At 42.1% G+C, this 288,358-nt stretch overlaps 2 protein-coding genes across 3 annotated transcripts in view; both read left to right on the top strand.

The window, feature by feature from the left end:
• chchd3a (coiled-coil-helix-coiled-coil-helix domain containing 3a) overlaps positions 1-38,433 on the top strand; it is a 55,683-nt gene extending 17,250 nt beyond the window's left edge. Inside the window, exons 6-10 of one of the 2 annotated variants that reach the window (XM_068306824.1) lie at positions 12,322-12,336; positions 13,150-13,233; positions 21,884-21,954; positions 34,587-34,722; positions 37,779-38,433. In XM_068306824.1, coding sequence (XP_068162925.1) covers positions 12,322-12,336; positions 13,150-13,233; positions 21,884-21,954; positions 34,587-34,722; positions 37,779-37,802 — 330 coding nt within the window. In that variant the 3' untranslated portion in view covers positions 37,803-38,433. The remainder of the gene's footprint in view (positions 1-12,321; positions 12,337-13,149; positions 13,234-21,883; positions 21,955-34,586; positions 34,723-37,778) is intronic. The other variant, XM_068306826.1, reaches the window with a different exon arrangement.
• A 24,687-nt stretch (positions 38,434-63,120) lies between these two features.
• plxna4 (plexin A4) lies at positions 63,121-261,956 on the top strand. The gene is made up of 32 exons (XM_068306872.1): positions 63,121-63,184; positions 85,774-87,122; positions 96,814-96,996; positions 184,002-184,130; positions 193,044-193,144; positions 206,609-206,732; positions 209,868-210,021; positions 212,484-212,583; positions 212,682-212,796; positions 219,064-219,264; positions 219,906-220,002; positions 221,933-222,123; positions 224,654-224,805; positions 226,210-226,333; positions 227,439-227,575; positions 227,773-227,940; positions 228,181-228,274; positions 229,601-229,837; positions 229,972-230,118; positions 231,032-231,266; positions 231,527-231,669; positions 233,856-234,124; positions 238,464-238,530; positions 239,240-239,386; positions 240,420-240,579; positions 243,252-243,355; positions 245,289-245,388; positions 247,517-247,707; positions 250,910-251,079; positions 254,987-255,199; positions 256,885-257,035; positions 258,119-261,956. The coding sequence occupies exons 2-32, from the start codon at positions 85,878-85,880 to the stop codon at positions 258,212-258,214; spliced, it is 5,745 nt and encodes a 1,914-aa protein (XP_068162973.1). The 5' UTR covers positions 63,121-63,184; positions 85,774-85,877; the 3' UTR covers positions 258,215-261,956.
• Positions 261,957-288,358: the final 26,402 nt, after the last annotated feature.

Raw genomic sequence — 288,358 nt, 5'->3', positions numbered from 1 at the left:
TTTCTTGCCCCCCTGGTGGGGATTTTTGTCCTTCAGGCTATTCCACCGTGCACCACTCACTTCCTTTTCCTGTCAGGCTGACTGGCAGTAGCCAGCTTCCAAGTCTTACTAGTAATTGAAACTTCACAGCAGTGTAGGCAGTGGTGTGTGTTGTTCTTGTCATTGCTGTTGGGTTCCTGGGGTTCTGTTGTCTGAGGGAATGTGTTCGGTGTCAGCGCATACGCATGTTCTGCCACTCAGGGGGAACCAAAGTCAAAGCAAAAAGAACACAGTTGCACGCAAAGGGGTTTATGGTCGTTTGAAGCACTTTGGTGTCTGGGTCCGGACCCAAAGGCTGTCACGAAGTCACGATTGGGAAATTGTTTTTAAAAAAAATTATGTTCTCATTCTATTCTTTATGCCGATTACACCTGCTCCCCCAGACAAAGAGGAAAAGCTTGTTTTGTAAGACCCCTTTGTCATGGGTAATTGTCTAATTCAAACCGACATGAAAATGGAACACTTACCACAGTTGTTTTTGTCAACATACTTGAGTAATAAAATCAGAAAACCAATCATTTCTAGATAAGTGTGAATAAACTGCTTTATTTGTGGCTTTTTATGGTCAAGATGGCCTCATCAAGGAGACTCTTTGTCGACTCATTATTAGATAACAGGTCAATTAGTTCTTAATTTTTCAGCAAGATAAAATAAATGCAGCTTCATCCAAAATATAAATTTAATAGCATAACACTCGTGCGTGGCTCTAGTGGGTCATGTGATGCTTTTATTCCATGTCTCCATGCGTTTTAATCAAACTGGAGTCGCCCACCTTCCCGTCCTTTTGATTCCCAACATCTCGCCTCCCTGCAGAAGCGAAGCAGCCCCATTGGCCAATCAATCACTGGCCGCAGTGTTTCACCCAGACACCGGCTCCAACCCCGGGGCAGACTTTTCAATCAAATCCAGAGTCATCAATCTTTCAGACCTCCATCCAGCAGCCTGCGTTGGGTCTACCTGCCGGCGATGCTCCCATCTGCTGTTGACAACGAAAACATTCAGAAATTATATTTACTTCTTTTGCTTCATACGGGACCTTAAGCCAACACACAGTGTAACGTAGAAAAATGGTATAATAGCGTATAATCGTTATACCAAGTCTTCAATTGGCTTGTTTTCCTAGCAGACATCCTTTTAGTGATGCTGAAATAGAAGTTTGGAAGGACACAACTTCTAAAGCAACACCAAACATCAATGCTTCACATATTGGGGACCCTTTTATCACATACGCAGTGATGTAGTAGGGTGTGTTAGGGTGTTTTCTGGCCTATTTTGAGTGTGTTTTCTTTGAGTAAAACCCGTCTGAGTTCAAACAGATAAAATCGAAGGTGAGTCTGCTGATTCTACTCTATGTGGACCCCCATTTCACCCATCAGCCCCGGAGTTTATCGTGCTTTTGTTGCTCTCTCTGTTTTCATCTGAGTCTTTCACTAAGACAGATTCACAAACCTTCGCAAACACCTGCACGCAGGCGAACACTCACACAAAACACACACACGCACACACACATGCCGTTAGCTAATGTGATTTTCCATGATTTTTCCAACACCCCTGCTTTCAAAGCAGCAGATAATGTAGCATACCAAGAATGTTTGTTTGCTTCCTACACACACACACACACACACACACACACACACACACACACACACACACACACACACACACACACACACACACACACACATGTTCATCCTGTCAGAGCTCCTGGAGAAAATCAGGAGCGACTCTTTCCTTGAACTGCATTCTATTTGATGCTTGGCTTGCTTAAAAATGAGTTTGGGTAAAGCTTAGCATTTTTAACGCAACAACGCAACCCACCCACCCCACCCCATACCCCCCCAACCCGTCTGCTCACCCAGTGCTCCTCTCAATTCCACTCCTCTAAAATATGCACTCTCCAGCAGATGTCTGTTTTTATTTTTTTCCTGTCTTTTGGGAAACCTTGTGCACCGCTGTTGCGCACTGTTGCATTTTAAATACAGCTGACTGGACCTGGTTGATAATAGGGCGACAATTTAATTTCAAAGCTATTAAAGGAAACTTGCTGGGTTTAGAATCAGTGCCTTTAAATCTGTTGCTGTGAAGTTATTATCTTTTGTTTCCACATCAGAGTGTAATGAAGATAAGGAGGCGAGGTCCTCATGTCTTCTGCTATTGAACGAGAGGAAGTAGAGGTAGCAGTGATTTACAATTTATTTTTGGATTTGCTCAGCTCGCCAAATTGCATCCCGTGTTTGGCTCTAGTTCTCTGAGTTGTTGTGAGAGGAACCCCTGTCAGGCTTGATATAACTGGATTTAAGAAAAAAAAAATGTTGGTTTTTTTTAGTGTGCTCTGCAAATGCATTATGGGAGGGATTAGGCTGATGGGGTGTCAATCACTGCTTGTGTTTTGTTAATTGCGTATTGAAAGTACCCTATTTCTATTGTATGGCTTCTTTTGTCCATGGATGGATGGTTCTTTTGCATTTATGCTTTAAATTTCTGCATTAGTGTCTTACTTTTGAGTTTACTGACAAACTGCCTTAATCTTTTCATCTCTTCAGCATTATCAAAATTTCATGGGGGGGGTGCTACAATTACAGATCTAAATGGTAGACACTAATCGGAGTGGGGAGGACTCTGGGATGACTTGTTAAATGGACTGAAGGAGCACAAAATGACAACATGACAATTAGACGCTCCCCCGTTTATTTTCTCATTTCCTGATACACTAATTGCCTTTTGGAAACGCCAAGCCCTTTTCTCCGTCGGTGTTAGCGCGTGAGGTGGAGGTTTTGTCTTTGTTTGCTCAGTAGATATGATATAATTAAGCGTTTGAGCGCTGTGAGAGGTGAGCTTTAAATGAACAGATATTCTGTCTGCGCTGCTGCCTTTTTTCGATTGCTTCCTACCAACAGTGCGCTGTGCATACACGTGTCAATTCTTCTCCCCTTCACTCTTTTTCTTGTCTATGCCATGCTCTCTCTTGCACATCTTGAAGGGTGTCCGCTCAATCGTCCTTTACTTTCGCTGGCCGCACCTCACCCCTTGCTCAGCGGGTGGTGCCCACACACTGTGCGAGTGTTGGGGTTAGATGGAGGGGTCAGGCTGTAATTGGCAGGGCCTGTGGTTGGCACTCTGCACCAGACCTTTACCCCGTCAGCTAATTAGCACTGGAAGGAGCTGGGAGAGGGGCAGGGATACGGCAGCTCTTCAACTGATGGATGGATACGGGTGTCAGGAAAGCTTCTTTCTGACAAGAGAGCTGGCCTTGTACAGTCAATTTACTGCCTTGGCCTCAGTGGAATCTCTATGTATTTATGTATGTTTTCATCCTCATTTGTTTTGAACATTCTGAAAAGCTGGTCAGAATTCTTTTTTTTTTTTTTGCTTTTTCACAATTGTCTAAGGAACTAATGTAAATATAAACCAATTACATACACTTTTATTACAGTCTGTGCATTATTGAAAATGTGATGTGTCTGTACCTTTCACCGATGCACTTTGTGCAAAAGAGAAAATGGTGAATCCACCAACTGTAACATTTAATTCTTCTGAGGACGCTCATAGTGCAACAACCTCTTAAGTGCAGTTTATAAGATGCTAATTAGATCAGTAGCAAATCTGACTGCCTATTTGTTGGTGCTGTAGAAAGTACTCATTTGTGGATGTTGTTCTTTTGGTCTGTAATAGTATTTATACTTCATTACGACAAATGAGATTACAAAAAGAGTCTTATTAGGTGCATTTTCTTTCCATTGATTTTGATATATGTGGTATCCCTACCTATAAAACTTATTGTGTCCAACCTGATGGTTTTTTTTTTTTCATTTCTAAAACTTTGTTAGTGGTAATGCAGCCTGGATTTCAACAGCCACAACCACTTTACAACCTGCTGCGTTAACAAGAATAGTTTTGCTCAGCTGAGGAATCATTGGCCAGATATTTTACAAGTTCAGGTTCAACATAGCAGTGTGTGTGTGTGTGTGTGTGTGTGTGGCTCAGTACAGTGGATATATTTTATTTGTAATCTGACAGGTACTGTATTTTCTTCTGAGCTCATGTCTTTCCCTTTTCTTGGTCTTTCTTTATTTTCCTTCTCGACTCTGTCAGGAGAGTGGTATTAATGGGATCCTATAGATGTGAACAGTTGGCTCAGCTAATGGTGCTAGAGCTCCATTTTTTGATGGAACGATGGAAAGAATTTAAACATATGGAGAGAAGGAATAAGGGAGGCACGTCAAAAAGACCACGAGCAGCTGAGAATCTGGATGAGGTGTAGGAGCAGCGAGACAATGGGAAGCAGACAGAAGAATTAATAGAGGCGCATAGGAAGAAGAGAAAGAGATATTGATTCACAAAGCGGTTTTCAAAATAATGTTGCAAGCTCCAATTAGGAGATAACCCAATCCCAAACAGCACTTAAAACTCCAGAAAAAGTGTAAACTTTAAACAAAAATCTAATCATGTTGAGGAATAAAAACAGTTCTGTCTCTGCTAGTGTTAAAAAACTTTTTGGGAAACAGGTTGGAATAAAAAACTTCATTTCTATTGATGTGCTTTGACATCATGATCATGAAACTTAGGAGCCTTATAAAGATGACCTGGACAAAACTATATTTTCTGTACGATGTTTAATGTTTTCAGTAACAGCAAACAAGTTAACAGAAGTAAACTAAACACAAACAAAAAGGGAAAAGACAGCAATTAAGATGATGCAGGTTACATGATTAAAAGTGACCCTAAACCTGCTGACAGACGGAAGCTGAAGGTTGACTTGGGGCCTCTCCTGGCTTCGTGGGGCCAGGGAAGGCTACCTGCTGCTGTGTGGAATGCATATGCATAAAATACACAGCATGAGCACACGAGCATTGAGAAACAGTATGCCCACGTGATCACACAAGGAATTAGTGGCTTACAAATGCAGATGGATCCGGGTAAGGACGCACATGCAGCAAACACATGGACACAAAAGGAAACAGGAATGTGTAACTTGGTTGTCCACAAGGACTTGTGTGGACGATATGTCCTCAGATATCACCTTTCCTCCTTGCTTGTCCTCCCCTGTTTTCTTTTCTGGTATACCTTGTTTCATCTATCTTCTTCTCTCATTCACATCTCTTCAGCAAAAGAAAGTATATTCCTCTTTATACTCAGGTCATTCACTCTATCCTCTGCAGTCAAGTAAAGGAATAGTCCGTGATTAGTTTGTGTGTCACATTTTCCACACAATTTGTCACCTTCAGCCTTCTCTTCTGTTTCCCAGTATTAATCTCAACACTCACTCCTAAACGGAGTGGTAAAAGTACTGTTGTCTTGAGTTTGAGATGAATAAAATACAACTGCAAGAATGAAGAAATGGTTTTAGTGAGCGTTATTAAATGTGCTCAAAGAAAAAAAAAGTATTTCGGAGGAATGATCAAATTCCACACAATACATCTTAGAGCTCATAGTACATGGTGGAACCCAATGGTCATGTCAGGGTTTCATGATAGACATATTCAGCAGCAGAGTCTGCCTTATTTATGAAGTGATTATGAATGCAAGAACACAAATGATTTAAATAACTAAATTTGGTCCATAAGTTATAAATTCTTATGACACTGGTTTTGCAAGAAAAACATAATAATTTTGCCAAACTAGCAGTTTGCCAAACTAGCAGGATGTCCAATAAAGACGAAAGACTGAATAACAATTAGTAAGGTCAGTTTAGCTCTTTTAATTATTTTTGTTCAGACAAAAATTATTTCCTGCACAGGATCGTCCTTACCTTGTAGTTTTGTCCATCTATTTTCTTCAACTTACAGCCATAACCCTCAGCCCCAAAAACACACACACACACACACACACACACACACACACACACACACACACACACACACACACACACACACACACACACACACACACACACACACACACACACACACACACACACACACACACACACACCTCAGTAATGAACCCACAGCTCTTCATCACTCCTTCATCTTCCCCGTGTGTTGGACATGACAGATGACTTGGGTCCTCCAGAGCTTTGCTCCCCAGGGCTGTAGATAAAGGCAACTTGAACCACAAGAAGATCAATCAATCAGTTTACACCGCAGGCGCCCGATCAGCCAATTAATCAATCCCTGAGCCAGCAGATGTTGCTGCTGTCCCTCAGCAAAGGAACTAGTAGTGGAGTGGTAGGGGACGCGTCTCCAACAAAGGCTGAGGGGCTCGGAGTGTCCAGGAGAAGAAAAGTAATTTTTCATGTTTCTAGCAGGCTTTCACGCTTTGTTAGTTCACCAGTCTCATCAATTTTCACTAGAAGAATATTAAGTGAAGCACATTACGATAAGATCATTTATATCTGTGGCAAGTCAGTCATTCAGGTCATGGTGGACCAACAAGTCCGGTTGACTTTCAACACAGAGATAAGATCATATAGTTTATACTCTTCTCTAAAATGAATGATTACATTTGTAACATCTACAGATTTGGAAAAAAATTGAAAGTGATATGTAAGTGAATGTATGAGTACGTTGACACCCTTATCATCAATAATGGCAGCTGGTCCAGATATCCTCTGTTGACTTCTGCTCAGTCAGCAACACACAGACTTCACAAGAACACTTAATTTTAATCTGTCCTTAAACAACCAATAGTCAAGACAGATGCACAAACATTAAGACACCCACACCAGCCACCTACGCCTCTTGGCCTTTTGCTCCATGTCCTAGCTCCTTGGCCTCTGGTCTGGTCAGGGCAGTCCTTTTGACCCGCAAGGTCTCCCGGTCATTATTCACCAGGCTAAGAAATCCCGAAGGAAAAGCAATTCTGTCTGCTGCCTGTGGCTTAGTTGTCTTTTTTAAACCAGGATAATCCAAGCATAGCTCGTTTGTTTTCAAAGATCAAATCAGTTTACCCAGGTTTCTGTAAATATATGTGTCACAAGGAATGACATACCTGTACAGTAGATTGGTGATTGTACTGAGATCTGCAAACCAGAATTTTAAATCAGCTGAAATACTGTGACGCAAAATTTTGATTTTGGTGTCGTACATATGTAACTGATTCCAAATTGAGCTATAGCCTTCTTTGCAAGTCAAACAATTCCCCATAATTCCTTTTGATAACTACAGTGAACAGTCAAACAACAACTTAACCTTGTTTATTTTTCTTTGGACGTCTTACCGTCAGCACCAACACTGCAGAATCTATGTAATCGAAGGACAGAATTACAGTTCAAGCTCAACCAGCAAGTCTAAGACTGTCATCAACTGACAAAAAATGTCAACACTGAACCGTGTTGCATGTTGATAATTAATAGCGCCGTTTTTATCCGCCATCGGGGTGCGTGAGTAATTGTTTGACAGTGTGTTTGCCCTCTAGCGATATCAGTCAAGGTTAAGCCCATTAAATGACCACTATTTTTCTGACACCATTATATTGCCTATAAGCCTCACACCTCCCTTGGAGACTAATAGCAAGCTAAGTGTTACTTCTGCTCAGTAAAACCTCATGATACTAATTAACAAGCCAGAGTGAATGGTTTCCAATGGACTTTTACAGCTACTGTTACCAGGACTTATGTTTTATTAGTGACTTAAAGGGTAATGTATAATGCTGCCACTAAGGTCTGCATTACGAGATATCCTTTTACACTCTAGCACTAAGATTTGATATGTCAGTGATAGCATTTACAATGGGTTTAACAGCAGTTACTGTACGTGTCAAGATTTACAGTAATTGTGAAACAGTTAAGAGAGAACGTGCGTGTTGGTGCGATCTTTGTATCTGATTGGTTTTGAATTCAAGCAGTGTCTTGACCACTATAAGAAACCCAACTCTTCCTTTCTCTTTCTGGTCATCCATATTCCATTCACGCACTGGCCCCTCTCTCTCCCTACCTTTCGTCTTCTCTACCCCATGAACTTCCCCTCCCTTACTTCAATCCATCTCTCACCTCCCACATGCCGTCCAAAAACCTCCGCCATGCCAATTAACACTGGAACACGGTCACATTGTACTGCCCTTTGACCCCCCCTCCGTGTCTGTCAGAGAACACCAGAACACGAAGCCCGCAGTTTCAGTATGAGTTTGTCACACGGTCCTGACGCCCAGGTCTTTGATAGATGGGACCTGGTGAGCAGGTCTGACCCGCCATCCTGCACCACACCGTTGGATAGCGTGAGGAAGCATTGATTATGATGCTGCTTGTGACGGTGGGGGGGTCAGAACTGGACTCATGATGGCAGGGGAAGACAAAAGAAACCAAGTGAATGGATGAGTCGTTGTAAGTTAATGCGTGGAGATTTAATTTGCGCTTTATTGATCATGGCAGCATTTCCATCTAGTATGATTTATAAGCATGTGGTGGTCTTACATTACAGCAGTGAGTTACCTTATGGAAGTAATACAGTGGTCCATGCCACTGAGGTGTGAAATGAAAAATGTAATATGCTTTATTTTTCATGGTCAAGACTCTGTAAGTCTTGTAAAAGCATTATAAAAGGGGTAAGAAAGACGCAAAACGTATTTGTCTTTTTTTCAGACTTTCAGGCCATATCTAGAGAGCAACAATTTTATGGTAATAATGGAGAACTTTTCTCTGTGTTCAAATAAAAATGTCATGGTAGCCATCAAAATGCAAAGAGACTCACCAAAACAGTTTAAAGACCTAATATAAACACAACAGAATTAGATCACACGGTGCTACCTTGGCTGAGTATTAAAGTTAGAAGAGTCTGCTACCTAAACAAAACCATGTAACATTATTTTTCTTTTTAATCATAGTAATATGTTAGAACCCTAATTAATAATTAGTATACGTAAATTGCGGCTGTATTATCATCATTTCTGGTTTCAATGGCCATATTGGTAGTGTTTAGAGATTATGCTCTAAAACCCTATTTCAGGTCTCCAAAACTGACCAAACTGCAATGACGGTCCACTGTTATGGTACAGCTGTTGTTGCGTGAATGGCCTCAGTCTATAAACTGGTATATTCCATAGACAAACTGATATGCTGGTTTTATTTTGTGCTGCAAAAAATCTGTCTAATCAATCCTCCGAATGAAATGACTGATTAACCTTCTTGAATGTCATCTTTTTCTTGACACAACATCCCTTTTAGCAAGATGACTCCATTTGACTTCCCCCCAAAAAAATCAGCTTTATGAGATCTTAACATTTAAGTACCCAAACATCTTGGGTAAAGTTCATGATTTGTGTTAGAATAAGTACGTTGGCAAGGTTATGGGACCGTTTCCTGATGGCTATAGCAATAACGTCGAGGTTAAGTTAATGGAGCAATGACTGTAGTTAAATAGATTTTGACCTTGAAAGTCTCTTCAAAAAGGAGAGCAGGATAGCATGATAATTTGATTTAGTTAGATCATTCCCTGCACACATTGTAGTAGATGCTCACACGTGTTGTATGAACAGTGACATCAGTGCTGTGAGACAAACTGAACAGCGAGAACACTTGAAATCAAAGAAGCGTGAATGCACGGGAGCAAAGCGGCGAGAGTGAACAGTTGGTGGGCGTGGAGCCTGACGCAGCAAAATCCACCTGTTTCCATCCCTCCTCCACGCGCCTCTCCTCTCCCTCTCCTCCCCTGCCCTCGCTCCCAGCTCAAACTGCGGCAGTCGGCTAATTAAAAAACATGGTTGCCCTTAATTATTCAGGGACTGGCTAATTGATATTCACAGAGGCGTTTACCTCGCCTAAATGATCCGTTTAATCTGACCACCATGGTTTCACTCTCAACCGCCTGTCACCCTCAGCCATTGTGCTACTGTACTTAATGAGAGACGGGTGGGGGGGTGGGGGGTTGGATACTGGAGGGTAATGTAAAACTTTGCTATTCATATTCTGTGCTGCTAAGAGCCAGGTCTGGCCTCGTGATATGGTGCTGTAGTAAGTGTTTGTTGTTATTTTTTTTCTCATATGCACACAAAAATTGGACTGAGTCAGCCTTAATCAGGATAACTGACTCATTCAGAATTAATTACATCATCTTGCGGTCTTTGCAACGTTCACAAATTGCTTGTGATGGAGTGGAAGTCATATTTTGCTTCGTCTAATAAATCATCGTTTGGGACGGGTCTCTAATTCAGTCCTTGGAATGGTACGGGAGATTCAGGTGTCAGGATTTTCCCAGTCTTCCTTCTATTTTCACCTGTTTCTACTTCCTCCTGTCAAAAATGGCCAAAGTTTCACGTCCCGTCCAACTTCCATGCTTGACACCTCCAGTGATAAATAACTTTTTAATATCCTCTTGTACTCTTTGTCTCTTATCTCCATGTTGTTTCCACTCGCAAGTTCTTCATTTTCAACCCCCGCACCCCCCCTGCAGCCTACCCATACCTCATCTTTCCTCCCCCACCCGTGACCGCCTCTTCATTAGGAGAACAAAAGGTGTATGGGCAGTGGTGAAGTCTGTCCTATTGTTTGGCCTTTAGTATGATTAGATTATCTTTAAAGTCTGCTGAATGGGGTTAATCGGTTGGAAGTAATCCTGACATAGTGTGTGCATATCTGGACTTGTGTGTGTGTGTGTCTGCAAAGAGGGCCACACCGCACACATATACGCACAAACATACGCGCGGCTACATGTATGCAAACATGTGTACATTTAAAAACTGAAGAAAAAAAGGAAATCCCTGGGTACACATTTCTGTCACAACCTCTCCTCTTTTAATAACCCCTCAGTCTTGCTTTTGGCACACATTTATCTCTCCACCCGCTCTCTGTCTGTACAGCTGCTCAGGCCGGTGTGTTCATGCGGATTTGCGTGCCGATGTGTGCGTTTCAGATCAACGTCTGAGCCCCTTGTTTGTGTCTGGCGTCTGTGCGCATCCTTCGTCTCTCTTGGCAAAGTCTTCAGATGTCACCTCAGAAGCGTGACATTGCTATCACCCTCCCATCCCATCCCATCGTTCATGTTGTCGCCCTCCTAAATTAAAAGGGAGATAATATGGACGAAAACCGGTTTTGGGAAAAACGTGTGTCACGGAAGGGCTGGATTTGTGTGCTTGGAATCAACAACATATTCAAAGGTCACCGTGATGTTACTTCTCGTGCTCTTACAGCAAACTTTATTGTGTGTGTGTGTGTGTGTGTGTGTGTGTGTGTGTGTGTGTGTGTGTGTGTGTGTGTGTGTGTGTGTGTGTGTGTGTGTGTGTGTGTGTGTCTGTGTGTACTTCATGCCACATTCGGCCAGGAATACTGTTTAGATTTAAGTTCACCTTGATACCAACACAAATGCCGGCTACCCATGCTTTTGTGTAACGCTGGCTACACAACACACAACCCTAGACGCACAATGGAGACAAATGTGTGACTACAGCAATAAGTCTGGGTTTTGCTGGATTGTGTTGAGGACATCAACAATGCCCCTGTGTCGCTTTGCTGAGTTTTGTCAGGAAAGTGACAAAGTGGTGCTTTGGACTGTTTTTATGCCTCCATGCCTGCAATAGCAGTGACTAAAAATGTTATGTTTGTGGGTTTTGGGCCACCTTTTTGTGTGGTGCACATTTTTGGGGCAAAAAATGTTTTCTTAACAATCACAACTGTCTAATCAATGGAATCATAATGATATCCAGAATAATCTTTTTTATATCCACCAGTTTAAAGGTCAATTTATGGTCATTATTCAACGCCATAACTCAAGAGGAGAAAGAGATTATGACAATTTTTAATGTTTTTGGTCAGATTTGAATCAGTGATTGTAATCTTGAGGGTTCACCCTGAGCCTCAACCATCTCATGTGAGCACAGCCCATTGCTGACACTCGCCACCGCTCCTCATTACAATGCATAGAACACATGGCTCTGCCTGCAGTGCTTTGAGTCGCCAAACACAGATGGCTATCAGTGTATTAGAGATTAGACGGGGTAATGCATTTTTTTTTCTTCTCCGTTTGTTGTATTTTCTTCAAACTCGGTCTGTCTCCTTCAGCATCCTACAGTTCTTAAATAAAAGACTTGGAGGCTTCTCCGCCTGGCTGCTTTTGTGCAATATGGTGTTGTGTGTGCATCTCTGTGTCTTGCAGCTTGACTGTAATGTGCATGCCTGCATACAAAAATTGATTTGTTGTCATTTCGGGCGTGTGTGTTAGTGTGTGCGTGTGCACTTGTGACAGGAGAGATTGAAAGATCAAGTGCGAGTGTTGAAGCCGAACAGCTTCACCTCTAGCCCCTGAATACTAAACCTTTCTAAATGTCATTTTGAAGAAGTTCATGTATGAATCACGTCCTCTTTACTGTTATTTTTTTTCTCTCTCCCTCTTCCTTTAATGCTCCCCTTTTCAGGAAATAGGTAGAAAGGTAAGTCTTCGTGTCGACTTAGGATACTCTCTTTCAGTAGTCACTGATTATATTTTTCTTTGATATGTTAGCTTTTTCTTTCCACCAGGTGTTACAAGTGCCCACAGTTTTGTGCAACTTTTTTTTTAACAGATTGCTTACTTCAAAATGCTTTGTTAGAATTTAAAATGAAATTACAGTACACTTTCAGCTTGCCTCTGAAAACACATTAGAAAGTGTAAGCAAAAGCAAAAAAAAAAAAAAAAGCATAAGTTAGTCTTTGTCCTGCCATCCCAGCGTGAAGGTCTATTGGGACATGACATATCCAGGCCTTATCAGTTTTGGGTAGCGCTGAGAGAATTGGCCTCATTTTGAGTGAAGGTCACAGTAGAGGAGAAGATGGTGGTTCGGTAGACTGGGTGTATTTATGTGTCTGATCTTGGTGCTGCTTTGCAATGATGACTGATACAATCTGCGTTGGTCTGATGGTGCGACGGCATCCTTAAGTTGACACACGTGGAACCTGTTTTAGACATATCCATGCAAAACTCATCTGGACCTCTGTGTGTATATGAACAGTACGCTTATGCATGTGTAATGCATTTTTGAACAATACTGTAGAATACTCAAAGAAGAAGACTGTAGAGTACTCACAGGTCGGGTGTGTACAAAGTATGCTGCTAAGTTTCTTTGCCTAATGTGCACTAAATTATCATTATTTGTCTTCTCTTCTGTGTGCGTCTCTGTGTTTACTGGCTGTGTTGCATGTGTGTGTGTGTGTGTGTGCGTGTGCGCGTGCGTGCTGCGTGCATGTGCGTGCGTATGTGTGTTTAGGCCAAGCAGCTGCAGACCAGAGAAGCAGACCTAAAGAAGCAGGATGCTTTCTACAGAGAACAGGTGGCCCGGCTGGAAGAGAGGGTGAGGAACATTTTGCACTATGCACCAACTTCAGAGATACCTGTTTGTAGACACTGATCATATTTGTGTGCCACAAAACCCATTCACATAGTGTTAGTGATATCAGTATAGCTTTTATTACCCTTCATTTAGCTGAATTCTCAGCCAGAAATAAAGAAAGACCACTTAGTAAATTCTCACATTTGCTTGATAAGAAACTTAAAATAGAGATATTGCCCAGCAGGTGTGCTACAGTTGCTACTCTGTTGTACAGTAAAGTACATTATTTTTATGGTGACCAAAAGAAACAAGTGTTTTTCGCTTTACACTACACAAGGTCATAGAACAAACTAAACCAAAAAACAGAAAACAGGAATGTCCCAGGATGGACGATACAATATCCAAACTACAAAAAAAAACAAGTTTCTTTTTGCAGCAGAAGATATAGTGAGAATTAAATGCTGCAGTACTCCGTCACTAACCAGGGTGACGTCACTGCTGCCTTCAAGAACATACATCATGCATTACAGCTCTAGTTTATGCCTGGAGAAAAGTTTTCATAGCACCTCTGTTAATGTATAATGCATGCACATAACGGTGCAAACACAAACAAGTGCACACAGATTTATGCTCACAATTCGGCAGGCATACGGTGTAGGCTTGGACACCACTGGGCTCAGTCGAGGTACAGTCACTTCTATTTTTTCTCTCTCTGCAAGCAAACTGTTAGCTTAATTTTTCACTTTTCTATAACATACTCCGCTAATTCTAATTCTACCCCCTCCCATCCAAGCACCTGAAGGATAAAAGGTCACATTCCATTCGTTGTTGTCTCTAAAAATGACACTGCCCTGATGATCCTCGTCAAACTGGCAACCTACAATATATAAGGGGCAGGGGGCAAAGGGTTAGCTTGGCAGGTTTCGACCGATTCATTCGGAAGCTCCATGCTGGTCGCTGTGAGAGATTTCAACAAGGCGCGGGAATCGGGGTCAAACACCCTGTTTAAGTGTTGAAACGATGATTTCATGCTGCTCTCAAATCATAAGTGTGGCTTAGGAAGGTTAGAGTGCCCTATGTGTTGCACCGAAATGATACCTTCACACTGGGAGGGAGGCTGCTCTTCTTCCAAGGGTGGAAAAAGTCAAATGCCCGAGTCAGATTTGCTAGATATTCATGATGGAGGAGAGAGACATGATGATTCTTATTCCAAGGAGATTAAAAATTCTTAGAAAGCCTTAGAAGACAGCATCATAATATATAATATAGTAAACAAGCACTTGGATCTCAGAAACATCTTTGTGTCATTCAGTCTCTGTCTAAATAATCCAAATCTCACATTTTCTTATTCGTTTGTGATCTACAAATAACAATTTAGTCATTTCCACATATTGTTACCTGATTTATAGTTTTTATTAACAGTCTGAATCATTAATAGTTTAGTATGAATCTTTTCCATTGCATTTATTTAAGAAATCCACTGTTTATTCCTCTACTGGAGATAAATAAGATGAACCAGTTGGTAATAAGTAGTGATAGGCATTGATTTCTGGTTGCTGAGCCAAGAGAACGCCATTTCCTGTCATCAAGGGAGTGTTTGATTTGAGCGGATAATTTCCTGAGAAAAACTAAATATTGACTTTCATTAGCAGATTATCGCTGTGAAAAAAGTTGCAAACATGTGGAAAAACAGTGGCGGGTTTTAGCGACTTCTTGTGTTGCACTTGAACCTGTTGGATCCGGCCTGTGTAGCTGAGCTCCTCTGTTGGATTCTTATGTCTTTGATGGTGTAGCTCCACTGCATCGCTCTGTACTGGAGTGAATGTGAGCACTGACTGTAGAGGTGACGACTCCCATCTAACACAGGCATTATCGACCTCAGGCGCTGGCCATCCATCAGGCATGTTGGCCTGCGGTCAATATTCCTTAGATCAAAGTGTCAACAAATCACCTCCACACCTCAGAAAGAAGGAGAAAGGGAGGGAGAGGGAAGGATGGACAGACAGCAAGGTATGAAATACTCTATTAAAGACACAAGCTTAAGAAAAAAATATGTATGTACTAGAATGTCAGTTTTCTTGTTGTATTGTAAATTGACGTTTCTTCTGAGATCGAGGATAAGATCAATATGAAATAAAGACACAAACGTGGTAAAAAGATAAAGACAATAGCTAAAAGTAAGGATAGTAAACGTCACTAATGGTGAGTGTGAAAGGAAGAAGAATCAGGGTCTGTGTAAATGAGCCCACTGGTTTATTTATTGATTTGTGCACAGGAATGAAATGATAAATTAATTAGATTTCACAAGCACTTGGTCCTTGAAATTTGTACACAAACCACACCATTTCAATTTGCAAATTGTAGCGGAATTAATGGCCTGCAGAGAGAAAATACAATAGCAGTGGCAGCCGTGTGTGTGTGTGTGTTTCCTGTGATGGTGTGTGATCCTGTGTGCAGCTGAGGCTCAAAGGCAGCCTTATTGCACATTTTCTGACTGCGCAACAAGCCGCTCGGGACTCTGTTGGTGGTGAGGTTTGTTTGGACCACATTAATAAAACATTTTGACTTGTTCCAGCCGGACTCCCCTGTTGTAAATTTTAAATTTATGCTTTGTTGTCTTTACCCAAATGAGTAGTTTACCACACAGTCATTTTTGGCACGTTTTATTCTGATGTACTCGCTTTCACTCTCGTGTTTCATTCATCGTTTGTACGGCAGATGAAGTGGCTCAATCCAAATAGACAGCACAAAAAGCATATTTACAGAAGATGTAACTGCAGACTTAACTAAACTAAGAGAAAAGCAAGACAAACAATCAGGAAACGATGCATATATATTTAAGATACACATATGTGACACCATATACTGTATGTATATAAACACTTTTGGAATCCCCATCCAGGGAAATCTATCACTGGATTTTAAGGATTTGAGTTGTCCCTGCTGCTGAACAGACAAATAATTCATGAGTAAAGTTTGGGGTTTAAGTATGTTCAACAAAATATATTCAGAATAACTTTAGTTTTCAGGAATTTGTAACTTTTTTTGGACATAAATTACACAAATAATCAGTTATCTGAAAACAAAGGAGCTTAATCATCTAAATACAACTCTGTTATTCACATGCTGTCGCACCACACCAAACATCCATGAAGCATGAGAGTATTTTTGCACAATTTGTTTTGAGACACCACACAGGTAATTGTAATATTCATGAGAGTTACGATGTGTGAAAAAAGACTTCACAGCGCTGCATACTGACGCTTTTTTTTTCTTTTTCTTTTTTTTTGGCTATGGACTCACAGAGTAAATTTGACTGCTTAAATTAAAGTATCTGCAATCTCGTTCTTTGGCCTAGCGGTCCTCTACATGTCTCCCCTCCCCAAGCTCTACACATCAGCAGAAAGGGTCACCAAAAGAAAGAAAGAGAGAGAATATAAGTCTGATATATATTACATGTCTGTTTCAATCCAATATAGCCATTCATCAGTGGGGCTTCCAGTGACAGGCCATCACCAGGCTCCCAGGCAGCTCAGCCTGCTGCCACTGCTGCTGTTCATTGGGTCCACAGCTACCAAATAGCCCCCGAAAACAATATCTATATATTTATTACATTTTCACTCAATACCTGCCCTGCTGTAAAACAATCTCATATTTAACAATCAACTTGCCAATGTTTTTTTTTCCCTCCACCCCTTCCAACCCTCCTTCCCTATCACCTACGTCTTTCTACATCTTTCTTTTTTCAGTTTTCTTTGTGTGGTGATTTTTTTTTCTTCACGGCTCAATTTTTTTCCAAAAGATTTCCTTTTTTTTTCTCCTATCTTTCTTCCGGCCTTGTATATCGATGAAATTGGATTTTTCTGGTCTCCTGAGGTGGACAATCACTGTGGCAGTTGCTGTCTCATAGCAAAGTTCTTCAGAACTGTGAACAGAAGAAATACAGGGAGAAACGAATTAGGAAAAAAAATAGTGATAGCTTCTTTCTGTCTCTGTCTCTGACTACCCATCTTCATCTTTCACTCTAGCTGCCTTTTTTTTTTTTTGCCCTCTGTCTCACTGTCTGGAGCCAAATTGTCACAGTACGTATTTGCTTGTGTTGTGTTAAAATAAAAATTCCGAAAATCCAAGTTTTCTTCATTTTCCTGTTGCTACATTGTAGTTTCGAAGATGTTTTTTTTAGCACGTCCTTTCACCATGAAGCAATCAATGTCGTCTCTCCCCGGCTCTGCAAGTTATATAACAGGAGACACAATAATCCAGAGTGAGGACATGACAGTGTGCTGCAGTGTTGAATTATTACCTTCACCAAGGAGGTTATTGTGTCTGAGACTGTTTGCTGCCACATGATGGGATTGGCCGGGATTTAACGAGAAGTCTTTTCAAGGATTTGTGATTTTCCAACAAAATAGCAGAACAATAATTTAGTTTTAAAAGCAATTGGAATACTCCACAGGATGAAATTATTCTGAGATATGATTTCAAATTTCTGCTGAGTTTAGTTAACATTCGGTAACATGTTGACCTTCTAATCTAAGCCATAATTATGGCTGCCGCTTTACTTGATTACATTGTCCTGAAAGGATTTCTCTTTTTTAGAGTGTGGAAAATTTAACATGAATTCATTTATCAGTAAAAGTACCAAGTTGTGCATTGCCTGTCGTTTTGATAAAGTGTACAAAACAACCATTGGTGTGCAAAGAAAAGTCACAAAAAGTCTATAAACTACATCACAGCTGCATAATCAGTTGCAGGATTTAGTGAACAATCTGGACATTTAAGGAATAGTTTGACAATTTAGAAAAATTACATAATACTTACGGTTGGATGAGAAGATATGAAGCAGCTGGTTAGTTTAGCTTACTGCTAGGCTGGCCTTGTCACAAAGGCCGCAACCAGTAGAGAATTGATCAAATGAACCTGACAATTAATTATTTTGGTGGATAACTCCAATCAATCAATGAATAGTTAAACTGCATAATATTTGTGATTAATGCCCTTAAAAAAAACAGATTTACTCATTGCTGTGATGTGAGCTGTAAGCTTGCTAAATGTGTCTGCGCCTGCGATCTGAGAATTCAACAGAAAATCCAATTGTCTTTGTTAATTTCCTCCGATCTCCATCTTATTTCTTCTTCGATCTTTATTTGTTTATGAAGAAAAATCATTAAGTCCTGGGATAAGCAAACAGCTTCTGCTTGATTGGAAGACTTCAATGAATCCATGTCTGAACACTAACTACTTATGCTTAGTATGCATTTGCCATCCAAAATTTGTCATGTATTTTTCTTTAGCGAAAAATGCTTTAATGAGTTCAACAACTTAATTGCAAATACGGACAATTCTGACTGCGTTATCTTTGCGCCCCCACCCTAGGAAGTTGTCTTTCCTTCCTTATGGCAAATCTTAGTCAGTGCTCAGTCAATTCTTTGCTTGCAGTATAGGCTCGATAGCAATTCACCAGCTTCCCTTGCTCTCCTCACTTGCTGCAGAGAGTTTCACAGCAGAAGTCTCATTTTGTCTACCGCTGCAGAACGTTAATGTCTGCCATGGAGGGGTTCCTCCCTGCATCGGCCCTCCTGCTCAGCAGCAGATAAGAGAAAGAAGCCATCAGTACAGGGAGTTATTTGTTTTATTCATTAAAAATTGGAGACTCACACTCTAAATTGACTGAGCCAGTATTGTGGTGCAGCTTTTATCTTCTCCAAATCACTGCAGTGCATTAGACATAATGACTTAATCTGTCTATGACACCCCCCCACCAGTATTTTGTTTGGCTCCTGATGAGTTAAAAAAAACTTGTGGAAAGCAAATTTAGTAAAAAGCAAATAACTAATAATACTTTTTTGAGGTAGGCACACACACCATGCTTTTTTGCAGATACACAGCTCTGTTATTCTATTTTTTTTAAAAAAAAAATTGGTCGTCAGAAATCACATCTTTCTCTGAGACCAGAATAAGGTTGTGTTTTGCTTCAAACTAACCAGTGCAGGCTCTCATCACTGGTCTAAAAAAGGTCAGTGCTGCTCTTGAATCGGTCGGGGCAACAGCTGGAAATTCCAATTTGAGACCACTCTGCAATCACATGAATTACACTCCTCCTGGTTGTAAGTGAGTGCATGTGTGTGTGTGCATTTGTCTCGCCAACAAGGTGTGTGTACATGCTTCTGGCAGCATGGCCAAACATGAACTTGTTTTGTGGGTGTTTGTACCTTATTTGTGAAGGTGTCAGTGTGAGTGATTGTGTATTGTCTGTGTGTACACGTATAGTAAGCGGTCCTGCAATCATTGTCACACATTGCCTTTTGTCCTCCTTGGTGGATCAGTGTGTTGATTAGAGCCAGATACACCATTTATCGAGGTATTATTACCTCATGTTTAGTATTCTAGACAGAGTCTCAAAACCAGCTCTGTCTGACTTTCTGTTTCTCTTCCAATGGCTCAATCTCAGCACGCAGGAAAAGTCTTATTCTTGCCTGCTTAGCAGCCCCAGAATCTCTTTTTAGTCTTCTTTATCTGTGCATAAGCTTTTCTTTAAAATCCTTTTCCTGAGTTTTTGACAGTTTCTTTGTCTACCTTGAAAAGCCACTTGATTCGAGGCCAAGAGGGCACAGATACAGCATGAGCTTACAAGTTAACTCTTAAACTTTGGTTGTACATCTTTAAATTGTTTTACTCGTAAAATTATATCTGCCTCCGGGGCAACTGCCGTAAGTTGGTAGAGTATTCAGAACCTGTTATTTTATATTCCAATTAATTGCTTTATGCAACAGTCCACAATTTTGTGAAGCACTTCTAAACTTTTGAAAACACATCCCTGATTATGGGCTTTTATGTTATCTCATAGTTCGTGATTTAATTACTCGTGCCGCACTGGACTCTGCATAGACATAACTCATTTCCAGTCAACTAACTATGGCTCTTGCAGACTTCAGATATTTCTAATGTGATCAAAGGAAATAAACTGCATCTATTAAAGTTGTCATATCAAATAGTTTGAATTTATGTTCAAAGTCTCAATGTTTGCAAATGTCCCGATGCACATAAAGTGAATACATTGGACATTCCTTCCCAGAAGTTTGCAGAAATGTGAATAAAAGAATGACAAAACGCTGGAGATGATTCGCCAACTGTTGTTTATCAGAGGAATGTTAGAGCATGAAACCTGTTTTAAATTGTTTTTAACTACAGAATGTGAAAGTGTGAAGCACTTCGAATCCATTGCAAGCCCCTCACACTAAGTGTCCATCCAAATGAAGAGGACTCAAATCTGTATCGAGGTTTTTGTCAGCGTTGTCATGTGCCATCTTCTTTTAGCTCGACAACCCATGACTATTGATCTTTTCAACAGTGCAGTTCATTCCTATCGATCTCTGCTGAACTATGATGAATGTCCTCCCTGCCAGGAGGTTAAGTTAGGGCATATGGAACCAATAGCTTTCATTTTTCACTTTTCTAGCTCATCCTCTGTAATTAATACACGTTTGGTGTCCAATTAAATTGTCAGGCCCCGGTTAAGGCATGTAGTTGTTCTGCTTCCAACATCGTGTAGATCGTTGAACCAGATTTTAGGAAGTACTTTTTTGACCCTGAAAAGTCTCCACAACCAGCTTAAAAATATTTTATCCTGATTGCTTTATTCCTTTTTAAACTTTTTTTTTCATGCCTTCGGTTATAATTTTGAACAACTTACAGTCAGAGATATATTTATCCCAACACTATAATATACATGACTGATCATGTAGCCAAATATTAACTCATCAGGTAACAGTAAAAACACATGAATTCTTATTTTATAGTTGCGTTCTTATTGGCTACATTAGTGTAACATTTACTGTTAATTAATTACACGAGAGACTTTTATGAAGGAGGGAGAAAAACATTGGCATTGATGGATATTGTGTAATGACTTCTGCGACTCTCAATCAATCCATCCAATTTTACAACTTTTTTCCCTTTAATCATAAATGTGCAGAACCACATTTAAAGGCTAAGAAAATGTATTTCCTTGTCATATAAATGCAATAGGAAGGAGGTAACATGTTTGAAGAGTTAATATAAGTTGAGATGGCCAACTATGGGTTCATTTACTATGGGTCACCAGGGGACTATGACCGGCGGACTGCACACCGTCAACTAGCGACCCTCTGACCTTACAGGATTGCTTCCTGTTATTACAGCAGTCCTCTGTGGCAGGATAAGCACAATACCCAGAATGTACACACTCAAACCAAGAAGCAAACATGATACACAACCACTGGAATGCACACAAAACAAAATAGAATCATTTGTCATCCTTGCATACTTTATATCTGCAGACATACTCATCACTGTTCCGCATTAAAGCAAGTTTGCCCCCATGTTGGGGACAATACGCCCAACTGGTAATAGAGCAATGGCCTTAATATCCCTGTCCATTACGTTTTAATGGAGTATAAGTGGCGATACATGAGCTTGGGCTGTGTAGGCTCACTGTACTGCCGTATTATATCAGTTCTGAACTGCTAAGAGGCATCACTTTGCTGAAATGTTGTCTTTTGACTAAATAGCTGTAACGTGAAAGCAGAGAAAATGTGAATTAATTGAATTAATGTTTTTTTTCATATAAGAGATTACAATCAATTTGTACATTGGTCTCGCTCACTGGTTTTCTCTCTATATCTCTCTATAGAGTGCTCAGTTCTACAAGGTCACCACAGAGAACTACCATAAAGCTGCTGATCAAGTGAATGCCAAGTTCAAGTAAGTTGAGATACCATCAGTCCAACGCAGTTCCAAGGCTTTCAGTTACATACCAACATTTTAATTCTTTGCCGCATCCTCTAATCTTAGAATTGTCCTGCATCTTATGTATAATATTTCTACTTAACATCCTTTTTTGGAGCTAAGAATACATTTTTTTTAGTGGTTGTCTTCCGTTTTCTGATCCAAAATTGCGCATTCATTGAATGCCTCAAGTCCATATGGACCATCGTGCTCACTATTGAATTATTCTTCCCGCTTTCTAACATAGCGCTTTCAATCACAACCACTTTAGCGCGACCCATTGGCTGATGTTGAAGATGTGGTTTTCTGATAAACCTGAACCCATGGCGATGATGTCAGACAGGACTTATCTTAGCTCCCTTTTAATTTCCTAAATTATTCTATTGAACTGTGTCTTCAACCAAACCCGGATCAACATGGTCCATCAAATTGTAGCATTTTTAAAAATTTGTCGCATTTGTACATTGAGATGTACATCAACTATAAGATAAACTGATTTACAAAATCATTGTTCAAAAAGCTTTGTTCTTTTCCTTCTTTTATCGCACGCTGTAAGCCATTAGTCCTGATCTCGTATTCCTAGAAGTATAAATAATGTTTTCTTCATATAGTGCATTACAGCACACGAGTATATATACTGTATATGTCCCTTATTCTGATAGTGCTATGCTGTGCTCTAACTACAAATTACAGCCACACCTTGCAGTGAAAGGAATGGTTGCCTCATTGAGGCTATTAACAGAGAAGGAAGTATTAAACATCAGAGCAGCCATGGATGTAGTGCATATCCAACACATATATATGTAACTCAAGAAGCGCAGAATCCCTCTCCATCTGTGTTCCATCTGTCTTCTTAATAAGAGGCCATTATACTCCATAGTAATGTAGGGAAAGTGGATGAGGAGACTGCAGGAGGTGGAGCAAAATAGGGCTCTGGCTTAGAGCACTCCTCCAGGGAGGCTAGGCTAATTGTGTTAGCTTGTCATTAGCCAGCGCTAACACTGGGATCATTGTCTCCCACAGAAACGCTGGAAACTGATTAGCCTCGTCCACCAGGGGTTTAGTGCTAGACTTGTGGAAGTCAGAGCTCTGACTTCCCAAATCACATTAAATTTAAAAAAGATCTACTAGAATAACATTAGGACCGAATGACAGCGCTAACTGCAAGCGGACGTGCGGATAGTCATGTGGCCTTTGCAAAGGGAGCAGCCATTGGCTGATTTTATTATTTGTGGTGCATTTGCAGGCTTGTGATTGGGTTACAAATGTGGAAAAGTAGAGGTGGGGGAAGTGTGTGTATTTGTACACTAATGAAATGGCGGGAAGGTCTGGTGTTCCAAGACAAGACCAAAGATATATTGAGAAAAATCGGAGCAAGAGGTTAATTGGATTTAGCAGGGCGTGTTTGTCTCGCCCTTGTTTATGTGTGTGAGTTGATGCATGATGTTGTATGAATGCGTCCAGTTATGTGTTTGAACATAACATCTGCCTTTCCTCAAAGCTCTTCCTCCGTCACTCTCATACGACGGAGACCAGGCCGAGATAAGATGCTATCACTAACCTCTGTTGAATAATAAAAGGAAATATTTTTTCGTCTCGCACAGGCTTTTGATTTCCTCAAAATCGAAAATGTCCCCCAGAGATTAAAAAAAAGAAAGAAAAGCTGGCGCCTTATCCTTACTTGATAGAATTAGTATTTGATATGTTAATGTGAGGATGTTATTAAGTGTGAGAGATGACATCTTTCTTATTAGAATGTCTTCATTTCCCCTACTCCAGTTCATGTCAGTGCCACTGTTAAGAGAGTGATAGGACTCCAGGGATTGATTAGTATTAGGGCTGATATTCGGCTACAGTTCATTATCGTCTTGGACGAGACGATTTGTGGGACCCGAATAGACTGTTTGTCAAGTGTTGTGTAACATCTTAATATGCATGTCTGGAAGGTTTTTTTTTTCTCCCCCCCACAGCAACATGTAGATATGATGTCGGATTATGTTTAAGATCAAGTTGGATTTCAATCCAACAAAATTGACTTCCTTTGTTACAATTACACAATAAAGACCTACAAAAAACACCAAAAACCACGGTAACTAAACCCAAACAACTGGAAAAGTTTGCAGGTTGTATCAAGAATATCACTCGATCTTATAAGAATTTTCATGGGGAATTTTTTTGGTATCATTTATGGATGATAATTCCACCCAGAGCACTGCATGCACATGTGATGACGCCTGATTATGTTGCTTTGCTTCTTTTGGCCCAGGATCCACACCTTTGTAAAATTGAATTAAAGTATGTTACAAATTTTTCAAGATAGCATTGGGGCAAACAGACAAACAAGTGAACGTGGCCTATCTCTTCCGCTAACAACAGAGGAGGTAAAATCATAACTTGAGATAGTGTAATTTGGGAGCAATGTGTACGTCATAGCTATTTCCAACAGCGTTTCTTTGGGCTCTGTAAAAGTCAACAAGGACAACAAGAGATGAAGAGTACAAGGAAATGGGTTGAGAAATGATATTCTTTGCACCAAAAAAACACTTTAGTTGAATTACACCGAGATAACTGTCATTCTTGTTGACAGATAAGTGAGGTAACTTCTCATTCTCCCCTCTTGAATGTGTCTCCTTTTTGGTTTGAATTAAGTATGATTATGATACAAAATATAACAGCTCTATAATTTACCAATCAGCTTCAGGAAATAGCCATTCATTGTAACGCTGTAGTTTGGTCATTTCCCTCGGCGAAGAAAGAAATTAAAGGGGTGAGACACCCAAGGGAGGAATGGGTCCACATGTTGGCGTTGGTCTGCTGTACAGCTGTTCCCCACTGTTTCCCGCAGTATTCCCACCAGAACATGATGGAGCTCTCCCATTCGGAACACGACTGCATCGCTGTGACCTCATTACTACACATGTGTAGAGAAATACGCTAAGCCAGAACAAAACAAAAGACCTCTTTGCCTTGAGCCAACATGCATCAAAACCACGTTGCTCAAACATACGGAAGTTATTATTTTGTTTTATCGCGACACAACTGTAGACAAAAGAAGATTGTCTGAAGTGAGCATGAATAAATGAAAAGTGTAAAAGGTCCATCTGGCGTCTGGAATTGTTGTCATGAATCATAAACTGCACTAGAGTCCAGGAAGTACGGCATTTGGAGCACAATTCATCCACAAATATGCAAATATATTCCACATATAGCATAATAAGACAGTATGTTAGACGCACATGCATTCACGTGTCAGCAAAGCCTTTATTCACTTCCGTGCACCGGCCTGGAGATAAGAGTTCCTGGGTTGCTTTCGAAAAGGAGGCCGCCTCTCCCTGCACCTGATTTATGTCCTGCCGCCTTCACTTGTAGTAGTTTATCCAAGTCTGATCCATTATCGCACTGTCCAGCGCTGAATGTATGACCTTTACTGCACTACATGTATGTCCGAGTGCAAAATGTGTGAGTGTTCCCGTATACGTGGATGAATCAATTCGAGCATGCTCAAGTCTATGCAACCATCAAGGATAGCTTCTTGAGAAAGCACACATATGTGCGTGCGCACATGTATCGACGTGCTGCAGTGACCCCAAAGGGGCTTCAGTTTGAATTGCAAGCTGACAGGCGTGGAGGAAAATGATAGATGTGAGATTATGCGAAAAGATGGAACGGGGAATGAAGGAACAGTGGCGGAGTCTTAAGCCTCCTGTCAGCGCTAACCTTTGGTGGGGCTTTGGGCTTCTTTTGTTGAAGCGCTCACTACCACTATTTGTCCTGGGTCCCTGTGGAATTGAGACAGGGCCTGCGCATGCTATAATGGGGAATGGTCTGACGTGGCCATGTAAGGATTGAGACCATCATCTCTTATGTCTCCGTCCCATTTCCCTTCTTCGCTAGTCTCAAAAACTCTGATGCTTCAAAGCTTTCCTGCGTTGATGGACATTTCACGATAAGATGAGAGAGGGCTATGTGCTTTCACACTTTAGCGTTAGCATCAGGTGGTGTGTTTGCTGCCCTCTTCTAATACCGTAGGGTAAATAAATTGTTGTTTTAGTCTGTCGCCTCACCCCTCTCCTCCCGCAGACAACTCAATCCTTTTATTTGTATATTTCAGTTTTTTATTCTTTGGAATACATCTTTTTTAAAATTTAATTCAGTTGACAAAAGCAGATGAGAAAAACAGATAAAGCGAGCTGGAATCTCGCTTCATCTGTTTGTTTTTTTACCCCTTTTTTCCCCAGACACACATGCAAAGATGGAGTGAGGAGGTGTATATTAATGCACCAAAACTCTTCGACATATTTTCATGAATCCTGCTTGGAGTGTCGGCCTTGTGGTATGGAAGATCCCATTCGGATTTGTGGTAAATCCGGATGGTGCAGGCTGATGGTGGAATATTTTTTTTCCACTTTCTGGACCTGATATTGCTGAAACAACACTTAAACAACGAGATGAAAAATTTAATTAACAATTGAACTATTGAAGATACCAATGAGATGCCAAATTCATGGTCAGTGAGTCCTATCATCAGGGTTAAACTATAATGGGAACATATTTTTCAAACATAATGGAGCTTTACGCACTGTGATCCTCGTCTAGTTTGACAACACATCGTGATCAAATGTGTCATTTTATTTACAAGAAACGAACACTGAAGTCAGACTTTATTGACGGTAGTGTCAGTTAAGGTTAAGAACGCATTACATTGATTTTCTTTGAACAGTTGCGTTCAGTCGTGAAGGTTATGGGGTGAACAAAAAAAACAGAAAATGCCCTACCAACCTAATGGAATCCTAGTCCTCCAACATATCATTGCAGGATGTTGTGCATTTTTTCTTATCTTCCACATTTCTGTGTACGATTAATAAACTGGAGAAAATCCAGCAGACTTTCCACAAATACACACTGCTGCCACAAAATGTAAATAAGTTGTCGAGGCAGTTAGAGGCTTTTCTTGGCAGTGCTCCTGATTGTTTAAGAGCAAAATATTGATGTCTCAAAACTAATTCCATGGGGATTTATTGATGTTTAATTGAGCCAAGCAGCAATTTAAGTTATTAAAAAAATGATCGGAGTAAAATTAAAAGCTGCATTGTGGAAAAGTAATCAAGCTGTGAAGGAGTTTTTCTAATGTAGTCTCCGTCGGCGAGGCAGAACAGACCGTTCAGCCCTTTGACCTCTTCGGTTAGGATGACAGCGAACAGCCATCCCGTATCTAAGCAACCTAAGGCGTAAGGACAAGATGGCGGTCAGCCGAAAAGCCAGGAGTCAATAAATGCTTTAAAAGCCCTTTCGGCTTTAAGAGCTTCACCGTGTCGGCTGTAAACGGCGCACGCGGTGTGTGAGGACTGTGTGGGCGCGCAAACGGACACATAATGCACATACACCTCTTAGCGGCTGATGCAGTGGAATTGGTTCAGAAGCCCACTCACAGCATTAATTACTTTTCTGTATTTTGTGTTGGTGGTTGGGGTCATCCACTGATCAGACTGATGGAACAGGAAAGAACTTCTTTTTCTTCCCCTTGGATGGGCCCAAAACAAACACCTTAATGACAAAGTTTGGGATTGGTCCCTCACAAATAAGGAGTTTATATCGGCTGTATGCTTCAGCACATGCTTCTGGAATATATCAGTCGCCCGTCTTCTTCTCCTTCTTATTGTAGCCTGATATCCATCCTCTTGAGAGAGTGCTTATAAAAAGGGTCAGAGAGGACACAGACTGCCTTTCTTCCTCTCTTCCATCCATTTTTCTTTGTCTCCCTCGCTACTCACTTACGAGCAGTGTTTTCTGTCATAATTTAAAACTCTCTCCCTTTATTATTGTCTGCTTATTCAGCCTCTCTCCCTCTCCCTCCATTCTTCAACAGTCTTACATTACTCACTCTAGATTCTTTCTCTCTCCGTCTCTCATTCAATCTCTCATCCACGCTGCAGGAGGTCACTCAGGTCCACTTTTAAAAAACAGCGTGAGCAAAATGTGTGTCATTTTTCTCTTTAACTGGATCATTTGTATTTATTTGCCTCCCTCGGCACTGACTCCTGCCTTTACTAGAGAGAACATGAGGGCTTTTTAAGGGGAACCGCCAGCCACCCCTTAACCCTATTAACCCTTAAGTGGACCCAAATGATGATAAATAGACAATGTGGTAATTTGGAACTCAATCAGGTGGCAGGCAAAGCGTAATCCATACTGTCAATGGATTGGTTGGAGGGGGGGGGGGGGGTCAAAGATTGGGGGAGATAGATACTAGTTTAGTCACAACAGCACGACAAATGGCTTCTTCCAGGATAGGGTTGCCTGGGGAGAAAAAAAAAGCTTTTACACAAAGAACATTCCCATAAAAAGAAAATAGCAGCAACCCCCCAGAATGCACTGCAGCAACTTGTGTGTATTTATTGTCAAACAGGATAAATGTGTTTTGATGCCCTTCTCTACTTCGTGGTGGTGTGGAGATGGTAAGATGGATATTAAACCTGAATATTTATCACTACAACAAAGCGCCACGAGGTGTCATGTCAAATGTTTGTGGCAAAAATCCTTGTGCACCTTTGATTCTTATCCTGTTATTACATATTTTATGTTTGGGATTCTTTATTTTCTTGTTGAATCTTCATCAGGCTAATAGTGGGGCTGCAGTAGCCCAGTGGTAGAGCCGGCGGTAGAGCGGGTCGTCCAATGTTCCAAGATCGGCGGTTCGATTCCCGCTTCTGCCCAAAAACACCCGGAGTGTGAGTTGACAGTGGGAGGTGTAGGCTCACCTCTGGAGCACTGTTGAGGCGCCCTTGAGGAAGGCGCCATCCCCCTCAAGAGCTGCTCATCTGGACGCTCCACAAAGGGGCTGCCCGCCACTCTACCTCCTATTGCATGCTAACAGGCCTCCTTGTGTGTGGTTGTGTGTATTACAGGGAGCCTGTACACACTAATATGCATGCGTGTGATTGATTGACTAACATACTAGAGTGTGCATTCTTAATTTCCCTTCGGGGATTACCACAGTATAGAATTTTTAAAAAATTAATACAACAAATTACGAGCCTTAACCATTGAATTATTTTATTTGGAAGTAAATATGGCTTAATTATTGGTATATAACACAGTGTTTGTAGAGACTCTTTTTCTGGTACATGGGGCACACGCTGTACCCGTTGCGCTATCTTTTCCCATCATCCTTTTATCCACTACCCATTAGCACCAAATGTGTGCTCATTTTTAACACGTTCCATGATTAACTTGGGCAACAATCCTTTGCAGCCAGTTTGTGTTAACGATATTTGTTCTCTCAGGGGACAACTTGATGTTTTCTAGTGTCTTCGTGGCCAGCGTGTCACATGTATTGGTAGGCTGTGGTTGTGTTTGGATGCATCTTTTGTAATCTATGTGAAATTATGACAGATGTTTCAACATGCATGGAGCTGTCGAAGCATGTTTCATCCTTAACGGCGATCCATGAAAGTAATTTTAAGTGCACAGGCCTGCATTGTTATGCAGCAGATGGAAGTCATGGTCAATATGTGTTGTTTTGAAAAATGCACCGACAGTGATCCTCAGTCTATCGGCACAACACAAGCATATTGTATTAAAATCCCAGTATCGATCTGGAATGCGTCTGCCGGCTCGCGGACAGTACGCTCTTTGAAGAATGTAGCCTATTCAAATATGTCCCCACTTTATGGAAATGTGCTGACATGAGCGGTGGGAGGCTTGAAAGGAGGGATTGTATTAAATGATATAGGGACACCTTGAGGAGAGAGGCCGACAGTGAGAAGGAGTGAGCAGGCAATCTGCTCTGCTTTATTACATGTTAAATGGAACATATTCATCTTCTCATATCACTCCTGCCCCTCCTCTCAACCTCATTTTCTGCTCTTTCCCAAAAACTTTACAAAAAGAGCTCTGCGAGGAGGGTTCAGGAGTGTTTTTGTGGAGGGTTGTCGTCCGCCTCGCGTCTGCGCTCCTCCCTTAAATCACATCTACTTCTTCTTTCTCCACAGCCGCTGCGTTTTTCTCCCTTGCTTTTCTGTCATTGCTCTTAAAAACACACACTGTTCATCTTTGTCTGGGTTCATGTAATAAAGCTTTTTTTTTCTCTGTGAGTGACCCCCACCACCACCACAAAGACACACACACACCTCCCCTTCTCTCCACTCTCGTTTCATCCATCCGTATTTTGATTTATGACGCAGAGCAGAGAAACTGTAATGTAGATATCTAAAACCAACCTTAGTCCCCCCTCTTTTCATTCCTATCAGCGCATCAAAAGATATAGGGACCTGCTCGGTTTGCGTGGATGCACTGTATGCATGTTGTGGTGTGAATAAAGTGTTGTTATAGAGACCTTTCACTGCTACTGATGGCACGAGGCGAGACCCCTATATGACTGTAAAGATTTACTGCCTCTAGGGTTGCAGCACAAACACACACAAATACACAGTGCAAATAACAACCAATTGTTTCTGGCTGGATGTCTATATTTTCTCAGTCTTCCACCACAGGGGGCTTTATTAAATATCCTTTGAAACTCTGGGGATCGAGGGAGGGACTAAAAGAGAGGAATAATGTAATGATGTGGATTGCTAAAAGGAGGAGATAGGGAAAGAGGGGTTGTTCTGTGACGTATAGAATCATTTCTAGACATTTGCATTGAAATATTAGATTTGCTTCTGTGGGAGAGGGTGGATAGAACATTTATGATCTGTTCTTATGCCTATGTTGCAAGATGAGTGTATGATGACTATACAAGTAAAAAACAGCAGTGTCACCAAGGAAGATTGTTTCTATCAATGGTTTTATTTTCTTGTGAAAAGTTTTGTCCACTTGAACATCCTGAAGCCTGAGAAGGAAAAAGGAATCAGTCTAATAAGAAAAATGAAACTTTACTTGCTCAAATTAAAAAACCATAATTGAAACATTGCTTCATAAAACGCAAAAGCAAAATTTCATTTGAGTCTGTATTTGTACAGACGGGATGAAGGGAATAGCCTTCATTCCTCCTACATTATGTACTAGGGTTAAAAAGATATCAGTCATTATGTCAGGGTTTAAATGTTTTTTCTTTGTCCAAGGCATGACTGAAAAAAACAAAAAATACAGTTAAACCAAGGACGGTTGGATAACAAATAAATCATCTGCAAGATTGGTGCTGTTTGAAATTTTGGGGGATTTTAGGCCTTTTTATTTTTCTGGTTTTGAGAAAAAATATTCAACTTTGGATATTTTGAGTTTGGAGTTTTGTTTGACCTTTTTAATAATCAGATATACTGTGTATTTGGCAGGTTGTGCATGTACACAAGAAAATAGCACCCAATGAATTTAAGTGTCCAATTTCTATTTTCATAGAATTTGATTTAGATATCTACAATTTTTTTTTTTTTAACTTTTACTGCTCAGGTCACTCAGGAAGGGGATGATGATACCTTCAGATTCTTGCTGCAGCATGTAAGGAAATATTGTCTGTTCAAATGAACTGGAAGGATCAGAATCCCCTCCTGGCTCACATGAAGCGAAGTACAGTAACTTTATTTTCATGCCTAGCCCAGAAGAATGCGGTGATTACCTGAGGCCAATAAGCAACTTGAGAGAAAAAGGAAAAAGCTCTTTTCAGGTTTGTTGGTAGTTTCATGCATTAAAGATAAAAACAGGGTAATACAGCAGTTATGATTTATGGCGTGCGCATGATGTGACATTTCTATTGTTTTGCATCTGCTCACGCAGTGGCGCCGTAGCAAATGACTTGAGGACACCTAATGTGAAACTGGAGCAGGGGGAGGGAGGATTATGTGTTTTCCCCACCGTCTCTGTGGTTGGTGGTGGGAACTTAATGTTACGCCTAATGATAGATGATGGAGGATGCGGCATTCCACCACAGTGTGCGACAGTGTTATTGTCTCCGTGATAAACTCGGCTATCGTTTCGGCCTTTTTCTCCGCAGAGAAAAACCAGAGAGTCACCGGAAATATTAGTCCCACTGTCTAGTTCCTCATCAAGAAACGCTGTTAATTTCCATCCTCCCCTCGCCCTCCTCCCTCTGTCCTCCTTTCCCTCTCTCGGAGGCCATTACTGGTGATAAACACTGTGGTTTGTATCAGCAGGATGCACCTGGCATTAACGAGAATGCTTAAGAAAGTAATTAGTGTGTGTGTGTGTGTCTCCCCTCATCCCCGAACATACCCAGGTGGCATAATAAATGAGCGCCACGATCCATAGGAATTGGATGGGAGGGATTTCTTCTACCGCTGCTGTCATTGCTCAATACCCTGACGCAGAGCAATGTCTTGTCATGCCTCCCAGCAAACGACTGAATTTCTCCCCAGCGGATCCCCAAATGCAGAACGAATCGACGGCACAAACATTCCGGTCCGTGCTAAAAGCAGGTACGGCCTGCCGTGGAATCAGCCAGAGAACGATGGAAGTCGAGGTTAGAATAGCGCCACATCTTCAAAATTGCTTATTCGCTGTTTCAAGTTAAGCTTAGATGAGAAGATGGATTTTTTTTTTTTTTTTTTACTCTTGTGTTTGCACGGTAAATATAAAAGTTGCAACAGGCCATCGGTGAGCTTAGCTAAGCAAAAAAAAGGCTGGGAACAGGGGGAAAACAGCCAACCTGGCTCTGTTGAAATGTGATAAAATTATCCTTCCAGCACCTGTAAAGCTCGCTAATTAACACGATGCATCATCAAACCTTACAAAAATCAGAACGGCGAAAAAAAAAAAAAAAAAAAGACCAAGAAAACAGTCCACTTCTAGTCTCATTTTAAACTAACCGATTGTTGCTTCGGATATGACGGCGATATCTAATTGTCAGCTAATTTTTGGGGCAAGACTGGGACTCTCCAAAACTGTTTCCGTCTTGTTTTGGAGTATTTCTCCCCCCTGAGATCAGTAACGGACGATGAACGATAAAGTGTATTGATTAATCACACTTGTGTGGAAGCTGCTAAAGGCACCTGAGTACCTCTCATGTTGTCACTGACCCGCGTTTACAAGGACTATAGATTTATCTGGCCTCCCCAGCAAATATGACCACGTGACGGTACACATATGTACACATCTCCTCTGCACCGGCTTCCCTGCTGCATTTCACCCTGGGTAATGACCCATGCGACCAATCCTGTGCTTTATGTCCAATGGGGAGGGGGTGTGGGGGTAATTTTTCACTCCAGGGGGCAAATCAAACATCTGATTCTGACTACAGGGGCTCGCCTTCACCCCCAATATTCCTTTGAGATCAGCAGAGTTGCTGACGGGCAGAATCTTTCACACGCTTGCGGGGCGTTTAGTGAGGCAGATGGAGTGTTCTGAGCACTGGTGTGAACAAAACGATGACACCGCCATTAGCATAATAGCCCTAGCATGTGCATGTGTGTGTCATTATAGGTTTTTATGGAGTGTGTGAAGAGAGACAAAAGCAGTTAACAGTGGGCAGGACACCAAGGCTGGTGTTACTCCACAATCCATAGACTGGATTAAGGATCCAACTGGTCCAACATAAGAGCTTCATTTAAATGCACTGAAGTTTAGTGTAGCAGCTACCATTAGGAGCGCTAGCATCTGGAGCATAGCAGCTAAGACAACAGCACTTAAAGTGGAGCACACCTCAAGGACAGTCTTGAGCTTGCAAAGCTAGTGATGCTTATCCTATAACCAGACATGTTAGCATCCACAGTCTGCAACAACAATCTCCTCTTTGGAAGCTAAAAGATGGAATTTGCTATTCGGAGTGGTCCAAGGTGACAGCTATCCAGTCTGTTAATGGTTGACACTCACAGTTGAGCCCGCCTGCATCGACGGATGGATGGATGGAGGGATGGATGGAGGGATGGATTCACTAGGGCCCAGTGGAGTGATCAATACTCTCTTCCGTGAGCTCTTTCTAAAACATTTTAATGGTGATACGATCAGAACCAGGGGTAATTTAACAGGAAGGTGTACTTAGGGGTGCAGGTAATTTTATCCTCATCATCATTATCAACACAATGTTATAACAAGTAAACCTTATTGCCTTTCTAGATTAAGCCAATGGTCTTTCATTACGTTCTCCACGCTACACATCGATCTGCAGAGTTAGCTTCTGTTCCATTAAGTCCCACAGCAATGATGGATCTCACCTTCCTTGGCTGGAGCTGCCATTGGAAGCTTTCTCTGACGCTCCCTGTTGTCCTTTTTTATTGAAAAAACCCTCTTGCGTCTCTTTCGATATTTTGCACGTATCAGCTCGATTATCGCAGCAGGTTGCGGCAACCTTTGGCCTTTCCGAGCACGGATACGGTCGTGTTGATTCTTGCGAGGGGTGTACACAGTCTGTCAACCACAATGTAATTTGTTGGAATCTAACAATGCATGTGCTCTTATGGGGAAAAAGATTGACAATCAATTGCATACTTTAAAAAAAAAAGAGGTCATTTTTTACTGATTTTTCCCCTCACCTTTATGTCACACATTCATCACTCAGCTCCCTCCCTCTTCTTCTTCTTTTTTTTTTTTACACTTTTATCCATCTCCCCTAACACTCATCCCTCACACTCCATCCTCTCTTTTTCCCCTCTTTCTTGCACCACATTTCCTTCACATTTTCACAGGATTTCTCTTTCCCTCCCCTCTCACCCCTCCAGGCGGTATGAGATGTATCCTGTGTGTGCAGACCTGCAGGGCCAAATCCTCGCCTGCTACAAGGAGAATGTGGGAAAAACCCTTAACTGCTCCAACATTGCAGCTCTTTACCTACAGTGTGTCAACAACGCCAAACAGGTGGGTCTTTACTGAAATGATCTGCGCTTCTTTTACCTCCTTTTATATCTCATTTCAGCATAATTTGCTTAAAGACACATGACGTATGCGTATGTAGCTGCATAAAATATGTAAAAATGTACCCTTTAACTTTGAATTCAGTTTCTTTTGTCCTTTCTGAAAGGAACAAACATCTGCATGCACCCTCATGGATAGATGAGTCAAGTCGCATTGCTTTCTACCCCCAGGAGTGTTGCTTTCAGGTGAACTGAAGTAGCCCCGACATGCGTCAGCGTATCTTTTCATAAGTGTGTGTGATAGCCACTGTAGAGCGAGATACCCCTCTAGAAATGTCTAAACAAATTAGTATAACACACACATTACACCCACACGTAACACAGGCATCCATTTACATGCGCCGGCTCCTTGCTTTTAGACGAGAGAATAAAATTTCCACTGGCCTGCTGGCGCCTGAATAAAGCTCCCACTAAATGGCCAGTTACCCTACAGTCTATTTCCATAATACCTGCTGACACAGGCGTCGTCCCACCTCTTCCTCCTCCACCCCCACCCCTACCCCCCAGCTGGATCTGTGTGTTTTAATGTAATAAGACCAGCAGACTAGCCATTGCTAGTTGGATACCTCTTTGGAGTGCAAATGTTTTTTCGCCCTCGTGCTCCCGCGGTCACTCGCCGTACGGTAATAGTGATGTCACTCTGACCGATATTAACTTAATTCCTCCTCTCTCTCTCACACACACACACACACACACACACACACTTTGCAACATGTAACAATCAACAGCACCAACAGGCCTCAATTTACATTCGTGGAGCCTCTCTATTATATATATATATATATATATATATATATATATATATATATATATATATATATATATATATATATATATATATATTTTTTTTCCCCCCCTTTACTTACAATTTACTTGTTTAGCCAGAAATGAAGGAAGCTGAATTTTTGCGTTTCCTGCTCGCTCTCATGTGTATTTGGTATTAGATTTTAAAGTTGCATCCGGGTAAATTTCTAAGCTGTGCATCACGTAAATTGTACAATGTATTATTCATGGCATGCATGTGTGCATGTGTGTTTAACAAAGCTACCTGTAGCCTCGTCAGGATTCAGCAAGGGTGCGTTCGCCGTCTGGATGATGTTATGATATTGTAAATTGTTTGTGAGCAAGCCTGAGACGATATGGTAATCCGCTTGTGTTTATCGGCCCACGGCGATCACAACACACTCCTCTTCGTCTGCGCTTATCTGTCTAAGAGTCGCTTTTTAAAGTCATTAGGTGCAAAAAAAAAAAGAAAGGTCTATGATAAGGCTTTAAAGGAATAATATGCAGAATTACACAATTACACAGCTGACAAAATGGGGTGGGGCAGGTGGGGGATGGATACGAGCTGATGCAGCTTCATGATTAGGATGTTTACATTGCTTTATCGTCAGAGCGCAGGAAGCTACGCCGACATCAAATGTCAAAGGACGTGACTTTGACCTCTGCAGGTCAGGAGATCCAAACGAACCCTCTTAAAAAAGGGCCGTCTCCTATCTCCTTGCCCTTTCTGTCAAAGTCATTTGATAGCACGGCTCAGACGGGGGTTTTTTTTCCTTCTATTTTAAAGGAAGCAAAATCTCTTTCTCCTTCTTCCTCTTGCCCCTTTAAATCTTAGATTCCACTTTAAAACTGCTGTACCGTAGGTATAGATAGGAATGTCCAAGATGGCATCTCATAGGGGATAGAAAACCAAAGCCCCCATCCAAATCTCAGTTTTATAATATTGACCTCTCAGCTGGAATCAGCCAAGACAGAGCCGGCCTTTGTCATCGATAATTAGCGTTCTTATCACCGTAGATACGATAACATTTAGACCCACTTTCGCTTGCTTTTGTGACCTCCATGCCCCACCGCCACTGCCACTACCACCGCCTCTCCTTCACTCCCTCCATCCACCACACCTAGTCTCATTCCCAATGCATTCACCGCTTAACAGGTCCAGATAGCAAACTGTGAGAAAGAGGCAGTCGAAGGGCAGATAAAGTCGCTTTCTCTCCCCCTCTATGAAAAAGAGTTTATCACGCAGACGATCTCTCTATCCACTGCTCGCCTCGTCATTCCATATTCTTGCCGCATGACTGCCGTTTGCTCCCTATCTTTTCCTTCGCCACTTCATTTTTTTAGACGGACCCTTCCATCTCCCTTTTTATTCCCAAAAAGCAGGGAGAGATCCGTCTCTTGGTGTCAGTGAAAGGTTTGGTTTGCAACGACTGAAAAACGGGAGTAACTGGACTAAAATAATGTATCATCTTCGATATGGATATTTCAAAACCAAGAAGGAAAAAGTCGTGTTGATGCATCTAGAGATGATAAAAACCCAAACTTGATTGCAGCTTAAATACCAACCTCAGTGTTTAAAAAAAACCCCTACAGAATCACTAATACTTGTCGCCATGTCAGATCAGCTCTTTGATGTTACCATGTTCCCATATTTCAGAAGTTTTCTGGTAGATACAGTATCATCATTACTGGAATACGTGTCCAGAACTATAAGTCAAAAGCAGCCTTATGAAGTGAAATCGTCCTTTAAGGGTTTTAGAGTTTCATCGACTTCTTGGTCGACTATAAATAAATGTCAGCGATCGTGTCGGATCGGTGATACATGAAAACAAACACCTCTATCAGAAATGAAATGAAAGTATTAGGTCAGAGTGGAAGAATGTGTTTCTATCCTTTTACTTTGCTTTTCTTTCTTCCCGTTCTTTTCCTCTCAGGCAGTTTTCATCCAACGGCACTGGCTTCGATAGGGCCGGTTCAAACGGTTATTGACAGGCTGTGTTGGGGATTTGTGGTTGCACTTATCGCTTACACAGAATCCACTGCCCTCAGGTCCAGCTCACTCCATCCTCTTTTGCTTTATTGGACTCTCAGGCTTCCCTCTCACCGTTTTGTCTCTCCGGCGTGACATAATATGTTCCTCCTCTATTTGCTTTTCATTTGCTTCCTCTTCCTCTAAACGCACTTCTCTTCGTCTCCACCTCTGGTTTCTATCCGCAGACCAAGTTAAGGACCGGGGGTTAAAGGCGAAAGAAAGAAAAGAGGAAGCAATGATGAGTTTATGGCGTGTAGGATTTCTTATCATCGACTAACTGGCAGACAGATCCGATCAGAAGAATTGAGGAGTGAGTCGGCACCGAAACACGAACCCTCAAAACCCTGTGGAGACCCGAACCTAACCGGAATGGAGGCAACGCATGCAGCATCCCGAGACATGAAGAGACACCTTTCCGCACTTCTCTTACCTTTCGTCTCTCTCTGCTGTGAGTGGGCGTGACGGGACGCTGAGTGTGTCCCACTTGACGGATGGCAAAAACAAACCGGGAAAAAGGCAAATAAAATATTTTTAAAAAAATCATGCCATCTCTTCCACTGCCCACCTTCACCTTTCACCCTCACGCCTCATTCCAGAAAATAAAAGTCTATTTTTATTAATAAAATTCAGGTCCTATTCTGTTGTCCATAAATTCCTCAAATCATTGTTTCCCTTCCCCCAAATTCATTATAATGTTCACATATTCACGTGTGTGTATATTGTTCTTCTTTGCATCTGTTAATGTCAGTGTGTTATCTTAATGTAACAAATGTGCACATTTCTCATCCAGACCAGCACTCGTGACTGCGCCTGATCCGAGGAAATAAAAAGACGAAATGATGCAGAACCGTTGTTGAACTCTTTTTTTTTTTTTCAGAAATATTAAGTTCTATTTGTCCCGTTTGTTTATGGGTGTGTGTGTGTGTGTGTGTGTGTGTGTGTGTGTGTGTGTGTGTGTGTGTGTGTGTGTGTGTGTGTGTGTGTGTGTGTGTGTGTGTGTGTGTGTGTGTGTGTGTGTGCTAATTATAGTAAGCATCATACATCTGATGGATATGCGGCCCCTCGTGTTGTCACAATGACAGTTTGCCAAATGGAGTGATTAAGCCCAAGAGAGGGAGAGCCGAAGCACGGAGGAGTAACATTCTCTTCTTCTATATCTCTGGCGTGTGAATCCCCAGCCCTCCCCATCAGGCCTTCTTTTTCTCACTTATTTCTTTTTCATCATCTTCTCTTCCTTTCTGGAGTTTACCTCTTTTCCTTCTCAGCCTCCCAGACTAATGTCTTAGAGGAGACAGCTTCTCTGCGCCGTCTTCTCCGCTTTGGGTCGGGTTGAGTTGGATAGATAGAGAGATAGACAGATAAACTGTTTGTGTGTGGGTGGGATAACGTTGCAGCCATCCTTACGATCTCCATGCAGTAGGAGTGTGTGGAATGTCAGAGGGACTCTGTCTGGGTTTAGTGTAGAAGCAGGTTACCATAGAGGAGTGTGTGTGTGTGTGTGTGTGTGTGTGTGTGTGTGTGTGTGTGTGTGTGTGCTTGCAACCATGTGATTCATTGTGACTAATCCCCCCTCCCCCCGTCTGTCAGTCAGCTGTCCTTTCGCTTTTTGACATTTGGAGTCACAAAGGGGTTAGGGGTTGATTTCTATTATACGGCGCCTGTGTGTGTGTGTGTGTGGAAGGGGTTTTCTGAATGTTGGGGCTAATGGCTGTGGAGCTCGTGGCAGGTGTTCCTCCACAGGGCAGACGAAGCTCATTTCATTCCCCTCATTTCATCCTCTTTGACTCCTCTATGTGGCCCAGAACCTCTGAGTCAAGACGGGTTATTTAAAGGTGTATTCCGTCTGCATTCTGTATTCTGCTCCCCCCACATATAATTAAGAAATGATTAGAAATCATGAGATCTGCAACCTTGAAAAGTGCGCAATGACGTTAAAAGGGAGTTTCTATTCAGAGATTCAAAGAAGCCTTCTGCATCTTGAAATCCTAGAATTTCCAGGGAAAACCAATAAGCGGGAAAAGTGTAAGGCGTTCAAAAATTAAAAATTCATTTGGTGCAATTATAAACACACTACCTGGCGGCACCCTTAATGGAAGAAATTAGATATTACTGGAAGGGATTTTGTTAAATAAACGATGGAAAAAATAACACCTCAGCTATAATGACAAATGATGATATACATAGTGGGTTATAAAGCTTCATGACTACTGCTGAATGTTTTTCTGATGGACTATATCGACATTTATCAAACCTGTACAGCATCCATAAGACACTGAATTTACATGGTGATTTATGGATTTTCCTTACCAGTTATAACATAGATGTTCAGTGGTTGTGCTTAAAATACATTATAACACCTCATGGCCTGCTTTAACGGTCTACTTAGTATTCTAACTTGTCATTAAATGTATTAAGTAAAGCACACTTTTTATTTTTTCCATTTTTGTCAGCTGCATGGTTGATTAGATGATGGCTGAGAGGAAAAAAATAATAACTGGTATTATACATCATTTGATGGTGAATTAAATTAAATTTCATTTCTTTTGGATGACTAAAAAAAAGAAAAACTAAATTAAATGTGAAAGAGTTTTCATTCCAGGATGTCTACTCATCAGTCCTGTGTGACCTCTGATCACAGTATTTTAAGGGACTCTTAAGAAGACAATGGAAGTTTGTAGCCGCCGTCGCTCGTGGATGACAGGTCTGTGCTGCCGTTAGTGACAGAACTGACACATTCGGCTGATGCCAGGACACACTGTGTTCACGGTGTGAGGAAATGTTGGGAAAGTTACAGTCACCAGCAGTGGAGGGAGGAAATTGGAAAGTGTGTGTTTGAACCCAGAAGACTCAATTATCAGGGTCCAGTCTGTGTCCGTCTCCGTGGCTGCAGCCAGCCGGACAAAGGTGGGTCTACTGTTTGTCTCTTCCTCCTTACTTGCTGTGCACCACAAGACTTTGCACAAACAACAGACAATTTTCCTTTACTGATTACAATATTGTCACAGTATGTCTGAGCTGTTAAACTGCATTAAAAACTAGTGGTTTAACCGCCTTTTTCAGCAGCAGCAGAACTAACCCTCAAGGGGAGTAAAATTCTTTTATTTCCCCCATTTTTGTGTGCATAATTGGAAAAAAATACAAACTTCTGTGCTATTAAGGGAAATGAATTCTTTTGAGGTTATTTATTTACTGTTTTTCTGCTGTAATTTGATACCACGCTCCGCTGTGTGCTCACCTGGAAATGAATCATTGGAATCTATTATAAGTGCCAATAAGAACAATGTCTGTGCTTTGACTCTATGACTGAATAGAATAATTTGGTATTCTATCCTCTGATTTGTGTATTTTATTGTATATCTATGTGAATAAATAAGCATTGCTTAATCAAACTAAAGTTTTCCTCTGGGTAGGTTTGCTAAAAGGTCAACTTCTTCCAGAATGAAATAATTGGTAGTTTCACAAAGCTAGAATTTGAAGTCCTTCAGGCTTTTCTATTTACTCATTTTTAGAACTGAAAATAAAGTTGCCAGCATCTTGCCATGCTGTGAATTATTTCATTTGATTTTTGTTGTTGTTGTTGTTTTGTTGTTGATTATATTTCTATACTCTAGGTCCCCTGAATGAATGAAAAAACCTATTTCTCTGCCCCAGTCAAAGGTGGTATGTAGAGTTATGGTCTTTTCAAGTCTCCTGAAACACACTTGATAGAATGAGCTGTGATTCACACAAGCTGGCCTACAGGTGTGTGTATCATATTCTCAATCCTTGTGTTTTCCTTTCGCCTCCTTTTTTTTTTGTTCTTTTATTCCGCCTCAGCCCCTCCTCTGCTCTATTTCTTACTTTCTTGCCCACGTTCTTTCTCCCTCCATCTCATCAAGGATGCAGAGGAATCGGTCTGGCAGCCTGAGGGGAGGATCTGTTGGTGGTGATTGGTTCTCCTTGCTTGCCAATGAGGTGTGAAGCGTCTGCCACGCCGCTGTGGCTCTTCTCCGGGGGGGCCGCCCTCCCGTGCACACACGCCGAGAGTTTGACAATATGCTTCAAATAGATACAAAAACGCTCAACAAATGTATTCTCCAACACAAATTAACAACAGAAGACGCTTCCAAAATGTGCTTATGGTTCCCGTCTAGGTGGGGGACGCCTCGTCTGTTTTGACTTCACATACATTCACTCCCATATAGAAATGTTCTCCAGCAATGCCGGTGGGGGCCTGCAGTTGAGAGAAGACTGTCATGTACTCCATTCTAGTAATGGGCAGGCAGATGGCAGGCTGCTCTGTAGCCTCTGCTTAGGCTGATGGCTCTATTCATCAGGCTACTCACCCTCCCTGCAGCCCCGCGCTGGGCTACAATTTATAGAACTCTCTTGTTCGCACTCCCCTCTGCTATTTTCTCTTTCTGTTATTTATTTCCACTTTTTTTGTTTTAGGCTCTACCTTTTCTCTTATTTTCTCTGAGTTGGTACTGTTGTCTGTCTGATTGGCACCATAAAAGGCTGTTTCATTCCAACTAGAATTTCTGCTGCAGGCGAGGTGAGTTATTGGCTCTACTTTCCTTTCTTTCTTTATTTTTTTTTTACCAAGACTAAAGTTTTTGTCATACAGACATTTCTTTTCACAAATAGAGCTGCCTGGTGCCACAGGAAGTTTCATTTGAGTGAGTGAAACTTAAGTGGTTGTTGAGTAGGAGCCAATTCAATGCAGAACGAGTTATCTACCTTGGAATTGAAAAGGATGAATTCTTTAAGCGGTAGCTGGATAATTTGGAGACTAAACATGAATATACAGCCAGCAGCGGCTTGGCTTTCCTCGGAGATCATACCTGTAAGCAGCTCGCCTCCATCTCGATGAAGATAAAATCTAAGGAATTTTTTTTGGCCTGATGTTAGAACGTCCGTCTCTTAACTTTGGCAAACTACAACACCACAAAAAAAAAATCACTGCTGCTGTAACAACCTTTACTGATTACAATACTGTCACACTGTCAGCTGTTAAATTAAAACTAGTAGTTTAACTGTGTTTTGCAGCAGCAGTACTAACCCTCAGGGGCAGTAAAATTCCTTTATTTCCACCGTTTTTATGTACATCATTACTCAAAATACAAACAGTTATGTGCTGTTAAAGGAAAGGAATTCATTTTAGGTTTTTTTATTTACTGTTTCTGCTGTAATTTGACACCAGGCTCTGCTGCCTTTTTTTTAACCATCCAGACAGCTGTGACGGTAGGCGTTCCCACCTGGAAATGAATCACTGGAATCTATTAAGTGCCAATAAGTACTAATTTTTGCAATATATCCACAAAAGTGCCAAGAAATTTTGGCATGCCAATCTATTAGACCGATTTTAACTTTTTTATATAAAGTCAGTGTTGTGCATGAAGGCATCTCAAAGAATCCATCCTTTGAATGCTGTCATATTTTTGGTGAACACATCATTTTCAAACCAGGGAACCTGAACGTTAGTGAGCTTTAATGAACGTTGGCACAGCTTTAAGGTAGTGTGGGTACCACAGCCTGAGGATTGACGTGATCACACAGCAGCAGGTTGTTCAAACAATGCAACACTTAATGACAGAAAAAAAATGGAAGAAATGAATATTCATGAAATCAATGATTACGTAGATTCTTCATTTTACTTTAAATAGAAAGTGAACAGAGAACACACCAGGAGAGGATAATGATGGTACTGCTGGTTTTAGGATGAAAGATGAGGACTTAAATCTGGTTCCAGTTTTGAAGAGCAACATTCACACTTTTTTAGTTATGTTTTTTAATGATGTGTAAAAGCTGCATAGATAAGTGGCTATTTTTTTTAATGCGTTCCAGGAATCACACGCAATTAACGAATTCCGCTATAAAGCGACAAACTATCTTATTATTTAATTTAAACGTCTGTGGACCCTCCCCATACTGATTTTAAACCACCTTCTATCTGTATTACCTTTTCCCACACTCTTATCGACTGTTTAAAACACTTTTGTGTCTCGCAGAAGTCCGAGACTCACGGAACGTAGCGTACTTCCGGATGCTGTCAGCCAATAGAATGCGCGTACGGTATCAAAAATCCACGATGAGGTGAAGTCGCGAGTGTTGATGCGCGAAAGCGTGAGGGTGCACTTTATATATAAAATTGAAAGAAAAAAATTGGATTAAGCAATACCATGAAGCCTGTTGAAAAGATGTGACATGAATGTGATTCATGACTGTTTGTGTGAGCAGGTGAGAGCTTGGCGTCTACGCTGCAGAGGTAAAGTGAGCAGTAATGAGGCCCTGAGACGCTGCACTGAGAAAACGGTAGGTCCACAGCACAAGGAGGATGACCTTGAGGTCCACGGAAACACAAACTACATCCACAAACTTAACGCAATCAAACCATTCCCTCCAAGAGTTCACCAAAAGTTGACAGTTTTTGTTCCGTGTGTGTTTTTCATACATGAGGGTGGCAGGGGGGGGGGGGGAATCTGCTGCTAAAAAAGTGCTGTGATATTGTGATAGATTTTAATCTCAACCAACAGAAAAATAGAAAAGTCACTATAATGAAATATAATCAATTTACACAGCCCTGCAATCGCTTATATTTCATTTTATGTTGGAACTTTCAGAGAGGCACACAGTCCATTTGCCATAATTCATCTTACCTAGCTGGTTGATGATATTTTCTCTGCATGAGGGGAAATAATTTCCCGAAGGCACAATATAAGCTTTGCAAACTTTAGTTCTAATGTAAGACAAATAGCAGAGTGCAGGTTTAGAATGTGTCTCAGAGTGTCTCAGAGTGACACAACTCAAAATGCTGCAGCAAATCTTACACAACTAAAACTGAAGCTAAAAAAAGAAAAAGACAAATCCGAGTTCCTTTCAGGTGTCTGATCTCCTCACATAAACCCGAAAGGCATCGCTCCTCACCTCAATGACTTCCTTTGCTGCTGGCGTCCACCAACTTGGTCTTCATATGCCGCTCATGACAAGAATCAGTGACCTGATTGTAGTTCTAGCAACCACTTCTGCGAGGGAGACCATGCTGCCAAACTTCTTGGAGATGCATTGGAGTCAAACTTTTAGTATAAAAAACAACAACAAAGCAAGATGTGCAAGAAATAAATTAGTCAAACGTGAACATTAGATGCTCCCTACATGTTAGAGAAGTGTGTGACTATTCTTCAAACCAGTGGTTACTAAACCTGTTACATTGCCTTGCATAAGCCCATCCATCCATGACCTGCAAGAGGTCCGTTTAGACTAATCCCCACAACCGCAAAAAAAAATAAAAATGTTTTTTCATCCTTCAAAAGAGGATTTAAATTACAAATTGTCCTCGCCTGCGACATGGTGTGCAGCCGGTGCCTGGAGCATTCCTGTTGTTAATTTTGCCCACAAGCCCAGTACACTTAGGTGAGTGTTGCCTATTTATACACATTGTGCTCATACTGATATTGTCCCTTCTGAGACCCACTCATGCCCACACTGGAATGTACTTTATCACAGCCTTTTTTAATATGAGTCGAGGTGCTTTAGTAGGCCGATGTATACGCATGCAGCTGCAGATGAAGGCAAACACACACACCTTCCCACACAAATGCAAACACAAGGTGAACACAGAGTTCCACACTCTTACTTATCATGTATATTATTATATAATTATAACCTCCACATGCATGATATATTTATAACACACGGGTACTGAGATAGCAAGCAAAGGTGTCTGGGGAAAACATGAGATATAGCACATTATCACACACACATACACACACACACACACACACACACACAGTAAACCATTCTTTGTGTGTGAGCCGTCATTGTCCCCATCAGTTGCATAGAAGAGCCTCGAGGCGTTTGCAATGCAGACACCATCCAACATAATTATCTCCATTTGATGTGTGTTACAGGGTCATATTGTGAGGGGTGACATCATGACGTCATCATCAGTGATGGAAACACACACACACACACACCTACATACAATCCAAGGGACACATAGTCAACACTGCATCAGTGTGATTAGGAGTACAGTATTGTTGTATTTTGGCTTTAAGCTTGTGTGCTATATTTATGTGAATATTACATTATATTATCATAAAATATATACTTAATTCCATTGTGAAATGCATTGATTTTTTATTTTGCTCTTATAACTCTCTTATATTTTAGAGAAGCATGTCACCACGATCACCATGTTCCACTTTACCTGACCTGCATGACTTTGAATTTGTAGAATAAATAAAGGGATACAAGGCCCCACCCAGTGGGGGTCAGCGACCCAGATCCGATGTGTGAACCTTCGTGCTGTGAGGTGATTCAGCCAACCGCTGCTCCCTGTGGTGTCCACAGAGCAGTTATTTGTTAATATGATGTTAAATAGAATCTGAGCTCGCCGTGCAAAGCTATTTTATCCGTATTTTAAAGTGTGACCTTTCCCACGCGGTATCCAAATACATGGAGCACGTTTCTAATAGCACAAATGTTTACTTTCAGCATTGTTTTCCAACTCTTTTGCATCAAAAATAAGTATAACATTCAAAAAAATTTTTTTTCTGTACACCAACGTTAGGAATCAAGGCGTTCAGAGTGGGGACTAATCAAAGGCCGTTCCACGGGCCGGAGCGTGATGGCTTAATTAGTACTGCCCATTTTAATCACACTTAATATTTATAAGGGATTCTTTTGTTTAGCCTTGACCTTTTTCTGGAGTTCATTAACATGGCTGTCGGTGTTGTGCTGTTGTTCTTTACACATGGCCGCAGCACCCACCCTGGGGCCGTTATTGATTTTGATGAAGCAGACATGGTGCTGTGTTAACGTTTTGTGTGAATGACATTGGCTTATCAGCTTTTTTACGCGTTAAACCCCTGCAGGACTGTGTGTTTTCATGTGTGTGTGTGTGGACAGCCTGAAGGGATATGTGTAATATCTTATCAATGTGGTGAGCTCATTCTCTTTAAGTGGCAGTGGAGGTAATGGGAACAGGTCCACAAACATTAAACAGTGTTTCTCTGCTTGTGTAAGCAAAACCCTTTTGACTGAATTTCATGAACAAAATGTGATTTTTATTTGTAACACACACACACACACACACACACACACACACACACACACACACACACACACACACACACACACACACACACACACACACACACACACACACACACACACACACACACACACACACACACACTTTCAGGCAGAGGCATAAGGTTTCCTTGCTATAGGAGACGCTGCTGATGGTGTAGCACTTACGGGTTAATTGCATCTAAAGACACCCCAGAATTTTCTGTAGCACAGGCACAGATACAATCCCTTATTTCTCATGTTCAGCATCATTAGTTGAATTTCTCTCTTTAAGATACTAGAACTTTATACTAATGACGTGTGCTTTGGGGTAATAAACATTTTTTTTGCTCCGAGGAAAAAAAAAGAAAAGGCGTTGTTGGGCTTTAATGAAAACCATTAATCAACTGTCCTCAGAGAGGGGGGGGGTTCCTGAATGGACTTTTTTTTGCATTCCTCATAAATCCCCCTGCCACTTCAACCCCATGTTTTGTTTTTTTCTTGCCATCACGGTCCAAGGTAATCCTCTGTTTTCATCCAATGTAATTATTTATTTAGAATAAGAATAGCTTCGAATTGCGCTATTGACTAGGAATGTGGTATTTTTAACCATTACAACCAGTTTTGACTAAATATGGTGGGTTGTCCCTCAAACTGATGGTTATATGTAGGATACTATAAGCCATCTACGTAAGAAGTGCAAAGGGTAGAAAGTTCTGATATGGGAGGTGGCCGGGGTGGATGGATGGTTCAAACCTATCTTAAAGTCACATCTGTGCCCAAATAGAATAACTTGTTTTTTGTGTCTCTGAAGGGATGTGGCTGCTTCAGAATCTGTTATCCATACCAAAACTTAGTGACATTATTGACTCTTGGAGCAATTACAGACTATTTAATTTTTAACTTTTAGAACTTTTAGTGTACACCTCACTAAGGGATGTAAGATAGCTGCTACTCATTACAACGTCCTGTGTAAATAAAATGAAGGAGCAGTGGGGCGAGTGATTGTTCCAGCTCTTAGGATTTCCACAATAGCATAATTTATTTTTAAGGGACAGACAGTGCATTAAGTCAATCAGAGAGTGCATTAATTCGAGCCAGAATATACGCCTGGAGAGATGCAGCGTTACCAGGAGGATTCAGCTGCCGGGGATCATCTGAAATCCGAACAACAGCAGGTTTGCTCAAATTGCCCTGTGATGGCACCAAAAATGAAATCCTTACGCTGCAACAAATTTCAGTGTGGGCAGTTTCTGTTGGAGGCTGTCCCTGATGGGAACTCCTCAAAGGATGCCCATGTGTGCATTACTATGCATGAAATGTTGGTCCTCATTTTGGATGGACCGAGACCAGGAGGGCCAATAAGGCAGCCGTTCACTGGCGGTAATAGTTAATGGTGCAGGTTGTGTGTGAAGCACAGAAACACTGAACGGTTGATTTATTTCACATTCATTCTTTGCAAGGTCGTGATTCGTGAAGCCGGTGCCATTTAGTAAATTTCTCTCATGTTGATCTGTATTTTGATATTATGTAATGAAGATAATGATTTCAAATGCACATGAAACACCCTCCTACAAATGCCGAGTAGCTAAAGTATGCATGTTTGTGTGGTGTCATCAACACTGATTGTAAATCCGACAAAACATAAGGAATGGTTCTGATGACTGTAAATGTTTTTTTAAACAACCTAATGAAGGTCTTGTCATGAGATTAAAATATTTGTCAGCAGGTTTATGTCTTAAACGTTACGATGACTATGCAAAATTAATTGAAGAATGCATCACTTTCAAACTCACTTGATAATATATAAACGATTATGATTTCATGCTGCACCAATAATAATACTTGTGCACGTGGTTAATTATTGGAATTGCTTCTGAAAGAATACATCCTTGCACTGCTTCCTCTCCGGCGCTGCTTCAACTGTTTTTCCTCTTCAGTGATCTGCTGATGCGTTATGGGTGAGACATCCTCTCTGTATATAAACTTTCATCTTTTCTCCCACGAGATTAAATATGCTGTTGCGGAACCACACACACACACACACACACACACACACACCCTTTATAGATTGCATCTTTAGTCTGCAGGAATGTTCTTTTGACTTGCCTGTTTGTTTGTTTTTACGCTTTTTTTGCACAGAAATAATGAAAAGTGGAACTTAAATGCGACTGCATTGAACTGTTGTGTACAATGCCCCCATGCAGTCACCATGACACCGCACTGAATGAATACTGGGCTTCATGTTTAGAATGGCTTACACGGAAAATGACTGTAGCATTTATGACTTGAATTAGGGTGATGATGAGGTCTAGTGAGTTTCTATTGATACATCCTGCAAGCCCATACCTGTTCTGGGATGCATTCATTAGTCTCTGCAGGTAAGTGTGTGAGAGCATTTAAATTAGCCTGGCGCAATAAATATTTTATTCATATGAGTGAAATTGAATGAGCGAGGCTCATGATTTGTGTCTGTGTTGTTTGTGCATTTGAGAACGTGTCACAAGTGTTGAATATGCCTTGTTGTTGAATTGTTTAAATATGCAAGAGGGTGCGTTGAACAAAAAGAATGAACAAAAAGTTATTGAATAACCATCCTACCTGATTGAAAACAGCCACTCTGTCTGGAAGCTCTGTAATCACTAAATGTCGTTTGGGAAGTGACCGTAAGCTCTTCAAACCGCCTCCGTGTTTCACAATCAGAACAATGAATAAAAGATTTCAGTTTCAAGTGCCTACATTTGGAATTTAAAATGAGTGTATATGCGGGGAAAAATTCAGAAAAGGACCAGACAGGAGTTTGCGGCGACTTCTGTTGCCCCTTCCTCATACTTCATACCACTTGTGGAGGCGGAATTCAAAAACTGCCGTCGCTGCATTGCTCTCTGGCTTTAAGAGTGAGGAAGGGGAGCAGGTGCAAAAGCATTTTTTTTAATCTCAAGTTTTCTTTTTGATGCTTTAGTCAATGCTTCACAGATTCAACTGCTCCCACCCCCCACCCCACCCCCCCACACAGTTTTCTGTTTCCTTTTCCCACAAACCATCTGGATTTCTGACCGTTACAGACTGAATGTGTTCTCTGTTTCCCTCAGAGATAACACACACGCTGCTAGTGCCTTTAGATTAGTTTTGTGTGTGTGTATGTGTTATCTAAAGAATTGTAAACTCTGTATTCTCCATCCTTGATGCCTTTTTGGAGATGTGTGCAGCAAATATTAGGAGCACAAAGCAGTAACAACCTCAGGGCTTACATTACATAACAACAGATACAAAACTGGATCAGAAATGTCAGATTTTACATTAGTATAGATAGCTTATTTGTTTTAAAACCAGTATATATTATGATATTATGAATGGCAGTATTATGTCAATGATAATGAATTACATTTATTTTACTGACTACAGTATACACAACTCCTATATGAGTAAAGACAACAAGCATGGCTGCAAGAGATGCAAATAAATCTACGTTTGCTTTTTGGAAGAGGGTTTACACGGCTAATTTGTCACACATGTTTATGAACAAAAATCACATCATCTCTTATAGAAAACATAAAAATATCTCAATATGTTTTGTGTCTACAGGTGATGCATTGAGAACCTGTCCAGAATAAGAACATGCTTCGAAAAACTCATTTTTCCATTCAAATCATCACCACATTTTACACTTTGATTCTGTTTATTAGTTCACAAATAAATTCTAAATAAAATCAAGTTTCGAATTCCACATATACAGCTTCCGTAGATTCCACCTCGCCGGTTGGATTGGATCGAGCCGGGTGGGGTGGGTACAGTGCAACACCTGTGCCAACATCATTTCAAAGGGAGGATGCACAACAAATACGACTGAGCACCTTAGCACCAGCCACGTTCTGCAAGTATGGACGCACACTGTCCTATGAATGAATACTTATTATACACGCAGAGCAACTGATGTCACATGATGTGAAGGTAGTCGTGCTTACATGCTTATTTATCTTTTTTCAGAAGCAAATGAGTATGAATTTGTGTCAGCAGCTTTGCGTGAACAGGGACAGCCACCTCTACATCTGTAATGACCACAGCAGGCGATAATCACATACATGCAGACCGACACACACATGCCAGAACAGCATGTAGCCTCCAGGAACCCTCAGGTCGATGCATCTCTATACTGATTCCGCCACTAAGCAGACATCATAGATCATAGAAAGATTGTGTGGGCAGGTGTGTGTATGGCTTATCTGTCCGAGAAGGATTTCCACTGGGGAGTGAGAGGATTTTTTTTTTCTTAACTCCAAGATATGATTGAGGTCAAACACTTGTTTATAAGACACTGATCAGTGTTCAGACATGATACTCCTCTAAAAGCACTAAGTCACGCCAAACCTAGCCACACAGAACACACACTTCTCATTGTGTTGAGTCTAAAGATGCGAGAATCTAAACTCGAAGGTTGTCTAATAAGAATATTGTCATTGGTAAATAAATAAGGCCTAATTTAGTCTTTTAAGATTCATATTTATGTTATATTTAATTATTTGTTTAGTTTTGGCCAAGCAAAGTGATTAAAGGGATGAAGAAAAAGGTTCTATCCATCCATCCATCCATCCATCCTCCATCCATCCATCCATCCATCCATCCTCCATCCATCCATCCATCCCTCTGTATGTCTGTCATGTTTCATTTCAACATAATGAGAACTATTCAGTATTTTTAAACAACAACCAGTTACTGAATTGATGTCTTTTTTTTTCCATTGAAGAACCTGTATCACTTGGTTTCCATGGTTACGAGCTGAATTTTGGCTTGTCTTTTGAATGGGATTTGTCTTAGAGTTTAAACATGGCGTAAATCAAAAACATCAGCTTCTCTTGTCTGTGTAGGTTCTCAGTCATCATTTGCAAAAAAAAAATTATACATCCACATTTTTTTTTCTTGAGATTTCAAAACATTTTTCTCAGATATGAAATAAACGAAATTTGGAATTAACAGAAATTTTAAATGACTGAGTGCACTACTTTTTAGTCACGTCCATCTGATAGCTTCTGTTGGTGTGTGCTCGGAAGATAAATTTAGCATTTTGCAGACACGTGGACCGTTTTTATTTCATTACATGACAAGAACATGTATGGAAGCCCTTTCATTTCTACTTGTGCGTGTTTGTGCATAAGAAAACGACATTTGTGTGGGTCGGCACGGCCCCGTACGTGTCCTTGCAGCAGGTTCAATATTTTAGCCTGAGCCAAAAGAACTTGAGAGGAAAGAGGATAAGGCAAAAGAGGAAGAGAGAGAAATGAAAGATTAGCGATTGATTATTGATTGCTGTGGTGTAGTCAGAGAAGGATGAGGAAAATAGAAGACTGCAACCTGTCTTCCTTTTATTTGATATTTTTCTCCACACTCTCATTCATTGACTCCTTTGCAGAAAAAGAGAGAGAAAAAGAAAGATTTATGCTATTTCTCCTTCAGTCGTCTTGTTATACCTTCTCTGGTCTTGACCTTACTTTGCTCTCTCTCGTTCAGACGAGTTGGATTAGGAGCGAATGTTAGACAAGGTGTAGCTGGGCCAGCCGGGAAAGGGGATTGAAAGTAAAAAAACGTGGAAGCAAAAAGGGTACAAAGCAGGAAAAATATGCAAGCGCCTAAACAGAAGTGACTTTATCACCAAACAAAGCAAATCAGCAGAGATGCTCCAGATTCCAATTTCCAAATCAAACAAGAGCTCATTAAAACCTTGTTGTCCCCGGTTGTCTCGCAAATCACTTTTATAAACTCCAATTTCACGGAAACACACATTTCTCGCCAAGACAGTGACCAAACATAATGTAGGGCTTCATTTCCATTAAACTCTTTATAGTCAGAACGGCTCAGTTGTCCTCTTCCTCTTTAACTCTGTTTTTTTCACTGGTAAAAGAGACTGGGAGGAATGGTGGCGACGATGTTTGTCGTAATTCTCGTTCTCATGTTGAAAGTTATGTTTGCGGTGGTGGTGGTGGTGGTGCTCCTCCAATTGTGGGGCCAAAGCGGTAGATGGCAGCACTGCTTTGGCCCCACCAAAGGGGTGCTGCTTTGGTGGGGCCAAAGAGAGAAAGGCTTCTGAATCATCCTCGAAGAAGTTGATGATCACAGCAAACGTCTTCCACATACTTCCTTTACTTCATCAGCATTCATGTGTGTGTGTGTGTGTGTGTGTGTGTGTGTGTGTGTGTGTGTGTGTGTGTGTGTGTGTCTTTTTTACATGCATGCATATGTCAATAGAAAGCCCAAACTCAATTATTCCATTAAGGAGATGGTGCACTGTCGAGCATGCAGTGACTAAATCAACAGCCTCTCTCTCTCTCACACACACACACACACACACACACACACACACACACACACACACACACACACACACACACACACACACACACACACACACACACACAAGCAGAAGTAATCTTTAAACACTGCTCAGTCAATAAGCTATTTCCAGTTAAGGGTGAGAGTGTGTGTTCTGATTATGTGAGTGTGTGTGTATGTGTGTGTGTGTGTGTGTGTGTGTGTGTGTGTGTGTGTGTGTGTGTGTGTGTGTGTGTGTGTGTGTGTGTGTGTGTCCTTTGGGTATGAGAGTGCGTGAGCAAGAAACAAAAAACAAAAAACAAAAGTAGTCCGGTCGAGCTGTGATTGCGATGTGTGTGACTCTGACACACCACACACACACACACGAGCTTCCTGTGTGTGACTGGCATGCTGAGTGTAGACTGCAGCAGTGTGTCCAGCTCTCTTTATTCTTCTACACACTTAATGAGTTGTCCTGGGACACAAACACAAACACAGACCCTCACACACACATTCAAAAGTCCACACATACACACATAAAATGTGTGTATGTGTGGACTCTCAGTAACATAATAAATTCCCTATAGTGTCTCTGCCTAACCTTCTCCACTCCAGCAGCGCGCCAAAGCCGAAACCTTTCCCTAATTTAAGTCTAACCTTAACGCTGGAATCTCAGCTGTGAGAGTGGCCTTTTAAGAAGGAAGGGAAGATTAAATATCTCCAAAATCCTCTTTTAATCAGCGGCTTAAAAAAGAAAAGAAAAAAAAAAATTGCAGCGCCACTGTTCTAAATGCAGCTGTTAATTTTAATGACATTTTATTTATTCTGCTGTGTTTAGAGATTAGAAACAACTTGTAATGCAAGAAATGGAATTTGATCCTATGGGTTATACTGATAAAAAATGTAATCCAATTGGCAAATTTTGTCTGGAATGTTTCAGAACCGTCTCATTGAAAGAAATCCACTTCAGGCCAGTGTGTCAGTGACTCAAGTTGCCCCTAAGTAAATCTATTGAATCTTTGTGGCTCCAGCTGTACTCCTTTAGGGGTTACTCTGACCTCAGACATTACAAATCTCCACAATGAGCTAAAGAATCTTGATCTGCTTCTTTCTTTTTTTAAAAAATTTCTATTCACTCAATCTTTATTAGTAAAGCACTTTTCAGACATCCTGAACACTGAACACAAGAGGTTTTTGGTTTACGTCCCAAAACATCAATGTATTGACGATGTTGATTGCTTTTCTCTCTCAATTCAAAACAAGCTTTATTGATATATGGTTCCCACAAGGACCCACATGCAGTACACCAGGGGAGAAGTCCACATTGATAGTTTAATTCAAACAAAATCATACAACAGTTTGTCAGAAGGTCAGACAAGGACAAAAAAAAAACAGGCAAAAACCAGGAAATAAGCAAAATCACAATGAAGTCCAAGAAACCTGAGGAGTAGGATTAGTAACTGACTCTCCTGCAGTGAACTGAGGTCAGAGCTGAGTTTAAGTCGGGTGGGGCCTGATTGGAAATGAAATGCAGGTGACTGCAGCGACACAGGTGACAGGAATGAGTGGATTGAGTGGGAGTGAAATCAGGGGAGAGGAGGGGAAACCAGAACTGGGACCAGAACACAACTGGATCTGTCAGGACTGTCATTTGGGGGAAAAAATGAAGCATGACTTGAAGAGAATTATTATTTTCCCAGCATGAAGGTTAACCATGACAAATGATCAGATGCTATATAGTCAGCTGGATACCCCCCCCCACACACACACACACACATACATACAAATAGATATGAAATAGATAATAGATAATTAAAATAAAGAACATTCTGTACAATTTTATAGTAAATTCATTTATTTTTTTACCATCATCCACTGTTATATCTTTGCGTCATTTGCACAAATACTCAGGCACACACTTCTTAATGCTGCACTCTTCCCCATACAGCACACATAAAATCAATATTTCCAGGAAGTAAGATTAAATTAAACTTGCATTTCATGTAACAGGACCACGACCATCCCTCTCAAACCCGTCTTGAATTTAAGGTAAATTGCGGCAAATTTAGAATACAGAGAAAAGTCCTCTGGAAAATAAAAAAAATGTGTTGTCTGCGCTAAAAATAAGATGCTGCAGCTGCCACCTGTAAAACTCACCCGACCTGCAGACAGGGATATACGGCTGCCTGCTTTGTAACTGTGTAAATATGTGTACAGTATGTGTGAGGAAAAGGGTGAGGATGAAATGGAAAAGATTGCTCACACCGTCTCTCGTCTTTCAATCAATAACCCTGTGATTCTAATAGACATTGATTGCATCTGAATCCCAGATCCCAACTCGCAAATGTGATTAGAAAATGGCCAGTCTTGACACTTTATTGAAAACAATGAGGCTGGAAAGAGAAACAGGAGGAGGGAGGGAGTGGGAGTGACTGGCTTGGAAAGATGGATTAATCTTGTACTTGTCAGCTTGCTGAAGTCTTCCCCTTCATCCACTTCTTCTTTTATGGTTTTGTGTGCACGTGTGTGTTTTTGCGTTGTTCTGTGGAACACGTCAGGACTGGTGAGGGTACGCTGGCTGGTTTAGGTTTAGAAGTAGCAAAAATATGGTTGAGCGTGACGTATGTTCATTGCATTTTGTGGCTGTAGTTTCCAACTTATGAGGCTCATGCTCTCCAATCATTTTCCTGCAAGGGGCATAACGGATAGCTACATGGACGAATCGGTAGCGAAAGCCTCTCCTCTATAGAAAAAATATCTAATTTTGTTTTCATTTAAGCAGAAATATAAAAAGAATAATACAGGGACAGGTTAAACTTGTAGATTTTCCCATAATGTGTACATTTATTTCTTTACAAAGACATATTTATGTTTTTTGAGTTGTATTGCACTTGTACAGAAACACACAAATGTTACAGAGAAGTATTTCAACAACTATAATACGAATAGTTCAATGAAAGATTCTCAACAACAGTATAGATCCAGTAAACATGCATTTAAAAGAATTTCTTCGCAGAGTGTGTTTGCAAATGCAAACACTCTTAGGTATTGATACTATAAACCTTTGGAATTTGCAGAATACTATCAGACCAGGTTGAGACGTATTTTCCTACACGTAGTCTCCCTCAGTTTTGCTTGTTTGCTTGTTTGATCTCCATTGGACGCTTGTGTTCTTGGAATTCATTGCTGACAGATTCCAACAACATGATGTTTTGTCTTCCTGTATTGATGATAGCTTTGGTGTAAAATGTAGTGAAATATGGTGGCACTGTTGAATCTGTCTGCACGCCAGACCATTCTCAGTTATCTTTCGTTAGCAAAGTGCCACCACTCACCCCCCAACCCTCAAAACCTGCGTGCAAAATGAATACGATATAGCCTGTCACTCGTTGCTTGGGGTGCAATGATGCTACATGTTTATGACTGATTCATGCATGCATAATTGCACGATTAACAGCTCTTCTGTCAGACTCGGAGGACGAGATCATTTTGAATGTAAATCTGTTTTCTTCATGTTCAATCAATTAGCATTGAAAACACTTGTTTTCCTGTTTCCTTATCTTATCACTGCTGCCGATCGTGTTTCATCATATATGGCCTCAATCAAGATTATAAGCCATGGGTGAAATAAAATGCATGTCACAATTATGAAAAGTTTGATTGATGCTCATGCTTTTTTTTTTAGAAACATGTCCAATAATCCCAGTGGGATGGAGGCCCAAAGATGGAGAGTTTATTGGAAGGGAGGATTAATGATTCCGTTCTCCATCCAAATGTTTTAAACAGCCAACTTTCATGTATCTGGGTCTGTGATTTGCTCACGCTGCCACATCCTTAAGAAACTTTGAATATTTAACATGATGTGTTCAGACACATGTCAGCCTGGTTTTCAATGATCTGTTTTTGTGTATGCAGAGCCTGCTCTTGTTCAGAAGGCTATTTCTGCTTTTTTGAAGATGGTTTTACTGCAGGTTATGGGACCTAAAATAAATTCATTACATGCACAAAAACATCTCGAGAGATACTTCAGTGAAGCTCGGAGAATCAAGACGGATAAATATAAAAAAATAAATAAAAATATCATAAGCCGTGAACTTAAAAAATAAAACTATTTAGGAGGGAGGATATGAAAACTCTTGTCAATTTGGCCCCTGGATGCATTGCAAAGTGGGAAAGGAAAGAGTAATACGGATGTGAAAAGCTGTCAATCGATACCGTGCTGTGAGCTCCATGGTCCAAGTTGGTGAAGAGATATCATCTATAGGTGATATCCAGAAACCACAGCAACAAATTCCCAGAACCATCAGTGTACTTGCAGTGTGTTTGCATGTGTTTGTGATAAGCGGACCACAATTGTCCTCTTGACGCTGGACAGTTTGTCTTGTGAAGGAAGACAAAAGACATTGCTTTATTTTGCTGGTTGCTACAAATCGACTTGGGTCCATGGTGACACTGTGCAACAGTGGACCGTAGGGCGGGCCTGGGCCTACGCTGAGAGCGTCTGTTCTTCTTTAGTGTGCTTCTTGTCTTCCAGACAACCGGTTGACAATAACAGCACGAAGGGGGGGGGGGTGCTATTTAATCAAATTTGTGCTGGCAAAGAAGAAACAAAACTGGACTGTGGTTCATGACATGTTTTATGTCCAACACATGGAGCAATACCAATAACTGGGTGTTAACTTTGTCTATTTTTTTATTGCCCTGGCTTTTTCCATGTTTTATGCGTCCTCAGTTTCAGGATTCAACACCATCTGCAACCCCCTTCCCAGAGGAAACGTTTAATTCTAGGGGGGGACTGAGAGAGGGAACGCGGGGACGGCTCGGTCTGGATCTCTGCGGACGTGAGTTTGGATCTCTGGAGAAAAAGGCTGGAGGAACACTGACTCACCTGGCCCCGGAGTGTGTTGGTGCAGAACCAGGAGCGCACGAATCAGACAGACAGGCAGCTGCTTGATGGGGAGGCTGATGGAAATAATACATGGATGAATAAACACACAGAGGGTATGACGGGCTAAAAAAAATTTAAAAATCCGTAAATCATCAATATGCAAACGATCTAATTATATGATTGAGCGACGTGCTCAACACGCCTGTCCATCCACCACAGGACGCACACGTAGCAGAAAATCCACAGAAACGTCAGCTATAATTTACCACCCAGGAGCTCTCAAAAACAGATAGAACATTGAAAAACTATTTACAATCCAAATCAATGAGGTATCAGAGTGTCATTCACTGCGTCCATACAGCACATAAAACTTCATTAGCTCTGCCACACGCTAATAGATTTTTCACGGAAAGATATCGTGGCTGAGGCTGACGCGTCCGGCGTCATTTAAACCAGGAGGCAATAAGATTTTTTGAAAGACACTTTTATGAAGATGGACACACTAAATCCAACATCTCCATTGGCAGCTCATAAATATTATCATTCCCGGGATGGAAATGACTTGTAAACTGACCATAAAGTGGATAGACGCACCGTGGTGTGGATGTGTGTGCGTGCGCGCAATTTAGCGGCCCGCTGCGTTTGAGGGATATACAGTGACAGATGTGTGATTAATGTCTATTATGTGAGTAATGTAGTGAATGTGTAGGTTGTGTGTGTTGTGAGCTAGGTTGTGTGGGGTGGGGGAGACCCCTCGGGATCAGCGCGCCACTGTGGGGTGATCTCTGTACCCCCACAGGCTCCAGATAAAGCGCGTACAGCTGCGTTTAAAGGGGGTTCATCGAGTTAATTCAAAAAGAACGGACTGCGCGCGGACTGGATACACTCGTGTGCAAATAAATGCGCACACGTAGACACATACACACACACATACACACACACACACATACACACACAAGACCTCACTGCTGAAATAACGCCGCGCCAGCTGGCAACAGTGCCCGCACAGACACAGTGATACACATGTGCGCCTCCCCTCCCAACCCACTCGACTGCGTTAGAAAAGGAGGCTTCATCAAAGCTATTCATGTTGCCTCCATAAGTCATCATCTCATTTGCAAGACAAATAAGAGAAGTCGGATTGGCCAGTGCATTTTAATAAAGAGCCACTAAAATAGCACCCCCCCCTCCCCCCTGGCCTCACGGACGCAGGATTTCAACGGGAAGAATCAGATTTCTTAAACTCTTACTGGTCCAACCTTTGAATTTAACATTTTAAACAGATGTATGGCTGTAACCAAGTGAAATCTGTGCCCTACATTGGTGTAGTCCAGGGAGATTATGCCTATAGGCTCATATCCTAAACTGAGGCTTTCAGTTAAAGAACATTTTTAGAGAAACAGAATATTTTTTAGCATGTACCGTGTCATGACTGGTAGAAAAACTAATCTGCTTATAAATCTATTAACGGATGAAACATGAAACTTCAATTCATCTTTTACACCAATAAAAATCAACCATAACATCTACAACTTTGTACCATGTCACAGACTGATGTGTTTGAGAATCTCACCCCTTGTAAAATTCACTGCTTGAGCTAATTTTTTAATTATTTTGATTAATCTCCATGTGACGACTAACTGAATTCCTTTATCTTCCAAGCTGCCATCGGTCAGGTGAGCGGATCATCCTGTGCATTGACTTGAGTGATCACAAAGGTGACCTTATCTAAAGGGTCAGTGCTCCAAACTGATCCTATGCTTTTATATTAAGGTAGAGACAACAGTGACTCCAAAATATCAATCTATAATGTCTGACATGCATGTAAATTTTCTGCTTATCTGACATTTTCAAACAAGGGAACCACAAAGTCAAAATGGTCCTGTTTCTGTGGGCAGACGTGTTTACTCTGATGGAATTAATGTGTGATTTTTACACACATAGGACGGATGCTGGTGATAACTAATAATTACACAGACCTGTTATCATTTGGTCCAAGCATGTTTTATTTACCCACAAACTAATGACCTTAACAGTGATTTCAAAAAGGTCAAGTGATCCCGAATATTCGTCCACGGCCCGACTGTTGTCACAGCAGATTGTAGCCGTATTGATTTGCCGAGGCCTTGAATGCTATCTAGCGTTGAGATCCGCAGATTGTTGATTGAGTTCTGTGCTTGGGTTGAATAATTGAATAAAGCAAATTGGTCATGCATTCATTTTCATCCCTCAAATGAGTCTGAGAGATACCCTCGGAGTCTGTCACGAAGACCAAGTATAATGAATGAGCGCAGATCTGACATAATGAAATCAATGGCCTGTCAAAGAGACAGATATGGGAAAACAGCGACCGGCCTCAAGCGAAGCGGTTGTTGATTTATTGTGTGAAATGTTTTCCAGGTCTCTCTTCCACTGAGGTGACATTGGACTGCAGGAAAAACACATTAAACGACTACATTATATCATTTGTGTGTTTATTGTGTTTCTTATAAAAGGAGCCGTCTCTTTGAAGTACTGAAATGAACACATACCCTGCAGTATATATGACACTGTATCTTCAGTGGAACCAGGAAAACACTCAGAGAGAGCCACTGTCACTAAAACCTGGACTACCAGGAAGTTGATTCATCGCATCAGAATGCTTTTGGCCACTTCTGTCAGAGTTCTTTGAAAAAAGAGACGCTTGTGAACGTGCCCAATTTTCCATTTCGCATCACGGTGAACAGATCACCACTTGTTGTCTCATTGGATCCAGAGTGCAGCAGATAGTATGCTCATGTAGTCATGATGGCTTTGCTTTACTTGGATCTGACTCATGCCAATTTATTCAAAGGGATAAAGTGAGTAATTCTTTGGGCCCTGGAAAGATTCTCCCAGCATTGGAATCATGTGTTTATCATCAGTAGTTTATGATTAAGCAACAAAAACAGGGTTTACACAATTTTATCTGCAGCATCAGGATAATGATTTGGATCTGGATCCAGTTGTGTAAAGGAATGAAACACCGAGTTGTTTTTAATTTAAACGCCTGGGTGATCCATTATCTACATCCGTTTTTGGATATGCCTCAAAATTCGATCAAATATCCTTTCACCTAAGATTCACTCCAAGAAAATAACTTTTTCAAACTTTACTCAACACTTTTTTGAACATAATCATGGTTGGTCACAAATCCTCCTCCAGCTCTCACTGGCAGAGGTAATAAACTTCTCTTTATGGGAAAAAAATAAAACTTATGTCAGTAAACCACTCGCATTATTCTATCTTGCCTGGTTTTAGATAATTTTCTTCCATAAATCAAAACCTATATTATTGACATCATGTGATGTCATGATGTGTGGTTCGTTTGCAAATTTTTTTAAAGTTATCTTTTATCCATTTGTGACCAAACAAAGAAGTGATGTCATTTCTTCACTCGTGCTTAAAGCGCAGTGTGATTTATTCCCTGAGTGAACTTGCACTTGAGTTGTCCTGAACCTTTGTCAGAAATTCAAGGTAATCTGTGTCCACAAACGGCCGCAGTGGCTGTGAAAGGCTTCTGCTTGTCGGTGTCACCGGCTGTAAAGTTTCTTTGGCCTGTAGGTGGGGCTCTGATGCAGTGTTTCAAAGCGAGGGAACCCTCGGAAGGTGAGAGGGATGGGGGAGAGGATGCCGCAGCAGGCGCGCTCTGGAGCGCACACGGACAGGAATAAACTGACATTTTCTTTTTAGATATCAAGTTTTCTTTATTGATCCACTTGTTAAATCTTCACACCCGCTAGAAGCGCTTGATAGTTTAAAAACTAATATTCCAGGCTTTATATTATAAAGTTCTCTTACAGCTTTAAACTTTATTGCCCCCTCCCCCTCCAAAAGGGTGTTTTATTCACTCAACCTATAATATTAACAGTGAAACACACCCGTCTACACATGGGACTAGAAATAAAAGGACCTGAAACACTGGCTCAGTCGATGCTGATGGGCTGTTGTTGATGTCTTTATGAAGATCACGAGTGGGATTAAATGCCTATTTCATGAAAAGGGCATTCTTTCTGTACCCCCGCGCTGCTTATTCCGCTAAAGACATGATTACATAATTAGGTCTTTAATATTAATTGCTTAAAGCGTATGGGGGAGGATGCACTCCTGAAGCATGTTAAAAGATCATCAAAGAACAAAAAAAATGTAGATTCTAAGCCCCTGCAGCGATGCAAGTGTCGTAATTATGTTGCCGCGTCGCCTAATCTCCATCTTTAAATGATCCTAGCGATTAGATATTCAAATCCGATGATCTGATCATTTCACCCCGGTTATTATATTTGTGTATATTCCCTTTTGGCGTTGTCAAATCCCCATTGCATTACATAAACCCAACAAAGCATAAAGTCTATTTAATCCCATCTATCCTGTTATTACTTTTATTTCCACGTGTGATTAAAAAAAAGAAAAAAGAATTGCTTGGACATTCTTTGTAAAAGTGATCTTTTAGAATCGCGGAATTAGGACTCGACACTGTGGGAGTGGAATCATTTCACTTCAAGTGACACTTTGTCGCAGTCTTTCAAGAAATTACACGTGATAAAGGGTTATAGTCTCATATGGTCGGGAAAGACCCCACCAAGACCGGATATGTTAATCCGAACGCGTCGGGACCCCACGTTAAATAAATAAATAAATAAATAAATAAATAAATAAATAAATAAATAAGTAAATAAATAAATAAATAAGTAAATAAATAAATAAACAAAATTGTCATTTTCTGCAAAGGGAGCGGCGTCACCCACTCCCTCCCAAGCCTCAAGATCAGTCGCGAAGCTGCAAACTCCAAGGCAGCGCACTCTTCCCCCCCCCCCCCTCTCTGTCTCTCCCCCTCTCCCTCTCTCTTCCTTTCCACTCCGCTGCAGCACCCTCGGCACCTCAGTTGAGCAGGAGCACCGCACTGAGTCACATCTATAAACACACGCACGCACACACGCTCTCTTACACGCACGCACACGCACACAAGCGCAGCCTCCTGCGGTAACCCGTACGGCGCAGCGGCTTTTCCGACGGCATACCAAGTGCGTCCTCGCCGGGGGATGGGAGGTGCAGCCCACGGCTCTCAGAGAGCTCAGAGCGGAGTGGCGGAGTCCTGCTGACCGGGGATGCTGCCGGTGCTGTGCAGCTATTTCTTACTCACTCGCAGGAATCGCCTTCCGTCTGCGGCTCTATCGCGGATTTAAAGTGGACAAGCAGGATATAACCCGAGTTTTTTTTTCTTATTTTGGGGGGGCTGGGGGGGAAGTAAAAGGAGTTGGGGGATTGCTTTTGGACGTGCCTCTTAGCCGCAGTGCCAGTGCGGCTGTGAAGTGATATCTGCATAGATTACAGGTAAGCAAAAAAGGGGTGCTTGTCACTCCCCAAACCCGGACTGTGTTTGTGCGTCTTGGTGCCATTACAGCCAGGCTTTGGGGGTGTGAGGTTGTCGTTGCCACAGCCAGGTGACGGAGGCGTGTTGCACCTGTTCTAGCCGCTGCGCCAAGCCGCTCTGCGCACTCCCAATCGGGTGGGTTCCATACCCAACCTGCGCTTTTGGATCTGGGAGAATTACAGAACCACACAACGACCTGCTGTTTCTTTCAACTTGGGACTTTATGTTGCGTGGATTCCCTCCGTGTCCACGCGTCACATCACCAATGCCTTGATCTACTGTAAGCCAGAAAGAGCTGCATGTCCGAAGCGTGTTTGTCATCTGAAGGTTAAAAACTGAAAAGGTTTCCCCTCAGATTCAGGGTCAGATTTTCGCAGCGCCTTCGGGGATAAACCCAGTGTGTGGGACTGCGTGGCGGGTAGATTCCTGGACTGCAACTGAGTTTTGAAACGTCACTTAAATGGATAAAACTATCTGATAGTCTAAACCACCGTAAGGATTCATCAGGATGACCAAACGCCAAAACAAAATGAACGCGAACTGGATCGATGACACGGCGCGTTTAGAAAAGTTCTGAAATCCGGAACAGATTGGAAGCGTGTCCTGTTTTAGGGGGATTCACGTTGGATTCATTTCACGTAGCCTCAAACTATTCTAGCATATGAAGACTCTCTCTGAACGGCTCCTCTGTGGTGTCGAGGTTTCACAGTTAGGCACAATTTCCTCGCTTGTCTCCCTTTAATCGATTCCACCTGCGTCCACGTCTCCGGGACGCCTCTGCGTGTCGTGATTCTTTCGGAAACGCGCTTTTTTTTTTCTTTCTTTTTTTTTGCACGATGCATATTGATCCCATCAGGATCGTTTTCCTCATGCCGTTACCAGGATGACTGGGAGGCTCCAGGGCTAGAGTTTAGGGACACCCGAGCAAATCACCATTTATCAATGAGTCCCTCTTTATATTTATGGGTTACATTACGTGCGTAATTTAAGATTCAACTTTGTTTTTCTGTGTTATGATTTCCAGATATTTTGAGACTTTGTTAATCCAGTTGTTTTCAGAATACTAGAGACAAAAATCGAAAGATCCAGCCACCATTCAAACCCGTTTCGAATCTCGAAGTGATTTTATCTACTTGGAAGATTTCTGTGGGCAACTTCGTGTTGGAGTTCCGCCACTCGGAGAGAGCAGAGAGAGGTGATGATCAGATTCTCTTGAAGAGTCTACTGCTTGGTCAACACATCCCCTGACTGTACGTGAGGTTAATCGGTTACACAGTGCATCTGTGTCATTTCCTGACTTGGTGTCATCTTGAATGGGGTTGTTGGAACTCGAGCTGATGTCTGACGGTCACAAAAGGAAAGTAACAATGTCGCTCTGGAGCACACGCTGTCGTCTCAGCCGCGTAATGTGATACACAACCCTGATTCCAAATGTGACTTTCAACTTTGTTTCTCCTTCCTTCCTTCCTTTTTTCCTTCCTCCCTCCCTCTCTCCCTCCCTTCCTCCCTCCCACATCATGCACACTGCAGAACAGCTGCTCCAGCCTATGCAAAACGCAGCTCCCCAGTACAGCAGCCACACTGAGCACTCTGAGCCCCCCTGCTAGTTTCTGCCTCCCTCTATCCACCTGCTCTCCACGCTCAATGCATCAATTCAGCATCGCTCCTCCGAACACTGCTGCAGCTCCATAATTAATGTACATCAGTGTGTTTGTTGTTGTTGTTGTTGTTGTCAAGCATATCCTGCAAATACTGGGACGATTCAGTTTGACTTTATTATTTTTATTGCTTTCATCCTGGAGAAGCCATGAGGGGCAGTGTGGAGTCAAAAGACTGATTAATAAACCCTTACAAGTTTTCCTCGGTGTCGGTCAAACGATCCATATGATCCGTTTCGTTTAACTTTAATTGTGTTAAACTCTCTTGTTTGCGCAATCGTAAAAAAACAAAACAAAAAAAAACAGACGCAAGATAATTATCGATGTGTTGTTTGTTCATGGAATTGTGAAATAAATCAAAAGTTCAGTCACAGGGTAATTATTTTTATTCTAGGACAAGTTCCTATGTTTGTCCCCCTGGGTGTAAATTTAATGCGTCTGTTAAATCAGAGCCTCTCAAGTCATTCATGAAGAATCCAATTTGTATTCTTGTCCTCTTAGAAGATGCAGATTCTGTGTCTGGTTTGTTTTTGCTGCTGTCAAGGGCTGAAGGAAAAAACAAACAAAAACCAAACACATTTGGTTCCTGAGTAGCTTCATAATCCTATCTCATCTGTTCCTTGTCCTTTCACCAAATTCCATGGCAGCTCTAAATTCTTAAAGGCTTTAAGAGCACTTGGCACCGATCTTACGAGTCTCTCCCTGAGCGCTGTCCGTCAAGCCCGCCTATAGGAATTGGAACAGCAGCTTTTATCGGCCTATTACCGCCTCGCGTTGACATACTACCCCCTGTCTGTCGGCCAATGTTACGGCTACAGCACTGGAGTTTGGACCTGCAGAGCGCGGCCCTGTCAATATTATGGCTTGCTAATGGATAAACTTTCACTCCAGCCTTGGCAGTTAAGACGCATTTTGGCAGAGGTGCACCTTTACGCACGGGAAACCCTTGCAAAAAAAAAAAGGGGGGGGAACTATGAATGAATGTGACAGGGGAATCTTAAGAGAGATTTTCCACGGTGATATAAATGCCAAGTAGGGGTGTCGACAAGACTCAGCAAGAAGCGCGCTTGTGTGTCTGCGCGTGAATGACGCATCTGTGCGTGGCCCAATATACGAACACTCCAGTCACAGAGACGTAGCGTCACGTCACAGTGAATGATGTGTCTGTGGATTGGACCTGAATGGAGCTTCTGTGTTTGTTCTTCTTCACACACACACACACACACACACACACACACACACACACACACACACACACACACACACACACACACACACACACACACACACACACACACACACACACACACACACACACACACACACACACACACACACACACACACTAATACCCCTCTGGGCTACGACAGGACTACCAGACTCAGGCTACCGTCCAATCAGACTCCCCCTCCTTTTCCCATGCCAGCAAACGCCGCCACAGAGAGAGGATTGCAAATTGTGCGTCCATTCCACCAAATGTTCCTCCCACCGTAATCTCTCTCCGATATTTTCGGACAGTTATGGCAATGACGGTTCTTTAACAATGGTTTACAGGGCCGGGGGTAAATATAGAATAGGATTACTTGGATTGGAAAGTCAAGAGATTTCTTTTTGGTTGTCGTTTAGGTTGAAAACAAACCTGGAGATGCGTTCCATTACGCTCCTCTTGGACCTTTAGGGTGCCACGTAAAACTTCTGCCATTGTCATCTCGTCTTTGCAGACTTGACCTCAGATTAGGCGCTGATGCAAACGCAAGATCCTCACTATTGTGATTTTTTTTGTTGACACTTTATTAGATAGACGCGATCAAAAATTGACGGTCCGATAGTCCTAATCTTAAATTCCACTTCTTGGGGAGGATTCTAGCGCTACATTAAGATAGTAATTGCTTACAAGTATGTAATTAACCCTTTAGTAATGCATGGCGGAGCTGCTATTGATGTTTGTCACAGCAATGACAGCAGAGATGTGAAGCGAGGATCTCCAAACAATAGGCGTCGTGAATTCTGTGGGGAGAAATCAATACGCGTCACAACATCCAATTTAATGAGAACCTTTGTTCTGCTCCGAACAGTTTACTCAGCAAATGCGTGATGCCTTCAGAAAAGCTCTGTGTGCGCTGTGTGTGTGTGTGTGTGTGTTCTGTATATATCCCGCTTCTTATTTCCTATTAAGCTGTCACGTGCCTTTATAATGGGGCCCAATCTACATGCTACTATATCACACCACACCAATTTTAATTTCTCCCTCCAGCCTTCTCTCATGTTCCCTTTCATCTTTTTCCACATCCCTCTTTCTCTCTCTCTCCTCTCCCTCTCTGACTGTTTCTGCCTCCAGCTCTTTCGTGCCATATCTCCCTGCCTCACTCTTAAGCCGCTCGGGCGCATAACTTTATCTGCGCGCCTTTACGCGTCCAAACCGTTGTGACATTGGAATGACCTACGCGGCTGAACGCGGAGAGAGAGAGAGGAGAGACACGGGATGCTTCTGTTTTAGATGGGAATCAGAGTATTCTTTCTGATAAGGCCGCAGCGTTTCCTTCCAGGTCGCTTATGATTCATATTAGGGTTGGGTTTGACGCACCAACGCCTTTCTTTGATGCAGCAGCAAGTGACACACCGCGCATATTGACTCTTATGTTTGTGCGTGTCAAGTCGGGCATGACTAGAAGTAAATTAGTTTTGTTTCAGATGCATGAAATGACGAGAAAACTGCAGACAGTCTCAGGGCAGAGCATCCGCCCCACTCCCCTCTCACTCTTTCGCATTCGTTGCTGCGCCGACGCCTTAAGTCCACGCGAGGATTAGGGCCCTAATTCTCTTTTCATCCTGTCTATTGCAAAGAAGCATGAGCACGCATGCTTAAGTATGCATGCATTCATGTTTTATTAATCCATATCAGACAATACCACAAGAGCACCCAATATTTAATGTAAAAACTGGTTTTCAGGGCTTGCCAATTATCTTTGCTCAGACTGTCGGGTTTTTCTCTTAAAGCGAAACTGAGGGAAGAACCCATTTTTTGATAGTCGTGGTTGAAAGTGACATTGCGATGGGTTTTTACTTGGGGGTTAAGTGTAATTCCTAGGAGGAACACTAGATTCCAGAGAAGCTTCGAGAGAATTAAAATATATGTTTGCTATGCCCACTTGTTCCACCTTCAAGGATAGTGGTTTGGATATTTTGGAAGGTCACACTTTTGGGAGACCCTAGATCGTAACATTCTAGTATACCATAAACATGTGTGGTACTTGACTGGAATGTGTGTTTATCCAGGCTATTATTATGACACCCTAGGAGCCGCTGCAATGCTGCTTACATTTAGCACCGGTCGCCCAGGTTATGTCAGTTCATAGTCTTGACAGTCTTGACACCCCACCCTGGTCCTAGCCCCTCTTTGACCACCTTCCTCTGGGCAGCTCAGTGAAAATTGAACTTGTTTTAACATGAATGGAGGTTCGTGTTATGAGTGCAAGTTGCTAAAAGAGGTCATTGACTCCGTGAGCACTTTAAGTACCGTCGCTTGGAGATAAGAAAGGGTTGAAGGTTTTTGGATGTTGCATGCGGGAAGCTTTTATCAGGTTGTCAACAAGGTTTTCCCACCATAAAGACTATATGTGACTTAGTGCTAAAACTGCCACCGTGACTGCTGGGTCGTCTTTACAGAAGAGCGGCGGTACCGTGATTGATACGACCTCTGCAGGAACGACTGTAACGTCTCCTGAGAGTGTGATCTCTATGTTTGATCGCTGCATGTTTAAAGTGTGATAGAGTTTCCTCACCAGGAGGAATCCTGTTGTGGGATGACGAGTGGATGTATGGTTAACGACACGTCTAACGGCTGTTGTGTTACCCCCCCCACACACACACACATACACTCTTTATTCGGCTCTCACTTCCTGTCTGGCGCTGGTGTCAGGGGGCATCAATATGCACTGTTACCACAGTAATTGTGAAACAGCGGGCTCGAGGAGGACCCCTGCAGTGCTGTAGCCAGAAGGCAGCGAGGTTTGCCGAGGAGCTGCCTAGTTGGAATATCCCCCCTTAACCCCCCCAACCCCCCTTTAGGATATATCATAGTCTAGCAGCATAATGTTGGGGATGTTACCAGGAGATTTAACAAGGCTTACGCTGAGTTTTCATGTTATTCTCCTCTCTGCGTGCCTCTCCCTTTTGAGTTTAGGATTTTGCCTTTCTTGAGTGTTTTTTTTTTTTCTGGTGATGGGATTTGGAATGGGTCCGTGCGAACGCATTGATTGACTCTTAGCCAAAGCCTAACTCTTGCCAAAGTTCCGGGGAGAAATTTGTTACACTCCTGGAATAAAAGAGGTGTTTCATTTGTTATTCTGGTTAAGCCTCGGACTTTCGTCACTGACAGGTATTGATTTTTGATTGCGGGGGATTAAATTTGAAAGAAGGCTCGTCTGCTCCGGAGTGGGAAAGTTTTGCCACGTACCCACGCGTAAAGCTCTCCAAACTGGTGACTCCGAAGGGCTGCGTTTACTCACACATGACATCATCCATCACGTCTGACACGTGTTGCATTGGTGTCATCCTTTCCCACTCTCACTACCCCTCACTGTGAAGATATTCAGCCCCGGTAATCGTATAAATAAACGCTGAAAGCCCTATAGCTTTCTCAGGCTGAGATTCCTGCTCAGCATAGGGACGACATATTAAATCTTTCCCTATAGTGACACACACCATTCTTACCTGCCACCCACACAACTACCCGTGTTCCTATGGCAACGTAATTTGTCATCTGAGAGCCCCTCCACAGAAATTGTCCTCACTGCTGTGCTTACCTTGAAAAATGGCAGGAGGTGTCGGGGAGATGTGATGGGCTGATATGGTGATGGACTTTTGACCTTTCCCTGTAACGCTAACAGGACTCAGAAGATTCACTATTAACATTTTTATTTACAATGACTGAAAGGCTCCGACACTTGACATTTTCACGAGACCGTCAGGACTTTCATTTCCTCCTCTTTCTATATTTGAAAACACTGACTGTGGCGTTCTATGTGTTTTTTTGTTTTTTTTTACGCTTAATTTGCAGGATGTGTCACGGTGGCTAAGCATTTGCTAATTTCTCACTTACTTTAATGATTACACTTTTACCTAGCAGAGGATGACAAGAAAAGCGTAAAATGTCTTTCACAAACTCAGGTTGGGAGCTAATTAACAGATTATTTCAGTGTTACAGCACACAAAGGGCACAAAAAGGAGGAAGAATGGGACCTAAAAACATGAAATAAAAAATATTCCCCTATTAAACTGTCCAGTAGCACTAACATAGACTAAGCACAGAACACTGGCAGTTGCTTTAGACATCCCAAACCTCAGCTGTTAGAGGAGATGAGGACTGATGAACTTTACTTTATTCTGTCAAACATCCTCTAACTCAATTTTTCTGCAGTTGGTTTCCCCAAAAAAATCTTTCTCTCTCCCTCTCTCTCTGAGTCTGGAAGCACACAGTATCTCATGCCTGCCTCTACCCTCCCCTTTTTCTTTGTGCTTATCCGTTCTGGATTGTCATGGCAGTCATACCAGCTGAACTTTGATTGGCTTGTTCTCGGGCCCACCGGCAAATCTGGCAACCTGCGAGTTATACGGTGTATATGTGTACGCACGTCCTCTCCATGTTTCCAGTGGGGGGGGGAAAGCAATGCGACGGAGTAAAGCTTGCAGAAAATCAAAGAATAAAAAAAAATGTCCATGACCGGCTGTGGAGAGACGACAGCGGCGGAGGAGGAGGAGGAGAGGGAGAGTAGGGGTAATACGCTGGATAACAATTTGCATCCTCTCACTCTGAATGAGGGCTGGCTGGAAAGCTTGTCTGATGTGTTTATGCCGTAGGCTTTGAGGGATGCAGTTAAAGGGAGAGGCGAAGTTTGAGGGGGGGAGACAAACAGTGGGGTGGGAGGGAGGCAGGGAGGGAGGGAGGAGCAGTGGAAATGCATGTAATGGACCGTAAACCTGCCCGAACTCCGTCGACTCACCTCTCAGTTTGTGAAAAGTCTCACGCACGTATTTCCAGCCAAAGCTCAAGGATGTTGTTGTAAATACAAAGTTTAGATTATTGTGTTACTGCCAAACTGTCAGTTGCATCATATTCTTAAACCTCGGTACGCTTCGCAACATTCTCCGCAGCACGATTCCCAGCTCCCCTCGCCCGGTGAGGGCTCCGCTTTGTCTTCACGTGCTCTCTTGCAAACCCGGGTCAGATCTCACCTGCCGTACGGTGTATCCAACAGCCAATGGCAGCAGTCGCCGGTCAAACCTGTTTTGTAACACGGCTCGAGTTTCGAATGTGAAAGTTGACATTTGCACGCCTCGCTGCAAACGTGCTGAAAACAAGTTACGCCACGTTTTCGTGCACTTCGCGATTTTAGTCCACAAGGATCATGCTGGAGAAGGGATTTTTTTTTTAATACTACTTGTGGTTTGATCTGTGTCTGTATGTATTTGTACATGTGTGTGTGCGTGTGTGTGTGCTGCCCCCTCGTTCCTCCACTCAGATGATTCTTTGCTCCCTGTGACATCACAGAGCAGATTCTGACATCAGGCCCGTGGAGCTTCCACACACACACACACGCACGCACGCACGCATACACGCACACACACACCAACACACACACACATGCATTCATTCACCAACACACAAATCAATTTTTTTTTACACAATAATATCCTTTAAAATAATAAAACCAACTCCACATATGGAGTAAATGTTGGTGTAACTGCATGTGACATCAAACAGATTTATTATAAGGCATAGTTCAACTGTAATTAATTACTTTAAAGACCATGTCTTGAATCCATTCACAGACTCTAGCTTATTTTCTGGATGCTTTTTTTTTTTTTCTGATTATGCCTCTGCAGGCTTCACCCCATCGACCTGCCAGTTTATCTTTGTCTAACGTTGACCTTTTGACCTGTACCTTTGCTGTCAAACGCAGCAAAGGGAGGGTAAGAGATATTTGGTTTCCGGTTGTTCCGTCCTCTCCAGTGTGAGGTCTGCAGCATGTGCATGAATGTGTTTGCACATTTAGTTTAAATTCACCCTAATGGATGTGTTTTTCATGCATCTGCTTCCTGACTACCATGATGCATCGTGCCACTTATCATTTTAATGTTTACTCTTTCAGCACTTTCAAAATAAGTGCAAAAAAGACGGTACAAGTAGTGCATAAAGAGAGAAAGAGAGTGAGAGAAAGAGTACTTTGGCGCATATACACACATTAATTGAATGTTTAGAGATAATTGGAATGCAGCGTAAAGATGTTTATTTTGGGGAACAGCCTAGATGTTTTTTACTTATCTTTTTAGGGAAATGACAGATCCACTCCTCCACTTCTCCTCATTTACAGCGCCAGCTGCTTTTTCTTCTCTCCACGTCTCTGCTCTTTCTCAGGCAGCAGTTATAATACACCACCATTTGCTGAATGTGTTTAAAAATGGGATATCTCAGCAGTTGGAAGGGCACTTTTGACACATCCTGTCAAACCGCTCATTTTTTTTAGTTTTCTGAGACCATTACCGCGGGGCTGCAAGTCTCTGCAGGTGTAGACATTCTGTCTTCACTATCATGTCCCACATTCTCCTTCTCTCCCACATTGCCTATACTTAGGTAATCTTTTTTTTTTTTTTTGCTGGGTGAGCTTGTGAACAGGGGAGGCAGAGAATGACAGAGAAGTCAGAAGAGTCAGAAGTGAGGTTAAATTTTTATTTCTAATTGAGGCAGTCAGGAAGTTAGGAGCGATGCCGAGTCAGCTTGTATGACAAGTACATCAACATCCCTGCCAGAGTCTGGCACTGCTATCGAACTGTTAGCAGAGACATATGCTGGGTGTGATGCTAATACAGAGGGAATACAAATACAATGTAGTGATCAATTTCCTTTGCATAGATTAAACTGCAGCTATTTTTCTAGGGATTTAATCCATTTTTTTTGTGTTTATGATACTAGCCCTGATTTCAATGACTGTAGTGGAATCTACCAAATAAGGTGTTTGTAATTCACAGAAATAAAGGAAGCAATGTATGAAGGGTGTTAGAGGCCAGTCAAGTGACCTCATTCCATCTGTGTGTTGCAAAACCAACAGCTGAGATCTTTAAGACTCATCTTCATCACCGCTGTGGATTAGAGAGAAAAGCTGTAATCCATGCGCTTTGACCAAACCACTGATGAGGCTCACAGATGTGCATGGTGTGTGTATGTGTGCGTGTGCGTGTGTGTGTGTGTGATGAACTGGGATGACATAGGATGGATTAATAGGTTTGTTTTATTCTTATTTCCGTGCCACTCACATTTGGTTCACTTAAACACTTCACACAGAGAGAGAGAAAAAAAAGGAACTGAATGAGGGATCAGAGAAAAATTAAAACAGCAGTTTACGGTTTTATTGTAATCACCACAAAGCCTTCTAAATTATCAAGCTTTCTTGTTTTAGAAGTTAATCTTGGAGGTCAAGTCTGCTTCAGAAACTATGAGGGAGGAAGGAAGGTGGAGGATTCAGAGGCACAAAAACAGACACAGATGGAACAATTGTAAGGAATGAACAAAAAAGGAAACATGTACAACAGCCTGGTGGTCTAAAGCATCTGAACTGGGATGGGTCTGATCCTGTTTACTTCTGCTTCAGTCAGAAAACCTGATTGAGCCAATGGGTGAGTTCAGATGAAAATACTTTGGCATGTGGGGATAATTTGATTTTCTTCTTTTTCCTGGTATTTCCAAAACTGCAACCAGTGGAAATAAACACATTTCAGGCAATATTATCCACATCTCAATGTCTTTGTTGTTGATAACAGGAAGGGGAATTTGGCAGGACAGCATGTCATGTGTAATATAATTGATTCTCATAAGGCAATTTGAACTGGGTGGAAAAGCAGAGTCACATCAAGTCTATGAAAGTTTTGCTTTCAAATGAATGTCGGCTCAGTGGCATGATGACCAGGGCTGTCCCAAAACCTTGTGAAAGTAATTTTCTATTAAAGAGTTGACATGTCTGTTGTGTGTCCTCCGTTTATTCTGTGTGTGTTTCAAAACTCAGACTCATTTGTTTTTCTACTGGTGCCACTGGTTTACACCCAAAGCACCAGTCATCTCTGGGCTTGTTTCAACCTGGACCACAGCTAGCCAGCCTTCCCTTAGGCTCTGAGCTTGTGTGTGTGTGTGTGTGTGTGTGTGTGTGTGTGTGTGTGTGTGTGTGTGTGTGTGTGTGTGTGTGTGTGTGTGTGTGTGTGTGTGTGTGTGTGTGAATTTTTTGTGTTTGCAAGTCATGCAATGAGTTTTTTCATGATAGGAAAGTTCTAACCCTCATATGAATAACAGCTTAATTGCAGTTATACAACTGACAAGTTTGAAATGTTTATTATCACAGCAACAGAACACTCAATAGTTTAGTTTTGATGTCTGGAATCTGACCCTGGTCGCTAAGTTCCATTTCATAACCTCTGGTAAGTCCACGTCCCAAATAAGGGGCAGTAAAACTGAGGTAGGTACTAATGAAAGTCTTCCATGCTCTTCTTTGCTCGCCGACTCCATCCTCAGTCTGGAGATCTCACCGCCTAACTTTCCAAACATTACGAACCGACGACCCAAAGTGTGCCGTCTGCAGTACCAAGTGTTACAGTTGACGTATTCCCTGCATCAGCGACGTTAACGTGATTTCACATTGCTAAGTGACAGAGTTAAGGACAAGGAGAGCGGCGGAGCGCTGATGATTTTGAAGGATGTCACTTTTGTTGGAAATCAAGTTGATGCACAACTCAGCAGATTTAGAACAGAACTTTCAGAGGTGAGACCAGGCCTGTAAATGTGTGTGTTTGTGTGTGTGTGTGTGTGTGTGTGTGTGTGTGTGTGTGTGTGTGTGTGTGTGTGTGTGTGTGTGGTTACCTGGATCGAGGCAAAGGCATGATTGTTGTCCCGGTGAATCACACTGCATCTGATGCTCTTGAGGCAACAAACAATGATAGATTAAGTTTCAGAGTTGTGGATCACTGTTGCCTCACGGAACCATGTTGTGATTGTGATCCATTGAATTAAGACCAAAATATATTCTGGGGCAAGATCATTTGCAGTTAAAAATAGCTTGATTACTCCCAAGTATATCTTTTGGATTTCTGTACCGCAAGTTTGTGTTCCTTATCTGCCTGCCTAATACGCTGATAGTAATGCACGATAAGCTAAAATTGGCCGGTAATGTTGGCCGTGTGGATGTAATAGTCGTGTGCTATCAGGGATGTGAAACACAAGAACTCCCATAATGGTTGTTAAGCAGCTGCTCAGCAAAATCCTGCCTCGGAGGTTAACAGACAATCATTTTCCTGTCTTCGACCAAAACACACAACCGGACGCGCAATCAGAGAGCAAACCTTCCTTTTATTAACGTTTTAATGTAAAGATGATTTTTAAGTTGACGCTGAAGGTTGGTCGTCTTCTCATTTCTGAATATCTAAGGGAATATACACTACCCTAGGTTCAATAAAGGAATGGAGTGATGTGTCACACACTGATGAATTTGCTTCACAGTGTTTCGAGGGATGTCGAGGGGATGCGTCTTCTTCAGACGACTCGTGTTCACACTGCAGCAAAACATCCAGAATCATTCTGGCTTCGAGCAAACTATGACTCGCAATTAATTACTTTGTCAAGAGGAAGAAGTCACACTCGAACCCGAAGATAAGATGGAAAGAAAGGATGTGTGTGTGTGTGTGTGTGTGTGTGTGGGTGGGGGGGTTCTCGTCTCTGGAACTGGTGGAGAAGCTGAAGGAGAGCTGGAAGGAGAAGAAGGGGTACGGGGGAAATGAGAATGGATGGATGGATGGAGAAGGAGAGGACGTGTTGGGACTAAAGATGGTGCCAGTCAGCAGCTGATGGAAGTGAGAGCTGATTTGTCTACACGGCCTTGCATTCCTGTCTGCCTGTTAGTGCGGGGAATAAGGGAATAGGGAGAGAGAAAGAAATGGATGAGGGAAGTGAGCTAAAGCCTTTGAGTTTGTTCTATGAAAGCAGCTGTCAGACAGCGCCTAGCAACAACATTTAGGCTTCTTGGCTGCTTGTGTAGTAATTACAGCAAATATGTCTGTCTTTTGATGAACGAGCTACTGTGGCACAACATGGCTATAACTAGGGGGTAGTTCAGAAGAATGGTCGAAAGTATATCTTCTTTGTTAACACAAAATGTTGGGTGTGTTTCTTGTTAAATATAGATTAAAGGGAAATATTAAAGCTCTGCTCCGCTCCCCTCGATCCCATATTTGAATTTTTAATCTATTTGAAGACATCCTTCTTAGAAAGTGAGCATTTTAGTGCTGCGTGTCAAAAAAAAAAAAGGTGTCAAAGCATTGCGGCGGGGTTCGTCAGTGTTTGTAGACTTTATTTATTGAAGCTATCTGTTTTGTTTATTATCAATTTATTCATAAACCCAGTGAGCGATTGCAGATGAAGCTCTTTGAGTCATCACAACTTTCTGAGCATCATTTACGTGATTGTGAGGCACTGGTGAGTCACGTGTGTGTGTTCGTCTGGACTCATCCTAAATGGATCCAGAGATCGCCCAGTTCACCCGGTAAATGACCGTCTCCAGATGCTGCTGTGGGTCTGTGTCAAACTTGAAGGCCCCGTTCTTATCCAGGAAGTCAGTCGCAGCCTAACCCAATCAGAGCGAAGCGTTGACGGAAGGCCAGTGGGCTCTTCAACAGTCTTCCTAATTGCATTAGAGCCTCTTGATCTGCGCTGATGATCAAACACTCCACCCCTCTCAGCCTGCATCAGCACCCGTCACACAAAGGCCCAGTCCAAGCCAAGAGCGCTTGTGTGTGTTCAGTTTTCCGACGTGTGTACGCCTGAACGACCTCACTTTGGCAACCGAGGACTGTTTGAGCGTCGCATCGCCTAAAGGACTCTGTCATTTCCCACTCTCTTGGCAACCAAACACGCAATGCAGAGATGATTATTTCTTTGGAAAAAAAAAAGAAGAAAAAATATTCCTGAGGGGCCCGACTGCGACTGCATGTTTTAGAAAAATGAGCGTATTTGAACCTCATCCTGCTACGGAGGATTAGCGAGTCTGAGAGAAGAGAGAAAGAGAAGGGATGGCAAAAAATGAAAGAGACTGAGCGAGGAAAGGGACGGACAGATGTCAGACATTTCTCGTTAAGTCCGGCGGGGTTGTGGAGTTGGATCGTCGCCTGGACCCCTTCTTTGAAATTCCCTGACTCTAAGAGAGCAAAAATAAGATACATGCTGAAAGCATGACTATATGTATGAGGTGGAAATTGTGTTTACGTTTGACACACTTCCACCAGATCAGTCATTCACTTTGATTGGCTATGCTACTTCCCTGTACTTATCTCTACAGGACACATACTTTTCATACATTCTTGTCCCTTTGCTTGGAGGCTCTTGCCCACTTGTGGATAACCTTGTTACCTCCGACACACACACGTGGAGTCACCGGCAGTTTCTTTTTACTCGCTTGTGTGGGGGGATGTAACAAGAACATACATTCATTCAATCTGGCTATGCTGCACTTAATGCTCCCTCACTGGGTCCTAACAAACCATGGCAGTAGAACAATCAAAATGAAATAAAAGCAATGTTTCCTTTGCACAATCCAGAATATATAAAATGACACTGACCTTTCTCTAATGTCAGCCCCTCATAAGGAAATTGGAAATATGGTGAATTGTAGAGAATCATTCAATTGTTTTTGAAAACGTCATCTTTATTCATCCTATTTATCTCATTACTATCAAGTTCTATTTTTCACGTAGCCTTCGGAAGCCATTGTATGCACGTAATTAAGCCGTGTAAGCCTAAGAATTAAAAGAAAAACGGAGTAGTTTGGATTGTTCGTCCTCTCCATGGTCTGTTTCGTTGAGTCGAGTGTTGCCCTTGCGTGGTGTAAACTCTGTTCTTCCTCATTAGAGTGAAACAGTGGAGGATTCCCTAGAAAATTGTAGGTGGAGATTTTAAACCTTGATACTTACTTAATAATTGAACCTAGTGGATTATTTGTGGCATGTTGATGCTTGTAAACACTTCACTGATCGCTACATCTGTATTACATAAAGTCATCGTCTCAGTTTTCTGTCGTTTATTTCTTATGCACGCGGTTGACAGCACAATCCTAAAGCTTTCTTTATGATATCAATGGCTCCATGTGGATTAGACCTCCTAACCCCGATCTAGACGGGGGTATCTGGTGACAGTAATCCATGCAGCTAATCCACGTCTTGATGTAGCCAAGGACACCGAGCCTCGTCTCTCTATCCTCTCTCTCCCTCCATCTCTCTATCTCTTTTTTTTTTTTTTTGGTGTTCTCCTGCTGTCTTCCAAAAAGAGAGTGAAGCAGAAAGAGGGAGAGAAAGAGAGAGAGAGAAGAGTGTACCATCTGTTTTGTGCATCACCAGGGGTTAGCTTAGCCTGACAGGCATGTTAGGCCTGATCGCTCCATCGTTATTTAAGTTTATATCTGTCTGTTTCCAGGCGTGTGTGTGTGTGTGTGTGTGTGTGTGTGTGTGTGTACGTGCATGTTTGTGTTTGTGTGGATGATGAGGCTATGCAATTTTTCTTTATTTTGATCCTTAATTTTCTCTCCTTGCGCTTAATGAAAATGTCGTTCGCTCATGATGATTCGTTTTGGTTTTCATTCCCCTGAGATGTGTTGCAGGTGCCCTAAAGGAATGGTTTGAATTATAGCGTGACAATGAAAGGAAATATTGAGGATGGCATTCTTTTTATAAAAAAAATTCTGCCTGAGTCACGTCAGACTGATATTCCTTGGCGATGGGGCTTGTTTAGCATAATCTTTCTTATGCATCATAAGGATTTATGTGAAGGTTAAAGTTTGTATGCACCCACATCTCCTCCTGCGCTGCATCCTTGCATAACAGAGGCCTTTTTTTTTGTTTTCCCCAGCCACCAACAAACTGAAAAAAAAAAGCCTTAAAATATTTTGTTTTTGGATTGCTTTTCTCCAGTGTTATTATTATTCTTGTTGTCGGGGGGGAGGGAGGGGGGCATAATGTGCTGCTGCTGGTGCCACTTTGTGTGTGTGTTGTGTGTGTGTGTGTGTGTGTGTGTGTGTGTGTGTGTGTGTGTGTGTGTGTGTGTGTGTGTGTGTGTGTGTGTGTGTGTGTGTGTGTGTGTTGATGGGGCACTCTTGTTCTGTATGCTCGCTCTGTTTATGTGTATTTTATGCAGAATTGTCAAGTATGTTTGTGTCTTGCTGTGTGCTGTGGTCTGGGTATTTGTGTGCAGATTGGAGAGTGTGTGTTTGTGTGTGTGTGTGTGTGTGTGTGTGTGTGTGTGTGTGTGTGTGTGTGTGTGTGTGTGTGTGTGTGTGTGTGTGTGTGTGTGTGTGTGTGACGAGGTGCATCTATGATTGTCATTATGCTGGGGGAGCGCAGCTTTCCTCCAGTACTGGTGTGTGACTGTGATGCAGAGTGACCCTTATTCCTCTGATCAGTGCCAGAGCTCAGCGTGGGGGTGGATTGAGTTTTGGGAGAGGGGGGCAGGGGTGCATTCCAGTCAGTACATCACTGATTTGGGACATACATCTCTGTCTACTTGTCACCTCTTTCTGCCTCTCTGTCACAGCCATCCCTCTCTTGTTTTTCCACTCTCTCTCTCTCTCCATCTCTCACTTGTTTTTGCTCTTTTCTTGCCCCCAGTTCAAAGATGAGTTTCATGCAACATTTATGCACCCCTACCATAACAACTACTACCCCTTCTCACAAAGCATTTCTCCCCAGTGCACCTAGGACCCTTCATATGCCAGACCAACTGTTCACATCCACCGGAGAGATGACAAGCTGCAGGTGATGAGAGATGGAACTAAAGCTGCCAAGCAGCATCCTCCACTCTGACCCATGCCATCTGATATCATGTAAACCAGAAAGACACATGCCTGTATTAGACAACAGTGGCTGCAAAAAGCCACAAATGGCACTCGGTGTTAAATTAACAATGTCAGAATGGGTATTTTGAGCCATTTGGGGTCCTGCAGGGCAAAAGAAATGACAGTAAATGCAAGTAAACATGATCAGACATAATTGCCACTCAGAAATCTGCATGCAACTAAGAACAATAGCATCTTGAGGTCATCTGTGTTGACACAGATTTTTTCTCATTTAAAAATAAGATTTCCTGTGACGTCCCAGGCTTCAACTGAACGCCTCCTCCAATGGATAATTCCCTGAGCCATTGAATCGCACCTGTATAGATAATGAAAATAATAACTCTAATCATTTTTAATTTTAGCGCTTAAGAATAATGACTGCCGACAGGCTAATTGCTGGCTCATATCTTGGCGAGAGAGATGATAGTCGTGCCTGGAAGAAAGGGTTTGAAGATAACTCAGCTGACACCAAACCTGAAAATAGTCATATTGTAAAGACCAAGGTTACACTGAGATAGACAGTTTATAAATGTTACATACAAAGTTGTCATGGTAAGTTATTTCTACATTAATATATGGGTCACTGAGCTGCCACTCAAATATCCATTAACCACTGGGGATGCTAGCCCAAAAAACCTGCACAAATGTCAGAACTAAAATGGTCAATAATGGTTGTGATTCATTTGAAGCTGCTATTATGACAAAATAGTCTCATAATTGTACTTTTTATCCATTAGAAACAAAGTGGTAGCTGCCAGAATTAGTTCTAAAACCACATAAATGAATCTATCTCTCTATCAACCATCCATCCATCTAAATCGCTTACCTGCCTTATGGATCATGGGTCTGCTGGAGCCTATATCAGCAGACTTCCTGTGATGCCAGCTCGTCACAGGAAGTCTGTCTAGTGAATCTATAAATTGCCTGCTCATAGGAGCTATGTACTATTTAGTTGTATTTCGGTCTCCCTTAGTCATATTGTGCTGAATCTCAGTCTGTTGTTATGTAATTATTCGTTTAGGTCTATGTGTGCGAGTTATTGTGGTTGATTCACATCCATTCACTCCGTGACAGATTACCTCAGATAAATACACATGCAAAAACCTCTTTTATTCATCTTCATGAATATAAAAGCTTATGTGTAATTACCCCACTTCTTACTCACTCATAATCTTCTAATCCCATTTGACTCCTAGTGTTTTTATGATTGTCATAGTTATTTTTATGTTTTTATACTGTGAGGAGTTAAGCTGTTTGCCAACGACTTTGACAGTTTCTTAATTTCCAAGTAATTCCTTCAAAATAAATGCTCTGTCACGGCATAAATAGCAGATTATTTTGTCAAGCCACGCTTTTTTTGTTGTTGTGTCTCCTCCAATTGTCATGTCTGGCCCAGACTCTCCATTACACTATCTTTGCCAGAGCAAAAATGGCTCCTGACATATCCATAATAGCTTTGCCTAATACTGTTGTCCTTGGAATTAGCTTTGCAGCTTCAGAATGCTTTGTGTGTGAAGCAGGGCGATTTGCAGCAGTTGATCTTTGAACCTAACTTCGTGTTTGTGTCTTGTCAGACGTTTTCAGTCATATTTCTGTCGGTCAGAATAAATGCAGCCAGTGTGTGACAGACGGAAAAGACAAACTGTCATCTGGTCTAGTAAGGGGGTCACATTTTATCCACCTGCCAACAACCTTTATTGGATTTAACCATGACAATGCCACTTCACCTGGTGCAGCTCAGACATAAATACTGTACATCTCCTTTCTCAAAGCTTGATATTGCTTTTAAATGGTTAAATTACACATTTATAAAAGTAAATGCAGTTTATGTCACTTTTTTTTTTTTTAGCTGTCAGGTGGAAGCGGTGCTAATCATGAATTCATTAGTAGTCTGTGACATCTGTGGGGCTGTAAATGTGTCATTGTCTCTGTGTGAGATGTTTGAACAAATCTGGCAGTTAGCCCAGTTAGCAGTTAGCAGCTGGCTACACACTGTGAACAAGCTGTGGTTTTCTGTCTGTCTGTCTGTCTGTCTCTCTGGTCTAACATGGCTACCTGCTTTAGCATTCGTGTGCTTGAACCTACCTGGGCTACTCTTTGTTAACAGTGATTCTTTCTCTGCTTGCTGGAATATTGCTCGCTGCCCTGGATGTGTGGGGGTTTTTTTTCCAGAGTTGTCCCAGCTGGAGTTTTTGGACACAAGGAAATCCGTTTGAAGTTAGACATTCAACAGATATCTATATGGTTGTATTCCTAAACAACCACATGTAAAAAAAAGAAAGAAAAAAACAGAATACTAACTTTAGTGGTTAATACTAACAAACTAGTTTGTTAGTATTAAGAAATGTAATTTGTTTTTTTCTGCCAATCACGTCTGACTATACTTAAACACTCTAGCAACATGCTATACCTGCCCAGCCCGATGGAAGACTCAGTCAAAGCACAGTTAATTTGGGCCTATTTATGTTTGAATGTAATAGAAATGTAAAAATAACATATGCAAGTTTTTTTGTATTTCTTTATTGGTTGCTGACAGGATTTTTTGGAATTCCCTACAAATAAAAAGTTTCTAAAATAACCTGATCTTCAGGCCCCACCTACCTTTAGCATCTGCCGTATCCAACTCTAAACTCCATCAGTCCAGTGAGAGTGAATATGTATTTTTTAAGAGGTGGATAAACTATTTATCAACGTAATTACAAGTTGATTCAATGTTACGCCGTAATGAAACCAAACATCCCAACTTTATCTTCTTTTCATCACCAGTAGCAGACCTTAATATAATATGCATATAGGAAAAATACATCTGCTAATGGCGTGGAACTGGATGAAGATAAACTTCGTGTTAGAATAATTTGTGTTTGTGTGTCTGATGTATAAATCTTCAAAACCAAAGCAAGCTTTAATGAATGGCATTTGATGATTATGATTAGGAGGCAAAGGCAAACAGCGTCTGAATGAATTGCCCTTCCGTCAGGGAGAATAATTGCATTTCACCCACAGATTCATGTGGCAGACGTGCCGCCATTGCAGGGTACCTCTGATGAGAGTGTAATATTTCTTCTAGTTTTTAGTATTTCTCGCTTGAAAAAGTCACGTATTTCTCCAGGGAGAGTCGTGGGAGCCTTTCTTTTCAATTTTTTTAAAAAATTGTTTTTGTTTTGGATGTCAGCTGTTCTTGAGCATGGTGGCATCTATTCTCACGGGAATAGGTGGATGAGAAGGTGGTATAACAGCCTCTCCCTCTGTCTCTCACCATGTCTCGCACCATTCTCTCCCCTCTCCTCGGCTTCCTTTTGTCCTCCCTCCTTCGTCTCTGTCTCATTTTGCCTTAGTAGGGACTGCTGAGTAAACTTGTCTTGAAATTGGTCATCCCCTCTGGTGGTTAAATGAGAGATGGGAGCTCTAGTGCTTCTTTCCTGTGTGAGATTAATATGCAGCTCGCTGTGTATTTTTAGGGTAGCATTATGGGCTTGCTGCCCTGACATTACTCCTCACTCCTTCCTCTCAACTCCTCTTCCTGTTGTCTCCCTCTCCATTCCACTTGCTCTCTCTTTAGTGGGTGGACACAAAAATAGAAACGGCTTTCACTCAGGAGCAACTATTATTTTGGCAAATCTGGCTTCCAATGTGTTGATTTAAACCAATTTACCGTTGCAATGTATTTTTGTGTAGTCGGCATCCCCGTCTCTGTCTTAGCTACGATCACACAACATCTTTTCTATCCCTGCATCAGTTCTGAGCTCCTCTCTGGTCCTCTTATCAAATGGATGAGAGGTTGTCTCCTCAGTTCTTTCTTTCTCTCCCTTTCTGTCTGCTTGACAAGAGATGGAGAGAAGATCGCAGCGATGTTGCGTTCGACGCAACCACAACTTCTGATTGCTTGGATATCAACCTCAGATAACATCCGTGGTTGGATAATGTCTGGTTGAGCCAACATTTATGGCGGCAGCTTCAATAGCGACCAAAGTAAAAAGGTCTTATAGAGTGGACTTAATGGAAAAACAAAATGTTTTTGTAGGTTTTTTGGCTTTAATAACATAATAATAATTTGATTCAGTAAAAATTCCCATTGTTTTGATTTATTGCTTTGAGCTAAAAACACAACCGTGACATTTTTCAATAAAACTCTCTTTTTTGTCGCTGAAGATTTATTGAAGTGTGACAGAAAAGTTCTCACAAGGTTTTATTATGAATGACACTTCAAAGTGTCCTTGTCTTCTCCTTGCACCTCTAACACAACAAACTGCAGATAGTTATGAGTCGAATTTGAAAAGGAAAACTGTTGATACTATTTATACATATTGTTAGATTGTGACACTACAGACAATACTTTTTTTTTTTTCAAGTCCATTTTTTTTTCCTTATGATACTGAGATGACCAAATAAATGTCAACCCACGACCCTCTCCTGCTGACATAGAAATGATCATCCAGGCATTTATTTCTTCCACACTTGACTACAGTACATTTCCTTCTGGCATTAGCAAGCTCAACATCTAAAGACTGCATTCAGTCAAAAAGGCTGCTGCCAAGGCTTTCAATGACTAGCAAGGGAGCAACCATGTCAGATCTATGCTTACAGATCATTCCTTCACTGAGTTTTAGAACTGACTGATCCTTATGAGCCTGAACTCTGCTTGAGATCCTCCAGCAGGGCCCATAGTCACAAAAGTCTGTCATAAAAGGTGACCCAGACTTTGCAGTTTGGGCCCCTCAGCTCTGGTACTCCTTTTTTGGAGTATCAAACCCAGTGTCCTCTTTTCTCCAAAAACAATTTTTACATATTTTAACTGTTATATGATGTAATAAAGCCCATACTGTCTGTTGGATATTTTCTTTGTAAAGGATACATTCTATATCCCACAGAATATTGACTTACATCTTTATGTGACATTTGTAGCACTTTGCTTTTGTTTGTTTGTTTGCCCTGTGGAGTTCCACTGCCAGAGGCCATTTGGATCGCAGGACTAAGTTATTTGTGTGCATGTGTGTATGAGAAAGCTAATACCTAGGCTTTACCAGGTGGACGCCACTCCTCATAATGTCAGCCTGCCACATGAGAACCCTAATGATCCGGCAACAGACACAGGGGAATGCCGTGTTTACAGGAAATGCTCACTTTCTTACCAGATAATCTGTGTTGGGGGGTTTGACAGAAGATAGATTTTTTTTCTAAATTGACAGGGCCTGGTTGGCTATTTTATTTTTGTTCTGTGTTTGCCTGTGTGCTATGATTGCATATGTAATATGGAGGCTTTGCAAATGACAATAAGACTATAGGGAAAGCTTATTTCTGCAACTACTCGCCTTACCTCCTTAATTGTTCATCTTCTATCTATAAATTTCTTGCTTCTATATGTGTGTGTGTGTGTGTGTGTGTGTGTGTGTGTGTGTGTGTGTGTGTGTGTGTGTGTGTGTGTGTGTGTGTGTGTGTGTAGGTGTGTTAAAGACAGAAAGAGGGTCCTTTTTCTTTTCAGCAAGCAGTGTCAGCAGGTGATCTGGCCTGTTGGGAGAAAAGAGAGAAATCGCCAAAGCATGCAAATTGCCACTCCAAGGGGAAAATCAATTAGGTGCATAGCGACTTGAGCAGAAAGGCAAGAAGAGGCAGAGAGGGGCAAGGGTCCATGCAGAGTGATGGTGCAGAGCCATGCTGATCACCTCTTCTGAGACAATCCATTACTCCACCTCTTCCTCAATCCATGAACTGATGCTATTGGCTTAAGATCTCTCTGCAAACTGCCATTCAAAACTCAACTGTGCCTCAGTCTCAATTCGTTTTTGTGCAGCCTATTTCTTTTCTAAGTATAGATTGTGCTAGAGGCTCAAGTGTGTCACTTCTTCACCATTATACCTTGTTATGATTTACTGCTCTAATCTGTGACAGACAAAATTAGAATTTATTTTTAGGTTTTTGACTGGAATGTGTAGTCCTGTGTTGCTAGATCTCACTGGGTTTTCTCTGTTCCTTCTTTAGATACAAAATGTTCTGCATCTCAAAAGAGGCTTGATCCCGATTGGCCAACAGTACTGGACTGTGCCTCCGTCCCTGTCCTCATCACTCCCAGCCTCAGCACAGCTATGACGTCCCTCGTCAGGACACGGACCTGCTTTTTTGTTTGCTGCTTCCTGTCAAGTCTGGCTCTTCCTGTGACATCACAAACAGTTGTGCAAGCCCCACAAGCTCACAGTGCTGGCTCCCAGGTGATCACAGCATCCCTCGAGGTAGAGGAGTATGCATCTTTTCGTGCTGAGAACCCTGAGTGGACATTCAACCACCTTGCTGTGGACTATCGCAATGGTAATGTATATTTGGGAGCAGTCAATCGTATATATAAACTGTCCCCGGGCTTGGAAGTCCAGGTGTCCCACGAAACTGGACCAGATGAAGACAACCGCAAGTGTTACCCACCCCGTATTGTCCAGCCCTGTAGTGAGCCATTGACGCTCACCAACAATGTCAACAAGATGCTTCTGATGGACTACCGGGAGAACCGGCTGTTGGCATGCGGCAGCCTCTACCAGGGCATTTGCAAACTTCTCCGTCTAGATGACCTCTTCAAACTCGGAGAGCCCTTCCACAAGAAGGAGCACTATCTCTCTGGTGTCAATGAGAGCGGCTCCGTGTTTGGCGTCATCGTATCATATGGCAATGCGTCTCCGGATATGTTGTTTGTCGCCACAGCAGTGGATGGAAAACCAGAATACTTCCCGACCATTTCTAGCCGCAAGTTGGCCAGAAATTCAGAGGAGGATGGCATGTTTGCCTACGTCTTCCATGATGAATTTGTGGCCTCTATGATTAAGATCCCTTCAGATACCTTCACTGTCATCCCAGACTTTGACATATACTACATCTATGGCTTTGCCAGTGGGAACTTTGTCTACTTCCTGACTTTGCAGCCTGAAATGGGGGGTGGACCAACCACCGGCTCCTCCTCTGCTGGCCGGGAACAGGTCTACACCTCCAAGATAGTCCGTCTGTGCAAGGCAGACACCGCCTTCAACTCCTATGTGGAAGTTCCTATTGGATGCATCAGTGGCAATGTGGAATATCGATTACTTGAGGCGGCCTACCTGTCCAAAGCCGGAGCCATCCTGGCGCGCTCGCTAGATGTGGCACCAGATGATGATGTCCTGTTTGCCGTGTTCTCTAAAGGCCAAAAGAGGCATCCGCGTCAGGCCTCACAGGACTCTGCACTGTGTGTTTTCTCTCTGCGGAAAATCAATGAGAAAATCAAGGAGAGGCTGCAGTCGTGCTACAAGGGTGAAGGAACACTGGACCTGGCTTGGCTCAAAGTTAAAGACATTCCCTGCAGCAGTGCGGTAAGTACCACTAGAAACGTATACGCACACACACACCTTCAAGTACACACTTTCTCTATTGTATCCTGCAGTAATCTTCTCTAACCTACCAGAGTAGCAGACGTGGAGCGGTTCTATAGAGTGGAATGCATCAAACCCACTAATTTAGGGAAGGGTATTACATCATATTCTATTAAAAAAAGCCAATCAGAGATAATTCTTTGTTTTGTGGGGATGGCCTCTCTAGGAAAATCAGCAGTGGGTTTTCCCACACGTTACTGTGATGAATTTGCACGCACTCCTTTAGGCTTTAATGAACGCTGCATTCATGGATGGGATCACGCTCCGTCATATTACAATGAGATCTTAACTATCCACCGCCTCTTTTAATCCGCTCACCCCTTCAACAATGCAAGTGAACGTCCTGCCAAATTACCATAATTCCATTCTCCATAACAGCATTACAAATTCAGTGATTCAGCTCATTTGATTTCTCACTTTGTGCACATAAAAAACAAGGTTAAATTGGTCGTTGCATGTTTAGTTTGTCTTCACAAGTACACAAAACAGTTTCATTTCTTTTTTATTTGTTCATCTAATATCATGTCTAATGAAAGCTGTCGACCTCAAGCAATACAAAATGACCTTGATCAGTGCACATGTTGGTAAATGAACCATACTCGTTTGCCAATTTAGTGGGGTTAAAATGACAAACTGTTTTGTTTTCGGCATGAAGATCACTGTGTGCCGCTGCAAATTTTTGTGGGGAACTTTTCCATAATGGTGTGTACAGTATCTTTTGTGCCTGAAAAGAAAATGCCTGAATTCAACCTTGAGAAGCTTTTTATCAGTAGGAAAGACGACACAAAGAACACAAATATTTTACTAAGAAGTGAATGAATGAATGAATAATTTAGGCCAGTCGTCTGTCATTTGTACCAGAGCTGCAGTGAAAACATTTAGCAACAAAAATATTTTAAAAAAGAATTTCGTAATTCAGCTCCGGTCATATTTCAGTAACAAAAATGTGATTTCCTTCCAGCTGCTCCAAGTCAATGCTCTAACCTTTGCCGTGCACTATCTTGGAGACATTATGAAGTTGACCCTCTCGTGTGTTTGACTGTGGAATCACAGTGTTTATCTGTTAATCCGTCTCTGGCATGGCACACGTTCCTGGGCGCCTTTGTCTGCTGCTTGAGGGCCTGATAAATCACGCCCGGGGGGGTGGAGCTGTCAGCAGGGAGAGGAAGTGTGTGGGAGCACACAGGGGTGAGCGCTGAGGAATGATGCCATTTCAGCATGCGCCACAGCATCGCTACCACCACCGCATAAATTAGACCCTGCTGAACAAGTGATGGTGGACTCTGCAGGAGATGGATGACTTCAGACTCGCATACACACACGTGCCACAATACTTTTCAGCATGGCTACTGCAGACGTGAGGTGGGCCAGGTGGTTCTGATCAAGACTCAGAATCATAGCAACAATAAAGCGTTGGTGATTTCTCAAAATGACTGTTGTGTTCTTTGAAGTGCAGATAACGCTTTGCTATTACAGAAATATGGAGTCCATTTTTAACACAGTAACACACGTATAAATCCAATTTCTTGAGCTTTACATGTTCTGACCAAATTTCCAATAGTTTAAAAAGAATAATTACTTTGTCCAATCCTGATTAACTCATGTGCTTCCTTTAAGAACTTATGACTGGAATCTCTGTGTCTCCGATATGATTAGATATGTAGTTTACAACCATCGTCTTCCCCACTGCATGTAGAAAACCAGCGCAGACACACACCGAACACGCACACGCATGTTTGTACTCTCTCTCGAACGCACCAAACAAGATTGCTCAGAACATTTTGGAAGCCACGGTGTTTTATGGCTTCCTGCACTCATAAGACACATAAATATTTAATAAGAGTCTTACTCACTCCTTTACAACTCGTGTCTCAGTTTCACAACTCTCATGCTGGCCTTTTCAACAGAATTGCTTCATCTTTTCTGAGTCTATGAGAAATTATACTATCTAGTTAAAGCATATATACTATTTCCGCAAACGGCATGTATGCAGATCCAGTTTATGCAATGGATTAGACTTTACTGAATACTATCCTGGGGACTGTGTGACTCCTCAGTGAGAATTAATCAATACTGTTCAGCGATGCCTGTTCCAGCACATGTGCATCTGAGAAGAAATGCTTCATCACTGTTTATCATGCATGCAAGTCTTGCTGTAATTTAAACACCCCCAAAGAAGAGCTGTTATTTCAGTGTCTTGTTTCTTTTTTGGGTGCAGCCAGTGTAACTCAGGAGGAACTTTGGCCATTATTTGCAACTCATATACATTTTTACCCATATCCTTCCAAGCATTTTTTTTTAAATGTGTTGAACAACTTTATTTTGCATGTGTGGTTTTACCTTTAATATTGTGTCAAAGTATAAAAATATGGTATTGCAACTTTTGCAGTAGGGGGTAAATATATTCAAGGACACGAGTGTAATTTACAAGCTGGAGTAGGACAGGAGAAACGCTCGCTGCTGTCAGACCTTTGTTGCTTTACACTATCTTTAAGAGGCTCTCAGTTGGAGTGGATGGGATGGAAAGAGGAGGAAGTTAGAAAACGTATGTGTGTAGGGACTGGCATGAGGCATGATGGGCGAGAGATCAGTAGAGAGAGTAGCTGGCGAGCGAGGGAGCGAGTGCGGATGCGTCCCCCCCCCCCCCCGAATGGCCATACTTGGCTGAACCACATAATGCGTTCTCAACAGTATAAGTCTGCAAAGGACCCGCATCCATAGATCACTGTGAAGTGGCATGTGACCTATAAAAAACGTTGCCCGCTCTCTACATGTTCACTGTGTCAGCAGAAAAAAAACAGAACATCAAAACAGAGGCATTGCTATAAATTCAGTCAGCCCTCTCCTCTCTCATCCTTGATTCATTGCATACCCCCCCTCCCCGTTCCCCCCCAGTTCTGCCTGCCCTACTCATGTTCTCATAAAAATAGTCACCACCATCCCATCTTGTCATTCTGTTATTCTGCCCTCCCCTTGAGTCTGTCTTTCTTTCCGCTACATTTCTTCTCATGATGTCTTCCATGGGCACGAGGCGACAAAACCGCCCCAATTGCCCCCCCCATCCCGTACAAAATTACAAGGTCGCCTGTAAGTCCCCGACAGGCCACGGTCATCCCCTCATCCCTTCTGCTAATGATCATTAATTACATGTAATTAACTAACATGCCACGGGCTATTCTTCCACATTCGTCATGTGTTATCGACTTCACATTTTGAATCAAGTCCAACTAATTAGATTATTCTAGTCGCCTGCTATTTCTTTGAGTCCTTGTCTTGATCTTTCCCGGTACTCCGAACACACATGATCCCCCCCCCCCCCCTGCCCCTTCCCTCATTTCATTTTTCACTTGAGAGGAACACTTCCAATATTGCATCCTCCGTCGTCAACCCAGGGTTCGTTCCTCATGTTATTGGCTCTTTTCTTTTGTTTGTTTTGCTCTGTGTTTGACCAACCTTTGATTGGCGTTATCTCTCTCGCTGACCATCTCCATCCCTCCTCATGATTGCACGGCTTAATCAGACGCTGCCGCTGATGATGAGTCAGTCTGAGCCACATCCTCAGGAAGGGAGAGGCTCGTGGATTCATTAAGAACCTCCAGACTTCTCCTTCCCCCCTCCTCCCCACTCCCACCCATCCACCGCCACCACCACCACCACCCCTACCACCTCACTCTTCCCCATCTCACCCCACTCCATCCACATATCTGCTATCCTGCTGGCTGCCTGGCTCGCTAATTAAATCCCCATACATGATACCACTTGTAAAGGTCAGAATTCATCACAATATCATTATTCTGTGATTAAGCAAATGTCGTCCACTTCTTTCACTGCAGCAGACCATTGACTACCCTCCACCTGAATGCACTGGATAAATGGCTGCTTTTGTTTTTCTCCACTGTTGTTGCGGTCCCTTTTTCACTCACTCATTCACTCCCTGCCTCCCCCCCCCCTCTCTCTCGCTTTTTCTCTCTATCTCTTGAGTATTCATTATTTTACTTTCCAGCAAACAGGACCTTCTAATATCTGCATTATTTCTCAAAATAGTAAATTTATTTTTCCCTATTTATTATTCACTATCAAATGCCATGCAATCAAACATTCATACCTTTGTTGATGCGTAAAATTGTCCTGAAAGATGTGAAACAGCTTTAGATGAAACTTCCCATTATTTCACATCCCATTATAACCCCTCCATACCTCTAATTTCGCCTGCCTCGTCTGTCTTGGCTTGGTTTTTCGTCATGTCTAAGTTCCTTTTAAATGCTGTTCAATGGCTTAAATGTTTTCCCCAACCAATATTTATCATCCGTTGTAGCTGCTCAGCTAACAGTTGGCAGGTACAAGCATCCACAAATATAATTTAACAAAATTTTCACAAGCTTATCGAAGCTTGCCTCCTCGCATTGAAATCTGCCAGCAATACACACAAATCAACTTTATTTCAGGCATTCCCTGGGAAGTGTCTGTGGTCTGGTGTCCACATACAGTGTATTATCTTTTCTGTGCCTGTGATTACTAGATGTTTTACATTTTTCGTCCACATATTGGGTTCTTTTATCGTCATTCTGATCACTCTATCAGGTTTCCCCTACATTAACAAATCTCCAGACACTGATGCTTGAGTGTGTTCCTTGAAATCTTTAACTGCTGCATGTGTTCCCGTTAACATGTTTATACATGTTTAATCAGAAGTAGTTCTGTGTGATGGTAAGAACATTTGACTGGTGGGAAGACTTCTCTCCTCCTTTGGCAGCCTTTGTTTCCAAATCTAAATTCCGAAGATGCCTCCGATGACTCCATTCGGAAATATTTGGAGAGATTCCAAAGCAGAAATGTAGGAAAATATGAAAATCATGCATGGAAATGGGAAACAAGTTGTGTAGTGCATCGCATATTTCGTTGTGTCTGCATGTGTGTTTAGTAGTGTGCAATGGTCTGTTCTGTCACGCGCTGCTAGTGTGATGGAGGGCACCATGGATCAGCAGGCAGACAGGCTATGTCTTGGCACAGTGGCCAGTAATCCATGGAATACACAACGCTCTCTTCCTCAAATTCACAAACAAATAAAAGGTAGCGCTTCCTTAAAACCTTTGAAACGTAACATCTGGTGTGATTCCACTGCTTTCCGGCGCAAGCAGAGAATGTCACAGATTGAAGAATCTTTGGGGTCTGAACCAAACAAACACATTTTCTTACATCTGAAGGAGAAGATGCTGCTTAACATTAAAATGTAGCGGGGTTTGTAAATAGTTGAGTGTTTATGAAATGAAATGAAGTATTTGTGTTGCAAGTTTCAAAGAAGTTGGAGCACAGGTAGACCTATCTAAAGATAACGCATGGTAATGCAACATTCCTGCAGTAAATTCGATCAATGTAAATTTTTCTCAGCATTGATCTTTGAAATTGTCTCCAGGGTAAAAGAAACAATACAAAAAAGAGTAATAAACAGAAAAAGCATAGTTACAGATTAAACTGTTGTCTTTCGAGTGGTTTCACTTGTTAAAGGCCTTCAGTTTGAGTATGACAGGAATGATATCTCAACATGAACATCCCATACATTAGAAACGATGTTCAGTATAGCTACCACAAATGAATCTTTCAAAAGGAAGATAATTAATTTTCCTTTCGATCATTGGGAGCTCATACACATACAAAGCTAAGGTTATAACCATTCTTATATGTCTTTCGCCTCAAGGTTGTTGCGACTCGTAGGAATCCCACTGCCAATGTTGTAGCGCCGTTAAATTGAATGTTGATATTAAATCTCAGAATGAACGCTGCAAACCCACTTAGTCTTGACATAATTCTCAAGTGCCGCCAATCATCCTGGCAGGCCAGTCATTTAGCACAGTAGGGCAAGAGGAAATGTGGGATGTTCAAGTGGCTGATTATACAAAGAACAAACACGAGTGGTCTTTTTTATATGTAATCACTAACTCCATAGTGGAACAAGTTAACCATCACTCCGCTACTGTTTGCGGAGGACTTTAAGTTAAGAATAGATTTGCGAAAGAAAGGCCTTGAAAGTGCTGCATGGATTATAATAATGGAATCAGCAGAGTTCCAAGAAAGTGGAGACTCCGATGGTTGAGCGGCGTGAAGTTCTTTCCGTGGTTTAATGTATGTCATTAACTGCGTGAACTTGGAGCTGATGGAACGGCGCCTTGCAATGCTGAAACCCCCGATTAGGCCGTACTTCAGACGGCGTTGGAGAGCAGATCTCTTTCAGCCCCCCCCCCACTAATCTCATTGAGCAACTCGCTCTCTCTTCCGCATGCGCCCGTCGCCACCTCTCTTTCTCTTCCCACTTTGTATCTGCTGATCCCTCTGCACAGTCCAGAAGAGAGCTTCCTTTGTGCTGGAGCTGCTAGACAAACAGAAACAGAGAGACGGATACGGCTGAGAGTGACCTGATTCTGCCTTGGTGTTTGGCCTCTGTCCAAATACAGAGACTCAGCTCGCCTGTCCCTCCGCCTTCAGGGAGAACCCCCAACCCCCCCCCATCATTTTACTCTCCTGGGACTCCCACCTTAGCAAGAAGTTTGTGTACATGTCAGTTATTAATCTTATATACACTTAGAAGGTGTGTGACTAATAGTGTTTGTGCTTGGATAAGTTTAAATCCTCAGGGTTCAGGGCACTGAGATTCATATATCATGTCTTAAATGTTTATAGAAATTGTAATGGGATATAAATAATGACTAGGAAGTTTGTTTCATTCCTGTAGCCGCTTATTCTGTGTGCACTCCCATAGACGTCCACGGAGAACCCAGAGGGAACCCATGCAGATGCAAGGAGAACATACAGACTCTGCACATTTAAGTTCGAAGTTCTCACAATCCGATTAAGTCTGTGCATTCATTCGTGAGTGAGAACCTTGGAATTAAAAACCACAAAGAGAATTCAGCCTCGAGAGTCACAATGGTTGCTCGTGTTTGACATGCTATCAGAAAAGTTGTGAAGAGAGCAATGAAGAACTTACCCTTGAGCTGGAAAGGGCATTAATGAAGGCTTTTGAAGGAGCGAAAATGGATATAAAATATGAAAGAAGAGATGACACCGGTCTTATTGGGAGTCAAAGTCTACATTTATATTCTTTGGTATTCTGACTACACCCTTCTGCAACATTACAACTATAATTGTCATGGTTTTGGTGGTGTTGTAATGAAAACGTGTCTGCCTGGCTGACGGACAGAAAGTATATTTCATTAGATTGGGAGAAGCATGGCAGAAGTTATTGGGAAACCAGCAGAAATAATAAAGCATATGCCGAGATAAAAACACACAAACACACAATATTTTACACATGTTAAATGCAGTCATCCGCTCACAGACAAACACACACGTGTCAATCGTAACAGGTAGAATGAAACGCTTGGTAATAAAAACCACTTTAACTCTTCAGGAAAAAAAGGATCAATCATGGAAGAAATGGCTACAGCTTTTATTATTGATCACCGAGGCCCCAAACACTACAAAGTGCTTCGTTTTGCCTCTAATAAACCCCGTTAACCTTTGAACCCTGTGATGATGGGCCTCCTTTATAACTGACAGCAGCATGTGGAAGAGGTTTCTGTCTAGAAAATGTTTGTTACAAATGCAGAGGAAGGTAAAACTAAGTGGACAGGAGTGTTGATCGAGTGTTGTCTTGTCATTCAGTTCGTCACAGAGGAAGAGGAATTGTGTTTCCTGTCATGTCAGGAAGCCTTTTAGAGTAACGCCACAAACCGACCTAATATTTCATCGTGATGCTACGGCGTGACCCTGGCTCTCATCAGAGCATCATTAATCCAGTCCTGAGCCATCATGTGACTTCTAGGATAGAGTGCATTTTTGACAACGGCTCATTCTGAAAAGGTCGGGTTGGGGGGGGGGGGTGTCCATGCACCAGTATTTGTCTCTGTTTACTGTCTCTTAGCATCCTCCATCTGTTTCTGGTTTGGCTCCATTTTGTCCTCATCTCGACCCTCCAACCGTATGACATGCTCTTGACCCAAATTCAGGTCATCTCAATCGATCCTCGTAGCACTTTATACCTCACCCCCCCCTCTCCTCTTGTTATAGCCCGGAGCTCCTTGCAGGCCTCAGCCCAGCCATGTTCCATTTGTCTAATGAAAACAGACCTCATATTTCCTCTGTTGCTCAATCCGAGGCCTCTGATGATGATGGCCTTTAGTGAAAGGTTGAGAGGACACACTTGGTGTTTTCAAGATTGATAGAGAGCCAAAGAGTTTGCTTGGATGGAAAATAAGACATAAACTAAAAGACCCTCCAGCTGCCCAGAGCTGACCACCTTTGACATAACAAACCACTGCAGATTTTATATTACTGTATATGTTTTAAAATCCAATTGGTTAACGTTTGCTTGTTTATTATAAAGATTTTGCATGGCAACACATTCTCACATTTTTTTTTCGACTTTGACGTTGAACGTTTCGCTTCACCTGATGTGGTCCTTTAACCATTACACATTCATTTAGTTTTAGCTAGGCTTCTGTTCTGCTTTTAATGAGCCGTAATGAACCAGTGTGTGTGCAGTCATTCATCTCAAACCAATGGCTTCATTTGAGCACTGAAACCAGTTGCGAATGAATCTCGTCCCATTGGGTCATTACAGATATGTTTATATTTCATAACTCCTACCCATTATCTCATCTTATAGCTGGCATTGTTTGGTTCTGCTTGAAAGACAGTAAGGCCAGTGTCCACTTCTAAGGAATTTCTTTCTATAGCAACCCACTGCTATGCTATTAATCAACAGTGATGCCTGCTTCAGTCCTATATTCACTGTTTCATATCCATCATAGCCCCCTGAATAATGACCAATCCCCAGCACCATTATTCTCTTATCAAACCTCATAACTCATTCTGCCCACAGTGACTGGTATGAACCCCCCCCCCCCCACTGCAGGATTAAAAACATGCATGCAAACACAAAGTGCTGTATGTATTTTATCACAAAATCACAGCGGCATGTCTGCACAGAAGGCATATCAAATGAACCCACATATATTAGATGCTGTGCAGCGCTTTGCCTCAGTGGGACGACACAGTGCTTCTCCTTTTCTTTCTTTTTTATTTTTTTATTTCTCTCGATTCACTTTGAATCATTTCACATTGAATGTCTTGCTGCACCAGCGTTTCTGCAGTTGCTGTTGCGCCGGGTGGATGGTGGGAAATTGTGCCTGACAAAGCAGCCTCTGGCACTATTACAGAGCGAGCGCCTGACTGCGGTCTTCTTCCATCTTCATCTCTTCCTTACTTCTTTCCACATTTACCATTCATTGTATGCAGGCCTGCATACAAAAGGGTTTACATCTTCTCTCTAAAATCCAAGCTAACTCTCACCCTATCCATATTTCGTGTAAAAATAGACTCAATCACCAAATATTGATTCTTATCTGTCTTAATCTGGAGATCCTCTTTCCTGCTTATCATCAATTGTAGCTTTATATCTGGATAGCCATGCCCTATAATGATACCAGACCCTGCTTAGTTTACACCAAAATCCCCGTCGCCTAAATGTCTGTACAACAAACAGCTTCATTAAAAACAACAGTATTCCTTGTATGAATGAGGAAAACTGAATAAAACCTTTAATGCATCATTCTCTCCTTGTTCTCCCCTGCAGCTCTTGACCATTGACGATGACTTTTGCGGCCTTGACATGAATGCACCATTGGGCGTGTCTGAGATGGTGCGTGGAAAACCCCTCTTCTCCGACGTGGTGGACAAAATGACCTCTGTCGTTGCCTACGTCTACAAGAACCACTCGCTCGTCTTCGTGGGCACAAAGAGTGGCCGAGTGAGGAAGGTAAGGAGCAGAGATGTTGGAAGAGATGGCTATACTGATGAGAGCAGAGTTTTTGGTTTCTGTCTTTCAGAATGAGGTGTAAGGATTGGGAATTAGGAACTGCTGAATTGGAGGAAGGACAGTAGTAGTAAGGCAGATTGACTTTCAGGCAAATGAGCTGAGTCGGCTGTATCCGAAGAGGTGTGTGTGTGTGTGTGTGTGTGTGCGTGAGAGAAAGGAAGGAGGAAGTGTGTGCACTTTGCAGTGTGATTTTTAATGTGTATATGTGTCTGTGTTTTGAGGAAAGGGGGGATCAGGAGAACCCCTGAGGGGGTTTTATTTCTAGAGCCGAGCCTATCTGGTATCTCTCAACATCCTCTTCATCCACTGCAACCATATATCAAACATACACTTGTATACAACCAGTATCAGGAGTATCCACTGTGCATTTCCTTCACTTTGGACGTAGAAAATCTGAAGCCCGGGGGGGCGGATTGTAGCGTGCATCAGCATGTTGCAGAACTTGCAAGACAGCACAGATCAGCATGTTGTAGAATTGATTAGACAAAGTTTCTCATCTTGTTCTTTGGGTAAATGGACGCATTAGAAATGGATGAAATACATCATTCATTAAGATAATTACATGTTGGATGTTAACATTTCTGTGTAGTAAGATTCTCAGTCTTACCACAACCGTCACGTTCTGTGTGACAGCAAAACCCTTGGCTAAACAAGATTTGACCATGTTGGATTATCTGGGTTATGAGATGTAGCTTCCACCTTGGACTTTCCTCATGCCCCCTGTGTTCTTACCCCCATGTTGCAGTCCTTTCTGGGATAATGGGATGATGCACTGCTATAGGTGTGATAGAAGGGTGATGGCACCTGTGCTTTAACTCCCACTCTCTTACACTCACACACAAATACACTGTAGGGCCATGACTGAGACTAATTCTCAGGAGCCTTCGCCGGTGAACTTCTCTGGCTTGGGGAGGAAAAAACAGAAAAGATTTTTTTTTTTAAAGTTGGGGTGAGAGAGAGGAAGCAGAGGAAGACTGGACCAAAAGATAAAGATCAAATGAAGATGGATTAATTTTTGAAATGTATATTGAAAATTGGCTTTTGCTACCCTTTGACCAAAGGTGTTTCTTGACACTAGGTCGGCAGTTGTACTGTTTTCGTTAATTATGGGCTTTGGAGTATTCATTTTCTTCTGCACAGGGAACAGAATGGTTGAGGCAGCAGTTCAGCATGTTTTATTATAATAACCAACATGTTGGGGGATGTTTGAAATTACAGAAATATGTTGTCCTGATTAAAACCTATTGCAAATCTGTCTAGTGGATAAGGACTTATAATATCCCAAGTTATTTAAGGTCTTTTCTGAACATTGTTTTTACCTCAGGATGTCCCAAATGTTCTTTTATCTGCTAGTGTTTGTGTTTTTTCCCCTTTCCCTTAGCTTTTTATCCAGACCTCCCTCTCAAAAACCACGTCCTGACATTTCAGGGAATTGTATCTGCGTGATTTTTATTTTATTGTTATTCAAACTACACATGAGTGATGAACTGACTGTCTGCTCATGGAGTCTTGGAGAACCAAATGACGGCTGATTGAAGAAATTTTTTAAGGGGTCAGTCATGTTATTCTGCTGCAAAGTGCTTATGAGATCAACGCTGACACACAGTCGGGAACACGATGTTTGATTGGCCTTCGGTCAGGAATGACTGACTCAACCCGGAGCATCATGTGCTTTTATGGCGGATGGCGACAGAACACAATAACTGCTTTCAAAAAAGAAAACTAATAACCAAAAGTCTTAGGTTTGGATTTGTCCGGTTTAAGGCTGAATTGATCTAATTGCATTCGAACCAAGATGACCTGCCCAACGGTATTGTTAGCATTTACTTAGCTTCATGACCGTGCTGCTCAATAAACCCCTTCCTCAATGGTTTCTTCTGATGCACACTTTGGTCTGTCTTACTCTCTTAGTATCCCTCCAGGTCCGAGATCACATTTATATATTTTAGAAAAAAAAATTGTGATTGGCTCCTTAATCTCCTGGGATGTGTTCCTTATTCATCATGTTAAGAAAAAATCCATACCATCACAACTCTATGCAAACATGGTAAATTCACAGAAAAGAAACCTACAGACACACATACAAGGTTATCAATAACTAATGTCAGTTCTGGTGAAGACACACACACACACACACACACATACACACACATTCCCATTACAGGCCGATCCGCCCCTCCTGTGTACATACTTCCCCTCCCATGTCGTTAACTGTATACCATTAGATGACATCACAAGCAATAAAAGACCACAACAAGACAATAAAAGGCCTGAGCGTCAGTCCACCTACTTCATCAGCGACTTTATAACCCCTCAGCTAATGGATGTTGATTTATATACACTCGTCCTCCTTACTTGTTCCATTCCTCAACACGCTCCTCCTTTCTCTCACTTCCCCCTTCACCTAACACTATATCACTCTCTTTTATTTTCTCAGCCTTATTTATAATCCTGAGACGAAACACGTCACCCTGAGTAAATACAAGCGTACGGTAAAAGTGAGCAAACCGATTTTAATGTGACGGTATTCGGGTTGAGCTAAATGTTAGCAGTCAGAGCTGCTGGTTTATGACTTCAAGCTGAGCCGAGCGGGAAGCTGAGTGAATTAAATTTGATTGGTTTGTGAAGTTTTCATAGGAGGGTAAAATTTTTGCTAACATGACCAGATCACAGACATGTCTGTGCCCCTGCTATGATGACGACTCCCATAATCATAAAACATTCATTAGCTTTGAATGCTAACCTTCGCTATCATATCTAAATGCCTTCAAATCAGCCGAAGTTTTGGAATGATTTAAGACGGAAAAAATCTTTATATGCTTTAATTTTCATTGATGCTTTTTAAATTCTCTTGGTCATTTGAGAAAGAAAGCAGCCCAAATTCCTCGGCTTACCCTTGAAGTGCACCAGGTTTCGAGTGTATAGCAATTTGAGAACACACATTTGTGCTGAATATAAGCTATGCTGTCTCTGAGTGCTTGTGTGGAATGAAGTCCCCATTGAAAACATCTAAGATGAATTTCATAATACGTACTGACAAACCTCAAATCACACAAAGCTTAAGCCGCACTGCACGGTTTGATTTTAGAAAGCCTGATGTTTAATTCCAACTGATACTACATGAGTAAATCATCTGTGATTTAAATCCAAAGCTGGTGATCTGTGTGCTCACGCTCTGCTGTTTGATCGTGAAGCCGTGACCAATAGGAAACAAGATGGCCAGCATCATGTTTCTCGATTTTACAACACATATATTCTCAACAAACAGTCATTCCGAGCCAGCATCACCAACAACCGAATGAGCGAGACTCGATTCATACAATTTACATTCATCTTTGCATCTTCACTTCCAGCTTTTTTCTTTTAAATAAATGAACTTTTATTTCTTTGCTCTTATTAGACTGTTAATTTCTTTGCTTCTCCCATTTACCGCCTTTGTTTGCCCTTCCTTCATTATTTCCCCATCCCCTTTCCCTTCATCCCAGACTCGGTCCGTATCTCTCCGAGGCAGAGTGGAGTAGCTGTGAGAACTCTTTGATGGCTACCTCCTGCCATTGGAAATGAATGGACCATATGGTTTCTGTCAGCCTGTCTGTCGGTCAGTTTGTGTGTTCATTGGTCTGTGGCTTTAAGGAGATGGAGATGTGATGGAGATAAAAGACTGTGGCTGGGTGAGGTTTAAACCCATTTGCTGCAGGTCAGTGATCAGCAGCAGGTCAAGGGGAAAGCCTTAACCCCCTGCAGGCTTTGGGTTTACTTGATGGTCATTTGGTGGGGCTGCATCTACATATTAGCATGTCAGGTAAGCATCTGATACTCACAAACTGGACCTGCTTGGATTGAGATAGGTGCAAATGCCTGCCATAAACATTTATACCCAAATGCCTACTGCTGACTCTGTATCTCCATGGGTCTGTGTGTTGGAGGGATAGACAAGAGAACAAGAGGGGGGTGTGAAGAGAGGGAAAAGATGGGATTGAGGACCACCTTCTGAGGTGCTAATGCATCTCCTCTCTGTCCTTCCTGACGGGAGAGCTTTGGCGCTCAATACAATGAGCAGCTAACCTTGAACTTGATAGAAGAAAAAAGCACAAAAACAAGAAAGGCATGGTATGGAGAGAAAAGGTAAAAAATGCTGAGGGTACATGTGTGTTACTGCATCCCAGATATTTCAAGTCCATGCTACATACAGCTCTCTTCGAGTGAAGCTACAGCTCTTCATTTTTCAGCATTTGCTCAAAGGGCAAAGAGCAAGGCTTTTGGTTGGGCAGCCACCACTTTTCAGTCAGTTCCAGTCAGAGATGAAGCGAGATAAAGAAGACACAAATGCACAGAGACAAAGGGAAGAGATGGAGAGAATTCTGATGACGAGGAAAAAAATGAAAGAAGAGGACAACGTAGGACATGCAAAGCCAGACTGAACAAGAACCAATGCAGTCACAGACTGCAACATCCCGCAACACCCCTGAATTCAAAATTTCACCTTGACCTACTTGCATAGGTCAAAGATCAAAGCTAGTGCTCTGATCTATGGTCTTACACTGGCCTTCTCCCTCGTCTTTCTATCTTATCAGGCTCTTGAGTGTACAAAAGTTGAAATTTGACCTTGACCTATTTTTCCTCAAGGTCAAGGTCATCATCTCATTTTGATCCCCTTTGCTGCCTGAGTAATGTGCTTTTTGTTTCATCTTTCTATCTGCAGCGGTTGCGAAGATATTTGGTGGAGTAACAAATGACTGGATGGACGGACGGACGAACACAGGAACACTGACAATTACAATACATCACCGCTTTGAAGCGGGATGTAATAAAAAAAAGAAAGCTTACAAGGCAATAGCCACTTAAGGGAGAGAACTCAAGCTTGCAGGAATCGTATGGAGACACAGAGAGAGGGAGGCATCTGTCATTTAATGTTCTCTGGAGATAAGGCATGTGCGAGGAACAGGTCAATTCAGATGCTGAATGGTTAATAGTAGTTATTGGGAGAGAAACAGTCACACTTTTGATTCAACCATGACCAATTTTAATCACAAGATGCTCTCCAGTGGCAGCAATGATTCCTTTTCACTGCCTGTCTGCTGCCCTCTTCATTACAAACATATGATTTACTTGCTTCCCCCTGCTATTTCGCTCTTCATCACCGCTCCCTCGTGCCTTCAATCCACGGCACGCACATCTCACCGAAATCTTCAGATCATCCGTTTTGTTCGCCTTGACTTTGAAAGTGGTTTTTAAAAAAACAAAACAAAAAAACTGATGAAGATAGGAGGGAATCACTTCATACTACTTTGCAGTAAAATGTTTTTTTCATGCAAGTGTATGAAACTCTTGTAGTAAAACTAAATACACATCTCCGACTATATGAGAACAAAGTTGACGATCCCTCCTGCATCATCTCACTGTGAGGATGGTTTTCTGTGGCATTCCCTGTCTGGTAATCTGTCTGAGCTGTTGGAATAATAGATTACGAATGGACAGATATACGCATGTGTGGGTGTGAGAGCTTTTACTGGAGTTATTTATTGCTCTGGACCAGTCCCATATGCTTTGTGAGTTGATTGCGTCCTTGTTTTGTGTGTGGGTCGGGGTGTTTGCGCCTGTCTTTGCGTGTCTGGGTGATGGGTTGGTTAGCCCCAGATGCAGATTATTGAAATGGGCTGAGCTGAGCCGTGGTCAGTGGAGCAGAGGATTAACTGCTTAGAGCTAATGATGAAATATGCTTTAGAACGGCCAGGCATTGCATGGATGTGTGTGTGAGTGTGTGTGGATGGTGGTTTATGATTCAACTGCCTTCCCCATCCTTGGTAGGCTACAAACACAATGCTTTTCAACACAGGTGCATACACTTGGAGGCACATCCCGGACCAGCAGCCATTACGACCCTATTAATTCAGTCCAGTGGTTTAAACTGCTGCTATATTCGAGCAGTATTCCAAAAACTGAGTATTCCTCACCAGTCTGCCCAGTCGCTTTGGCATTGTGTGTATGCATTGCTGCCCCTACACCGGCAAGTGTTGCAGCACACGCAAAATCCATCCCAGTGGGTTGCCATGGCAGCACGTGATAGTATGTAAAGGAGACACACATGTCTGAGAGTATGTTGCAATATGCTCTGTATTTCATTTGCAGGGAAGCTGCACATCATGCTGATTCAATGCAGTGCGTTTGTGTTAAGATGATCTGATTGAACACACAATATTGATGTGGTTGTGTTTTCGTCTTGCTGTATTAACTATTGTCACCAAACCAGTTTTGCACTGCAATTTTTTTGAGTGATAGAATGGCACGTCAAGGGGAACCATTCAGCGGGAACCGCTAAGCAGCCCCTGCCACCACGCTTTACTTAATGCTCCTCGGTACTCTCGCATGCACCATTGTTCTTGGGCCAATTGTTTTCACATACATTTCTGGTGAATGCATGGTGCACATTTGGTGCACACTCACTGCCTGGGCTCCCTTCCAAACTCCAATTTCTCCCTTTTGGGAAATGAATCTGTGTGTTTTTGTTTCTGTGGTTGTTCAGAGTTGTCTGCATTTGAGCCTCTGTGTATGTCTTAGCCCATTCAGTGCAGAAAACCATGGGAGCTAATGAGAAGTGAGGTCCTGTAATGGCCTGGGAAGAGAATCAGAATGTAGATGTGGATACCCATGTGTGTCTAAACAATACTTGCCAACACAAAACCCCCTCATCTTGTAGCCAGCTTTTTTTTTACCAACATGGATATGGGGTATAGACTTGAATGCCGGAAGGGTAAATGAACAGTCCGGGAATGGAAGATGCTGTAGGCAGAAAGAAAAATGGAGCAAGACTGGGCACAGCTTCGGTGATAGAGGATGAAACCAGTCTTGGAATTAAAAACAAGACAAGCAGGAGTTGAAGATAGAAGCGGTTTGATGGACGGACGCGTGATCGTGAAACAGATGGAGAGATGCAAAGAAGGGATATTGCTGGGAGAATGTCTGTGCGACACATGGTGAGGGTAAAAAATAGAAGTTGGAGACGGATGGATGTGGCGATAAACTGGGGGCCACATAATCAAAAAGAGAGAAACAAATCAAAAAAAGTGTAGGGATGTGGAAACAGGGGGGGAAATGGAAGGAGAAAGCAAGGGGTAACCCAAGAGTGATAGGGCATGTCTTGTATGCTATTACAGAACATACCCCCCTACACACTCCTGCACACACACCTTAACTTTTCCATTTGTCCAGCCGGACATACGCAGTGATAAGTTCATGAAAGATTGGAGGGAAGTGGAGGAAAGCAATCTCTCCTGATTTAGACAGAGTATCACATGGCTCTCAGGTTAGCGGGGAGCAACGACTGTGCGCCCTCTCTTCCTGACTCAACAGCTACACAAAGTGTCCTGATGGGGCGGATGACATTGCTTGTGCATTCACTGTGTTGGACTGTCAACCTTCATTTTGTGCGTGCATGTGGCTCTATGCAAAAAATAGCGGTTCGCCTCACGTGTGTCATTCAGGTGTGTATTTATAGATACCTTTGCAGTAGCTTGGCCTTTTCCCTCGCTTCCAGGGCTCCTTTATAATTGATGAGGTGCCAGGGGCTGAGCAGGGCAGTAGTCCATGCACACACACACACACACACACACACACACACACACACACACACACACACACACACACACACACACACACACACACACACACACACACACACACACACACACACACACACACACACATACGCACACACACACACACAGACACACACACACACACACACATGCACACACACAAGCACCTATAATTGCACACGGACACACAACCAATCTTGGTAACCAGCTGCTTTCCTTCATGTTGGCATCATGTTTGCACTCATAACACAGAACGAGTCAGAATCACTTGTTTGCTTAAAGCTCCCGTATTGCTGCAGCTTGTCACAAAGGTGAGCCTCCAGCTATGAATCATGGTTCATGTAGTGCTGCAGCCTGTATGCTGTTGATGTTGCTCTGACTTACTGATTAGCTACAACAGCCCTTAGCAGAAAAATTATACTACCTTGGAATGTCAACTCAATATTACGCTGCTGGATATTTTTTTATTAAACTCTTTTCCGACCCTCCGATGAAACTGAATTAGCATTCAGACACAAGGCATGCAAGGATATATTTTGTACGCAGATCTTTTCAGAAATGAGGAGTTGAGTGGGTGAATGCCTGCAGAGAAGCGAGTGGACTGGGCAAAATTGGCGGGCAAAGAAGATGGGCGAGAACGATTGGAGATGGAGCGAATGGCGAGAAAAGGCCAAAGGGAACACTGTCTGATTGGAAGAGAGGGTTAGAGTGTGGCGAAATATCCTGATGTTCATTTTCCTCCCGTGAGTCTGCACCTTTTTTGAGAGGAGCACCAGTATGCGGCCGCCAATTGAGCCGTGAGTGAGTGGCTATTCCAGGCGGCGCTTACGTGGAGTTAAAAGGCTTGAGCTGGCGGAGAAGTCGGAGGGAGAAAATGACTAACTTCAGCGTGATCCTTCTGTTTCCTGGCAGTTTGAACTGTAGTTGACTCTGATGTGTTGCTGGCTCAGGGTGAAGACAAGGTTGGTTGATGAGAGGATGAGTCAAGTTCGGGGGAAATAAACAAATCTAAGGGCTGGAGTGAAATCTGTGCTCGGATTCGCAAGCAACATATCCCTCTGTATATTTTCACATTTCTCCTCAGCAAATAGTTGAAAATCTCAGAAATGTCAGACCTTAGAGGAGAACAGAATTCTCAGTGCATTATTCTCTTCGAATCGAATGCATTTCCTCCTGAGTGGAGGGAAAGTCTTCAGCAATCTTGCCATGTTTTGACTGTTCAGACTGTTGCGTGTGTGGGCGTGACGCGAACACAGCAACAGCAACGAGCATAAGTTAAATTTTTGATGAGGCTGTCGCTTTATTTTGGTCAGTATATCTTAACAATGCCTGGAATCTGCTAATGTCTGCTGAGAGTTACCAGACCACAGCGAGCAAATTGAAATTGTTGGTTTGGCTTTTGCGAAGCTGGGGAAATTCGTAATTTGTGAATCCCTTTAAATATTCATGCAGCTTGTTCATCAGTGTTTCAAATAGTGGGGAATACAGTCTCTACTATGTTAAAATACCAATCCCCAAGAAACAGCGAATACTAGATGATGTTGTGCATATTTTTTAGTATCTATTTATTATTTTCTCCTTCCTTCCTTTCATCTTTTTAGTACTTCTGCCATTTGTTTCTTGCAATTTTCTCTTTTCTGTCCTCCCAAATCTTTACTTTATTATCTCCTTCCCTCTGTCCCCTTTGTCTGTTCTAATTGGCATGTGGTATGGCTGTCCAGTGAGAAAAGCAGTCATCCTGTGAGTGTTTACAAGCTGCTCGGCGAGGATGGCTTCGCCAGGCGGGCACTGGGCCTATATCATGAAGTGCTTTTGAATTAGTCAAACTCTCTTTGGGTCATGTGTAGTCCATAATAGCCAGATATCTAGAGCACTGCGACAGCGATGAAGGAAGGTGTGGCTGCAGCCATTATCGTTCTGTTAAAGGGGGGAAACTATCTGGCTTGTTTTCACCTCTTTAAGCTCTAATAGTCATCATGGGTGGTGCCAAGCCCAGGATGAAGCAACGGCACCCTTGTGAAAAAAGTGATAGTGATCCAGCAAACTGTGCACAGTTGGCTCCTAAAGCAGCATGCAAACTAGATGCAAAGCCAAGTCAACGGTTCCTGTTCATTTCTGAGGTTCCTGCTGCACAGTGCATGTGGTAACATGATGGACCGCTGATATCTATATTTGCATAAACGTGACTCAACCTCAACTCCGTCCAGCAAAACTGTCAAACCAGGAAAGTGCATCTCAGAAATATATTTAGTGCACTGAAATAAAAGAGTTTTTCCTCTCAGGCTGCCGTGTTTTCTCATTTTCTTTCTTTTTCTAGCATAACTTGGTAATCAACCTCAAAAGATGCACTGCATATTCTTATGCTTTTAGCTTATCTATACAAACACCCTGATCTACATAGAAAGACAGGTCAAGTGTAAAACTGGCGTATGAGTATGTTATTATGATGCTCAGAAGCAAGCAGAGTGGAATGTACAAAATCACCGTATCAAAGATATACTTCAAAAAAATCCGTGCAGCAAAACATGCATAGTTTCAGGCTCGCAAAGGCAGTTGACAACATAGTCATGCCTCAATTGGCAAACCATAATTGCTCGGTTACATCTCTGAAATGCTCATGCTAACATAACACATCTGAGAGTTTCTTTTTTGAACCCGCCCTGTCATGTTCACGCTTAAAGCCTGGTTCTCCTCACCCGCTTAATTAGCATCACTCCCGTTATTCTCCAGCCACATCGCGATTATGTCAAGCCAGCAAATAGGGATGTAATTATGTCCAAGCTTTCTCTTCTTTGCTGATGGATTGCTGAACAGGTAACCACAGAGAAATGCTGTAAATTTCGCTATCTCTCACCCACAAATACATGATTAACCATTCGCAAAGTCTTCAACTAATGACGAAGGTTGCTTAGTAGCTAAGAATCCACCTCTGCAGATGGTCTTTTTAAAAAAAAATTTATTCTGGGCATTGGAATCCCTTCAAGTGGCACTAAAAACTCTTGTGTAGAAGACTGTGAAGGCACTCTTGATTAACAATTCCTTAAAGTGATGTATCATTAATTAAATGTTATAGAAAAACGTTATAGTAGCTGCACCTCAACAAAATTAAAATCTATTAATTATAATTTCAATTTTTATGTCATGCGTTGGCATTTGGCTGTGTTCAAGGACCGAATCATTGCGAGGCAATTCTTAATTTTGCGCTCAGCAGTAGAAAATCAATACAATGTCTAGCAACTAATCACACAGTGTGTTCCTGTGTCACATGGGGGATATTTGGCTCGCACCAACCCTGCCAGGGCTAGACATTTATTTCCCATCAATATCTCCCTAAATATTAATGCCATGGCCGGGGATATTACTTAGTTTACAATCACAACCAGCCGTAATGTACGGTTCATTATGATCGAGGATAAGTTAAGATCGATGTCCTTTTCATTCAAAGGCTGGTTCACCAGACACAAAGCAATGTTCTCTCTGTTGTGTAGTCTCTCTTTTTCATTTCACTCTATACAAAACTTTCATCACTTTGTGTGAAATAGATTTTCTGAAAACGATTGATGGATGGCTGGTTGAAGCAGATCCATTTTCTCCCCCCGTTTTGATGCTGGTGGCAGTGCATGTCGCACCCATATGTCTGCAATCGCTCCCCTTCCTAGAATCTACGCATCCCTCGCTCTCTTATCCTTTACCTCTTTTGCTCCATCCATACCTCCAATCCTTTTCTGGACAACTTTCCTCTCCTTCCATCTCCCTGTGATTTATAGCTGAGTCTGTGTTGCTGTGTTGTAGAGGACACACCACTGCAGGTGAGCCCCCCTCCCTTCCACTGTCTCCCCTCCCTTCTCCGGCTACTTCCTTTTCCCTGCATGCCTGTAGCCAATCGTTGCACACCAACGGTCTCATGGGGCGACTCATGCCCCCGCGCACCTTTCTCGTTCCTCTACCTTTTCTTTTTTTCTCTCCCTCTGCAGAGAACAGTTTGCCTCACAACTGGGTCATTCTTTCCCCTTCTCCAGTAAATGCTAGCAGCCAGTCAGAGGGGAGGATATATGCTGCACTGTAGCTTGTACCAATGATACTGATGCCATCTGGGGGGGGGGGGGGGGGTAGCAGCGCTCGTTTGTGTGCATGGCCGAACTCAAATCGATTGCAGATACATTGAGGAGAAAAAGATCCATAACTTATGAATGAGATATTTCCATATTTTTTCCCGTGGACACTTGCTTGGAAATGTCTCTTCTCTGCCACATGTATGGAATCTCTTCCAAATTATCTGTTGCATCTCTCAGCTCCCATCAGCTCCCAGCAGTTTGTTTGTTTTTGTTTTGTTTATTTGCACATTCTTATGTTGCTCAGCTTGTACTCCTACTCATCTCGCACACATGCCCACACGCAGCCCTCCAATGAAGCTGCAGTGGTGTCAGGGAGTTGTGATTTAGATTACTCTGACTCGCCCATTAAGCAGATGCCAGCGTAAACATCTTTAAAAGGGTCCTTGGGTCTGTCTGTCTGACAGCGAGACTTTGAAGTGTGCCTAGAGTAGCGAAGCTGCTCCGAAGACACAATGACGGCGTAGATGGAAAAGGGGAAGAGCTGGAGAGAGTAAATAAATTAGATGGTAGGAGAGAACAGCAAATAAGACGAGAAATAAAAAATAACATCTGTAGCCTTATACAGAATACCTATCCTCGCAGCCTTCTCCTCTGCTGGCCCTCTAAGTTTCTCTTCTCAGCACAGACCTTAATAAGTGGAGTTTTATCTCGGTTACAACAGCTCTTCCAATGGATTATGGGATTTTTCTGTCTTCCTGCATCCATATAATGGCAGTTGCCAACCTGCAGATGCTCCTTTTTTTAAAGAATAAGGTGCAAAATGAGGAAGTATGGTGGCATAATGGGTAGCACTGTTGCCTCTGCAAAAAGAGCCTGTGTTTAAATCCACCCAGACTTAGACCTGTGTCTACATGGGTTCTCTCTAGGTGTTCCGGCTTCTTCCCACCCCTACAACATGTACTATAATTGGTTGTTTGTCTTTCAATATTTCTCTGTGATGACCTATTAACTTGTTCAGGGTGAATCCTGCCTCCATCATGTTAGCCATCATTCTCTAGCCATGTTAACAAGGAGTGGTTCTCCTCTGTCAGTTTTTGACAACTAATTCATGGCATGCAAAAGCTTCTTCTTAACACAACTAAAGAATGTATTAACACATAATTTTATATAGTTTTACTCAATAGTGACACACCCATATGAGTGCAAGATCAAAAGGTACTATCCAACAAGGTCCCTTGTCATGTTAAGTATATGCAACCTGATAGACCCCTGATAGAAGGACTCAATACTCATTGAAAAGAGTACAAGTACTATGAATTGCAGTTTTAATTGTTGTTATGCTCAAGTCTTTCCTGCCGGAAGAGTAAGTGGTACTAATTCTCACTCTGCCACTGTTAGCATTATAGTTTTTCAGTATTCTAGCATGTGGCTCCCAAAATGAGGCTGTTTGATGAATATATCCCGCCCTATCACATCAAATCCTGCCAACAAAAAGTCAGGGAAGGAGGTAGTGCAGCACTTCATTAATTGTTTTTTAGGAGAGACTATTTTTGAGCAGTTGGTTGTGTGATGCAATTACTCCGCACCACTCCATCTCGCTCCATCACTCACTCTAGCTCTCAGCGACTGCCAGCTCTTCTCTGCTCGATATTTATCCCTGCTGTGAGACCGGACACGCAGTTTGTCTAATATAGATAACAAAAACAAAAAAAAGCAAAAAAAGCAGCGATTTCACTGTGTGGGTGTTTTTGTGCTATTTGGAGGATATGGAGAGTTTATGAACATTCATTACTATAATTGGAAATATAATAAAGAGGAGAGACACCTGATCTAATACAAGAAGATTTGTCAAACTCTTTTATTCTATTTGGTTTAGCTTCTTTTTTCCTGCCTCTTATCTTATGTATCTCAAAATAAATAAGAAATAATACAACATTATTTCTTGTTGTGCAGTACAAAGTGTCAAAATAATTCAAGCCAATGGGAATACCTACCTATTTCTTTCTCATCTGTCTCTGTATTTCCAGCATGAAATCAGCCAACACAACCTCAATCTAGTATTTGTATTTGGTCAAAGACTGACTCATTTCTGCAGCACCCAAAAACTGCTGCGTGTCAGTTTGTGTTTTTGTGTTGGTGGAACCTGTCTGGATCCTCTCAATAGCAAACGCAATGGACATTTAAAAAAAAAAAAACAACCTTTAATCTTTTTCTACATCTTTTGATTACTGACACTCGCGCACCGTCGGAAATTTGACTTCCAAGGACATGCTGATGTGATCACCACCCCAAACCTCCTGCTTTCATTGTTGACTGAAACTCAGCATGGCATCTCGTCTTTTTTACGCTCCTCCCCAGAGATGTACTCATAGATTTTTGCACCCTGTATGTCCTCAGCCTCTCCCCCTTCATTAAATCTAAGCCTTGAGCACATAGAAAAGGGTCGCAAAATGCGCTGCATAACAATCAGACGAAGTTTTTGGCAGAGGGGAGAGACGAGAGGTGACTTATCAAGACAAGATGAAGTAGAGACTGGAGAAAATGTGCATTAATGTGTAATAAACCAGTGAAGAAACTGAGGCGTCCATTAGTCACAAATTCAACAGCCCTGCCTTCGTTCTGTCTTTATCTTTTAGTAAATCTCTCTGTGTCTGTTTTTGGCTAACAGGCTAAAAGCTGTGCCAGGCGAACAAGTGACTATGGCCACTCCATCTGGTCTGGCTCTCCAGATTCCTCCTCGTTAGGTTTTTACTGCAGTTTAGTCTCAGCTGCCCACTCCTACACCTGGCAGACCAACCCAAACATGTCACCTCTTCTCCTGCCCCCCATCGTCATTGCTTGGCTGCCCATTCGCTGCTGCTTTCCCCTCATTGGCAACATCCAAACAATGAATTTGATAGAATCCATACATATGATGGTTGTGGTAACTTTAAAATCCCACAATATACATCATTCTTGAATGAGGAATGTTCTCTGCTACTTTTCCCCCTAACAGTAGCAGATTGGCTGATCTGTTTGTCAGTCAAACCATCTCCTATGAAGGTTTGCCTCCTTAGTTGCGCCAAATGCTGAAGCCAGAACTCAAGAACACTTTTTTCCCATATCGTCAGACCTTTGTCTTTTCTTCTCCTAGGATGATCTCATATGGATTTGTTTGTGTTAGACGAATGATAGCAGACAGCCCTCTGGGCCTCTTCTCGATACGCTTAAAAAGACTGGAACAAAACTCTTCTTTTTCTCAGGTGAAAGATGTTTAAATACTCCTAATAATACATCTGTCACCTCCTTTTTTAAGTCAATAGATGCCAAAAATGATTACGCGTTAGGCTGTAAAACATGAAAACCTTTTCACGGCGCTCTGGTAGATCAAAGTGTCTCAGCCCAGAGAGAACTGAACTGTTGATGCCTCTGCTACATCACCACTGCGAATAACTATGAGAACAGCTCCTTGATGCTATATGGTCTTGTATATTATGTGCACGGCCTGCAGCTCTCTGTAGTGGAGCATGTTTAGATCACTATAACTCCTCCTTTTTAAGTAAATCATCACATACTCTGTGGCCGCACAGACACGCATCGCTGTGCACAAACCCGGCACACTCAAACACTTAGCTTCCTGGTATTAAATGGCCACTAATTCTCTGTATCAAGGGATTATACATAATTGATTCATGGATGAGGAGTGAAATTACTCATCAGTTGAAAGAAAAAAAAATCATTTTGTCTTCTGGCGGGAGCGTGTCCGACTGTACTCTAGAGTTAATCAAGGAGATGTACTGTAGTTGCGCTCAAGGCTATCTATACAGCTTTTGTTCAAATGTAGCACGATTCAGTAAACATCCAAATGCAATGATGGTTTTATAAAATACTAAACCTCAAGAATGACCCAATTTAGCGTTATTATCATCATTCAAGGCATTTAACCCTGAGGCCCCCATGTAAATAACTACCTGCCAATGGCATTAGCATGCTTCATTGTGTATCATTTACAGAACTAGCACATCTTATTTTTCCTCTCAATACAGGTTCATGGAGAATATAGTTCTCTATAAACGCTTTTTCTTACCCTGAACTCAGTGACACTATATAAAATGGTAATTTGAAGCCATAAACTTGTTTTTTCCCCAACCTTGTTGCACACATATACAGACCTCAAATGCCTTTTATTATCTGTTTCTTTTTGGAAATATCTCCTTGCAGATATATGAGCGTGTGTTTGTGCAGCAACAGAAACCGTAGTCAGCGCCAAACACCAACACATCAAAGGAAATCCATTATGGTAGCATTCAGTATGAAGCAGATCTGTGTCTACATTACGGCTGATATGGTAGATCCATTTCAGTTTGATGTTCTCCCTGGGCCCTCCGTTAATAAATGTCTGCATTGCTCAAAGTGGAGGCATTTCTTCCCCTCTGTTTCCTGTGAGGCGATAGCACATCTAGTCCTGCTGTTGCTAGGCTCCGTTGCCTGGTAACTATTTATTTACTATTATGGGATTGTGGGGCTCAATGGGGGGAAGTTAGCGTGCACAATTTAACCTTCTGTTTTGTGCGCTATGCGGTGTCATATTATGCATATTCAGATTTTTAGTGTGAACATTCAAGCCGCAGCAGAGATAAACAACAGCTGCAAATCAGCTGCTGCCCACAACGTATTCATGCATGATTATAAGGTACAATACCAGACAACGACAACAACAACAACACAAAGAGTGCATAAACATTAAGACACACACCGTGAAAGACGTCAGGTTCATTATTAATGCAGTTACGGAGGCTGGTAAGGGTCAAGGGGAAGGCAAGGATGCTAACTGTGAGTACAGCTCTATCCTGTGTAACTTATCATCTCTATATCATTTTGATGGCTTTCGTCACATGATGTAAATTACTCTACAGTAAAGGACCATCAGCTTTAAACACAGGCGCAGCATCCCTACATCATCGCACTGGGCATGCTCAGTGTCGTCTCCAGCAGGGTGGACTGATGCCTGAACAAGGAAGGGAGTTGGTTGTTGTCAATCAGTAGCATATTTGCATGCCAATAGGAGTGTGAGTAGGCAGGGATGCAATGAATGGGTAATTACAGTACACTGCAGGCCTGAGGCTGTATTCTATTGGCTAAGATTTCCTTCATGGACTCCACATTTCCATATTATGAATTGGGTTAATTGCGTGATTTGCAGTATTTAATGATCTGCGGCTGACCAAAAGCACAACTATTATGATTGCGGTGAGTCACCATGTAATTACCTTCTCAATCAGAGTGATTAATTGTAAGAAAATCCATACATTTTTGATATATTTTGATTGTTTTACCCACTGTTTATTTACCAACATCTACATAACCACCAATCATTTCAACCCCTTAATAACTACAGACAAGCAAACAATTTCTTAATAGTCAGGTGAGCAAAGGGTAAATATTCTCCCAGGACACGGGAATAAACTGGTCGCTCTGACAGTGGCATCCCATAAATTGTATCATATCTTGTAAAAATTACATGTTGGAAAACTGTGTGTGGAAGTGTTTGTGTATGTTTACACACACCAATGCTTGCTTGAGCATCTGGTGAATCAAACATAGTAAGGAAAGTGCTTTTACTGAAAATGAATACCCCGTAAAGCAAAGGGATGAGATCATGTAGTGTGTGTGTGTGTGTGTGTGTGTGTGTGTGTGTGTGTGTGTGTGTGTGTGTGTGTGTGTGTGTGTGTGTGTGTGTGTGTGTGTGTGTGTGTGTGTGTGTGTGTGTGTGTTGTTAGGGTCTCTGTCCAGGTGATGAATGTTCCAAGGAGCTGAGTGAAGGAGAATGTCTATAAACATTCCAGCTTCCATTCCCCCCTTCATCCCTTCCCTCCCATCTTCCATTTACTCTTTTTTTGTACTAAAATCCCCTCTGTCTCCCCACTTACCCACCCCCCTGTCTTTCTCCACATCATCCATCTCAATCTTACACATCAGGCCAGCCCTCCGACAAACACAAGTGCAATATTATTTATCAGACAACAAAGTTTTACTTCTGTTTGGAATGTTGAAAAAGGCCTGAGGGCAGACAATGCAAGAGGAGACGCGTTTACTGTGGGAGAAACAAAGAAAGATGAAGACATATGTATTCTTTTAAGTACAGATGAGGGCGTTTGAAAAAATAATGAGTTATTTTGTGCAAGGATTAAATAATGAAGGGGTAGGGGAGTGGCAGGAGTGTCCAGGGTGTCATAAAAACAAAAAAGAAAAGGTGTTAATTTTCTTCAAGACTTAAAGATCAAGCTTGTTTTTTAGGCTTGACTTGGAACTCAAAGATGAATTCTTCCCTTGTGTGTACCAGTAATAAACCTTTACTAAAACCGGGAAATGCTTTAATTTATTAAAGGTTTTCTTTCTAATGCATGACTTTTGCAACCCTGGTGCAGATTTGGTATTTCATACATTTTGGATTCATATCTCTGGCTGATTTCTTCATAACAACGGATGCTAATACACAAGTGTACCACAGTAACTGCTATAACATTTTTAATCCAGCCATATTTTGCACCTACTTACCCATATCCTTTTCTTAACAAGATCCTATATTATCCTGATATCAAGATCCAATCCAAAAAGATTTTGTTCTGGTCCACCTGCCGGTGTTGACCATTAAGAGATGTTTTCTCTTTAAACCTCAAATCTCAGCCAATAACCAGCATCACACACACACACACACACACACACACACACACACACACACACACACACACACACACACACACACACACACATACACACACACACACACACACACACACACACACACACACACACACACACACACACACACACACACACACACACACTACACAGACTCTTCTTAAATGCCCTCGACAGCACCCGGCTCCCTGTCTTTAGATCACGGCATCTTGCCCTTGTTTGTGCCAACAACCCCATACTGTGCCAACTAACAACCTCCTTGCCACCCTCCATACACAAAAAAGGCTAACACACACACACAAACACACACACGGGAAACAGCATCCCCCAAACCGTATGAGATGAAAAGGCTATGGATCACACAACTGCTAAACTTTGATCAATCTGGCAACAAGTGTAACTAGGATCATTAGTGGGATTTAACAGGGGCTCCCGACTGTGTGTACATATGCAAACACACATATGCTCGTATTAGATAGTACTTTTAGCTGCATATGGGCACACACACACACACACACACACACACACACACACACACACACACACACACACACACACACACACACACACACACGGTTTCTAGACAAGATGCAGCATGCAGACAGATTGCCTATGGGGCCTTTAATTGGGGTGTAATCTGAAAGTGTGGCTGGAGAGATTTGACAGCAAGAGTAGAAGGAGGGATAGGATGAGAGGATTAAAATTAGGAAGGGGAAAAAAAAATCATGTTTCGCATAGAGATCATTGTGACAGGGCAAAAGAGGAAAACACGCAAGGCTAATGTAGAAAAAGTGAGAATTAGTGACAAAAAAGTAGGAAACATTTATTTCTGGCAAATTATATCACGTATTGCTCGGGCTTCCACCATCCCATCTTTTTCTCTTTTTGCTTCTCGTATTACAGCTACTTGCCACATTAGATGTGGTTCTAAACAACTCTCAATCCAATTCAAATCCGCAAATCAGTGACTCTTCCTCTCCCTAAACTCCTTAGATTTCCACTGGCCCAAACCCGATTACATCGCTTTTATAAACCGCAAAACCCACCGCTGCTCTGGCTTTTCCTGCTGCAAGCCTCTTATCTGTCAAAATAGGCTAATGAGTTTGAAGCTCACCATTGCTGATGCAAAGGTGGAGAGAGGGAGAGAAATTTTAGGTGCGTTGTACGTGATTGGTTAACGCCACCCACGATATATTAGTTTCCAACTCTGACTTTGTTGCCTTTTACCCAGACTATAATGCTTTTTGTTTGCCTACTATAGAACTAAACTATAACTAAGTTATCTGCGGTATTGACCTGCCAAGTCATCAATTTCCTCAGTGATCTGCTCTTCAGTGGTCATAGATCACGACTCGAGATTTAAAACCCCGTCGGACAGCTGACTCTTCATTCAGCGGCTTCGCTTCATGTCTGCATTAAGATCGATTAAGGTACACATGTGTTTATCCAGCAGGGGTTATACACTATTAGTCTATTGTTGAGCTTTTGAAAATGGATCTGACCTCGCCCCTCACCTTGACCCCTGACCTGTGACCCTGGCCTTGTCGTCAATGCCATTGTTGAGACGAGAAGATCGAGGAGGGAAGGCCAGCTGCTGTTTCTTCATCTAATGGGCCGCCAAAGCTTTACACGTCTGAACTTTGGTATCCTCTTTTATTCTCTCCCCCCCCCCCCTTATTCATCCTCGTATTCCACCTTTAGCCCCCTCCCCCTCTTCTTCTAAAATAAAATGAGCTTGGCAGTTGGCATTTTGCTTTTTGGACGGCAGGTCTCTCTCCCCAATGTTCAATTATTCATGGCGAAGTCGTCGCTCCCCACAGCTATGGAAGCCTGAATTCACACACACACACACGGTCACACACACACACACACACACACACACACACACACACACACACACACACACACACACACACACACACACACACACACACACACACACACACACACACACAGCGACAAAATGAGAACTCTGTGAATGCACGTGTCGTGTGTTGGCAGTGATATTTTTGGTGCTTTGTTTTGCAAAGGGGAACTGGCAGCTCCGGTATAGAATGCAATACACATGTGAAAGGCTATTATGGGAGATGAAAGCAAAGGTTTTCTATTTCTCTCAACAGTTTGAATGTAATTTTCCACAAGACGTCAGACCCCTACACTAACATTATCTCAGATTCCCATTTGTTGTTTTTTTTTCATTTTAAACATTCTCATCATCCTCTCTGCCCATTAAACATCCTTTTCAGGCTTTAAACTTCCCTTCCCTTTCTCCTTCATCTATTCTCCCTCTCCATCCATGCTTTGCTCATTTTTCATTCACCTGCCCCCCCCCCTTTTCCTGCATCCCATTCATCTGGACGGTCTCTCCATCTCCCTCTGAGTTCCTCCCCCTTTCAAACCACCTTCACACATGTTGTTATTCCCTCTCTCAAGAGCTGTTACGGCGTCTCCGGCGAACGGGGTTAGGTAACAGTGTGCAGTGTGTCCTACTGAGCCGCGGTGAATTATTCAGTAAACAGGACATGGGGCTACACTTATGTCAACTGGAATTACGAGTTACAAAATGGTCCTGTTTAAAAGAGAAAGCCAGGCTTGGCGGTTTTGTGGAAGGGAAAGTATTGGTAGCTGTCGTTTCTCACTGTGCTAAGATTCCTCATTTATGCTCACGTTGTGCTGTTGGGCAATCTCCCACCATTTTTAATGTGGGTTAGCATGCGATGCTTTAAGGAGTTGGTCGCCGGGAGCAAAGGTGAAGGATGATGGGACGAATGAGGAGAGGAGATGAGTCAGAGAGGAGAGCAGGCATGGACAGAAGACTCTTGATGTGACTCATCTCGCCAGTGAGGCACGAGTCACCATGGACACAGGCACTGACCCCCTCACTTATGTTCGATCTATTGATCCCATTAAAGCTGCACCTCCGTGTTTCTCTTGCTCTCTTTCTCCTCGGTTGCTTTCCTGTCTGACTGCATTAATCATAATGAGATCAACGACTCTTCTTCTCCCTCTTCCTCTTCCTCTCTCTCTTCCCCCGGCTTCTATCTGTGCGCATCAACTCTCCGCGCTTCCGTCTTCCTATTTTAAAAGCCATTTTGTCCTTTTGATGATTGGTTGCCCACGGTTTATAGTTGAACCACAAATCATGATTAAATACGTGCTGTGGAAATGATGTCACTGATAAACTAATATGTGTGCATGAGGCCAGACATAACATTTAAACCTTTGTCCTTTCCTGTTTTTTAGAAATTGTTTTGCATTTTCTCTCAATTTTTGTGTCCTTTTCTGTAACGGCCACACAATATCTCTCAAATGTTTGTCTTATTTAAATATTTCTTGGTGTTAGAGGATAATTGGAGATTAAGGAAAGGCCATCAGCAAACAAGTGTCTGCTCTGATGGATATACTGAATGTGTTGGAGAGAAGTGCTGTCCGATTACTCGCCGGCGATTCGCAATTAGCCCGCTTTGTGCTAATATAAAAGGTACAGGGGATAAAGTGCATACACACGCATCAGCATCCTCATTTAAAGCCATTAAAGTTATTTCGGTGGGAAACATCCTCAGTGGCGAAGCTTTACAGTTCTTATCCCAGACTTGATTAGAGGTTGATTTAATGCTCTCCAAACAATAAGCTCCTGTTTATTTCCAATTAGCATGATGGATGTGGACCATAACAAACATGCCGTTCTTCCTCTTCGTTCTCCCCCCTTCGTATCTTTCTGTCTGCCTTTCCTGAATTTAAACACGACTTTCTCTCGTGGCAACAGAGAGACAAGAGTTACCATGGAGAAGCATTTTAACAAACCGCGACTTTAGTTGCGCCACATTTCTTAATAATTGGCTGTTTGGTATCCTTAAACTCTTTGAAGATTGAGCTCAGGCCGTGCTTTGTGTTGCCTCTGTTTCGAATTCCTAATTTCTTAGGTCGTCAAACTGATTTTTTAGGGGATTTATTTGTCTAGTGTTCTTGAACATTTCACAATAAATTTCCAGCAATAACCAATAGTAGTTATTTTTCACAATACTTTTGTGATTGCATGTTGATGGTGGTTGATTGGTGATCATTTGCAGAACATTTAAAGCCTTTATTCTGAAGCATTAACGCCATCAGATAACAGAAGTTAGCGTGATTATTAGCATGTAGGCAAATAGACATCTTAATGCAGCAGATTCCTTATAATATTTACAGAGCTGAATTATGTCAACTCCATCGAGCCTGGCATCGCACGTGGGGGGGGGGGGGGGGTATCCATCTGCCACGCATTCACCTTGACACATCCCATCATTTCAAATCGGAGGCACTCAAAGCCCTATTTGCCAGCCGAAGACGGGCGGCAATTTTGTGCATTTCTGATCTGAAACTTGAACGAGCCCCCCCCCCCCCCCTTTCCTCTCCACGTCGGCTTTCAATAAATTCAGATGATTTCCCGTGCCATTAAACGCACAAATTTGACTTGCAAATCGCCTCCTCGGCGCTTTCTATGACTGCAAGACGAATTTGCGGTTTGCATTCGCCTTCGTCTATCCAGAAACGCAGAGGCAGGCAGACGGCACGCGTGTAACTCATGTTTAATTAAGCGGTTTGTCTGCAAGAGAGAGAATGATGGGACTGTTGTGATGTTACCTCAACATGCTTTTTTTTTTTCTTCAATAAACTTTTTTTTTTTCCGCTGCTCAATATCCTGTGGCCCCATGGGGGGGGGCAGTACATATTTGTGGCCTCTTTTGTCCTCTACCAGCATGACCAAGGTAAACATCCTCTTGGATTATCTCTTTCATGCTTTATCTTCCTCTCTTCCTCCTCCCTCCCCTCTTTGCCCTCTCTCCCGCCTTCCCATCCTCTTTCACACTCACTTCTTCTTGATTCTGTCTCTTTTTTTTTTTTTTTTTTCTATCCCAGAGATGAAAGCCTCCCCGCAGCTCCTTTCACTTCTCCTGAAGCGGCCCAAATGAGGTAGCTTATCTGATGGATCCCCCCCCCCCTTTGCCCCTCTTCAGACAGACTTTCATACGCTCATGCATGCAGCTTACACTTTTGCTTTTTGCAGTTCACACATCTGGAAGAAACAGCCATCCTCTACACTCTTCCAGATCTGGATTTATACATCATATACACATATGCAAAGGCGTATGATTAAAAAAACACCCACGCAGACACACACATGCGGTCCGCCTGGAGGCATGGCGGGGCCTGGTGGGATATCTGGGGGCCTGGCATCCTGATAAGAGGTTCCTGGCTCCGGGTCCCCAGGGGTACCGGCCCGACTGTGATGTCAGGGTTATTGGGCTCCATGCAGCAATGCCTTTTGGTGTACTCTGCAGGAGGGGAGTGCATGCGTATGACATCTTTTTATTAAACAGTAATCCCAACAGCTGTTGTTCAAACAAGCATCCCCCCCCCCCCCCCAGCTCGCTTCATCCATTCTTTATCTTCCTTCTTCCTTTTGAGGCATCTGTCTGTTTTTGCTGTCAGAGCACAACACAAGCCAACTTCATTCACCACAGACTCCTTATTACCACCCGACTATTATCAAATTAGGGAATTAGGTTAGTAGGAAGGATAATGCTGTTTGAAATATATTCAAAATCAATACACTAAGAAAATTGATACTGAATGCATCAGCAAACTGCTAGCATAAAACCGTTACATGGGATTTCTCTATAATACCTTATAAGCCTATCTTATAACTTCTCCTGGGTTTATTGCTTGGCCTGGCTTTCAGCTCTGGGTTGATGTTTGGCCATCAAGTTTTTCATCCTCGAGTTACGATCACCCGACCTGTCTCTTCTACTTTTCACTGTGCATCTGTGTGCAAATCATGGACGAGCCACGCACTCGGTACGAACACAAGAGCAGAGTCGTGTCATCAGGATGGGGTAATGCTAGAAAGAAAGACTGACATCGGTCCAAATGTAAATGTAAAAATGAGATATTTTGTGTCTTTCTGGGGTGCAGGATTGAGGGGGGTCTTGCCCTTTCCACTTAACAATAGGCAAACTAGAGTCCAAAAACTTAAGCCAATCTGATGCTCTTGACTCAACACAGTTTCCTTTAACCAAACCTCCATGTTCTTGCAGATTTTGCAGCATTTTAGTTTTAGTCGTCAAAATCTTATGCTTCTTTCAGTCTGGCATCCATCCTCCTCCTCTTTCTGAATAAATAGTCTTTTAGGGTAATTCAGACGTCACTTAAATCCTTTTCAAACATATCCGTCAAAGCAAGCGTCAGCGGTCTAAAAGGGTATTTTGTGCAGAGTTGTGTTGATCTACTTCCTGAAAGCGCAACCGTACACAAGTCCAATGACGTGTCTCGGTGACAGCGTTGGGTCAGCTGCCGTTGAACGGGGATGTGTGTCTCTTTGTGTGTGTGTTAATAAACCCTCTAATGTAGCGTAAGAATTAATGAGTCAGAGAGCAAATGGTAAAAGTGCAGCTGTACACTGGCACCTGCACTCCAATCACACACAAGTCCTTATACCTGCAGCTGGTTACTGATTGAGCTGCTCTGAACCCAGGGGACCCCCTCAATGAGGGGCTCTCTCCCTAATTACCCCCCTTACGCCAGCTTGCCAAGTGTGTGTGCACCCTTCCTCCTTCTGTAGTCGCTAATAAAAAAAAAAAGGTTCTCTAGTTTCATCAATGTCCCCATACGTTCATACATCTTCCCGTCTCGTACAAACCCACCCTCCCACCGTGCATGCTGCCTGTCTGTCACCCGGGACGCACCGTCCCACCCTGGCCCTCTCCCCCAGGCCTCTGCTCTCTCCCCTGGGTACCATTCGGAGGAAAGGCCCGGTCTTTGTTTCCCGTCTAGACCCTGACATCGACCACAAGGGGAGAGGACTTTAATGATGGGTTCAGCAAATGTGCTTCCTGGCTCGAACCCACATGGGTATCGGGGTGCACACACACACACACACACACACACACACGCATACACAGGCACGCAGACACACATTCTTTCCCCTCTTTCTGCCTTTCTTTTCTCTCTTACCCTGTCTCTCTCACTCACAGCGACAGGAATGACAATGGTGCCGTCTGTTCGCTATATCATTAACATGTCCCCCACTGTACTTATCCCGTTGGGTGCATAATTAAAGATTATTTTAATCTAATCGTCCTACAATTTAAGCATGATGCTAAAACCAATAAACTGTGAGAATTATCCACTATTTAGCCAACTTAGGGCTAATAAAGCTAAACAGACTCCATGTGCTGTAGCTAAACTTTTCAGTCTAACTCCATCATGCCTGGTGCCTCAAATGGAATCTTGCAAAGTTTCAACACCAACTGCCTTCCCCTCCGGATGAGCTGGAAGAGTTCAGTGACTCTTCAATGACAAAAGGAAGATGATAACACAACTTCAAATGCTCTGCAATCCCAAATAAGTCTAAGAACACATGCATGCCCACTTTCTTTCTTTCTCTTGCAGACGTCCTAATGAGAAACCAGACATGTTTTGCTGAATGATTTGGTCGTGACAGTCAGATAAGAGATGAATGTTGCACTTTGGTTGTGTGTTTGTGTGAGCAGTGAGCCAAAAGGACAGGGTCAGTGGCGTTGAGTGATAAACTGAACATGACCGTATAGTCTGCATGTGTGTGTTTCAACCTTTTTTAAATGTCAGAACTTACATTCTCGGAAATAAACGTCATGGGAGAGATGTGGTTGATTGAGGGGTTGCGTCTGATTGGCTGCCAGGTTTAGGATCTGCAGGTCGTTGGGTTTGGATGCTTGAGATTGTTATTATTTTCTTAGACCTTTAACCTTTTTCTAAACTAAGCTTTCTCCGGAATTGTGTTATTCTATATTTTGTCTTTTGGTGTATTTGCAACATCTTTTTTTTTCAGTGTGTGTGTGAACGTGTGTTGCCTATGGCTCCAGTCCAATGAGTGCACCACACATCTCTCTGCTACTCTAATGAGCAATGCTGGACAACCACAATAACAATCATATCTGTGTTACTCTGTTTGTCTATTTGCACTGCAAGCTGCGCGCCAATGCTAACTCTACAGTAAACGCTGTGCGGCTTGACGGACACTGTTTTACCTCAGTGCTCCTCAATGAAAGAATCTCACTGAGGAGTAATCTGGGAACGTTTTGGTGGTTTTTTGTTGGGATAATAAACTACTAAAGTCAAAAGGGGATAGCGTAAAGGAGGCTGGGATGGGTTTAGCATTGTGAAAACAGCTGCGATTTCACAACAGTTTGTTGTTGTAAGAGTGAAGGACAAGGTTATTGTTGTTCGTTTGTGAACTCAGTGACGAAATGCAGATTTCTCTTGAAATTGGGTAATATTATCTAGACGGTCAGTTGTGTACTTTTTGTGCTTTGGCAGAACTTTTATTACGCAACCGTTGTTTTCCCCTGAAGTTACCTCCCAGACTTTTGTGTGTGTTGGTGTGTATTCAGTCAGTCTCCTGTCATCTGACCTTCAGTTATTGATCGATTCCTTTCTCCACTCTTCTGCTTTAGTCCAAGCATTGCTTCATGTGAATAGCAATGTCAATAAAGTGCATGTGTACCGGACAAGAGACTGCTGTTGAATTAGGGATTACATTACCCTCTCGCACACAAAACACATGAGGCAAAAAAAAAAGATGGCTGTCATTATGTGCTTATGTGCACAAATGAAATTATCTTCCACAGACACGCGACAGTCAAGCAGAATGCCCAGCATCTGGAGACTGTAAAGGCATATTTAAAATAGATATGAACAATTGCATTATTTACACTGGTATTAACTCCTAATAACCAAATTCCAGGTCATTATCTTCTGATTATACGTCTCCCTAATCAAGTCTGTTTTTTGCTTGATCTTGTGTCTGGCTGTCCTGTTGGAAGAACCACAGAAATACATCCGTGATGCAGTTGTGGAGGATAAAGCAACTCACCGTGGAGCTTTAGTGTTATTTCCTCCATTTTCCTGTTCCAGTGAGCCTGTAAACCTTTTTTTCCCCTCCGGTTTATGGCCTCACATAACTCTTTATAACACTTATTTATTATGTGCTGTAATAAATAAGAAACAGTGCCACTAAATGTTGTTATTTTGAAAAGTAATATTCACATTATTTGCTGACCATCACATACTTGGTTTTCTTGAAACTGGAAGTCTCTTACTATCATGAGAGCCTCGTTCACAACCGGTTATAAGAAAACATATTGAACTTGCACGCAAACTTTTTTTTGCTCGTTCCTTCTTCCCTTTGTGCGAGAAGATTTGTGTTTGTGTTCTTGTGTCTGTGCCATTAGATGATTATTTTAACCATTTTCTGCATAGACACACATTCACACACACACACACACACACACACACACACACACACACACACACACACACACACACACACACACACACACGCTTTCATTCACGCCTCTGGGAATATGTCACTGAGTTTGACCTGTGGAGTTTTGGCACCAGATGTTTCCAGCTGGCACCACCGCAGACATATGCTACACCTTCATCCTCTGTGTTTGTGTGTGTGTGTATGTGTGTGTGTAGGTGTGTTTACGTACTTTAGCACTTTCAATAAGCTCCAGTGTTTGCTTTTGCTTTATTGCCTTTGTCTTTTCATTTCCAACCCTCCACCTCCCTCCACGTTGTTGCTTTCACCCCCCCCCCCTTTTTTTTTGTCTTCATTCCTCTGTTGTCTCTCTCTCTGATTCTGTCACGTCTCTCTTTTCCATCAATGTATTTTCCAAATAAGCGGCGCCTCGCTACATTTAAGCATCATGACTTCTACTGTTGTGTTAAAGAAAATTGTTTGGCCCAACTCCCAGCTGCTTTGGGCTGCAATTCACCCCTCTGGGGAAATATGAAAGGTTTGTCGAGTATAATATTCACTTACTGTATGTGTGTGTGTGTGTGTGTGTTTGTGGACCCTTGCTGTGGGTCATTTTGTCCACAAACACGTAGCAGCGTTAAAGATCCACACAGACACACAAGCTGCTTACACTATAGTAACCATTTTTGTTTTGTCACCGCCTTGTTCATCATTTATGAAAGAGTTTATTCAGGGATGTTCCTTTATTTTGTAGCGCTGAATTATTCAGTCTCTTGTTGGGATGGCTGCCCACACAACAATGATGATGATGATAGTAACGCATGTGCACGCAAACCCTGGCGCGCGCGCGCACACACACACACACACACACACGCAGGCGTGATTCCCCTTTGCCATCCACGGGGATCCTTCTTCCGTTGTTTATCACGACATTATGTACGTGTGTCTCCCATGGGAGCTGGTGATGACTCATGGGCTTGCCCGATCATGTGCGACACCTCCTGTAGAAAGACAACATCCACTTTTTCCATTGGAATATCCGAGGGGCATGTGTGTGTGCTTTAATGCCTCTGGTTTCCACTCTTGTGAGATGTTGCCTCCCTATGATGTGTGAGGTTTTTTGTTTTGTTTTTTGTTTCAGGTTGTGCAGCGGTTGCCACCGACTGTGCAACAGCACTCCATTGCTGTTTATTTCCCGTGAACTGTTGACTCGCAATTTGTCACCGCACAACATTCAGACTTCACCTACTTCTCTCTCTTGATTAAAATTTAACTACGCCTGAATTCAGCCACTTATCGTCGCGGTTCCATTGAAACGAGTTGAAATTTGTTATGAATGCAAGGTGTGACCGATCTTTCTCAATTTCCCTTCTTCAGACACACACACACACACACATGCGAGCGCAGAGACACAAACAAACACACATCCTCTTTGCCTGATGGAAAAGTCGCACCCTCTCCCACGGTCCCCAGGTCTGTCGACTTTTCCGTCACGTTTAGACAAGCAGTGATTTGTTCCACTGCCTTTGTTTACACTTTGTTACATCACGGCGCTTTTTGTTGCTCACTGTTTTGCTGCCGTGCAAAAAAAAGGAGCTAGAGAGGGTCACGTTTGAATCAAAAATCGCACGGGCCAAAGGGTATTACGCAAAAAAAAAAAAAAAAAATTAAGCATGTCTTCTTGCAAGTGTGGGTGACTTTCTGTTTGTGATGTGTGGCATGTTTCTGTTACTTGTGGCAGGTTGAGTAGGCTGGCTCGCTTATTTGCAGACCTCCAGGCCCCACCATTGTCACACATCATGAGCATCAGTTAGCAGAGGGAATTGCTTTACCTCCCACCTCTGCGGCGGATGCTGCCACTGAGGGTTTGTACACTCATGCATATGAATACAGACTTATTAAAACACACATCTTTGGTCATGTTACACTTTAAAATATATGAAAAATCTGATTTAAAATTGGCACAATCCTCCACCAAACTCAAATTTGTGAGTGTTGGTTTATTGTTCCATCCAAATTAGAAAGTTTTTAGTATAACTTATAATATTATAAAGTGATTTTAACAGATGGACGTCTTTCATGGTGGAATCTTCTCTTAGATAAATCTTCCAGTAATAGTTGCATCCTCTTAAGTGTGAATAAATCAACATGCAAATGACATTCGCAGCGTGTTGCTGGCTTTCCTAGACCCTGCCCATGCTAGTGGCGTTTTACCCGTGGTGTTTCCCACACTCGGTTTCAGCCTGTGGCGCAGTCTTCTCCATATTTCTGAACAGCTTAAACAGCGAGGCTCCCCGGAGATCAATTAATAGTTTGTAGAAGAGAGGAGCGAGCAGTGAAATTGCCTGTCTTAGTGCTTCATGCTCTGATGCCCCCACTGTCGACGCTTGCTTAATTAGGCCAAAAATATCTTAAAAACTTGACTGCTAAAAACATTTTTGTTTGTGTTTTCACAGGTTCTAAATTGCGTTGGTTTTTTTTTAATGTTTGTGTGGCTTCGTAAAGAGAGATAGAGAGAGAGAGAGAATGTGTGTGTGTGTGTGTTTACTGGTACCGTGAATCATCTTCATTTCAAGGCTTATTCCACAAGAAACAGAACATGACAGGGTCCGCGAACATGAATACCACTAGATGATGCTCCTCGTACGATGACTGGGCACAGCTCCAGCTGCTTTTGACGGATTGATTGAGGAATCAATCAGTTGAGCAGCAGAGCCGCACTTGCAGTCACATTCATGCTTACAGGGCTATGAACATAACCACAAAGTGGCAATTGCAACACTGGAAACAACAGCGCAAATGTTCACATGATCCATCTTTCAATCCCCCGTCAAGATGCACGAATCGAAAGCTTTTTTTTTTTTTTTTTTTGCCATTTAAAGATGAGTGCTCTACTTATGAGATACTTCAGTTGTGTCGTCCTTCTGTTTTCCTTTGAATTCTTGCAAACCAAGAACACACAGTTTGCATAGGTCTGACAGGATCAGCACCAAGGACAGCTCCGGTGGAAGCCCCCTGGTAATGGCATCATCAGCACCAGCTTTTGGAATTCACACGAAGGATTTGACATTCACAATAATGTGCATTCTTTTTTTGCAGTTTACTTTAGACTCTAAAAAAATAAAAGAAACGATCGCTGTCCCTCTGGCTTGAAAACATGATTGGATTTGAAATCATTTTTGCCAGCAGGTCCTACATGCTTTACAACATTCTTTGCTTTATTCTTCTTTGGTTAACATAACCTCGTTAGTGTTATAAATGTATTGCAAGGTTTGGTTTCTGCTAGCGCTGCAGCGATCCTTTTCAAGGTTCGGTTAATTCTGTAGCACTGCAGTGGCGGTAGCTTTTTTTGTTTTGTTTTTTTTCCCGATCGCTGCAAAGCAAAGCGGAGACTGCAAAGGGCCTGGTGAGTCAGCCCTCATCTGTACTCCGGATGAAAGAGTCGGAGCGAAAGGGGAAAGAATGGGATGATGAAAACAATAACTTATGTGGTCAGGGGAAGAGGGAGAGGACAGGAGAACGGGGACGGCATGAGAAAAGCAAAGGAAAACCAAAGTCACCCCTTCTTGCTTCAGTAGCTGACTTTATGTAGGAAGCTTTCCTGTTTCTGCCATAAATATAACTGTGTAATATAACCTGTTTAACTTTGTTTCTCAACAGTGCTTCCAATTTTTTCTCTCATCGAGAAGGTTGTCGATTAATTATTTAAAGTGAAAGGAATATAGTGAAGCTGGCTGTATTTATTTGAGCTTCTTTTATATTATTATCACATTGCGGAGCCTTAGATATAGGTGAACACGTCGCTCATTCTTCTGTAAGAATATGAAAGTCGGGCATGTTTCTCATGCTATGTAGAACTCTGTGCATGTGAATCCTGCAAAATACTTTGCAATGTCAGCGTGCTGCTCTTAGCATTGCGCTTTCGCACCACGGAAAGCTGTTTCTGTTACCCTGCAGCGCCTGACTTATTTATCTCTCACGTCATTCGTTAATCATGATGTCGCCTGAGCACGCATATGTTAAATGTATACACAATTAATTGAGCCTGACACACGTGCGTTTGCACACGCGAGCATCTCATGAGAGGAGCAGCATACATCTGCTCGTCCCTCATTAACCGCATGCAGAATGACATTTGTCAGCTATGCTGTCATCGGCCACATGTGTGTCCAGTGATGGATCAGGTGGGAATAATCCCAGTGGGCTTCTCTTGACCCCGCCTCCACGGACTTCAGTGCAGATCCAGACTGTCACCTGCTTCTTCTCCGACCGACCCGGGCACCTCGGAATGAGATGAGGCGAACTCTGACCCCTGGAGGTGTGTTGTTTTGATGAATCCCGCTGCCATCGCTTTTGTCTTCGAACTCTCCTCATCTTATTTCCTGTGGTGTGATATACGCTGTGAAATCCGCCCTCCCATCTCCACCCAGCCCTGTAGAAACATACCAGGTTTTGACTAATCTGTCCACACTGAAAAAAATAGTACTCCCTTATAATAGTGTGAAATTAGGACTCATCGACTCAAATCTTGGTTAATAAAGCTGAGATATGTGCAGTTCATTTCCTTGTCTTAACCTTGATGGCAGGTTCTCTGTGCTGGTTGGACAAGAAAGACCAGGAAAGGAAGATCTGATATGTATTTTCATCATACTTATAAGAGATGTAATATTATCAAATGAAAGAGTGTTATTAAAACATGAAGATATTGAGTAACCTTGAGACTCAGAATCCAACACATGCTCTCTTCTCCGTTGCCATGGAAATGTAGCGGCAGTGCCTTGCAGCGCAGTGTTTTCTCACAAGCTCATTGCGCTTTCGTTCTAGGGGGATTTTAATCTCCTCTCAAAGTTCCCACCTGCATGGAGATGACCTGGCATCTCATGCAGAGAGTGTGTGTGTGTGTGTGTGTGTGTATATATGTGTGTGCGTGTGTGTGGCTACACAGACACACACATACACACACACACAATGACAGGTAACACACAGTGCATGTGTTAGTGTTTCCATCAATACGTGTATGTGTGTGTTTGTGTGTGTGTTGCAAGCGAGATAACTATGTTTGGTTGTGCGACTATCAACGTGGCTTCCTGTGAAACAGCCCCTCTCACTTTCCTATCTGCCTTTAGAGATAAGGCTAACATACACACACCCAGGCGTGCATCATCTACATACATTTTAATGTTTGAACACTGAGTAAACATCTTTGCTTGGTGGAGGCACCCAGTCGCGCACTTTGGTAAATACAGATTGAATTTCCTGACATGTTTTAGGGCTTTGGTTTATCAGAAGGGAGCGTGCATGTGTCACACTCATGGCCCGGGGGCCAAATTTGGCCCTCTAAATCATCTTATGTGGCCCACAAAAGCATAAAAGTACTAAAAGAGTTTCTAAAAGTGAAAAGTGTGCTTTGATGAGAAACTACATTTCCCATAAAAACCATCAAACCACACTGATGGGTTTCCACGTATGAACGCAAAGCGGTCGTACCTACCAGTACGGCACGGCGGCATCTCGATATCTCGCCGGCTATTTTTATGGCGTCTCGTCACACATCTGCATGTACGCTCACAGTCTGTCACTCTGCCTTTCCGTCTGATTTAGTTCACATTGGGTGATATTCAGCGGGGATGGAAACACCTGTCGATGAGCTCAGAGGAACAGGTGTTGTCGAGCCACGGGAGAAAGCTGCCGAGTCGCTCTCAAGCAAACTTTTAATGTAGACGCCGGTCCAAAAAGGAATCTGTTGTTTTTTGTTTTTTTTATAGTATCATTACAACAGGGTTCAGCATCAATTCAAGAGTGAAATAACCTTCCTCCACCCCCCACCCCCCTTACCATTCCTCGATAAATATTGAATTCAAAACCCACCGGGGTTCAATATGGTCTGCAGCTCGACAACTTGTGTCTAACCTCTCTGTTGCAACACGGAGCCAACAACTCACGCTGTGCCTCTCCCGCAGTAAAAGCTAAGCCTCGACCCAGGGGAGACTCCCTGCAAGCTGCCTTAAAACAACAACAACAACAACAACAACAACAACAAGGAAATATTTGGTGTATGTTACTCACACTCTTTGCCATTTCTTCCCTCGCTAACCTTTCTCCACTATTCAAATGCCTGCTTTGTTCTTGTTTTTCCTTCCTTTAATCCCATCCTTCTTCAGTTCCTCCCTCCATTTCTTAAATTCTGTGCCCCCCCAACCCCCCCCCCCAAAACTCCTGTATCCTGCTACATGCCAGTCAAGCTTCCGCTCCCTACTACATATCTTTTTCCCGACCAGCCCTGCCAACAATTAGAACACATTACTGCCAATTGTGCCACCTGCGCCCCCCCTCCCCCTCCAGAACAGCAGAAAAAAAGAGGAGATGGGGGTGATGGCACGGCGCCAATCGAGGTGGGGTGGGTATTCATGTGGTGGAGATGGTGGTAGTGGGTGGGGGGAGGCAGGGGGGCTTTACAGCAGTCTGGATGCGGCTGCAAAGCGCAGTGTTTAATTACCAATAAGCACCGATTTAATTCTGGGCCCGGAATATTACTGGATAGACAGACTGCAACTGTCATCGTCTTTGTGGGGGGGTTGTGCATGCTGGAATGGTAACTGTGTGTGTGTGTGAGTGTGAGTGTGTGAGTAAAGGTTTATTCTTAAGCTGCTGTTAGGCTACAGAAGAATGAATCGCCGGCTTGGATAGATGGCTCTTATTGTGCAGGAAGGCATTTTTGCTTTTATTCCGTGTGTGTGTGTCTGTGTGTGTGTGTGTGTGTGTGTGTGTGTGTGTTTTTCGTAGCGGTGGTGGAAATGAGATTGTGCAGACATAGATGAGACAAAGAGACATTGTGTGCGTTTGTCACACATTCACACCTGCATTTTGGCCAAGGATTGGCTCAAAACACGCCGACTTGGACGCTTTTGCGCCGAGGCTCGAGCGATAAAACGCTCTCTTCTCTGGTCTGGTGGAGAAAACGAAGGAGTGTCTGCGAGGAGATTTAGCCGAGAGCCAAAAGTAATTCACAAGCACTCCACGCTGGAGAGGGGGTCTCATTCCCCTCTAACCTGCCTTGGCGACAACAACCCCTGAGACATGGAAAACACAGCGATGGACCCACAGCTGTATGTTTTAACGTACGATATAAAACCTCACTCTCGTGGCGACGCAGACACACTGTTGTGCCAAGGTGGTATTAAAGCCTAAAGTGTTTTCCTGTGCAGACTGAAGCCAGTGGCCGGATGAGAATGTAATCCTCCATTGTGTTTTAAATGGATCAACCTGAGAGCTTAGTGAAGGCTGGGGAGACTGCAGACACACACATAAGTACGTACACACACAGTCTATATAATTGTATCCATTGTGAGAACTTCTCTCCTCTATATTCAGGACTTTTCAGATTGTGTGTGTCTCCATGTGTGTGTGTGTATGTGTGTGTGTGTGTGTGTTGCAGCAGGAAGCTACAGCTGGTCGATGGGACCCTTCCAGACGTGTGGATGTGTGTTGTTTAGAGAGCATGTGCGTCCCAGCTGTAACACACTCATTACTCTCCCCCATGAATAAATGATGTTGCGTCACGCTGCCGTGACCTACGTCCCCCGTGGACACGCACTCCTTTAACCCCACACTGCACACACACACACACACACGCATGCAAACCCATGCATGCCTGCAAGACAACGCTTCGGGTCCAAACGTTCCGAGGAGTCGCTGACAGAGACCCTGGAAGTTTTCCTTCCTTGACAATCACTCCTCGTCTTCCTCTTCTACTTTCATCCGTTCTTCTGTCTTTCTCTCCCTCGTCAGTCACCCACTAACCTCTCTCTCGTTTGTTCTCCTCCAGAGCCTCGATGAGTAATTGCTCAGGGCCTCGGAGAGAAGGACGGATGGAAATAAAAAGAGAGAGAGCATGTATGGAAGAAAAACAGCAGGAGTGTGGGGACTTTTAAATGAGGTGGTTCAATGTATGTGTGTTGGTATGTGTGCTCTGTGAGGTGTGTGTGCGTGGATGCTGGGAGCGTGGTTGTGATTGCACACACACGTGTGTGTATGTGCGTGTGTGTGTGTGTTTGTGTGTGTGTGTGAGTCACAGTGGGATCATTGATCTGCTGAAAGTGCAATGCATGTGCTGAATTAGAGGAGCAGGCGCGGGGCTTTGAGCTTGTAAAACACTCCCACAGTTATAGCTTTTAGCGCTCTCTGTCCCTCTCTCTTGCTCTCTCTCTCTCTCTCACACACACACACACACGCACACACACACACACACACACACACACACACACACACACACACGGACACACAGACACACAAACACAGATCAATATGTGGGTGTTACTTATGGCATCCAGGGTGTGAGAGCGTTAGCCCTCTATTTATGACTTATCTGTGAAAAGGTAACTGTATGAACATGACGGCAGCTTCAGTGGGACTATTTAAACCTGGCTGCTCATTTGATAATATGCTTTATGTCAATTAGGTAAGGTATTCAATTAAAATCTTAAGAGGTCCAGTCAGTCAGACTTTTCCTCCTGCTGAGGTCTGCACTGTAAGAAACCTACAAACATTTACTTGCGCTTAAGAAATCAGCTTAGTCGACAGTTTTATCAAACAAAACACTTAAAAAAATAAACACTTAACTCCTCATCTTTAAATTTGCACTGTAAATAACTTTCACAGTCCATAAAGACACAACTCTCTCAAAGGAGAACTAAACAAATGTTAATTAAGCTGAAGAGAGCTTAAAATTCACATAGAGATGGGACCATAAACTTTAGAATCATAAAAAAAATGACTATGAAAAACATAGTAAAAAGTGTCCACTCTTTTAAATCCAAGGAAAACAGTGTCAGGTGTCGTGCAACCAGAAGGCGGCAGGGTCAACGGATTTCACACTACTCTCTCAAAGCCACAGTGGCTCTCGGATCAATAAGCCCCCATCTGTAGAGATCAGGTATCTGCCCACTTGTAGATCTGTTTATCTGACTGGGGAAATATGTCGTCATTTCTGACCAGAGAGGGATTCTGAGGGAAAGAAATGAGCGAAATGATCGCAGAAGGTTCTGATCGCTCAGCGTGAGAGGAAACGTCCTCGTCCTGTTTCAGATCTGATTTAAAAATGTCCAACTTCCTCACAGAATATTAAAAAGACTTTCAGCAAATCACGTTGTTATTGCTTGCTGAACATTTCCATCTAGATTTTTTTTAATATTTAATAAAGCTCTCTTTTATGCCTTTTTACTGTGTGTTTTGTTTAAAGGTAGCATAATATTTGCAATTTAGCATATATTTGCATGCTACTGTATCAGCTCAACAGCACAGGTAACAGATTATTCTACTCAAAATCAGTTTGATGTCAAAGTTAAAAATTGTCAGAATTTTTTTTCCTTTTATGACAAAAGGCTTTGCATTTCACATAAAAGCCTCTTGCATGACAGATAAATGGTGACATCTACTTTATGGAACCGCACTGAGTGAAATAAAAGACTCAACAAATGACCAAATACTTTTCATATTGAACTTAATACATTCAGATTTAGAGTTTGAAGGCGAATAAATTACGTGACGTCACGACTGTACAGTACTGAGCAAGAAAACAGGAACATCGATCAAAGAAATCATTGTTTCAAAATGCAAAAGGCAGATTTTAGGGATATTTAAAAAGTTTAAAATAAAAAATCAAAACACTTCATAATCAACACCCCAAATTACAACAGTCATAGTTGACTGAACACGGGTTGACGCTGATTGGCAGATTACAGAAATCAACTTTTCATCGTCTGCTCCTTCTTCATTCACCACTTGACTCATGGAATGATGTCAGCGTGACTGAGCGGAGCTATGCAACTCCTAATGGACGAAATCTGTCTGATACACACGTGCAATCAATAATAATTCCCTTATCTGAGAGCCAAGCTCCGTCCTCATTGTTAAGCCATTCAGTCACATGTCACCTGCTTCAGCCTGATTGCGAGCCTGACTTGGTGGCTACTAGCGAGATAGCAATGTAATCAGAGCTTATCTGCGACGTGGCGTAACGCACGTGCTCTACAGCAGAGACTGGTATTATTAAGATAAAGGTTCTGATTCTCTAATTATGAATTCAAAAACGCCATTCCTTGCCTCAGATCCATAACTATAAATATTTAAGACCCCTGCTCGGCCGGTGAATGATTTTTCTGTGGTGTTTATTATGTCCTTGAACCGAAAACATCTAGTTAAATTTCAGAGCAAGACGCGGGTCTTTCCTTTCCCTCCTATAAAAAAACAAAAAACACTCCAGTGATTTCAATGACTTAATGCAGGTAGCACTCTTCGTCTATAATAACACACACCTTTGAAATTTTCCTCAAAACATGTTGGAGTGTAAGCGATTCACCTGAAGGGGTGACGAGTCAAGTTGAATATGCTCCTCTTACTTTCCTGGTCTACTGGAGGGAAATAAAAGTCTTTGAGGTAAAAGTGTCTGAATCGAGTGGTGAGGGGGGGTCGGAGAGCCTGTAGATGAGCTTTAAATCGTGAAACTGTTTGTTTTACCAGAAGCTGCAAAGCAAGGAGAGCTCAGGGAGCTACATGCGCTCTGAATTATTGAAATATGCACATTATTTTATGTTTGTGCATTAATTTTACTTTCTTGTGATGTTGGTTGGGTCTGTTCTCCCACAATGCTCCATCCATTGCCTGTAAAGTAGAATTACCCTTGTGTAATAATAATAATAATAATAAAAAAAAACCTTGAACCTTGAATGAACCCCATAAACCAGAGCAGAAGATATATTCCTCGCTGCTTTGATGCACTGCGTTAATGTGATCATAGAGCCAAACGTCCTGGCCGGTGGTTCTCATTATGAATATTATAATACAGCTGATGACAGTTATGACAAAAAAAAAAAAAAAAAAGGGTTGGGGGAGCATTTGCGACCCCGTCGGCAGTGATGAAGCTAAAAAGAGAAAATAATGTTTAACATGCTGACCGCGGCGAGCCTGTGGGAAACAAATTTAGAATACCAGAAGCAGCCATAAGGCATTCAGATCCCACCCCAACCCACCTGCTGTTGACCATTAACATAATGAACTAGCACCCATCTCCATACAAATTACTGCTTAAGCTTTAAGAGCGTCTGGGAGCTCTAATGTAGTGTCTCCAAACTTTCCCAAGATGATCTATTGATTGTGCCAATCAATGGGCCTAAAAAGCCATAAGTGCATCTGGTAACCATAATGGCAGCACTTAAAAGAAGGATGGATGAGTGTAATATTCACTAAGCATCATTGTCTGTCATGAAGGAGTAAGGGGTGGAGGTGGGGGGGGTAGGTAGGGGAATGCAGGAGTTGCTAAAGCAGCAACAAATAGGAAGAAATGGAAGTGAGGGGAAAGAGACACGGTGGGAATTAGATCTGAAAAAGTTCTAATTCCCACCTCATTTTATTTTTGATCAAATGAAATGAGCGGTACCAGAAAAAAGAAGCTTCTCATCCGTAGCTTTACATGAGAAGAACTTCTCGTTCACGGTGCTGATCGTATTTCTGATGAGAAACTGCGTGCAAAAAGTCTTGCGGCTTCAGCGTCATCCTGTCTGCCTCGGTTCCGGCGTATTTGCGTTTTAATGATTAATGCGCCGGTAAGCAGAGGGTCCTCTCCTCCATCATCCCTTGGCCGTCCTTTCCCCTCGCCATCCATCCATCCATCCATCCATCAGGTCCTCTTCCCATTCTGTTGTTCCACATTTACCGTTGAGCGGTGATTTGTGTCGGTTTTGAAGGTGAAGGATTGCAGACGATGCACGTTTGGCAACGACGAGAAATTGATCCCCATCTTTTTTATTTTTCTTCGGCGAGCAGAAAGGAAATGAGTCCATCGTAGGAAATAAACAAAGTAACCTGTAAAGTACCCTAACTTTAGATGTTTAACTTTTTCCCTGTGTGTCTCTTCCTCCAATCGCTCCAACTATGTTCAACTGCACTTTGCCCTCCACTACATGCCCACCTGCCCCCTCCTCCCCAGCAACTGGGTCGCACCCGGGGCCATTTGGGCTCATCAAACATTCATTGAGCCCTCTTTCCGCTTACCCACCCACCATTTATGCTCGTCTTTTTCAAACCGATGTGAGAAATGATCAAGCTTTTTTAATTTAAATCTAAAAGCCTCATAAGGATCTAAAAAGTGAGCTTGAGGGTGGGATGAGAAATCAGCTCCTTTCTTCCTCCCAAATGTTCTTTTATGATACATGGCCTGAGCATCACGTTACTGACAGAGCGAGTAGAATTTAAGCTTTCCACAAAGGTTTCGCTCATTACACTAAAAAGGTTGGATCTGTGGATACACCTGCCCCCCAGGGTTGAGGCTTTAGGGCTGATTTATATGTATTGAAGCATATGTCTGTCTGGAAGGAAGTAAGGGATGAAAATAGGAAGAGAGGACTTCAGGAAGAGTAAAAAAAGAGTATAAAAGGGATGCCGGAAAGCCCTAAGACCTAATCCTGAAAAGATGGGCTCACTCATGATGGCTTTTAGATATTCCTCCACCTCGAAAAAAAAAAATGGCCTGAAGGTCTCCAGTGGCACATTCCCAGCTCATAAACTCATGCATGTTTTAGAGGGGCTCACCTCCGGGGAGGATGGTGGAGTATTGACTGGTCTAGGATACACAAAATCCCACAATGGAGTTGGAAGATGGAATAAGAGCTGTAGAGAGCATCCCTAAGGCAAACTGCCTAACTAGTACCCGCCATATTTCATATTCCATTATTCCCCATCTCCCTCCACCCCACCCCCCTCCCTTCTCCCTTAAAGCTCTCAAAACCTCTGAGAAAGAGGAGCGACTGGGGGGCAAAGTGCTTCTTCCTGGTGAGCAGATGTTGTGTTTTCATCCCTCCTTTGATGCACGAGTGTCCAAAAGTTCTGACTCCACTTTTCCCACCCCTCTCCACACATACACACACACATACACACACACACACACACACACACACACACACACACACACACACACACACACGCACACACGCACACACTTAAGCTTGTGTTGACACAATACAGATGAGCTAAACACATAACGGAGATTATCAGCCATCAGGTATCACATTTTAGCAGCCCTTTTGTCAGTTTCCATTACATTATGCAGATTTCTGCCTCATAGCACCTCCTCCATCATACAGATGAACCAAACACACAAATGTTCCAGCTTAGCAGGAAAAAGTTTGATGAGTCTGACTTTTTTTTTTTTTTGGATGTCATCCACCTGTTTTGCTGCCAATTTTGTTCTTAAAGCCAATACAGATTTGTTTACAAGTAACTATTTGATCAGTTGCTCTTCATTTACTGATTAAATGTTCTCTTGCTCTCCAACATCCAGCCAGAGAAAATGTTATTTAAATGTCGCTGGACTGATTTGGCCCAAAGCTGATAAACATGGCTTCAATTAATGTTTTGGACTCTGAATTAATGACTTTATTAAGTCATGAAAGTATGCAAATTGCTCTCAGTAAACAGTCGCCCATATGGACCCAAACTTTTAACAGGTAGTGATTATCGTAGCTGCAATAACAATAATTTCATGGGCCCCTTACCCAGCCTCCCGTCTTGATGTCCCAAGGCGTTTTTCTTTACTTCCAGCCGCCGCTAAGTGGGCTAGACATATTTAACACTCTTGACACTGTATCACTCTAAAAGGTCAAGGGTCAAACATAATGCAGAGGTGAGAGGCAGTGCCCTGGGTGTGACCCCTGAGGCGAAAGGCTGACAGGCTTATAGGCACACACACAACCTTTATGCGTCCAGGGCTTGTCCATATCAATATCCAAACAATGGAGTTTGTCAGCTGTGTAATTGAGTGGTTTCACTTGTCCTGTGTGGACCGTGGGCTAAGTAACTCTATGGATATCAGCTGCTATACTTCAGAGGTCTTAATTAGACCTGCCTTCGGGCTGGCGTCTATATTAGACAGGCTTGATGGCTAAGCTCAGGGGAGGGGTGCCACGTGCTTAGGGACCTGGTTTGAGAAATTAAAGTTTTTCCTTTGACTTATAATAGAAAAGTTACATCATGCACACGGTTCACATGGTTGGTAAAGTTTTGCAATACCAGGCCAGTAGTTGTCAGTTTTTACCAATCAGTACTATAGAATAACTCAGAGAGTCCCATTTTACAGAGAAACAGTGAGTCACTTTAATGATGGGATTGTCAAAGCTTTTTATTTCTGGTCATCATTGTGTAAAAATACCAAAAACTGTTTAAAGGTACCTACAGATGGAGGAAATATTCAGAGTAGGCGATGATGGCGGTCCATGTTTCTTGCACTGCATCAGTGCAGATGGAGATGATGGAGGATGGACGGTAAGGTAATATGCACAGCACTTAACTGTCCTGGACACTTGATGACAGCAGTGCCAGTAAATATTTAACAGGGTTAAGTGCCACCCTTCCCTCAACCGCAGCCCCTCAGGCGTGATGAGCTGGAGATGTTGTTGAGTATCTGCATCATCGTTAGGTTTGTGCGTCTGTTGGCAAAGGATATCAAGCCGCAAGCTTGCATTTGATGACTGTCTTCACACAAATGTGAGCATAGACGCACACACTCACACACACTGGTGACATCTGACCTTAATTTGGAACCAGAAGTAGCCTGAGGGAAGGTGATGAGCTAAATGGACGCAGACAGACACACACATTGAACCGGTTAGTGACTGGACATTGACTATTGACGATACACTGACAGCTCTGTCTAGTCGGCCTTTCATCATGGTCTCTATCATCATCACCATCATCATGGCAAACAGAAGCATCCATATTTCTTTCATCGAGCTCCCCTTCCTCTAATCTGGTTCCAAAAGTGATTAATGCTCAGACTTTCTGGTTTCTCCGCTTCCTCTTGGCTACATCTTTCTTCCATTCACACACAGTTATAGATGATGATGATGACAGTAATAGCTCCAGCATTTGGTAGGAAGCCAAGGTCAGATCCATTGTGGGTCACATCTTTTATGATGTCGCATTAAAAGCACGCAATCTGGTAGAGTTTAAACTAATTACACGGTGATATTGCAATCCGAGGGGCAAAAATTGTGACGGGAAAAAAGAATTTGGTGAGGCTGAGCTAAGTTTTCGGGTTACGATAACCTGCGCATAGGACGACAAATGTACTGCCATGCACTCAGACACACCAGAAGCGAGCAGATGCACATGTATTTAATTAGAACTGGCTGCAGCTGTTCCTAGTTATTACTAGACATTGTGATCATAAACACACAATGACACACAAGCGTCAACACATACACACATATAGGTCAAGCGCTTGCTTGAGGTGACTTCCTAAGGGAATATCAATATTATGTATTAATTTGAACTGTTCGTTTATGTGTGTGTGTGTGTGTGTGTGTGTGTGTGTGTGTGTGTGTGTGTGTGTGTGTCCCGTCGGCCTCTATATGGTAATAGCGTCCTCTCTGTCCCTACAGAGGCGATATGAGCCCATAAATGCTGATATGCATACATCTAACAAACTGAGAGCCTATTCATTCCGCATGCACACACACACTTTTGTGTAGACACCAGATGGCCTGCTGTTGTGTTTCATCCTTTCCCCCTCCAGAGTTTCTCCATGTCTATTTTTCTCCTCCTCCCCTGTTCACAGTAATTTTCCTGTAGCTCATGTGTATTTCCATTTTTTTCTATTCATGTCTCCTCTGTCATACTTATGTTCTGCATTCCCAGTACTCATTCTCCCTCTCTTTCTCTCTCTCTCTCTCTCTCTTTCCTCTTCCCCTTGTCTTTAGGCAACAGATTCCCTGCTTGCAGTTTAACACTGTCATGTTTTCTGTCTGCTTTCAGTCAGCATTTACGTACAACAACTGAAACACACACACACACACACACACACAAACACACACACACACACACACACACACACACACACACACACACACACACACACACACACACACACTGGTTCAACTGGGATTCTGTGCGCTTCCTTAAAATTCAGATAGCCTGATATTTCCAACAGTTACAACTTTACAGGTCAAACACTGTTTTGTTAATGTCTCATTGAACTTTTAGACTTGAACTGACGGTAACACAGTTATTATCTCACCAAGAATACTGCTTTCACATCAGATGGCGAATCAACACAGTTTTGGTAGCTTCTCAAACTGTGCCTACATATTTATTTCGTCTGTTTCACTATTCAACTACTGGTTAGTGTTCCAAATTCCCTGCTTTCCTCTCAATCCCCACGAACAGACCCGTTGAGATCGCCAATACCTGCGCGCTTTGGTTTTGCACCTGCAATGTTCTAATCGGGCTTCTATCCCGAACACATGCAGTTAACATGAAGACATTAATCCCTCTCATATTTGCACTTAGTACGAAGATCTAGGCTAGAATGATTAATGTTCATGGGATGATCTATGGCTGTTCTCTAGTCTAGTGTGCCCCATTGGGAGTCTTCTACTCCAGTGTCTACCGTAGGTTAGCTATCTGGCTAACAGGCTCCTACATGGCGAATGGTCGCTGTGATGAATGATTAACATGCAACCTTGCTAAATGATGGCCAATAGATCATTTATATGGTAACTAGAGAGGAAGACCTTACATAAACCGATGGGGAGAGGGAGTGTTATACTGCCTTCACAACAGTATCACCGCCCTCTGGTTCATCTCATGCAAAGATTTCCCAGCTACCCATTTAATAGGACTGCATGGCTTTCCCTGATACTTCCAATCCTGACTCCAGATGGTGTTTCTGTGAGTTAGTCCATTGTAGTCGTCCTTCTGATCATGATCCATCATTCTGCACGTCTGCCTGCTACGTGTAGCATCTCTGTTATGTTGCTTTAGCCTTTGCAGGACTCACGAAACAGCCCTCGCACCTTTGATCCGTTTCACCAACCTCTTCCTCATCAACACTATTCTGCACATTTCCTTCACACATGTAGCCCCTCTTTCTCTCTTTCCCTCTCTGACGACAGCTGTGAAACGCAGCCTCATTTTCCAGGGAAACTCAAATGAAAAGATACTACCAACCTTTTCTTTCTCTCACCACACCACTTACCATAAATGCTGACGAGAGACTGCAGTGCCATCTCTGACCTTTAACAGGGCTCTCATAGCACGCACGCACACACACGCACGCACGCACACATACACACACACACACACACACACACACACACACACACACACACACACACACACGCACACACAAATAGCATTCCTGTTACTGGCAGTGCCTTTGAATCAGCCATGTCTGGGATGGTGTGAAGGAATTTAATGGCACACACTGTCACTTCAATTTTAGCGCTTCGTGGTCAGGCTACTAGGTGCACTTTGTCCCTTTTTTTCTAGATTTGTCCTTTATTCTAAGGGGAATGGGGGGCTTGAGTGGCCCATGAACCTGTGTGCCTTCAACGAGAGTGAGGGAAAGACGACTGAATGCATTCTGCTGCTCATTTTTTAATGTCTTTCCTACTTTTGAATTTACAACATAGCCACCAAATCTGTAAAATCCACGTAAAGCCCTCTAAATCGTCCATCTCCCAACCTGTCTGCCAATTGCCGTTCTTTTAAGCCGCCCCATATTTCATGAGGGCTGGGTTGTCCTTCCATGATGCCCCATGACCCCACAATATGTCTTTTAGGGATGGGTGAGGAAGTGAGAGGCAATGGCCTTAAATGTCCTTTATGGAAATATTCACTGACCCTAAGCCTCTCCCATTCCCCAATCAATATATAATGGGTTTGAGGCAGCAAGGGTGTACAGCTAACAGATTATGAGAGAGGGAATGGAAAATGAGAATAGAGAGAAGGAGAGCGTTTGTTGCATTATAAGGAGAAGCTGTGGGAGCTGTCGATGGTCGGAGAAACAGGGAGGAAAGGATGGAGAGAGAGGGAGAGAGAGAGAGGGGAGACCAGGGAGGAGAACAATTGCAGAGAGATGAAGTGAGAAAAGTAATAAAAGCTGTAAGAGCAGAGTGGCGGGGGGAAAAAAAGAAAAAAAAGCTTTGGTCAATATCTGAAGGGAAAATGAATGGAAAAAGGCAGCATTAAGACTCATAAAACACAGTCGTGTATGACACAAACATAAGAAAATAAAACGGCCCAGCGGAGGTCTCGTGTGTAGTTACAACAGATCAGAGAGGATGATACAACATCATGATGTTAAACAGCAATCTTAACAAGTGGGGCACTTCAAAAATACTGCAAATTAGACCTCTATTGTTCAAGAATCGTCCAACATAGAGCGAGGAAAAGAGACGCAAAGCGAAAACATCACCACTCTACACAGAATCAGCTGCTATCAATGTTTCTCTGTCAGCCTGTTACAAAAACTTCTTCATGTCACGGCCACTGTTTCCTTCCCTCTTATGTTCAGGCTTGCTGCCATTACTGTCAGTTATATTCCATTGGCAGTTAATTACCAGCATAATAAGAACATTTGAGAAATAATTTGAAGTGGGTAGGTCATGAGTTCGATGCAGTCTGTTAAAAACAAGATACTTCTTAAACTTCCTCTGTTGCTCCTTGAAGTATTTGAAGTATAAGCACAAAGAGATGTGCACAAATATACTTGTAATCCTCATTTCCTCCCTCCCATAGCTTATATGGCTAGTATTCTAATTCATGAAAAGGGGGGTATCGTCAGCGTGGCCACATATGTTATGGAATTTGAAATATGATAATGAAATAAGTGGTGCCCAGTGTATCAGACCTGCTATCATTATTAAAAGGGTCTTGATCTGCTGTGATGCTATTATGATGGATGTAGGGGGCGAGAGCAGAGGGGTGGGGTAATGTTCTGCAGCGCCTCCGGTCCACTTTGCATCGTGTGATGACTCCCAGTGGCCCCACATCAGAGGTAGCAATATGGATTTTCTTTTTCCTTTAAAGTACATCTAATCAGAAGTACGAGACGAGTCACAGTAATCAGTCAGAATATAGAATTACCCCTTTGGTGGCTTTAAGGACAGACTATTGATATGCTGTTTGTGATGTAGAATTAATCTGCCCCTTTAGCTGATAATACCCCTCCTTCTCCACCTAAATAGCTTACGCAGTCAGGCAGAAACCAGACAGCTATTAGTTAGTTAGCGGTCCTTCTTTGTGCTTTTTTTTTTTCTTCTTCTTCTTGTGGATAATATTTGAGAAATGTGAATATGAATTAAAGCGATTGGGCGTTAGCCTTCAGTTCATTCATTTAGGCTGAAAGCAAATCTTCTGAAAGCCGTTGAAAAAACAAAATTTAATTTCACACTTCACACACCTTTTCAAGCAGAAAAGAAATTACTGTAGTGGCACTAATTCCGGTATTAGATGTCTTCCATCTGGACTTTTTTTTTTTTTAACTATTTATTTCTGGGGAGGTGGGGGGGGGGGGGGGGGCATAAGTCACCTTAACATCAAAGTCAGTGGAATCTAAATGTGAGACTGCATCGCAGCTGATTATATTCAACACGCAAACAAAGAAGAGTTAGTACTTCCTGTCCAGACAGACAAAAAGCTGTTTGGACCAGCGCTGGCACTGCTGTTTACATTTCACCTCTGTTCAGCGCCTCTGTCCAGACACTGTCTGAACATTGTGCTAAACTGCTCCAATGTGTTGTTGTTCTTCTTGAAACCTCCTAGAATAAAAGTTGTAAACTCAGAAGCTGTGTATCCTTAGCACCCCGTCTCCGACCTGTAGGGGGAGCCGTTCCCGTTGGCGCCACATCTCATCCATTCAGACTGCATTGCCTCAAACTGTGATTTGAGTGTACAATTATGGTCTTTTAGCTCTAATCCCAGCAAGTATGTCCTCTCAAAGTGCTCCAAGGTGCAGGCCACATTGTTAAACCACCACTTAGACAGAGCCTGGGAAGCTTAGGACATTTAATGGCATGTGCAAGTTTTTTAGCATTAGACACCCAACCACTGTGTAAAGCTGGGAAAGACTGCATCCACAGTAGCTTAGCTTGGATTGGGAGGAATTTAGGTGTTCCATTCAATGGGTAAATTAACAGCGAGCTAAATTAGCTCACACAGCAATGTCACCAATAGCAACAACATGGAATAACACAGTTGTTTCTCCTTGAGTTTCTTACAGTCCATCTTTGTAATGAAAGATGGAAGTTTACCATCTGAAATACTTTTGACCGTGGAGACAGAGATCGACCAGTTTTACTCTTGAGTTTTGTCGATTTGCGGACTATAGGTTCAGCACTATCATCTAGATGCTCTTTCCACTTACAAGTGCTACATCGCTACCTCTCCCCTATATGCTTTACACTGAAGTTCCTGTGTGTTGAAAAAAATGGCTTAACATGGAAATGTAGTTCGAACCAGACTGAAATCGCCTAAGGTGTTGGTTCTCTATGAACATGACGCTAAGTTGACTATGATATTCAAAGGCAGGGCAAACTGTCTAGAACTGTCATAACTAGTGAGATAGCTGTCATAGCAACTGCTGTAGAATATGTTAAATCCCCCTTTGGTGGTGCGTTGGCGGTGCATTGGCTGATCGCCCTGAGGAACAAGCCGCCCTTGTGTAAATGACAGAAAGTGTTTCCATTACCATTATTTTAATGAGGATTTAGTGAAGGGAACTTAGATCTGCAAGTGTTGTTGTATTATCAAGATAAAACATCGCATAAAAAAAAAAGCATGCAGCCCTTAAAGGTCCCTTCACCTTTATAAAACAGCACAGGGGACCTGTGTAATGTCGTATATAACACAACAAACACCAATTACTGGCCACTTCAGGCCCCATTATGGCTGACAGTGATTAATAAAACCACTGTTGCTGCATAAACAAAAACTGGAGGTGAATGCAAACGCTTGACCAAAGAGGCCAGGACGGCAGGAGGAATCTGGAGCTTTCAGATTAAAAAAATTAAAAAATCCTCTTTGCTTTTAACTAATTATCCTCCTAGCCTCATCAGTCCCGAAACCAAACCCATTCTGTCCCAGATAAGCCTCACGGGACAAAGCTTAGGCGAAAAAAGAATGAATATTTATGTCGATGATGATCGCTGTGTGTGTAGGAGTGCCTGTAAGTGTGTTTAATTACGAATGGGATGCATACCAGTGTGTTTGTACATGAATACCCTTATGTATGCAGAGTACTATTGTGCTGTTTGTCCAGTGGAGAGTCAGGAGGGAACAGGGAGGAGAAAGGAAAAGAAAGGCTGTGCCAGCAGCCGGCATTATTCCCTGTGGGGGCTGTTGATTAATGAATCACATCTTTCTAACCTGAGGCTGCTACTGCGTCGCTACACTTTCGCACTGCAGAGTGCCAGTCAGCCCCACGCCATCCTGCCTAACCGGCCAAAGATGGCACGGATGTGGGTGCTGTCACTGCTAAGGGGAGGGGATGAGATTCAGCTCGAGCGGAAGAAAATTGGATTCTAGTTATGAGCGGAAACTGCCTGACAAATTTGGTAATTTTAGCCTGTGTTGTTGTTTTTTTGTTTTTTTGTTGTTGTTTTTTTAGTTCACACAAGGCAACCCCCCACGGAAGTTTGTTGAATTAGTCTGATGTATGTGGTTATTATGCGGTGTAAATTGAGTATTTCATTTTTTGAATTGTTATGCAAGTCAGTAAATTTTGGATCATTGTGCAAACATATTTGCAAGACTTTATTAATATGTTTTTTTCTTCTCTCCCTTTGTATTCTCTTTCATATTCCTGTGTCTACCTCTCTGCATCTTCTTATACATGGATCTCTCTCAACATCAGGTATGTGAAACACATTTATCACCCCGGCAACTGCGCTACTTCAACGACATGCACAGCTGCAAATTCTGAGCACTTCAGCTTTATAAGAAGGCAATCAGTTACAACTGTCTTATATTTTATTTACAAGTAGTTGGACAGGTTAGTGATTGAAACCCATCATCTATTCTTTATGAAAAGGTTTTGACCACATATCCACAACAAATCTAAAGTGCTTCACATCTTCTCTGATCATAGCGAATTTCACATTTTGAATGGATTCCTTGCGTTGATAAAAGGAGATCATTAAGTCCCTGATTTAGAGCTCAAATATATCTTTTTCTACAGATTTGGTCATTTAACAGTCAGAACTTTTGAGTTTGACTTTTATGTGATTCCTGGGCCTCGGAATTTTATGGCCCACCTGGAGATTAAAATTGAAGAAATTATGGTGCTCTGGGTCTGAATGTTCATATCTCACCCGCTTCATCTTTCCATCAGACTAGCCTTGGAGTGCTGACTGAGAATTACAGACAAAAATTAATCTCGGTGATCTGCTTTTATTCAGCTGGTACACGATCCAGCTTCTGTCCTCCCTCTGTTTTGTGTTGTCTTTTTCTTCTTCGTCTTCTGCAGCGTATAAAGCATTTGTATTTGATGAGACAGTTTAGTAGAGAAAGCCCCTTTCTTTGATTCATATCTTTTCCATTAGTGGAATAAAAACTAGTCATACTCTGGCCTGAATGTAATGGAATGTTACTAAACATTCTTCTCAATTTTCAGTACGTTTGGTCAGGAATGATGTTATATTGTATTGATCTGGTAGGACCGGTCCCCAGTGATAACCCTATGTCACCCTATACCTGCCTTCGCTGCAGACGTATCTTTATAATATGATTGAAGCAGATATCTCCACTCGCCAGTATTTACCTCAAATCAGGTCCATGGAGGCCCCCCAGACAATGGCAGGTGTCTGACTGACAGTCTTCTTTTTTGATTTTTTTGTGCACAATAACGTGCAAATATTTGCTTTATGTTGTCGATTGTTGATTTTGTTCACAAAACAACATTTATACGATATTTTTTCTGTGTCAGATAGCAAATTGTTCGTGTTTGTCAGGATTTATGTGTGCAGACTGACATTTAGCAAACTGAACTAAAAAGAGAACAAAAATGCAGCCTGCTGCACATCTGTGCTCCTTTTTCTTTTTTTTTGCTTCCTTTAGTGCTCTCTTACCCATAAACATAAGTAAGCAATAGGGAACTGAGCGAAATTCATTCCCATTCATGCTTGATAATTTACGACTTCAGCTGCTCAACTGCACAACACATCTTTAGTGGCAGACAGTGCTGGACTGGGGGTCGGCAGCACCCACAGTTTTACAATGAAGACATGTGGTTGTAACAGGTACAGGATGAGGTTTGTACTCATCTTCTCGGAATTAACATAGAAAGGCTTTTAGATCTTACCACGGCATGGCCACTGATACACCCCCATTCAATCACAACGCTGGCTTTTAAACATCGTGCTGGTAACAATCATTTCCGTCCTTTGTCTCATCCAATGTCCATGTTATCCTTAAGCTATTTTAATGATGGGCTTTTCCACTCTGCTTCTATCTGAGACCAGCTCTGAGCCGACAGAAGTTTCTGCACAATGTTGTTATCTTGTCTTCTATTTGAAGATGCAGCAACACCAATTTACTGACAGTGGTTTTCTGAAGTATTCTTAAGTCTATTATCCGCGCTATAAAATAATTTTTTTTAATGGTGTGCTGTCTCGGGGTTTGGAGGTAACGAGGATTCATCCTTACCATTTCCCTGCAAACAATTCTCCCAATTCACCATTTTTTTTCAATCATATTATAGAATGTAGAATTTTGTTTTGGCCAGATTTTTCTGTTGAGATACTTTATCTCATGTCATCCTTTCTACGAATGACTGCACTTTATTTGGAGCTGAGTTGCAAACTATTGTATCTGGTTTATAAGAGTCGTAAAAGAGTCTGCCAGGGTTCTAAACGCTCTTCTAGCCTCTGTGATTATTGAGCAACTCTTCATTCCTAGGAACTAATGGCTGGTTTATTAGTTTTCCTTGGTGGTGTCACACACTGATTGGCTTTTTTATGAGGGTTTTTCCAGCTAGCTGTCGTGCCACGCGATCTCATACGTAAAGCAGTCATGGAATTTTCACAGTTTGCTCAGACTGAACACAAATGAGATAAACACAAAACACGACAAACACAAACTCAATTATGAGAGGAACCACTCATATGGTCCAATGCTAACTAATATTCACACTCCAAAGGGATCCTTGACTCATTTTATATATTGCTCTTGGCAATGGTGACCCTGTCACGCCTCTGTTCCTCAGAGATGTTATTTGCTTTGCCCTTACCCATTGTAATGAGCCTTTGTAGTCATTGTGTGAGATTAACAATTAATAATTCTCTTCTCCCCCATCTTCTCCACTTTCCTGTCGTTACTCCATTATTTATTCAGTATTTTTACTAAGAATAGTTGCCCGTGGTACTGTGCCCGTGTTCATCACATGATCATTAGCCGTTTTCGGCGGAGCTTCCCCCGATTGATCTGGCGACAATGGAAACAAACTCGACACAAGTTTGTTTCAGGTTTCACCCCTGTTACAAAGTCAGTTTTTCCCCTCACATTTCCATACAGTTACATTGCCTTGATAGACAGAACCTATCTATTTCTGGATAGAAAGATATGAATGCTTGACTTCTCTGATATTGGCTAGATCTGGGTCGAACAGTCGTCGCAAGAGATTCCTCGCGTATTTTTAACCTTCCTACTTTACCAGGTGTGTCGGTTTTGCTGCGTGTCATTTGTACATGGTGTAATGCAAGATGTCAATCACAAGGAGAGAAAAAAAAACACCATTCTTCACTGTGATATGTGAAACATTTTGGCACTTGTTGCCTTGCCCTACATGGAAGAAACTAGAAATAAAAAGAGACTTTATAAACCAAAGATTTTGCAAAGTTTTTACAGTTTCTCCAGAATTCATTCTGACATTCAGTTGGCTTCAGATACGAACTGGGAAATTGTTGGTGTGCATTTGATGCGCCGGTGGTGATACGTTGCCAAATTTATTTTATTCACATTCACACCCACTATTCATTCATCGGGGAGTTTGTGTGTGTTTTTTTTGTATGTTTGAGTGCCTTCACGAAGCAATATGCATCACCTTATGAATTCTCATGTCAGCACGTGTTGCCGTTCACCGCCGTTATTGTCAAGATTTTAAATGGAAGCCTGTTGACCTTTTACCCACCACTTCCTCTCGCCCATTACAAAGGAGGCTGTTAAGTTCTTAACAGGACTTTTTCAATTGGACCATTTTCAATTGCTTTCTCATAGTGGAAAAAACCCTGCCACAAGATGAATTGCACTTAATCTGCCAGGTAATGTCAGAGGGCTGTGATGGTGTCAAGAGTGAAAAAAACAAAAAAAAAAACAAGTGAGCTGGACAGCCTATGATTTTACTTTTACTTATTGCGAACTTGGCCTGGATTTACTCTTTCCTGTAATCCCTCTCCCCTCATTCTTATTCATTTCTCTGAATTCCTCCACCCATGCTTCTTCCTGCATTTTCCACCTGACTTAAACTTTTGAGGCCCCCCCGTCCACCCCCTACTGTGACCTTCTCAAAAGCCCCTTCCGATCCAGGCTGGCAGCACCTGCCTCTCGAAACACGTAGCCGCTATCTGCATCCCCGTCTGATCTGTCTCCCACCTAGCGTATGCTGTCATCCTCCCGCGCAATTTAACTGCTCATGTGATGCTGTAATGCATGCTAATTTAGGCAGATGAGATGTGTAACGGCAAAAGTGTCACATGTCTCAGCGTGGTGTCGATGTCTGGCGCGTTAGTTCTTTACTTGGGGAGGGGGTAAAGCAAGTCGGGCAGCTGGAGGAGGTGAAAATGGAATACTGATTTTAGGAGTGGCTTGACTTCATCATTAAGACAAAGAAGAGTAACATTTGGTAGCTACCGTGGTAAGTAGCTTCTAGCCAATGGCAGAGGAACCATGATAGGTCATGTGATCACCTGTCAGTACAACATGGAGTAGATCTGTCCTCTATTTTGTCCTATTTGGGTGCCTGTAGTCGCAGTTTCACAGTGAATGCATGTCTGGATCTTTCTCATGACACAGCAGCAGCCGGTCTGGCCTGATTGAAATTCAACGGGGGTGTCTGCTGACTCACTGTTCATCTCTCTCCTGTCATCCCATCCTGACTGACAAGATAAGACGCGTCGAGGTCGTTCCCTCATGCGCGCGCAAACACAAACACAAACACACACACATGCACACACTCCATGAGACCTTGAGGTAAGTCTGCTTGCACAGTCAGCTGTCATAGTTTTATTGATTTATAGGTCATTGACAGCTGTGACATGAATCACTTCACTTATTTAATAAAAAATAACTGAAGTTAGTGAGGCTGCTGAAGTTCAAGTGTTGAGTTTATTTTTCCAAGAAGCAACTAAATCTCTGTAGAAAAAAACCCCCCAAAACCCCCAAAATGCACACAGACGCCTTAAAACAGCTACAACCAAATCAGTTGAAAGGCAGCCTGCAGTCATTGTGACTCGAGGGGACACACAAACACGATGAGATAAGAGGTGAAAAATATCCCATCATCTCCTTTAATGGCTTTTATTGTTTTCTTAAACTCTCTCGTACAACTTTGAATTCCAAAAGCCTTTTTGCAACCGTTTTGAATTGAGAATGAGGTAATGAAGTAAAAATGGAAATAAACAGCTTCAGAAAATCCCCCCCTGCACTGTTCTTTCCCAGCCACGTGGGTCCAACTACAAAGCCATTATTATTACTATTATTATTACCGTCAAAGTCGCATCGAGCTGGTGGTCTGGCAGCTATCGCTATCTCATTAAAACGACAATCATGTCAAGTACTTTGCACTCAGTTTGCCGCTCAGATTTTCCTCTTTCCTCCTTCAAGAGGAACTTTCATTGAAGCTCCCGTCTTGCCTCTCACTCTCTCTCTCTCTCTCTCGCTTGGCAGAATAAGTGTACAATTTTAACTGATGGCAGAAAAACAGAAGTTTACATAAATAATTTATTATTTTCTCTCTGTGGGTGAAACGACGTGATTGTCTGTTTCTCCTGGCATTTCCGCCGCCTTTTGCTTCTCAAGTATCTGGTGCTCATTTTCTCCTCTTTCTCTCAGTCTGTGCTCAGAATTTTCATCTTTTTTTATTTTTGAACATTGTGCCACCGGAAGTGTCGAACCTTTTCCCAGGCGCCAAGTCGGTTGACTTGTCCGCCATAGATTTCACCCCAATGGAACATCTCCTAGTCGATTCCCTCCACATGCGTTTAAAATATGCATGACCGCCATTGCCCCCACTAGATCACTGAGTGGACACAACTCATCTAAATGGCTCTTGAATTATGTAGGGCGAATAGCGCCACAGTACTGGCATGCAAACCGGCTGTCAAAAAGCGTTTCCATGGTAATTTAGTGTGATCAGAGAAAATGTGCTTTTCATCTTTTTACTATGGCGTGACTGCGTTTTAACATCAGGGTGAGAACGTCTGTGCGAATGTGTGTTCGTGCCCTTTGGCGGTGCATCCCGCAAATTTTCATAGGCCAGGTTTTAATAAAGCTCTGCATTCAACAAAAGAAATTCTTTGAAGCAGATGTGTGTGTGCGTGTGTGTGTGTGTGTGTGTGTGTGTGTGTGTGGGTGTGTGAGACAGAGAGGGAGAGAGGAAGCGAGAGACAAAGAAAGAGTGCAGTCTCATACGTAGCACGTTTTTTTTTGGTCTATTTTTTACGATATCCGCTGCACGGTCGTTTCAATTTCCCTTTATCATGACTTAAATGTGGTTGTTATTGAATCAGTAATACAAATATACTTTAATTTGCCTTAAAAACACAGATGTGAATGAAACAGACATCAAAGTTGATTAAAAAGAAGCTTATTGGTGTAAAGAAAAGGAGCATAACAACAGCGAAGTGGTTTTAAATAACTAAATTTATTAGTCAGCTTTAAACATCAGTCACAGCAGCTTCATGCTTCATCTGCTATCATTGTCCATGTGCAATTTGTCTGCACAAAGAGGACATTTTACATTTAATCACTCATCTAAAATAGTGTGTTTCTCACTTAAATGTCACCCAAAATCACAGCAAATGATCTGTTATCGCCGCCAATAAAATTAAAGATTAAAGATTAAACACACTTTATTGTCCACACAAACGGGGAAATTATCTTTTACACTCCTTGTTATACATGCATATACATATATATGTGTTGGTAGCACAAACACTGTATGCAGGCCCCTATAAACACAACACACACTAGGGGCCTGCTGGCATGCAGTTAATAACACATGATTAATAACCAACATGACTGGGGGAGGCGGAGTGATGGGTCGCGACTTCGTGGTGCGCCCCAATGAGCAGCTTGTGGGGGGGACGGCGTCTTGCTCAAGGGCACCTCGGCAGTGGCTGGGAGGTGAGCTGAAGCCCCCACTGTCAGCTCACACTCCGAAGATGTCCGACCGGAGCGGGATTCGAACCACCGATGGTTGGGCGATTTCTGGTCCTAAGACGTTTGCTCTACCGCTGAGCCACTGCCGCACAACTGCAAAACACCCCCCCCCCCCCCAGCAGGATCCTCTTTTTTTATTGCTGCCGACAGACCCGTTATTCCTCTTTGCTTCTGGTCACACGTCCATTTTACCAACACACTGGATATTTTACATCTCCTAAAAGGTGTAATGCGATCATCGGTGGCCTTGTTTGCACAGTGAGCTCACTTCTTCTCGCTCTTTCAACTGAACCTGTCTGGTTGCGCTGACTAAGCAGTTGCCCCAGAGATCTTTAATTTGCTACAAAGCACCCTATTTAAAGTCTCGCAATGAAGCGTTTAGCTTTATATTAAAAAAAAAAAAAACATGAAAAAAAGAAGAACATTGTGTGTAATATTGTTCCAAGCTCAAATCAAACTTGATCGAACACGAATTAGCAGACAAAGTACATGTGAGCTGACAGTCATTCTTTGTCTAATGAATATTCAGGAGGGTCCGCTTTTGTTTTCACCCTACGTTTTTTCTTCAGTCCGCCCTCTCTGAGCAACCGGCCTTTTTTTTTTTTTCCCACTAACATGAGACACACACACACACACACGCACGCACACACACACACACACACACACACACACACACACACACACACACACACACACACACACACGTATGTTACTCAGTCACACAATAGCTGTTGAAAAGGCAACCTGATCTTCGCTCCATTCATGAATATTCATCCACACCTGCTTCCTGCAGAAAGTTTTTTAAACAGGTTGCAGTGCTGCTTAGACAAAAGTTTGGGCCGGAGCTCTTTTCTAGTGTGTGTGTGTGTGTGTATGTGTGTGTGTATGTGTGTGTGCGTGTGCGTGTGTGTGTGCGTGCGCGTCTTCAGCTTTCCCCACAGCTGCTGTCTCAACTCAAATAATAGGCTTTATTTATTTCTTTGTCAATAAAATCCCTCCTGTGCGCTAAAACGATACCTTTTGCTCCACACAAATATATTAGCTACAACTGTGTAATTGGTTTAATATTCTGACCTTGCGGTAAAAATATGCCTTGGTGCTCCTGGTGGGAGTTTACATATCGTGTTCCTGCTGCCTATAAAATAGCAAGGGTTACTGAATGGTGGCAGGTTGATTTGTTTTGTGCTAATAGCTCAGGCATTATGCAAATGAGCTTTTTCGCACCAGGTTTCAGACTGGAAGGAGCTTAAGTGGTGGATGCAGGATCTTGTGTGCAATGCTGTCTCAAGATGAGTGGAGAATTTGGATACAGATGCAGGAAGACACAGATGGATGGAATTGAACTGTTCATTGAACGCAGGCTGAAATCGAAGCACAAGCCTGATGACTCTGGAATGAATAACAATTTATATAGGGGTACGATTCAAAGATAAAGTGAAGGAAAGGTTAGAGGCAAGCAGACAGGGTCAGATGAGACAATGTGAAAGCACTGAAGTGACACAGTAAGGGTACGTTAGCATTGCCTGATTTTTTTTCCCCCATTGCGCTGCAAACATAAAAAATTCCATCCAAATCAAATCCGAGCGACTGTCACATGCGGTCCTGAATCGGATCTGTTTCCGATTTGTGTCCATCCAACATGAATGTTAACAATCACATTGGAATGGACGTAACCTTTTTCACATCTGCTGACCGCTATCATCATTGGCCAGCAGCAGCAACATGGCAAAGTGTTTCCTGTCCTCCAGGGCAAAACATTCAGAATCAAAACATTCAGTACAGGCTCGTCCATTTGGGTTTAGATGCCACCACTTACCAAAACGCAAATATGATGTTTTTCGTTGTTATGCAGATGACTCCTGCAAAAACATTTCAATGTGTCCCAATGTGTTTTGGAGAACACCTTCATAACAGAACTTGTGATTATGACTGTGAACATCTGATGGAAACATCTGAATGCAATGTGAACGCAGCCTGGGAAGACTGTGCTAATGAATGTGAGGATGAGGCAGAAAGCTTGCAAAATGCCAGGAGTGAAGGATGCAGACCACACCTACTTAAGGAAAAGGAAAGAAAACACAAAAGAAATCACTGAAGAACTATGACTGTGACAAATATTCACTGATCCATACCACAAGGAAAGCCTGTGATGTCGCCGAGAAGACAACAGCGGTGACGCAACACCGGCGGAGAAGATGGAAATCACTCCAGGCGAGAGAAAGGCGGGTTGAGGGGATTACAGTTTGGTGAGAAGGGTTTAGTGGATTGATGGTGCAGCCACAGGCTGTTTGAGAACATTTGTGTCTGTGTTTGCATGATGGCTCACATTCACACCAAAAACCCTTAGCTGTTTCCGTTTTAGCTCCTGTGAGGGTTGTTTCTATATACATTTTGCCCCTCCTTGTCCAGATTATCTTTTTCAACCACTTTATATGATTGCTGATTGGTCAATTCCTCACATTCCAAAATGTCGATGTGTTGAAAACCAAATAGCTGTTCCATTGATGTGTTAGCACGATGAGCAGATGGTGCATTGAATGGCAGCCTCTGCCACCACTGTATGAATGTGTGTGCGTGTGTGTGTGTCTTTGTGCATGTGTGTGTGTGTGTGAGTGAATGGGTGAACGGTTTGTGTTGTAAAGTGCTTTCAGCAGTCAGTCTGTTCACGCGCTGCACTGTATAGACAAACTTGACAGGAGTTATTGGATCGTTTTAGTCACATAGCGACAATAGCTCCATCACCACTTCTTTTGCCCACACACACACACACACACACACACACACACACACACACACACACACACACACACACACACACACACACACACACACACACACACACACACACACACACACACACACAAAACACCACCCTTCCGAGAAAGCTGCCGGCGCCGGCTTTTTGTGAGGAACGGACAGCGGATCAGAACACCGCAGGCTCATTAAAGAGAGAAGTTATTGTGCTGGACCATTCAAACCAAAGAAATACAGAGAGCACCTGATGGGAATAGAGAGGACAAAATGTGAAGGAGAGAAGAAGGAAGGAGGGGGTGATGGAGGCTTTGGATGACGGTGCAGTTGTCTTCCACTGTGTATGCGTATAGATGATGTGTGCCTGTGTATGTGTGTACGTGTATGTGTGGTTGTGTGTGTGTGTGTGTGTGTGTGTGTGTGTGTGTATGTGTGTGCGTGTGCATTAAATCGGTTCCCGGATTGGAAGATGAAAGACACACAGGACCCTTTCATGTATTTCTCAAAGACCATATCAGTTCAACACCAAACCAAATAGCACTCGACTTTTTCTTTCCGGTTTTTTTTTTTTTTAAATTTTTTTATTTCAATGTTATTTATACATCAGAGCAACATAACAATACAAAACTGACTTCAAACATGGCAACCCAATTGGACAAATAGGTGGATGAGCATCGTCAATCATTCATTTGCAACATGAAGAGACACATTACACAAAATGGATCAAACGGGAGCGCCACTTCAGGAACGTGATCGCCGGAATTACGGTAAATGTATGTAAATACGTATAATCAAAACTGCATCAGCTTCTTTAACGTGGATCCAGCCTTTTGGTTCCTTTTAGCCAGCATTCAACTCAAGGTTATCCTTTTAAGCAATGTGGCCCATTCCTTCTAATTAAAGCTGTCGACCCAGCAACATCACGGAAAAAGGATTTTAATGCACTCCTACCTGCTGAGCTTATATAACGCACACAGTTGTGCCTCTTTGGCTTTGAGTAGCCGACTTGTTTTCCTGAAATGAACCAAGAAGTCTTGTTAAAGCTTCATAGAGGCCCATGGATATTATACTGGGAACAGAAAAAGAATGAAATGTTCATAAATGTTGCAAAAGAAAGTTTTTCCTGGACCCAAAAGATGAGAACCGAGATGTAGAAAGTTGAAATGACGCATCTTGGTAGTTCCGTAAAACGTGTTGTTTTAACCTTGAATCCTCGGGGAGGGGTGTTATCCGATTCATCTTAATTGAACATCGCTATGACCTCATTGTCACGCGGGTGGGAATGACCTCATCGCCGATCACTCGGTTGCAAATCCATCACTTCACACAGATTGCATGTTGATTAGGTGTTACTCACCTGTTTACGCAGCGCTACATCATCAGCCAACATCCGTGGAGCAGCTGGTCTTGCTTTTTAGAGATAATTTACATCAATGTCACTTTCGATGCGCTGACAAACTCAGCATTCCTCCCTCATCCCTTTGCTTTTCAGCAACCATCGCCTCCTATCTCTACCCTGTAGATTGCTGCTATTTGGACACAGTCCTCACAACTCCTGAGACATCTCTGCTCCTCTTGTGCTCTCCTTTTCCACACTGGGAACCAACATGGCGGCCAATTACACTCTGAGACAATGCTCCACATAAATCATCCACTGGTCTGTCAGACACATGTGGACCAGAGGAAACATGCTCTCCTCTATTCTATTCTCTCCTTGATTTTCTAGTCGCTCTCTTCTTTCTTTGTTCCTCCTGTTCCTGGGTCTAGGAACCGCTTCTGAGAATTTAACGCAGGATTTCTGTTTGGCTGATTTTATTCGCTAATTTGTCTTAAATCTGTTCAGTTTCCTGCCCTAACTTTCTTTAGTCTGTCACATGACTGTTTCTCGTGCAGCTTTGAAGGAGGCTAATTATTCAGCTCAACGGTATTTAACCAAAGGAGGTTTTGTTTGTACATTAATGGGAGGCTGTGCTTTCAATCTCATTGTACTGTCTCTACATTTCTTTTTTATTTCTTTTTTATTTCTCTTTTCTTGCTTTCTCCTGTTTCTCTCCACTCCGTAGGGCTGAAGGGGCTCTTTATATTCTAGTAATTTTTCTAGCCGTTGCTCTTCTGCTCTCCCACTTTCATATCGAGGAGCCCGACAGAGCGAATACATCAGGGGAGACGAGTTTATGATGGGGGGGGGGGCAGAAGAAAGCTGAGAATCTGGCTTTGCATGAGTATAAATTGGATTTGTATTGGGGAATTACAAAGCCTCTTGTTTAATACAGTTTTTCTGTATCCCGCAGTTTGTTTATTCTGATTCTCTGTGTGCTTATTTGTGTGCAGACAGAAATTAGTGAAGGGCATGCCTTTAAGAAATTGGGAAGACATAGGAGTTAGAGTTAGAATAGTGTAAGAAAAGGGATGGATGTTTCATTTTGTAAATGTGCATGAATAGGGATACCTCTCTTTTGAGATTACATTGGTTGCTGTGTTTTTGTTTCTTCTCTCAGAGGTGTATTTACTTGGCTGACAAAGGATGTGTGTCTGCAATAGCGCAGCAGGTGTGATCAGAGCTGTGCTCTTGCCCTCTATAGGGTTGTGTTGTTCTGCTGTTGCACAGTGACTTTAAAGAACTGCATCCATATGAATTGTCTTGCATGTGTGCGTGAGAGAAGTTCTGAGTGGGTGTTTATACTCTACCTGGAGGTGTGTGTGTGTGTGTGTGTGTGTGTGTGTGTGTGTGTGTGTGTGTGTGTGCTCTCACAAATCGGTGTTGTCCTCAAATATTCCCTCTCGCTAGTAGGTGTTGCGATGCAAAACACTAAATCTACACGCAGACATTCAAAAGCAGCTTTTGTCATTTACGAGATCATAAATCTCACAATTATTTTGCATTTTCGAAGTTCGTAGCAACACATTTCGCATTTCCAACCAAGTTTTTTGTGGAAACAACTCGACCTTGAGAAAACGCAACATGTTTATATCAGCTCCTCGTGCCAAAAGGGACGACCCTTCTCTTTCAAGAACCACGCGTTACACCCTGCGTTATGAATTTCCAACATGCCTGTGCATGAAGTGCCCACATTTTTTTCCTTTGGTTTTGATTTATTACCGCCGCATCTCCGTGGGAGCGACATAAATACAACCGACCTGCAGCGATGTTGTAAGAACACTGATAGAGAATCTGAGTGTGTTCCCGTTGTATCGTTGGAGCCTCCCTCTGGCGGTGTGTGTTAATTAAAGTGGTGCATGGCAACCTGAAGAGAGGTGTGATAACGCTCTGTTTTTATTACTCTACTAAGCCTTCATGTTAATCTGCACATAAACACTTGACACACACACAGACATACAAACTCACCTGTGCTGATTAACTCCATATATTGTAATTAGACCGTCCTATTTGCAGTCTTTCCACTGCTCATTTATACATTAATGGATTCCGGTAATGACGCAGTCTCACACCTTTTCCTCCCTCTGTTCCACCTCCATGAACTGTCCTCATTCAAAACTAGGAAATGCTGTCATATGTTTTTTTTTTCTAAAGGGCGGTTTGTGGTGATCAAAAACATGATTAATAATCCCACACTGTCGCTTGCCAGTGGGTATCGAATGACATCTCAAGCCAGAATCGGCGCACTGATAGAAAACATTGCAACGCTTGTGTTAACACCGTGTTAGATGGCGTTTGTGCGACGGCAGATGTATCTGCAGACAGAGTGACAAGCGGTGATTGCAAAGGATCTACCAAACGAGGCTCCATCTGTGCAGTATGTCGAATCCCAGTGTGTATTTATATTCGTCTGCAAAGAAAATTCCATGATTGATGACAGATTTTGTTTTAATTTAATGTGATATTCAACTCTCTTCGAAGCTATAAGGATAAATATCCAAGATGTGTTTGAACAGCAGAGTATAGATGTGTTACATTTAACAAGATTCATCCAGGAGTAATAACACCTATCTGAAATATCGAGAACAGACTCACATGCACAGACACACACACACACGCACACACACACACACACACACACACACACACACACCATCATGCATCAATGTATCGTTTTTGTCCAAAACAGGAAGTCGGTAATTCGGTTATGTCGTCTTTCAAAGGGAATGTGAGCCGCAGTAATGATGGGATAAGCAGGCCGGCCCGTGTTGTGTGTTCAAACGTGATCCAGCTGTGTTTCGGTGCGAAGCATCAAGGACGCCCCTGAATGCGATCGTATCTCTTCTATGTGATTTCCTCTCGTCATCCAATACCTCAAATCTGAACCAGAATCAGATGGAGAGATCGTTCGGATTTCAACCGGTTTTGCTCGCGTAAATAGTGAAGACGGATGCTGCAGGAACTCGGCTCGCGCGTGTGCATTGCGTGTCCGTCTCCCCATTCGTATCAGTGTGTCGTTGCGTGGGTGTATGTTTGTATCTATATGTGCCAGATTAGGATCTATACACTCCGTGACAGCCAATATAATTCCTTTTATGAACATGTTTATCGGTGCGATGGGAGCCTCGGCACCCTGGCCCTGCTCAGGTCAGATTGTTACATCAGTTTGACAGCTCTGCCTTCCCTTGTGACTCCAACCGACAGAGATATAGAGACTTTATTAATCCCTTCTGCTTCTTAAGTCACATAAGTGTTTGTGTATCACACAAACGCAATGGGAATCGTGATGAAGGCTGCAATTTTGTGTCACCATCAAAGCATGTTTGTGGCCTTTGAAACCCAACTTTTCGATGGGTCGGTTGATATCGTACTAGATGGTCGGCAGCATAACTGTACGAGTTTATAGGTGTTCACGATTATTCTCAAAGACAAGGCAATGGGCTTGATCCTTGTGCTGTGACCACAACTACTACAACACAACTTTTCACTAAGGCTTGCACCAATAAAAGAAGAACATGTAAAACTTCCTGCAGCATGTTTTAAAATCAAACAATCCTGGGATAAACTGTACACGAAAAGAGTGGGAGATGATAAAAAATACGTATGCACGTCGTTAATAGTTAATTCAACTATCTGAGACGTGATGAAACAGTCTCACATGCTTACAAATAAATTTGCATATCTTCCGTTATCTTGTTTTATGGGCATTTTAAGACTACATAAAAGAAGTAAAGCCAAATAAGTTTGGCCTTTTATGTCCTCGACAAAGTGACAATGTCACAGGCGGTAATGTCTCCTCTCTCGTTCCTGTGACATAACCAGGACTGACATTCTTATAATTACAATAGTCCTTCACCACTGTGGTCTGAACACTGTCATTACTAATTCATACCAGGGGATGGAGGAGAAGAGTAGGGAAGGACGGGCGTGAGAGAAAGAGGAGAGGACGAGGAGGGAAAAACAGAGAAGAAGGGAGAACAGGTTAGAAGAGCCAAGATTGGAGGGAGTGTGAGAGTTGGGGGGGGGGTGAGTAGGGGGGGTACAGGAAGAGGAAGGAAGGATGAAGCAGCAGAGGCTTGAAAGTAGAGACAAGTCAGTGTTGATGGTGAAGGACAAATACTGTAGGTTTGTGTTGAAAGGAAGTTGTGGATGAACTCTTGTCTCTTCATCTCCTCGACAAAACCCCCCCAACACCACAAACCCCCCTCCCCCCCGGTATGGGACTGCAGGTGGACTCTTCTTCTTCCTCCCCTTCTCCCTCTTCTCCCCCTTCGTAGTCTTCACCATGCTGCGCCAGTCCTTGTTGCCATGGTAACACGGTGTGTGCCGAGGCATGCAGGCATGAGAGATTGGGGGGGGGCGCGGGGCGGGGGTGTGTATGTTGGGGGGGTTGGGGGGGGGGGCAGAGAGAGGCACTCTTCCATTTTCGTAATCTACAGGGAAGAGGGTGTGTGTCCCCTCAGGTCCACCTCAGTGGAAAATTAGATTTTAACTTTCACAAGCACATGCCCTGGAAGCACACGCTGTTATCATCTGTCTGCTGGAAATGAGGGCTTGCATTTTTTATCCTTTATTTTATTTGCATGTATGTCGAACTTTCAGCTCTACGCTTTGACATCCATATGCATGTGACGGAGGAAAAACACATCCGCTTTAAACGTTTACGGCTGATTTCTCTTAAAGCCTTTTTTTTTTTTTCGTACGGAGCGTAAATGTTTTTTCCAGTTGTTCTTTTAATGGTACCGCTGGTAGCAAACTCGCAGTAAACATGTTTGTTGTTAAACTAACTTTTCAGTAATTTGCACTGATACAAATTGAGTTGGAAGTACTTAACAAAGTACGAACCTCCACCAAGGGCTGTTCAGTTTCCCCATTATGTCATTATGGCACCTATCAATAGTCTTATGATAGTTCACGCCTCATAATATGAGTCTTTCAGCATAAAAACCTACACATTATACGATCCTGGAATCGCTCTAGTCTCATTATTAGTTTCGATATTTCGCAAATGGTGCTCGTCTTCAAAATCCAGTTTGGTTTCTTTTGGAGAAACGTCAAATTTGACAGGAAAAACTCAAAGTGAACGGCTGTAATGTGATTTTAGCTGCAAGTTCTGCTGCCACCAGATCAGGATTACTTCAAATCTGGATCAAGCTTTGATGTACTTTAGATCTCATAGGGGGTTGAACTTTAGGCATCATCCCTGAAGTCACACTAAGAATCTAGAGCATTCAGTTTGTTGATACCCTTCTTCAAATCAAACGAATCAGAACATAACTTTTTGAGTAGACACACACAACTTTAGCGAAGGTAATTATGACACCAGATGCTCCATCATCTTTGCTGTACTTTCATTAAGTTTCAGATGGCTCCTCCTGAGCACGTTTTTGTTACCCATCACATGATCGGTTTGTTTGTGTGTGGAACTCTTTGTCTCCACATGCCGACGGAAACTCGTTTTAAAAGCCTCAAATACTTTTATAGTTAGTCTCCTAGTGTCTGTTGTGCGTCTGTGTTTGTTTGTATGAAAGCTTCCAGTGGGTAAGCTTATTAATGTCACCGGGCAAAAAAAAAAAAAAAAAAGAAGTGGTGTTGTTAATCAGATGGCGTTTTAGGCACAGTTGGGTGTGTGTGTGTGTGTGTGTGTGTGTGTGTGTGTGCATGATTGTGTGTGTGTGTGCAAGCATGTTTGTGCACACACATAAACAAAGCAATCCAAACAAACATCCGACTCATTACCAGCGCTTCCTGCTTACCAAAAAGGCAAAGATAACAAGGAAGAAGGCACAGTAAAAGCACCGCTGTGCTTATTCAGCAGCAGGGCTTGACTTTTGAGACCAATATGAGTCAGATTAGAGCACTTTATTGAACCATTCTGAACCCTCTCCCTGGTCTTATTTATGAACACACTGACTTCCCAGTCCCTCGCTCAGACACTGCAATATTATGAAGATAATTATTCAACTGGAAATTAAACTCCCTCTCCTGTTTTGGTGATTTAAATGTAGTAGTTAATAATAAAAAAAAAACACACCTCCCCAGGTAAGACCACCAATTTCCTTTCTCCCCTTTCACTGGATCTGTGCTACAGAAAGCTGTCGGACCAGAATGTGTCCTTCCATGTTCTCTTTCAAATGTTATTTCTCCTAGCTGGAAGGGCAACATGTTCTGGCTGTCAGATACTTTGAAACGCACCATTAAAAAAAATTGAATTCTTATGAGATCAAATCAAGTTGAGTGCAAATTTAAGGAGCAAGTTTGTGGACCGCGGAGCTCGTTAGAAAGCATCCCGTCTAAAAGTAAATATTAAATTGGTATCCATTATCACCCTGATGGCACGTTTCACACTCTGGTTCACCATCAGGCAATCAAACTTTTGTTTTTAAGCATATGATTCTTCCTGAATTTATGCATCTATGTGATTAAGCCCATGTTCAATAACGTAAAGATCATCAATGAGGGAAGACAGACAAATTGCATGTGTGCATGCATGCACTTGAGTGCATGCATGCACACATAGACAGAATAGGAATTAACCCTGTGAAGTGAGGAGGATAATTCCATGGTAATTAGTGTTCTGTGTAATCAGTTTTTATTTTCTGCACCGTTGTTTGGCACTACAGACAAAACAAAAGGAGGCTTGCTCATGTCTCTCCCTCTCTCGCCCCCTAATTACAAACATATCCAATTAATTACACACAAGTCCTGCTTCATCTATATGCACTACGTGAGAGATGGAGATGAGAATGCTGAACAGTCAGGCAGGAGCGGTGACACCCATTGATACCCAGGAAAGAGATTAATAATTAGTCACATATTGGCATCAAATGACTGCAGATGCATATGCATACTTGATAGGTGCTCCTTTGGCTGTCGATTTAAGGTGGTTTAAAGGTTGTTGTGCGTCCACAGCATATTGTGTATGCCTCTCTCTGCTTTTGTGTGAGCATCGGTAATGAAAGTGTCCCACCGCTTATGTCCTGTGTCAGTAGGGGGATTAACACGCACCGGCTGTTTGAAACCTAACAACTTAGCAGGATGAAGGATCCTCCAAGTATTCCCCTGCACACATTCTCTATTATTCTCTACTCCTGTCATCCTTCTCTCTACCTTTAACTTCCTACTTGCTATGCTACACACTTCCTGCCACACTCGGCTGAGGCTTGCAGCAAACATTCAGTAATGTGATATCTATTCTTATTATGAACCTCGAGTTCTTGCTGTTAACTTACTCAAAATGTTTCCTCCTTTACAATGAGAAAAATGTTCAAGTTTATGCTTTCAAAGATTCAGATTTATTTAAGGACTTTCTCATTTTGCCATATAAACAGGTAAAATTGCGCTACAGTGACTGCAGCATTGCCCAACACCATCCCATCATCTTCCTTTCCGCACGAGGCATTCGTCCAGTTTCAGTTAAAAAGCGAATGCCTTTAGGGTCTTGCGTTTTTTCAATTACACAGGGTGCAAAGATTGAGGGGGAGCTAGGGAGGGGATATACACAACGGGAACTTGAGAGAATGCTAGCTGTCTTCTAGGGTGTGAGTGTCCCCTCGGGGAGGCCGTCCAGGTAAAGGGGAGGCGTTTGTTCTTATTTAGCACCTTTGGCTTGCTGTGATTTGGCTTGCCTTGGGACCATAGGCTCTGAGAAGAGAGGAAACAGGCTTATTGAAGAGAATAAAATGGGAATAAAGGTTAGCAGAACAGAGGGGAAGGTCTGGCAGAATACAGCAAATAAAAGTGGAGAGTGAAATAATAAGTAGTGGAAGTGGGACGTTGGGAAAGAACAACCATGATTACAAAAAGGGCAAGGTGCTATGTCATACGTACACAAATACTCAATTGAGAACAGTACTCATCAACATTACTGTTGTTTCCAGATGTGCTCAGGAGCTTACTCTGAATGTAACGCCTTCATTCAAGCTAATTTCAGTGATATGGCGCGGCCCCAGATTACGTCTAAATGTTTTTACACACTTTCACTTTGCAGATGACTGTGTTGTGTTTTATGAGTTTTACGCACCAACCCAACTTTTATCATCTGTTTTATAAAAGGAAACACTAGATAGAAGGGTCAGTTTGAGCTGTTTTATAGGTTCAGGATGTGACTCGATTGACTGGCACGGGCGCTCTCCACTTGTGTTTGAGATCATTCAATGAATGCGTGAGAAAGATTGAAACGGCTAGACAAAGACAAAGTCATTATCGAGCTCTCCTGACAGTCGTGATTGTGTTCTGTGCCACTTGAAGCCCTGGGGTCATAGCATTGAGCTAGTCCTGCTCCATAGGCATTTCTGCCCCAAGGCCAACTGTCTTTTGCTGTGAAATGATTCTCAGTCTCAACCGCTCAACACCAAAACCACCGTGAAGTGGACTTCAGCCAGCATCAATGACTCCTCTTCATAGTCTTCTCTATTATAACAAACTCAATAGTCATGGCTGCACACATTCACATCAGTAGCATTCTTTGACTGGTCTAGTTCCTTGTTTTCATGAAGGCCTTTATCGCTGACACCCATGTGAACATCAGTTCAAGGTTATTTGTGAGCCCCCCCCCCCCCCAGTGATGATTAGCCATGCATTCTTTCAATGCATAGAATGGCAAAGAGCCATTGTCCCCTCATTTGAGTTTTGACCACCCTCCTGACCCCCTGTGATGACTGACAGGCCCTTTGTCCAATAGAAGGGCCCAACTCGGACCCCCTGCCGTTGCTGCGGTTTTGTTTTGCTGCGCGGTTTTGTGGAATGTGAAAAAAAAAATCGTTACAAGTACGGTATGAGCACATACCCGTGCAAGCTGGGGACACAAACACACCTTTGATCTTTACTCACACCACTAGATCCCTTAGCCCCTCAGCTTTCTCACTGTCCATCCCTGTCAAGCTTTATGGGAGCCGAAAGGATCTTTGTCCATTCTCTCATCCCAGTGGCGATAGCTTTCTCCGCCTTTTAACGGCAGACATCTGCCTTACGTAACCCCAGGTGGCTTTGGAAGTGTGCTTCAGAGCAAATGAACAAATAATAGATACAGATGCACATGCAACCTCTGCAGCATTGGGAAAAATCTAGCCTTTTCCGGCAACGGCTTTTATTTTACAATAGGTTGAATGTTTCACTCACAATATATGCATGGTAATTACGACAGAAATTATACAAAAATAGTCTGAAAACATTTGCATCTTTGTTTAATCCCTGCATAATACATTACCAGATAGTTGTACTTTCTCTGACCTGACCTCATGTTCATTCATTGATGTTCAACATAAAGCATTACAACCTAATTTCTGTGGCTTGTTTAGTTACCTTTCACTGTTCACTTTTCTGGTTTTGTGGGTTTTTTGAAAAGAAAATAGTCAGGATTTTACTTGGCAGTAATAATAATATTCATATCAGCAGGTAATTACAGTTCCTTCAATAGAGAGTTAATCCACATGTGCCCTCTCTGTGTTATCGGGGTGCATACCGGGAGAGCTTTGGAGGTAGGCCCATAGAAAGACCTAAATTACTCTTTTATTCCAGGAGAAGACATGCGTGGAGGTTCAGAAAGACACCCACATACTTCCCTCTCTATCTGTTTTTTTTTTTTTCTCAAACGCATACCTCCTCCGACTCCCTTCTCATCAACGCCATATCTCACTCCATTTCCTCGTACAATGGCTGGACCATATTAGAACGGTCCCTGAACCCCCACAGCCATACTCCATCCCCAGGCCCAGACTATGACACAGTTGGCTGGGACGGAAGAAAGGCCCTCTGGCCCTGCCTCATTAAAATGGTAAAGACCTGGAAGAGGATAGGGAAGCTAATCCTTCTAGCTGTACCCTCCAGGAGTCCTCGTCTCCTAGCCTGAGACCAGGCTTGCACAAATACATAGCCCCTGGGAGATAGCGATGATAATGTTCAAATGGGACAGTTTAGCGGCTAGGGGTGGTTGAAATGGGTTCAAGGGGATTTTGTGTGTATCTGTGCTTTAGCGATACACAGCTCTCCAACAGTGTGTTGAATGTGATCCTAGATTTGGAAGAATCTAATCGTGTTTCAAGTTATTCAATACTTCTGACAGAAAGGTAAAAGAGCTAAAAACAACTAAAACATTGGCAAACATCAAACTGTGTTTCAAACAGTTTTATTTATAATTTATATCAAGTAAAAACAATTCTAACAGCTTAAATCTTGGCCTTGTCAGGCCCGGATTGACTAATATATTGGATTTATGCTTTTTGGGTTTTCACAGTAATTATTACCACACAGTTAACGATGCATTCACTTCAGAGGTTAGACCATTTCATCACTCTATCCCAGGACACTTTCAGCATACAGGTAATTATTTTTTTTTAAACTTAAAATGTTGAACTTTGCTCAGAGGCCAGTGCAGTGAAGTGAGCAGTGGACCAATCATCAGCCAGTTTGTTGCAGGACGTGCAAATCGGGGGAAAACAGGAAACTGTTACTAATTTCCCCGAAGGCTCTCAAGATAGCGGAGCTGTGGCAACAATAATCCCTTTTACTAATACCACAGTGTCAGACAGCAAAAAATACTGCAGTATTTGCTGTGGTATTAATTGCATTTATTGACCGGAATGTAAACACCACAGTGCCGGCAACTTAATAATGTGCGATTGATTGAATACACTGTTTGTCTTGCATGTACAGGTTTTTGCCATTTAGACTCTATTACTTCTGGTAACTGTACACATCCCAAACAACGGGAAAGGCACAGTGAGGAAAATGGATGAGGTTGGTCAATGCGCTTAGTCAGCAGGTCCACCTAAAGACTCCCACCGAGTCAATGATGCTCAGCTTTCATCTCACAGATAGAGGAAGATAGGAGGATGGCCGGCAATCCCAAATGTCCTTCTGTTTTGTGTGTGTGTGTGTGTGTGTGTGTGTGTGTGTGTGTGTGTGTGTGTGTGTGTGTGTGTGTGTGTGTGTGTGTGTGTGTGTGTGTGTCTGCAAAATTCTGTCGTTCACTTATTTCATTCACGGAATTAAGTGACACCTGAATCGGAATCAACTGAAGCTGAACAGCAACCAAACTCCTTCATGAAAACCAGTCGAGAAAGCAGGAAGCATGATGATTCAGGGCAACAAGCCCCACATGCTTTAAGCTGATTTTATGAGAATTATCAAAACATGCTTGTTAATGTATTCACCTTTCGGTGAAAGATCCCGCCAAACACTAAAGAATTACGGTTGGATTTGACTGGGGGCGATGGCAGCGACTTGATGTGTGTGTTTTCCTTGCTGTCTATATGTGATCACAGCATTTATTGTTCGGGGGCTGTGGTTTCGTTACGACTGCAGCACTTATGCCTGTCACTCCTGAGTGAAATACTGTACCCTACTGTACTATACGGCAGAGTTGTATTTCAATCGTCTCACATTCACACTCTCAGAGCGCAGACACACATAAACACACAGTGCTTATGTGTTGACTGGCAGTAAGCCAAGGCCATACTCATAAGGTGGTGACAGTAAATGACAGCAGTGAGATTAACGGATGTGGGAGTTGTGAGTAGGGCTAGAAGACTGGCAGGTCAATAAATATCCCATGCAGTCGTGCCCCTTATGCTTCATAGCACCAAATCATCACCCAGCCTCATTACACAAGATATAGCCGGTACAATAAGATTTGACTGTGATGATGTGACTGTCTGTCTGAAGGACAGTAAAGTTAGCTTAGTGGGAAGGCTGTGTCATTCAGCTTGATAAAAAAGATGGAGCAAAGACGTGGAATATCTTTTTTTCCTTTATGTTTTATTTTACTCTATTCAACTATTTTTACTCTGTTGAATCATGAACTGACACCAAACTTAATTGACCACAGTAAAACTCTGCTTATGGGACCTCCAGGAGGTATTTTATCCATCCATCCATTCATTTTCTCGGAGACAAGATGATTGCGATCACCTCATCTACAGCTTCTTATGCACCCTGCTGGATCCTATCCCGGCTTTGCTACAGGCAAGAGGCGGGGTACATCCTGTGCGAGATGTCAGCTCATTGCTGGGTGGGTATTTTATAATACATCTAATTTATATTACACAAGAACCATCAATTAATTTAAATAATAATGACTAGAACACTGCAAAAAAAAAAAGTCATTTCAATTTGTGGCGCGTGCCTTTGTTTTACGCTCCAGATACTTGGGTTAGGGCTGACAGGAAGTAGATCGTCAAAGGGGTTAAACCTAGCAGAAAGTAGGTCACCAAGGGAATCCAGCCAATGAATTTGGAACTCGATGTTAGGATGACTTCTTAAAAGGAACTCCTGATGGATTCGGTTAGAGGTGGCCAGTTGTCACAGATTGAAGTGGTCAGGACGTCCCAATATGTCAGCTGAATGATGTCAGAGAGAGAAAGCATCTTTAATTTGTGACAGCATGTAAATGATTGCTTTATGACATGACAGGCTGTGATTGGATGAGAGGAGAATGGCGTATTCTTCAGGTGCTCTTCCTTTCTGAACTTTCGTTCAGCTTAATTTGTAGGAAATTACAGCTGGATTCATGTCTCTAGTGATGGTTTTGGACTTTCTCTTCAAACAAGGTTAAAATCATTATTTATAAAATTCCATTTGTGCCCTTATCTCCACACACAGCCAGCCTGAAGCAGCACCAACGCTGTCTTCTCAGTAACCAAACCCAATTACATACATAAACGTCACACTCAAAATTTATGTTAGTGGATACTCACTCACTGACACACTCCCCCATTTACACACACACACACACACACACACACACACACACACACACACACACACACACACACACACACACACACACACACACACACACACACACACACACACACACACACTGACACTGAGCAACAGCTGGAGGGCTTTCTGTAATTAAACCTGTACTGTTGTTTTGTTAGCTGTCAATGCACATATGTGGGCAGAAGCACACACGCATACACACACATACATCTACGCACATACACACACACACACACTCACACACACACACACACACACACACACACACACACACACACACACACACACACACACACACTAAGTAATTTTTCTGTTGCATTTATATGTCATGCATTCGTTCTCTCAAGGCTGAGTAAATTTCAGAGTGCTGCAGAGATGAACGGTGCCTCACCGACTAAATTGCCCCGTGAACACATCTCCAGGTGTATTGTCGCGCTGCCAGAGCCATTAAGCTTTTTAATCAAAAGCAAAAACAACAAGAATTGATTTGGTAGACTTTAAATTTGTTGATCTGAATAGCATGTGTGTTTGTATGTATGTGTGTGTGTGTGTATATTTATGCTTAAAGTATCAAAAGTTCATTTTTGTTTTCATTTATTCATCCTTTCATGTTTTGAACAAGTTGTCCTGGTTTAATTTCACTTTAATGTTCAGTTTGTTTTACTTCTGTTCTTGCATAAGTTTATTATGTTTATGTGTGTTTATAGCGTGTCCTTTTCCATTTGTTTTCATCCAACACGTGTGTGTGTGTGTGTTCATATCCCTCCATCCCCCAGTGAGGAGGCGCTCTCTGCTCTGAGTAGGCGTTTCAGACAGCCAAGAGACCAGAGGAAATTTCCCATCAGCCAGTGCAGTGTGCAGTGCAGGTTAACCACTAAAGGCTCTGAAATCCATAGTTGCAGCACAACACAGCCTGCACTCTCCATCTCACTCTCTCTCTCTCTTTACCAGCATCTTCTTCCTTCCTCTCTTGCTCTTTCTCTCACCCTCACTCTTGCTCCCTCTGTCTCCCCCAGATGAATTGAAGCAGAGATAAAAAGCTTTCAGGAATGCTGGCAGACAGGCAGTGCTTTACAGTAATCTAACCTGGGGAAGATGAAAGCCAGCTGGGAAGCTGGGAATAGAGTGAGGTGGGGGCTTGGGGGGGGGGTAGTGGTAGAAGGTGAGAGGAAGAGAAGGACATGATTGAATTTTGGGAAAGACAGGAGCAGAAGGGGCAAGAGAGGGAGAGAAAGAGTAAGAGTTTGTGGATGAAAGACTCAAGGGTTCGCAAGGGATGGTTAGTTTGGAAAGATCGCAGAGGGAACGGATGACAAAAAGAAAGAGTGAGAAAGACATGAGGGAGTCAGAGGATGACGGGAGGAGAAAATAAGAAAGCAGGAAGTCCAATATCCAGCGACAAGTGAGCAGGTTCTTGTCATCTGGATCAGCTGGATCTAACCTGATGGATGATTCTGGTTTCCTGTTTGGTTGTATTTTCATAGTTTTGACTTTCATCGATTTCATGGATGTTAGGATCACATCCATCCAGTGAATTTCATCTGGGACACTTCTTGCTTCGTGTTTGTTATTTCTTTGCACAACGAAGGATTTTGATTTACATTTAGTTTATTACATCTAATACATGTCATAGAATTGTCCTGAAATTGGTTTTGAATTTATTTATTTATTTACTGCAGATGGTGACAGATGAGTGAAAGTGATAAAAAGCCACTAAGGTGAGGATTAAATGAAAAACGTTCTGGGGGAAAAAATGTGCTGCTGCATTTGGCATTGTAATTACTGTAAGTCAGTGTCATTTGGAGAGGTTGACATGTTGTGTAATTGCAGCTGTCGTGCAGATGACAGCAGCCCAACACAAACCTGTACAGTTTAAATTTCAGATCCTCTTCAGTGGAACAAACTCAATTGCAACACTGCTCACTGAGCACTGAAGTAGCATCAAGTGCACCACTGTCGTCACTTGAAATGGCTTTGGCAGATGGAAAGGGGAGCATTCTTTGTGTGTGTGTGTGTGTGTGTGTGTGTGTGTGTGTGTGTGTGTGTGTGTGTGTGTGTGTGTGTGTGTGTGTGTGTGTGTGTGTGTGTGTGTGTGTGTGTGTGTGTGCGTGCGAGTGTGTGTGTGTTCTTTGAATCATAATGTAGGTGGAGCGGGCCTGTCGCTGCTGTGACAAATCCCACTACATGCACCTTGTGCTTTCCTGCACAAAATGAGAGGAGTGCACCGCAGCAAAACGCTTCCCCACCTAATTGAAATTTTGAGGTATAAGAGGATTTCTCCACAACGTGAGCTGACAGGCTCCATTCACCAAATATCCTCTTAGACTCCTCTCTCCTTCTGTCTGTCTCTCCCTGAGAAAGAATTAACTTTTATCTGTCTTCAAGTTTTAGCGCAGCTTACACTCATCTCTATCTTTACGTTGTGCAGGTGATCTGTCTCAATTTCTCTCAAACGTTCCTATTTGCCTCTTCGTCTCCACGTCATTCAGGCTTATTCCACTTAGATTGGTACACTTGTTTAATCGATCACGCATTTGGGACACATAAAAGTGTCACAAAAGGCAGAGAGGAAAACAGAGTAAGCAAATTCACCACTTTCCAAAGAGAAATTGTAACCCTGGATTTTTAATTTTCTCCCATTTCCAATTTTTGATTACATTTTACACAACAGACTCTTCTTCTTTATACGGTTTCATTCTATGTAATTACATGCAAACTCATTGGTCTACATGCTCACATCTGCAGACCCATCCATAAAGGTATTGTTTGCATTCAAACATGCTTGCATGCTCCTTTTATTGTATTTTCCCTTGTCTTTGTGATTAGATAACCAACCATCCCTGAAACAACACACTCATTTATTTATGGGGCAAAGTTATTTGACTCCCACCGTGAAGCTGCCGCTATCATCCACAATGCATTGCTTTTGTGCTACAGCATAATGCATGGATGTGAGACTCTAATTTCCTCCCTTGATTAAAAAAAAAAACAAGAGCTAAATATAGAAACTGTTAAAGATCGGTTTACTTGAGATGTTGTTCACTGGTCAAGGGAAATTGTTTTGATGGATTTCATCTTTTAATTCTTGTGAGCAATATGTACATTATTTCAAACTGTAACACCAGAATTACCGTTTATTTTTAAATCTGAAGTCCCCTGCTGTATTCAGGTTTACAAAGGGTCAAAGGTTAATGACCAAATTGCAGAACTGTTCATGTATTCTATTGATGAACTAGCTTACCTGCAATGTTATGGTGAAAACTTAAGAAAAACATGCACCACCTGTAGCTTCAAAGGTAATGTGCTAATGATTGTTATAATTTTTATGTGGTTAAGGTTAGCTTTAGGATGTTTACCTCCCATTACAGATGTTTGTGCTTGCTGTGCTACCAGAAATGTACCAAATTCTGTGATGTAGAAGCTACTCCTTCATTCCCTGTCCAGCTCCTGTCCTATATCTCCAGCTGTCGTATCCATTGAAGGCAAAGTGTCCAAAATAATGTTTGCGATGTGCTGAAAAATCCCTGTTCTCATGCCGGTCTTGTGGCTAGTGGACATTAAACCATCACATCAACCAGCCCTACCTGTCCCCGACCCATTTAGAACCTCATGGAATTCATCCAAACCATTTCCAGTGGGAGTATCGCCATCTTTTTCTCCTATGATTGCTATTACAATCACACACGCCTTGAGGGTTTTACTGCAGTGTTATTTCTTGCTCTTGCTGTCCTCCTCACTCCCATTGTTTTTCATTTTCTCGCTCTCTGCCCATCTCTTTGTCTCCCGCTCTCTGTCCTCTGCTATGCCAGCGATGCAATTTTTCACTTCAGTGGGAAAACAGGTATAATGGAGGGAGTGCACCAGTCTGTTTAATAAAGGAATAAAGGCAGAGTGGAGAGATGAGAGGGAAAAGGAGGACCCTTGGGGTTGAAAAAGAGGGAATAAACAGAGAGATGCACACACACATAGTACATGCACACTGGTACTGACAATAAGGAGGGAACACAGACATCCACACCTGCTTATCTCTGAGGAATTGGTCGTGAGGTGCTTCCCTATTTAATTAGAAACTTTGGTAGGCACCTCATAAATCACTAGAATATAAAACTGAAGGGTAGGCAATGAATGCTCTCCATATACATGCTGGTGGACATTCACACACACATACTGTACGAATAAACACACACACACACACACACACACAAACCCACAATTGTATAGCTAAGCCATTGGTTATTCATGAATCCCGGTGAGCGATGCTTAAGTGACCTATAGATTTTCTGTGTACACGTGTGTCGTTGTGCGTGTCTTCACCACTATGTATTGCATGTAGCTTGTAAGCATATAGTACACACTGGAATCAGAATGTTACACAACCTAATACATTCTGTGATTACACCTGAGTAACGTCACAAGACAGAGGTGGTGTTGTGCTGTAGAATTGGAGCGGGGGGGGGGGGGGGGCAACAAAGGTCAATGTGTGTGTGTGTGTGTGTGTGTGTGTGTGTGTGTGTGTGTGTGTGTGTGTGTGTGTGTGTGTGTGTGTGTGTGTGTGCATTTGTGTCTCCAGAGTTACTCTGATGGCAGTGTGTGGTAACGGGATCCAGGGCTGCTCTCAGACACTGTCTGGCTCTCAGCTCCCCATCTATTATTCACACACCTGAACACACACACACACACACACACACACACACACACACACACACACACACACACACACACACACACACACACACACACACACACACACACACACACACACATACATATTTGCACATTTAAAAGTTCACTTTTAAAGTTGACTTTTGATGATTTTGTGCACACATGAGTATAACACCCTGTATATTTTTGTATTTGTTCTCATATCCAAGGAAACCAGTGGCAAACCTTAAAGCCAGTGAACTGCTGTGTTTGCCTGGTAAACAGGCTGGAAATTTGTATTGACCAGACAGAAGAGGGCAGACTGATAAGCAGCGAAGGGAAGAAATAGATAAATGCCAGAGCAAAGCCTGTCCTGGCACAAAAGGGACAAAAGAGTTTTCAAAGTCATCTCTTCACCTTTGCCAAAGTTGATCTGAGCCTGTCAGGGGGTCATTATCAAACTTAGACATCTCTTGGGAGATCTGAACCTCCAGCACCGCCTTTTTTTTTGGGGGGGGGGGTATCCTGCCGATTGACATTTCTAGAGGTAGGATAAGAAAGAGCTATTGAGTTTTCACCATTAGGATGAAAGGCTGCACCCTGTTGTTGTGAAACATGACCTGACGTAGGAGTGAATAAAGGTCACAGTGGGGGTGTTTGTGAGATGACCCTATGAATGCTGATCAGAGTCTTTCACCGGACCTTTATGTAAAGAGCCTCAGTCCATTAATCAGTTATCTGTTTCTTATATAAATTTTTTTTCATTTTTAAAATTAATTATGACATTTTCCAGCTATATAAAGGTACGTTTAAGTTTGGCTATATGTCTTCATATGTCATGTATCATTGTCCTAAAACAATTTCTCGTCCGTAAATATTTTGGAATCTTTCTATTCAGACTGACTAAAATTGACAATGATTGTTCTCTAATAACAAAGACAGCAACTCCCATGATCCCACACTGCTTCATTTTGTCTTCACGTTGCATCTGTGTTATGGAATTTTTGATTGAGAGCCACCATAATAGCGAAAACGATCGTGTCATTACATTGGGATATTCCTGTAACACCATCGCAATATTTTGTTTCTTCAATGGAACTCATTGCAATGTCAGGGAGAGAGTGGTGAAGATCAATATATTTATCCAAATTTCACTGTCACTTTGTGACATCAAAGCTATCATCCTCTTGCTCTACCATTGATTATCTTTTTTGGGGTATGACACCTGTACACAGCCTTATGGACTTTGTTCAGAAATCCCTCCAAGTGGCTGAATCCGTCCCAGACTCCTCAAAATGAATTGCACTCATGAAGTAGCTCTGAGTTTGTGCACTGCTGTGTGTGCCGTGGTTCCTGCAATTGGCTGATTTGGTGACCCCACCACTTGGAGGAACATGTTGACTTTATTAATGGATCCGAAAGGCTTTTAGCTCTCACACCCTGGCTTCTGGTCTGAATTATAAAAGGGGTGCACACCACTCTGTAGGGCTGCCACTGGGTTGCACAACTAATAGAGACACAGGTGGTGATGTGTGCTCAAATTATGCTGTTTCCTTTTGGGGTGGGGGGGGTCCTTGAGGCCCAGTCAAGAGTGGTGGTGGGAAAAGAAGCTCTTATCACTAGCAGTCAGACAGGAAAAAAAGTACAGGAAATAATTGGTTTGAAAGAGAAATGTGAGTTTGTTTGCTTTTTTCCACTGTTGCAAGTATTTGTCTGCAATAAATGAGGTCTGTCAGGAGATGTCAACCAGTCTTGTCTCACACCCTGCTGTAGCAAGGGAGTAAAGAAGAAATTGAATGGTAAAAAAAAAATGGAGGGAAAGATGGACAAACAATGGAAGGGTTTTGTTCAAAGAGAAAGCTCTGGCATTTTTTTTGCACTGTAAAAATGACCGAATGATGCATTTGCAAGGAAACATGGCAGAAGTTAAAAAAAAATATCGATGAACAGACAAATGATGCAAGACCATGTGAACAGAAATGGAAGTAAAAAAGAATAAAAGAAGGAGCGTTTGTTGAATAACAAATACAAATGGGACAATTTTGCACACAAAGCGGGGCTTGTTGCTCTTCGCTGGGCAGATTGAATACATTTGTTGTGTTTTCTCTTATTGATTCGATAGCAGAATCCTTCTGCTCCACTTTGACATAGACAGCATGAAGTGCCATGTATGTGGAAAAATGGGCTTCACTACCAACCACATACCTTTGGTCTCTGTGGGGAGAAATAAAGAAAGTTCTCCACAATTCTGGCAATGCAGTCTAAAAATCAAATGATAATTACAGACAAATTGAATCTTTCACATAGCAGAGAAACACTCCAAAAGAGAAAGATTGAAATTTTAAACTTTCTGTGGATGTGTGTTATAAAATGCACACAGGCACACATCTTCTTGACCAAGCTTATAAGTCTACAGGTGTTTACTCAACCTCATGATTACAGATTGAGATGAACTGAGAGAATGACAGAGAGAGAGAGAGAGAGAGAGAGAGAGAGAGAGAGAGAGAGAGAGAGAGAGAGAGAGGAAAGAGCAAAAGCAATAGCAGAGGAGGGAAACGTGTAACAAAGGCTGAGCTGTGAGCCCCCTGCTTGGTCACAGTGCTCTAAGGCAGCTCAGTGGTGAAGGGAATGATAGCAAGTAGACCTGTCACTCACCCTTTGAAGCCATAGGGGAGATTCAGGAAGGAGAGGAGAGCTGGGAGAAAGAGAAAAAAAAATAGAGGTAGGAAGCCTCTAGACACTTGTCCCCTTTCACGTCCAACATCATCATCCCTCACAATAACATTCTTGTCCTTCTCTTTGCCTCTCTTCTGGCTTTTCCTGTCTATCTCCCAGCAGGGGGTTAAGGTTAGATTAGTAGGCCACTTGGACCTGCAGGCTAACAGATACCACACCTTTAATGCCACAGCGGTCATTTACTGAGGCAGGAGTCTCCCTGCTGTGCTGTCTTCTGTAGCATCTGATCCCAAATGTGATGTGTCGGAGACAGACTTAACACTGGTAGAAACAAACATAAGTGCACATTTGTTCGCTCTCAAAGCTTGAAATTGATTTTTGTTTGTTCCTCTGTCTCTCTGTATTTCTTGAAGTCTCCTCTGAGGTTTCTTTGTATTACTTCAGTGATGACGCAGGTAACAAAAACTCCTCATCTTTGTTGCACCAGTCATATCTCGCAGCAATGAGTTGCAGAAGTTTCTTTTAACCTCTAGCTCGCAAGCAACCAAGCCAAAACAAAATCTCTACAGAGGATTCACCTCGGTATAATAAAACACAACAGGGGGCCCATTATCTTGGTCAACATTCTGTATGGCTTTGACATTGTCAACGCATGTCTGCAGTTACTTCCCCACTAACAATGACAATTTCCTGATTTGCACCCACGAGCACCTTCCCCTCACAGTGCAGGCATCAGGGGGAAATGCATTAATTAAAAACCTGCTGTGGAGAAGATATGCCTAATCACAGACATAAATCAGAGAATAGTGAATGGAAGCTCAGAAGAAATTCAGTTCCTCTCTGGTTATTTTTTTGTCCACTCCACTGTGATGGAGAGAGGAGTGGAGCCGGAAGGAAAGACGGAAGGGAGGATTTTTATGGTGTCTTTAATGAACTGAATGAATATTTTGCTTCCATAAAAGTAAGCAGTAAAGCATTGAGTTGATACCTCACACCTTTGGGTAACTACAGGATGTCACCATTAAACCTTGTCATAAACCATAAAACACGATGCCAAAAGACATTGTGCACGGAGAAGTATCACGCCGTCAGTTATTGATGTGTCACCAGCAGCAGTGGCATTGGAAACGACATATCTTTAGTGTCTATGGATGGTCTTCCTCACAGGTAGAATACAAAGCATGCCCCTGTTTTCAATCTTGCGTCGTAACTCTCGCCAATGAGTAGTGGGTTGTGTGTGATTCTCTACCCCAGCAGGCCTACCCGAGTAGTCTGGCATCCCACACTGTTGCGCCACTGCTTGTTAATACCCGAGATTAACGTCAAATCAGTCACACTCACCCACCAGTCTCACAGAAGTCCATCTCGCCAAAAGCTATATATCAAGGCAATGAATGCAGCAAGAGAAGGAGGTCCATTCCACAACTGATTGACACTAAGAGATGGATATTCTCTCCTCCCCCATCCTCATTTTCTCGCTGTCTACCATATGTTTCAGTGAGCTGGACCGATTTGGCCAATCAGACAGCCACCATTGTACTATTGTCGCTTTGAATAGAATGCGTGGAGAGACACATTACCATTATGTAGTGTCGTTAGGTTGTTTCCTTTTCCTTTCTTCTTGTCGCTCTCACAGTGAATGTTCTTCTCGGTTGTCTCTGTCTGTCTGGCTGTCTTTCTTCCTCATATCTAATTACATGTCCTGCCTTGCCTGGTTGAATGTCTCAGACTCTGCTGTGGCCTTACAAAAAGGGTCGATACCTGAGTGAAGGGTGGCAGGTCTGCTTATAGCAGCATTTGGTATGTGATTATGCTGTTACTGCCTGTTTCTGACTGATATCTCACACAAGGTATTATTCTGAGGGTTTAAAGGGGGTAATGAAAGTGGTCAGTCTATTAGACAGTTGGTAGCTTGCATTGCATCTTCGGTCACCATACATGGCTTCTTCACTCTACATGTGCACAAGCAGGAACAGACATGTACAACCATGTACAGACATGTACAGAGCCCAAAATTACTCCCAATGGCCGTCCTGTTGGTGTTTGAATGAAAGTTGATTGGTCCTGATGAGCAAACGATGCCGCTCATGAAGGCTTCAGCTGACTGTATACATGGGTGAATGCTTTCTCATGATGCAAAGGGCTTTGAACGATCAGTCAGATGAGAAATCAACTAAATGAATCCAACACATTTAAAAAAAAAGAGACCCAAGGAGAAATCTATGTACAGTTTTAGCAAACACTCATGAAATAGTAACCATCTTTCCTAATTACTTTGCCGATTTTTTTTTTTTTTTGGCCATCATCTCAGTTGGTTGTAGGATTACATATGACATCGTAGCTTTGCTTGAAATGTGAGATTATTTCAGTCCATATAGAAGGACAAAAAAACAGGTTTAAACCAAATATTGAATCAACCTACTATGGAGATACAAATATAAGGCATTAAAGTATATACTCAAAAATGTCCAATACCTTTCCTTTTGAAACTATTTCAAGAACATGGCTAAGTATGTTGGGTTACAGTTCAACACAAAAGTACTTTCAGTACAATATTCATTGCTACAATTCTCAATTCAAGTGTCAAACAGCATTAGAAATGCACAAAGAGATGCATTGACACAAATAACTTTTTTTTTCAAGCAAATTCTGTTGAAAGAAAACTTTGGATTTTTTTTTTTTTCAGTTCATGTTGTGTCCAGCTGTAAAAGTTTCATGACTCTGTTTGACTGCAGACATAATGTTAGCCTGCATAAATTTAACAGATTTGATGAGATTCTTCACAAACATGATATGGCCCTTTAGCCTTCCAAGTTGCAGCATGACTTTGGATGACATTCTGCTCCAGCAAAGTCAGATCTGTGTGGTTATTTAGCCTGTGTCAGGCCACAGTGACAATACAGTCAACAGCTTCCTCTGGCCTCCATCAGCACCATGTTGGTCATGGTTTGTTTTCCAGCCATGGTGTGCTTGTGTACTTCTGCCATGTTTAACAGACTGTCGCTCTGTGTGACCAGCCTTGCTCTCGCCTACCCAGAATCCATGACATTGTACAAACAGACACAGTCTACCATTCGTTCTTTTAGTCCACACTCACATATTTCTTCCCCTCCAGTTACTCTTTTGTGTATTCTATTACATAATTTTGCTCTTACCCAAACTCATTAGGTGTTATTGGGTTCAACAACAAAGACATGAAGAATCCACCTTTTGAAAATGTTAACATTTGACACTAGAATATCTTTTATGTCCTTTGACAGATTTTAGCTCCATGTTACGTACATGCCAGTAACTCTTTTGCATTTAAACTCAGCTGTAGAACAGTGCATATGGTTTACAGGCAGTAAGTCTCCACCTGTTTCAAATGGGTTCCATTCCAAGTAAGAGGAAGTGTGGTCATTTCCATGTGCTTTTCTGGTGCACAGCACTAATACAAGGAAACTGAGAGCGGGTTCTCCTGTGGTTTTCACAACAGAATGGCTTCTCTGTCAGTATCACACCTTCTGCTAGCTGTTAGCCCCATGGAGAGAGGGAGGGCAGTATTTACTTCAAGCAAATGATTTTTCATTGACACATTTAGTGCAGAAATAGCATTTACCAATTGCACATTGGGTTATATTTCTTCTTCTCTGCAGCTGTTTCATAGTAATATCCACAGTTGGCTGACTCTTTCTGCTCTCATGTTGTACTTTCATGGTAGATCCAGAGAAAATAAGGAAAGCTACTAGTCTTTAAAGGCTGAATGTCTTTACCAACATATATTACAGTTTATGATGTCTATACCAGTCTATAAAATTCATCTATGCTGCAATTTATTACCTTGGTCTCCATCTCAAATTATGCCTTTAGTGTAGTTACTTCACATGGCCACTAGGGGGACACAACTCATGGTCAAAGTTGTTTTATGGAGGATGGAGATTTTATCTTTATCGTCTTTATGAATATTATGGATTTCTCTCACACAGGCATGCACGTGCAAAGAGCTATCAAATAAATGTTAACTACTCACATCTTGTAAGTGTGCTGTGTGATTCAAAAGTGCCAGTCATTCTTCTGGATTTCGCCCAAAGTATACGTCATTAGCTTATGATATGTGTATGTACGTGACAAACACATATATGTACGTGAGAGAGAGAGAAAGACTGAGAGTGTGTGTGTGTGTGTGTGTGTGTGAGAGAGAGAGAGAGAGAGAGAGAGAGAGAGAGAGAGAGAGAGAGAGAGAGAGAGAGAGAGAGAGAGAGAGAGAAAGACAGAGACAGAGACAGAGAGACATGGCATTTGTCTGACTGTGTGACTGACGTACAGTGATATGGAAATATTGCTAGAAAAGCAAGCACTCTTATTTGCATGTGTGCATTTTTGTGTGGGTTTAATGCATTTCTCACCTTCCTACCACTCTGAGGCAAAATGAAGACTGTCTGGCAGTGAATGTCTATTGTGTAGTGCTAATGTGATAGCAGAGATTAGCATTGTAATCCATTTAGCATAGAGCAGCTAATCCACTTTATCACCGTTGAAAAGGAATCAGATAATATTGGCTAGTACCATTGTAACCGCCTCCATGATTGTAGGCTGATGGAAATATTACTTTAAATATATTAATAATTAATCCTGCTGACAATTGTTAAACTAGGATTACTTTTCTAACAAATGCAATTACTCTTTTCAATTTGAATAATTTACATGTTGTTATTATTATTATTGTGTATAGCAATTAAGTAATATTTTATGTGCCAATTATGGTATAAATACACCCCCACACATGTGTAACTCGACCAGCCGTTTCTGCATGCTTGGAGACACGGTGCGCCCTCCCTGGTGGCTCATTTGTTTTGTTGGTAGTCAGATTGAGGGATAATATACAGCAGCTTCCTCTTGAAGCTCCTTTGCTCCCTGGCGACTGTGGACCCATCCCAAAACAATATTCAGCCATTGCCAACCCTATAACTGTTCAGCAACTGGCTCCACACTGCTTTGCTATACAGTGAGGGTAAGCTGATATACACACACTTGCCCATATGCACCGGGTATATTGAAAACCCACCTGCTGAATCTGGCCCCAGCCCATGTTAAAGTTTCTTTCTTCCTTATGCCTCCCATCTCCTCTTTCCTCTCTCCTATTCGCCTTCTGTTCTTTTCTTTGCTACTGACCACAGTGCACATAATGGTTCCCAGTGAAAGTGTGTGCGGTTTTGACACGCGGAACTCAAGGTCCTTTGAGATCGAGATCGCCACACAAGCCAAGCAGGAGGTAGGGTGAGAGGAGAAGAATGACTGAGAGACAAAGGAGAGGAGGGTGAAATCAGGGTGAATGACGGTGCCTGTTGAGATAAATGGTCTGTTGTGAAACAGGATGTCAGAAAATACTGCAGGAACAGGGCGGCATGCAAACTGCACCACATGTACATACTGTAGCTCTTCATCTTTACTATGGATTGGCAATTGTAAAGCAGTCAGCTGTTGGTGATCAGCTTCTGTTGTGATAGATACAATGTCGAAGGTTAAACCAACTTGCTTACTATAGTGCAAATGCGCAGACTGTTTTTTTGGTATTTGTACTTGATCATGTTGCTGTAGAGTCCTGTCACATCAGTTTTATTTGTAAGACAAATCGATCAATTAATCAATCAAACACAAAATGTGTTGTTTGGGCACTTAGCACATAAGCCGACCTTCATTGACTCTTGTAGAGGAGAGGTCATCTCCATGAGCCTTGGTGAAGACTTAGGCTTTACTTTGATTGGAATATTTGATATTTTCAACACAACCAAACTCTTTATGGAAAGGAACATCCCCCATAGTAATTAACAAAGACCAGCTCTGTTATAGTTGGTACAAAAGCCTTAAATCTACCCAAAGTTATGGCTCTGTTAACATCATTTGTGTTTAAGGTGGACCAGCATAGATGTAATTTTAATTATATGCTGACAGAGAGCATTTTGTCATCAGCATATTATGATTAATCATGAAGGAACTCACCTTTCTGCTCTACCATCTGTTTGCTGTCCAATTATCCTCTGTTTTTTTCGTGATGCTTATGAACCTTTAAGTGCTGAAGAGCAGAAAGAACTACCATGAGTCATCGCAACTTTAACAAGACTTGCTTCACACCTGTCCACAAGCCCACACAGGTCTATATGTCTGTGTGTTTGTGTGTGTCTGTGTGTGCGAGAGGGAATGTGTATTCTACTGGGTGCTGAAAGTTGCTGTGGTAAGGTATGTGTCAGAACAGGGAGCAGATTTAGAAAAGATCATTTGCATTCCTGCCTCTGTGAGGGACAATGCAAGCAGATGTTTTGGTACGACCCAGATCGCTTCCATCACACCACCAAGTGTGTGTGGGGCCAATTCCATGCAATTTCTGCTGAACAAACACACCTAGGGGCCTACAGACCACACCTCTTTTCCAGATGTCTAATTACGGGAATCGCTTTGGAATGGTTTTAACTATGATGGAGAAAGATGAGCTTTACAGATACAGCACTGAAAGCGATGCTGCTTGGGGAAATCCAGAGGCAGCATGCAATAGATGGCCAGTTTAATGAATAATGATGCTCATGAAATATCTTTTTAATGATACCTGAATTCCTAACTGCACATTTTGTTGTCCTAGATACCACCTTTTGTCTTTCTTCAAGGATGGCAGCATTACAATTTTGTCATTTGTTTCTTTCTTCCTTCAGCTATTCTTTATTTCTGTCATATTTTCAACATCATCAATTCTGATTTGCTTTGTGTCCATAGCCGACTGTTTCTGTCTTCTTCTTCTTGTTGTTGTTGTTCTTCTGCAACAGAATCAGCAGCATAGATTACTTGATTGTCCTTGACTTCAAGACTCTAAACTGATTGCAAAGATTTCACTATCATTGATATGTTAGAAGTAATATGAGTGCTACAGTAATCCAAATTATTTTGCATACGTTATTAACTCTTCATATGCTCCTGTGTTTCTCCAGATCCGGGTCGACGGTTCCTCTCGGGCTCTGCAGTATGAGACGGTACAGGCGGTGGACAATGGACCCATCCTCAGGGATATGGCCTTCTCTTCAGACCACCACCACCTATATGTCATGTCTGAGACACAGGTTAGACACACTCTCTCTCTCTCTGTCTCTCTCTCTCTCTCTCACACACACACACACACACACACACACACACACACACACACACACACACACACACACACACACACACACACACACACACACACACACACACACACACACACACACAGAAACATCTCCACCCAGCCCCCCTGCCGACTCGATTTCATAACCACTGACATTAATCATTTTATTATGTCACAGTGTAGAATAACCTTTGGTGCAGCATAGAGAATTTCATTTCAGCGTGGCTCCAGGAGAGAAAAGGAATAGATGGGCTTTTACATGATACTGTATGCCCATACATTTCTGCAGGAAGAGACTGTGAGTGTTAGGGCCAAAATAAATGACTGTGTTGAACTAAGAGAATTATGTATTTTGTTGCTTTAGATTTCAGTTAATATATTTGGTCTTACAGAAGATATTGCTGAATCTCAAATGATTTTTAGGAACATTTAATTCCCAGTTCTTCCCAATATGTTCAACTCCCTTACATTGCAAAATTGCACTTAAGTATCACATGGAAAAACTAGCATTTTTTGATTTGCGTACCAATTAGCTTGTTGTGAATACAAGAGAATTAATCAAGTGAGTTTTGTTAGCCTGTTGTGGTCCCATGTGTGTGTGTGATTCTAAGGCCTTTGTAGTAATTAGTCTATTAGCCTAGTTAGAGGGCTGACCTTTAGGGGGACATCTGGGAATTATTCTGCATACAGATACAGAGAGCAATTAATAAATACAACATACAGAAACACTCTTGTACAAGAATGTATAGAAGGGAAAAACAGTACAATGCAAACCAAAGATAGTGCTATTAGTTTGAATCTTTGCTTACTGATCACTTTTAATTATAAAATAATTTGTCCAGTGTACAGGTCAATTCACATCTTCCCGTTGAGTTTCAAAACCAATCGAGCCATCACAAAAACCTGAACATCAGTGCTTGTTCTGATTTGCATTCAGAAACAAGTTTCGAGTGTCTGTAATCACAGAGTATGAACATAAATCGTTTCATCACAAGTGTAGAGACTTCCCAGCAAACAATATTTTGCCATAACAGGTAACACGCATACAATCCAGAGTTGCACTGAGAAAAAGGAGCTATTACAGCAGCCCAACTGGTCGATAGCAGAAGGCCACCTGCTGTTCCTGGGGCCTGGAACCCAGACACTCAGAGAGTGTGTGATAAATGGAACAAGGAAGAAATACAAAAAGAGGAAAGACATGATAGAACAAGAGGGGAGTGGAAGAGGCTGAGAACACAGTTGGTCGATACTGCTTCTCTCCTGCTGTTCTTAGCTTTGAAACCTTTCCCTTTAGATTGGCAGCGCCAGTCCCGGGGTGGACCGGGGAGACGAGGTGCTGGCTGGTAAGAACATCAGGTACAGAAGCGAGAGGCATGGTTTGGAGTGGGGGAGGGACGGGGACAGGTGAGGTGAGGGACAGAGAACAGGAGTGAAGTGAGGATGGAGTCATTAAGAATAACGAGGAACGGAAAAACCTGCGGTTCATCTTGCATTTCATGCCGCTGTTGTTTTGTTGTCTGAGAGGTGACTTTTCACATTTCATGCCTCATATAATTATAATGTGTGCAAAGGCTACGAGCTGGGGCTTGGATGAATACAGAAACCTTGTGGAGACCATTAAAAACTGTGATTGGTCAGCTTCAGTTCTATATTTCTCTGATCTCAGTACTTGATAGCAAAGACGGCTCCAACAAAGTCAAAAAATAATAATCTTCGGCTTTTTCTTTCAAAGCTTAACTAATGTGGACCTTATCGTCGCTGTAATCGCTGGTTTGTATCACAAATTTAATTAAAGAAATTTAACGTAATAACTTGTGTTCATAATTGTCTTTTGAGTAGTCATTTTCTTTTTCTTTGGCTGGTGGATAAATTGTAGTTTCAGTTTAAACTTTTGTGTTTTCCATTACAGCACATAAATGGAAAAGAATGACTCGCTCTTTGTGAAAATTTTAAGTCTCAAAATGTTCCATCGCCTATAAATAAATTCCTATGTGCCTGGTAAACCTTCACAGAGAAGTTTAACTCCAGCTTCAGTGACGACCATCACGCACTTCACATTATTCGGTCATTAGAGGACAAAGCCGGGCAAACACACAGACTCATGTCTATGAATTATCATGTACTGCAAATAATGCTTTCCACTGCCCCAGTCACAAATTGCATTTTCTTCTCACTCTTTATTGAATTTCTCTTCAATCTCTTCTCTCTTTCTTTCTTCCATTCCTTGTCCTCTTTGTCAGGTTTGTTTTTCTCTCAGGATTATAGATGTTTGCTCCGACAACCCCTATTCACTCCTAAAGGGATTTGTAAAGTGAATGAGGATTCAGTCTTTTGTGCTTCTAGCTCTTCTTTCTCCATCCATCTTTATTCTATTTCTAACCCGCTCTCTCTAACCATTGTAATTGTAACCCATACAATCCGTATCCCAACCCCCTCTTTTTTTTTCACCAATCCACACAGAGGAGAAATCTGTCATCCCTGCTAACTCATCAATCCAGCAACTGGTTGTACTTCAATTGGATCGTCCTCATTCTCTTTCTTATTTTCTGTCTCTCTCACACACACACAGCATACACACAATTCATCACATGTTAAGTTAGAAAACAAAGTTATTAATGATTGAATAAAAAAAATCACAATTATTCCAGGCATGAATTTGCATAGCGGCTCTACAATTCCTTCACCTTTCACACAAATATCCACAGAGTCAAACACAACACAAATAATTCCATCTGAACTAGATCGTGGGAAAATCATTTGAATGAATACAATTCTTATTGCAGGGCAAGTTATTACTCAGCAGCTGGCTCTGCTGAGGCTTGACGGGGGGTTTCTGGGGCTTTTTGGAAGCCGTTCAGGCAATTTTTTTTGTTGTTGTTGTCGTGTCTTAGTCATTTAATCCAGCATCAAATGTTCCCATAGCCTCCATACCCTCCAGCAAACCAGCAAAACATTCACCCATCCTGCAAACAACTGCTCAGTCATTCAGCGGTTGGATTTTATCGCGTGTCTCTACATAGTTTTCTTGTTTTTATGTCTCTTTTTGGGGTTTTTTCTATGACAGAGCAAGGTTTTTAAACTGCTGCTTCAAAGTGCTGTCACACTCACATTGCTGAATTATTTACTTTCAGTGTGCAAATGCAGATCTGAGTGTTAATTATTGAAAATGTGGATTATAGTTGAGTGAGATCATTTATAGGCTTTTAAAAATGTTTTTTCCTTCAGGGAAACCAGTCTGTGAAAGTCACACATCTTTGCATCACATCAAAGATGTTTAACACCAGCTCCATTAGCTGCAAAGTTCTGCCCATATCCCTTCCAGCGAGGCTTCCTCACCCCTCCAGCGTACAGCTATGAGCTATGAGAGGGTTTAGATGTGCATATTATGTCGTGTCACAGTTTGGCTACTGGCTGCTATGGTCTAACAAGGCAAGTGAACAGAGCTGTTAGCTTTTCAGGCATCACTGCTTCACATATTTCAGAAAAATGTCAATGAAGTGGGACAGACAAGGTTGGGGTGAACTCTCAGCACACTCAGAATCCCTTTTTGAAGTCTTACCTTTGTGTTCTCTCTCGGTGTTTCAGAGTTTTGTATTCTTCTCCCACTCGCCATCGTACAAAGATGTGAGTCTTTTACTACATTATACTGTATAATAGACTTGAATTATCTACGTGATGTGGCTTCTATGTGGGTCATCATGAACATCTTTCATCGACGGCTTGGCCAATGGAAATGGTCCAAATGGTGCACTGTGGAATACAGACTTTGTTTTTTACACAGGATCTGCCCCAAGGAAAGATGATGCACTCCCTGTGTGTGCGTGTGTGCGTGTGTGTGTGTGTGTGTGTGTGCGTGTGCGTGTGTATGTGTGCAAATCCTATTTGCGTACAGAAGCGTCAGACCTAAACAGGTGCCAAACAAATGCACTTTGCTTCTGCTTTGATTCCATCACTGAGAGGTGACGTAAGGTGACGGAGAAGTGACATAAGGTAATGGAGAGGTGACATAAAGTGACAGACAGGTGACACTAGAAGGAGATGTCAGTGGTACGATGTTAGCACTACGGCTTTCTAAACTTTGCATCCTTTGTATGTTGATGAATAGAAAATTAGTTCAGATGTTTCATCGTATTTGAATCTGACAAGGGAGACAGACACAGGTCATGATAACGTGATGGAGGAATAAAAACAAACTATAAGATCTGGAATGACGTTGGTGCCATTATAAATCTGATACTTATCCTAGGAAGTTCCACAAAAGATTTTTTTTTTTCACATTCTAACCTAATAGCATCTGAAGATGCGTCATATTTTACACCAGAGTGAGTCAGCACTGCTCCAGACATAGTCTGATCCCAGCTCATCTCTGCTTTATCTTGTCTCATAGTAGTGAATTTATTTTGTCGGAGGTAATAAACACGACATTGCCTTGGATAGAGGGTCAGGGATTCTTACTCTTCTTTTTATTATTACGTATTGTGTTTTTTTTTTCTCGATTTCTTTTCCATTTTCATATTTATCTTTTTCAAGTTTATGCTTATTCTGTTTGAAGACAGCAGCTGTGGTAAGCAGAGATTTTTCTTTGTACGCAATGAGTTACAATAAGAATTATTAAACAGAATAACATTGCATTACATGCATTTAATATTTAGTATTATTAATTTATGCCTCCCCACCAGTAGCACTGGTGCACGTCAGCATCGTGCCAAACGAATGAACACGCTCACATCTGGAAAGGAGGAACAAGAAGCGAGGTAGCCGAGGGGAAGATGAAGAGAAAAAATAAGAGAAGTTCAGTGAGCCCTGCAGGCTATAAGGCATGATTGGACTATCACTTTAATTTCCCTCTTTCTGTTCATTTGGAGCGGTTGAATTTGGCTGCAGGTGAAATTCCTATTTAATTACAAGTGTGGGTGGGGGGCAGGAAATGAGTAGGATAAAGAGAAAAAAAACAGTCACAGGGCAGAAGAATTAGTTAATAATAAAAGTCTCTGCAGATTTCTTAAATGATCGCTTTCCCACTGCAGGTTGGCTCAAAGGCCCCCCTGGCATTACATAAGAAGGTGGGCTGAAGGAGGGAGGAAGAGGAGAGGGGGGGAGAAAAAGTCGAGCTTTTCATCTCTTTGGCGTGGCGTTTTGGAAGATTTGAAGTCGGAATTCTGAGTACAGTTAAAATGAAAGCTCATCTTCCCCGGGATAAAGTAAAAACCACACACACTTAGTGTACATGTACCACATTTGTAATTTGACGCCTTTGTGGTATGGCGGTAAATGATCAATGATCTTTTCCTTCTCTTCCTACGCAGTAAAATATCAAATGCATCTGTGATCTTGGCCTTTTTTTAAAAGCAGGATTACATTCAGAGCCTTCCATTTCTCCCTATTGTGAAGGGAGGGAGCGTGTAGGGTGTAATGGCTGTCATTTGTTCACCTGAAACAGGAGGAAATTATGAATGCCATCCACCCCATCCTTTGTATTTATCCCTGCTGATATGATAGTGCAGCCATAGTGAAGAGACACTGAGCCATAATGGTTGCCCCTCTGGCAAAGCCCACGAAGAAGATTGCATGAAATGAATATGATATCGAGATGAGAGTGACAAGGGGTGCACGGGGGTCGTTTAGCCACCAAATCCCTCAATTTTTTTGTGATAAAAGAGGGAACAAAAGTGTCGCCTGCTAAAGTGTGTGATTTTGTACTGTATGTGTGTGTGTGTGTTTGTGCACCGGATGGAGAATGACGGCTCTGGAGAGATGATGAATGTCTGATCTTACACACCTCACAGCGTCTGAGTGACAGACAGAGAGACAGAATGAATGATATCAGGATTCGTGCTCTGGAACAGAGTTCACACTGGCGTCCATGACTTTTGCTGAGCTCTAGAACGCGGTGTGTGTTTGCGTTTGCGTCTGTGTGTGTGTGTGTGTGTATGTGCTTTTTTATCTGTGGTGAAAACCATTTACCCAGAAACAGGCATCTGAGGCCCGAAGAGGCATCAGGAGGTCCATCTCGTTGTATTCTGTCTAAATTTCTCTGTTTTTGTATATGTGCGTACGCGTGGGTGGTGTGCGTAACGGCATATCTGTCACCGCTGGAGTGTTAAATCATAACGCGTTCAGATATGGCGGCATTGTTTGCGACAGTTCTGTCTGAGCGCTTCGCTTTCATGACAGATCACGAGGTGACAAACCGCTACATGCTCTGGCACTGCTGCATAGACATACACACACATTTACACACACACACACACACACACACACGGAGATTGCAGTTTCATCCACTCTCATGATAACATGAAATCCCTCCATAGGATAACACAATGGTCTTTCTCTTCAAGGCTAACAGGTTATTTAGCAGGCAGCAGACTGAGGCGCTGGAGGATCTCTGAGGACGGGATTGGTGGAGAGTGACAGGGAGGGGAGGGAATCCGTCACGCGAGATGAGGATCAGCGTGGAAGTTTGGGTCATGCGCGCACCCACACACACACACACACACACACACACACATTTGCGTCACCATCGCACTTGTTCCATCTGAAACTCATTCCTTTTATCTAAGTAATGCAAATATGCCTCTACATTGTAGGAAGGAGAAAACACACCACCTGATGTTAAAAAAAAAATTGCTTAACACACAAAGATGCACTGGCATTGTTTTTAATCTGTTACAGCAGACAGGAATCCTCTTGACTTTGACAAGGAAATACTCCCCTTCTGAAATCATTCGGCTGTGTGTGTCTGCATCAAATGTCTGTGTGTTTGTGTGTGTGTGTGTGTCTGAATATGCTATTTATAGTATTTGGAGAGGCACACAGAAGAGACATAAATGTAGAGAACAAGACAGAGAATGATATAGTGGAGTGTTTTTTAAAATATCTCCATCGCGCCAGGGTGTCAGCGTCAGACTTCAGTTAACAGTAAGTGTGTCAATGTGCATCTGTGTGCAGACGTGTGTTGCGGTGACATGAGTGTAGGTGAAATTGCTGCGTTGATTCAGTTTCCTTGCATTTGAGGGACAGGCTGAGACATAGGCAGCCAGTGCGTAACGCCAGACTATGTGTGTGTATTTGTGTGTGTGTGTGTGCATGCTCAAAGAGGCATCCCTGATCTGCTATTACATTCAGCCATGCCCTATGGTTTAATTACAGTCCTCTTTCAACCCTAAACTATGGAATTAAGTAGGGAAAATGTCCCCTAAAGACACATTTATTTGCGTCATTCCTATCTGTAGGTTTCAAAAAAACGACTACTGTACAAAAGAATCTGCAGTTAAGCAACTGTTTGAGGTGGTGCAGCTTTGAAATGATGTGAGAATTGCTTAGATTACATCAGTATGACAGTATCTTTAAACAAGGCACTAGATTTGCATTTTTTAAAATAAATTACGCTCATGCCTGTTGTATGTTTTGACCGTTTTTAATTTATAATGTTATTTTCTTGCGGTTGCAGAGGTAAGTATATTCAAATGGAATAGTAATATCTGCTTCTTACGCTTATCTGATTTCCTAGTAAGTACAACTATGACTCAAGGGTATATGTGGAACGGTACACATTATTCTTGCACAATGATAGTAAAAACATTCTGTTTAAGTTGAATTCTAAAATCCCATTTAAATGGGAACCATTTTCCAAGTATTACCAAGAAAAATTTGTCAAAAATAACAAATTATGTCGCTGAGAAAAGGAAACATTTATCTAAATCTAAAACTTTTCACAATCACAAGACACAAACACACACACACACACACACACACACACACACACACACACACACACACACACACACACACATTTATCTTCATCGCCATGTCCCACACTGATGATGTCATCTCTGTTACCCTGCTGTCATCGGTGAGCGCTGTGAGTGACAGCAGTCATTCACCAATGACGGCTCATTAATCAAAAGTGCCAGACACTCCTGTGATTGTACCATGCTGTTACCATGGTGACCAGAGGAGCAGACGTCTGAGATCTACCTCCGCTTCGCCCCTTTGTGTTCGGTCAATAGAGGCCCGTGCCAATCAGTGCCCATCAATGCCAGTTTGAATTGGCAGGCGCGTATATCATAATAGATGGACGGCTTTCCCCAAGCAGTAACGTTTCCCATATGGAGCCGGTGGAGAAAGATTGAAGCTGTCAAGCAGTTACATTTTCATGAAAATCAGCGCCGTTATAAAATGTCACGCTTCCTTACTGGTGATGAGTGTTTTATGTTTGTTTTGGCTCTTAATGCTCCTCGAAGCAGGGATAACATTTCGCTGGAATTTATTTTGCCGTCTGCCAGAGATGTTTGTTCGTATCATGGAAAATATAGCAACAAAGTTTAATAGAGGCGCTTTACAGCTGCTATCTTAATGAATTATAACCTTTAATTGCAATGCTGTAGTTTTGTTAAGAGTGTTTATAGAAGAGAACAATAAGGCAACAATCATCACTCCAAACACAGCAGGATTTTATTTTGTTTAGAATTAACTATCGCTGTTAAAATCTATTCCAGTCGAAGTTGTTGGAAATATTCTGTCATATTTTTAGTAGGTCAGGAGCGTCACATTTACCCAGCATGAAATTTAACATTTATTCGATGACTCACACTCCCCGTACACCTTTATTTTCATTCTACTTCTGAGGTTTTCTGTTACCTGTGAGCCATTAGCGACGCAGGAGGAAGAGAAAATCGGTATGCTTGTCTAACCTGAGGAGGATATTTGAAAGTTGGCAAATAACTAAAAACAGTACTTTGATCCCTCGCTCCATTTAATATCACAAATTCAGCTTTTTATTTCACTGTCTGGAAAAATACACACATTTCATTTCTAATTTAGGAGTAAATTGGAATGTCTGATCCTTGCTGTGTGTGTGTCTCCTCAGCTGTCGAGGGTACCGGTGGAGGCTTGTGGTCAATACTCAACCTGCAGTGAATGTCTCGGATCGGGAGACCCCCATTGTGGCTGGTGTGTCCTGCACAACACGTAAGTACATCTTTGACCATTGTAGACCATTGGTTAGCCTACCCTAGCTTCATATTGCTTGGACCCACGCCTGGTGCTCCATCCCTTTCAGCCCTTAGACATTCAGGGTCAGGGTCGGTATTCCAGCCAACTCTTAGATCGCTTTCCTGGGGCTCGGCCTCGTGCCAGAAAACCTTTGGATCCATTACCAAACTTTAACCACTGGCATTGTTTACCAGCCCTGAAACCAGAGCCTGGTGAGAGCACAGACACTGGCGGGCACTTCCAGGCCTCTGATGGGCATCATTCCAAACCAGGAGTTGACACAAGGACATTTATGGCTTCTCCTGGTGCAAATGAGCAAGATTATCTTATTTTCTGCAGTTCGCTCGCTGTCTGCCCTGCTAACCTGCTTTCACGCCAAATTTCTTTTAGCGTGTGTGCATGTGTCAGTCTCACTTTCACACACACACACACACACACACACACACACACACACACAAACACACATTCATGCAGACATGCAGAGGAATCCATACACCCCAGCTGCTGTTGAACCTTTGTCCATCAAGATCGGAGAATAAGATAGCGCTCCCTCCAGGCGGAATGATTTCCCACTACACCATAAATTGAAAATTGGTTTCTTGTGTTGTGCTACTGCACTAGCCCGTGGGTAAAGCCTTCATACTGCATGTATGTTTATCACTGTATGCATGAGTGTGCATGCAAATCTACATATGGAACTCCAAAATAATGGAAGGAGGATGAAGTAAAACAATGAGAAAATTGGACATTAATAGCCAGATAGTCTCAAAATCAACACACCCACACATGGGTTATGGGTCACATACCAGAGGCTAGAGGCTAGTTCACACACACACATACACACACACACACACACACACACACACATACACAGACGCATGAATTTGTGACAGTCCAGAGTTTGTCACAGTGAATTAATTGCCTTGAACTCCATTCTCTGAACTCGCTCCCCTTTAGGAAACATGAAGCCACCACACGCTGAGTTTAATCAAAGATAAAGTAGTTAGATCAATGTAAAAAAATACAAATTAATGGTCACCAGATGGAATGTGCTTACAATTTAAATCAGGGGATGGCTGATTGCAAAAAATAGGGGGCTAGATATCAACCGGTCACACTCCATAGATTGATTAGAAAGGTTCTTGTTTAGCATCAACTTGTAAAAATTGAGAGCAGAGAAACGACATACAACTGAAATGACCTGAAATACATGTTTTTATTGTCCTTAAGTAAAGGCTTCTGATATATAGAGTATAAAACCCTTAAGAGTAATAAATTCCTTCAATCTCGTGTCATTCATGTTCATTTTTGGACATCAGAGCTTTTAAAATGAAGAGTCACTGAATAACAGCTTCAAAGGCTTCCCCATCCACTTGTATGCCCAGTCAATTATGACAATTTCTATTGTTAGTCGCAGCGATGCTTAAAAGAAATAACGCCTAAAGATTTCCATTATGCTTGAATCAGCCTTTGTGATTGGCCTGGAGTCCTGCAAACAGACGGTGGCCTAAAATTTAACCAATGAAAGATCATCTACATGTTAACGTTAGCATTGTGTTGCTCCCATGGTCAGTCTGTTGTGCTGTTGAGAAAAGAAAAATATATGGATGTGTTGGGAATTATAACAGTGTTGGGGTTTTTTTCATCTTTCCTGGTCAGGTCAAGGTCAAAGGTTTTCCTACTAAGATTGAAAATATGAAACAGGCGTGTGCTCTGTGCACTGGACTGCAAAGGCTTAAACGATGCATCTTTAATATCTCATTGCAAAGAAGGCCAAAGCACATGAAACACACACACGTATATGCTATACACACACACACGCACACACACACACACACACACTGACTTTGTGCCGGAAGGAGATGTGTTGAGGGGAACGACTGTGCTGTTCATCTTCAAAGTGTTCATCCAGATAGTTTGTTGTTCCCAATCAACCTTGAAATCACCTCACTGGTCTGAGAGCAAAAAGAATGCAAACTCTCTCTCTCTCTCTCTCTCTGTCTGGCTCTCTCTTCCTCTCTTTCTCCATCTCTCTCTCTCTCTCTCTCTCTCTTCCAGCCTTGCCTTTATTTACTTTATAGATCGGTGAGGGGAGCTGTTAGAGAGAATACTAGGGGAAGAGGAGAAAGCCAATCAATAGTACACGGGAGGAAATCAACAGTAGGAGTGTGTGTGTGTGTGTGTGTGTGTGCGTGTGTGTGTGTGTGTGTGTGTGTGTGTGTGTGTGTGCGTGCGTGTGTAACTGTAACTGCGAAGCCATTGTCTTAAATAAATACCATTTATTCAGTAAGGCTGGTGTCTTATAAAAACTATACGACTCTACATTTTTCAAGGCCACTGCAGTATTTTGTCAGACACCCGCCTTTACTATGAGCCCCAACCATTATTTGAGTAAACCTGAAGCCTCACCTGTCAACCGGACTGTCACGACCTTTCATACTTACGCAGCTCTCTGGCTTATGCCTGACTAGGTCAGCAGAAGGAAAGAAAGTCCTTTCTCCACAGGTAGAATATTTTAGAATTTTTTGATATATATTAACAAAACCTGAACCAAATTCTTTCTTGGACTCGATCTATTCAGTCTGATACGATACAAACGCCAAACCCTTCCAGGTGAGGTGGGGGCACTCAAGCCTTTGAGATCCAAGAAACGTTACAGCTATGTTATGCTACCTCATCTAAAGCCGCTCCCGTCGGCTGTCAGTTTGTAAGTGGTTAACTGGGCTGTCAACACGTCTGTCCTGCATGACAGCCAGACAGATTGGAAATCATACTTGGAGAAGTAGCATTGTCAAAATGAATGTCATCATATTTGGCATGGATGTTGACAGTATCTGAAATTACTCTGTGATATCAGTGTCAATTTGGAATAAGTGGTGCTAATGTTGCGATATCTTCACATTGATAATTGCTCTGACATATCTTCGGCTCTGCTTTGGGCTCCGATAGGATAGTATAATATTCCCAGACCGTGAAAATAATATTGTATTTCTCTTTTTTCCCCTCAGTTTTCATTTTCTTTTTCTCTTCCTGCCCTCTTTTCTCTGCTCACTGTCATTCAAATTGAGCTCTATCTCCAGCAGGCATGTCGTATGCTGTGCTTGTGTGTGTGTGTGTGTGTGTGTGTGTGTGTGTGTGTGCACATATTTATAAGAATGTATTCTTGCTTGAATCCACTCTAAACTTCTGCATATAGTCATTTATAGACAAGTTTAACTTGAACAGTATCCTATCCTATATCCACACTTCCTATTGCACACACATGCTGTGTGTTTAGGAGGGAGTTGGTGAACAGGGTGTGGAAAAAATGCAGCGTTACTCTGTCATCTCTCTGGCTTTCTCTTCCAACTTCCAAGCACTCCGAGCATTGATCCCTTCTTCCCAAAGTGGAATGGAGACACTGGCCACAGGCGAACGCCTTGCACAAGTTCATTAGAGAGGGCCTGTCTATACAATCAATAGCAAAGTAACACACAGGGGAGTCCCTGTGAGTCAGTGGACCCTACCACCATTGTGTTCCAAGATAATAATTTGATGGATCTCATTTGAACTGTTTTATAAATTCTCCTTTTCTGAATTAATATGTAAATCTCAAGGCTTGTATCTTAAAAAAAACAACAACAAAAAAAAACAATTGTCACAACACATGTACGGGCTTATTAGGCTGATACGAGAAAGATCAAGAAGTCACCAGTAAACACACAAAATGGATAATAAAACTTGCAAGTCATGCTGCAAAAGCTTCTTGTCTTCTGAATCTTTTGTTTTCCCTAGGCGTGTTCGGTGCTGTGAAATGAATAACCTTTTCAAAGGGAAAAGCTAATTGGCAGAACCATTGTAGTTTTCGATTCTCTCTCCCTCCCTCTCTCTCTCTCTCTCTCTCTCTCTCTCTCTCTCTCTCTCTCCCTCCCTCTCTCTCTCTCTCTCTCTCTCTCTCTCTCTCTCTCTCTCTCTCCCTCCCCTCTCTCTCTCTCTCTCTCTCTCTCTCTCTCTCTCTCTCTCTCTCTCTCTCTCATTAATTCCGCACCACAACTACCTGTCGCCTTGTCACAGTCATCCGTTACCTCAATGTTCTCATTACTATGGTATGCCACGCTAATGCTAATTATGTTGCAAGGCCATAATTAGCATGCTACCAAGGACTCATGTTTGGTTGTCCACTTGCCTCCCCCTGGAGATAGCCTGGAGCTCTTTGAAACGTACTGCTGTCAGGGGGGGAAAAAAAGACTTATGTCAACCAGAGGAAAGTATACCCTTTAATGCTTTAATGAGATCAAACATTAGGTCAGTCATTTTTGAAGGAAAAATAGTAGCTTTGGGATTATATCAGTGATCAATGTAGACGTAAGTGGGTGGATAAGCAAATATACACTTTTTTGCCTACTTGGATCTACAGGTTCTTGTGTAGTCTATGTGTTTCAGGTAGAACTACCTGCATCATATTATATTCAAGGGCTCATGTATTTGTCATACAGTCAGACAAAGTCACCATGTGGACACATTATTTAATTAGTAGACTTTGGCCTCCTCTCAAACATAAATTTATTCAAAGTTGTTGCCTTGATCTTGAGATGTTCGCATCCGTCACACTTTCCTTGATGCCTGTGCTCTGGGGAGGAGGGTGGCCATCCCCTTGCGGATGGGTGACTGGCTTCACGAACCTCTCCACGCCCCCTGCCCACACCCCCACCCCCCAACCCCCTGCCTCTCGCTGGATGGCAAGGGACGCTGAGGGAAGGGAACAAGGCCAAGAAGTGACAGGGGCATCAGGACGGAACGGAGTGGGGGCACCTTGCCGTTTCCTCTCAACTTTGGCCATCATAGTATAAGGACACGCACACGCAGACATGTCTGCCTTGTGCCAACACGCGTGCACGATCACATACACAACAACCGGAGGCCATTTCTCACTGTCACCTCTCGTCACCATGACACACACTGGGACACAGACACCTTCAATATGGACTCACAACAGGGAAGGTGTCATGCTTTTGTCAAGAGCATCAGGATAGAGAATGAAAAGACTCATATGTACATATATACTGTACATGAATATGTAGGACTTGTACTGGTGATCTTAAAATTAAATTATTAATTAAGAAATAAGGTAAAATATTAAGTAAAAACTGCAATTCCACATCCCCCGCCTGAGTTAACTGTTGTAAGTATACACCAGCTGATTAGACATGCACTGCACTAAAATACACTAAAATAGCATTAATTTGAGAATGCAGCCGACCCCAGTTTACCTTCAACAAATCAAATGAATTACCTACAGGACTTTGAAATGAGAAAAGGCTAAGTTCTTTGGTGACATTAAGAAGCAGGTAATTGTAATTAGGTATATGAGTTAACCCCCCCCCCCCCACACACACACACACCGTTCGTTTCACATGTGTAATCACATAGGTGGTGCTATGGCAACAGCAATATCTTGGCAAAATTAAGAATAGAGTATCTGCGTTGTTTAATCCTTCAAAAATGTGCAGTATTAATGAATTAATTAAGAAAGTGAGGGAGGGAGGGAGGGTGGGACGAACCAATCAGTCTGATTCAAACATTTTCTTAGGATAGTCAGGTATAGCCAGTTTTATTCATATCATGCCAAATTGTCAGAAAAAATATTCTTTCATTCTCTAAAAGAAGGAAGCATTTGGGAACAGTGGTGAGGAAAAAATTCCCTTTAAAGAAACCTCAGAAGCAGAACTCAGATCTGTCGCCTAATTATTAAAGGCTCAATATTTTTGAGACCACATGTCACCCTACATCCTATCATAGAGTTCTAAATGGGTGACAGTGAACTACAAGCTCTTTAAGGTATGGTGACTGGCCGTGAATGGCTTTGTAAGTGAAGAGACGGATACTAACAGCATCTTTTAACAGTGAACATTTATTGCTTCCTAACAATGAGAGCATGCTGTGTATAAAGGTTAAGTAGTATCAGTTCGAACACATAACCTTGTGGTATTCCATATTAACTGCATGTGTGGTTTAAGGATTTGTGATTTATATGTGCAATCTGACAGATGAAGAGGACTTAAACCATTTCAAGCAGTTCCATAATCCAGTTCAGTGCAGAATCAACTCCATCTAGTGCTAAAGTAAACGTTTATTGGAACTGTGCTATTGCTTTGTAGATTTGTACTACAAAACTAATAAGACGTCATATAAGATACATCATGCCATCTGTTTACACAGCACACATATCGTCTGTCATAGAAAACGTTGAATATAGTCTCAATGTTTCTTCTCAATTAGAGTTGTGGCTGCAAATATAGACACCTGAACTCCACACACTGGATATTGACTGTGTGGATCAATAGTATCATATGCTGCCATCTGTTCTTGCACACATGAAGGATCACAACACAATATATGGAAGATAAAAGCCAAGTGCACTATTGAGACCCCATTGAGAAGCAGCCCTCTAGTGTCCTGCACCGTCACCCCAAGGGGGGAGTTATGAAAACATCATCAAACGGAGAACTTCTGTTCACAACTACCTTGGGATAGCATGGTAGATGAAATGCAACGATACGCTGTTGTTTTTCCTCGTCATTGTCTGGACCATTATTCCATGAATAGATTGTGATTTGATATGGTAATAAATGGAACAGTGATATTTGAGCTGTTTGGAACCATTCCAATATTATCTTTTATATCTCTTATCTGATCTCATGTTTGTTCACTTTCTCTGTGTTTAAATACAACTCTGGTGTTTCGCCTGTTGAAAAGTTTGTTTTAATTTTTTAGTAATATACATTTTAGGAAAAGGACATTACAGGTAAATGCAGATTGTTATACTTTTCCTTATCATCATTTACTACCATGTTCTATCTGCCCTGTACAGGCTTAGATGTTGAACAAGTTTCTATTAAAATCACCCACTACGGTTCAACAGCCTCATCTTCTTTCTATTGACTAATGCGCTGTTTACCGCCGCTTAAACCGTCACTGGGCTCAGTTTTTGTGTTTTTCCTACAGTCTTTTCCAATTTTAACCAACAGATGTCAGTGAGGAGCTTTTTAATCATTACTTGTAGAAAAGCAACTGGTTTATACTGTATATATACATATATAAAAAACATGGTTGCACCTTTTTGCCCTTTTGTGTCTGTAAGAGTTCTTGAAGTAAAATGACTCAATAATTCAGGTAAATAGTTCATAAAAGCTCATTTGTAAATTCAATCTGCTTCCTGTAGCCCTAATGCTCATGCACAGCACACCTCCAAGCCAGAGAAAATCTTTTTAATATAGAGAACCTGGCCTAATAGCATCTTCAGGGGGCAGCACTGCCATCACATATGCCAGATAAACAGCCTAATAAGCCTGTCACACACCATCCCACCAATATAGCCCAGCCAGGGGATTGTTGTTTGTTGTGCGTGCATGTGAGGGAAAAAGAGATGAAGGAAGCTGGTGGCAGGACTTTTGACAGCTGCTAAAATTGGTTGGTGGAGTGTTGGACCCACAAAAGTCACAGCGCAGGGAAACAGCTGCCACTTGTTTGCCAGAGCGTTGTGCCCAATCACCATCTTATCCAGTGTGTTTTGTGCTTTTAGAAAGAATTTGTTGAAATATTTTGAAATAAAAGAGAACGGTGTAAAATTCATTCCAGTTTTTGAAATGGTGTTCAATTACTGCCAAAATTAGTCAATGTATTTGTCACACTTACATACACACACACACACACACACACACACACACACACACACACACACACACACACACACACACACAACAGAGTATAAACATATATTTTATACCTGGTTGCTGGGACAATAACCTCTAAGCACCAGTGTTGCTGTCTGTATGTAAAACCTTGAGAATTTTAGATATGGTGCAGCCATATCTTTGGCTAAAGTCTTATATGAGACACACAATTTGTGTGCACGTGTGTGTGTGAGTCCACACACACACACACACACACACACACACACACACACACACACACACACACACACACACACACACACACACACACACACACACACACACACACACACACACACACACACACACACATATATAGGGTCATGGCTAGTGGGCCAGGTAATCACTCTTCCACTGCTCCCCAATTCCACACCACCTCCACCCCCATGGGGCTTTCTGCTCCGCAGACCAACACTTTTAATGACAGCACAAGGAGAGGCACACTGTTGTGTGTGCATGCGCGTGTGTGTTTGTGTGTGTTCATGCCTTTCTGCAGTCACATGTACGAGTGAGAAGTTGTAGCCCAGCTGAATATTTATGTGCGATTGGGCTGCATCTCTGTGACAGCTCCTTCTCTACGCTACCTTATATAGACTCTGGGTGTTAGTATGTATATAGGATTCCATATTGTGTGTTGTGATGCACGGGTAGCAAAGCAATAGGTTTTCATTTGGATTAGAGAGCGAAGTTCAGAAGTTGTTTTTTTATGTTTATGTTTGCTGTAAAGTTGTGTGTTGTATTTGTGTGCATGTTCAGGCACTTGTTTCCTCCAATGACAGACATTCGCTAGAGCTGAGAATTGCAGGACCTCGGCTTTGTGAGATTTTAATAGCTTTCATTTCACAGACTGCTTGACCTTCTCCATAGCCTCACATTAGATATGCATTACACCTGAAGTCTCACATGGTCGGCTACATCTGCACCCTCTCTTTAGTATATTCCTTTCTCTGTGCTCCCTTGAGATTTGCAACCTGCGCCCCACCGATCAAGAGTAGTGTGAGCCACAAGGGCTCAAACCCGGAATTATACTTTATCTCTATGACTTTGAAACACCAAAAGAATACTAGAGGTTTTAGGTTTTATTGCCATGACATTGCTTTCCCTATAAAGTTTATCCTTATAAATACTGGTAAAATTTTGCTTTTCGTTTGAGTAATCCATGCTGGGTTCTGTGTTCTTGCTGAACCTGTTCTAAAGTATTCTTTTGATGTAGGTTCCAATCATTTATACAGACTACACATCTCATTAAGTTGGTGCACATCAAACCCAAACAATGATTCAAAGAATCCAAAGGTTACTTTTAAAAGATACTGTAATTTGATTCTCTTTCCATGGCACGCAGTAAATGAACTTATTGTTAACGGGTGTGGGTGGGTTTTTTTGTCTGTATGCTCACAATGAGATAGCCTCATATTCAGAACATGACGTGAAAAAAAGAAGGATCCATCTATTTTTGAAAGCGACAAGTCTAGAGGCTAAAAACTTTCTCTACCTTCCAATTTTTCTCTCGTAATTCTGTCACCTTACCAAAGGCTGCATGGGAGAAACAAGAGTGCTGATTAGTTTCTATTCTGGACCAATTTAGTCCCTCTCTCAGAATGTATCATTGACAAGTCAGTCAATGTGCTTTGCAGAACAGCGATGTTCATTAAACCAATAAAAAGATGTTACATATCCCACAAGAAGTGGCTCCAGTAAGTCATTTTAGGAGCATTTTAAATGTATGTCCCATCGATTTCTGGGATTCTTTAAATGGTTTATTTTTTGATGTTTACAGAGGCTGGGATTGTTTCGTATTGTTACAAATGATGCAATCTTTTTTTACTTTCATGGTCTGTTTCGACAGTAATTGATAGCAATTATCCAGTGCTTTGCTCTGATAATGCCCACCTCTTATATCAGCTGAACTGATATCTTTCCACTGCAACCTAAATCAGACAGAGCAGCTACATAAATTCCCCTCACGATGGTGTCATTAGGGTTGATCAAAATGGAATTTGTAAATATCTTATACATCAAGTTGGAGATTAGGTCGAGATACAGGACCTTTGAATATTTATGGTAGTGTTTGTGTTAGCTGGTGTCACTGTATAGAGGGGTTTCTGCTTATACATGCAGCAGAATGAACATAAACCTGGGGGGGTATACAGGGGTAAATAACAAAGCATTGTGTCCTTGGTATGCAGTACAATCCAAAAAAGTCAAACAAGGAAAAGAAACAAAGAAGAGGAATTGCCTGTCACTGACAAAAAGTTGACCCAGGACTGGACACTCCCCAACTCCAGTGGATTTGTTGAATATTATGAACCCTTCTGTATTTTTTATAGTAGTGTCATTGTCTTTCTGGAGGTAAAGAGAAGGAAAAAATATTCCCTCTTCTGCTGAGTCACATTCCCTGTACAGCCCGTGTCTGGGATGTCAAAGCTAATAATCTGACCTGTTGGTTGTTTCATGTCGCTCAGCGGAGTCTGTGACCTTCTGACTCTGTGAAATGTGAAGGAAATGGGATGAACTGGTCAGGAAAGTCTTACGCACAAGTATGTAATGAAGCTCAGCCAAGAAGAATCGTCACGAGAGTACAAGAGAGAATGCTGTGTGATGTCGAGCCAGGTCTGGAAGATTCCTTCTTCCTTGTCTCAAAGTCTTTGACCCATTGGGATCTGCCCTCTGTCTCTCCTAAGGTTAGTCTTTAATTCAAAATATGCAAAGGCATTTCTCTGAGGTATTTCCCTCTACATATATTAAGTTATGCTTAAATCACTTAGTAATTAACAACTCCCTGTGAATTCTAAAGTGGATCCAACTGTCTTTGTCAGGTCTGGGGCAAAGATGGGTGTCTGGTAACCTTGGTTGCCTTGGAAACTGGGCTATTCTACCATCCCAGTTTCCCTCACCGACCCTTACAAGCAGACAGTAAAATGTGTGATAGTACGTAGTAAGTGGGAAAAGGAAGTGGTTGTTCTATCCCACAGTGTCACTTGTGACCTTGGGTAATGACCTGGACGTGATTTGGGGAAGACTTTAATTGTGATATTCCAAATTATGAGAAGCTCCTTCACAAGAATGGGGTGAAAGTTTCAGAGTCATCTGAACAACAACAACACCCCCATCCGTATAACCAGTATGCAACTTATAAATTAAGTACCTTAACAAAGAGAGGAATGCTAAGTGCACTGAACATTATCATTGACAAGAAGTATATTTCTAATGAAGAAATAACAACATTTTGTTTTATGTTTTAAACGGCCCCTCCAAGCCTTATGAAATTGGGATTGTTTGGCCTAAAAGCTGAAATTGTCTGCAAAAATCATTTCCAATCGAGGGCTTCACTTGTGTCCATACGACTAAATCATGATATGAATAATTTTTGATGGTCTTAATTCTAAAAGCATAAGTCATAATGGTGCCCGACACAAATTGTAATCAAGTAAAACCGATACGATATCACTTTTTGTTCTGTTTTCACTTATAAATGTGTTCATTTCAGTAGTAGAATCTCTACCTGTGTCAAAAGGGTGCAACAGAAGTAGGCAATCAGTCTTTATGGATTTGTGATCAGTCGCCTCCAGATTGATGTTCTTTATTCCAGTTGAGCAAAGGCTGTTTGTTTTTTAATGAGAATTTCCACGTACGTTTGCATAACGAGCCAAACAAATTGGCCCCTGTTCACTTCTTAGAGCAAGTGCTATAGCCTCTGTAATGATAATATATTAACAGGTCCCAATGCAGTAGTGCCAGATCGAGTTGCTGCACTCGTCAACTCACACCATCTTATTGTGTCTTTTCAGCTTGTAAATACACAAGAGATGCATTGTAAATCTCTGCAGATGATTAAAACTCACAGGCTTTGGATTTTCACCACACATAAAAACCAAACCTAAAAATCCAATGTGTAGTGAGATGGACGTTAATAGGCATCTTTATAATGTTCTTACTATAATTTTTTTAGTCCGTCTTAGATATATAGGAAGATACAGGAAAGTGTAAGGATTGACATGGATTGTAAATGAATAATACAGGATTTATATGGGCAGTAACATGGTAATAACAGGCTGACAGTTTAAAAATAAAGAAATAATGACGAAATCTTACCATGTAAGTAATCAATGACTACCAGACACATGAACACACATTCAGTTTTTGAATGCAATTTGGGGGTTTTCTACCAAAGTAGTAACACTGTCAATGAGTGAGCACAAAAACGACATCTAACTACTCAAACACTCACATTTAAACATGTATGTAAAACAAGCACATGTAAAAGACATGTATGAAAAGCACATGCATATTACAGTATCGCTCCTCCAAGTTTAAACAGCAGACCTGTGGGTATGTGAGGTACTAGACGGAGTGTGTAGCATTCTACGTACTCATGCATGTTGATAGCAGAAATTGTGCATTTGTTCAGTTTTGTGTGTGTGTCCACCGTTTGCCCTAGGGTACTTATATGATGTGGTCTTATTAAATCAGTGCTAGAAATGGAGGAACAGACAGCAGTGATAGAGAAACACAAAGGAGCCCAAAGCGATTAAACCCCTACTCAAACCAGCTTAGCAGCCAAAGCTTCACAGAAAGCCTACAATGGCTGCCTCCCTTTTAAATCTCGCTTCTTTTTCGTTTTCTTTTTCCCTCTCTCTTTCCTGCACTATTTACCCCTCCTCCTGTTGGCTCCTTCTCTCAAACAGATTATTTTCTTTCTTTTTTTTTCTTTATGTCTGTCCTCTTTGTGGCGCTTTAGGCAGCTTAACTTTACAATACTCATGTCAGGTCGAAACCCAGCTTCCCCTCAGTTTCCCCAATTCAAGATTAAAAAGCTCCTTGCTGCATGAGGTATTACTGTATTTAAGACATCAGCCACCTCAAAGGTCTGGCGTTCATTTGTTCATTGCATCCTCTTCCTTTCTCTTCATTCTTTCCATTCTTTCTTCCTCTGAAGAAGTTTTTGAGCAGATTTGCCAGGTTGTTAATTGCACAGAAAGTCTTTGTCTAAATCAATAGGGGACTTGCATAAGTTTATGAGGGGATTATACTGGAACAAGAGTTTTTGGTGGAGTACGTGTTGAGAAAAGTAGAAGGTTGAGGTTACGTCCCAATTTGGAACAGAGTTTCTCAGGAAAACATCATATTAAAACCTGTGATCTAACTACACTGCTGTAATAAAAATCAAATGTCACTCTGTGCCCTGCAGAATTTTGATGAATAGTGTTTTAAATAGGAGCCATCAAAGTCCTCTAACAAAGGGCGCAGTCCTCTAGTCCTCTAAACTCCTGTTGGACTGGATTAGACCACCTGGTGTGGTATTACCTAGCAGGGGAATCCATCTCTGCCCCCCACCTACATCCACATCTACACCTGCATTTGGCATCGCCGGTGAATGCCAGTCATTAAGACAGCATCACAAAGACTAGGCCTAACTCTTTTTTTTTTTCAACTGACCGGCTCCACTTCCACATATAGAGCAAGTATTGTTTTAAATGCCACTGCTCCCAACCCCTAGAGACCTGCCTTGCATTCATTTGCCACTGTAGCCGGTGTGCTACGAAAGGAAATATGGGAAATGTGTCTGACTTTTTCTGTTAAACCGGCTGGACATTCTTCTTTTCCCAGGTGCCAACAGGTGGAAAAAGTAAGCCCTGAGATTAGGTTACAGGATTTATGTGGTGTGTGTGTGTTTACCATCTGTGAATAGCAACCTCTTTTCTTTTTTTGGGATTTTTTTCTCCTCCAGGTGTACCAGAAAGGAGAAATGCGAGCGGTCATTGGAACCCCGTCGTTTTGCATCGGACATCAAGCAGTGTGTGCGTCTCAGCGTCCACCCCAACAACATCTCGGTGTCGCAGTTCAGTGTCACGGTGAGTGGGAACATGCGAAACGCACGGCAGCAACGACCTGCTGCCTAAACCTTGTGCAGAAATAAACAATTCATTCACAAAAGAAGATGCGGCTGAGTATTTGTTTTAGTCATGCCATATTGCGGCGAACGGTGAGGTTAAACGTATGTGTTTCTGGTGAGAAAATCGAGTCTGGCAGATTGACAATATCACACACTTAAGCATAATTTATAATGCGATGTAATTATGCTCTAGATACTGATTAGTAGCCAGTGTTAATGCCATAATCCTGATTTACATTATTTTACAGCCTGCCAACGTGCATCCTTCAAATCCTGAGCTCACAAGTTTCAGTCCCGTCTCGTGAAACGCACTCCCAACAAATGTCAACAATCAGCAAACTGTGTTTATTGTAATTGTTGGCAAGCGAAAGCAGCGCCTCTCCACCAGACATTTCATTCTAAAACAGCTGCATTATTTAAACCGTCTGAATGCTTTTTGAGTGATTAAGTGTACTGATTGCTTCGCAAGGAGCTGTGATACATCACAGCAAAATATGTCTTGCAGGAATTGAACATTTTTAGGGCTTATTTATTTATTTATTTATTTATTTATTTACTTATTGTCTTGAATGTTCAGCAGAAACTGTGATTGCACTCATTTCCCTGGAAAGGATGTCATTGGTCAGGGGGGTGGGGGTTCAAGTCCACTTCCCAAAGGTTGATGCCCGTAGAGATACAGGGTCAGATTCAGACACCACCACACACTTTCACTGGTTCAACAGTGGTAATTGAGAGGCAACAGCATTTTTTTTTTGCTAATAAATATGAAGGGTTTATTCACACTTTACCAAAAAAGGGTAGGATGACTAATTTTCCCTGCACATATGACATTACCGTATCTTTTGAGTCTTTCTTTAACATGACATACCAATGATGTTCTCAAAATCCAATTGCCCTTAAATATTTCAGCTGATGTAACATTTTAATTTCCATTTCTGCTAAAGTGCTGCTTTGGTAATAGCTTTGAGTGTCAAAGACAAAGTGCATAAATATCAAAGATAATTCTCGGAGTTCAAGACAGTTCTTCATCCCTGTTTGCTCTGGTGGTCACATGAGAGAAGTGGACTTTGTTGTGCGCTTCTCTGCATCACGGTAATGCTATTCAGTGTGTGTGTGTGTGTGTGTGTGTGTGTGTGTGTGTGTGTGTGTGTGTGTGTGTGTGTGTGTGTGTGTGCGTGCGTGTGTGTGTGTGTGTGTGTGTGTGTGAGAGAGAGAGAGAGACTCTTTAGGGAGCGTTTAACCTTTTCTCACCAAGCAGGCTTTTACCCAAAGGCTATGCCACATATCTTCCATCCAACTGATTGCAGGGCAGAGTTCCCTCCTTGACCTTTGTGTTGTCAAACATTTGCTTGGACGAGGGGGGGGGGGGGCAACAAACTCAACTCCGTAACAGGAAAGCTATAATTTTCATTTACATTTAATGATCTCTTTTTTACGTTCATGACGGATCTTCTGTTCAGCCGTTAACATCAGTTTATGTATATTCAAACACAACATGCAACAGTTGTAAGCACTGATGCACAACATGACTGGATTATAGAATATCAGTACATATCAAGTCAAGTCAGTCTTGTTTTTTTGTTTATCACACATTAATTTAGCTTTGAAAGAAATTCTGACAAGCCATTTGCAGCTAAGGCTCTAAGTTGCGTGGTGTCAACATGAACAACCATCGTCACATATCCTCCATTAAATATGGTGTTTAGTAAACTGCAGGAGGGCGTTTGAGTCTGCGAGTGTGAGCAGGTTCCTTTCCTTTTTAATTTTTTTAACCAGGCGTGCTGGGGCTGGGCTTGACCGTAACCATTCCAAATGTAATTGAGGAAATTCGAGGCCCAGCTGCATTCTCCTTCCTTAAAAAAAAGAAAAAAAAGAAAAGAAGGTAAAATAAATTGAAGCGAGGGAATAACAAGAAAAAAATAGACAAGACGCGTGAGAGATAAAGCCCAATCGCGCATTGTCTGTCACGCGTAGGGAGGCCGTGTATCGCTTCACGTCAGGCCGCCTTCTTGTCATTAAACAGCAATATAAAAACAGCTCAGGTCAGCCTTATTCTGCTGCTGATGCAGCTTTCAGCATCACATCACAAGTGAACCAAGGAGTGCGCTTCAAATCAATGCCTTGACCAAGGGCTGTGGCAGATACGATTTTCCATCAATATGCATATTTTGATCTTGACCCCACTTCGCCTGGCTTCACCAGCATTCGTCCTTGGTGTTCAATGACAGGAGATTTTTTTCCCCCCCCTTCTTCTTTATTCTTTCCTCTGTTCCACCTTAAAGTTAGTTTTCACCAAGGTGCGGAGACAGCTTACGCAGCTATTTCAAATAAAGAGGGGCAGATTTGCATTCTCTATTTCCCAGTCTTCCTTTTTTCCCACCCTGTCCAGCAGCCTGTATCCTCCTCTCCTCCTCAGTCCTTTACTTTGTCATGGTTCACCTCAGTCTCCGTGCTGACTCCATCCCCTCAGCCAAATTCTCTCAAACTCTTCATTCGTCCTCATTTTTTGTCATTTCTGTTATGCTTTCCTGTCAATGACCCTTTTTTTCTCCTCTGCCAAGCCACAGAGTGAGAGCATAAAAATGTAATTCTAAATCCTTACAGCTTATCAATACTACCAATAGCTTGTGGTTACAAGAGCAGACTAATAAGGGGAAGCTGATTTTAGAGTCTTTCTGCATCAGACTGCTTCCATGTTGTTTGGCTGTCTCCCGCTCCCCCCCCAGAGACTGTCCTGCAGATGGATCTTTACATCTGCATGGAGGTGTTCTGATCACAGATCTGGGAGTTTCAGCGCTGTATAATAATGGTTTGGGCTCGGATGTTTACCTCAGTAACAGCTGCAATCTTAAAATTAGCTTTGTCGGGTCTTTCATTGTGTTCCGCTCTGAATGTAAATGTGAAACTTAACCGAATCCCACTTTAGTTTGTTTCGTCACAGTTCACCAGGGCCATTTATCACTTTCATTGGGTTATTTCATTATGCTTTTATCCGATTTGTCAAAGCGGTTCATGCTATAGCTGAAAAGGGAATATTTTGTTTAATATTGTGCCGAATGCTGACATCTCTCTCTTTTATTTTTCTTTGGTGTAGTTGGTGTTGGAGGCCCACAACGTCCCGGAACTTTCTGCCGGTGTCAACTGCACCTTTGAGGACCTGGCTGAGATGAACGGTCTGGTGGAAGGAAATCGAATTAAGTGCTCCTCACCCGCCGAGAAGGAGATGCCACGGATAGTCGTTGACAAAGGTAAAGGAGGGCTGGCATGGATTGTAAACTTGCCATCTGATCATAATATATATAAACCAAGCTTTGACATTAGATCACCTGTTCAATATAAACCTGCATGCAGTTATCTCAAAAACACACACACTTACACACACATTGGAGCCTTCCCAGAGCTATCAGTCGGCAACAAATTTTTGTTTTCTTGTTGCCATCAGCAAGTCAGTGGGCCTTGGAGCTCTGCCCCTAGGACATGTTTTGTACTTGAAAGAACATTAGCTTTTTTTTTTGCTTCTGTGGGATTTATTTACCACCCTCCATCAAAGTGAGTATGCTCCAGGCGAGAGTGATGGGACCCCGGTTAACCCCAGTAGGGAAAATAATAATATCAAGCGGCACAGCTAAGTGTTGTTTTTTTATTTTATTTTAGTACACTATTCCAGCTAATTTACTGCCTCAAGATAAGAGTCCATACAGTGTCATTGTTTCCGTTATTCCCCAACAGCCCTGGCACTATTCACTCCAAGAGCGAAAGAGAGGAAATATGCTTCCCTCACTCTTCCCTTAACCTCCCCTTCTCCTTGGTCGGCTAAGCCTGGTCTAATTGAACAAAGCCCCCCCATCCGGGAAGGCCTGTCCCCAGGCAGGCAATCCTTCATCACCAACACCCCACGTGTTCTCACGGCGAGATGATGAAGATACCATCTCCTGGTGTACCTCCACAAAAGTTAGAAGTGAATAATGAATGAAGGAAGCAAACAGAACAGGGAAAATAATTTAATCCATCCATTATCCTCAGAATTTAGACACAACTCATTTTTAGTGGCCGTTCTGTTGTTTGTTTCTTGTTCCGGAGGTGTTTTAGCTGTCCAAAAAAAGCAAACATTTGAGAATTCCAGGTTAAATACAGGTTTTTAATCATAATAGTCAATTAAAATAAAGGACTTTTAACCTGTCAAACTAGCTTGAGTGCCTGGACGTGGATTTTTTTTTTTTTTTCATGCCTTTTGGGTCATAATTCTTCCTCCTTCCATTTAGAAAATTATCGTTTTGAGTTGCAGAGAACTGAAATGACCAGACCATCATAAAATTAAAATGCTGGGGAGACCTTTCAGGTCTCACCTTCCTTAATTTATTCAGCGTCCCCACCCTCACTTAAACAGAGGCTTCACACACACACTTACACACACACATGTGCGCGCACACGGGTGCTGCTACAACAAACACACAGCGCATGCCGACAGCACACATGTACAGATGTGAGGTTGACATGGTGCCTGGGGGGTCTCCTGGGACTTACAAACATTTGTTGAATATTTTCGATGTCAGCTTACATGGAAAGCTGGTCATGTCGCAGTCGTGTAAGAACATTCAGGTAAATATGTCGTCTCAGACTCCAAGAAATACGGCAAAATGAAGCCAACAACATCTCTGCCCCTCAGAAAACACAGGTTTGTTACAAAGAGGAAAATACTCCACATTTTTTGCCCGCATTTGAAACTTTTATCCTTCAAATTTACCAGGCCTCATTAGTCTAAGCTTGGTTCAAAAGGAGAAAAGAAGAGAGACTGACGTATGGAGTGAAAGGGAGAGGGGAGGGATAGGTAGTGTTAGCAGGCTTCAAGGTAACATTTAGGTGGCCTAATTAGGACAGATCCGTTGTCAGCGGTGCTTTACTGTGATTGATGAATGATTCCTTCTTTGTTAGAGAGATGGAGGGAGACACTGGGGAGAAGAAGGAGTCACAGTGTGGGTGGAAAAGAGGAGAGTGTGTCTGTGGAGATAGAGCGGGGATGGGAGTGAGAGGTAGAGAGGTAGAGTAGCAGGAGAGTAGTTAGATGTGTGGATGTGCTGTTGAATTAAACATGAACTTCTTCATTAGGGCCAGACAAAAGGACACACCAAATACAGATGAGGCGCAAGCACACAATCATACTTGAACAGACACACACACACTCACACACTCCCCCTTTTACCTTGTCAAAGACACCGTCAAAGACTTCCAGCGGAATATTTTTCATCCCTAGGGAAATGTGTGAGCTACGACTCCGGTTTATTGTCTGTTGTAAGACGGCGGGTATAGGAAGCCTTAACCCAACAAACCCCTTCCACTCTCCCTCTCTCTTAACATCCCGCCGTTACCACTGCAACAGGCTGAACACCTGTGGCTCAAAGCAGAGCAGTCATCTTTCCTCCATGGGAAAATCGAATGTGACTAGACGCTGAAAAAGGGATGTGTGAACGAGTGAAAAATGATTATCATAGAAGCAGGGGCTCTTTAGAAGTGTCTACTTGGTGGGAAAGTAGCTGTGACACTCAAGCATCAACATTATAATAGAGTTTTGTTCCTGCTCTGGTGTTTCAAAAGTTTGAGGATAATGTGTGTGGTTTCCTTTCGTCAATGCTCCTTGTTGACTTGAATAGAAACTGTTCCATCTCCCTCTGTGATCAAAGTGTTGATCTGATCGTAATCTGTTTCACTCTAGGCGACCACCAGATCGTGCAACTTTACCTCAAGTCCAAGGAGACCGGCCTCGCCTTTGCAAATACCAGTTTTGTGTTTTACAACTGCAGCGTGCACAAGTCGTAAGTCCACACCCACAGTTGGATTTCCAAAAGCTATAATTCATAAGCTTGTACAAACTGTTTATTGCTATTTTTTGTCTTCACTGCCCTCCACTCAGGTGCCTATCTTGTGTAAGCAGTCCCTACCAGTGCCACTGGTGTAAATACAGGCACGACTGCACCCACGACCCCCGAACATGTTCCTTCCAGGAAGGCCGGGTCAAGAAGCCAGAGGTGAGTCCTGACCCAAAGTTGTTTTACTCAAATGACTTTTTCCTTAATTCAAATTGTTCATCAGACCTCCGGTATGGTGCTGAGTTGTCAGGAGGCCCTAAATTTCCCTGTAGGTGCCGCCTTTAGGCTTGAAAGATAATCAAAGTGTAGCCCATTAAGATCCAGACAAATTATTCCCTTAGTTTTAACTGCTGCCCAGCCCCGGCCGTCCTCTTTGCACCGGGCCAGCTGAGTAATAAAACATAGTGAAATAAATTGAGGGGAAATGTTTGGCTGTGAGAGACTAATAGCCATCCTTCTAGGTTTCACATGCAAAAAAAAAAAGAGTTACGTTAAAAGGATTGAGACACCTTTCGGTTGTAGTGCTTCCATCTGGCACGAGCCCCTTGGCATGGCTCGCTCTTGAATGCACATCAAAGGGCAGAGGAAAAGTACTAAAACATCGCCATTTCCACTTGCCCATCCCTATTCCCTGCGACAGCTTAGTCTGTGTGAATTATCAATAATATTGGCAGCCGGTTCTGTTCCCGTTGAAGCAGAGCCTGCCGTAATTAGACTGCTCTGCTGCAGAGGACAAGCCATTCGCTGGATGGGGTGCATTCAATGAATGCTTCCAGCCCACCCACTCCTGTTTCTATGTGGAAAGTCTCCCCGATTTAGAGTCCAGATGTCAGAGGCGGAGCAACAAGGTAAAGGAAGGTTGGGGCGTTTACCGTTTTTATCGTGCTGTTTTTTCTTCCTTCCTGTCCCCTGCCGAAATCAGGGTAGTTTTCTTGTGGAGGTTGTTACAGGGACTTAGTGGCCTGCTAATCCTAGCCTGAGGTGAACCATGATGAAGATAACTAGTGCTCATGTCTGGGATGGCAGGCGCCCTATGACGACAGGGACAAGCTCAGCCAGATTGCCTCCTTTGATGAGCAGTCTGCTCTCAATTGTGTTATTCCACCCGTGTTTCCCCCTAAGCCATTCAACCTGCACAGATATTATTTTCTTTGTCCTCTTTTCCCATTATCCATCCAAACCTTCTCCTTAGTAAGGCCCAAGCCTGAGTCCCTTTGCAGGTTTACCTTTTCCAATTAACTCAGGGGCTGCCGGTCAATATTGACTGAGGATAATAATGTGTGAATGCTCTCCTATTGTGTTACCAACTGAAAGAAAGCCATAAATTAAAACGGAGAATGGTATTTGCACGTTAATGACGTCCCTTTTTTTTTTGACATGTTGTTTCAGAGAAAGCAGGTGTTTTTAAGGCTTATTGAAATTTAATTTGCTTTTAATTAACCCTCTCAAGTCCAAGGTCATGTATTTGCTGCGAGATTTTTTTTTTTTTGGTCACCACCGTCATTGAATGACTCGGACAAGCACGAGCTTAAGAACAAGCAGACACATGCACAATCATACAGTCTTTGTCAAATTTCACTTGTTCTGTGAAATGAGATGGCCTTTTTTTTCTGCTGCAGATGACTTTTTTGTGTACTATTACAATTAAGGGATTTCAGGCAGTGATCTGAATAATCCCTTAACGCTATGCTAATGATCAAGACCAGGGAAATCTCCCCACTGGTTGAGCTTGTTATTAGTATGCATGACAGAATAGTGTTAAAGCTAGGCCTGGGCATACAGTGGGTACCTTTTTATTTATTCCAGCGATAATGCGGACACTCGGATCAGATGCTTGTCTGTTGGCACATTAACCAAGGCCACGTTCCTTTTTGTCCTCTACACATCTCAAGGACTTACAAGTTCCCCTGACAAAAGATGTGCATGCATGACCACCACCACTGCACTCATAGGCTTCTTTAGCCAAGAAACTGTTTTTTAATCAGCATTTTTATCACTTTTTCTTACTGCACCCTCCGTCGCTGAAGCACACAAATAGATCATCTAAAAATGAACACTTCCAGTTTTTGTTGTCTTTCACTGCATGTTCTGCTGCCAAGGCTTTTCTTAATCTATTCAGCCAGTAGAAAGACCAAAATATTAATGTTACTCAATATATAACTCCCCTTGAGCACATGATTGCATTAGTAGCTTGTCAATGTTGTGTTGATCAATGCCTGGCACTTTATTTGCAGAGTATATTGATCGAGCGATTGAGATAGTTTTATTAAAGAAGCTAAATGCCAGCTATAATAGTTGTTGCTGTATTGGACTGGGATGGCAGGGAGTTGGATTCATGGATAAATCAATGTCATTCAAAGGATGTGACTTTTGAGGAGTCAGTTGAGGACTTGCATCATCAAGACCTCAGGCAACTGGTGAATTAGAGAATGAAAGAAAGAAATCAAGTGAATGAAAATTGATGAAAATGAAAAAGAATGAAGGTTTAGGAGCACATTATAATAAAACCATTTAACACCATGGAAAGAGCTACTAAGAGCAGGACAGTGTGTGAGTTTGGCATCTTACCACCTGATATCCTCCTGATATTGTTTTTATTGAAAACAAACTTAACACCCGTTACTGTAGCCTACAGGTGGATGACAGGGATATGGAGTTTAATTCTCAAAGAATTCCCTTTTGGATTGAGCTGTTCTCACCAAAAGTTTCATGTGAACAAAGTTTTCCTGTGGAAGGAAGGTTTTCAGGATGGCTGATTCACCATAGGGATAAATTAGGACGCTGTCACAAAAGCTGTATCTCATAAATTCTGATGTTTCTTTAAGCACACGAACAGCTTTTCAGGGAGATGGATGAAAAATGGCAGAAGAATGGCAGACGAGGAGAGATTGGGGTTAAAAAAAAAAAAAAAGTGAGGCCCGAACAGCGGGATAGAAACAAGGTGAGGAGCAGTCGGGAAGGAGGGAGAATGAACAACGAGTGAGAGGCTGTCTTTGCCCGAGGCTCTTTAGATGATAAAACAGAGGCCAGTTAAAGGCAGCTCTTGGTAACCACAAGGTGTGTGTATGGACGTGTGCTGCATGAAGACTTAAGATCCTCTTCATCTTCACACCTCACACTGCTATAATTACGGACCTCTCTCTCGTTCACTCTCACTCTCCCTCCTTCCTCGCTTCAAACTATGCCAAGGGCTTTTACATTCACAGTTCCTACTCTGCTGCCTACTCTCTGTCACTCTCCCCATCTCCACCCCTTCACACCTCCCACCAGCCTCCAATTATCAGATCTAAGTAGGTCCTGGAGAAGAAGAAAGTCAGGGAAGAGAGGAGGAGAGAGATCAGCGAGAAGGAGTTCGTTAGAGAGCTGAGAAGGGTCAGCGAGCGAGAGAGGGCGCGCAGCGAAGAGAGACGAAAGATGGATATATCTTGACCGGGATGGAGAATAAGATAAGAGGTTGAATAAAACAATGAGTCAGCGATGGAGAGAAGGAAGAAGAAAGATAATTATACAGAGAAAAATAGGGCACTAACTTCGTTTTCAGAAGTCAGGGCTTATTACGATGAGTCACAAAGGCACTTTTCTTACTGGTCCTCAATTACTTGACTATAAGACCGTTACTGAAGTTCACCTCGTCGCCTATTAACACATGCGTAAAGTAATCTTCCTCCTCCCACAGACAGAACAGTTATCTTTTTCTTCAGCCAGGAGGGGGAAAAAAAGGGACAATTTGCGAATTATGTGACAGTCACAAAAGCAAATAACAACCTGCACTGGCAGGAAAGTAAATCGATGTAAATTTTACCTCGTAATTTTAGTCAACTTTCTTTTAGAACTGCTCAAATAGGAAGCAGAGCAAAGTTTTTTATATAATAGAGTCCTGATATTTCTCACTTTACCTGTCTTCCTCCTCCTATTTGCAGGAGTCAGGCAGTGGAGGAGTGGGAAGAAGCTCCAGATTTTATTTCATGCATAGATGTGTATGTCTACTTTATGTGCCATATATTTTTACTAGGCTGTGTGTATGTGAATGTGTGATTTATCGCAGTGTAGTTTAGGGGAAGTGGTATAAAGAACACGCTGATATTAGATCAAGTTAATGCTTACATAAGTCTACACGGGTTGACAGGGAGCATCTCTGCCAACTCCCAGCATCAGCAGATAACATGCAACACGCGTGTGCATCCAAACTGCTAAAAGCGCTTGGCCTCAGGGACAAAGATAGCACAGTGTTATCTTAGTGTGTGTGAATACATACAAACAGAGAAATCAGCGTACGCTGACTTGTAGCTTCTCTGCTACATTTTTGACTCACATTTCAAAAACCACTGGACAAAATTCAATAAAATTTCACACATGCTTCTTCGCAAACCTATTTTTAGACATCAGACATGAGGGTTGACAGTTTGCAGAGTGACAAGCAACTGTTAGAATGCTTACAATTGTACAATTGGCTGTGACGACAGAAACCTTATATGCAATTTCAGGAAGTCGAACAAGTCCATAAACATTTATGCATGCATGAATGAGCGTGTGTGCATGCGTGTGTAAGATTACGTGGTTGAGCCGTAGCCTCGTGCTCTGATTGTGGCGCCGTAAAGAGAGTTTGGGGGAAGGTGTGAATGAGATAGTGAGATGTTGGGTATACGTATGACATCCACAGCCGTTGGAATTTGCTTTCTGAAGTTTTATCCGCGGCGCGTTGTCATGAAAGCAGATGTTGCAAGAAAATGCTGTCTGGCTCTGAAGCTCGAGGCGTTTATCTTACACTGTAATGAAATTCCAAGGCTGTAGTTTACTCATCGCCATGCATTTGCATTTGCGTGGTGTTAACCTTGGTTTTGTGACAACAAAGCGTACATTTTATCTAGGATTCTATGTGTGTGTTTGTGTGTGTGTGTGTGTGTGCATAATTCTATCAGCTCATCACCATATGACACTATCAGTATAGATCTGTGTCTCCAAGATTCAGCTTTAGTCACCGGGTTAAGTCATACCCCAGTGGTTCCCATGCCTTCATTTCCACAAAACCTGATCAAATTTATTGTCCCCATTGTTCAAGTGTATTAACTGGAAGAGACGTGATTAAAAAATGGATTGCATCCTTCTTTGCTCTCCATCTCATTTCCATTCTCCAAACACGACCCTCCGTTCTTAGGAAAATGAGATTTGGGTGAGCAAACAGGCACGCGCCACCTCTTCCTCCCATCCTCTCCTCCGTCTCTGAACTCGCTCAACCTTTTTGTCATTTATCTATAATGACTTTGTGAATAGTGTCACAGAGTGTTCCCCTCTCTCTCACCGCGCAGCCACCCAGTCAATCACTCAGCCTAACCCAATCAAGTGGCTTTTAATGAACTTCAAACAAGTGTTATCGCCCAATTCAACGTGTGCTATGCTTCATTCCCCCACAGCTCCAACCACGCAGGGGATCACCTTATCTGGCTTCCTTTTTTTTTCCCCCACCCTCCTTCCCTCTGTCTCTTTGACATGCCAAAGCTCATCCTCTCGCATGTGTTCAATGGTAATTTTTTTTTTGCTACTTTGTTGCTCTGTTGTTTTTTTTGTTCCTATTTCTCATTTTGCATACCGTTTCTCCATCCAGAGGTCCTGAAATATGAAACAGTTTAGAGGAAGCTCTCTTCTTGTTTTCCTCACCTCTGACTTCTACTTGTCACTGTTTATTTTTTTACCCACTTATCCTACATGTCCTTTGCTTTTCTATCCATTTGTCCTCTCTTTCCCTCCCTGAACCTGTCCTCTATACGTTGCTCTCCATGCAGTTTGTCAGGGAGATAATAGGTGCTCTATATTTAGGCAGCTCCTGGCACCTTAATTGATTGGATGTTAATTTTAGCTCTCAGATTTCCAAGTAACTCATATTTCCCTTTCTCATTTGATCCTCTAGTGACATTTATTTCATTACGGACATAATCATCAACACTGCGCCCACCTGGAAGCTCATATCTTTTCTGTATACTTGTCTCTTTCATTGGATTAGCCCCTTTGTTTATTACTTTGTACATCATTCATTTTCTTCGGATACTCCCAATGCAATTACTCTGTGTCTCCAAATAGATTTTACTGATTAAAAATGACCTTTTTATCATAATATTGATCAGCGAAAAGTCATTCCGGAATTAAAGTTGTTTTAAAGACAATATTCTCCACGACACTCGATGTTTTCAGTGAAAATAGCACTGCTCAGACTCGTCACTTTTATTGGGTATTCATAAATAGTCTATATTTGATTCATTCTTCCATTCAGATTATAGACATATGGGCTGGATAATTCTTACAATAAAACAAAATGACATTGCAGGGCTTCCTCAAATGGCAATAATCTACCTGCAATCACTGTTCGGACCTGGAGGGACGACTCACAGTTACATTCTAATCCCTCCTCGTATTTTTTTATCGCTCTTTCAGGGGTGCCCTCGACTGCTGCCGGCGGAGAGGATCCTGGTGCCGGTCGACGTGGTCAAGCCGATCACCCTACGAGCGAAAAACCTCCCCCAGCCCCAGTCTGGACAGAGGGGGTACGAGTGTCTCCTGACGATACAGGGAAACAAGCACAGGGTTCCTGCATTGCGCTTCAACAGCTCTTCTGTGCAATGTCAAAATACATCGGTGAGGATGAGTGAAAAAATATCCATAAAAAGCCCAATGCCTATAAAATACTGCTGTGAAAGTGGGGTTAATATTTTGATCAGGGATTCTAGTTGAGGGTTATTCCTATTCCAGTCAGCAAAGACAAGCCAAAAGCCATCTCTCATGGAGATCATACCCCATCCGCTGGCTGAGTAACACATCGACAGCAATGAAAGACGAGCATGAATGAAAAAGCCTTCACGCTGGTCTTGATGCTAATCATTTGTTGATACAGGAAGAGCTTATCTTCCTGTCTATCTCCGTCACTCTAAATGTGTGCGTCTGTCTCTGTCTGTGGGATTTGTGAGCGTAATCACAGCACAATCCAAATATTTTACTTTGATTGAGCTGTGAGGGAGGGAATCTGTAATTTGATGAGAAAATAGGATTCTAGCACCGACCCTCCAGGATGCGAGTACTACAGAACTTTACATTTTTGTAAGCTCAATTTATGTTTATACCTTGTGTGTCTCCAGCCACCTGTTGCTGATCCGCCAACTATAACGTATTGTGGTACCAGCCTTATGCGCTTAGATAATAGTCGCTTTAAAGGAGCTCTACAGCTTCTCTCTCTGTCTTCATCTCCCCTCTCTGTCTCTGTCTGGTTGCCATGGTGATAGTATTCTTACGATGGGATGGAGATGAGCAGTCTTCCCGTGGAGCTGACCGTCATCTGGAACGGAGATTTCAGCATCGACAACGCCGCCCACAACAAAGGTGAGCGCACGTATGAGCACGATTTGCATGAACAGCACTTTCAATAGCTCTCATCAGACTCCATACACACACACACACACACACAAATGCACACACACATACACACACACACACACATGCCGCACAGATGCACACATGCACACAGTCTCTAATAAACTCTTACTTTACGTTTGAACACAAACACACTAAGTCCACTGCCTCCCCATTTTTGCCCTTGGAGCCGGTCTCCATGGCAACAGGCGTGCGGTGTGCTGAGGTGAAGCATCCATCCCCTGATGTTTCCGTGAAGAGTGGTTAACTTTAACACATCCTCTCTTACGCTGTCCTCCTGTAGGTCTCTCCATCCCCTCCAGTCTCTCTCTGTTTATCCATATGTCTCCACTTCTCCTCTCGGTTTCACGTCTGCATGTTTCTCCTCCACTGAATTCCATTTTCTTGTTTTCTCTCCAGTGTTTTATTTTCTTCCTTTTCACTTGTTTCACTTCTTTTTTTTTTCCCCCTCTGTAAACACAATTGGCAATTTATTTGTCTTGCTTGGTCTTTTCATTTCATCATTTCATCTCAGCAATTCAATGTGCTTTACTGGTGCAAGGTTTAATAGAGCGGTAACACATAAAAAGGTGCTGTTAGGTAATCAATAACTATGAAAAATGTAACTTTTATTTTGGCTTTACTGAAATGCCATGGCAATCATTTGATCTTTTTTTTTTTTTTGTTCTGTCCAATTTTTCTATTCTATTCATGCGGAGCGACAGTTCAGTGTCAAATCTTTGCACATTCAGCCGATGATCTTGATTGAGTTTTGGCCACTGGCAATCCACCGCTGTGAGTGATCCACGCTGGGAAACAGTGGCATGCTGAGGTTATAGTTCTCTGACAGCAAAACAACTCATTTTAACCAAAGGCAGTGGAGTCAGACATAAGAAACATATAGTAAAAATAAGGATGATTTGCCAACATGACATGGTGCTGTAAGGCAGCATTTGAACGGTTATTTGTGTGCTTTAGCGGTTGTGTGCGTGCATGTCTGAGGGGAATGCAAGTGCGAATCTTATCCTTGAGCATAAGTATAAAATCAAAGATGCAACAAAAGTTAGTGAAAAAGAAGGAGATGCTTGAACTACAGAATTCTCGACCCTCCTCCTACATTTGTTTGCCTGTGGAGGATGCGACTCCGAGGGCATCATTTGATGGACGGATCGCACATGCATCTAATGCTAATTAAAAAGAAAATGGCTAGCCTGTTGCCATGGAGATATGTTAAATCTGTGGTGGGTGAGCAAAAGCAGGAGGCAGCAGCGTAGTAAACTCAAAGAGAGGAGATAGGTGGGGAGGGAGCGTATAGATGAAGATAGATGGAGACATAATGAGACAAAGGTGTCGTTAAATGTCGCTCTTAAAGCATTTGTTGTGTTGTCTGCGTATTAAAACATCTGCTGATAGACTAGACATTTAAATATTCTGATAAACAACTTTCCAGTCATCGTTTGAAGGCTTTTCCATTTGCACTTGTGTCTCCAATCATTTGTAAAACGACTTTCCGCTCCTTCTCTCTCTGATGTTGCCTTCTTCGGTTCCTTTCTGCACGATTTCTCGACTCATGGGTCAGAGGAGTTCAAAATCAGTAAAGCGTAAGCCAATTCTCGCTTTAGACCGATTTATTGAGGCGTGTGGACCGAATCATAGCAACAGAGTCTGACAAAAAGAAAAAAGTTCTGATGTTATTGTCGTATGACAGCATGCGTGAAGTGTTTTCAGTAGCTGGTAATTGACCCCTCGGTCTATTTGCAATCTCATATTGATATTGCAATTAAAGACACTTAAATGACCTTAAGTGACCCCCGAGCCCGTCTGCAGCTCCCTGTGGTAATCAGAAAACAAGAAAACAGGTTTCACCTCGATTTCTGTTTGTTTCCTTCATGCTGCACAGTTCATCTGTACAAGTGCGACGCCCAGCGTGGAAGCTGCGGTCTGTGTCTGAAGGCGGACCCGTTGTTTGGGTGCGTTTGGTGCAAAGGAGAGAACCGATGCACCCTCAAGCAACACTGTCCCCACCCAGAGAACCAGTGGCTGGAGCACAACGGCATCAACAGCAAGTGTACCCACCCACGGATCACACAGGTGAGACAAACAAATATTTCCTGTGGAAATATGCTGAGAAAACTCTTGGATGTCCACGTAGAAACCTACCTACCTACCTGACAAACACAGTGTGAGGCAAATAGACTTGACTGGAACGATTCTTATAGATGAGGCAATAGGAGAAGGGATACAAAGAAGAGATGGATGGAAAAATGCTCCAGTGAAGGGAGAGGAGGATTGATTGGGATTTGATGAAAGAAGGGTTGTGACGGATGGGCAGACTGAGCCGGAATATAGTCACATCAGGCCGGAAGGGAAGACCCCTTTGCTCTCCCCATTTCCTTATGATCGATATGACCGATGGTCCCTGCATCTTTTTTTCCTGAGAAAAGAATAAATGGTGACTGACTGCAGATGAAGGGATGAAGTGAAGACAGAAGGGGAAATCCCCTCTCAGTATTCCTGGGAGTGATGGGTTTGGACGGAAGGCGTGCAGGAATTGAAGGGCAATGCCTTCTACAGTAGACCAGCATATAGATAAGTGGCCGACATTAGCGGGGATTTCTCAAAAGGCAGCATCGTAAAACCGAATTGTTTCCCGGATACCTTAAAGGCTCCACCAATCTGACCTAAATCTCCAGAGATGGTGTTAACCTGACGGGTTACTGCACGATTTTATTATTTCACCTAAAGCGTGACAATCAACCAAGCGGTAAACAGAGACCTCTGGGCACGGAGACCTCTGGGATGTCCAAAAAGTGAGGAGGTAATGACTTTATTTTCCGCTCATTGATAATTCAAATCAGTAAGGTTATTTTTATCCCCCCCGCAAAATTGCGGTGAACTCACGAGGAAGGTGTTGCGATGCACTTATTAAATATTCTGGATCACTAAGATGCTCAATCATTCCTCCACCTATAGTGTTTGTCTTCACCCACAGCGGTGGATTTATTACTGGAGATGGGCCCAGTATTTTTCCTTACATCCCCCAGGCTGCAGCAGGAACATATTGCAGCCTTCTCACGTCCCCCCATAAAGACTGTCTGCGGGTGAGGAGTGAGGACTTTTCCAGGACGACCGGAGCCCTAATGCATTCTAATACGCTTCATTATAACGACATCTCCCATCAACAACGCAAGAGGGGGGAGTCTCGCATGGAAAGATGGGAAAAGAATGGGAGAAAGAAAGAGAAGTGATTAAGTATTTGCCTCCACCCAACCGTCAGTTATCTTGTCAGTGTCACAAATCTAATCAACGCCTCATTGCGTCTCCCTCTACTCTCTCTCTCTTTCTTCTGTTTCTTCCCCCTCCCTCGTCTTTTTTTCCCCAACACAATCCTCCATATTTGCTAACAATATTGAGAGCTGCGATGCACTGTGCGCAATCTTTTTAATTGCATGTATCGGATCTCCCGTTCCCAAAAGCCTCTATTTTCTATTAAGATATCAGCAGGAAGTTTTATTATTCAGACAGACTGAACCACACTTTAACAACGCCGCCCACGTGGAAGTCACATGAATTGTGTTTCGCATGACGGGACGTGAGCTCATCCATTCAGTTAGTTTGATTCTTCTAAGCCAATTTAGTTTAGGTCGCTTCATATTAAAAAATAATAAATAAAACCACCCCAGTGGTTGTCATTTTTCGACAACCAAGAGCCTCAAGCCACATACCTATGCCTTTATAGCCTGTCAGCTTTCAACTGAGCAAAGAGGCAATGAGAGTTTTGGCCTCAGTGAAAATCCTTGGGATCACTATTTTTCAGGGGAAATGGTGACACGGCGCCATTAAAGCGGGTCTGCTGTCTGCGGCACACAGCACCGAGGACCTCTGTTTGGCAGAGACAGATAGAAAGAGACTATTTTGTGTCTGTCTCTAATATCCATCCATCTGGACAGGCTTGTGCATCGCAGGGCACACACAAAACACACACACACACACACACGAACACACACACACACACACACACACACTCGTTGGCCAAAAAAGCAATTGTGTGAGTAAAGTGCTGATGGATGTTGAAACCGCCTCGTCAACAATGAGAGATGCTGCTGATAAATCAAAGGACACTGTGATTACTGCAAAGGTGTCACCCAATGTCAAGTTTGGAGTTAATCTCCTGTGATATATTGTTGGAAGTTTTCAGTGAATAAAGGATGGAGAAATGACAATTCCTTGACCCTGAGTGTTGACCCCTTAACCATCACTTGAGCTGTTATTCTGTCGTTTATTGTTTCTTTTCAACCTCCATCTCCTTCATCCTCCCACCCTCAGGCGAAGCCATCTTTACCGAGAGTTATGGAACATTTGAGCGGAAAACATTTAACTTTTATCTCCAAAGAGTTTGAAAATAAATCTGTGGCTTTTAATCATCTGTTTTCCTGTGCCTTGAGCTATTATATATTGCTTTTTGTTTACCTGAGAGGAAAGCTTTTTTGGACAAGATTTTTATGTTTTCTGCAAACTCTGTATTAGTCATCCGTATTTGCCTGTGTTGAATGCTTATTGCTTAGGAAGCCAAAACCAAACCTCCATCTCCAAACTCCGACTACAATTTGATTTCCGACAGATCACCCCTCTTCGTGGCCCCAGGGAGGGCGGCACGCTCGTGACCATCCGCGGCGAGAACCTGGGGCTGGATTTCCGAGAGATCCAGGGAAACGTGAAGGTGGCCGAGGTGGATTGCACCCCCATACGCGAAGGCTACATCCCTGCTGAGCAGTAAGTCTCGCTGCACACCAATGAGCGGCTATAAGTAGCGGCACTAAGTAATAAACAGCATAGCCTCTCCTAGCCTCAATTTACGTTCCTGGAGAGTTGTAAGTGAAGCTGCAGCCAGTTGATAGCAGCTATTAATAAGTCATATACACATAATTACACTCACGATGAGCTTTTCTCTACAGTCAATCATCATTTTCTCCATCAAAGTGTACGTAATATATATGAATACAGTCTATTCCTGCTGCAGTGGGTCCAGGGGGAGAAGTCAGACTATGATTTGAAGCGGAAGCGAAGCAAAATTGTGAATTCAGAGTAATGTTTCTGCTTTCCACTCCCCCATAATCCCATTGAAAGCACTTTGACCACAGCTGAACACTTCATGCCCTACAGGGAGGAACAAGACATTTGAGTCACACACGGACTCAGAACTATGTTACCTGCCTTAACCACACAGAAGCACCATAACAACTCAGCGTGGCCAACTGATCATGAGTCAGCATTCACCTCGGGATGTGTGTGTGTGTGTGTGTGTGTGTGTGTGTGTGTGTGTGTGTGTGTGTGTGTGTGTGTGTGTGTGTGTGTGTGTGTGTGTGTGTGTGTGTGTGTGTGTGTGTGTGAGGCAGTGAGAGAGAATTTAATTGGATAAAAACGAGAGTGAGAGTATGATATTACGATACGATACAATAAACAAGAGGTAAATTGATTTAATCCCTAGATAATAAGAAATGAGTTTGATTAACTGCAAACCGCAGCGGTAGAGTTCAAGAGATTCTGTATGTGTTACACTACCAGCATGAAAGAACAAGCCAAGGCTCTATATTTCATAATAACACACGCACAAAGTCACACACCGCAATCTTTTTTAGAAAGTTCAGGGAGGGGGTTGCATCTAGTTGACATTTAAGTTTAATCCAGAGCTTTGGTTCCTTTCAGGTGCAGCATATCAAATTATTTTAAACTAGTTTGAAGTTGCCTTATCAACAGACCCAGTGCTTTTTATGCTAAGAAAGTAAGTTGTGTGCCAGCAGTTTCTAAGCAAAACGCTGACCCAGCAGAAGAGGTAGCTGTATCTGAGGTCATAAGTAAAATGACAGACTTTTCCTTCTTCTTTTTTTTCTTCCACAAGTCAGCAGTGCTTGTTAGGTGAAGTTGCTGCAGAATTATGCGTCATTTTATTGAGGATGTAACGCAGGTTGAGGTTCATTTGTAAATGTTACCTGCTCCTCATTCTGCAGTGCTACAGCAGGGTTTTGCAAAGGTTTTCAGGTGGGGGAATTATATTTCTGTGTGGATCTGCATGTGTGGAATATATATATATATATATATATATATATATATTTAATTGCCTTTACCGTTTTGCATTTAAATATTTCTGTTTTGACGCATCCCAACGTGTGTTTCCAGGATCGTATGTGAGATGGGTAAAGCAGAGAAGAGCCAGTACACTGGGAACGTGCAGGTCTGCGTCGGGGTTGGAGACTGCAGACCAGAATTCAAAGCAAAATCCTCCAAATACTATTATTTTGTGGTGAGTTTTAATATTTTATTGCATGAAAAAGTTATCCGAATTTTAAAATTAATTGTGATATCAAAAGGGAAACCACGTAGAGCATTCAGCTAATATGAGCAAAAAGGCCCCCATGCTCCATGTGTCATCCTCTGCATGTTCACACCTTGCCGGTTGTTGGTCTGTGTTCTCACCTACTGTGTTAATGATGTATGCACATGTAAGTTTCCACGGATATTTGGCAGCAATCCAGTAAGGTTCTCCTGGTTCTCTCCAGGCATCTTCCTCTCAGCATTCTCCTCATGTGTGTAACAAATCTGGCAGTCGCTAATGAGCGTAGAATAACACACGGATGGTTATAAAAAGATTTTATTTCTTACGTGAACACATTGAAACGGGCACACGTAACGCAAGTCGTTCTTTCAACTCGGCACACGATTAATCACCGTCAGTCACACGCGGACACGCGTCCTGAAATAAATTCACTGTTGTTGCCATTATGTCCTCGTTTTATGAAGCGATATTATTTTTTACTGCCGTCCATTAATGGGCGCTGGGCAAGGTTTATTTCTCAATGGGGTTTCTGTAAAGGATTATAAGATGTTAGGTTTAGATGTCACACAACGCAGCAGGATGAAGATGAGATTACAGGATGGTCAAATGAACGGGGGGGTGGGGGGGTTTACTTTATGTCCGTCTTCCAGTGGACTCCATCAGCTGCTGCTGGGTCACTTGAATGTGAAAGCTTTCCATTAAGGTAGAGTGTATGGAGCAGCGATGGGTGCAGGTATATAGACACTCCAAGGCCTTTTCAGGTGACGTTTTTCATTAAGTCGATCGTTGAATGGGGCCCAGAAGTATGAATAAATTTAGTTCAGCCTCTTGCTTTCCTTATATGATTATTAAGGCAAGAACAATATATTACAACTGGGATATGAAGACAATATTGTATTTTGTTCCGCATACGCAGACTATTACAGCACAGTTGTGCTGAATCACTGACGGCACATCTCCCTTTTTAGAGTCTGGCTCACCTTTATTTATTTTCTCTTGACTATGTATTATTTTGAAGGCATCTACATTTTAGTTACTTATCCTTCACTCACGACCCCTTCCCTTTCGTCAGATCCCAAGGATTATCAACCTGAAGCCAAACAGAGGCCCGGTCTCCGGAGGAACCATTGTCAACATAACTGGCAGTCACCTCGATGCTGGAAGTAACGTGTCCGTCATGTTTAAAGATCAACCATGCACTTATTTGAGGTTAGTAACGGAGCTACCGTGAACTTTTCCAATCAGACACGTGTCAATCAAAGATCTGTCAGAGCCGGTGTTAAAATGACAGGGAATATAACCATTGACTGAGATAAAGAACGTTATGGATGGAAACCTGGCGGTGATCAAGGAATGTCTTTGTAATTCCTTGATAGTGTTAATAACTAATTAATTTCTCACCTTAGGAGGGGTGGTCAGTGGCTCACTTGCAGAACTCACGCCTCCCTGAACGGCTACGGGAACGTGTCCGTGTCCGTGAGCATAGACAAGGCTCATCTCCAAAAGGACCTGCGATTCGAGTATGTGGAAGATCCAACCATCACCAAGATCGAGCCGGAGTGGAGCATATCCAGGTAGGGCACAGGGATGGCTCTTTTTTTCTTTTCTTTTTAATTGTTGTGTTGATAGAGAATGCTTTTAAAGCAGGCACTTATCTGAAACACAAATAAGAAAAACGCATCCATAACAAAAGATTTAAATATCTCCTTTGTGTGTAAAACATACTGTATCATGGATTTTACAATATTCCTCTCTATGAATGTGTATTTAACTACTCTTTTAACCTTGTTTTAAATCATCTCTCTGGCTTATAGTGGATATACCCCGATAACAGTCACCGGAACCAACCTGGACATCATTCAGACTCCGCTTATCAGAGCCAAATATAACAACCACGAGACACTCAACGTAAGTGATTGCACACAAAAACAAGTAGGCACGTCCTCAGATATGAAAATTCCTTGTGCTTCATCTCATCAACAAGTAAATCCAAGGTCAAATAACTCAAGATTGATGTGCATATGGGAAGGTGTCGCCTGAATTAGATTAACTCATGCCCTGCATTTACACACACAAAGTCAATGACATGCTGTTTTCTGAGTCTTTAGCTCTCCTTGTCAGCTCGACGACACAAAGGAATTCTGCCACGGTGAATGTGAAAGTCATTTTCCTTTTTTCCAGAGCATGACTAAATGCCTCAATGCCGCGTTTACGTAAATAGGTAGTGAAAAAAAAAAGAACTCAGAGCGCTGAGGGGGCATTGTGAAGATCAACAGGTTGCAACTGCTTTGCTAGAGAAGGATGGCTTTCCTGTCCACACCTCTGTAACAATAGGGAAGTATTGACACAACACTGAAAACCACAGAGATGGGCCTTTATCAAATTCTTCTACCCTCGATTCACCCTTTTACCCAGGGGAGGATAGATAAAACCACACAAGGGTCTCTATGATCAGATTGAAAGAAGAGGGAGTAACAAAAGGTGGTAATGCTATCTTCATGGTCTATTTGAGCATGACCTTGCATCACGTTTAACATCTGTGCTCACATATGCCTGTACAGGGCATTGTTTTTCAAGATCCTGTACAATGAGCAGCAAATTAAATGTTCCAAGGGGATATTTAGCCCCTACAGCTCATATATTCCCTGAATGAGATAAACAAGCAAAGGAATCCCAAGTTTTTTCAGGCATTATTCAAGCACACAGAGGTTTTTGTTTTCAGTGCGAGAAAATGTCAGGGATGTCCTATCAACCTTGTGGGATTTGTCATGTTTGATGTTCAAGGAGCCAATTAGACTGACAGGCAAACGTCGGAGTGGCTGCATGGCAGAGGTTACTTTGAAAATGTGAAATATCTGCGCAACAGACAGAAATGTCTCAAAATGAGACCTGCGGTGGCGTTTGATTTTGAAAATGTCCTGAGAGACACAAAAGGAATGGAGACGTCTGAGGGATATTGAAGTGCGTTTGGTATGACGATGACAGATCGGACAAGCTGTACCTTGTTTGTGAGTCTGACTCAGAGATATGACAAAAACAAGGAATAAGATGGCATTCAATTACATCATGTGTCAAATGAAAAACCAGGTAACGGTAAAAAGATGGGTGAAAGAACAAGAATCTTACAGATAAGACAAGATTACGGGACAAGTGGTGGCGTAATGAGTGTCATGACATAAGAGTAAGAATCTTTGAATCAAAAATATAATCCTGTGACCGTCTGTCTTCTGTTAGTTATGCCAGGTGCTCAGCCCGACATCGATGCTCTGCCAGGCCCCGGAACACATCAGTCTGGCCCGGCAGCAACAGGTGCCTGAAAGACCCGACGAATTTGGCTTCAAACTGGACGATGTGCAGGCTCTGATGTCGCTCAACAACACCAACTTTATCTACTACCCCAATCCTGAGTTTGAGCCCCTCAGTGTGTCCGGAGTGCTGGAGCTTAAACCTGGATCACCCATTATACTCAAGGTAGGAGGGTAGATGTTATTCATGTAGAACAGGCTGTCCATGTTCCTAAATTAGACTTTATTTCAGACCAATATGTCTAGAATAAGTCTTCAATAATACAAATTTAATTATTATGTGTGGATTCTCTCCCGCAGGGTCGGAATTTCCTCCCACCAACCAATAGCGGTAACGGAAAGCTTAACTACACGGTTCTGATCGGCGAGAAGCCCTGCATGTTAACGGTGTCAGAGACCCAGCTGCTGTGTGAGTCGCCCAACCTGACCGGTCGACACAAGGTCCTGGTGAGTGGCTCCGCTTCACATCCACAAAGACAAGATAAAGACACACACACCCACACGCGTACGGACACAATGAACGATAGGCAGGCTACATCGGAGAAGGCAGACGGACCCCGGCGGATCGATTGACAGTTTTAACAGACAGTCGGAACATTCCTCATGTTGAGGACCATCCATCTTCTTGTCGACTCCGAAAGCTGCAGCTCTAATTCAATCAGCCGTTAAATTCCTGCTCCTGCAGACAAGCAGACAACAGAAAAACAAACAAACCAGCCTTCAATAAGAATATTACGGGGGCATGGCAAATTCAATAAAGGTTCCATTTGCGGTTTTAAGAGGGGACCTCTTCGAAATGAAGCGACTCGATGTTACCACCTGAACCCTGGCATTGCAGAAAGAGATGCACGCATTACGGTGGAACTTTTAGTGGATGCACAAATAAGCGTGTACACAAATCTCAAATCAATATGTCTGTCTGTTCTGATCTTGTGCCGTCCAGACCTAAAAGGGATTCTGAAATGCGGTGTTGTACTTGATAAGTACCTGTGAAAGGTTTTGACATGAAGAACACCTTGAGAGTTTTTACTGAAAATCATGTTTTCCTCTCCAAGGGTTAGATTATTTAGCTTTTCATAAATAATATTGCCAGTAAATATTTAAGTGGAAAGCCTTCACTGGATGTTTTTTTGATATACTGAACCACTTGCCTCATGTTTTATTATCCATGCAAGATACTTTCATTCCCTTCTTCCCTGTGAGACACTTGGATGAAATAAATCATGTATATACAACATGTTGGAAAGCTGAAGATTTTTATGGAATTTTATTGCTCATAACATTAAAATCGACTTTTGAAACACCTCTACTAATATGCCATAACTCTAATCTACGTCTTTTTCTTGTGTTACCACAATAGGCACGTGTGGGTGGCATTGAGTTTTCCCCAGGTGTGGTCCACATCACGTCCGACAGCCCGCTCAGCAGCACCGCCATCATCGGCATCGCCGCAGCCGGAGCCCTGCTCATCCTCTTCATCGTGGTGGTGCTCATCGCCTACAAGCGCAAGTCTCGCGAGAGCGACTTGACGCTGAAGAGGCTGCAGATGCAGATGGACAACCTGGAGTCTCGTGTCGCTCTGGAGTGCAAAGAGGGTATGGAATGGGTTAGCTTATCAGCCTAAAAATTACCCTTTAAAATAAGCTTGTTGATTAGTTTGGTGAAAATAATTTACAGTACATGGTTTACCTTATTGACATGGCCTTGGTTACAGTAGCCTTTTTTATTTGGTGTATTGTAACTATTTCAAGAACAATTCACAGTTCAAAGCATGTGTGTATTTTTTCCCCTTAAAGCACAGCTAATTTATTTTACTGTGGAAAATTGACTATTGTGTATCTTATTCCATCATCAGCTTTTGCAGAGCTTCAGACAGACATTCATGAGTTGACCAGTGATCTGGATGGAGCAGGAATCCCCTTCTTGGACTACAGAACCTACACCATGAGGGTCCTCTTCCCAGGCATTGAGGAACATCCTGTACTCAGAGATCTGGAGGTCAGATAGAATCTCTCACTGATATTTAAAATATTACACAAGGTACCCTGTAGGTCATATCTGATTAAATAGATTGACCTCTGATTGGTTGTAATGGTCCTTTAAACTAACTGACTTAATATTATTTGGCATGTCAAGCTGATCGAAATACTTTTTGAAAATACTTCTTCATTAAGAATTCTTCTTAAAGAATAATTCTTATAAGAATTTCTTTTTGAAATTCTTAATAGAGAAAAGGTTGGTACCCGTTTCTCAATCAATTTAGCGTCCATTTTACCAGTTGAATTATGGGTACCGGCTCCTCAGTCTCTATCAAAATCGAAATCCAAATTGCAATTGGCCGTCTTTGAAAGGAAACGCGAAATGAGCCAACAAATTAGCAAAGTGGTGGGTCGCAGCAGGTGAAATTGATGCTGATATTTGTGTCGCTGTCAAAAGACTTTCTAAACGGCTGACGACGCGTCTTCTGAAAAAAACAAACAAGACAGCCCTCAAATCGGGAGCTCACACTCATTAATAACCCAAACGACGCAAGATGCTGTGCCTTTTTCTCTCTGCACCTTAAAAACAAATTAAAAGTCAATCAGAGGCAGGAAATCAAAAGAAAGAAAAAAAAAAAAAAGTCAAGTAATTTATCCCCAGTGGTGACAGTGATAGACAGCCGTAATTGAACAGGTCGTCTTGTTCCATTAAGAGAATGATGGCCCTCCGTTTCACTGCCCTCAGGGTTGGCCACTCTATCCCTGATGAGAATTTCCCAGTAATAAGCAATATTAATTATGTTTTAATTGGTATAAATGTCAAACTGGATGAGAAGTATAATGTGGAATATGATCCTAATGAGAAAAGCAGCAGGCTTGTCTTAAGCGTTTGATGGCTGCTTAATTGTTATTGATGTGTCACAAAATTCAAGTTTTCAACGGCGGGTTGGATAGTTTGAAAGACCACGGGCGACAGAAAAATCAGATTGAGGTTTTTTAAGGTTCACACTGGGAATTTTGTTAGGTAGTGATGTTTTTAAATCACTAGGTGATAATTAGATAGATATTGAAATATATTTAGTATGCTTGTCAACATTTTATTTGTTCCGTGAACCATTTATGGTTTAATTTTATCTTTTCCTTTTTTGAAGATTTCACTTGAATGACATTTGGCTTCCTTTCTGATATGCTTTTTTTTGTGCTTTTATCTTTATGGAAACAGGTGTTTCTGTGCTTATTCTGTGCTGTCTCATGATCTTAAAAGACATAAAATATTTGTGTTCTGGTACCGTATTTTATATCTGCTGGATGTACAAAAAAACTGAAAAAAGAATTAAAAAGAAACATGCATATAACCATAGATTGTAAAGTTTTCCCAGAATGACACATATGCCCTTATTTCCACTCACATTCAATGCACATGCACAAAAACCACACACATTTATACACATTCGCATATCTTTTCAAGCATTGTGAAATAATACATGCAACCTAACAGTAGCTCCCGGCAGATTACAAGGATTTCCTCCAGGAAAAGGTTAAAAAAAACAAAAACTGAGCATATGCTGGTTGACAGCTGCGAGAGATGCTGTCTAGAGCAAGTGCTTTTGACAGATTAAAAAAAAATGTAATCTCAAAAGGTACCATTTATTGAAAACAATTGAGAAAAGATGCATGTGCAGTAAATGACTGGTATAAATGGAGCAGGGACAATCTGGGCTCAGACGAGGGGAATTCACATCATTGCTCTACCTTTCTACTTTCATTAATGTGGAACACAGCGCCATCAAAGTAATAAACATTCCCTCAAGAGGCCTTAGTGTTTTCTCGCTTTATTCTCAACCTTCCAAATAGATGTAACAAAAGCTTGAAGATGTTAAACTCCTCATTTCCCTAGATTATTTTTTCTTCCCCACATTTATTTTCTCTCTGTTTTCTGTGGTTATCTATGAAGATGGGTGTATTAACTCATAATAACACTACCAGAGGTAATAGAGAAAGCAATACGTGAATAGTTTTATTATTATGTGCTACTTCATATTATTTATATGTGTAACTATGCTGATTTTCACATGTTAAATTCTTTGTTAATATCACAGAACAAGATATGAACATTCACATTGTTTTGATGGTGAAATATAATCCCTGTACCATCTCTTCGAATGTGTCGGCACCTTAATGGACTTTTCCCTTGTTTCAACAAAGGTGCCGGGTTACCGCCAGGAGCAAGTGGAGAAGGGTCTGAAGCTCTTCGGCCAGCTCATTAACAACAAGGTCTACCTGCTGTGTTTTATCCGAACTCTGGAGGCCCAGCGTGGTTTCTCCATGAGGGACCGTGGCAACGTGGCATCGCTTATCATGACGGTGCTGCAAAGCAAACTGGAGTACGCCACTGATGTCCTAAAGCACCTGCTATCCGACCTCATAGACCGCAACCTGGAGAGCAAGAACCACCCCAAGCTTCTGCTCCGAAGGTGAGAGGAAACCTAAAAAAAACAAACAAACGTAGCATAAAACTTCACTTCAGGTTTGTTTTGTGCTTCGTTAGGATGGAAATTACTGGTTTGTGTTGTTTATGTTCATCCTTTTTACTCCCAAGAACAGGAAATGCTCACGTTCCCTAACATCCCATGTTTCAATTATCTTTCATGACCTTGAATCGCTGTTGCTGTCTCGCTCTTTCTCAGAGAGACCAGAGTGAATTGCCATGCACATCATGGTTAGAATAATTATGATTAATTAGGAGAGAATCCCATTTCAAATTGCTCAAGTGGGGAAAAAAATACTAATTTATGTAAAAAAATAAATAAATAAATGCTAGTTCAATCACAATCCTTTTTTGGGGGGTGGTTTATAGTCAAAGCCTTAATGGCATGCACTTGAACACAGCCCCTGTCTGTAATTACGCTTCCTGCCTGCAGTGTTTGGTAAATATGGTGATTACAGTTACCAAAGTAAACCGACTTCCTCGCAGCTGTCATGTATGATTATGATGTCTGCATGTACCGTGTGTGAAGACATGAAACTTTTATATGATGAAGTCTGGGCTGGAATCACCAAGACAAGAAATTAAATCTTTAAATTTTCGGCGTGAATGCAAGAAGAACCACATTTTTTTAATAAGAGAATTAATTGTGGTTTACATTTGGGGTAAAATTCTCAAAAGCTGACATTTATTCTTCAAATACAGTCCAAACAAACAAACAAAAAAAACACCCCCCCGGCTTTTAGCGTAGCTCCTTTCCACATTCCTTGTCTTCATCTGCCCCCCCTTTGCTTGTCAAGAGAGAGAGAGATACAAGGAGAGGGAGACTTTAAAAAACCTCCAGAAAATGATAAGGAGAGCACGTTTACAACAAATGCTCGTCCATTTTGACGTGATCGCGTCACTGATCCGGCCGCCTTCGTCTCGTCCTACCTCCTCCTCGGCTTCTACGTTGCCTTTTGGGAAGCGATGGCGAGCGGTGCTGCGGCACACTTGAGACTGTCGTACTTTTGGATAACGACTGAAAGTAGATACACAAACATAAGGTTGTGTAGATGAATCTTAATATCACACATTTATTCCGTCTGTTCTTCCTTTTTTTTCCTTTTCCTTGCTCATTTTGAGCGTTGCTCTGCTCGACTGCCCCTCTGTCCGCTCGCTGTCCTTTAGTTGTCTTCACGTCTGTAGCTCGTGTCACACATCATCATCTTCACCTCTCCTTCTTACCCTCTCACGCCTGCTCTTTCGATCTATACTCAAGTTCTTTCTCCCCTCACTCTCCACCCCCCCGAACCCCCATCCTCTGTTTTCTTGATTGCTAAATCAATGCTTAAAGTGCATGAGCGGGGTGTCTCTGGCACAGCATCTGAGCACCGCTACCCACTGCCTCCTCTTCCAAGAAATCTGTGCATTTGTACTTGTGTGTGTGTGTGTGTGTTTGTGTGTATGTATGTGTGTGTGTGTGTTTTCTCTCTCTCTCTCTCTCTCTCTCTCTCTCCACACACAAACACACATCCTTCCATCTGTCCCATCTCAACCTGTGCTGAAGCACAACCACCAGGCAAGATAACTAACGAGAGCCTTCTACAACCATCTGTCGCATTCCTCGCTGCTCTCTCCTCTCATCCCTCCATCACTCTAGTCCTTACTCGCCCACCCCTGACGCAATCCCACCCCCCTTCCTCCATTATGTCAGATTTCACAGCAACCTTAGCTTTAATTTAGCTGGATTTTATGTTCTCAAATAGCAGTTTTTGTGTCGGTCGATTTATGAAAGGCCAATAGGTTCTTCGCTTGATCACAGCTGTGCTTCCATTCCATTCCAGAGGGTTGAAGCCCTTTGTTTGACTTTCGGGATAATCTTTATTACAGAGTATCTGTAGTGGGCAGTGTGTGAGCAATCGACAGAGTAAATATCTGCCGTCCTGTCGACAGCTTGTTTGGCACATATGATGGAAAAACCAGGAGCCAGGATTGGAAAAAGGAAAGGACATCTGACTTCTGCTGGTAGTTCACTCACATCTGCTCATTCGAGATTCCTTTTTCTTCTCTTATTTATAGATCTTAAAACACAGTGAAATGGCATTTTTACTCATGTGATACTCTCTAGTTTTAATAATCACTTAGCAGGAAGTCATAAACACGACTTCTATTTATCATCCAGGCGAGTTATCAAATACTAAACACTCCAGCGTCTGAAATGAGAGACATTTCTGGTCAGATGGAACAAGTGAAAATCTATTTTGTGACATTTAACAAGTAATCTGCAAAATATCAGTCAGGAAAAGAGGAAGTTTACATTATTTTTGTGAGTTTTTTTGGTTTGTACTAACTCCAATCAAAGATTAAAAGTTCTCAAGGAGATAACAGATTTCCAGAAAGAGATTTAAAAGTGATACATGAATACACTATAAATAACTGGCAGCTAAAAAGAAAAAAAAGAAAAGTTCAACATGTTGAAGCGTGGAAACTCATCAACCCTTCGTTACTAATAAGGGCGAACTAAGCAGTGCCAGGTCCCCTCTGCTCTGGATCATTCTCTATGCCCATTGCCCTTCTGACTCGCTGCCAAGCGGGTAAGCCCGACCGTGCCAAAACACCACAGTATTTCACTGCACTGACCTGACTAGCAGCAGAGTTTTGCTGAATACTCTTTGATAGTTGTAATACTAAATGCTAATGTTAGATGCTACGCACAGTTCCATATTTATCCTTGTTCCCTATAGACTGTGCTGTGATCAAGAGTAAGCAGAAAGCAAAGTGGTGCATTAGTGCCAAGACTTGGTATTACAGCAGGACTGGCACCCGCTGCCAGAAGCGTGTACAAACACACACAATAAGTGCTATTCAGCACACAAGGTATTTTCTGAAATCATACGCAGTGGGACTAATTTGTACTCTTTGCCGCTAGCGTTAAAACAGCAACACTTGTCCACTCAAACAGAAACACCAGAATACACCATCTATTATAGGCAAGTAAAAGAAGGATGTGTAAAAAGAAGAAAAGTGACGGTAAGGCTCTGGCCAAGCCGTTTTCAATCTTCATTTTCCTCTTTCAACCGCTCCTGCCTTCCTTCCTTCCTCTGCGCCGCCTCCTTTCTTCATGCTCCCTTTAGCCCTTTGATAGATGGGCTACATTTATGGAAATAGAGAGGATTTGGAAGTGTGTATGATCGCAGGATCCAGAGTGGGCAACCACCAGAGAGCAGGAGGAACACAGCAAGGACACATGAAAGAAAAAAAAAAAAAAAAAGAAAGGTGACCTTGTTGACCCTCGGATCCGTGGACGGACAAAAGGGCGGCGCGGGCGGCAAAATTAAAGAGTGGGCAGGAAGTTAATCCCCCCACAGGTGTTGTGCCAGAGCTGGCAGGGGGTGGCAGGCCAACCCACTGGCACAGTGAACATCGCCTCCCTCCTGTATGCCTCAGTCTGGAACTCTTTACAAGGCTGTGGGAATGGGAAAAGGCGGGAGGGCTGCAGGTGGCAGCCGAAAAACGGGGCAAAAACCTGAACATGTACACAAACACAATGGATGCTAATCCTGAAATATTGATGCCTGTGGTGGTTGTTCACTGAAGGCAGAGAGGAGGGGCGTGTATGTGTGTGTGTGTGTGTGTGTGTGTGTGTGTATGTGTGTTTGGGGTGTTCTGACAGATTACCCACAGGCCCCTGCTGCTGCTGGTCAAGAAGGTTCCTGTGAAAGGATATCCGATCCTCGCCTATCCTCTTTCACCACCCGCCACCACCCCTGTTGTTTTTATGTATATATTAGCCGTTCACATGGGATCAATCACTCTGTTGGCCCAGGTCAACACGGATACAAACACACACACACACACACACATGGTTGAGCCACACCAGTGGAGCATGGATGCCAGGCAGAGAAAGAGAGGGAGATGTATTCATTCACTTTCTATTGTGCGAGGATCGAGTGTTAGTCCAGTGAATGGGCGAGGGAGTACTTGATAATGAGGCCAGTGTTATTACAGAGCCGCTCCAGCCCCCTAACGACATCAATCCATTGGGATCAAATAAAGACTTTTAATTGCTTTGCCTCATATTAAAATCTGCACCGTCGTAGACGAGCTGCCTTTGGCGTGCCTGAGCATAAAAGCCATCTGAAAAGGCCGGCCTGACAGGCCGTCATACGGCGTGTGCAACGGCTCTCTCGTTTCACGTCTTCACAATTATATTTGTACAACGAAAGCCTATTCATTAGGGGGCAGAATATTTTGAGCAGAATATTTGAGGATGGTGTTGAATATTTATGACGGGAATACAAATGCCAGGATCATATGTTCATTATGGGATTTATTTCTATTTGCAGGACTGAGTCTGTTGCAGAGAAAATGCTGACCAACTGGTTTACATTCCTCCTCTATAAGTTTCTGAAGGTAATTCTTATATATTTGCTCTCAACTTAACTGATTTTTTTTAAATCCCCCTGGGAAATAAACAAGAAAAGAAATCGCTGTCACCTCGCCGCTGGCATAAATTTTTGTTTTAGTGTCTTGTTCTATGGATATGAGTTATATGTAGATTATTTTCTTAAGGCTGTAAAACTTCTCCAAAAATACTCACTTTTTATCACATTACTTCCCTTCTGTGCTCACTTGAAATTTGTTTGGAATTATTTTTTTTTTGGCACGACTTTGTGTTCTTACTCAGGCACCAGTATTAAATAAAAGCAAAATCCAGCACTCCTCTACACCATCGAACAAAAAAAGTGTGTTGGTTTTTTTTCTCCATCTTAATCCCTTTATTGCAGCTGGGACGAGAATAAAAATGACAATTGGCCAATCACTTCTGTTTGATTAACAGCGGTGTTTTCGGGACACAGGGGAGGTTTCTGGAGTCCTCTGCGGCACTCACTTTATATACATAAACCCTTTCTCAAAAATATCAATTTATTTATATTCCTAGGTTGTACAAATATTCTTTAACATAAGAGGACTATAGAGCTGGAGAAAACATCACAAATAGCATTTTATGTGGACACTTTTTCAGTGTAGATTAAACTTTTGAGTCTACTTTCCTGATGATGGTTCCAAGTTTTTCTTCTTCCTTCCAAACAGTTTTTGTCTCCTCCAAATGTCTTTGCAGGAGTGCGCAGGAGAACCACTCTTCTCCCTCTTTTGTGCCATCAAGCAGCAGATGGAGAAAGGCCCCATTGACTCCATCACGGGAGAGGCGCGCTACTCGCTCAGCGAAGACAAGCTCATCAGACAACAGATTGACTACAAGACGCTGGTAAGGGGTTCACCTGCCCGCAGGTTCAAGGGGCTACAAGGGGGACAACTTAATATGCTTTCAGGGACAAAGAAGAGAGAAAACAGAAGGTGGTTACGGGTTATCGGTTGTGAGATGAGCAACGAGACGTTAGGTTTTCATTGTCACGCTTGGCATGCGTTGGGCCGCGAAGAGTGGCGACCTCGCTTCCTGTCGAGACCGGAGCTGTCAAGGAAAGGATCACGGTTTCAGAATGTGGATGGAGGAATTAAATCATGCACATGAGTTTGTGCACAAGCAGAGATGCTGAAGCTGTCTCCTTAGGAACTTCCTGTTTATCTCACCAGTCTGTCTGTTGTCTCCCTCTATCCATTGTCATACTCCAGCAGGGGAAACTCAGACCGCTTAGTCCTTCTGTCTTTCTTCTCTAGTCAGATCTGTTCGTGCTCTGTATTTTGGGAATGCATATTTTCATACTCTTTCAGTGTCCGTTCAACTGTGATAGTGAGAAAACATCTTGAAATTTCAACTCTCTTTGGCATTTTTGCGACAGAATAATTCTGCTGTCAGAACCCATATTTCCATTTTATAAACTATAAAGTTTATTCATTTATTCTGCGTATTTTTGTTAATCCTGCAATTTGGGTATTTCCATCGAGCACCTTCAGGCAGCACTGAAGAGAACTGATAAATATCCTAATAATATTATAATTAGTTGGTTTACTGCTCATCAATTCAGGTACCACATCGTCTCCTCGAGGTCTGAGGGAAGAGCATTTTCCCCGGTGATTCAACTTGTTTTTCTTTTTTTTCTTACAATTCTCTCACAAGCCCTCTGGCAAGTGAAAAGTTATTGCAGTTCCACTGAGTACCAATCCGCAGCGCAATCAACATTATTAGCATTAAACACACAAAACTCTCCCGAGGTTTAACACACATGAGGTATCAACTTGCACAAAATCAACTCGGAAAATCACTTTCTAGGTAAAGCAGTGCGGCAGTTTGTACAAGAGTTCTGGTGGATACGCGGTTCTTGTGTGTATTTCCGTGACAGGTGGTGAACTGCATCCATCCGGAGAATGAGAAGAGTCCAGAGATCCAGGTGAAGGTGCTGAACTGTGACACCATCAGCCAGGTGAAGGAGAAGATCCTGGATGCCATCTACAAGAATGTCCCACACTCCCATCGCCTAAAAGCATCCGACATGGATCTGGGTACAAACATTATCGTTGTATATATTAATAGTGATGGGTAATATTTGGTACACAAGAGCCTCATAGTTTTATTTTCACCCCAACTTCATGTCGAGGGAAAAGCCACCTGAACTTGATCACTCTTTGATTTTAGAAACTTCCCCAACACCTCCCAGCCCTGCTTATGAGGAATTAATCTTCTTAAAAATAAATAACCTTTTTTTTTTTTTACCCCAGCCTTGGGAGTCTTGACTTTCCAGCTCTCTCAGTCAGATGTCTGAGATCAGTCGCCCCCTCCCTAAACTCCCCATTGATCGTCTCTCTGGACGACTAACGTCTGAGTCAAATGATTGATCAGCTAATCAAGTGAGATGCTCAGTGATCACCTCCCCACAAAAAAATCGCTTTTTTCAGTGTTCTTTTTATTTTTTTGCCTTCTTTTTTTCTCCCCCCAAGTTGTTTAACTGTATTTCTCTGGTGTCTCATCTCTTCCCTCAAACGTATTTTGAAAATTATTTTAAGAGCCCTCTCGTAGGAGAGGTTGTAATGATAGATCTTTTTTTCCTGCAAGACATTGTGGGTGTATGAATGCGATTTGTGAACCCAGATGCGCATGCTTGTGAGGATAACAACATTATCCATGACTGGTTGTCTGCCGATACCAACTGGATGTCTCTGCGCCACACATCATGCTTTTTATGCTTCAATATTGCCAGATGGATGTTCAAATCCTCAGTTGTTTGTAATAACATATTTATAACCAACCCCTGATCTAAGATGGGCAGTACACACCGTAGGGAATCTGCCTCTGCCATTGCTAAGTGAAGAGATTGGTTTAGCCTTTTGACAACATTCCTGGGTAAAATTGCTTTATACCTCCCCTCCTCAACCCAACCCCCCTTGGGCAAGATGTGTTGCTCTATTATTGCTGTATTACATAAGGGAATTGGAAATTGTGAGTCTTAGCTGGCCATTCCCAGTGTAGCTCTTATTGAGGACTATGAACATGAGGGAGAATGAGCGAATCCCTGCTGATTGATAGAAACATCTCTCACGGCCAAAAAACAGAGAGTGCATGATTGACACATCATTTCGCATCTTAGATGTGTTTTAAATTACACATATGCACTCAGGGCGATTGCACGGGCTGATAAGGGCTATATATGGGATATTGGCAGGCCTAACCTGAGACAGATTGGCCAAGAGTGTTGTTATTCCAGATATGGTTTTTGATTCCTCCCCTCCTCTGCTGTAATCCACAGTACCCCCCACAGGGTTTTAGAAGGAGATAGCGTCTGAGAAAGAAACCGTGTGTGTGTTTTGTCCAAGCAAATGTGTGTCATGCATCTTTGTGGTGAACAGCAGTCACCTTCAGCCTCTCTCTTCACCATCAGTTTCTAAACACTCCCCAAAGCCCTTATCTCTCGACTGTATGTGACTCCAGTCTCTGCAGACGCTGTTCTCTTCCTGCTGAGTAGCAACCACTGGATTTTTGGAATCAGAGTAATCTTAGTTTTCTTTGGTTTCATACCAAGTTTATTCTTTTATTTATTCCTTTCCGCATTTCTTGTTTTCCTCATCCCTTTGTTTGTTTACCGAGTCTCAACTGGAGACGGGCACTCATTTGCATCTTTATGTGAAGATGTACTGTATAGACAATAGCAGGAGAATCTTTATTTCCTGCAGATTTTTCAGATGCTAACACAATTCTGGTTGAAGCTCCAAAGACAGGCCTTCGTCTCACACTGCGGTGATTGCCGCTTTGTTTTCCTGTTTGTGATCAGAATTGGAGATGACAGTGGCCGATGCAAGTGGGAAGTGCAGCAAGGAGACACAATAACATATTCATAAAGCCCATGATGCCTGCAGAAAGGATAGAATAATCATATGATTGTTTGTTTTGGAGATGGCTTTCCATTTTCACTTATGATAATGTAGCAGAGGCATTGAGGGATCATTCTATCGAAGCTTTTGTTCTGCTTTTGTGTGTGTGTGTGTGTGTGTGGGTGTGTGTGGGTGTGTGTGTGTGTGTGTGTGTGTGTGTGTGCGTGCGTGCGTGCGTGCGTGTGTGTGTGTGGTTAGGGTTAGTTCTAATGTAGTTCAGTTGTCAGGTGATATCGTTGTTTTTGTGTTTTTGCGTTGTTTAATAAAAGGGGTGGTGGTTAAATGCATTTCAGGTTATTTATTGAAAATTATGAAAATGAGGTAAGGTGATCTGATAATTATAGCTTTCTACTTCCTCTGTATCCTGTTGGTGCGGGGGTTGCATTTGAGTCTACCGAAGCTCCTGGGGGGATATAAGAGTATCCGCATAAGGGGTTTAGAGCAGAGGATAAAGGTGTGACAAGAGAAAGAACCAATAGCACCTCCAGAAATCGGAGCTTAACGGCCGGTGCTTCAGATGGGAAAAAGAAGAGCACAAGCCCTGGGCACACAGCTGTAATCATGCCCATCGATCGCACCGGTGAGAGAGATGGAAAGAGTGTGTGATAATTGGGTGTAATTGAACTTGCTTCTCGTTACCGTCTCTTTACTGTGTGCAATTTCTCTTTTTTGGCTCTATGGCTATTTGAGTCCTACCGTTGAGGTTTTGTGTGGATCTCTTCTTGTCTTTGTGAAATTTTAAATATTCTTCTGAAAGCACAAAGAATGTCTCTGTTGCCTGAATTTTTTTTTTTCCTTTGCAATTGCAGAGTGGCGTCAGGGTAGAGGACAGCGTATGATCCTGCAGGATGAGGACGTCACCACTAAGATTGAAGGTGACTGGAAGAGGCTCAACATGCTGGCCCATTATCAGGTACCAGTATATTCGGAAACACGCATGAAACAGACCCTAAATTAAATGTCAGTGTCAGCGAGAGTCAACAGGCTGGCAGCGCGAGGCGCCGTTGGAACGGGGTTACTGAGCCGATAGAAATCAGGGACCAGATAACAAAGACGGACGTTCATTCATTAATACCAGGAAGGCATGTACGAGCTCTGTACCCAAAACGTCAAACTCGCGTCTGCTCAAAACGTGTCAGCAAGTCAAGGAAACCACGAGGTTGTGAGAGGAACAAGCAAAGCAAACCCGTTCTAAAATGCACTCAAGGATATCTGCAATTCCGCTCATTTTTATAATTATATTTTCTTGAGATGTTGTGATTTTTTAAATGTAAAAGTCATTTTCTTGGAGATCTTATCGCTGTACTAATCGAATAGGATGCACTTTATTGATGGACACCAACCCAGACGTGCTACTATATTCGATCTGAGGATGTCCTCCAGACATGTTAACTAAAAACTATTTATCTTATTAGAAGCTAATATGACCGACCAGACACACTCAATAGAATCATGTGCAGTTCTTGATTAAAGTAATCCACTTGGATTTGCTACTAGTCAACCTCAAACCCTCATTCTGCCTTAAAAGTGACATTCAGCATCACCAACACAGTGTAAAAAAGTTTGATATCTTCAGGAAACCATCATCTCAATTTAGCATTCAGGATATCAGATATTTCCGCCTCCATAATGAGGGACAAATATCTCCCCCGCCTCTCTTTCGGGGAACTGTGCTCTCTCCCTTGATCCTCTCCTGCAAATGTTATTTCCTCAAATGCCACTCCACCTTTTCATTATGTTCCAATGTGCTTTGCTTGTTCATCCATTCAGAATGTAAGAGAAGCGATGGGGGAGCATGCTTAAGGGTGCTGGAGATTTGAGGTGGGGGGGTGGGGGGGACTCACCACTCAGGAATAGGAAGATCTGCCCTGTGGACCTGCTTACAATAATATTACCATATGTGTGTGAAGAGTAGATTGAGTGATTGGATGGAATGATGATACAATCTAACACACTCACACACACACACACACACACACACACACACACACACACACACACACACACACACACACACACACACACACACACACACACACACACACACAAATGAATTCCCTGTCCCATACACCTACACTATGACAGAGATCATTTCAATTAACCCAGCCTTACCCTGCAGCGTGGGAAGCCAGATTATACAGAATTAGGGGTTAACTGCGTGTGTGTGTGTGTGTGTGTGTGTGTGTGTGTGTGTGTGTGTGTGTGTGTGTGTGTGTGTGTGTGTGTGTGTGTGTGTGTGTGTGTGTGTGTGTGTGTGTGTGTGTGTGTGTGTGTGTGTGTGTGTGTGTTGGGACAGAGCACATCCCAGTCCTAGTTAATTGAATCATGCTTTTTTGACTGGAATAGGAGATCATTTCATTTATTCATATTCTCATTCATCCACACATTCGCTTACACACAGATCACTCACGCACGCACGCACACGGACACACACACACACGGCTTGTTTCATACACATACTTTTCAAACATACACACTTGACCCCACCCTGCATGGAAGGTATTATTTAATAGAGAAGATGGGTTGTCCCCTCTGCTAAAACCTGTCATTCATCGTGATACAACGGTGTGTGTGTGTGTGTGTGTGTGTGTGTGTGTGTGTGTGTGTGTGTGTGTGTGTGTGTGTGTGCATGTGTGCGTGTGTATGTGCCTGCCTGCGTGCGTGCATGTGGTTGTGTGTGTGTGGGCTGGATAGCACAGTAATATTGTGTTATCACCATCCAACAAAAATAGATGGAGAGAAATGTAGAAAATAACACCAACTCAATTATCTATGGGTTTAGAAATCTGAAAAAAAAGAAAAAAAATTCTGCACATTCATTTCCATAAAAAACTTTTTGTCTCCAGGTTCCTGATAATGCAGTAATGGCCTTGGTTCCCAAGCAAGTTACAGCCTACAATTCGGTGAACAACTCCACTGTGTCTCGAACCTCTGCAAGTAAATACGGTAAGCCAGTGTGTTTGCATTTAACTTCAGTCAGGCAGCTGCTTTCTGATGCAATCAGACATGTAGAAAACACTTAAAAACATGCTGTATATTCTTCATAATACTCATGGCCACTTATTATGTCCCATAAATTGTGCATATTAACAAAAGAAGTGCAAATTTTGATAATTAATTCTGATATCTTCTCTGGTACAGGAGGAAAAGTGTTCCTTAGGTCATTTAAATTAACCCAATCACAGGTGACAAAGATATATGAATAGAAACTGGTCTTTATTATCTGTATTACTACAATTAGTACCACAATAGTCAGGATATCTGTTGGGAAGCATCTGCAGACCAATGTAGGACAACACAATCCTAGAAATGCATGAAACGGTACCTGAAACAGTTGAAAGGTTTTCTGAAACGTAATAAGAAAGCAAGTAGATTTTTTTTTCTTCTGTTGTTCTGGCCTTTTGAGATGAAAGTAACTCCGGTGCCGGTGTTTTATCCAGCCTGTCCATCTGCTCCGAGCGTCACCTCAAATCTCAGAAACCATCAAGTTAATATCTGATCAAAGGCCCAACCTTGCTGACCACAAACACTTCAGACACATCAAACGTAGTGCCATGTTATTAGCATCGCCTCATTTCCATGCGATCTCATCTCGCTTTCTCCGGCGCCAAATGAGATGAGATAGGACAAGGTGCGACGGGAAAAGGGATGGAGGATGCCAAGAATATCTCCAATTTCTTTAAGGGATTGACTTCAAACACAAGAGTGATTCACTTCACAACCGGGGTGATGCTTGAGAGCGACTTTGAACTCCTTCTGAGCACAATGGCCAAATAGTGGAAAAAGAGACAAGGCTGAATTTAATAAAGCTGCAGAAGAGGGAACAGGAGAGAAAGACGTGATAAAAAAAAATACATTGATCAAAACAGAGACTGTGTTCCATCTCAAGCCATGAATGTATTTGAAATATTTCCATCAGAAACAACGTCAGAACAATAAACTCTTGGATCGTCGTCGATTCCAACTCCCTAATAACGTATCTCTGACTCCGAATCACCTTCAGGTTTCTGATTTCTTGAAGAAATAATCAACAGAAAATGAACATGTTGTTCGCTTTCCATTTTTACGAAGACCCGCCTCACATTGTGTCGCGCTCACACAAGCTCAAAAACAGTAAGAAAATTAGTGTCAGACTTGTCCAGCGTCCCTGAAGACATCCAAGTATTACCAGCCCTGTGGAGAATACATGACACAGGTCTAATACGAAAGCTGCATTTGATAATTATTCAGTAAAGTGTGGAGAAGAGAAAAACATTTTTCACTTGATCATAGTGTAATTAAATTTTAGGACCTGCAGACACGCACACACACACACACGCATGCACGCACGCACGCACACACACACACACACACACACACACACACACACACACACACAATCCCTGGATCTGAAAGCCTCAGCTCTCCTCCTGCTCCCCTTTTCCGGATAGATTGATTTCTGCCATGGTGAGAAACGTTCCCTTTTCCAGTCCTTTCTCCAAACCGCACCCAATGATCAATTCTTTTTCACACTGTGTAAACATTCATTGAGCCGTGTGTTTGGAAATGTCATGGCCACTCCGGCCATTGGGTGGGCCATACATATTTCATCTCTTCTGACACCTGTTCGATTTTGTGTCAGCCGGCATCGCCGCGTCTTATCCCCTGGAGAAGGAGGCATGAAACATTAACCATGCACACTTTCTGAAACTTTCATATCCAATCTCAAAGACCTGTAAATTTGAAGCCACATGCCAAAAAAATATTGTATTCCAGAGCTGACATGGAGGTTGTTGTTTTTTTTTAACTTGTATTTTTAAATTGGTTTCAATTTTGTTTTGTCTGTAGCTTTCTTGTTGTCTTGTTAAAAACACACTTCACTTTTTTAAGGTTTAAATAGGTGTGTGGTTTTTTTCCCTTTGTGTTTGTTTTTTCTCTTTGTGTGTCTGGAACAGGCAGGGAAAAATCAACAAAATACAGCAATTTATTTTCAGCAAATAAGAAAAAGTAACAGTCGCTTCTGATATTTTCAGTTCTTTTTTCCCCTAAACATTAAAGACATACATTGTGATCTAATGCATGTTGTTCCTCACAGAGAACATGATCAAGTACACTGGAAGCCCAGACAGCTTGCGTTCTCGTACGCCGATGATCACTCCCGACCTGGAAAGCGGGGTCAAAGTTTGGCACCTGGTGAAAAATCACGAGCACGGAGACCAGAAGGAAGGTGACCGCGGCAGCAAGATGGTCTCCGAGATCTACCTGACGAGACTCTTGGCTACCAAGGTGTGTGTTTTAGAAAAATCCCATGAGACCATGTAATTTTGCAGTAAATAAGAAAAGCATAATGTGCTTTATTCCAGCACTTTGACAGTAAATACCTTAGAGGTCAGAGTAACCTTCACCTTGTGCTACAGTGACTCAGAAATCCCTCACGTTATTTAAATATTCATGTTTACTTTGGATGAGTCATCTCACTGGAAAGGATTATTCTAATGTATTCCTTCATGCCCTCGGGTGAGACAGAAAAAATAGATATTTGTGTTTGTTTGCTCTTTTCTTTCCTGCTGCATCGACACGCCAGCATATCAAAAAGGGTAAAGAGCCGTGGAGCTGGAGAAGGTGTTCCCGTGATGAAAAAATGATTAGGCAAAAAAAAAAAAAAAAATATATATATATATATCAAGAAATAGCTACAAAATGAGTCTCTTTGAATGTGCTTTGCAACAATGGCCTCCGAGAGAAAAAAGAAAGTTAATTTGATTTGAAGGGTGAAGTAACTTTGATCCAACAGCCGAATGTACATTTCCCATCCACTCTGCTGTCTTTCATCAAGAAATTCACTCATTCAGACACAGATGGAAACATACAGCAAGAAGATCTGGACAAAAAAATATTATTTTTTTTGATTTGGGAACATTTTGGTTTGTTTTTTGTTCTTAATCCACTGCCTGCCTTTGTTAAGCAGTTCACATGGAGAAGCTTGGCTCAGTTCTGTGCATGTAATGTAAATACGCATTGGCGGGAGCCTAAAACGGCATGCGTCACACAGTAAACACATGCAGAAAGCAGGGCATCAAAAAAAAAAAAAGAGACAGGACAATTGAAACGTCTTGCACTGATTAACCAACCGCAAGAAATGCTAATCAAGAATATGTCTTGGGCAGAGACAAATCAACGCAAAAGAACTGCTTCGTTACAGTTGGGGTTAGCTGTGTGGAGTAAACCCTAACACAGCTGGAAAAGAGTAGAAGAAAATCTGCAGTGAGGTACTGTCAATCATGCAGGAAGTGCCAATTTTGAACATTTGAAAGGAACATTAGCTAATATGAGCTGCCAAAAGCTAGAGGCACAGAAGTTTCATGTGCAGATTGAAGATGCTGGAGATAATATAGCACAGACAGCCAACTACTGATCAATTCATCATCAAAGAGAAGTGGAGTAACTTCCTCCTTGCTTCCAGTCAGTTTCTTTCGATGAAACCAGGAATTTACACTAGAGCTATGAGGCAATGAACTCAATGAATTAATCAAATTGCCAATTGGAGGCAAATTTCAAAGCTTTAATATACACAATTGTATTGTGTTATTCTTGAGGATGAGTCTTCCTGATTGCTGAATACAAAAAAAAAAAGTTGACTGGAATCATTCCTTGGGTCTGTGGGAAACAGGATCATGTTTCTCAGACAAAGTATTTACCGTCTCCTTCTCTGATGTCCTCCAGCTGCTCTGCCTCAACTCTCACCGATTTAATACGTTTACTGAAGCTGTCAATCAAGGTTCAGGGATAATGTGATCATGCTAAAATTGAAAATTATAAGGGAGGTATTGTCTCCTTGGTTTTCCTCCCACACTCTGGAGCAGAAGGTCTTCAGCTGTGGTGGATGGGGGTTTTTTTGTGCTGGCAGACAGGTGCCTCTTTTTCCTTTTTCTTTTTTTGGTGTTGTTGTTGCCTCTCTCGCTTGCAGCTGCCTGTACAACTCACACTTGTTGAATTGGTGCACAAAGACTTCAATTGTGGGAGTGATGGTTAATATCAACACGTCTAAAATAATGCCTGTGAAGCTGCATGGTTGTCTTTAAAACAGTTACATTAGTCGCATCTACATTATATATGAAACACACTTAATTCACCTCCCGGCCTCCGTGTGTCGCTCTATTTACCTGCCGTTATCCCATCCCATAAAGCAGGAAGGCAGTTTCTGACCGTGGATGGCACATCATCTTTCCAGACAGATTGTTTTTTGTCAAATAACCTGTTTATCTTGGCTGGCCATCTATCTTGGTGAGGAATGATTGGGCAGACAGGAAGTATAATTGACTGCGTTTGGCTTTCACCTCGCCAATAAATACCTCTCCCTGGCAACGCCGCTGACGTCTTTCGTATTAACTCCATCAGTGTCACCGTGACTGAGAGGGGGTACGGTCTGTGTTCATGTGTGTGCAGAGAAGAGAGGGGGACAAAGTGAAGGAGTGCATTTTCTGTCCAGCTCTACCTCATCGCATCTCCTCTTCTGAAGTTCTCCTCTCATTTTAACACGTGGAAGGTAGAAGCAAAACATTAGAGACACGGCATCATGGGAATCCCATTGACAATGACACTGATACATATAACTCCCCATTGACATTGGGGATGAAGTAAAACGCCCCCGGCTTCACCATTTGCAGACGTGCACTGGTTTTTGGTATCTGCACACATATATGCATGGTCTCATGAGAGGCTTGGTCCCCCCCCCTGCCAGCTAATGCAACTTGTCACTGGGAAGGCACGTGGGTTTGATAAAGAGGTATGAGATTCCATCTTCCTAGAAAAAAACGATAAGCTGTCTGAAATGTGGGCCACATTAGAATTATAGCCGTGATTGTCAGACTAACAGGATCCGCTTCTCCCGCTCTCCTCTACCACTCGTGACACGGAGATTCCTTGTCGCCCGTTCCAACCAACCAAAAAAACAAAACAAAACAGATTTTCATTTGCTGGCGCTTGTGCACACCTCATCTGCCACACTCAGTGGATTCCCCTCCTGATAGGAAACCTCTGTCATTTCATTCCCATCCCTCACTCTCGTCTCCTCTCGCGCATCCCGTCGGCTCATTCTTTACAAGAGGATTAGATTCTCTCTCGCTCTCTCCTTCCTCTCTCGTCGTCTCCTCCTCCTCCTCCTCCTCCTCCTCCTCAAAGTCGCCAACATTAAATCAAATTAGGGTCAATGGTGCATTGTGGGAGCTAATCCTGGAGCAGAAAGAAGCTTAGGAGATGCGCCTCCTGTTCCCAGATATTGTTAAAAGTCAGCTGTGAAATAACAATTTTGCCCATCAAAGCTGCAAGCTGATTTAAAGGGCAGGTCTTCAATATAGGAGCAAGCAAATAAGATGGGAGTAAGGGTACATGTACTGCATAACTCCTAAGAACTTCTGTTGATTTTGTAACAAAGACTTCCAGTTTAGGGCATCACATAATCGGTTTTCCATCTCTTCCCCCCTCGTAGGGTACGTTACAGAAGTTTGTGGACGACCTGTTTGAGACCATCTTCAGCACGGCCCATCGAGGCAGCGCCCTGCCGCTGGCCATCAAATACATGTTTGACTTCCTGGATGAGCAGGCCGACAAACACAACATCCACGACCCACATGTCCGACACACATGGAAGAGCAACTGGTGAGTTAAAACCCACCTCCACGCTGAGAAAGGTGGACTCAAACAAAGACGTAGGTGATGAAAGCCTAACGTTCGTGGCACTGATGACCCAATCAGAGCATTTTACACATTTCTTGTGGTGTTGCCAGGATATTGCCCTGCGTCAGTGCCAAGCTTCACCACACGGTTCTTCCCTTCCTAATATCCATTAACCACAGGGGCACATAATCTTCATTAAAGGCAACCACAAGGGGCTAATCCAATCGGCTGCCAAGACTCTCCATCTATTATCATGGATAACTAGGCCAAAAAATGTCTGTCACCGTGGAAATTTCCATGTACCCTCCCAGGTGGAGGAAGTGCCCCTCCAAATTAAAATCTTATTAATTTAGTCTTAACCAACCTCTGAGAGTCCACCTTAAGGGGTAGCTAGGGGTTAAGTATCCAACAGTGCCCCAGAATGCAGCAAGGAGAGAAATGAAAAGGTGAAAATAGGGAGGTGGACGCAGCGGGAGTTAAACGCACACTAATATCTCATTAGCCTCCTGGCCTCTGTGTAGATCCCAGCATGCATCACTCAGCCAAGTGCCCAAGGGAACCTTGGAGATAGGAGGATAAAATTGATGGGCATCAAGGCACAGATGGGGAAAAAAATGGAAAGACGAATGGGAAGCTAAAGAATGTGGTGAAATGTGATTTGCTTCATGCCAAGGTGTTAATTTTGATTCTTTCCTTCATCTACATTATTGAGTTGTTTTCAGTCTGCCGACGGTAAAGTGTGTCTCTTACACTAGACTTAAATGGAATGGGCGCTCACTAGAGGGCTCTGATTGGATACCAATTCATCATAACACACCCATTACAAACAACAAATTGTACGCAACTAGATTGCGCCCCTGGTACTGCAGATATCTTCGCTGTATGGGATGTACATATGCCGGTATCGTTATGGTTCTTGCTGTGGGTGTTTACCCGTACCCTCTAATCATCTCAAAAGAGTGCAATCTTGGCTGCAACAACAACCTTCACTTTGTCTGGTGATCAAGAATAATAACACCATTGCTCCTCCCATGCTGGGCCCCCCATTCCATCAAACCGACCAAGCCCAGTGTGAGAGCTCCTACACCCCACTGGTACCCCCACCTGACTTTCAGAGTTTGCCCAACATCCTGTAGCCCCTTATGTAAGGTAATCTTTCAGCCTTTAATTCTTCAACCTAAGACCTGAAAGAGATCTAATGATGGAAATCACAATTTATTCAAGGCCAGGAGATGATACGATCCCTTGTAGTACAAGGTTATAATTCACAGCAGTAGCTAGATAACAGTAGGTAAACTGTTGCAGCTATAAATTTTAATAGTGCGAGCTAAAATGCTGTTTAAATGTTAGTTGTTTGCGGAGCTTATGGAGTGTACAGTATGGGTGCATGCATGACTCACTGGCTCCTAGAGCATCTCCAGATGGCCTCTTTTGGATTAGCAGCAGTGTGCCATCATTTCCTCTCATCCCCACCACCCTTTATTTGATGTGTGTGTGTGTGTGTGTGTGTGTGTGTGTGTGTGTGTGTGTGTGTGTGTGTGTGTGTGTGTGTGTGTGTGTGTGTGTGTGTGTGTGTGTGTGTGTGTGTGTGTGTGTGTGTGTGTGTGTGTGTGTGTGTGAGTGCGTGCTTGCCCGTGTCTGTATGTTTGTCATGTTTGCTGGGATGCAACAGACAGAATTTTAATTATTGTTCAAAACTGGCTCATGCATCCAACTTTTTCTGCATCCAGTTCCAACCTGCTCTTCATGGCAACGCTAGGACTTTTAGGGTTGAGCTAGTTTGATTTAATTAGACTATTACTACATCTCAGCTTTGCGTGTGATCTAGATAAAGTTTTCACATTGCTTCAAGCCCTTGTGTCCAGGCTTACAGCTTGTTCATGAGTGGATCGCAGCTTCCCAATTCACACGAAAGGTCATGTCTTTATACCTACTGAGCTCCAGCTGGAACATTGCCCAGGCTGGTCATCTTTATATGGCCATTAATTCAAATCTCACATCCCTGCATGAAAAAGGTCAACCCCGGTCACCTCCGCATCCGTGCTGTAATGTCTCAAATGGGATGCCCTGGGTCACCGGTGACCCTACGCCTGCCAATGGCGAGCAGCTAAATTTGGCTCATCTGGAAGAACAGCTCAAAGTGTCAGCCGGCGTTACTCGTGAAGGGCTGCAGGGAGAATCGGTCGTGTGGACACAATGGTGTGTTCATTTTTGTGTCAAAACATTAAGAGATGGACGCAGTTGGCAGAAAATAGAGCTTCTAATAATATGGTTGTTTTCCTTTTTTACAATTAAAATGTTTGAGTGGTTGGTTGGCTGGTAACAGTTGGTTTTTAAATGGGGAAATAGTCATTTGAAATCCAAAATTTACTCCTAATTTACTTAATTCTATTTCTCAACACAAATAACAACTAACATAAAATAACTTTGTTATGTGATCAACACCCTACTATCAATGAATTGGGTAACCATGTCTTTTTATATACTAAATAACACACTTTTCTGCATTGATGGACAAAGCAATACTCTGAGCAATGCTCTGCACACTTATATTAGAGCTGCCCTTTATCTGGACAGCTGATAGTCATCCTAATCCTTGACTAATGAGACTGGCTGTGCCATTCAGATCATTAGCTGACAACTCAAAAAAGCGGTCTACCCTTCCTATTTTGAGAAAATAATATCAGAAACAGTTACATCTTGGGGGGAGATGTCATTATTATAGCGTCCAGTCCACTGCTGATTGGAGCAGCACATACCTCAAAGCTCCGGGCAGGTGGGGTATGTCACTGACAATCAAGCGGGCACAGCAGTGGTGTTGATATCCCCTTTGATCCCTGCATCTAATTCCACTAGATTCTTTGCTTAGATTAATTTTGAAGCCGTAATGCAGGGGTTTTGGGGGGTTTTTTCTTCCTCTGAGTCCAAATCCTCTTTTGTTAGATTGTACATCCAAATGGCTTTGTGGGTGGCTGTGCTAGGATAAATGCTTAGTCGGACGCAAGAGAAACAGTGGGGGTATTTAAATGATTGTATTTCAGTTTGGGCTTTGTCCCATCCTTTGATATTTTCCCACAGAAAAACTTCCATGCAGGCCAGACCGCAGTATCTTTACTGTTTGATTTTCACCACTTCAGCTGAATGTGCATTGCCCAGAGAATACAGAGATTCAAGAAACACTCAGCTCTTTCTTAATACCACCTGAGCCCTTTCACTGCAACACAGATAAAGCCAACCCTATATCTATTCATTTTGGCAGAAACAAGCTCAGCAAATACACAGACTTGTATATTTTTATTATTCTGGACAGGCACAAAATAGGACTCGCTTGCACAAACAAGTTAATATGAACTGTGTCACTGTGCAGCCCCCAGGATGGACCCCTGGACACTGCTGGGGAAAAAAAAAAGAGAGCCAACCACTGCCTGTTTTTAAAGATAAAGGCTTTATTGAATTGAGCTCACGCATCAAATCGAGCACATCGGCAACATCAGGGCCTGTGTACTCGCTTTGCAAAGTGAATGAATCCTCGTCCCCTCATGGCTCATAACATGCTCATGTCTATTGCCTGACTGGCTGTGGCAAATACAGAAATGTCATTTAGGGACATAATCTCAGAGCAGTTCAACAGGACACAGGCTGTTGTTCCACTGTACACTCTTTATTTCTCTGTTTGGGCATTCTGTCAATGAGACGTTACCAAACAACTGGTGCAAAAAGCTCGTTTTTACCAGTTGACATTTCATTTAGATGTTGTAGTATAATTTATATCGTCGAAAAACAATATGAAATATTGAACTTTAAAGGGCTCCAACACACCAATAGGCCATTTGATGATTAATAGGAAAGTTAAGTCAACATATACAATCTCTTTCCCATTTCTCTGCAGCCTACCTCTGCGTTTCTGGGTCAATGTGATCAAGAACCCCCAGTTTGTGTTTGACATACATAAGAGCAGCATCACAGATGCCTGTCTGTCTGTGGTGGCCCAGACCTTCATGGACTCCTGCTCCACCTCGGAACACCGTCTTGGAAAGGACTCACCCTCCAACAAGCTGCTTTACGCCAAGGATATTCCCAGCTACAAGAGCTGGGTAGAGAGGTGAGCTGCTGGTGAAAACACAACACTCCAACGCTCCCATGTGCATGTGAAAACATCAGGAAACCTGCATTAGTCTTGTTTCATTCCAGCACACACACACACACACACACACACACACACACACACACACACACACACACACACACACACATACACACACACATACACACACAACACAACGGCAAAGCTGTGATCTATGGACCATGAAACACAATCCAAATTACAACACAGTGGGAATGGATGGCAGCGCCCAGGGCTCGAGATCTACAGCACCGGAGAGTCAGAGCTGTGGGAGGATGCAGGAAGAAAGAGATAGACTTTTGCAAGTAGGAGGCTGTAGGAGTCAGTAATTTGTTAAAATGAAAGTTTTATTAAATTTATTTGTCAGCAGGGAGGAGAGGGGAGAAAAGGTCCTAAATAAATGATGGGGTTGTCTGAAGTGGGCAGACTTTGTGTGCCGCTAGCTTTATCACAAGGCAGGCTTCAGGACAGGGATGCACATGCACTGCTTGAACGACTGGAACCAACTGAGGGGCTCCGGGCTCAGGATGGTAATCATTAGTCCGGTGTGTGTTTGCAGTGTTAAGAAATAGTGAGTGTTTACACATTGCTACTTTGTGATTCTCAGGAAATGTTTGTGCAATTATGAGAATATTAATCCTGTGCATTATTTAAAACTATCTTAAACAGCGTTTGCAATATTTCTCCATGCATGCATTGTGACTTCCTGCACACAAAATGTACAACTAGTGGCCTTATCGCTGTGTACAACTAGTGGCTTTATCCCCCCCCCCCCCCCCCGCGCCTGTCAAACAGCCTGAATCCACCGCTGAGTTTGAGTGAAACACATTTTTGCATTTAAACTTGCGATTTACATGCAAATCGGAGGCATATCTGCCCTGTCGGGTGCAGAAGGGAGCGACTACCAAAACGCACGCTTTTATGGAAATGCTTGAAAGACGAAACTCTCATAAACAGCCTTTATAATAAATAGACGTATCACGCAATAAAGGGTAGTTCACAAATCCGAGGATAATAATTGACTGGTGGCAGACCAGACCACAGCTTTTTTCCTTCCACTCACTAAACACCTTATATTTCAGCTTTTCTTAAAAAAAAAATGCCCGTCTTCCTGAATCTCACCTGTTCTGTAACGCATACCCTACTACAAGCTAACTACAAATTGCCCTCCAATGTTGACCAGGTGTTGATGTGTGTGTGACCTCTGTGCAAAGGCTATGAGCAACACCAACCTGCCTTTCCTTTTGCTCGGTTCTCTTCCTGGCAAACGCATCTCTCCCTCACACACGCCAACAAGTACCGAGCCAAACACCGGGCCTGTCCTCGAGTGCCTACAGCTACAGGAATCTAATATGTAAATAACCTGCTTTAATTAACATAGTTGATAGGGGCAACACAGCTGTTGCTGACAGTGACGGATTACCCTTACCTCAGTGAAGTGTGTGTGTTCAGTTGTGGTCTTCCAAGCATTAGTTACATATCATAAAAGAAGCAGTGTGAGTCATTGCAAGGAGGACTGAGCTTCCCTGGACAACAGCAGCACTGTCCACATCAAGACACAGAACTGGGTGTTTTCTGTTTCTCAAATCATGTCGCAGCTTTCCTAACACTGTACTATCATGTATATAACATGTGTCTACGCTTGGCTGTATTTCTTTTAATAGGTACTACTCAGACATCAGCAAGATGCCAGCGATCAGTGACCAGGACATGAACGCCTACTTGGCAGAGCAGTCACGAATGCACATGAACGAGTTCAACAGCATGAGCTCTCTCAGTGAGATCTACTCCTATGTGGGCAAATACACTGAGGAGGTATGTAATACTGAGATTTGTGCTCATTATATATCTGTTTGATAATCACAAATGATTTAGCACCGTTTAGACTCACTGATGCTGAGATTTTGGTCAGAAGAGTATAAGAAATTATCCTGAGAACTGATCAGGAATAATGCATGATAACAAAATTAGTTATTTCGATTTTAACACAGTACTAGGAAACAATCAAATTAATGATCCTCAGTTGTATTATAAAGTTATATTTAGCTTCAGTGATGGATGCATGGCACTGGGAAGTGTTAAATTTAAATAAGATTTTTTTTCTGAAAAACATGCAGAGGAGGCTTATTCTGTTTGGCATAATGTTTAAAAATCTTTTTCTCAGGCTTTATTCAGGCCCGACATATTCCATCAGTCAACGATAGTCTGCATGCAGCTTGAAAGGCAAAGCCCAGGGCAAAATCATCCAGAGAATACCATCTGTTACTGATACAGCTTATTACTGAAGGTTATTTGGATGATTATATCAACGTCTTTTCATCAAAAAAATTTTTTCTTTTCTCATTTGGGTCATGGTGGCCACACAGTAAAGGGACAGTTTTGAAAAGTTAGGCAAACATCCCTGACAGAAATTGCACTCATTTCACAGCCACCACCTGTGGACTTAAAAAGTGTGATGGATGTAGTCAGGATTCACAGAATTTACTTTCTGTGAGTAAAATGAAATGAAAAGCTTCAAAATGTCATGCATTTCCAAAAAAACAATTGTTCCCTTGCCAGTATCTTCATTGTCAATCTTTCCTGTGATGGTTCACAACATTTAGTTCTGTTGTGGAGAAACTAAAAGATAAAATGACATAATTCCACAGGAATGATTTGATTTTTTGTTTTGAATATTTGATTGAAACTGTTATTTTCCGCAAGGAGGAAGCTACAATCTTTCATGCTCAACTTTCTAGCTTACATGGAGTTGCGTAGCTAATGTTCCAAAACTCTCTGAAGTATCTCTTTCTTTCCAAAGTAATATTTTAATTAGAAAATCAAAAGTGATGCAAAATACAGCATTTGAAAGCGTTATGCATTTGTGTCTCTGTGTTTACTTCACTTTCTTCCTGGCAGATTGTGTGTGCACTGGAGCAAGACGACGCAGCCAGGAAACAGAGGCTGGCCTTTAAGCTGGAGCAGGTGGTGGCCTTCATGAGCCTGGAGAGCTGAGGACCGCACTTCCCAGGGCGCACTGGGAAGAGACCCCATCAGAAACCGAGCCGTGCCTGAGCGAAGACCTGTCCCCATCTTTTGTCATCATGTGACTTCCTTCCTCCGCCTTTCAGAGTTGACTTCTTCCTTGATCTTTTTCTCTGCTTCCTCTTCCCCCAAGAAATATTTTGATTTCCTCATCCACTCTGCTGCATAGACTAGTTTACCTGAATATATTTGAAGGGTGATCCAGGGCTGAGGTTGGCATCGCCCACGGTGATGCGTGGGTTCCCTCAGCTTCACAGCACGGAGAGCTACAAGGGGGTTATTGCTTGAAAGTTGCCCATGTTGGCACACTTCGGTCCCCCCCGTTGGAAGAAAAGAGGGGAAAAACATTTTTATGTTGCCTTCAAGAATTTACACTGATAGTTAATTCTTTAAACAACCACAATGTTGGGTGTCCATTTTTTTTGAGAACTGCTTTCAAAAATAGGATAGTTAAAATAAAACCATCTCTAGTCCAGTTTGTTGTAGTTCTATATTCAATATAAAGAATTAGGAGAACATCAGAAATGATGACTGCAAGCCAAATGAACACCTCTGAAGAAAATTAATGCAAGGATGGTTGGCCAAGTTTACACTGTACCTACAAGCAAGCATACATATCTGCGAACTTTGGGGCAAGTCCAGGAAAACTTAGAATGTTCTTGTGTTCTTTCAATGTAGCTGGAGTTGTACTTAAGAAAAAGACTAATGGGGTTAGGCAAGGATTAGTGCTTCTCTGAACCTTTCCCCTTACCGAAATGTGACTGACCCTAAAACTTTGCAAACCATAGCATCCCCAATCTCTACCCCCTTTGCAACTTTCGCACATTTCCCTTGCCCAACATCCATTTACTTCAAACAAAATGCTCGTGATTTCTGCTTCCATCCAGCTTTATGTGGCTACTACAAAATTAACTTATTAGACAAAAACCCTGGAGGTTCCCGACCCAAGTTGGATCCTCCATGAGAAGCACACAAACAACTCTGGAAGATCGTGTTTTGACTGCCAATCCAACCTGGAGCAGTCTTGGCCCGACTCTTGCTGTTACCAGTCTTGCGTTGCCACCACAACGGTCTATAAAAGCACATACACAAATAAACACACACAATCAGCAGCTGCTAAAGATCTCAACTGCCCAGATATCTCCACCAACCCTGGATTGAGAGTAAAGGGAACAGCTGACTGAAATATTCTGGGTAAGTAACTGCTTGGTCATTAAAAATAAGAATTATCCAATAAAGCGTAGCCACGTGATGGCTATCTGTGAGAGTAGCACTTCCCAGGATGTTCTTATTTAAAGACTTTTGTGTGGAGAAATCAAACAAGATGGACTTAGTCGGTCAGCCAAAAACCAAAGGAGCTTGAAATTTTCAAAAGGGTCAACAATGTATTTGTAAAGTGCCACTAAGGAACTGACAAAAAAGAAATATGTAAAAGACAACCACTTCTGGGACAAAAATGTGACTGGAACTTTTAGAAACCTGTGTGAATTTTCTGACCTCAGCCTGTCAGGGTTAGAGGCTCTGTGGGCGAGGCGATCCGATCCTCCTTCCTCTTTCCATCGCCCCGGGGTCACTCCAGCCCTCGGCACATTGTGCATCCTTGTGTCCGGCTCCTGACTTAACAACTTTTCTTTACTGTTTTGCACAAGCGTTGGAGATGGTAGCTAGCGGCATACGGCAACAGCCCAACCTTTGAGTGTGTAACTGTTCAGGCGCTCCTGTCTGTATTAATGTAGTTGTCCTCAGTGGTGGCAGGGGCCAGCCTTCTCCAAGCCTCAAAAAAGAAGGGGGAAAAATCTGATTAAGCTGACCAGGAGTGGAATAAGAGGCGGGCATCAGGGCGAGATTAACAGAAAATTATAGACAATAAAACCAGATAAGAGTCATTGGCGAGAGCGATTGAAAGAGATGATGGAGGCGCCCTCCGTACCTTTTGACCTCTGCCCTTTCTTTTGCCTTGACAACGTGCCCCATGTGGTGATGTGAATGTGTGAAGACCGCCCTAGGTCCACCTTGGGTCCTTTATTGGCTTTTTAAGCGCATGTAAAACATAAACAACTTAAGAAACTTATATAAAAAAAGTGAAAAATAAGAAAATTAAGCCTTGCAATGATGATGTGGATGTGTTCTTTTATCTTTCTTTTGCTTGGAAGAAATGAGATGGAAAAAGTGGATCGTTCATGTAATGAAAACTATGACTTTCGTTTGAGGTGGAACCTTTATCCAATTCAACTCCTACTGCATATCTCCATGCTCATGGTTTTTGTGAAGTGTTAGATGCTAAATTAAACTGATATTGTATATCCTCGCATGTTGACCTATTTGGATGATATGAAATGGGACTGCCTTCTTTAAAAGCAGTTATTTATACTTCTACTATCACAAGGGACTTAAAAGTCATTTACGAGCCAACTGTTCACTTTAAAACTATGGATTTCACATTAACCCTGTCTTGAATTTCTTGACCTGTTGTCCTTCCATGACAGGCCAGCAGTATTTTCTGACAGCTGTGTATCCTCTGTGCTTTTATTTTGGTACACTGAAGATGCAAGTTGAGTCTTGCTCTGTATTTGCTGCTATTGTCTTTTTTTAAAGAGTCATCTACAGCATTATTTTGATTATTTCTTTGTCTAAACTATTATTTTTGTATTGGTTGAGCCTTCAACAGGAAACATTTCAAAAAAAGCTGTTTTCATCTAAAGATGGGCACAACCCAAAACAGATTTTACTGTTTGAAAGGTTTAATTCATAAAAGCAACAAAAAACGGCATCACTTTTTCTACCATGAGTGTCAGATCCATTTCATATTGTTCTAACAAACCCGGACAAGCAGTGTATACGTGTGATTTACCATGCCGTTAAATAAGTCCTGCACATTAGACTCAATGGTAGACTTATGTTAAAGACTGAGTTTGGCAAGTGACTGTTTCTTTCTTAGCCCTTGTGTCAAATATATCAGAGGTATTTGAGCCATTGATTACCGTCTGCCGCTCTGCAGTATGCTGAATGTCTGTTGTTTCAATGTAGAGGGGTACATTCACAATGTGTTTGCTGGACAAGTTCTGAAGTAACCATATGGAATCTTTTCATATCCGTTACTTGAAAATGAGGGGCGTTCAAGATTGATTTTATGACTAATTTATGCAAGGCAGATAATAATATTGTAATAAACGTACTACTGAAAAAAACCTTAGACGATTTCAACAAACCTCTTTTGTCCATGTAGCCAAAATAAAACACTGTCTAGATACCCAAAGTTTCCCCTCGCAGCCATGTGTTACTAAATAGCACAAGGTCAGAGTCCTGGAATGTCATTGTGAATTTGCCCCTGGTGTAACTTCCTGTCTTTCATTTCTCTCTGCCCCGTCCCTTCCTTGCAACAAAGGTTGTCTGCTAGTAGCCGCTCTGTGTTGCCATGAGTAAAGATAAAGTTTCCACCTTCAAACATTTTGTAGGAACTAAAAATGTCCTCCTAGCTCAGTGTTATAGCAGATGTTACAAAAACATCCTAGAAAAGACTTTTACTAGACCATATTTGAAAGATAAAGAGTATCTTATCGAGAGATAAATACAAAACCTGGGGGATATAAGGCGAGCTTCTCTAACTTTGTTATAATTGTATACCTGTGTATGTAAATATAATGCATTCCTATTTTGCAGTCAAGAACAAAATACTATTTGTAATATAGAATAAACTTTATTATGAAACCAATCATCTTGTGTCTCTTTTTTTATTTTGTTAGTTTGCAATTGCACTTGATTTGTTCTGCCATGACAGGTGCAGCAAAACCAACGCAGAAGATTAATATGAAGGTCTGATTGGCTAACTAGGTAAGCACACAACCTTTGATTGGTCAACAAAGTGATGGATGACTTCTCACTGAAGCATCCGGTTTAGAATTATAGATTTATGTTGCATAGAATCCAAAAAGAAACCAAGATGTAGATGTACTGTTAGATTTTAGTTATTTGTGCAGTCACCTGAATGCTTGCCAGGACACAACAGCAAATGTACCATAGAACTGGCACACAAGTACGGATGTTGCCCTTGCTTTTAAGTTGCATCATTGCACAGTTTAGAATTTAAGTGTCAGTATTGCCATTATTCAAATAATTTGCTTCCGTTCATAGTCCTGAATTTCCATGGGGATGATAAAGAAACTGATGTGTGGAAAAAAATGTTTGTACAGGGGAAGTCATGCTGCAAGTGCACGTATTGAGTCGACCAATTCTAATCTGGAATAGCTGAAGGAGTAAATCTCTGAAATAATATGTAAATCATCCAACAACTATAGTCTTATGCCAACTTTTCTAACAGAGACAGAAGCTTAGCACACAGGGATGATATCCAATTCAGTCAAAATCATTGTCCTTACACTGACTGATTTGGTCTCAAAGCAAGTTCTTGATGAAAATACAATCTCTCTCTCATGGGGTGAGTCCAAACTGGGATTTCATGGAGAAACAAGTGGACTTTTCATCTCGTGGAGGCAATAATACCTTTGGTAGGGCAGGTGATGGCCATAGGCAAAATTGAAACCACTGGCTACAGTAGAAAAAGTAGATGCGCATGTTGCTGAGGTGAAAGAAGAATGATGATAAGACATTGTGCTGTACATTGCCGGGCTAGTTGAAGGATGGGTACGCTGATTTTGTTTCACAGCCCAAAAAACACACAGATTAATTCTTGACTCTAGAATTACTCTTGTGAACATTTATAATTGATGGATGAATATATTATACATTCAACTTCAATCAGTTATGACCAATATGTCTTGTTATCTTGTTTTTGTTACCTGATGTTCCACCATGGACAGACATTAGGCACATGGCTCTCAGAAATCCTTCCAAAACACATACAAATGTGATCCTACATAGATCAATTTTACACCAGCCTATGAGCTTATAAAGTGTTTCAAATGAGTTAACTTGTCATTTACATGAATAGAAGTGACATGTACAATTACAAAAGTCATTTCCTTAAACAAAAGAAACACTTCTGTCTGTTCTGAGTCAGCTGGGATCTCATTAACTGAGAAGAGTTGGTCTACAGGAGCCTTACAGTTTGTGTCTTACTGAATTCTGTTCTATTTTATTTGGAATTATCACCTCACACTATTTGGTGCTTCTCTTTTTTAAATTTCCACCATACACTGACGCACAGAGGTCATAAATTCACAAGAACCTAATCATTTAAAATCTATCCCCAGAAAAGCCTTGGCACAAACCAGACAGAAGAATTTAATACTTGAAGAAGAGGTTGGTCAGCTGATGGCATCGGCAGGAGCCTGGTTTTCATGTATTTTATGTGGAGGTGCAGCTGGTGTCCTTGCTATAGTCAAAAGTAATATTTTAACTGTCTGTACATTACATATAATTAAATTTATTACATTGCCCCAGAAAACTTTTCTATTCCGTATTAAAAGTTGAAAACAGCTGATGGACTTCTATTAATTAATAATTAATTTTAAAACTTGCTCTCTGGACCTGGACTTCTCATTTGCTCTAATTCATTTTATTAATACTCCAGTTGACACGAATGCTGCTTATTTCCTAATCTGACTTGCAGTGAAATACGTTGAATGGGGTAATTCCACGGATGTTATTTATATTGTCATGTGGATGCTGCAAAAGCTTCTCCCTGGTTTAATGAGATGTTTTTGTGACATTATGTAACCTTATGATGGAGGCAAACCAAATATCCAGTAGCAAAATAATTAGGAAACAGCAGCTCTGGTACAGATTGGTAAAAGCAATGTGCTGCTTTCTCTCAGAGTCATTCAGGAAATCAAAGAGGGGGGAATTCTTGCCTCCTAGCGCCTATCAGTCTACAAAGCTTAGTTCTGCAGTAAACACATTGGCGTATTCAACTCAGTTACACAATCTACATGACCAGGGGTCTGAAACCCGCGGCTCCGGAACCTCATGAGGCTCTTTCTTCTCTGTGCCGTGGCTGCGCGTGGCTTGGAAAAATAAAATATAAATATCCAATTAAAGTGAACAGCAGTACATTGACATACGAGCTTCTTGACATACAAGTGTTTTGGAATATGAACTGTTGCCCTGTCCATTTCTTTTCTCGACATTTGAGCGAGAATCCGAGATACGAGCCGTGCTTCAGGACACCACCGCTTGTCTGTGGATGGATACGACATCAGCTGAGAACACATCTTTTTTTTTTTTTTTGCAGTTTGAAGATGTAGATCGTGTGTTCTTGTGACTTTTGCATTTCATATCGTACTTTATCATTGTTTAGGTAACTTAAATATAATTAATTCTGCAGAGGTAAAATATGTATGTCTATTGGTTGTTAAAAAGCATGTTTCATAATTTACAGGAATTTGTTTGTTTTTTTACATGATGGTTTTAGTTATTTTAAATAGGGAAAATGTGTTTGATTTACTTGTTATTTGACTTTCGAAGTCAGTCACAGAAGAAATTCAGCTCGTATCTCAAGGTAATTCTGTATTTTATTTGTGTTAGTATTTTTTAAATTGTAAGATTATTGTGATCTTAAATCATTACAACAAAATTATATTTTATTATCTATATTACTTTTCATCTCTTAACATATGCATCACGCTCCCATGATCCACTCATCCTGTCACCTGTGTCACTGCAGCCACCTGCATTCCATTCTCTAATCAGACTCCACCTATTTAAACTCAGTTCACTGTCAGATTGCCACCAACCCTTCCTACCCTTCAGGTTTCTTTGGCTTTTTGAGATTTTACTAGTTCCTGCGAGTTTACTATTTCTTTGATTTTGCCTGTCAGCCTGTTCTTTGCCTGCTCTCCTGAAATCCAGTGTAGGAATTCATGTTAATTAAATGTATGGACTTCTCTGGTGTTCTGCAAGTGGATCCTGACTTAAACCTTAACATACTTCTGTTCATTTCAAACTATATATCCTTTATTTTACATATTACTGCATTTTTCTAAGATGGGTTTTTATACCTTAATATATTCAGAGGAAAATGTCAAAATGGCAACTTTTTAATTAAGAAAAATCCGATTTGTTACATCAAAAGGTTTTCCACATACAATAAAAGAAACTATTACAATGAAGCCAAGAGATTTATTTGAATCAAAATGAATTGTGGCTCCGCAGCGCACTGGTGTTGTGCCGGAGTGTACCCTGCCTCACGCCCCTAGTCAGCTGGGATATGCTCAACACCCCACAACCCGCAACAGCAGGAGAAGCAGGCCTTCATATATATATATATATATATATATAAAAGACAAGTAAATAGAAAACAGGAGTGACAGATGAGGAAATGGAAAGTTTTGTGTAACAAACGAGGGCAGGAGAGGTGTGAAGTGTAGAAAACAGAGTGACAACCCGCTGGAGGGGTTTGCCCATAGACAGAGGGCTGTGGCTGAGAAGCTGATGGGGACGAGAGATTGAATTGGCCCGGTGTCACCCTCCATATACCATCCAGTGAACTGGGAGTAATGGGTGAGAAATAGAAAGAGGAAAGTTAGGAGCAGAGAAAAAAAGAGGCAGGGATAGGAGAAGGGGGCCACTAAGTGTCACCCTAATTTTCTGACCAGTGAGGTGGGAATAATGGAATGGAGTAGGGAGGCAAGTATGAGGGTTGATGGGTTGGGGGAGGTTGGATGGAGGTAGTGAAGAGGGCAGGATGATAGAGAGCCAACGATGATTGCTTCCCACCAGGGGTGGTTCTCCACACTCCCGTGATCACTGCAGCCCTCCCAACCCTATACCCCAGCTCACCATCACATCCATGGAGATGGAGTGATGCGCAAGCAAGGTGGAGAAAAGACGACTTTCACACTTTGCTGGCAATCAGCGTTAGAGGGCATGTGGGGTTATGTGATTGGATAATCGATAAGGCTGAAGCCGCAGCTTTGGGAACTCGAACCTATATCCATCCCTCTGTCACCTCCACTCAACAGACTTATCTTCAAGACAAGAGACTATTAGATTTACTGTCAATGGGGCAATTCAAAAAAGATTAATATCAGGCCATCAGCTGCTGTGGCAAAGTTCTCTTACAGAGAATATATAGATATATAATACTGTATATGTATATACTATATACAGCGAGGAGCATAAGTATTTACACCCCCTGCAATTTTGCAAGTTCTCCCACTTAGAAAATAGGGAGAGGCCTGAAATGTTCATCAGAGACGCATTACCACAGATGTGTCTCCTCACTGTGTGTGTGTGTGTGTGTGTGTATATACTGTATATATATATATATATATATATATATATATATATATATATATATAAAGAGAGAGAGAGACAAATACACTTGAATAACAGCACAAGTGAAACCATATCTCACCTATCTTGGAGTATAAAACACTTCAAGATTAGTAATGGTTTGTCCCACCTAATGGTGCCAGTCAGTCACTTCTTTGTGATGTATCACTCTACCTTTCATTGAATGTGGAGTGTGGTGATGTCAGATCAGAAGAAAGGGATCTAATGCAACATTCTGACATGTCAAACTAGAATTTGCAATGATGTCATATTTGTTTTCTCATCACTCCTTTTCTTTTTATGTGGATACAACAATTTTGTGTTTGCTTGTCTTTCAGTGTTGCTGCCACAGGGCGTTCTCAAGCATTTTATAATTACTTTTTAACAGTGTGATAGCCTGTTGTTTTGTGCTATTATGGTTTCAAAAAATGCTCAAATGTTTTGGTTTCTAGAAAAAAAAAATACTGTGATAATCTCATTCCGTAATATGGAGCCTTTCATGCAGATAATTGTCTGCTGTGTCGACGGCATGACCAGCAGACTGATGATGACGAGTGCAGCTTGGACACTGGTCGACAGGTCTAATTTCAGCAGCAGAATCAGTGATACTGACAACTTGCACAGGAGCAGATGGAAGCAATTACCAATATTCTGCTCAGTTTTAGTACACATTTGTGTTGCTGATGCTGCAGGGGATGACATTGGAAAAACTCAAGTTTTCAACCAGAAGAAGTCTAGTTACCAAGATGAAGAATGAAGATACATGTCTGAGAGAAATATTTCAGTTTCATTTCGGTATCTAATCAATAACACCAATGCAATTCCATTCAAACTACACATTTACTTCCGGACAACACCAAAACAGGAATAATCTGAGCTTTGTGAGCCTATACAACAAAGAAAATTGATTTTGCGGTTGAAAAACTAATTCATTGTAGGCTGGAAACAAATATTAAATCTAAAACCCCTCTATAATCGTTAAATATACAAATATGTTCAACCAAATGTGACAAATTAAGCCTTGTATTTGCGAACGCAGTTCTGGAATAGCACAGCTGTTCCACTTTAGTAGTTACCGGGTAAGATTTTTTTCAACAGAACGAGTTCCATTCATCCTGAATGAAAATGCAGAAATTAATAATTGTAATATCAAGAAAAAAAGGAAATGCAGAATGCAGATTAAATGATGTAACAATGCTGTCAAGTCATACTCCATTTCCTTCAACTTCTGTGAATTAGAGGTAATTATAATTTCATGCCGTATCAAATCTGTGTAGTCTGTGATCCTCGTCTGAGCTGAAACATGCTAAAAAATTAAGTAGCTCAGGAAAAGGACATTTACTTCACCTGCATACTGTATGTTGTGACACAAAAGATCTGAGGCGCATCTTGTGTAATACATCAATGTTTCTATACAGTACATCACAGCATGAGATAGATTAATATAAAAGCACAAAATTAAATGAATATTCTGATGTTCAGTCTGCCCGTTATCAAATCTGAAGGAAACAAAACAACCCTCATTCATCAATCATTGTCAGAGAAATCAGCATGTCTGTGAGCTGCTCCAGTGGGGCAGCAGACAAAGGGCAGCCTTCTATCATAGTCAGCCACCTGTGGGCTTCTGTCCCTGGCTCCGACACTCTGCTCATTTCCACCATGTTAGCCTGTCCACAATGGACAGGAGCCCATCAGCTGGCCTCAGCGCTGGCCCCGTCTCCATGGGCCAACTGCTGCACAGCCACACAAAGAAGAATCCCGCCAGGCGCAAAAAACAGAGATTAACACAAACACCCACAAAACCCCCACCCAAAGAAATCGCACCATACGTGAACAAAACCATGCACATTTTCACAGCTTCCCCAGCACCAGCATTATGAATATGAATATCCCTCTGGCCCAGACTTTACCCGGCTCTGCCATTCGGTTTTGTGTTCAAGCCCTCAAGATGTCAATACAGAGACAGAGGGGCAAACTGAGAAATAAATCTGACAACAAAATGTGGGCCTACAAATGGCTATAGGAACAAGCCAGTGTCCCATTGCTGCTGGTGCATGTGCAATAACTGTCAGCGGTGACTCGAAGTTCACTTTCATGGACCTGACATGTCAAGACACCCGTGGTGACATCTTGCTGAGATGGTGTAAAAGGGTAGAGGCAACGGTATGACGATCATCCTCTAATCCAAGTCGGCTGCAGACATTTGAATAATTGATGCAGGGTAATAAAGTGGTCCATTCCAGATGTCCCCTGCTCCCTTAATCAATACCGATTCCCTTAATCAATGGCTGGCTGGCCAGCCCAAAGCTTTGGCTGTTCTCCCCTTACACAGCCATGCGACGGCCAAAGCTTCCCACAGTCTGAGTCACAGGTGGTTGGCTGCAAAGTGGCTGTTTGCGGTGATATGCTCTGGGTAATTGAGGCTCTTACCCAGCGGAGTTGGGGTGGCGAGACCAGCAGTGGGGACTGCAGATTGGTTTGGTGCTCTGAGGAAGCACCGGGGTCTCCACCGGGAGACGACTGCTCAGGGATTCCAAGTCGACCTGAATGAAAACTTTCCATGATGTACAGGCTGACAAAAAAACACGGAAGGATGGTGATTTGGAAGGAATGGCCAATTGTTTTGGGAACAAAAAACATGGAGAGAAAATCATATTGCATAAATAAGTTGATAACTTGCTGCATAAATAACCTGCTCATTTCCATGCTAATAATCTTCAACCAAACGGACCGACAAATGTGGAGTGTACACACAAGCAGATAATGGTGGGCAGAGGGAGCCATATGCCAGGATGCCAGGACAAAGTGGAGCATAGCAATGTGTGACAGCTGGGTGGCACAGCTGGAGGAGACAGATAACCCTCAGTCTGTGGGAGACGACAAAAAAGAACCACGTTCCTCTTCAGAAGAGGGAAAATGGCTTCACCTGGCTTCCTTCTCGTCCTCCCTCTGTACCCGTCACTCTTGTTGTCCACTCTCCTTCAAGCAGCCTCTCGTTTCTGCCTTTACAATCCCTTCACGTGTTCCTCTCCTAACCCTTTCAATGTCCTCTTCATATCTGTCTCTTTTTCAAATTCAGCCAGGAGCTGACAGGACACCATCAGAGTGTACACCTGGAGGAGAATAGTCCTCAGGCTGTCAGCAGGACATTGCAGTGATCCATCAATGTTCCCTCTTCTTGTGGCCTAAAATCACGTCTCTGTTTGCTTCAGACTCATAGGGAGTTAAAAGAAGAGATCTCATCAGGTGTTAGCCCACTGAACAAATGTGGTTCTGATCTGGAGGGGCACATATATCGCATTATGATTGAAATATTACTCACAGGTACTATAATTATTACTGTAATAAGTAATCAGTCATGTTTAATATATTCTGATAAATCTTTTTGTTGTTTTCTGGTTGTTCTCCAGCAAATCTTTTGATAATGTCCGCAGGTTAGTTGCTAATTTAATCATTCAGTGTTATATATATGGCATACAGTGAATAGAAAATGGTTTGAAGTAGCCTAGATTAGAAGTTGTGAGACAGAAACATACTGTAGACATGCCACAAAAGTAAAAAAAATAGGTAAGAAAACATTGGAAAACTACAGATTACATCAGTTTTCTGCAACTTTGGAGCCATGAGTGAATTTTTGGCCATCATACAGTAATTTAACTCATTGTAAACAAAACTTGTGATGAGCTGGTGTCTCATTGGGGGGTTACCCTGGCTCTCACCTGTAGCAAGCTGAGATTTGTTCTAGCAGACCCATGACCTACAAGGCAGATAAGCGGCTGTAGGCAAGAACATGGATGGATGGATGGAAACAAAATTGAAAAATCACATCAGCTTTATCAATGAACATGCATTCAACTATTTTATTGCTGCTCGGATTCCATTAATCTACGTGCGTTGGTAATTTTGCTACCACCATGAATTGTATGCTTGTGTTCTTGGTACAAAACATTGTTCAATAATTTCCCCTTGGCTGTGAATCCTATCTTGAACCTGCTTTGGCTCTGTGACAGCATCCTCAGATGGGTGGTGTTGCTATAATCGATTTACACAGCAATCAGAGATCTGCATGCACAGCGACCTTCAACAGATCCTTGAGCACAATTTCTCTGCTGATCAAAATCCATCAGCAGAAAGTGATTAATGAATTGGTTGTTTATGTGTGCATTTAAAGTCGCGAGAAGAACAAGTTGTTGACGCCGCCGCTGCGGCACTGATCACACTGAATAGATGAAAAGCCGCTATGTTTCGTCTGGATAATGCTGTCGAGCATTTAAGATTGAAACCTTCTTTTATAAATTGTGGCTGCAGACACAAAAGCCTGAGTTGTTTGAAGCAATAAATCTACAGTTTATTGTCCAAATACATGCAGAAAATCTTTTATTTTCCTTCCAGCTCTGTGCTAAATAATCCCTATAATATGTGGTGTTTACCGGCTACCTGCAGGGGAAAAGACTGGGCGAAGCCTTATTGTCGTCTATCAGGAAGGAGATGGTGAGGCACTTGTTGTGAGACGCTCGCTCGCTGTCAGAATCCATCTGTTTAGTCTGCTGCCAAAAATGATGGTGGTGATGGAAAACAAATGCTGTCTTCAAAGGCCATTAAAAATGAATGAGGAGAATGAACAGATTACAACAGAACTTCCAAAGCACTCAGGCCATTTTATGCTTCACGTCGAGAGATCACCACTCCCACTATAAAACATCACACCATAACAAGATGATATCAAATACCCCATTGCTCCGAGACAGACTCACGCACACACAGCTAATGAGCCGAGCAATTAACATCCAAATATTCGACAAAACTTTGTCACAGGGGAGATAAACAGAGCTGCTGTCTGGGCACGAGGAGCTGTACATGATTGTAACTGATTTTAATCAGTCAAAAAGGACTCAAGACTCTGTCCCCTAATTGATCATCTTGACGCAGGTGTTGACAACCTGTCAATGGGGGGGGGGGTGACACCGTGTTAAATCGACTGTCAAAAAAGTACATGTGACAGATCAGGTGTTGAGTTTGACTCTTAATGGGCCCTCGGGTCACAGCCAGGTGGTCGCTAAGGGGTCCGAAGCTCAACGTCTGGTCCCCCAAATGCCAAGGATATCAATGTCAGAGGAAAGGGAGGTGTGTGTATGTGTGTGTGTGTGTGTGTGTGTGTGTGTGTGTGTGTGTGTGTGTGTGTGTGTGTGTGTGTGCGTGTGTGCGCGCGAGAAAAACTGTGAGCAGTCTGACAGAGCAGAGGGGGAAATGCACTTTTCAAATGTCACCATGCTTTGCCACCCGTTACGTTAAGAGAAAGAACGGTGTGAATATGGAGCAATATGAGGTGGAAAGAAAAATTTGATTCTCTGGTGTGTTAGTGCGGCTTTAACACTTCATCAAGAGAGGTTTTAAAATACAGAATCTCTTAATCCTCTTCAGTTTATCATAATAAATATATTTAATAAAGGTTGAACAAAGCAGCACTGACCGTAAGTCCCAAGAACTCTTGAGTTTGAGTTGGACTTAGGCTAAAACCGGTTTTAAATTTTCAATGGGTTCAAAGGGGGTTCATAACCAATCGGTATTCTCTTGTGGCGTATTCATCCATTAATTCTTTCCACATAATCCTACATTTCTCTTTTGTGCAACTGAACTCTTACTGTATATCATATTTACTTTTTCATGAGCTTTCTGTCACACACTTACCAAATCTCAGAAAATACCAGCACATCTTTCTTTTCCTTTTTTTCATTTTTTGTCGGAATAGGAAACCTACTCCGACAAAAAAAATGATTTGCTGAATGTGTAATTACAAATTGCATAGTGCAGCTGAATAGCTTTCAAACTCTACCAGTAAGTTGTGTACAGTCTAATGGTTCGCAGCAGCTGAAAGGATCTGAGTGTCACATCTGTGGCAAAATTGAGTCTCTGAGTGCAACAAATTACTGACAGAAAATCTGATATTGTTCAGCTGGGAAATGTCACGCTATACATTTAAAAAAAAAAAAAAAGAACAGCTTGCTTTTTCACTTTCCATCACAACAACATGCTTAAATTAGGAGCTACGTCCACAGTGTGGTGACCGGGTCAGGGGACAGATTGGTAGTATGTAAAAAAATCTATTTAAGGCCCCTAGCTTTATGACTACACTTTGCACACTGCCTTGTCAAGTCAGTGTGTAGTGTTTCTTCATAGGATAGTGATTTAGTGATCATCTGGCCCTTCAGACGCCCACCAAATGAAGTGTTTTCAGATGCCTTAGGCAAACATCCCAATATGCTTTGCAAACAGAAAAAAAACTGCAAATATTCACCTTAATGAGACACAGGTACCACCTTAGCAGGCTAGGATTAAGTCTCGCAGTTACTGACATCTATTTTGCTTTCTTCACTCTTCTGTCAGAGAGTCAGACCCGGATGCTGAAACTAAAATTTTCTTTAAAAGTATTGCATTGTGACGTGTGAGCTGTGTGCTCAGTGCCACAAGTAAAGGTTGACACCAGCTCCCCCTGCACTCCTAAAAACACATCAATCAAGACAGTCAGAAATGTCAAAGACCGTCTACTTGTCATTGTGGGCTACTTCGCTTTGATTGATGGTCTGATGGTCGTCTCCCGCTGGTCCCCTAACCCCCCCAACCCCCCCCTCCCTCGATTCCCTCTCTTTACGCATACATCAATTTCCAACCCACGTGCAAACTTGCCAATGATAAGGTTTTGAAAAATGATTCGCAATATCCTCGAGCAATTCAGATAAACAGTTTTCTTCAACTAGAAAGAGGGAGCAAAGCGGGGCGAACGGCGACAGAGAAAGGAGAGCAGGACGAGTTGCTTTCTATACTGTCATTTATGGCTTAGAAGCTGTGAGGATAATGTAGGTGACGCTGTCTGCACCGTGTTTTACATGTCTTGAGAATAGAAGATGCTTTGAATATCTGATGCATGTTTAAGGCTGCAGTGGCCTCCATAGGCAGTGTGTGTATACAAAGACCCATTAAGCTGTGTTCTCAAGGGGAAAGGTGTGAGAGCGAAAGATTGAGGCCGTCTATACACATATCTGTCCATACCTATACCTATGAAGAGTTTCTCATGTTCTTTTTTCTTCTACAGGATCTATTCAACTCTCTCTTTGTCCTTCTACCACTTTCCAAAATGTTGTCACTCACTCTTTCTTCTTCTCGCTATGCTCTCTTCCTCGTGACTCCTGCTAACACGATTTGTCTGATTTGCCCAGCATCCACATTTAGCCTCTCCCCAGCATTCTGTTTTACATGCTGTTACTTTCTGTCCATCACCCCCCGAACACACACACACACACACACAGACACACATACACACACACACACACACAGAGACACCTTCCTTCCTTTCCTCCCTCCCTCCGTACCTCATTGCCTTCCTCAGAACTGTCAAATGACTCCATGAAATGAGCTGGAGAAATGATGAGAGAGATTGTAATCCTAATGGTGTGACATGAAGCATTGTCCCAGGCCCCCTTTGATAAATGAATTTCACTGAGCTCTTGCTCTGTGGTGAACCATGCTAATTAGGCACGGCAACCCAAACAAAGATGTCTCCAGCTAATTGAGGTGAGGTCAGCAGGACTGAGGGGAAGTGTGGACATGTTTGCGACTGCGTGAGCTCTAAACTCATCCTTCTGTGCTCCACTTTTATGTGCGTGTGTGTGTGTGTGTTTGCACAAGTGCCCACTGGGAATTGACTTGATATCCCCCTGTTGGGGAGCCGGTAATGGCGGTCTTTCCCTTTCAGTATTTGCTTTGTGGCTGCAGACAGAAGGTTAGTGGATGACCTTGTTTCCCCCGGTGCAATGAGACTTGTCCCCAACGCTGCAGCTTGGTTACCATCCCACTTTTGCCATTATGATTCTAGTGGGGATCTGTGTGAGGTCAGTGTGAAAATTGAAAACGCAAGGGCAAACCGCTCACTTCATACTCAAATTACAAAAGCTTACTGGCACATTGATTCTATCTATTCATTGAAATGGATCTACGGAGGAGTGGCGGGCCCTATACTGCCCAGTACAGTCTCTTACATATTATTGACATGTTTAGAGCCAATCCAAATGACCTCTGCTGTTTAGCCTCCCATCGTTGATATTATTGGCGTGTTTACAAGAGCAGAGTGGCTGCGCATCTGTCATTCCCAGGATATCCATATGTTCAGGATTGATCCGGAAATAATTAGAGAAATGCTTTTAGACAACAACACGCTCTCAGATCATTGCATACGTGAGAGAGAGAGAGAGCTACGAGTAGGACCGAAGGAGTATAGAAGAGCGAGGTGGAAGGCTTCAAGGAACAGGCTTTCAGATATATGTCATTATAGACCCCGAGTGTTATATGAAAGCCAAAATATGTTCACACTCTTCAACATAATAGCTCTCTAACATTAGCCAGAGACAGGGCTGGGATTTCAAAGGAAAATCAGTTCTTGATATAGATGAATTTGTCAATGGTGAAAAGATTCCGCACTCACAATTCTAACAACGGATGTCTTAATGATTATTTCACGAGCATTGCATTATTGAGTGTAAGGTCAATATAGCAACAGGTGCCATGTTATTGTAAGGAACTGACTTGAGACAGATGGTAGTGTGTTCAAGTTTGCAGCAACACAATGACTTACAAGAAGTTCTCATGAACAATCAGTTAGGAAGACTACTTTCTAGCACACTCAGAGGTGAATGACACATCCCGTCATTCACACTTGCATGCTCAGTGTTCCTGCTATCATTGTCTCTGGGTGTCGGTTGATGCCAGCTGTTCACATTCAATAACTCTTTGATATCTTTTGGTTTCTTTTCTTAAACAGCCTTTTCTCTGTAACTCTAGTTCTATCATGCCTTTGTGACGTGAGCTCTCCACTTTCCTATCACCAACCAAACAACATAGATTTATCAAAGTCATCTTTCATCAGCCTTCTCAACCTCATTCATTTTGATACAGTAATCGGCCTCCACCACCATCAGTATCTAGAAGTCATGGGGAGATTAATATTCCTATAAATAAACACATAGTTTAAAAAACTAAATGAAATGTGTGAAGTATTTAATAATTAGGACCATAGATATTAGCATTGGTAGCTGTTTAGAATCTTTTAGAACCAACAGACCGCTAATACAATCTAACAATCCTGCAGCAAATTACAGGAAGGGAAAAATATGACTTTTCATCTATCACCAATTTATAATTCTGTAATAATAACATTTGGGAATTAAAATAAAGTTATCAGTCAATATTTTCCAATGGCAGCTAGAGTACAGACTGTACCAGCAATGCATAATGTCCATAAGAATATGGAGTAAGGGCATCTAGCTGGTCTGTCGCTGTAAAAGAATGCAAATTGTACCAGTTGACTGACATGAATTAGGACAAAGTTTCTCATTATAGCAGGTACCGGTTCTTACAGGCAGACATTTACATATGAATGAATGAATGGGGTCAGGAGAGGCTTGCTAACAACATCCAAGACACAATTTTGAAATGTGTCCCCTCAGTAGTCTCTTTCACAGACGCTTGAGCAAAGTGTTGTCTTGGTAACTCCAGGTGCACCATCTCATTTATCTAATGGTGTGGGGGGTAGGAGGTGGAGGTGGGGGTGGGTGAGGTTTAGATGGGGGGAGGAACTGGGGGCCATTAAAGTCCCACTGGGAGGGTTCATGCATATTTAAGTGGGCTACATTAAAGGTTGGTCATCTGGAAGTGGCGCGCCAACCAAGACCAAAGCGTCTTACGTGACAAGTAATTAACCCTTTAATTGACTAATGGCTGGTGAGATTGCAGATATAGGCTAATATAGCTATTTCTCAATTCAAATGTTGGCATCATGCACAGTTACGCTTCAGTAATCAGCTATAGATGTAATGAGCACTGAAAAATTAACCTTAGAGGTAAAAAGGTCATTATTAGTCTTTGATAATACAAAAATTATTCGTAATCTTCTATTGCAGGCTTAAGGGCTGCGACATGTGCAAAGTACAAATGATTAAATAATGCTGCTTGTTTGAGCTCTTCATCAGTTATTCTACTCTCTGCCAGATAGAGACAAAGTCAGTATTTGACATTTAAACAAATTCAGTTTTGGTATAGTAGTCTCAGCTATACTTAGTCTTGTATTAGTTTATATAAAAATCTAGTCTAGCTAGCCCTTTAATTCCGTTAAATACTCCAAGTTTATATGTTGGATAGACATGAGTGGCATCTGTATTTTTATACCTTAATAACACTCTAAAGCTATGATGCTGGTGCATGACATCTACCAGCCTGCAATGCTCTGTGTCTAATATACAAATATCCCTCTATGATAAGGCTTCCTGAATTGCCTCAGTGCTATCACCGTCACCAATCACATCCATTTAATGTGATGTATTTTGCTACATTACCTGCAGAATGGGATACTACAGAAATTATTACAGGGGACAATATCTATCTGTCGGAGAGTGTGATGAATATTTATGATGAGAATGAAGACGCTGTTCATTCCAATACACAAATATAGAGATCATTCGTGTCTCCTTCTGTTGGGTAACACGTAAATACACGGTTTTCAATCAAGTGGAACATTTCACTAGTGGCCGGATTGATTTTACGTGAGTGACATACATATATAGCATGGCATGTACAAATGTTATAGGTTTCAGGGAACATATACGTTTGTGCTAGATAACTAAAAATGTCAGTCAGTACAGACGATTGACGAGACTTCAGACATGACTTGTCTCACTCTGGCTGACTGGGACTTGCCTCAAGATGTGTTGAATCTGCCCATCTTTTTTCTGTCTGCTAGGTCCTGCCTTTCTTTCCACCCCAATTGCTGTGACACCTTAGAAGAAATTCTAATTTTAATTTCAGCCAATTTTCTTCCAAATCTTCCCAAGGCAGTGATCCTCAGAGCAGCCCAGCGTGAACCGAGGGAGGAAACAGGAAAACATCAAACATGCAGTCTTGCTGTGAACAAAACACAGAGTAGGAGTGGAGACATTTCTTCACCGTTCACGACTGTCAGAAAGTCTGTATTTGTAACTTCCGGGTGGCTTCTACATGTCTTTAAAGACAAGCTGCTAGTCTTTTTTACCTGCTTCAGATTAATACTAGTGCTTTGTGTTTAAGGGCAGGAAAGATGGTTATACAGTGCAGTCAGTGTTTATGCGGCTGCAATATCTTTTAAATCTCTTGCTAATCTTGTTACAATTGCCTTGGTAAACCTTTCTGCTGTCCTCCACCTGTATGCCTCCTCCTTTACAAAAACTTGCTTCTTCACTCCGACCTCCACAGCGATAGATAATTTCACAGTTCATAGGGTAGAGGTGAAAGTTCAGGCATAACACCAGATATAACTCGGTACTTTGTCTTGGAAGCGGCGACAATAACCTATTTACCACAATGCCACGGTCATGTGATGCCTGCAGTGGGGTAGAGCTCACTTTTTTATTGTGAAAGCGGCAGGAGTGCATAGGGTGTGATTTATTTGTCGCAGGACTTCATTTTAAACTGCAACATCTGCTGACTAAGGCACGTCCCAACTTTTCTTATAAGTCCCACCAGAGCCATCCCAGAGCTCAAATCTTTACAAACCTAATCACCTGACTAGTTTATATCTTCATGGGGAGAGTAGCACTGAAATAACAACAAATAATACAAACATTTTCAGACAATATAAACTTGGAATACAGGAGTCTAGAACTTGACTGTGGTCTGGTCAATATACCATGACATCTACAGTACATAGAACCATCTACTCAGGTGCCAGCCTTCTACGTAAGCCAAAGAATCTGTCCAGACACATGACCTGTGGTAGGTCAAAAAGTATCGCCACATTTGTCCTTACAAAGATTTATTTGAAATTCCAGCCAAAGATGGAGAAAAGGCCCATCAACGACCCATGGGGACAAGCCTCAGAGCTGGAAGAGAACTGCATCATCTCAGCCAGAACCAGCAGCCCGGCTCGTCCCACTGCAACCGAAACCATTACCCGTATCAGCCAACAGCAAAATGTCAGCATCCTTCTTAAGATGCTAGCTTGTAAAACTGTCGTAGTAAATATTTAGTAAAACTATTTTGATTCTAGTCTTCACCTTCCAAATTTCTGATTAATTAATTCCAGAAAAACTTTGTATAAGCTTATATTCTTAGAATAAATCTAAATGTGTGTATGCATGTTAGATGTAATATTTATATTTAATTTCACTGATGCATAATAATCTGAAAATTCAAATTGGGGTCATTTTGTGACTTCTAAATGTGAAATTTAAATGTACATGTCCACGATGGATACAGGAGACCACCATGGCCATTTTTTTTTCTTTTTGCATGTTTAGTAACACCTTAAGTTCAATTGGTTTCAGTCTGCGACCTCACACTAGAGGCCACTAAAACCCACACACTGGATGGTGAAGTTTTCCTACATGGATTATTCTCTTCATTTAACCTAACCAATCACATGGGGGAGTCAATGTTTAGTGGTTGGAGACCAGCTGTACTTTAAAGACAAAGCCTTGGTAAAGAAATTTAGATGAACATATGGTTTTAATGGTAGATTAAATTAAAAGAAAACTCACAGAAATACAGGAACAACATGCAAAACACAGTATATAAATGGACCTTTGCATTGAGGAGACAGTTCTCACCTATGATCCAAGTATTCAAGGATGTTTGAAGACAGGAGGATGTGCAGAAAGTCCAAGATGCCTGAGGAAGGGAGATAATTGGCAGTGAAGATACATTCAGTCTGCTTTAGTTGCCATGGTTATAAACTTGTAAACACTGACCGATCCAATCTTCTTATGAACGAGAGGTATACGGGAAGAGAGATTGAGGCAAACTCAGGCAGACAGTCAAACAAATACATGTAAAATAAGAAAAAAACAACCCAGAAAACAGGAAACAGAGATACACAAACATTTCCTGGGGCCATTTAGAGACTTGTGCTGTTGTTCCAGAGAGATTACGAGGTACATGGGTGGCACAGATCCCATCAGGTCCTTAGGCGTGCGGGCTAAGTCAGTCAAGTCACTGATACCTACAGTATATGCAACGCCTGGGGGGAGCAAAGAGAGAATTGCATTCACCACATTCAATCTCTGATCAAGGCTTCAAGATGCAAGCATTTCATGGAAATAATATAGAAATTGGAAAACAATGATATTATGATATTGGGGGGGGGGGTATACTCCATTTCCAGTCCCATTAATATTCTGCTCCCACTGGACCTATGCAAACATTTTCAGAGATGCTGCCTTTAAGTGGTAACCTTATTTCTTCCTGGGCAACGAGGAACATTTCCAAGTTCAGACCCTGAGGGGATATAGGCCACCCAATTTAGTCAAATAGAATATGCTGAACCATCAATGCATGATGTATCTAGAATATTAAACACGATGGATGTGCTTACAGAAGCTGAAAAATACTGTTGTAAGATGTCATTTTGGATTGGAGACTCCAGATTAAAGGAAATTTATTTTGTTATTTTAATATATACCCTTGTGTATTTACAGGTTACCTGGCAGCTTTATGTGTTATTACCTATAGTCATGTCTAGTTTATGATATTGTTTTGTTCGATCTAAAGGTACTCTGTCTTGGGTGCTATTCCGAGAGTAACCAGATGGCAGGGAAACAATTAGTGTTAATGTGGTGTGAATACTTGTATTGAAGAAAATACCATTTCACAACACAACCGATTTTATTTTAATCACGTTGCATCATTCGTTGGTCATCAATCATCATGATTCATATTGTATTCTTATGAATCTATCAATCTTTTGCATCAAATAGAGGAATCCACCATGCTTCTTTAAAACATACATCCTTTTTCAGAGGCTGTTCATGTATGTGTGTGTGTGTGTGTGTGTGTGTGTGTGTGTGTGTGTGTGTGTGTGTGTGTGTGTGTGTGTGTGTGTGTGTGTGTGTGTGTGTGTGTGTGTGTGTGTGTGTGTGTGGTAATGGAAGGCGGGCCACGATCTCCATGTGTCCCCTCCATCTGTCGCCTGGCAAACCTTTGAGTCCAGGGGCCTTGATCCAGCCCCCCAATATGTGCCATTGCTTGGGGGGGGAGGGGGGGGGATGAAGAGGGAAGGGTCAACATCAATGTCACTCTAATGGATATGGGGCATTACAACAGCGGTGGTGTGTGGCTGATCCTCGTCATGTATGGATGAATGAATGAATGAAAGCATTCATAACTGCAGGCGCTGTTATTGTCAGTGGGTCCCCCTAGAATAGACGGTGACCTCTGGGGGGGTCTGCTGACAGACAGATGGACACAGCGATACCGGCAGCAAGACAGACACTTTCCTCAACCCGCAGCAAAGGTCATTAACTGGGACAGTGATCCACAACAGCAGTCATTACTGCTGGAACTGTGATCCCCAGTACCGACACGCCATAATGTCCAGGCTGTGTCAATAAGACAGAATGACTCGTTTCAGTGGTCATTACATAGAAGCCAACGGGTCAGTGGCTTTGGGGATGGATGGAGGGGGAACCGAGGAACAGAGGGCAGTAGACATATTGTCATGGCGTGTAATTACAGCCCGGTTTCCATTCAATCAAGCAATTGGGCACTCGGTAAATGTGTGCGGCTCCACATGGAGCTGTGTTTGCAATTTCGTGTATGTTTGTGGCTCTGAGTCCCGATTACCGTGACGTATAGCCACCCGAAAAAAAGCCAAATACTATTGCACAGCGGTGGTACGTGACTAAGTACTTTTATTAAAGTAGTGTAATTTAGTTTAACTCAGATATGAAACATTAGCAACAATTCAGTTGAAAATAGTGTAATTTTTACTCTAAATTTGACAGTGGTAGTTAAATTTCTTTATATACCAAGGCCATAATAACCTTATAAATACTGTATGTTGTGTTATTTAATAAATTAAGCTACTCATAGTACATAAAGTTGTGTATTCCAGTGAACTACAACTTTTAAGTGCTGCTTATATGTGCATCATTAGTAATAGTGCATATATTCTAAAAAAGATGTGGTCGCGACTGCTTAACTATTACTAACAGGTGCTTTGTAGAATTTACTAATGTGCATATTTTGTTTAAATTAAACCTTATAATACATTATATTCATACTGTGGTTTTGCCACTGCTACTTAGGGAATCTAGTTTTACTTTATGAATTCTTATTCCACCACTGACAGCTACTTAACATTCATGGCAATTCCCGCTGTGACTAATCCTTTATTATAAAACCGGGGAACCCGAAGTCTGACTCATACCGAGCTGCATGCCATTCGACTGCCTGAAATTTTCCATCTGTTCATCGGATCCTGTCCTCTCTGTTATAGTGGTGCTCAGAATTTGATTGCAGCCTCTTACAGCGCTGGTTTTTACTTGTTTATTCCAGCTGTTCCAATCTGATAGGCAGCTGGCATTTGTGTTCATGCTAGGTGTGTCTGCGTGTCTGCATTCATGGCAGTGTGTGTAGATGTTTATGTGACGGGGCGGTAAAAAGACACAGACGCAGGTTAACAGGAGCATTTAGTGTTATGTTCCTGAACTCTAGCAACAATAGGCCGAATAGAGGAAGGCACACTGAGAAAACTGGGGGGGGGGGGGTTGGGATTGCCATCAATCCTCAAAAATAGGACAACACAACTGTTTCATGAACATCTGTATGTTTTTGATGTAGTCCCGAAATTATTTCAATTATTATCAACTTTGATATCGCACAGTCATCCATCATTTAAAACTCTCTAATAGTTTACAACACTATCAGCTATATGGATGGAAAGAGTATCTGCAGGTAGGTGGTGGGATTGTGTGTACTTTGTCTTTCATTTACACAAAATTGAGCAATTTTGCAGTATCCTGCAGGGTTGTGCAGAGGTGTGGGTCGGTGTGCTTTAGCATGTAACCAAAGTGAACCAATTAGATGATATTTGTTCATAAAAGGCTTCAACTCCTTACATCTTACATCGAGTTTCTTGAAAATCGGGCTGCTAGTTTTTCCATAATCCTGTAGAAAAACAGACAAATGGACAAACAAACAAACACAACCTTCTTGGCTGAGGCGCTAATATATTTGCAACGGAGCAGTGTATCGATTAACGACATGAAGGAGCCTCCGCTCTGCTGATAGCGAAAATTAAGCTTCTGCCAAGCCTTGAAGATGAGCTAAAGAAAAAAAAAAAGCATGAGATGAATTCTGAAGCATTCTTGAAGCGTTAAAATGCAAAAAAAAAAAAAAACTAATAGCATTACATGGTTCCACCAGCAGGCATAGAAAGGGAACTTTAACAACCAATGAAAAACAAACTCGCCTTGTGAGATACAGGCTTGTAAACAAGCGTTGTGTGTCAGACCTGCATGACTGAGTGTGTGTGCCATGAAACTTCCAGTGCAGGTTAATGCTGTAGTTTGCATATATTATGCAGAAAGGACAAAGGATGCAGTCACTGCAGCGGCTCCCTGTGCAGCTTTCCTGTTTTATTGTCTTTGGCTTAAAGTGCCCTTCTGAAGAAGAAATACAGTTATAATTACAGTTGCATAATTATACTTGTAGTTTGTTACAGTTGTGGTTCCAGTCACTTGTGTGTATATGTTTTTCTTTTATTAAGGTGCATAATAAAGACATTTTATGTGGTTCAACCAGCACCAACAAAGCTATATATTCTGCACAACTCCTCTGCAGTGGAGCCCACTACTGTAACACAACAGCGAGGAAGAAAAATGGGAATAATCCCCAAAGCACCAATGAAAACACACGCAAAGCCAAAAGAGGAACAATTTTATTCTCCAAATGAGCTTCCTAAATCAAGATGTCTTAGACACATCTTTGCATTGTTTCAAATTACAGCAAATAGAATGTAAATAAATTCATCAGCACATGCATACTTGCATACTGATTTACAGAAAGATCTTTGCATTATCAGTGGGAACATTTGAAATGTGTTCACCATGGGGTGAATGGAATATTCTCTGCATATACAATGATTATATGGTCAAGACAGATGTTGTGAATTTAAACATTTATAACTGAAACAAAATGGCTTATCCATCTGGAAGAATTAAGATTTGATTTACATTATATTCCATTCTATTTCACTTTAATCTTTTTTTCAGGGAACCGCACTATACTTGATTTTGTAAGGATGGATGATGCAAAGTGACTGATTTGCTGTTTTGGATGTTCACATATAATATAAATATATTACCTTACCTGGAGGAACCCTAAGAGATGAATGTGGAAAAAAAAGCTGCAAAATTGTAAAAGAACTTTTAATTTGAAATTTGAATTTTCTTTTTAAATGACTTATGACTAACGACTCATGGGTTGTGATTAGTTATCTTAGAGCCATATAATACGTGCTTCTAAAAAAATATCTCGGAAAAGTGAAAATCCAATAAGAGTAGATTTTTTTTGCACCTATAGTTTCTGATCCCAGCAATCTTTGTGTAGCCTTTAAACCAAAGCTTCACACTGTGCTTCACATTGATGAATGTGACTCTAGTATCACTGATGCCCTTGAACAGAATGACTATTTAAAATCCCCAAACTTTTCATGCGCCACATGTTTTATCAGATCCAGAAAACCAATTAATATAAAGTTCAAATCGGCAAGCATGTCCAGGTGAAAACCCGCCGCTGTTCCCTCAAAATAGAAAGATTGTATTCCACAAAAACATTCTATCAAACTTCAACAGAACATTCTTTGAATTGTGATAATTCACCTCCCTTGATATTTCATGAGAATATAATTTGCATATACTAATCCTGAATTAAATTTCTCACTCATGATAGTCGGTCATATCTGCAGTCTCAGGAGAAATTCACCACATTTTGTTGCTCTCTGAGATATTAAACATATAATTGATTCCGTTTCCTTGTCTTTTTCTTTCTCTTTAATTAATGACATATCTTGTCTCGTCCGTGAGAAGGGAAGCTTTGTGTCGTGACGACTCGCTGTTATGACAGGCGCTGGCGACACGCCGACAGACAAACTTGACGACAAAGAATCCGAACCATACCGGATGAAATGGGGGGAGATAACATAATTGACAAATGATGTCACTTTGTATGCATGTAATTTAATTGTTTCTGGACAGTGGATTGCTTTAGTTCCGTCTGGTCTAATGAGATCTACACACACACACACGGGGTGATTAGCATCACTTTCTGTACAATGTCACCGAGATTTTATGAGTTCATTTTAAACAGCACCTCCTCTAGTTGCTCACATTTGGGCAATCTGAAATTGCCAATGCCCAACATCATCTCCAGACATTGACTAATGTCTGATTGCAGGTTGTTTTATCTCCTGCTGTGGTAGCATCCACACATTTACGGCTCAATGAGAGCATGTTTAAAACATGGAATCCCATGCAACAAGTATTTAAAGCAATTCACTTTTGTCAGTACAGTGTCGCTGGCAGCTCTGCACACCTTCCAAGCAGCTTGTCCAGCACTGGCCTCAATGTTGTCCGCCTCACTCTCTCATAAACACAATCTCAAAATTGTTCTGTTCGGGTATATTTCTCCTGTAAAAGTCAATCATGGCAATTAGACACAAGTAGCCCACTCTGTGAATTTATCCACGCATTGATATATTAATTGACGCAGACCTACTCCTGGTATGAACGGTAATTAAAGGTCCTTAGTGGAGTGGTCTGGGGTAATCTAGGGCCAGTTAAAAGCCTTAATACCCCGCTCTGTGGGCTTTAATTGGTGCCATTTATGTGATTAATAACCGATCAAGGTCTGCCACCCAAAACGCACTCAACTCTTGGCGATTCATTAGAATGAAGAGTACCCTGGACTCTAATGAAAAGAAAATGTGTTGATACAATAGTCTTGTTAATTTCCAGTAACCATATTTGCTGTGATCTCGCTTCCTGATTATCAATCAATTTCATTGCTATCTGACCTAAGGGCACGGAGGCAATGTACTGTTTTATGGTGATAGCTGCTTATTTGTAATTCCTTTGATGGACAAAGAGAATCATTTGTAGACTCCCCTCCATAATAAGATATGGAGGGGAAATTAAAGGAACGTATGAAACAGAAAATGTTAACGGCTCTCATACGTAAAGAAAGGCCTTATGTTGGGATATGATTTTATTCCAGGTCCCATTATGGCGTGTGTATCTGTGTTTGTGTGCACGTGTTTCTGTGTGTCTTTGGTCCAACAAAAAGATGTGTCTCAGTCCAGATCTTTCTTTCTTATATATATATATATATATTTGTGAACCAATTATAGGAAGTTACAGCAGACATCAATAAAAGAAGAAGTTAAAAAAAAATATGGAAGATGAGCTGCTTAACACACTGAGAAAGGATTAGGTATATTTAAAAGTGAAGAAATAAAATTCCAACAAGAAAGAATTACGGCACAATTTAAAAAGTTCAACTAAAATTGAATTAATGCAATGATAGACCAGATATGAGAGGATGGAGAGCATGTCTGCCATTTTTCTTTTAAGAAATGGCATGCTGCTATCAAAACTAGTTTTACTTTTAGTTCCAGAAATGTGATTATCTTAGTCTCTTTTTCAAGCAGCAGCTTACGATCCACCAGCGTGCTAAAGTTTACTTGCAATAAATGTCGATGAAACGAAGGAAGTGAAAAAGGGCGTTAAAAAGATGGAGCATCAGATGCAAAAAGTTTTTTGTGTTGTTGTTTTTTTTTGCAACACTTTCCAATAACACAACAGTCCAAACAGTTTCACAAACTTCACAAAGACATCGCTTAAAGCCTCCAAGTAGCCAAAGAATAGAAATTAAAATTAGCTTCTATTATCTTTATGAAAAGTTGTTGTATTACATTTAGAATTTTGTGAAACCAAGTTATTTACTATATAATGTTTACGGCTCATAAAGTACAACCAGAATACACTTTTTCCTGAATTCTGGTCTCTAAAATAAAACAGATGTGACACTGTGAAGGACATTAGTGATATAGGCAGCCATTTAAAAACCTCACAACAAAATTCCGTCGCATTTGCCGTTGATTTACTGTTGCAATAATGAAAAAAATATATCCTTGGTGTTGCCTTCATGGTTATGGGGGCTGGCTGACTTTGCTATTAAGGCGTAATTAACCCATCAAGATTGAGGAAAGTGTCACGCTGATGATGTAACTGTGTGTGTGTGTGTGTGTGTGTGTGTGTGTGTGTGTGTGTGTGTGTGTGTGTGTGTGTGTGTGTGTGTGTGTGTGTGTGTGTGTGTGTGTGTGTGTGTGTGTGTGTGTGTGTGTGTGTGTGTGTGTGTGTGTGTGTGTGTTGGGAAGCTGGTGGAGGATCCTTTTACTTATCATCCCGGCCACGTCTGCCTACTCGACCGTCTTCACGTGGTTCGGCATTCTGCTGCAAAGCAAAAGCTCTTGGAGGGTAAATCAACTTCAATCAGTCACGCTTTTCCTGCTGCGTCAGGGAAGAGAGTCCCCACGTCTCACTTTTGATGAACAAGGACTCGGATGTGTGATTTTTTTTTTTTTTCTTTCAGTAAAGAGCCAAGTTCTTAGGGTTTGAATTCTGCCCGGCTGTCACCTTTCCGTCAAAAGTGAAGAGAGAGAGAGACACACACACACACCACAACACACAAACATACAAACACACACAGAGACACACATGCTGCTTATCACTTCTCATGAGGAACAGCTGCAAATTGGATTTCTTATAATATCTTGAATGAGGTGATTTTTTAGGCTGTTACACTTGTAATAATTTCCTCACGCTCTACTAATATGTGTTGTGTATCTGCGTGTGTGTATATGTGTGTGTGTGTGTGTATGTGTGTGTTTATAGCACACTTTTTAAATGTCTTTAGTGCTCTCTGGGTGTGTGTGTATGTGTGTGTGTGTGTGTGTGTGTGAAGTGGTATTTGCACGCCTGTCAGCTGTGGGTAATTTTATATCCTCTTCCTTCAAAATAAAGGCGAGGCCTTGGTGTCCACATAAATCCAATTATCAGAGACCTTTCCTTATCTCCGTCTATTCTTGACCTGCGCCCGCTATCAACAATCATCACGCCTTAATGAATTCACCCACGTTATTTTCCAGGTTTAATGACCTGAGACCCAGGCTCTCTCTATGCACGAGCCAGACCTTGGACAGTCACACTTAAAAAAAGTAATTACAAAAGATGTAGAGATCCTCACATCACACTTTACAATTAGGTTTCTCTACCTGTGCAGGTAACTTCAATGAAACTCAACATCTGTGGCGGATGAACTTTGGATATACCGTTACTGAATGGCTGCGTAAAAAATTAACAACCTGACAAAACATGCTCCTGCAATTGCATGAGGAAAAATATTTCTTTTATGTAAGGCTACTCAGATATTTAGTGAATCCTTGAAGCCTAAAAATGACTTGAATGTCTGTCCTTCCCCATAAAACATTCATAAAGCATTTTTTTTCATGCAAATCCTGTTTTGTTTTGTTTTGTTTTGTTTTTTCAACCATGTAGCTTATCTTAGAACTTTCTTCCTCTTTTGGCAGGTTTCTACATTTCTCCTACTTTGACCATCAGCTGTCAATCAGAAGAAGAAAAAAACATTGGAAAGTTTGTGTAACAATCACAAGATGAAGGAAACAGGACCTGAAAAAAAATAAAGAAACTCAACAAACTCCAAATTGGTGCTTCTCATGTACTTTTTTTCACACATTAAAGACACATTCAGTGCTCTATTTTGACTCCTTTACAGTCTTGGAGCATATTCAGTCAAGACTCCAATCAATAAAGTTATTATATATTCAAGAAAAAGTTTAAAAGAAGTCTTATTTAAGATGACGCTCCCTCTAAAAAGATGTCAAATCACAGGATCAATAGTCTCCTTGATGCATTTAGGGCCAATTTAGCAAAAGGCGGTGGAAGAAAAAAACCCTAATAGCAGCAACAGGAGGTTTTCTTGGTGGGATCAAATTAAGTAATGATG

This window comes from Antennarius striatus, chromosome 22, assembly GCF_040054535.1.
Source record: "Antennarius striatus isolate MH-2024 chromosome 22, ASM4005453v1, whole genome shotgun sequence".
Lineage (NCBI taxonomy): Eukaryota > Metazoa > Chordata > Actinopteri > Lophiiformes > Antennariidae > Antennarius > Antennarius striatus.
Note: the sequence above shows the minus strand (reverse complement) of the source record. Positions and strands in the feature narration are given on the sequence as shown.

Coding starts and splice junctions, on each gene's coding strand:
- plxna4 (XM_068306872.1), top strand. CDS start 85,878: ATGACGTCCCTCGTCAGGACACGGACCTGCTTTTTTGTTTGCTGCTTC. Junction 212,584..212,681: donor AACTGCAGCGTGCACAAGTC/GTAAGTCCACAC, acceptor CCCTCCACTCAG/GTGCCTATCTTGTGTAAGCA. Junction 227,941..228,180: donor CCGGAGTGGAGCATATCCAG/GTAGGGCACAGG, acceptor TCTGGCTTATAG/TGGATATACCCCGATAACAG.